General features: G+C 45.1%; 1 protein-coding gene across 3 annotated transcripts; it reads right to left on the bottom strand.

The window, feature by feature from the left end:
• Window positions 1–85,592: 85,592 nt before the first annotated feature.
• Window positions 85,593–206,544, bottom strand: IKZF3 (IKAROS family zinc finger 3). Of its 3 annotated transcripts, none has more exons than XM_073681107.1 (8): window positions 206,413–206,544; window positions 140,205–140,258; window positions 138,566–138,700; window positions 127,177–127,416; window positions 112,884–113,051; window positions 112,673–112,783; window positions 111,440–111,556; window positions 85,593–86,602 (listed from the first exon to the last, which is right to left on the bottom strand). In XM_073681107.1, exons 1-8 carry the CDS (start codon window positions 206,417–206,419, stop codon window positions 85,920–85,922), a joined length of 1,515 nt encoding a protein of 504 aa, XP_073537208.1. In that variant the 5' UTR covers window positions 206,420–206,544; the 3' UTR covers window positions 85,593–85,919. The 3 variants fall into 3 exon arrangements, with proteins under 3 accessions (XP_073537208.1, XP_073537209.1, XP_073537210.1); XM_073681108.1 differs by lacking the exon at window positions 206,413–206,544 and adding an exon at window positions 140,700–140,735; XM_073681109.1 differs by lacking the exon at window positions 127,177–127,416.
• Window positions 206,545–213,810: the final 7,266 nt, after the last annotated feature.

The raw sequence follows: 213,810 nt of genomic DNA, 5'->3' as shown, positions 1-213,810 counted from the left end.
TTGTGGCAAGTATAGTCAACAGGGTCACAAAAAACATGTTGAGAAAAAAAGATGCACATTAACTGCCAAAGATTTCAGAAGAATCAAACGTGAACCGACCAGGAATCCATTATATTTCAGTGCTGCCATATTTCAGAATTGCAACATCCCTGGAGGGCCCAAAAGTACAAGGTGTTCAGTGCTCATAGACATGGTCTAGGTAAGGAAGGCTGAAACCCGATTACCTGAACAAGACACAGAAACATCAAGACAGGGCCCAGGGATATCTAAAGATGGATTTTTCAAAGGTTTTATGGGCTGATGAGATGAGAGTGACTCTTGGCGGACCAGATGCATGGACCCGTGGCTGGATCAGTAATGGACACAGACCTTCACTTTGACTCAGACACCAGCAAGATGTAGGTGGGGTACTGCTATGGGCTGGTATAATTAAAGATGAGCCTGTTTGACCTTTTCGGGTTGAAGATGGACTCAAAATCACCTCCCAAACCTACTGCCAGTTTTCAGAAGACACTTTCTTCAAGCTGTTGTACAGGAAAAACTCTGCATCTATCAAGAAGGCCATAATTTTTATGCAGGACAATGCTCCATCGCATGCATCGAAGGCTCCACTACTTGGCTGCCAGTAAAGGTCTTAAAGATGAAAGAATAATGACATGGCTCCTTCCTCGCCTGACTTAAACCCTATTGAGAACTTGTGGGCCCTTTTAAAAAGGGGATTTTTGGTGAAGGAAAACAGTACACCTCTCTACCTCTCTGAACACTGTGTGGGAGGCTGTGGTTGGTGCTACCCAAAATGCTGATCATAAACTGATGAAGAAACTGACAGACTCCATGGATGAAAGGCTTATGACTAGTGTTGAGCGAGCACTAAAATGCTCGGGTGCTCGAAGCTCGGGCCGAGCTCGCCGTGATACTCGGGTGCTCGATCCGAGCAACGAGCCCAATGTTAGTCTATGGGAGACTCGAGCATTTTTGCGGTGGCACCCCCGGCAGTCTTTTAAAAGCCTAACAAGTGCCCAAAACGATAGTGACAGTGCTCAAATGACATGGGGACAGCATGGGGATCGCCCCAGGAAGCATTTCTGACCCCCAGGTCACTGCTGTCAACAACGTGGTCAGAGGTATTAAGCCACTTTTACAGGCTCACAATAAAACGTTCAAAAACGAAAGTGAAACTTTTTTCCTGTGCAATATGTTAAGGAACATCCTTTCCAGGGTAAAGACTTGTGTATAAGTTAAAATAAATGACCAAAAACAAAAATACTCCTCCACACCTTCGGCTATGTTCACAAGTAGCATTTTTTATGCGTTTTTGCACTTTTGTATTGCTTTCAACTATGACAAATGCATTCACCGTGAAATGTCATTTTAACATTTTACAACCTTATCTGGCCATGTGCTGTGTGACACATGCATAAAGTGCTGAAAAGACAAGGGAACAGCATGGGGAAGACCCCTGGAAGCATCTCTGACTCCCAGGTCACTGTCTAAAAGTGTGCCCATCATAAGTGATCCTTACCACATCAGAAGATGCAGACTTGCAACTATCCCCATGCAAGTTCTAGTCCCAGGGCAGTGTTCAATTGTACCTCCCCCATTCCTTGCAATACAAGCTCAAGTATGCAGCCTGCCACCCACCCACCCCCAGGCTGCAATACCATACTGCTTGCTTGCTTGAACTTGAAATTGGGCCTTTTAGGCATGTGGAGGCGGAATCGGGCCACCACGTCATGGCTGTGTTGGCGGCCTGGAATCCATACTTAGTCCCCAGCCGCCCGGCGGCCGGGTGTCCATACTCGGTCCCCAGCCGCCCCGCGGCCGGGTGTCCACACACGGTCCCCAGCCGCCTGGGGGCAGCCGGGTGTCCATAAACGGTCCCCAGCCGTTTTCTTAGCCCGGCCTGCTTTAGGCAGCATTGGACGAGCCCACCAGAGAACCAGACTCCTCCGGTGGGCCTTGACTTCTCCATCGGTGGAGTTGAGAGTGCCAAGGTGAGGAGCATGATGATGATGACAGAAGTTAGCATCTGCTATGTTTTCTTTTAATGCAAGTGTAAGTGTGCAGCCTGCCACCCACCCACCCCCAGACTGCAATTCCATACTGCTAGCTTGCACTTGAAATGGGGCCTTTTAGTTTGGAGGAGGCCGAAGCTGGCCACTACCTCATGGCTGCTTCAGCAGCGAGGTATCCATACTCAGTCCCCAGCCGCCCATATTTGTCCTGGTGTGCCTTATACATAAGATTAAGCGCGTATACCAAAACATTACCTGTGCCCTCCCCAGTGCATTTAGTGGGAAGGAGAGCCTATTCCGCTGTAATGTGTGCATGCCAAACCCCTGTTCATGGTACATGCGAAGATGTCTCCCACCTTGCACCTGTCGTTGCAGACTTGCAACTATCCCCATTCAAGTCCTTGTCCCAGGGCAGTGTTCAATTGTACCTCTCCCATTCCTTGCAATGCAAGCGCAAGTATGCAGCCTGCCACCCACCCACCCCCAGGCTGCAATACCATACTGCTTGCTTGCACTTTAAATTGGGCCTTTTAGGCATGTGGAGGCGGAATCTGGCCACCACGCCATGGCTGTGTCGGCGGCCTGGTATCCATACTGTCACAAAGACCGGGATCGCCGAACGGTGTGCTGCCTCCCTGGCGCTCGAGTCCGGCACATCGCGGATCGGGTTGACAGGTTACTGGGTGGGGCTGGCGAAGACCCAGCGGTCATGGTCCTCATCGGCACTAATGACAAAGTGAGTAGTAGATGGAGGGTCCTTAAAAATGATTTCAGGGACCTAGGTAGGAAGCTTAGGGCAAGGACCTCCAAGGTAGTTTTCTCAGAAATACTACCAATCCCGCGAGCCACACAGGAGCGCCAATGGGAAGTTAGGGAGGTGAATAAGTGGCTAAAGAGTTGGTGCAAGGCAGAAGGGTTTGGGTTCATGGAGAACTGGGCCGACTTCGCGGTCGGCTACAGGCTCTGCCGTAGGGACGGGCTGCACCTCAATGGGGAGGGTGCAGCGGTGCTGGGGAAGAAGATGGCTAATAGGTTGGAGGAGTTTTTAAACTAGAGACGGGGGGGGGGAACCAAGGAAATAGGTGGGATGTGAGGCAAGCAAGGGGGAAGGGGAGAAGTGAATATAATGAGGGTGGAGAGGGGGGTGGGGATAGTACAGTTAGATCGTTAGAGAAGAATAGGATGCTAAATAACCCCAAAGTTTTATCTTGCATGCTGACCAACGCAAGAAGCCTGACCAATAAGGCGGATGAGCTGTGGGCGCTTATATCGGAGGAGAGGTATGACATCGTAGGTATAACAGAGACTTGGCTAGACGATAGCTACGACTGGGCGGTAAATTTATTAGATTATAGTTTATTTAGAAGGGACCGGAAACAGGGGAAAGGCGGAGGAGTCTGCTTATATGTAAAGTCATGTCTAAAGCCCAGACTAAGGGAAGATATAGGAGAGGGAGAAGAGGGGGTCGAGTCCATGTGGGTAGAGATAGAGGGGCAAAAAATAATAATAAAATATTAGTGGGGGTCTGCTATAAGCCACCAAATATAACAGAGGAGAATGAGAATCTGCTATTAGGACAAATAGACAAAGTAGCAAAACATAATGAAGTGATTGTAATGGGGGATTTCAACTACCTGGATATTGACTGGGAAACAGAAACCTGTAGATCTCAGAAAGGAAAAATGTTCTTGACAAATATTAAGGATAATTATCTCTCCCAACTAGTGCAGGAACCAACGAGAGGGAAGGCCGTGTTGGACTTAATATTGACTAATAGGCCTGATAGAATAACTGAGGTACAGATAGGGGGGCACCTAGGTAATAGCGATCATAATATTATCGACTTCAAAATGCCCTTCAGTAGGGTTATCAATAAGGGAACAACAAAAACATTAAACTTTAGGAGGGCGAAGTTTGATCAGCTGATAGAAAACCTTCAACTTATTGACTGGGACAAAGTACTTAATCAATGGAATACGAATAGTAAATGGGAAACCTTCAAAAGAATTCTGAATACTCAGTGCGAGAGGTATATACCGTATGGGAATAAAAGGGCCAGAAATAAGAGGAAACCAATATGGTTGAACAAGAACGTAAAAGGGGCGTTAAATAGCAAAAAAGAGGCATTCAAGAGATTAAAACAGGAAAACAGTAAGGAGGCACTAATGTGTTACAAGGAAAAAACGAGAACCTGTAAAAAACAAATAAAAATAGTGAAGGAGGAAACAGAGAAACGTATTGCTAGGGAAAGTAGATCAAATCCCAAACTGTTCTTTACATATATAAATAGTAAAAGGATTAAATCGGATAATATTGGACCGATAAAAAGTGAGGAAGGCAAAATCATAGAGAAAGATGAGGATAAAGCTAATCTATTAAATTATTTTTTTTCGACAACTTTCACAAAGGAAATAGAACTAACAGGAGAAATGAGAAGTGACAAGCTTAATCCTCCACTAAGTATGACAAATCTAACCCAAGTTGAGGTACAGAAACGCCTCAGTAACATTAAAATAAACAAATCACCAGGACCTGATGGCATACACCCACGGGTACTAAGGGAACTAAGTAATGTGATAGACAGACCGTTATATCTTATATTTAAGGACTCTGTTGAGACTGGGTCTGTACCACTTGATTGGCGACAGGCGAATGTAGTGCCAATATTCAAAAAGGGAGCGAAAAGTGACGCCGGAAACTATCGGCCGGTGAGTCTGACGTCCGTTGTGGGCAAAATTTTTGAAAGCTTCATTAAAGAGGCAATTACGGAGCATCTTGATGCTAATAATCTTTTAATCCCGAACCAACATGGATTCATGAGGAATCGCTCCTGCCAAACAAACCTGATTGACTTCTACGAGGAAGTTAGCTCTCGAGTAGATCAGGGGGAACCAGTGGATGTCGTGTATCTTGACTTCTCAAAAGCGTTCGATAGCGTACCACATAATAGGTTGGTATACAAAATGAGAATGATGGGGCTGGGGGAAAATGTCTGCAAGTGGGTAGCTAACTGGCTAAAGGATAGAAGGCAGAGGGTGGTTATAAATGGAATATACTCAGATTGGGTAAGCGTCACTAGTGGGGTACCACAGGGGTCTGTACTAGGCCCAATGTTATTTAATATCTTTATTAACGACATAGTCAACGGGATAAATAGTAAAATATCAATATTTGCAGATGACACAAAGTTATGTAAAACAATTAATACAAAAGAGGACAGTGCAGACCTACAGAGGGATTTGGATAAGCTGGGTAGGTGGAGCATTAAATGGCAAATGAGGTTTAACGAGGAGAAATGTAAGGTCATACATATGGGAAGGAAAAATGGAAGTCACCAGTACTCACTGAATGGGAAATCATTGGGGAATTCAGAGATGGAGAAGGACTTGGGCATCTTGATTGATAGCAAACTAAATTGGAGTGCCCAAAGTCAGGCCGCTGCTGTAAGGGCAAATAGGGTAATGGGATGTATCAGAAGAGGTATAGCTGCAAAGGATGAGAACATTGTTCTTCCACTGTACAAAGCACTGGTCAGACCACACTTGGAATACTGTGCTCAGTTATGGGCCCCAATATAGAGAAAGGATATAAATGAGCTTGAAAAGGTACAAAGGAGGGCAACAAAATTAATAAAGGGAATGGAGGGACTGCAATACCCAGAGAGGTTGGCAAAACTAGGACTATTCAGCCTGGAAAAGAGAAGGTTGAGGGGGGACATAATAAATGTGTACAAATATGTTAGGGGACAGTATAGAGATCTTGCCCGGGATTTGTTCAAAAGGAGGGATATTACGGTAACAAGAGGGCATTCACTAAGACTGGAAGAGAAAAGGTTTCAGCACCAGCATAGGAAGGGGTTCTTTACGGTAAGAGCACTGAGAATATGGAATTCACTGAGTGAGGAGACGGTAATGTCAGATTCACTACACCAGTTCAAGCGGGGACTGGATGCATTTCTAGATACCAGGCAGATTTCAGCATATACTTAAAAATAAAGTAAAATAGTAGGTTGATACAGGGATTTATTCTGACTGCTGGTTTCAGAGTCGGGAGGGAATTTTTCCTCAGGTGAAGATTGGCTAAATCATTTGGGGTTTTTGCCCTCCTCTGGAACAACTTTAGCAATTACAGAACTAACAGGTCGAACTTGATGGACGCAAGTCTTTATTCGGCTTTACAAACTATACTCAGTCCCCAGCCGCCTGGTGGCCAGGTGTCCCCGCTTGCTCCCTAGCCTCCAGGGGGTGGCCGGGTGTCCACACTCGGTCCCCAGCCACCCCTGTTTGTCCCGGTAACCTTTCCCACAGTTTTCTTAGCCTGGCCTGCTTTAGAGCAGCATTGGCCGAGCCCACCGGACTATCAGACTCCTCCGGTGGGCCCTGGCTTCTCCATCAGGGGAGTTGAGAGTGCCAAGGTGAGGAGCATGATGAGGATGATAGAAGTTAGCATCTGCTTTGTTTTGTTGTAATGCAAGCGCATGTATGTAGTAGCGGCTAGGCCTGAGGTGGTCAGCGTTTTGGCGCATATCCTACCTCCTCCGAGGATTGCTAGATGTTTTCCTACTACTATCCAAGTTCTATGACTCCCGTTAAAACAAAGCTTCAGGTGATAAATGATGGATGAGGTAGTGGCAAAGGAGAAAGAGCAGGAGGAACAGGGACCATTCACATCAATATCAGGCCAGTCAACCAGGTATGTCTTGTAGGATATGTTTCTGTAACAAAAGGAGCCGTTCGGCTACACAGTTATAGGGCATACAGTGAGTGCAATGCCTACCAAAAATTTCGAGCCACTCCAATGCCCCTTGGAAATGACATGGAGGTCAGAGGGCGTTAACTAAACCTTTTTTTCCATTTATAGCAACTGGGTCTCCCGTGCACTGTTGGCCTAAGCAGTGAATGGAAGGCTTTCCAAAAATTATGAGGAACTGCAATGCCCCTTACAAGAGCCATGTGTGGCACCCCAGCGGTCTGGTCACCACAGTAATAGAGATATTACGTCGGAGAGCAAGTGGGAGGTTTCCTGGTCAGGATCCCTTAAACATGCAACATCCTCCTGCCCCAATCCTGGGAGGGGAGAATTCTGCCCTTATAAACTGGATCTGGGGCGGGGTGGAGTGAGTCAGAGAACAGTCAGAGTCAGAGTGAGAGCAAGGGAAAGTAACAGCAAGGAGCTCTGTAGGAGCTAGGAGCTAAAGACCAGGGGCTGGAAGCTGAGCAGAGCTCGCCCTGGCAGAAGACAATAGGAACCGGACACAGGAGTCCGAAGCTGTGAGGACTTATATATCCAGCAGCAGAAACCAGCCGGCAGGGGATTTCAGGTCCTCTGGCCATAGAAGCCCGGAGGCTCAGTCACAAGCAAGGGACCAGCACCGCCGTCGTGGAGCGGAGGCTAACAGAAGGCCCCAAGTCACCAGCCATACGGGTGAGCACTACACGGTACACTCAGGGACGTGGGCTACTTCTACCTGCTTACAGCAAGGTAGCCAGGAAGAGTGCAGACAGACGGGGAGGCCTACAACTCCACCTGGCCAGGGGAACTCCTGCTTGCTCACAGACTGACCAGGCCTCTTATGCTAGCCAGTACTCCCGGGAGGGTCTACCTTATAATCATCAGTAAAGACCCTGAACTGCACTGCAAAGACTCTGAGTCATTCCTGCTGCACTCGTGCACCATCACCCCCATCATCCACACTCACTGCCCTGAGGCTATACTCCTCCCGAGGGGAGTTATCCCATTCTATGCTGCGCACACAACACCAGCCTCAGCGGTCTGTCTCGCAGCGGTGGTACTCCCTGACCGCAATCCACGGGTGGCGCAGTCGGACAATTAACCTCAAAACCTAAGAAAGACTGCCACTGGTTTGACCAGCCTGAGCCACGGGACCGGGTCACCGCCACGGAGACTACAGACCCCAGAGGCCCAGCACCGGGTATCCCACACACGTGTACACACGGCCCAGGGGGCGCGTCACATGCAGTACAGCATATTACAAACATAAGTCCCATTATTGGGGAGTGGGTGTCCCATGGTATTTGCTTATGCTTTCCAAGCAAAAGCTGCCAAAAATTAGGACGGAGCAACTTGCAATGCCGCTTACAAGAGCCATGCAGTACAGCATATTACAAACATAAGTCCCATTATTGGGGAGTGGGTGTCCCATAGTATTCGCTTATGCTTTCCAAGCAAAAGCTGCCAAAAATTAGGACGGAGCAACTTGCAATGCCCCTTACAAGAGCCATGCAGTACAGCATATTACAAACAGAAGTCCCATTATTGGGGAGTGGGTGTCCCATAGTATTTGCTTATGCTTTCCCAGCAAAAGCTGCCAAAAATTAGGACTGAGCAACTTGCAATGCCCCTTACAAGAGCCATGCAGTACAGCATATTACAAACATAAGTCCCATTATTGGGGAGTGGGTGTCCCATAGTATTTGCTTATGCCTTGCAAGCAAAAGCTGCCAAAAATAAGGACGGAGGAACTTGCAATGCCCCTTACAAGAGCCATGCAGTACAGCATATTACAAACAGAAGTCCCATTATTGGGGAGTGGGTGTCCCATAGTATTTGCTTATGCTTTCCCAGCAAAAGCTGCCAAAAATTAGGACGGAGCAACTTGCAATGCCCCTTACAAGAGCCATGCAGTACAGCATATTACAAACATAAGTCCCATTATTGGGGAGTGGGTGTCCCATAGTATTTGCTTATGCCTTGCAAGCAAAAGCTGCCAAAAATAAGGACGGAGGAACTTGCAATGCCCCTTACAAGAGCCATGCAGTACAGCCTATTACAAACATAAGTCCCATTATTGGGGAGTGGGTGTCCCATAGTATTTGCTTATGCTTTCCCAGCAAAAGCTGCCAAAAATTAGGACGGAGCAACTTGCAATGCCCCTTACAAGAGCCATGCAGTACAGCATATTACAAACATAAGTCCCATTATTGGGGAGTGGGTGTCCCATAGTATTTGCTTATGCCTTGCAAGCAAAAGCTGCCAAAAATAAGGACGGAGGAACTTGCAATGCTGGCACCCTGGTGGTATAGTGGTGGTGGAGGCTGAGGATAAGGAGAAGAAGATTAAACAGCCGAAACGAGGAAGCGTATACCCATGTGTGGGTGTGAAGCGGTGCATGTGAATACACCTCCCGAAATAACACAGTGGATTTGACTTTATGTTACTCTGCTGTCATTTGGTGGTGATGAGAAGTCTGGCCCAATCCAGCCCTTGTTCATTTTGATAAGGGTCAGCTTGTCAGCATTGTCAGTTGACAGGCGAGTGCGCTTATCAGTTATAATTCCCCCAGCGGCATTAAAAACACGCTCCGATAACACGCTAGCGGCAGGGCAGGCCAGGACCTCCAAGGCGTACAGAGCGAGTTCATTCCAAGTGTCCAGCTTGGATACCCAATAATTAAAAGGCACAGAGGAATCACGGAGGACGCTGGTACGATCGGCAAGGTACTCCCTCACCATCTTTTGAAACTTTCCACTCCTTGTGAGAGTACCCCGCGCCTCAGGGCCTGTAAGCTGGGCAGGTGTCAGAAAGCTGTCCCAGAACGTTGACAGTGTTCCCCTGCCTCTGCTGGATTGGAGTTGCATCTCTCTCGCCTGTACGCCTTGGTTGGGCAACGAACTGTGACCTCTGCCGCTAGCGTGTTCAGATGGGAATTTTTTTAAGAGTTCTGCAGCAAGGGCCTTCTGGTATTGCCCCATTTTTGTAGACCTCTCCACCTCAGGAATAAGAGAGTGAAAGTTCTCCTTGTAGCAGGGGTCTACAAGTGTCACCAACCAGTAATGACTGTCACCCAACATTTTGACAACGCGAGGGTCACGGTTAAGGCAGCGTAACATAAAGTCAGCCATGCGTGCCAGACTGGTAACGGGCAAGATTTCCGTGTCCTCACCAAGATGACGACTGACCATGCTCTCCTCCTCCTCTTCCTCCTCCCCCCTGTCCTCAGGCCACCCACGCTGAACCGACGGTATGACACTTGTACAGGTACTACCGTCTACAACGCATGATAGCAGCTCCTGTTCTTCCTCCTCCTCCTCCTCCTCCTCCTCTCCCTCATTGTCCTTCAATGCACGTTGGTTTGAGATGAGGCTGGGCTGTGTGTAATCGCCCGCTACGGCTTCTTGATCCATCTCATCATACTCTGGCTGCAATGCCTCCTCTTTAATTCTCTGCAGAGAGCGTTGCAAAAGACAGACAAGTGGGATGCTGACACTAATGATGGCGTCATCGCCACTCACCATCTTGGTGGCCTCCTCAAAGTTTGTCAGGATGGTACATATGTCAGACATCCAGGTCCACTCCTGAGGTCTTATGTGTGGAGTCTGACCTAAATATCGACGGCCTTGTTGCAGCTGGTACTCCACAACTGCTCTCTTCTGCTCACAAATCCTTTGCAACATGTGGAGGGTAGAGTTCCAACGTGTGGGGACATCACACACCAGTCGGTGTGCCGGAAGCTGCAAATGCTGCTGCAACACAGCAAGGGCGGCGGAAGCTGTAGCCGACTTGCGAAAATGAGCTGACAGGTGGCGTACTTTCACGAGCAGATCTGGCAACTCGGGGTACGATTTAAGAAACCGCTGAACCACGAGGTTAAGCACATGAGCCAGGCATGGTACGTGTGTGATGTCACCTAGCCTCAGAGCCGCCACCAGGTTACGGCCATTGTCACACACGACCATGCCGGGATGTAGGTTCAGCGGTCTCAGCCACAGATCTGCCTGCTCTTTCACAGCTGTCCACAACTCACAAGCAGTGTGAGGTTTATCACCTAAGCTTATGAGTTTCAGCACAGCCTGTTGCCGCTTGGTGGAGGCAGTACTGCAATGCTTCCAGCTTGTAACTGATGTGGTGATATCTGAGATGGAGGCTGAACATGAGGAGGAGGAGGATGCGCAGGAGCTGTACACTGTGGGGGCAACTCTGACTGACATAGGGCCCGCAATCCTCGGTGTGGGGAGGATGTGTTCCGTCCCAAGGTCCGACTGGGTCCCGGCTTCCACTATGTTTACCCAGTGTGCCGTCAGAGAGATGTACCGTCCCTGGCCACAAGCACTTGTCCACGTGTCCGTTGTCAGGTGGACTCTCCCAGAAACTGCGTTGTTGAGGGCACGGCAGATGCTTTGGGACACGTGCTTGTGTAGTGCGGGGATGGCACACAGGGCAAAATAGTGTCGGCTGGGGACCGAGTACTGAGGGACGGCCACCGCCATAAGATTGCGGAAGGATTCCGTCTCCACCAGCCTAAAAGGCAGCATTTCCAATGCAAGCAGTCGCGAAATGTGCGAATTTAGGACTGTGGCCTGTGGGGCGTTAGCTGCGAATTTCCGCTTTCGTTCAAAGGTCTGGGATATGGACAATTGAACGCTGCGGTGGGACGTGGACGTGGACGTTGATGCTGTTTCTTGAGAAACTGCCAAAACAAGTGAAGACTGAGAGGAGGGGGCATCTTTACATGCAGTATGGACAGGGGATTGCCTTGCACACACAACAGGGGGTTCTATTGCACGCACAACAGTGGAAGAAGCAGTGGTGACACCCGCTGACACTGGTCGTGGACCCTGGGTTTCGCCCCACAAAGTTGGGTGCTTTGCTGCCATGTGCCTGATCATGCTGGTGGTGGTCAGGCTGGTAGTTTTGTCACCCCTGCTGATGCTGGCATGGCAGGTGGAACATATGGCCTTTTTGGGGTTATCAGCAGAGTCTTTAAAAAAATTCCAGACTCTGGAAGACCTACCGCTTGTACTGGCAACGTCCCTCGTGTTGGTGTTACGGGGAATGGTTGCCTGCCTTCTGTCTGCGGCCACCACACTGCTTCTTCCTGCCTGTTGGGGTACTCTGCCTCCCTCTCCCTGTGTGCTGCTGGCCTCACTCTGCATGTCCTCCTTCCACGTTGGGTCAGTTACTAGATCATCCACCACCTCCTCCTCTTCCACTTGCGCACCACGATCCTCCTCCTCACTTCCTGGCAATTGTGTCTCGTCATCGTCCACCTCTTGTGACAGATTGCCAAAGTCGACTTCCTGTGGCCGTGGCTGTTCAAATATTTGGGCATCGCAACATGGGATCTCCTCTTCCACCACTTCAAGCGTATCAGGCGAGGGGCCCAAATATGGAAATGGACCAGTGAACAGCTCTTCAGAGTGTCCAAGTGTGGGATCACTTGCTGTCTGACGACACTCGGCATGGTGGGAGGAAGGAGCATCAGGGTGAGGAGGAGTATGCGGTCGAGACTCACGGCTACTAAGAGTTGACCGTGTGGAAGACAGACCGGAGGTGGTGGTGCCCAGGTAACTGGAAGTATTATCTGCTATCCAATTAATAACCTGTTCACACTGATCAGTTCTCAATACTGGTGTTGTTCTGTGCTTCCCTAGTAATTCGGTCAAGAAGTGGGAGCGAGAAGATGTGGCTGTTGGTTGTGGCACATTTTCACCTTGGCCACGGCCCCGTCCTCTGCACGAACCATCACCAGAACGTCCACTTCCACGTCCCTTGCCACGCGCCTTGCCCATTGTAAATGAAGTAAAATAGCTTACACTTGCACTATCAATGGAAAAAGGGTAATAAAGAGTAGATTAGAACCGTGGAAGAGGAAAACCACAGTTATTGTTTACTGGGGTATACCACACTTTTTTAAATAGAGATATTTGCGGCTGAACAGTGAGCGACACACTCAAACTGCTTTTTTTTTAGATACCAAAGGCCCAAAACTGGATAGTACAGCGATTTGACCCGTGGAACTGCGAAACCACACTGGGATGTCGGGCCTACACAAGACTATTTTCAACAGATATATTTTTGTGTCACAACAGTCAGGAGACACTACTGTTTTTCTTTATGGAAAAAACTACCAAAAGCTGAATAATAGAGATTTTTTACCGTGGGATGGCAAAACACAGTTATTGTTTACTGGGGTATACCACACTTTTTTAAATAGAGATATTTGCGGCTGAACAGTGAGCGACACACTCAAACTGCTTTTTTTTTAGATACCAAAGGCCCAAAACTGGATAGTACAGCGATTTGATCCGTGGAACTGCGAAACCACACTGGGATGTCGGGCCTACACAAGACTATTTTCAACAGATATATTTTTGTGTCACAACAGTCAGGAGACACTACTGTTTTTCTTTACGGAAAAAACTACCAAAAGCTGAATAATAGAAATTTTTACCGTGGAAGAGGAAAACCACAGTTATTGTTTACTGGGGTATACCACACTTTTTTAAATAGAGATATTTGCGGCTGAACAGTGAGCGACACACTCAAACTGCTTTTTTTTTAGATACCAAAGGCCCAAAACTGGATAGTACAGCGATTTAACCCGCGGAACTGCGAAACCACACTGGGATGTCGGGCCTACACAAGACTATTTTCAACAGATATATTTTTGTGTCACAACAGTCAGGAGACACTACTGTTTTTCTTTATGGAAAAAACTACCAAAAGCTGAATAATAGAGATTTTTTACCGTGGGATGGCAAAACCACAGTTATTGTTTACTGGGGTATACCACACTTTTTTAAATAGAGATATTTGCGGCTGAACAGTGAGCGACACACTCAAACTGCTTTTTTTTTAGATACCAAAGGCCCAAAACTGGATAGTACAGCGATTTGATCCGTGGAACTGCGAAACCACACTGGGATGTCGGGCCTACACAAGACTATTTTCAACAGATATATTTTTGTGTCACAACAGTCAGGAGACACTACTGTTTTTCTTTACGGAAAAAACTACCAAAAGCTGAATAATAGAAATTTTTACCGTGGAAGAGGAAAACCACAGTTATTGTTTACTGGGGTATACCACACTTTTTTAAATAGAGATATTTGCGGCTGAACAGTGAGCGACACACTCAAACTGCTTTTTTTTTAGATACCAAAGGCCCAAAACTGGATAGTACAGCGATTTAACCCGTGGAACTGCGAAACCACACTGGGATGTCGGGCCTACACAAGACTATTTTCAACAGATATATTTTTGTGTCACAACAGTCAGGAGACACTACTGTTTTTCTTTACGGAAAAAACTACCAAAAGCTGAATAATAGAGATTTTTTACCATGGGATGGCAAAACCACAGTTATTGTTTACTGGGGTATACCACACTTTTTTAAATAGAGATATTTGCGGCTGAACAGTGAGCGACACACTCAAACTGCTTTTTTTTAGATACCAAAGGCCCAAAACTGGATAGTACAGCGATTTGATCCGTGGAACTGCGAAACCACACTGGGATGTCGGGCCTACACAAGACTATTTTCAACAGATATATTTTTGTGTCACAACAGTCAGGAGACACTACTGTTTTTCTTTACGGAAAAAACTACCAAAATCTGAATAATAGAGATTTTTTACCGTGGGATGGCAAAACCACAGTTATTGTTTACTGGGGTATACCACACTTTTTTAAATAGAGATATTTGCGGCTGAACAGTGAGCGACACACTCAAACTGCTTTTTTTTTAGATACCAAAGGCCCAAAACTGGATAGTACAGCGATTTGACCCGTGGAACTGCGAAACCACACTGGGATGTCGGGCCTACACAAGACTATTTTCAACAGATATATTTTTGTGTCACAACAGTCAGGAGACACTACTGTTTTTCTTTATGGAAAAAACTACCAAAAGCTGAATAATAGAGATTTCTTACCATGGGATGGCAAAACCACAGTTATTGTTTACTGGGGTATACCACACTTTTTTAAATAGAGATATTTGCGGCTGAACAGTGAGCGACACACTCAAACTGTTTTTTTTTTTAGATACAAATGGCCCAAAGTGGATAATACCGAGGTTTGAACCGTGGAAGTGCAAAACAACACTTCTGTTTCTCTAGCCTACACCAGACTATTTTCAACAGTTATATTTGTGTCTGAAAAATCAGAGACACGCTTTTTTTTAGGGGGGGGGGGGGACACACCAAAAGGTTAATAAGACGGGTATTTGTACAGTGTGAAGGAGGAAAAAAAAAGGAGGATTTAGATGAAAAAAAAAGGATTTTTCCTGGCCCCCGACACCTGGTGCTAAGTCCAGCAATTTCAGCAACAGGAGCACACAGGACTGTAATGCAGCGTTTGCTGGCATAACCACTGTGTCTCCTATACAGCCTGCCTGGTATCTGGGATGGATATTAGTCCTAAAAAGGACTGTTTGTTTGTTCTGGCAGCCTTTACAGACCCTACACTAACTATTTCGCAGTTTATATCTCTCCCTAAATCAGCAGCGCTGTCCCTACACTGTCTAATCCGGAGCGACTGTGTCCAAGATGGCGGCGCCCCGTTTTAAATACTCGAGGTGACGCTGTGCGGCCAGCCAATCACTGTAATGCCCACAACCAACATGGCTGCAGCATTACAGTGACTGGCTGGCAATCCCTGCATGTTCATTGGCTCTGTAAAGAGCGCCAAACATGCAGGGTGGAGACCCGAGCTCCCGCCCGAGTAACCCGGAAATGCTCGGTGCTCGCCGAACATCCCGAGTAGCGTGATGCTCGGGCTTATGACTGGTATTGAAAATGAGGCAGGTATATTGGTCACTAATATTAAATGTCAGAAATGTATTTTTGTACATTTTGATTTGTTATTTTCTCATGTTAACACATGAAAGTAAACAATTGAGATGAGAAAATTTATGATTTTCATTTAGTTTATTTATTTATTTTACTCACTTATATAGCGCCATTAATTCCACAGCGTTTTACAGACAATATTGGCACTGTCCCCATTGGGGCCCACAATCTAAATTCCCTATCAGTATGTATTTGGAGTGTGGGAGGAAACCGGAGTACCTGGAGGAAACCCACGCAAATACGGGTTTAGTTGCATAATAATTCTGCACACTAATAATTGCCCAATAATTATGGACACATAAATATTATCCTAAGAAAGATGACATCTCAGTTTTACTTTGTTAAATATTAACCATTTGAATTGATTGACAGCATTGTAGTTGTTCAATAATTAAGTTAGTCGTGAAAAACACAAATTGCCTAATAATTGTGCACACAGTAGGTAATTGAGTAATTATCTGCCGTATATAAAACAGGCTTAGCTCCTGAGCCCACTCCGTACAGTCCTTAGCAACCTGTGACAAAAAATGTACAGCACAGGTTAAAAGGGGGTTAAACAAAAACAATGTAAATAGCTCAACACAACTAATATAACAAAGATGGTTTCTCCAAATTCAACACAAGATGCCACTTTTAATAACTACTGCAGTCTCAGAATTATTCACCCCTTCATGACAAGCATATTTAGCATTTAGTAGAGCTCTTTAGGCTGTTATGATCTGCTGCAAACATAATGCAGCTACTGGCAGCGTTCCTGAGGAATCTTTGCCCATTCCTCATGGGCAATGGCCTCCTGTGAAGAACCGCACCTCGTAGCCCCGTCTGACTTCCCTAATATGTTGGGGGTCACGTGGCACGGTTTCTCCTCTTCTGCACCCCCTGGCAATTTGTAATGTCAGCTAGGCAGAGTTTTACACAGACACCCTCTATCCACATGGGCACAGGAAGGCATGGGGAGTGAGAGAAGATGGCCTCCGTCACCGCTGGCGTAGCACAACACTCGCTCACAACCCTGACAGGCTGAGAGACCCTTTTCACTAGCACCAGTAAAACTGAGCCTTCCTCATTAGATAATAGCCTGGTCTGTTAAAAGGATTATATCGGGCCAGAAACCAACCCCAGTAGCACGTGACATTAAATCGAGAACACGGACATGTGGATTCGTGGATGGTGATAAAAGAGCAATACAAGGTTAAGTCAGCTATTTAATCGCCTTAAGGGTACACTAGACAAAACACTATATACACAACGATTATACATATACAATGGTCAGATATGCAAATACAGGTTGTAGTACACAAAGTATAAGCAGATGATACAATAGTCAGTTACCAGGTGGATGTTAGGCCTTGGTGATGCACAGCCACGCCAGCGGTTTCCGATTTCTTCCAACACGATACGACGGCATGATCTCCCTTAGACAAGAACAGTGGGCCAAAGCCTCGCACAAACAATCAACCCCTTAGTCGTTTGCTCCCTTTCCCACCCCCAGGATGGTCCTAGTTTCCTTCCCCTTTGGTCTGTTAGCTGAAACTCCAAGACCTATGATGGATCATAACTTCTCAGGTCATAGGGAGCCAGTTTTGACGTCATCAGATCCGGCCGTGCTTGGAGACCAAACACGTCTTCGCTACCTGGCTTCTACTAGCCGTTCTATGTATCTCCCCACCCCGGGGTGCTAGAATGAGTCAAAACCCCAGTGGGTGTTTGTCCTGTTCCCGAGATCTTGAAAATGTAACTGGTATATGGCTAGGACATATGAAAACTTCATAACTTCTTCTGAAATTACAGTTCCCGTCCGTCTGGGGGGATTCTTTGAAGCAGTTAAGCAGCTTGTGTTAAAACCCTCCTGTTTGTTTTTTTTCCATCTTGTGTTTTGCGGTCACGTGACCATCTGCCTTTATATTCCAGCTCCGCCTTTTTGGCTGTGCTGGACTTCAGTGTTTGACTGTCTCTCTAGCCAGGTGCTTCGGTGCCTTTCTTTGTCAGTTCGCTTGGTCCTTTCGGGACCTCTAGTACCTTTTTGTCAGTTTGTCTTTTTGTGTTCTGCAACAACTTCTCTTTTTAGGAGGTGTCCCATTTTTGTCCCAGTCCTTAGTTCTTTTAGGGACCCCTCCCCTTATGCTTTAGGTCTTCGTTCAGACTAGCCGAGGACAAAGGCGGGTCTGTTTGCTAGGAGCAGGCAGCCCGCTACATCTTAGGGATTCAGCTTAGTCTTACTGTAGGGTCAGCTTTCCCCTATCTTTCCTTAGTACTTGTTGCAGATTATAACAGTAAGTCCTGCCCAAAAAAACTAAAAGGAAAGAAATTCGGGGATCAGTATGGTTTCCGTCCAGGATTTGGCTCAACGCCTGCAGGGATTGTCTCTGGAGGTAGCCAAGTTCCAGCAACACGTGAGTAGCTGTTCTGAAGTGCATTTTGTGGAACCCAAGGTAGGACTGCCTGATGTTTTTTATGGTAAACAGCAAGATTTTTTTTCCTTTAAAAATGCTTGTTTGTTATATTTTCGTTTGAGACCAAGGTCCTCTGGCAATGAAAAACAGTGCATTGGTTTTATTATGTCACTTTTGCGCAAAGAACCACAGGGGTGGGCCTTTTCTCTCCAACCTAATGATCCATGTTTAAGGTCTGTAGAAGAATTTTTTTCTGCTATGGGGCTATTATATGACGATCCTGATCGAATCTCATCTGCTGAGGCAGAACTCAGGCATTTGAATCTGGGGTCAGGTGATGTTGAAAATTATTACACACACTTCAGAAGATGGGCCTCAGAAGTTAAATGGAATGATCCAGCTCTGAAATGTCTATTTCTTGCTGGTCTGAGTGAAAGGGTTAAGGATTTGCTAATTGCATTCCCCGCACCTGAGACTCTGCAGGATGCCATGCAATTAGCTGTTCGTGTGGATAGGAGACTGAGATTTAGACAGAATGAGGTAAAGACTCCTGTAATGCCAGGTCCTATTCCCCAGAAAATCTGCTCTGACGACGGAGAACCGATGGAGGTTGGGGCGAAGTCGCTCCCCTCTCAGGAAAGAGACCGGAGGTTCGCCGAGGGTTTGTGTCTTTATTGTGGTAAAGCTGACCATTTGATTAAGTATTGTGAGCTTTATTTAAGTAAAGAAAAAAAAAGGTCAGTTACGCCCGTATAGCTTGTTTACGCTCTGCAGGAGCATTTCTTTCTGGGAGTACTACTTTGCAGGAAAATTTTATTGAATTTCAGGTATTTGTGGATTGTGGTTCAACACTTAATGTGATTGATAAAAGGTTTTTGGAAAACCTTAAATTGAAATCCAAACTTTTGTCATCACATATTTCTGTGATTGCAATTGATAACACTCCCTTGAAATGTACTACTCACAAGGTTGCTGCATTTCCCCTCATTATTAATGGAGTTCACCAAGAAATTTTGGACTTGGTTGTATTAGATAATTTACCCTCTCCGGTCGTTCTAGGATTGCCTTGGTTAAAACTGCACAATCCTTTGCTGGACTGATCTACTAATGTGATTAAGTCTTGGAGTCCGAAGTGCTATGATAAATGTTGTAATGGTGGCATTGCGGCTGTGGAAAAAGGGGAATTACCTGTACCTATTCAAGATATTTGGAGGGTTTTTTCAGAGGAGGAGTCGCAAGTTTTACCTCCTCATAGGGACTATGATTGCGCCATTGAATTTGTTCCTGGAGCTACTCTTCCCAAGAGTCGCTTGTTTAATCTGAATATCCCTGAAAGAAAGGTCTTGGAGGAGTACATACAGACTAGCCTGGCTGCTGGTCACATTAGACCTTCTAAGTCGCCTGTGGCAGTTGGATTTTTCTTTGTTAAAAAAAAGGACGGGGGTTTACGTCCATGTCTGGATTTTCGTGAAATTAATAAGATTACCGTACGCAATTCCTACCTATTGCCGTTAATTCCTGACTTGTTTAACCCATTGGTGGGGGCCAAGTGGTTCTCTAAAATTGATCTCCGGGGGGCATACAATTTGTTACGAGTGAAGGAGGGTGATGAATGGAAAACTGCTTTTAACACCCAGGTAGGTCATTTTGAGAATCTGGTGATGCCTTTTGGTCTTACCAATGCACCTGCATTTTTTCAGAACCTTATTAATGACATCCTGAGACCTTTGATTGGTAAGAATGTGGTTGTGTATTTGGATGACATTTTGATTTATTCACCAGATCTAGAGTCCCATTGGCAGAGTGTACGTGAAGTTTTGCAGTTATTGAGTGATAATTCACTCTTTGCTAAGCTGGAGAAATGTGAGTTCGCTGTGCAGAAAATTAATTTTTTGGGCTACATTGTCTCCAGCGAGGGCTTTGAGATGGAACCGGTGAAGGTTCAGGCTGTGCAGGAATGGCCTAGGCCTATTGGTTTGAAATCTATACAGAGGTTTTTGGGTTTTGCCAATTATTACAGGAAATTCATTAAGAATTTTTCTATAATTGTTAAGCCTCTGACCGATCTCACCAGGAAAGGTGCGAATACGGTCCAGTGGACTACTGAGGCCATTGAAGCGTTTGAGTATCTCAAAGAGAGGTTCAGTTCTGCCCCTATTCTTATGCAGCCTGATGAGACCAAGCCTTTTTTGGTCGAGGTCGATGCTTCATCGGTGGGGGTCGGTGCAGTTTTGTCTCAGGAGAACAAGGATGGAGTACATCCTTGTGCCTTCTTTTTGAAAAAATTTTCAGAAACTGAACTGTATTATAATGTTGGAAATCAGGAGTTGCTGGCTATTAAACTCGCGTCCTGAAGACAACTCCTGGGTAGGGACAGATGATGTCTCTGCTCCTAGGCTTGTTAAAGCTTTCCACAAGAGGTTTTTGGATAGGCCTGGGCCTGGAGGATCCGGAGGATCCTCATAAAAGAGGGGGTACTGTTAGAACCCTCCTGTTTGTTTTTTTTCCATCTTGTGTTTTGCGGTCACATGACCATCTGCCTTTATATTCCAGCTCCGCCCTTTTGGCTGTGCTGAACTTCAGTGTTTGACTGTTTCTCTAGCCAGGTGCTTCTGTGCCTTTCTCTGTCAGTTCGCTTGGTCCTTCTGGGACCTCTAGTACCTTATTGTCAGTTTGTCTTTTTGTGTTCTGCAACAACTTCTCTGTTTAGGAGGTGTCCCATTTTTGTCCCAGTCCTTAGTCCTTTTAGGGACTCCTCCCCTTTTGCTATAGGTCTTCGTTCAGACTAGCCGAGGACAAAGGCGGGTCTGTTCGCTAGGAACAGGCAGCCCGCTACATCGTAGAGATTCAGCTTAGTCTTACTGTAGGGACAGCTTTCCCCTATCTTTCCTTAGTACTTGTTGCTGATCATAACAGCTTGGGCTCCCAGTAGGGGTTCACTCTGCTAGAAAGGCCTTGTTCCCAGCTAGGCTGCTAGGGGTGTGAGTTTTTCCACTTGGAGCTGTTGAAGCTGGACCACTTGCTAAGCCAGGTGTCCTGTCTCAGCTTCACATTTTGAAGGAGGTCTATAATCTTGATATGTTGATTGGCATGCAATTACAGTATATCTCCCATATTCTTCACACCTCCAGTTTACTAATATTCTTGGGTTGTTGAGAGAGTGGTTCTAGAAGTTAAGAGAATAGATAATTTCCTTGCACAAACAAGGAAAAGGATACAAAAAAAATAAAAAAGGCACTGATTGTTCCTAGATAGAGATGAGCAAACCTGAACTTAAAAGTTCGGGGATCGTACCAGACAGTTTGTGTCCGGTGGTAAACGCCGAACACGGACTTCCCCCGGAAGTCCGTTGCAGTGTTCGGAGTTCCAGGGGACGTCCGAGAGAGAGAGAGTTTTTTCCAGCTGAAAAGTTTGGGTCCTCATTATTCTCAAAGGGGTTCGGGTTCTGGTTCAAGTTCGGGTACAGTTGTTGTACCAGAACCAAACTTTGGAAAAAAGTTTGGGTCGGGTACCAGAACGCGAACTACCACGAGTGCGCTCATCCCTATTCCTAGAGATACACAGTTGGAGGCACAGTTCGCAATTTTAAAGTTAAACACTGGCTACACTACCTGAACATGGCAGAAAGAGGAAGCTAACACCAGCTGCCACCAGATTACTGAGGAGACAGGTGGTCAAAAACCATCAAGTGACTTAAAAGACCTGCAGCAACATTTGGTGGCAGCAAGCACTGAGATTTTAGTTTGCATAATAGGGTGCATATTAAATGCTGAAGGTCTCCATGACCCAAGAGCGGAAGAAACTAAGCTCCAATATGCTCAAAACCATATCAATAAGCTAATAAGTTTTGTGAATCTGTTCTGTATTGCGATAAAACAAAACTAAAAATTTTTGGGCCTATGGATCAGCAGTATGTCTGAAGGAGGAAGAATGGAACATTCGCTGAAAAGAACACTGCGCCACTCTCCAATGTCTCCTCATCTTTAGGATTTATTGAATTTATTGTTTCCTCGATTATCACAAAGTGTCCAGGTCTTGAGGTAGTGAATCCGCCGCAAATCATAATGCTTTCTCCAAAGTGCCACACTGTTGGGATGAGGTTCTAGTGTTGGTGTGCCATGTTCTGTTTCCCAAAAATATAGAGCAGAGCAGTTGAAAATAATTCACCAATTCAGTGATATAGATTTTGGCCAGAAATGTTAAAACAACATTCAGCCTTATGTATATTTCTCTGCATGACTACTGAGTGCCAAGTTTAAGAAGAAGACCAGCGCCATGGCACTATCCAACCAATTAGAACACTGCAATAACAGGCCATAGGCTCTGAACAGGAAAGCAGTTGATTTGCTTTTTAGTTGAAGTTCAACTGTGTTGTTGTTCAGCTACTCTCAGATCTGCACTTGTGGAAGCTAAGATTGTTTAAGTGAGGCTGTTCACCCTCCTGGTATATGTAGTCTTTGCAGCACCCACTTGATACCACAACATAGTAGTACTGATACAACCCTCCCAATGCTGCCACCATAGCTTGAGTTAACTCCATTAATCCAGTGATCCCTAAATTTATGGCGGGCTCACAGCAAGCCAGATAGTGTGGTGGATCTTCAGCAGAGCATCTATGAAGTGCTATAAGGCTCAGTTCTAACAAGATGGAATTGTCCAAATCTGACGACATGCCCACTTTGGTCTGCTACTGCATTCATTCCAAGAAGAATTACTTCTACCATTAATATTGACTTTCAATGATAGAGTTCAAACATTTACATTAGCCTCCTGAGCCATGGCACAGGGAACACTGATGCTTTTCTTACCAGTGTCTTTAGTTAATTGGGTACACTGGAGGCCAGAAGCAACATTGGTGACATTACTGCTGCATGATTTTTTACTTATTAATAATGAGCAGGATCGCATCCACTGCCTTTGTTTTGTTTCCAAATCTTAATCCAAGTCATTGCTGTCTTCCTCTATTCCTACAACTGTCTTTGCCCATCAATTAAGCTATAGCAAACACTGTGCCACCATAGCCATTACCAACATTACCACCTTCACTGTGACCTCTCATAATCCTTAGGCTAAGTGCCCACGATGCAGAAATGCTGCATATTTTTTCCCCTTCTCCTTGGCAGGAAAAACGCATGCGGATTTTACATGCGTTTTTCCCGCCAGGTAGAAGCATTTGTTGAGCGTTTTTGCATGCATTTCTGCATGCGGGTTATCAAGCTCTTTTCCAAGTGATTTTAGCATCACTTGGAAAAGTGCTTGACAACTTGGTCACACTATATAAATCCATGCAACCGACATGGATTTATATAGTGTGATAAAAAATAAAGATTATACTTACCTTCCGATGGCCCCCGGTGTTTTCTCTGCTGCGTCCAGTCTGTTGTATCGGTCGCGGTGGTGTGAAAGGACCAGCCATGACGTCATTTAGTCATGTGACAGGTCACGCGACCGCCAACGTCAGCGGTCGTGTGACCTGTCACATGACTTAATGACGTCATGGCAGATCCTTTCACACCACCGTGACCCATACAACAGACCGGATGCATTGCTGAGGAGACCCAGGGAGATCAGAAGGTAAGTATAATCTTTATTTTTTATTTTAAATTCTTTTTTCAACAGATACCATGGTACCCGGGTCTGGATGAGAGTCTCCTCTTCTCCAAACCCGGGTACCATCCGCACATTGAACCGTATGATATCCGCATGGGCACATGTGCTCATAATATGCGGTTCAATGCAAGTCAATGGCGGCAATTACGCTGCATGTCCGCAAAATTAATGGACATGCTGCGTATTTTTCCGCTATGATAATCTGCAGCGGAAATTTCCGCAGCATGTGCACAGCACATGTGGATTATCATTGGGGACCATGGGGCATGTATTACCAAGCGTTTTTTAAGCGTTTTTACTGCGGAAATTCCACAGGAAAAACGCTTGAAAAACGCATAGTTGGCACGCAGCCTTATAGTTTTCTGAAATGTTTTTCAACAAATAACCCCAATACAGTGCTGACTCGGCATCTCCCTGAACAACGTCATCTGTTGTTCAAGGAAACTACAGCAAAACTCATTATACACTATATTAACAAAAGTTTTGGAACACCTACATGTTAGAGGAGCTTTTATGACGTCCCATTGTAAAATCATTAGGTATTAATATGGAGTTGGTCCCCCATTTGTATGTATAATAGCTTCCCCTCTTCTGGGAAGGCTTTCTATAAGGCTGCGTGCCCACTATGCGTTTTTCAAGCGTTTTTGCCGCGGAATTTCGGCAGCGAAAACGCATAAAAAATGCTTGCTAATACGTGCCCCATGGTCCCCAATGATAATCTGCAAGTGCTGTGCACATGCTGCAGAAATTTCCGCTGCGGATTATCATTGCGAAAAAATATGTAGCATGTCCATTAATTTTGCGGACACGCAGCGTAATTGCCGCCATTGACTTGCATTGAAACGCTTCATATCCGTATCACTACATGTGCACACGCGGATATGAAGCGATTCAATGTGCGGATGGTACCCAGGCCTGGAGAAGAGGAGACTCTCATCCAGACCTGGGTACCATAGAAACTGTAAAAAAAAGAATTTAAAATAAAAAATAAAGATTATACTTACCTTCCAATGTCCCCCGGTCTCCATAGCGATGCGTGCGATGTGTTGGGCGGCTCGCGGTGGTGTGAGGACTTGACATGGCGTCATTGAGTCGTGACAGGTCACGCGACCGCTGACGTCGGTGGTCGCATGACCTGTCACATGACTCAATGACGTCATCGCAGGTCCTTCACACCACCGCGAGACACCGGGGAGACCGGACTAAGCGGAGAAGGAGACCGGACGGAGCGGAGAAGGAGACCGGAGGCCATCGGAAGGTAAGTATAATCTTTATTTTTTATTTTTTACCATTCTTATTCTTTTTTTAAACTATTACTTGGTCACACTATATAAATCCATGCCGGTTGCATGGATTAGTGTGACCAAGTTGTCAAGCACTTTTCCAAGTGATGCTAAAATCGCTTGGAAAAGCGCTTGATAACCCGCATGCAGAAATGCATGCAAAAACGCTTGACAAACGCTTCTACCTGGCGGGAAAACCGCATATAAAATCCACATGCGTTTTTCCTGCCAGGGAGAAGCGGAAAAAATATGCAGCATTTCTGCATCGTGGGCACACAGCCTAAGAGTTTGGAGGGTGTCTGTGGGAATTTTGCCTATTCAGCTAGAAAAGCATTTGTGAGGACAAACACTGATGGAGTAAAGTGCCAGGCTCACAATCCCCATTCGAGTTTATCTCAAGGTGTTGGGGTTGAGGTCAAGTCTATATGTTAGGCCAGCAGGATTGACATTAGAGGGGGGGAAACTCAGTAATTGCCCAGCTCCCCCAGTCTGTTAGGGACCCCTAGCATTTATAGCAGAAACTAAATTGATAATAGCAGTTCTGTATTATCAGTGTAGTTTCTGATGTTGAGACTGCTTCAGGACCTTTGATGACATCACAGTCATATGACCAGTAGTGATTAGAGAGCACTAAAATGCTCGGGTACTCGTTGCAAATTGGAATGCTCGAGTGCTCAGTCCGAGCAAAGAGCCCAATGTAAGTCTATGGGAAACTCGAGCATTTTTCCGGCGGCCCCCCTGGCGGTCTGCAGAGGGCCTAAAAATTGCCCAAATCGATGCGAATAGTGCTCAAATGACATGGGAACAGCATGGGGAGGACCCCTGGAAGCATTTCTGACTCCCAGGTCAATGCTGTCAACAATGTTGTCAGAGGTATTACGCCACTTTTATGGACTCACAATAAAACATACAAAAACAAAAACAAAAAATGGATTTTCCTGGGAAATATGTTAAGGAATATCCTTTCCAGGGTAATGACTTGTATATAAGGCAAAATAAATAACCAAAAACAAAAATGCTCCTCCACACCTTGGGCTATGTTCACACGTAGCGTTTTTGATGAGTTTTTTGCACTTTTGCATTTCTTTCAACCGTGACAAATGCATTCACCGGTAAATGTCATTTTAACATTTTACAACCTTATCTGGCAATGTGGTGTGTGAAAGATCATCAGACACATCCTGTATCATTTATGAAGGAGGGATTGTGAAAGTCACAAACACTATTTTTACAGCCTTACTATTCTTAAAGGGCCAGCAGTCGGCTATGCTTTGTTGTTCCCATTATTAAAGAGTGGGTCTCCTATACTGTTATTGCGTATGCACTGGCTGCAAGGGCTGCCAAAAATTTGGACGCAACCCAATACCCCTTTAAAGAGACATAGAGGAGGTTCTCAGTAAAAAAATGTTCCCATTATAAGGGAGTGGGTCTAATATAGTGGTAATGCCCATGCTGTGACTGCAAGGGCTGCCAAAACTTGGGAAAAACCCCACTAACAATTTAAACACACATAGAGCTGGGCCACAGTAATGACATATTCCCATTAGAAAGGAGAGGGTCTGCTATACAGTTATAGGGTATGCAGTGAGTCAAACGGCTGCCAAAATTTAGGAATAACCCCACTAACAATTTAAAGACACATAGAGCTGGGCTACTGTAACGACATGTTCCTATTAGAAAGGAGAGGGTCTGCTATACAGTTATAGGGTATGCAGTGAGTCAAACGGCTGCCAAAATTTAGGAAAAACCCCACTAACAATTTAAAGACACATAGAGCTGGGCCACAGTAATGACCTGTTCCCATTAGAAAGGAGAGGGTCCGCTATCCAGTTATAGGGTGTGCAGTGAGTCCAACGGCTGCCAAAATTTAGGAAAAACTCTACTAACAATTTAAAGACACATGGAGCTGGGCTACAGTAACGAGTACGACATGTTTCCATTAATAAGGAGTTGGTCTCCCATACTGTTTGCCTATGGAGTGATTGCAACGGCTGCCAAAAATGTGAAGGAATTCCAGTGTCCCTTGCAAGAGACGTAGAGGTCGGAGGGCCTCCTGAAAACAATGTTCCCATTATTAGGAAATGGGTCTCTCATACTGTTTGCCTATGCAGTGAATGCAGCGGCTGCCAAAAATTTGGAGGTACTCCAATGCCCCTTGTAAGAGACGTAGAGGATGAAGGGCCTCCTGAAAACAATGTTCCCATTATTAGGAAGTGGGTCTCTCATATTGTTTGCCTATGCAGTGAATGCAATGGATGCCAAAAATTTGAAGGAACTCCAATGCCCCTTGCAAGAGACGTAGAGGTCGGAGGGCCTCCTGAAAACAATGTTCCCATTATTAGGAAGTGGGTCTCCCATATTGCTTGGCTATGCAGTGAATGCAACGGCTGCCAAAAATTTGGAGGAACTCCAATGCCCCTTGCAACAGATGTAGATATGGTGTTATGGTAAATATGGTGGTGATATGGAGGAGGATGAAGACGAGGAGAAGGAGGAGGATAAGAGCAAATAGACAAAATCAGGAAGCATATACCCATGTCTGGGTGTGAAGACAGAGGTGCATGGTAATAGAGTTAGACCTCCCAAAAAAAACACTGTATTTGAGTTTATGTTGCTCTGCTATCATTCGGTGATGTTGAGAAGTCTGGCCCAATCCAGCCCCTCTTCATTTTTATAAGAGTCAGCCTGTCAGCATTTTCAGTTGACAGGCGGATGCGCATATCGGTTATAATTCCACCGGCGGCACTAAAAACCCGCTCTGACAAAAGGCTAGCAGCAGGTCAGGCCAGGACCTCCAAGGTGTAGTGAGCCAGTTCATGCCACGTGTCCAGCTTGGATGCCCAATAATTATAAGGCACAGAGGAATCACGGAGGATGTTGGTACGGTTGGCAAGGTACTCCCTCACCATCTTCTGAAACTTTTCCCTTCTTTGGAGAGTACCCCGCGCCTCAGGGCCTGTGCGATGGGAGGGTCTGAGAAAACTGTCCCAGAACTTTGACAAGTGTTCCCCTGCCTCTGCTGGATTGCATTTGTGTCTCTCTCGCCTGTACTCCTTGGTTGTCCAACGAACTGTGACCTCTGCCGCCAGGGTTTTCAGATGGGAATTTTTTAAATAATTCCGCAACAAGGGCCTTCTTGTACTGCACCATTTTATTAGGCCTGTCCTGCAAGGGAATAAGAGACAGAAAGTTCACCTTGTAGCATGGGTCTAGAAGTGTCACCAACCAGTAATGACTGTCAGCCAAAATTTGTTTTAGTGTTACGGGAAAGGCAGTGTAACATAAACTCAAAACTCAGCCATGTGTGCCAGACTGCTAACAGGCAAGACTTCCGTGTCCTCACCAAGAGGATGACTAACCATGGTCTCCTCCTCATCATCCTCCTCCCTGTCCTCAGGCCATCCATGCTGAACAGACGATATGACAGTTGTGCAGGTAGTACTGACTGTAGCGCAGTAAACTAGCTCCTGTTCTTCCTCCTCCTCATTGTCACCCAATCCACATTGGGATGAGATGAGGCTGGGCTGTGTGGAATAACCCTGTATGGTTCCTTGCTCTATCTCATCGTGCTCCGCCTGCAATGCATCCTCTTTAATTGTGAGCAGAGAGCGTTTCAGAAGACAGAGAAGCGGGATGGTGACGCTAATTATGGCGTCATCGCCGCTCACCATCTTGGCGGAGTCCTCAAAGTTTTGGAGGATTATACATATGTCTGACATCCATGGCCACGCCTGAGGTCTTATGTGTGGAGTCTGACCTGAATACCGACGGCATTGCTGATGCTGGTAGTCAACAACTGCCCTCTTCTGCTCACAAATTCTTCCCAACATATGCAATGTTTCCGGGGTAGACTGTGAAGAGCATAGCGGCGCCAGATCTTATATAGACCCGATGATGCTGTGTGGCCAGCCAATCACTGTCATGCCACAACCAATATGGCTACGGTATTACAGTGCGTGGCAGGCAATCCCTGCATGTTCATTGCCTCTCTAAAGAGCGCCAAACATGCAGGTGTAATGACCGGAACGCCGGTCGAATGTGTATGAGGGATACGGCGCTGCTATGAATGACTCCGACCTCATATAGTGGCAAATATCTTTCTTTATACTGGTCACACAAATGACAGGGTTAAACGATTCTACAAAATATGGGCCACAACAGCCACTAACACAAATTACAAGTTATGCAGCCCGAGAGAGCCCAAGTGCCAATCTCGCAGGAATGAGCCAAACTTCCCCTGGGTTATGCCGCTCCCACCCTTATTCAGTACAGGGCCTACCCAGGATGTTACCGCGGACGTGACACGTGGTCCTCCCAGGAATATAACCTTACACCCCCCTCCCACACTAATACAATGGGATCTGGGTACCCTTGTTTTCCCCTTAGAGAACAGTCATATATATATATTTAGCCAACACGTTACCTATACAGTATACAGTTTCTTTTCTTACAAGAGCAAAGAGAAATCTCTCAGACTTAATAAATATACAAACAGTAAACAAACTAAACCTTTTATTAGACCCTGATCTCTGGCCACAGGTTTTATCAGCTTCTCCTTCTCACCAAGCTCTCCAGCACATTCAGGTGTAAGCAGGAATTAGAATCAATCTCAGTCTCAAAGTGTAGTTCACAACAGAGCTCCTTTGTAGTGTCTACGTACACAGTCTTAGTATACCAGATCCTTCACAATCTCTGGATCAAGCCTGATCAGTCCATCAGCAGTGATATACACCAGGCAGTTCTCAGCACTACTTGAATCACTAACTAGCTTTCCCTAATTGACTACACAGTTGGTGACCGGTCACATATCTCAGTTACTCACAAGGCACAGCTTCTTCTTGGACACATAGTCTGGCTGCAGTCTGTACAAGCTCCCAAACGTCTCCTAGGAATCAGTCACGTCTCCTCTCCTTGGAGGACTTCCTGGTTCTGTGTTTCCCGGGCTTTTTTACAGATCCCCGGGCTTTTTCTTTACTTGTTTCTTGCTGACCCCTAATGGCCGGACTAAGTAATTGCAGGAGACATTTATACTGTCAGTAATATGAACTCATTACTAAAAAGACATGTCAACATGTTACACAGGGAGGGGACCCGAGTTCTCGCCCAAGCAACCTGGAAATACTTGCTGAGCACCGAGCTTGTCGAGCACCGTGATGCTCGAGTGAGTACCGAGCAGTGGCAAGCACGTTCACCCATCACTAGTGACCAGTTATGTGACCATGATGTCACCACAGGTTCTATACCATGCGGGAGTCTAGAAGAACTAAAAAAGAGGAGACAAGCTGGTAAGTATTCTATAGTTTGTGCGAATGTATGTGTGTGTCATGCACTGTGTTTGTGTGTCATGCATTGTGTGTGTGTCATGCAATGTGTGTGTCATGCACTGTGTGTGTGTCATACATTGTATTATAGAGGAAAATGTAAATCTATAAGACATCTCCAGGGAAGGGACATGCCCCTCCCCCTCACATTGAATACATGGGGAAGAGGGAAAATCACCTATAACTCTAGGAGCTAACACTCCAACCTCATTTTGAAGTAGGACCTCACACTGAACATATGGGGAAGGGAGAAAGAAACTAATTAAAACAACCTTTGAAGCAAAGACCTCCTGCCGGTGATTAAAACAGGAAAGATCTTCATATGATGAGAGAAAACTGAACAATTCCAGCTAGACAGCCCATCTCCGGGGTCCAGATAGGAATATTGGGGCTTGCATTGATCTGATAATTATGGGAGATACATTTTCAGCGTTGTAGCGAAGGGACAGACGTGACGCATTTACTCACATCGCCGTGGAGTCACTAGAACCCCTCCAACTTAAGAATGGTCCAATAGATGATGCGAACCAGGCCATGTTTGATCTCTATGTAATTGTAAAATCATGATAAGAAATATAACGTCAATATCTATGGTGAATATATCCTGTAAGTTGGGGATCTCATAAAATTCTAACAGACCCAGCTCATTCCACAATCCGCCCCACATGAGCTCATCAAGGGGAGGTGTGTGGGCATAACTTTGGGCTAATAAAAAGCAGTATTTGGTTCTGGGTCTTTTGTCAGTCTTTAGAAGACATAGTTTGCTGGGGGTTCAGACCATTTTCCCAAACGGAGTGCTTCCCTCTGCTAAGCTCTGAGCCATTTCCTCCATTTTCATAACCAGGCTTAGTAGTTTTTTTTTGTTATTCCTTTTAATTTTATGTAATTGTATATATTGTATTATTGGTTTCCATTTTGTATCATCTTGGATATTTTTATAAACACTGCCTATCTTTCTGGATTAAATATATAAATTTAATGGCTCTGTTCCTTTTGCTTTGTAAACCACAACCCTTAAACCATACGCTACATGTAACGGGTGTCCAATTGCCCTGTATAAACAATTGGTGCTAGTAGTTCTTTTGTTATTGCAGAGCTGGCAGTGACCGTATGGGGGTTATATACATATATTCCATGCATTGGAATTGGAGGTGTATATACCATACGCTCACTGTTAGTTCCCCAATAACCAGCCTAGTAGTGGAAGCAGCCACAACCCCATCCATCACTCGTCAGCCAATTGCATAATTGTTTTGACGATTGGAGGCAATGGAATTGCATTCCCTTGACAACTGGTGGCAGCGGTGGGATCTGTGTGACCTCTCCGGTGTCATCTGTGACAAAGTGGTAACAGTTGTGGGATATGCGTGACCCCTCCGACTGTGTATCCATGATGACTCGCCCCCTGGGCCGTGGGGTACCCGGAACCGGGCTTCTGTACGATGCTGGGGGTAGTAGTGGCAACCCGATCCCGTGGCTCAGGGTGGTCAGACCAAATTGTGGTGGCAGTCTATTTATAGATTTGTGAATGTCCGTCTACGCCACCCGTGGATTGCAGTCAGGGATAACCGCCGCTGCTAGGCAGACTGCTGAGGCTGGTGTTGGTGTGCAGCACAGGTGTAGGATAACTTCCCACGGGAAGAGTGTAGCCTCAGGGCAGTGTAGGTGGATGCTGGGGGTGATAGTGCAGGCCACAATAGTAAGAGTTCGGAGTCCGCTTCAAACAATCTAGGGTCTTTATTGTAGGAATTATTAATGACCCAACAGTAGTACCGGTTAGGAATGGGCCTGGGTGTCTGAGAGCATTCGGGCGAGCCCCACTGGTCAGGGTGAGTGTGTAGGCCTACCGTTCTCTCTATGCTCTTTCTGACTATCCCCCTCTTCGTGGTGTAATAGCCCACGTCCCTGAGCTGGCCGTGTACTTCTCGCCCGTATGGCTTGCAACTTGTGTTCCTTTTACCTTTGGCCTCTCTTGGCCTTGCTGTTCCCTTCTGTTGTGGCGGAGCCTCCGGGCTTCTTAGGCCAAGGGACCTGAAATCCCTCGCGTCTTGGTTCTCTGCTGCTGGGCTTGATAACCCGGACAGCCTCGGACCCCAATGTCCGGTAGATTAGTTCTCCGCCAGGACCGGCTCTCGTCGCCTCTGTCCCTGGTTTGCAGTTTCTCCTCTGCCTCACGGACTCCTCAGCTGCTGCTGACCTGTCCCTTCTTCTGAGAACCCTTCTGGTCACTTCAGAAGTGGGTTCTGGTCTCTCTAACCCTGCCCCAGTTCCAGCTTTTATAGGGAAGCCAGCTCCCCCTACTGGCCTGGGACAGGAGGTGCTGCATGCTAATGGTCCCTAACCAGGGAACCTCCCTCCTGCTCTCAGACACAGGTTACTGTTTGTGGCATCCAGGCCTGGGGTGACACAATGACACATTGTGAGTGTGTCATGTATTGTGTGTGTGTTTCATACATTGTGTGTGTGTAACATGCATTGTGTATGTATGTAGCATACACATTTATAAATAATGGCAGCGTAGACGAGAGTTCTTAGGTGTAAACATGTCGACAATCATCCAATGAACGAGCAAAATGCTGCTCATTCATCGGGTGATTGGATCGTTTATGTCGGAACAAATGTCAGAACAAATGTCGGAACAAAGATCATTATTGTCAGCAGCACATCGCCTGTGGCACCCCAGGTCTGGTCGCCACAGTGGCAGCAATGTCATGTCTGAGAGCAGGTGGGAGGTTCCCTGGTTGGGGACAATTAGCATGCAGCACCTCCTGCCTCAGTCCAGGGAGGGGAGAAACCTGCCCTTTATAAACTGGATCTGGGGCGGGGTTAGAGAGAGAAGTTAGAGACAAGTTCCAGACAAGTTGCAGATAGGGACAGGTCAGCAGCAGGCTGAGGAGTCCCTGTAGGCAGAGAAGGAACACGAGGCCAGGAGGGGAGCTAGCAGAGCGCAGAGCTCATCCTGGCTAGAGACTTACAGAGCCGAACACTGGAGTCCGAGGCTGTGAGGGTTATAAGCCCAGCAGCAGAAAACCACCACGCAGGGGACTTCAAGTCCTCTGGCCCAAGGAAGCCCGGAGGCTCAGCCACACGAGAGGGACCACTACTGCCCCGGAGGGGGTGAGAGGTACGGAAGGCCCGAGTCGCCAGTCATACGGGTGAGAACAACACGGTACACTCAGAGACGTGGGCTACCACTACACTACAGCGGGATAGCCAAGAAAGAGTGAAGTCAGCACGGTAGGCCTACAAACTCCCCCTGACCAGCGGGATTTCCCAGTTGCTCTCAGACTGACCAGGCCTCCATTGTTAACCTGTATTCCGGACGGGTCCCTTAATTCCACCAACAGTAAAGACCCTGAATCGCATGACAGACTCCGTGTGGTTACTGCTGCCATCACCACCAACATCCCAATTTTCTGCCCTGAGGCTATACTCCTCCCGTGGGGAGTTATACTACCCTCAGCTGCACCCACAACACCAGCCTCAGCGGTCTGCCCTGCAGCGGCGGTTCACTCTGACCGCAATCCACGGGTGGCGTAGTCGGACATTCAGCATATAGACTGCCATTTGGTTTGACCGCCCTGGGCATGGACCGGGTCCCCGCCACGCAAGGACTACAACCCCCAGCATCCACAACGGGTCCGGTTCCGGGTATCCCCACACACACGGCCCAGGGGGCGTGTCATAAACTGCAGATATACTGCTAATAACATGATACCGTATACGGACAGATTGATCTATTAGTGATCATTCTGTTCTTGTCATTCTTCATCAGCCTGTGAAAAGAGGCCCACAAACAGGCGCTGAATGACTTGAATATTGTCGATCACGAGCATTTAACGGCCTGAACTCAGCGCATGTAAATACAACTGAAATGTTTCTGTGTGATGGTGCAATATGTGAGCATTTGGGGCCCCACTTTAAACTTTTGCTAGGGGCCCACTATGTCTTAAACTGTCCTGATGGCCAGTCATGTTCTTCCACAACAAACTCACCCAACCATGAATTTATGGACCTCGCTTTGTGGACTGGGACACAGTCCTGTGAAACAGAAAAGGACCTTCCCCAGACTCTTACCATAAAGTTAGGTGCATACAATTGTCCATTGTTTTGCATGCTAAATCCTTCTTTGGAATTAAGAAGCCTGAGACAACCCTTTAAAAACAACCACACAGCATTATCCTTTTTCAACCAAACTGTACAACTGGCACAATGCAGTCAGGCAATTAATGTTCTCCTGGCATTTTTCCAAACCCAGATTCGTCCATCAGATACCAGATAGAGAATTGTGATTCGTCACTCCACAGAATGTGTTTCCACTACTGCAGAGTCCATTGGTGGCTGCTTTACATCACGCCATCCGATGCTTGGCATTATGCTTGGTGATGTAAGGTTGGCATGCAGCTGCTCGGCCAGACATTTGTGTCATGAAGCTCCTGGCGCATGTTTTTAGTGCTAATGTTAATTCCAGAAAAGATTGCACTATGTGCCTCAGCAATTCGTGATCCTGCTCTGTGACTGTAAAAAAATACTTATTTCCGTATATTTTTTCTATCGAGGACTTCTTATCAGATGGGATCGATCAAAGTATCAATATCACGATATTCTTATTAAAAAAATGTATCGATTTATTCTTGGATTGTCCATTAAAAAGAATAAAGAATGATTGCAATAGTTACATAAAATAGTTAGTTACAAAGTGATTGTCTATTTATCCATAATTAGCTTAATAGTTGAGATTCACCCATCTTTTCCTGGAATCTTGAAGGGTAGATTGCGTTTGTGTCCAGCACGTGTGTCAGGATGACACCATATGTCATCCAGTGTCCTGTAAAATGGCAAGAGTTCCCCCCCGTCTCTAACATGGGGTTATATAGCCGGTCATACCAGCAGTTCTTCTATTTATGGTACTAACTAAAAATACACAAATAGCGCATGTCATCTAGAAACCCTAGCACCATGGCTGATGCAATCTTATGCAATGTATGGTATAGAATTCAGAATTAAGAATAAAATTAATATCCGTAATTAATATTTAACAGTGACTTGACGTAGTCTCCACTTCATGACTGAGTTGCTGCAGTTCCTAAACACTTCCAGTTTTCAATAATATCACTCACAAGTCATGGTGGAATATTTAGGAGGGAAGAAATTTTACAATCTGACTTGTTACACCGGTGACTTCTTATTACAGGGCCATGCTGGTATCAGTGAGCTCTTTAGAATGAGCTATTTTTTCAGAAATGTTAGTAAAGGCCGACGGCATGGCGCGGGGTTGGCTAAATAGAAAACCTGAATTAATTGATTAACATTTCTGTGCTAATAATTTTTTTGATTTAAAGTACCATATTTTGCGCACTATAAGATGCACCCCATAAGATGCACCCCAAATTTTGAGGAGGAAAATAAGAACAAATTTTTTTTAATAAAATGGTGACGTGTGTTATAGTCCGCTTTTATGGTAGCTTACCGTGGGGAAGTGGCGGCTGTGGTGGAGCAGGGTCCCAGGAGGCAGGGTCGCTGCTGCAGGAAGCTGGCGTCGGCAGGAGTGGGGCGATTCTACGAGTACCGGACTAGGAGAAGGGGGCGTTCGGCGGTGCGAGTCTGCGGTGGGCTCCAGGCTGGCAGAAAATGTCGGTGGAGTCCTTATACTTCCCAGCCTTTTCACTGCGGTGGACTTGGAAAATGGGCATCGGAGGTGGTGCATGGGCAGATTGAGATCTCAGAACCTGAACACCCCCTCCTCCCAGCCCGTGGCACTCAGCATCACCCCATGCCTGCTGCCTCCACTGCCACCAGCTTTCTGCAGCAGCGCCTCTACCTCCTGGGTCCCCGCTCTACCACAGCCGCTTCCCTCCCCCCGGTAAGCTGCATGCAGATTATAAAATACGCCCCCATTTTCCTCCCAAATTATCTTATAATCCGAAAAATACATTATATTTTGTACTATGGAGTCACTACTGCTAAACACATAAACTCAGTGAGGCATTCTGGCTATGATATAATGATTAGCTCTACAGAAAAAAAAATCATATATGGCTGGTATGACTGACAGTTCCTAAGAAGATGACCCCCTGCAACTCTTTCTCCATGACTTGTCATTGTCTTACTTGGCTTTGTGCTTGCCTGACAAGATAATCTTCTAATCTTTCTTATCTCATGCACAATATGAAACTATTAAATTGTCCAATTGGGTCTCAGACTCATCCTAAGGGCTCATGCAGATGTCCGTATTTTATTTCATATGAGAGAATCCGGCTGATTATGCTAATCACACTATGATCAAACTCTGATCAGAGTTTGATCAGAGTGTGATCCGATTCTCTCAGAAACAGAGAAGATGGAGAATTCGGAGAAATCGGATTCCATTCAGATGTCATTTGAGTGCAGTCTGATGTTTTCCACACCCTCACTGACTTCCTTGGCCGAGTGCTATCCGAATAGCAGATCAAATTCGGGCATGCAGCAATTTTTTCCCTGGACATTGGACATGTGCATGGTCCATAGCATTATATTACATACATTACATTAGTCTGGGTGCGATCCGATGTTTTGTCGAATCAGAGTCAGACCGATAATACACACATGTGCACAAGCCCTTATCATGAGGCTTTTTGAGAAAGTAGTGTTGCTGTGAAATAATGCCAGCGACACCCGTGCATATGTACCCCATCATTCTGTCCTGTAAAACAGCTGCTCACTGTCTGTGAGGAGATAAGAGTTTATAGGATGAATCCTTGTACAGCACTCATAAATCTATGTTCCTGCCACTGGCGGTGAAACTTCTTAGAGATGAGAAGCAAAGATTCAAAGGTGAGACTGAAGGTGGAGAAGATGGCGTAACACCTCTCTGAAGACCCCTGTTTTAAATATATGAAAATATACTGTATTGTTTGTGTTATTCTCCTGGAAGATGCAGTTCCTGTTAGTCAGGGGTGATAGGGTTAACTGTAGGGCCGGCCCATAGTTGGGAAGGAGTTAGTTGTTAGTGAGATGTGGCATCCCAGTACCCAGTCTACTGCTGCTGAGTGAAATAGTTGTTGTGTGGCAGTGGATTTGTTTTAGTGTGCCACTGTGAGTTAGGAGATAAAACATTGAGTGTTGTAATGTGCATTCACTAAGGATTCATAAATGCATTGTAAATTGTACTTTGCTGCCCCTACTGGTCAATGTATGCATATGAAAGTTAGGTGAATACTTTCCTCATAACAAGCTGCCATAGAAATGGCTGGGAGGAGCCTGCCAGCTCAGTGCACACACTTCCTGTGAGCTGATAAAACCAGTTTAGTTTAGTCTTGTCTAGTCAAGGCAGAGGAAGAAAGCTCCATTTGCTCCAGTCCATGCTGAGGGGACATCATCCTCCACATAGTCGCCTCCATAAAGGAGTGGAGCCTCATACAGTCAGGAGAGATGAGGCTGAACAAGTGCTTTCCTGCATACTGGTTTTGCTATGTGCTTCCAGCCAGAAACCAGATCCACGTGTTTGCCACACCACAAACTTTGACCTACCCCATGCAATAGGGAACAGTAGGGCCAAAACCATGAGTACTTCCACACTACTGGTGTGTCGCCACAGGGAGCCATGTCCCTTCATCAGTGTAGCATTACCTGGACTGTGCATAATATTTTCTCCAATAGCAAATGAAGAGAACTGTGCTCCAGCTTCCCTGAGAGGCCCTAAGCTTGCTTGTTTCATAAGGAGAAGACACCTTCTTTCATAGGCACAATATGCAGTGTAACCTATACTGTGAACTACAGCCACTTTGCCTTTAAGTAAGAAAGACTGTACCCTGTTTTCTGCTTCAGTAAAGTGTTATATTTACAAGTTCACTTGTGTGTCTGGCTGCTTGTAATTGCACGAACAACACGGGCACTCCAACATCTGCACCCAGACACTACCTCTACAGGAGTGGGGGCCTTATACCATAAGTGCCACCTCACACTATTGACAATTGTTGTGGACACGGGGGTGGGAGTATAGCTACCTCTCCATTACTAACCCCAGGGATTGATGATGCCAGCTGTGATTTTTGACAAATCACAGCTGTCATCAACCCCATAAACCATTACCTTGATTGCCACCGCACCATGGCAATTGGGAAGGGCAGAATTGGGAATGTAATGTAATGTGCCAATTCAGGGGTAACTGCAGGAGTAATGGTTTGCAGGCTTGTATTTTTAGGCTGGGAAGGACCCAATAACTAGGGACCTTCCCAACCTGATAATATAAGCACGCAGCTGTCTGCTTTTCCTTGGCTGGCTATCAAAAATAGGGGGGACTCAACATCATTTTTTTAAATTATTTATTAGGTTAAAACAGGCTAAAACACCTGACTATATGTACTTACAATGCATGTGTTTTTATTTTTAACTGCTGATTTTCTGCATCTAATGCAAGTCTATGGGGAAGTTCCACACTGAAGACTGAGCATTCCTGCAAGAGAAATTGACCTGCTTCAATTCAGAAACCCGCACCACAGGTGATTTTACGCAGTGTAAAAAAAATCACAATGGGCATGGGATTTATATTAATCCCATCCACTGTGCTTGTACTCTCTAACGCAGCGTTTTGGATGCAGCGAAAATACGCTGCGTCCAGAGCACTAGTATTACTGATCGTGGGCACACAGCCTAACCCTTAACTAAAAAAGTTGCACGTTTTTCAAAAAGTGTCAAATATTACCCCAAAATTACTGCCATACGTGAAGACACTCCAGGTGACGCAGTGGTACATTTGCGACAACCTTTCTGACTTATGGCAAAAAACAGGACAACACATAAAACAGACTTAAAAAAGGTGCAAATGGAAAGATGAAATTAGTGCAAACATAAAAAGATGTAAAACAAAAACTCAACAAAAAACAGGTGCAAATACAAAAATGATTCAGGCCCTTTGTGTTATAAAACATTGACCCATTACCTAGATAACCATCAGAAACAACTTAGGAAGTCATATATTTAGCAGTAATGTCACATTTTCATTTTAAGAAGTTCTTGGTGAGATGCTGTTACCCTCTAGTGGTGATTTTAGGAAATGTCTCACACATTACATTGAGCAAATTAGTGAGGTATGGAGACATCATATGTTGTATCAGCATATGTAGTCCCTACGGCTCTGTGGTAGAGCTATAGAGGACAGGGCTTAATATAAAGTGCCGAGGTCCAAAGTCCTTCTCTCACACAGGAAGACAGCAGTAATATAAATGGCGTACTAGGTGGGGTCAAAAATGTCAAAAATCACAGCTGGCATCAAGCCCTGGGGTTAGTAATAGAGAAGTGTCTATCAAACACCCCCATTACTAACCCAGTAATCAAAAATAAAAACACACACAAAAAAATAGCTTATTTGAAAAAAAACCTCTCCCTGGTTCAAGTGCGTTCTATGAAAAAATGACAGCACTCGGACCAGTGTTGTTGAATATGGCTTTTCTGATGACTGTTTTTATTTTTCACGTAGTGAATGTTCACATGAAAAAAATTGCAGAACGCACTGTTCTTCTCCATGTGACGGATGAGACTTGCCTATTCAAGTCTATGGGTGCGCCGCCCCAAAAACCGAATCCCATACGGATCAAATGCATAGAATGAGATTCATACAGATTTATTGCATTTCTTTAACACTGGAAATTGTATTTGATCTTGTAAATTTTAATAATGCCATATGGATGACAATGCAGATAATAAATTGTCTTTTTTTCTGAATGAAAATCAGCTGATTTTTTTTATAAACTCATGTGAACTTAGCCTTAGGGTTCATGCAGATGTCCATGCAACACGGTCCAAGCACAGACCACAATGCACGAACTGGCCGCAGGTCATCATTGTATGTCTCTGGCTAATTTAGACGGTAAAGGAAATCTCATTTGCAATGCAAGTTGGCCTGATGATTAGCGGGTGGCCGAGAGAAATAGTTAAGAATCTTCATTTATGTCATAATTACCTTATAGAATGTTTAAAAAGGGTTTTGTCTAATTAGCACAACCCCTCTCTTACATGCACTTGGGTGTCCATCTTATTTTTTACCACTGGGTCACTTCTCATCTGCTTATATCTCTAGGCTCATTTATGCAAACTGTCTGTATGACTTGCTGTATGACTATGTAAATATATAAACTTATCCATATTTTTACCGTATTGTATTAAAACCACATGCTGCCAAATTTATGAATGAAAATCCCCACGATCCGCTAGTCCTCGTTAGTAATCTTGTGGGCAATCCTACTGCAGAATCATACACAACATATTGCGTAACATATTAGGTTTTCTCATTATGTAGTCAGGTGGCGTGCCACAAAATCTACTTTGCAGCTGAGTGCGGCTTTTAAACTACAGGATGGGCAACCATAAGAAAGTAATACATTACCAGCTCATGTGTAAAATGGCCATATTGGTAAATTGTGTGGTTATACTTCTCCAAGTTCTTCCTCCAAGATGCCTGTGGCCAGTCTGCGCTTCTAAAAAACAGGCAGGAAACAGATGATGTCTGCTAATTTGGAGGTTTTCTGGGTTTACTGCCATCTTTCTCTTCCACTCTGCTTCTCCATTATCCTATCATCAAGTGCAGAGACCTGGGAGGGATATGGGCAAATGTGCACATTTATAGTCAATGTCAACCTTGAACACCCTTTTATTGTTTTAATTAAAAGTTTATGGTAATTAATTCTCCCATAGAAATTCATAGTGGTGAAAGCTTTGTTTTTCTGATACAGAACACCAAATTAATTGGATAGTTATAGAGTGAAATATTACAATTAGGGCTGCCTGTAGTAACCACTAGACGGAGCTTAGGAGCCTGCTGCATACTGTTAAAGGGAACGAGGCATTAAGATCAACCCTTCTAAGCCGTCTATATGGGCATGCAGGTCACAGAAAGCTGAATAAGATGATACATTGATATCTGAGCTTCAATAACTTATTCTAGAGAAATCCACGTTTTTCTTAATATATATTTATATATGTAAATGAGCTGTTAAAATCTATGGGCTGGACACAGATGTCCCTGAAAATCTGCCTCCAAAGCTTATTTTAAATGAAAGGGGCATTACCAGTGAGATCAGGAGAGCAGACTGTCAGTCATTACATGTCTCTCACTGAAAATAAGTTCTATGTCCGGCCCATAGATCTTAACAGCTCATTTACATATTAAGAAAAATGTGGATTTCTCTGGAATAAGACATCGGATCTCAGATATAAAGGTATCAGTTTATTCAAGTGTTTATGACTACATTCCCATATAGACGGCTTCTGGCAGATTCCTTTTAATGCATTGAACATAATAAAACCATATGCAGTAAGATTCTAAGACCCCTCCAGTGGCGGCTACTAGCCCTATGAAACTTAACAATTTAAAAAGTTATTCAGGCTTTAAAAATAAAAATAATTGCAGTAGATGTGATAAAATAATAAAATAAAGTATATCATCCTCATCTTGCCCATCCGGCAGAGAAGTTCAGGCTGTCTTCTTGATTTTTATTTGAAAGCCTGAATGTGACCACTGCAGCCAGTCAATGGCCACAGTGGTCACAAGCCGTATTACTCATATCATCACTCAGTGATGTGGGCTTTCTGAGGTTTCTTGGTCTATTTGATCCTGAATTTTCAGATGTGACAACCATAAATGGCGGCTATTATAATGTTAACACCCTCCATAAAAACAGAATGTCATACAAATCTGCATTGTTATAAAAATCTACACTCCAAATTTTTATATTCCACAGCCCTGGACAGGGGCGGTCAGAGACAGAGGAAAGCCTCTATGCATATAGTATATGGGCCCTTTGCAGTCCAAAAGCTCATTATAACGCAGCCCTTTATATGTTTGTGACAGAATCCGCTTGTTGCTTTGGAGCTGGACTTGGCCCCCTTGCCTCCTGGCCCCTTGTGCAGATTCAAGATAACCTGCATTTTATTCACTGAAATTTCTGCTCATTCTGGCCTTAAAAGATCAGTAGACAGTCCTAAATAGTTACTGACAGCCTGTCTATAACTGATTAAAACCGACCCCTGATTAGGACCACCCCCATTGGCTGCTAAACCCAGAGTTAGCAGGTATATTAAATGCATTAAATATTAGAAAACGACATATCAATCTGTTCCGCTACTCCTGCGGTATAAAAAACTGCTGGCAGATCAAACATCATTTCTAATATGAAAGATTGCCTTTAAATTGAGTATATTTGTATATGAATCAATCAGTAAGCAATGCAGCATCTGCAACTACAATCTATGGTGGATCTGGGATCAGTTCTTGTACAAAGTGAAATCTATGTCCCAATAGTAAAGAAATCCAGTGACACCTGGATCCTTCTTATGCCTTTACCTTTTTCCAGCGTGAAAGCTTAACTTTTTATTGTTTACATATAATTACATATGTGACACCCCAGGGGTCTGGTTGCCACAGTGATAGAGATATTACGTCTGAGAGCAGGTGGGAGGTCCTTTGGTCAGGGATCCTGTGCATGCCACACCTCCTGCCCAGTCTTGGGAGGGGAAGGACTTCCCCTATATAAACCCGGGGCTGAGGCAGAGTGAGTGAGAAAGAAGACAGAACAAGAGTAGAGAAGAGAAGCAGCATAGCAAGAAACATCAGGAGCTCTGTAGGGAGCAGTGTTACAACGAGTCAGGGGCTGGCAGCTACAGAGCTCGCCCTGACTGAGAAGATTTCTAACCGGACCCGGAGTCCGAGGCTGTGGGGACTAACTCCTACCCAGCAGCAGAAACCGTCCGGCAGAGGATTTCAGGTCCTCTGGCCCAGAAGCCCGAAGGCACGGTCACACGCGTGGGACCAGCACCGCCATCGTGGAGCGGAAGCCATTAGAAGGCCCCGAGTCACCGGCCATAAGGGTGAGCACCACACGGTACACTCAGGGACGTGGGCTACTTATTCCCGCCTCTAGCAAGGTAGCCAGAAGAGTACAGTTAGTTGGGAAGGCCTGCAACTCCGCCTGGCCAGGGGAAATCCCATCTGCTCAAGGACTGACCAGGCCCCTATCACTAGCAAGTACTCCGGGAGGGTCTATCTTTGTCACCAGTAAAGACCCTGAACTACACCGCACCGTCTCTGAGTGGTTCCTGCTACCCCCATCATCCACGTCGGCTGCCCTGAGGCCATACCCCTCCCGTTGGGGGTTATACCATCCACGCTGCACCATCCTTCCACCGGCCTCAGCGGTCTGCCCCGCAGCGGCAGCTCCATAGCTGCATTCAACGGGTGGCGTAGTCACCAACCATCTACTGCTAGTACATCGCCGCTCAGTTTGACTCCCTGGGCACGGACCGGGTCGCCGCCACGAGACTACAACCCTCAAGAGATCCGGCTCCGGGTAAGCTCCCGCGTGCGCAACGCAGCGCGACACAGGCCCAGGGGCGCGTCAACTTTGGCGTAGTCGGCAGGATTTCGTGCCCGCAACCACCGGATACTGCGTGCCTGAAAAGCAAAGACTGTTCAAACTTACCAGTGGTGAAGATTCCCGCTATCCGTGGAGGTTTCCCGCCATCCGGCGCCATCTTCTACCTTCTTCCCGCCATCCGCGAAGTTTTCCCGCCATCCGGCGCCATCTTCGACCTTCTTCCCGCCATCCGTGGAGTTTTCCCGCCATTGGACGCCATCTTGAGGACGCCGCACGAGAAGAAGAGGGGCGTGGACTCCGAAAGCGCGCGAGAACTGAAGCCCCGCCTCACGTCCGGACGTTGCGTAAGGTCCTGGAAGGAGCCCAGCAGACGCCGACGTCACCGGAGCGCGACGGAAGGTCCTCAACCCTGACGATCCACTGCGGAGCCGCGGCCTACGGAACAGGATCATCGCAAGGTAGGCCACGGTCCACTAGGGGGGAGGAGGATGTCGGATACGGAGGAGAGCTTCACTGCCTCAACCCCCGCCAGCGCCACCGCTGCTGCAGTTATGCCCTTCACCATGCCCTATATCCCGGGAGCAGCTTGGCTACCCCAGTACTCAGGGGAGTCACATACCCTGCATGACTTTAGAGAAAAGCTGGATAGCCTCTTCCAGGTGTACCCCCTCACAGAAGAGCAAAAAGTGAGCATCCTGGTGGCCCAACTAACCGGGGCAGCCAAAAGGGAAGTAAAATCCTGGCCACCTGGGAGGAAGACTGTCGCAGGGATACTAACCCGGCTGAAGGACACCTTTGATACCCGCACCTCAGCCGAGATTAAGCTTAGATTCTACGGGTGCAAGCAGCGAGCGCATGAGAGTATAAGGGACTATGCACTAAACCTACAAGAGGCCCTGAGGGCCATAAAGCAGACCGACCCTGATGGGGTGGGAAACGAGGACAGGCTGTTGACTGAACAATTTATAGAGGGTTTATATTGCAATGCCCACCGAACCCAGTTGCGGGCAATGGCCTTACAAGATCCCCATCTGGACTTTGCACAGTTCAAGGACAGAGCCATCCGGGTGCTCCGAGAACCGGCACCGGGTGGCGTTGTGACCCACAGGCGCCCAGCTATCACTTACCACCAGGAGGCGGCGCCCTTGTCGGCAGGGCCTGTGGGAGCTGATGCGCAGGCTTTGGACAATGACCCGGCTCCAGACCTACGCCATCAGGTCCAAGAGCTAGCTAAGAGCGTTGCTGCGCTAACCCGAACTGTGCAGTCTTTACAGGTTTCCACCCCAGGGAAGATCCAGCTGGCATCCGGACCGGAGGACATCCCATGGCGTCGACCAAGGAGGACCCCACCGGCCAGAGGAAGACCCAGTGACCGATACAGCGAGGACGGACGACCCATCTGCCGCCGCTGCAATCAACCCGGACATATGGAAAGGTACTGTTCTTTAAACGGGCACAACCTGGGGTAGAGGGCCAACCCCCAGGAAAAAGATCACCAGGCCCATCGAACTGGCGCGACAGATATGTGGGAGGACGTCCAGTCTTGCCTGTGGTACTGGATGGCATTCCCATGAGTGCCCTACTGGACACCGGGTCACAGGTCACCACCATCCCGTACGTGCTCTTTAAGCAGTACTGGAATGACTCGGATATTACCCGCTACCCTGACGACGACTTGAGTATCATCGCCAGCAATGGCCAGCCCGTGCCACAAATCGGATTTAAAGAGGTGACCATCAAAATCGGTAGAGTCGAACTGGCAGCACAGGGACTGATCATTGTAGACATTGACAAACATGAGAGCCACCCAAAAATAACTCTAGGAACTAATGTAATTGAGAATTGTCTTGCAGAAGTGATTTTCCTTCTACAGCAGGTTGCCAAGAACGCCAGCTCCGGCGAGCAGCGAGTGCTCCAGAAAGAGATCCGGGCACTGATGCGACGGCAACAGGTGGAACTCTCCGGCGGTGAGATTGGTAGCGTAAGAATGTGTGACCCTTTCCCTATTGCCATGCCCCCAAAAAGTGAAATGATGATTTGGTGCCGGGCAGCTATTGGTCTGAGAGGTAGAGATTACCAGGCAATGGTAGAACCAGTTTACTCAGACAGTAGGCCCACCATTTTGACAGCACGGGGGGTGGTCAATGTACGCCATGGGAGGGTGCCCGTTCGCATAATCAATATTGGGGAGAGGGAAGTGTACCTGCCCCGGTATGCCACGCTAGCAAAATTATATACCATCAACCAAAACTCTATACAGTCTGTGGAACCCTTGCCTCCATCTCACCCGGAGGAAGGTAACGGCTCTAAGAAAGTAATGGAGGATTGGTGTCAGCAACTACACTTGGGAACTGACTCCACTCCCTCCCACCAGAAACAGGGAGTCTACCGGGTGGTTCAAGAGTATGAGAGAGTGTTTAGTAAACACCCGTTAGACTTCGGGCGAGTCAAGGGGGTAGAACACCGCATCCCCACGGGAGATCATCCTCCCATAAAAGAGAGGTATCGACCCGTACCCCCTGCACATTACCAACACGCCAAGGGGATGCTTAGAGACATGAAGGAGGCTGGGGTAATCCGGGATAGCTGTAGCCCCTGGGCAGCCCCGCTAGTTTTAGTCAAAAAGAAAGACAACACCATGAGGATGTGTGTAGATTACCGGAAAATCAACCGTATCACACACAAGGATGCGTACCCCTTACCAAGGATAGAGGAGTCATTGGCTGCTTTAAGGTCTGCTAACTTCTTCTCTACCTTGGATCTCACTAGCGGGTACTGGCAGGTTCCTGTAGCAGAGGCGGACCGGGAGAAGACCGCATTCACCACCCCGATGGGACGTAGCGAGTTCACCTGCATGCCGTTCGGACTCTGCAACGCCCCAGGAACCTTCCAACGATTAATGGAGTGCTGTCTGGGCCACAGAAACTTCGAGACGGTCCTGTTGTACCTGGACGATGTCATTGTATACTCCAAAACTTATGAGGACCACCTGAAACACCTGGCGGAGGTGTTCGAAGCTCTGGCGAGTTACGGCCTAAAGGTGAAACCCTCCAAGTGTCACCTCCTGAAACCAAAGGTGCAGTACCTGGGACACGTGGTGAGCGCTGACGGAGTGGCTCCCGACCCCGATAAGATCACCGCAATTAAGGGATGGCCAAGCCCCTCCAGCGTAAAAGAAGTGCGGCAGTTCCTCGGGTTGGTAGGCTACTACCGAAGGTATATTCCCGGTTTCACCAAAAAGGCAGCGCCTATGCAGGACCTCCTGATAGGCCAGTCCCGGAAGGCCAAGAACCAGAAGCCGCCCTTCAAATGGGAAGAGCTAGAAGAAGAGTCCTTCCGCCAGCTGAAGATGGCCCTCACGGGGGATGAAATCTTGGCGTACCCGGATTATAGCCAGCCCTTCATCCTCTACACCGACGCCAGTAACATCGGGCTAGGAGCCGTACTGTCCCAGATCCAACAGGGGAAAGAACGAGTAATCGCCTACGCCAGCCGAAAACTGCGACCCACTGAAAGGAACCCCGAGAATTATAGCTCATTCAAGCTAGAGTTCCTGGCCGTGGTATGGGCAGTCACTGAGCGCTTTAAGCATTACCTTGCTTCTTCCCGGTTCACCGTGTACACGGATAACAACCCGTTGACACACCTGGACACGGCAAGACTCGGTGCCCTGGAGCAGAGGTGGATGGCCCGTCTGTCCAACTACGAGTTCATAATCAAATACCGGGCAGGGCGCTCCAATACTAACGCGGACGCCCTGTCCAGGATGCCCAACCTGCCGGACGAAGGAGAAGATCCGGAGGGACTGGAAGAGATTGAACTCCCTGCGTTCCACCGTCATGGGACTATCCAGTATTCCCACCGGGTAAGGAGTAAGCAGGCTGCTACGTTGAACCCCTTACCTCACTACAACTGGGCGGAAACGCAAGACAGCGACCCTGCCGTCCGACTGTTGAAGGAGATGCTGACTCGGCCGGAGACTCGCCTTGAACCAGACGCTCCGGAGGAAGCCAAACAACTATGGGCAGAGAAGAGTCGACTGTTCCTTTACAAAGGGAAGTTGTGCCGCAGAATGGTTAACTCCCGGACGCATGAATTACTCTGGCAAGTAGTGGTGCCACGAAGAGACGCAGCCATGGTGATGGAGGCATACCACGACGGAGCTGGACACTTCGGGTGGAAGAAGCTGGAGTTCCTGCTGCGCGAGCGGTTCCACTGGGTAGGCATGAGGGGAACCATTGAGAAGTGGTGCAGAGACTGTGGCCCGTGCAACCTGAGAAGGAAGGACCGCGCCAGCCAGAAGACTCCCCTGCAGTCCATCGTCACCCGGCAACCGTTGGAACTGGTAGCCTTGGATCATGTAAAACTGACCCCAAGCAGAAGTGGCTACGTCTACGCGTTAACCATCGTGGATCATTACTCCCGGTTTCTGGTTGTCGTCCCCGTCAAGGACTTAACGGCTCAAACAGCAGCTAGAGCCTTCCAGCAGCACTTTTGCCGTCCACACGGGTACCCGGACCAAGTGCTGACGGACCAGGGACCTGCCTTTGAAGCGGAGGTCTTCCAGGAATTCTGCAATCTGTATGGCTGCCGGAAGATAAGGACGACACCCTACCATCCGCAGACTAATGGACTTTGTGAAAAAATGAACCAGGTGGTAATGGATCTTCTAAAAACGTTGCCCCTGGAAGAACGCAGTCTGTGGCCTGAAAAGTTGCCCGATCTGGTGGACCTATACAACCACATCCCGGTAGGTTCCACCAACTGTACCCCGGCTTACCTAATGAGGGCAAGACCTGGTAAGTTACCTGTTGACCTGGAAATGGGAGTCCTGACACCCGAGGACACTTCACCAGAAACAGACTGGGACACAGAGAGGCAGCAGCAGTACCGGAGAGTACAGGAGAGCGTGGAGCGAAGTCTCTGTCAGGCTAGGGAAAGACAAGAGAAAACTTATAACCAGTATGCTCCCGCTGTTCCCCTGGTACCCGGAGAGCAGGTCTTGAAGAGGAAGAGACGGCTCCACAAGTTGGACGACCAGTGGGAGAAGGACCCGTACACCGTACTGCCCTCAAGCCACGAAAACCCGAAGGTCTGTACCATCAGTAAAGACGGAGGGGAAACCACAGCCATTGTATCCCGGGACCACCTGAAGAAGTGTCCCGAACAACTGAGGAACCCTGAAGAGGAACAAGAAGACCATCGACCCGTAGAGGAAAGGGAAGATATGGTTAGTACCGTGCTCGGGGACTTCCCTCGGTCTTGGACTCAAGTCAATGGTGCAGTTGTGGTACCCGTACTCACCTTCCTCCAACCATCATCCCAAGAACCTACGGAGCAACCGGTAGAGCTGGAAGAACAGCCGGTCCAGGAGGCAGAAGACTCTACACAAGCAGACCCGGAAAGTCAACCCTCTGCTTATAGTGAGCCTGCCATACCCCTAGTGAGCCAGAGGGCCCATAGACAGCTGCCCAGTTTACCCTTGACAGCTCCTACACCCTGTAGTTCAGGGCCAGACAGTCAGCTCCGTAGGTCCACTAGGGCCACTAGAGGCCAGCTACCCGCACGTTGGAGGATCTAAATGTTTAAGCTATCTTATAATGTTTACTTGTTTATAGTTGCTTGTGTATAATTTTGTGTTTCTAGTTCTTTTTAGGAGTCCTTGGTGGATTTACCGGGAATCCTTGTACATAGTTGGAGCGTAACCCAGGATGGACTAAAGACTGTTAAGGACTCGGGGCAGGACAGGCCCCTACCTGGTTACGTCTCCCTGTTTTGGTGAAATGGACACCTTGCTTTTCAAAACTGCACCCGGTTGCGGACACGCCGTAACCATCTTATGTGTTTTTCTTGTTGTATTGTTATTGCTATACCTTGTTATGTTTTTCTAAAAAATATGTTTAGTCCCGGAGTACTAAATTTCACTAGGGGGGAATGTGACACCCCAGGGGTCTGGTTGCCACAGTGATAGAGATATTACGTCTGAGAGCAGGTGGGAGGTCCTTTGGTCAGGGATCCTGTGCATGCCACACCTCCTGCCCAGTCTTGGGAGGGGAAGGACTTCCCCTATATAAACCCGGGGCTGAGGCAGAGTGAGTGAGAAAGAAGACAGAACAAGAGTAGAGAAGAGAAGCAGCATAGCAAGAAACATCAGGAGCTCTGTAGGGAGCAGTGTTACAACGAGTCAGGGGCTGGCAGCTACAGAGCTCGCCCTGACTGAGAAGATTTCTAACCGGACCCGGAGTCCGAGGCTGTGGGGACTAACTCCTACCCAGCAGCAGAAACCGTCCGGCAGAGGATTTCAGGTCCTCTGGCCCAGAAGCCCGAAGGCACGGTCACACGCGTGGGACCAGCACCGCCATCGTGGAGCGGAAGCCATTAGAAGGCCCCGAGTCACCGGCCATAAGGGTGAGCACCACACGGTACACTCAGGGACGTGGGCTACTTATTCCCGCCTCTAGCAAGGTAGCCAGAAGAGTACAGTTAGTTGGGAAGGCCTACAACTCCGCCTGGCCAGGGGAAATCCCATCTGCTCAAGGACTGACCAGGCCCCTATCACTAGCAAGTACTCCGGGAGGGTCTATCTTTGTCACCAGTAAAGACCCTGAACTACACCGCACCGTCTCTGAGTGGTTCCTGCTACCCCCATCATCCACGTTGGCTGCCCTGAGGCCATACCCCTCTCGTTGGGGGTTATACCATCCACGCTGCACCATCCTTCCACCGGCCTCAGCGGTCTGCCCCGCAGCGGCAGCTCCATAGCTGCATTCAACGGGTGGCGTAGTCACCAACCATCTACTGCTAGTACATCGCCGCTCAGTTTGACTCCCTGGGCACGGACCGGGTCGCCGCCACGAGACTACAACCCTCAAGAGATCCGGCTCCGGGTAAGCTCCCGCGTGCGCAACGCAGCGCGACACAGGCCCAGGGGCGCGTCACATATAATTGATCATCATGAAAAATTAGGTAACTTTGTAAATGCATTTCAGCATTTGTACTGATATATGCTTCAAGTTTATATCATGCAGATGAGCTCTAAATGGAATTGTGCAGACTTCAGAGCTGAAATCTCTAGGCATCCCTCTGTAATTCAATGTCTGAACAGGGTTTGCTGGGATGTTTTGTAATCTGTGAACTCTACAGTTGTATTTCCATCAGACACTGAGCTTAAAGGGGCATTCTCAAGTTCTTACATTGCTTTAATTAGTTAAACAGCATGGAAATAAGCAAGTTTGCAATTGGCTTGCTTTTTCTATGTGTTATCATTCTCCTTTAATGACAGATTTTATCTTTTATAGTGTACAGCTCTTTTTATTAGGGGCTCTGCCTCCATACCCTGGCTTAGAGTGTGCAGTAATTATATTCCAGGAGAAGAGTTAAAGGGAACCTGTCAGGTCCCCTGTGCCCCCAGAACAACCAGGAGTTGTGTCTACATAGCTAAATATCCTGTTTAATGTTACACGTACGCCGCTAGGTTCAGATAGGGGCGAGACAGGTTACATGAATTCTTTGGACTCCTAGGGGAACCGTTACTCAGGGTGACCATAGACCATATGCTGCAGCTTCTCTCAGGCACACAGGGGTATTGACCCTCAGGCACAGACATGTAGGTTGTTTCACTTGCTAACCAGACACACTTGACAAGAGTCCTCATAAACGGTAGAACAGTAGCATTTAATAAGAAGTCGCACAGCCAGTGCAAGTTAAGTCTTTTAAGTCTTATGGGCAACAGGCTCGAGTGACAAACAGTACAGTTTCCTTAGCAGCACAGCAAATCACAGTCTTCCCAGCAGTACAGGAGAGCACAGTTCTAATGCAAAGGCACATTAATGAGCACCGCATTCCTTACAGCACAGTGAGATGGAAGAGGGGGGAGGGTTTGCTGAGGGAGATGATCCCTGTGACACCATTTCTTCCAGTCCTTATATTTCTGCCTGACAATACTCTGCACTGCTAGTTCAGAAACTCTACATGACCTGTGCATAGCTTCACTCCTGACTTGAATCCTTTTCACTTGCAGGGGCCGCTTCTGTGAGATACAGAACACACACACCACCTTTCTCTTCGGCTCCAGCCAGACAGTAAACAACTTCCCCACAATCCCCCTGGGACTCTGCTAAAACACTCCCCTTCTCCTGTGACTGTGTTAACCCCTCTAGTTGCTGGATGCTTCTGGAGCACAACACTTCCTGTCTCCTGTACTTGTGTTACTTCCAATAGTTGCTGAATGCTTTTAAAGCAACAGCACTACTTCTGCATGTTACACTCTTCCCTCCTTTTTGAATGTCGTCCACGACATTCGACTTAATTGGTCAATCTGACCAATTCTGAGACAGTGGTGAAAGTTGGATAACTTTATATACAAACTGGCATTGTCAAATTGGTATAACGTTCATAAATATTGATAACAACCTAATCTTACGACCTTTTTCTTGTAAGATGCCTCTAAGAAATAAACAATTAACACAATTAAAACAATCAGCATCTCTTCAGCTGGAGTTTTTGATACGTCTTCAACCAGCTCTCTCTATGCTTTAACAGTTCTTTGTTTCTACAAAGTCTTTTAAGAAAAATCAAAGCATGAAAACAAGTCTTTCTACCAGGCAACATCTTCCATACTGCCTCTCGGTGGTGAATTCCAGTCAAGTGGGCTTACCTGGTCCGCAGGCAGAGATACCTGTTTCCAGTCGACAGTCCTTGGCACTTGACTCTGTTCACCAAGTGTCTCATACGTCAGCATCACAGGTCTCCTCACTTCTCAAGTCGACATCCTCCTGGTAGGTTGTTCCTCAGAGACCATTGGTTCTTCGGTCACAGAAGTTTTTACTGCCGCACTCATTTCCCGTGCTTCCTCAGATGCTCTTTGAGCTGCCTCTGTGAGTTCCTGCACTTCTCCTGAGTCGCTTGTTTCCGCACGGTCTGGTAATTCCGCTCCTCCTGAGTGTCGATCGGTCTCTTCAGGGGCCGGTGTTCAGATCTGATCTGATTTGGACTTCATCTGTACTCCTTGGTACAAACTCTGGAGCCTCAGGACTTAATTCACTCTCCGGAGGATGGTACGTCCCTCTTCTTGCCGGTTCGAGAAATACAACGCTGTGTTCTTCACCTCCGGAGCTTCAGTCTGTGGTGGTCCCTTAGTCGATCTCGGATGATGTCGATCTACTTCTGCGAAGTCTTGTTGTGGTGGGAGATAATCACAGGGTAGTAGTAAATTCCGATGGACTATTCTGGTTTTCTTGTCTCCCGTTTCCAATTGGATTTCATACACTGGGCTGTCATCGGCTTTCCTCCTTACGACCACATACACCTTGTCTTCCCAGTACGAACAAAGTTTTCCTGGACTGCCTTTCTCGTGTACATTCTTGACTAGCACCCGGCTTCCCGGTGCCAATTCTGCTCCATAATATTTTCAATCATAGTACTCCTTGCTCTTGCTCTGTCCTTGCGTAACCACTTTGGACGCTATGTTGTATGCCTCTGCCATCCGTTCCTTCCATTTCCGAACGTACTCTGGATACATCCTGTAAGTCTCTGACACCGGAGTATCGAACATGATGTTGAGTGGCAGTCATGGAGATCGTCCATACAATAGGAAGAAGGGTGAGTAACCCGTTGCATCGCTCTTTGTACAGTTATAGGCATGTACCACTTTTGACAGAGAACTCTTCCAGTCTTTCTTCTCATCAGCTGTTAAAGTGCGCAACATTGACAATAATGACCGGTTAAAACATTCCACTTGTTCATTACCCTCTGGGTGATAGGGCGTTGCGTGGGATCTCTGAATTCTACAGTACTTTCCTAGCTTGGCAAAGAGCTGGTTCTCCAATTCTCTTCCTTGGTCGTGGTGTAACCTCGTAGGGAACCCAAACCTCAAAGCAAAATCATTGAAGATCTTCTCTGCCGCTGTTTGACCCGATTTATTGATGGAGGCATATGCTTGAGCAAATTGAGTGAAATGGTCCATCATCACCAAGATGTATTTGTAACCACCTTTGCACGTCTCGAGATGTAGAAAGTCTATTGAAACCATGTCAAACGGATATGTAGTTTGGATGTTGCCCATAGGTGCCCGGGTTGATGTGTTGGCACGTTTATCTTTCAGCCACCCACACTCCCTGGTCACATACCTCTCAATATCTCTCTGCATGTATGGCCAGAAGAAACATTCACGGATCAAATTTGTTGTCCTTTCCACTCCGAGGTGTCCCATGTTTTCATGGAGTTCTTTGAAGACCAACCTACGGAATACTCTGGGTAGTATCAATTGCCATTTTTGTCCTCCTTTACGATACAGGATACCATCTTCACTGAAGTAGAGCTTTGTCCATTCTTTAATTAAAACAGATATTGCTGGTGACTCATTGTCTCTCGCCCGTTTACTTGGAAACCGATTTTGGTCCACATAAAGTAGTATTCTACCAATTATCTGATCTTCCCGTTGTGCTCTATGGATTTTTTCTTTTGGTAGTTGTTGAATAGACTGGGGGTGATCTTGTTCTCTCGCTTTTATAGTAGTTTCCACGTTCAACGGACACCACAATGATGTGTCTTCCTCCTTATAAGCTTGTACTGCTTGGGTAGTGCTCTCAATTGCTTCCAGACTGACTTCCGAGCATTCTTGCATGAACTCCTCAGGCTCTAGTGGCATTCTTGACAATCCGTCAGCATCCGCATTGCATTTTCCTGGCCTGTACTTGATACTGAAATTGAAGTCAGCTAGTTCAGCGACCCATCTTTGACCCATTGAATTCAGTTTGGCTGTAGTAAGGACATAGGTCAAAGGGTTGTTGTCAGTGTATACTTCAAACTCTTTGCTGTAATAGAGATAATCTCTAAATCCTTCACAGATCGCCCATTTCAAAGCCAGGAACTCCAATTTTCGGAATGTAGATGGTAATTCTTCTTGGCGTCTGTCAACGTTCTAGAACCGTAACCGAAGACTCTCAATTTTCCATCTTGATGCTGATACAGGGCAGCTCCCAATCCAACTTGAGAAGCGTCACAATGAAGAACAAATGGTAAATTGAAATCAGGATATCCCAAGATGGGTGGTTTTACCAGGTAGTCTACTAGTTCTTCCAATACCTCCTGGTTGTCTGCTGTCCAGCGAATGGGCTGTTGGGATGAAACAGCGTTGTTTCTTTTAAGCCCGGTCCTACCCACGTTCTTCTTTTTCTCCGTGGGTGTTGTTGTATCTGTCGTCCCTCCCAATAGGAGGTATAGCGAGGCGGAAATGCTGGAGAAGTTCCGAACGTAAGTACAATAGTAGGAGAAGAGTCCTAATATCTGCCTCAACTCCCCAACAGTAGAGGGCCGCTTGTCTTTTAAGGCCAGTACCGGAGCGATTTCTGCTGGGTCCATGGTATATCCCTCTCCAGACACAATGATCCCTAGAAATCGGACTTGTCTATTGAACAGTTCACACTTCTTTGGGGTAAACTTAACTCTGTGTTGTTGATAACGTTGTAATACTGTCCTCACGTGTTCAACATGCTCCCGGAAGGTTTTACTGTGTACCACATTGTCATCCAGGTATGGCTGGCAGATATCGTCCCTCAATCCTTCTAAACATGTCTCCATGCTCCTCTGGAATTCTGATGGAGCTGAACTGAGCCCAAACAGTATGTGAATCCACTCATAAAATCCCCACGGTGTGATGAATGCTGTCAAGGGTCTAATGGACTCTTCGACAAACCCTTGATGGTATGCCTTACCCTGATCGAGGACAGAGAACCAGGTGCTTCCTGATAGGCTATCCAGCATATCTTGGATCTTTGGTATCGGGTGTCGATCAGGTACTGACTTTCGGTTTAATTCCCGGTAATCACAACAGAGTCTCAACGTACCATCCTTCTTCCTAACACAGACAATAGGAGAGGAATAAGACGACTTCAACTTTTGGACCCAACCTCTGTTGATTAGGTCTTGTAAATACTCTTTCACTTCACGGTGTAATGGTTTCGGTAACTTCTGGTTACTGGGGTCACATCTTTCAAATTGATTTTCAACAGGATACAGCCTATATCATAGTCATCTTTGGAGAATGCATGACACTCTTCTCTCAGCATCTGTTTTGCTACCACTCGATCTTCAGCACACAAGTGTTCCAGGGGTACTGGGGGATCCCAGGACTCCGAGGTGGGTCATGCAATTTCTTCTCCTGGGCAACTCCTGTTCCTTGGTGGGGAGACTGAATTCACTGTAGACCCCTGGGCGGGTCCCACACCGGCTGGATATACCGTTTTAACGGTTTCGATGTGACGTAACACAGTCTTTGGATCCAGTCTAATTTTGTGTCCTTTTAGTATTCATCACCAGTACTGTCACTCGAGCAAACCCACCAGTAGGTATCATAAGCACAGTCTCACCTTGAACTAGGCCTTCTGAGGAGTCTTTTGGCACGGACAGTCTTTTCTGGACTTTTCTTCCCGGTTCTACCCGGACTCCACACCTCACCCCCACCATTTGGTTAGCAGGGATGATGGTTGGACGCCAGCCTACCTTGACTTCTTTTAGGTCGATTGTATTCTGTTCTTTCTTTACTCTATGAATCATGTTTTCCGCCACGGCGTTGGGTATGGCGAGCGATGTGGCGATTGTATCCACCACCAGCGCCCCTGCCTTGTGTTTCGTGATGACCTCACTGATTACATTATAACCCAGGATAGGATCCTCTGCCACGTTCTGATCACTGGTCACGAGAAAAGGTACCAAAATCTCGATGGTGTTGCTGTTCTTTGTGGCCCTGAGTTGGAAAGTGACTTCCACCCAGCCTATGAAAGGGATTTCGGTCTGGTTGACGGCTTTGCCGTGGAGTTCCACTGATCCCAAGAGTTCTTTTAGGGGCCGAAGGCAAGTGTGTGGCAGGTAGCGCCTTTTCCATTCTTCATTTAAAAGGCTCGCTCAGGCTCCTGTGTCCCACAGTGCTTTTACTAGGAGTCCATCTAGCTGGCACTGTATAAAGCACTTTTCACCAATTAGGCTGATGAGGCTATCTTTACTGACTGAGGAATCCTCCTCTCAGGAGTACATCGTTTGACCTCCGCACTGGGCATTAAATAACTGATACCCCTGTCTCCCTTGCAGCTGTTGTAGATGGGAACACAATTTGGGATAGTACTGACACAGCCGTTTTACCTCATGTGCCGTTCTGGGGTTTGGTGAGACTTGGATTTTCTTTTGGGGCCTCCTCCGTGTCGTGGTTACCAGTCGCCCCGCACTGGTAACCCTCTGTCTTTTAACCCAAATGACTGTGACCATTGGCATTCCTTGGCATAATGTCCTTCCTTACCACATCTTAGACAGTGGACACATACCGAAATCTGATTTGATGAACGGCACGCTTCACAAGCCGGGTATCTTCTGTTTTGGAACCCACTCCTGGATCTGAGGGATACCGGTTCTGGCCTGGAATGAATCAACTTTTTCACCTCAATCAACTCAGTTCCCCTATTACTTCCTCCCAGTCAGCGCTGGCGGTCCTCTCTTTTTTTGGTGATTTAAGGTTCCCTCTCGAAGGTGGCACTGGAGGGTCTCTATGATGATCTTCGGAATGGCCACCGGGGGTCTCCAACTTCAGCTGACTCATTTTGGTGATTTTAGGAGCAGAGCCTTTCTGTAACTTCTGTTCGCTCTCTGACTTCAAACTAGTGGCCTCATTTATTTTTTCAATTAGGAATTCATCCAAAATTCCAGGATCTTCTAGGTACTGTTTCAACTGCAACTTGATATCTTTGCTGATTAATCCCGTTCCCAGCATCAAACTTCTCTTCTGCTTCTACATCTCTGGATGCAAACAACAGTCTATCCTTCAGTTCAATTGCTCTGAACAAGAAACTTTGGGGTGATTCATTATTTTTTTGTGAGAGGTTAATGAGTCGGTGGAACAATTCTGAAGTACTCAATGATCTCATCTGGCTGGTAGCCTTTCTGTAAGCCTGTATCGATCTGGTGCAACAAGTTCCTATAAGACAGTCTCTCTTTCTGTTCACACTCTCCAATCTGTCCCACGATCTTGAATTCTTTCCTTACGGTGATTTGTGGTGTTAGAGAGGACTGTCTCCCTGATTCCCAGGTTAAAGGTCCTGTCTGAGTCTATCACCCATTCAGAGGTTTTGGTCGATTCCTGCAGGGCTGTTGTTAGGGCTTTGAATTGTTCTTTCAATTCCTGTAGTTATGTCTGCGGACGGAGACTCCCGCTTTTGGTAATTGGTGCCACGCCTCCATCCTCCAACTTCAACCTGGTTAGAAACTGTGTTAGCTCCTGGAGGAATGTCCCCATGATGTCTTCAGCTTCTTTCTCCCCCAGCTCATCCATTTTTGCATTAATGGCAGCTAACAGTTGCCTGCTGTTGTGTGCTTTAGAAATCTGTTCTTCTAACATCTTTATATGTCCTGCTACTGTTCTCAATTCTTCACAGATTAACTGAAAAAGCTGCTCACTAATTCTGTCCCTTTGTATTTCCACATCCATTGCTGCTAGTGAGTTTTCTTTAGGGCTGTTCCCCTTTAACTGGTGTAGCAGAGTTGAGTTGATGTGCTGTTCTGCTGTGTTTTTCCAGACACTTTTCCTGTTCTCCCTCTACACGCTAATCCCCGCTCAGGATTCCCCGTATGGGCCACCAATGTTACACATATGCCGCTAGGTTCAGATAGGGATGAGACAGGTTACATGAATTCTTTGGAATCTTGGGGGAACTCAGGGCGACCATAGACCATATGCTGAAGCTTCTCTCAGGCGCACAGGTTGTTTCACTTGCTGACCAGTCACACTTGACAAGAGTCCTCATAAACGGTAGAACAGTAGAACGGTAGAACAGTAGCATTTAATAAGAAGCCGTACAGCCAGTGCAAGTTAAGTCTTATGAGCAACAGGCTCCAGTGACAAGCAGTACAGTTTCCTTAGCAGCACAGCAGTTCACAGTCTTCTCAGTAGTACAGGAGAGCACAGTTCTAATGCAAAGACACATTAATGAACACAGCATTCCTTACAGTACAGTGAGATGGAGGAGGGGGAGGGTTTGCTGAGGGAGATGATCCCTGTGACACCATTTCTTCCAGTCCTTATATTTCTGCCTGACAATACTCTGCACTGCTAGTTCAGGAACTCTACCTGACCTGTGCATAGCTTTACTCCTGACTTGAACCCTTTTCACTTGCAGGAGCCGGTTCTGTGAGATACAGAACACACACACCACCTTTCTCTTCGGCTCCAGCCAGACAGTAAACAACTTCCCCACAATCCTCCTGGGGCACTGCTAAAACACTCCCCTTCTCCTGTGACTGTGTTAACTCCTCTAGTTGCTGGATGCTTCTGGAGAACAATACTTCCTCTCTCCTGTGCTTGTGTTACTTCCAATAGTTGCTGAATGCTTTTAAAGCAACTGCCCCAACGGACCCCACATATTCTAATTTATACAATCATATTACTCAGGCTTAGAGAGCACCAAACTGTTGTTGTCATAGCAACAGTGGTTAACAATCAAAATCAATAAATATATATATATATATGGTAATCAAGTAAATCACCTCTATAATACATAAAGAGTAGACAGGAGGGAATTACTCATCAACTCCCTTCAATGTACAATCCCTATAATGAATAATAGTTGCCAATACATACCAGGGATTAAACCAAATCACGGAGTTCTATCCAGGAAGCCTGAAACCGAGGGACCCATTGGGAGAGCGCACACGTGAAGTGAAATGCCCCGACGCGCTTTTCGAACTCCCTTCTTCAGGGGGCATGAAAATAAATGGAGCGGTAAGTTTATATAGGCGCCAACCAGCGCTCTATGCCGGAAGTAGCGTTGCCATCGCCATGGAGACCAGGCAACGCCACTCGGCATTCCCGTAGAGCCGGATGTGACGCATGCGTCGCCATGGAGACCAAGACACCAGCCAGCCTCCGCGTCACATTACCCCCGGCAAGCGGCGCATTGCCGAACATCATTATAGATACAGAGAGCTGGCGGGCATCCAGGGCATCACGACGCGCATGCGTTCCTGGCTACGGTATTCCCTTGTGTGATATGCATATAAACTTCAAGAACGAATGTAAGAGGTAAGCGTGAAACACCCATAGTGAAAGCAAGAACAGGGAAGAATAGAGAAGGGGGAGGGGGGGGAGCAAAGAAAGAATGAAAAAGGAAAATGCGAGGCGGACATCAAGAACTATGTTAATAAGGGAAACAATGTCTCAGGGATCCTGGCATAGAACACATGATAATGTTCTAAAAATAATCAAAGAAATGGGAGAGAAAACCATCCAAAGGGACGTCACTAGGTTATTAATTAATTACTACATAACATATTTGACTCATACCCATTTTGGACCCCACATCATAATTCCCCCAGCAAAACATATCATAAAAACAGTCACCCATATAAACGGGTATAAAAGTAAATAACACGGATGTCCATATCCAATTCTTCTTCTTCAAAATTCACAATGATAAGTGGTCTTTGATCATCCTAGAAGAAGTCCTCACATATCCATAAAAGAGTGTCCACAGTAGCAAGGAGGAAGAAAAACCCCAAAAGCAAAACAAGGATCTATAAAAATAAATAAAAAACACCCAAGTAAATAACATGATAAAAACATACACAAAAGAATATTTAAAACCAGATGTAAATCCACTGACTCCCATAGATATGTACCTGGGCATCTATGAGTGCATGTGTGGTGAGCACATTCACGCACAGATATCCAAACATCCGATGGCTGGTCAGAGAAAGGGGGAATAACTGATGCTTTCATTAAGCCCGTTTGGATATAAGGTGTTCAGAGTCCAGATCCATCTGGACTCCATCTGGGCCAATCTAAGACCCAGTCTACCGCCCCGTATACCTGGTATTATACAGTCAATGCCCCTTACCTTAAACAGAGAGGCATCACAGTTGTGGTAGGTCTTAAAGTGGCGTGGGATTGTCTTCAAAGTGGATGTGTCCATGTGGTCGACTGCGGCCTGTATGCCCAACACGTGTTCCCGGACCCGTACCTTAAGTTGGCGGGTAGTCATGCCCACATAGATTAAACCACATGGGCATGTCGCAAAATAGATTGCATATTTGGTAGTACAAGTGATTGATTTATTAATCCTATATACCTTGGATACATCTGCTTTAAAGAACGTATCACTCCGTTCCACGTTAGGGCATGCCACACATCGACCACACGGCACACATCCACTCCTCCTAGGTTGTCCATCCAGAAAAGTAGTGCCTGCCGCATTCTCATAATGTGAGTGTACCAAATAATCCCGAAGGTTCCTAGACCGTCTAATGGAGATAGACGGTCTATCCGGAATAAAGCATGATATTATTGAATCAGCTTTGAGGATATGCCAGGAGCGGGCCAAAATATTCCTCAAACGAGGAAATTGACAGTTAAAGTTGGTGACAAAGTGTACTTGTTCCTTATTGTTTCTATTAATTTGGCTCCGATAGACTAAATCATGCCTTGAGGAGAACTTTGCCCTTCTGTATGCCCGCTTGATCATTTGCCGGCTATACCCTCTAGCATAAAATCTCTCCTTTAGTTCCGCAGCCTGCCTCTCAAATTCCGTGTCCGTGGAGCAGATCCGGAGGATCTGCCCCACAGGCACTGCCTGAATCATATGCCGGGGATGAGAAGATTTAGCATGCAGAAGCATGTTTGTTGACGTTGGCTTACGGAACACAGAGGTTTGTAGGCAATTCGATGTATCCCTCCTCAAGGAGACATCTAAAAACTCCACTTGATGTGAGTCAAATTGATATGTAAGGTGGATATTATAATTATTAGAGTTTAATTCATACACAAAATTTTGAAGAGATGCAGGTGAACCCTGCCAGATCATCAGGACGTCATCGATGTAGCGTGTCCATAAAAGGACACGGCACATCCCGTCCCCATGATCAGACAGGCAGAGGTTCCTTTCCCACAGCCCCAGGAACAGATTAGCATAAGTGGGCACAAATGCCGCGCCCAGATAGCTTACGTGTAGAATCAAGGGCTCGTTAGCACTAATCCATAGCCATGTGGGCACATAAAGATCTATGTGCCCACATGGCTACAGACTACAAACAACCCCTTTGTTGTCTGACCCTGCGGTCATGTGCTACTTTATGACTTGTGCCCTTCTTACTTACATTTACAATGTAAAATAATGTTTTTTCTCCCCTGTAACAATCATTACCACAATGCGGAATACAGTGTCAGACTGAAGAACATTGAGCCCACCAGAGGATTTCATTCTGATGGCCCACCTTTCTCCTCCATTCAAGAGCCCCATAGCAGCTGCAAGGTTTGCACTATGACCTTTAATGAACTAGAAGCCAGGGCCCACCGGAGGATTCTCCAGTTTTCTGGTGGGCCAGTCCAACCCTAGCGGAACATAGCAAAGAGGAAGCTCTTGTAGAAGCAGCTGGAGATATCAAAAACAGAGCTCTGGAGATTAAAGAGCTGGATGTTCAAAATCCATCCGAGATGTGTGCACCATCCCCGATAGAGATATAGACATTCTCAGTGAGTGGTGGGTTGCTTGCTTAATAATTGAAGGGTAACCTATATGTATCATTGGTCTATTAAATTTTATCTCATTATATCAAAATTATAACTTCTAGCTGTTCTATATTTGTGTGACTGTCACATGAAATGGACCTCAAAAGGATGTTGGCTCAAGAAAATATACTTGAAAGTGACCATTTATTAGAGGTTTTGTTGGAATTCCGAGGTGAAATGGGCATAGACTCAAATAGTCACAAAAATAGTAGTAATATGTTACTGTTTTAAAGCCCATATCGTAAAGTAATTTTCAGCTATTTGTCGTTTTGCTGCAATTAATAATGCAGGAGTAGGGTAATTTTCAGCTATTTGTCGTTTTGCTGCAATTAATAATGCAGGAGTAGGGCTTTTTGAACCCATAGAATGTCAATTCACAGAAGACATGGAAGGAGTGTGTGAGACTAACTTCTATGGGGTTGTGAGGATGATTAAAGAAGTCCTTCCAGATATGAAGAGGAGAAGGAGTGGATACATTTTCGTGGTGAGCAGTGTAATAGGTCTACAAGGTTGCATATAAATAATAATGGTAGGATACAACAGATGTGTCACAAGTTTTGATCATGGGGGTTCATGTGCTGAGAACCCCCCCTGATCGCTTTAAGGACATGTTATAGATTTTCTCATGAGCTTATCTTCAGTCTCCAAGAAAGCTTTTGGTTGAGTGCTTCTACTCTTCTTAGGTGGGTGTCTCAGCTGTGCAGGACTGAATTAGTGGGGGCCTCAGCACCATTTATCATTTTTTCTGACGTGTCTCTAACGTGTCAAAAGTTTTATGAAGGTCAGTTACTCTTTGGAGGAACTTAGTTGCAGTTGTTTAATTCTCCTGCAGTGCCACCACTACAGGGTGTATGATGAACTCGATTTAATTCAAGTCCTTTTTGCATAGGGATGTACCCCATGAGGAGTCCTTCAACTCTTTCCTTATCTCTCCGGTCCTCGTATCCTCTAATGGCCAATGAGGACGTGAGCGATAAGGAAAGACTTGAAGGACTTTCCATTGACCTATGACATTGATACATGTGTCTCATTGTATGCCCCCACATGGAAAGGGTTAAATAACAACTTGTTTTACAGAACACAAATTTTAGGTAGGTAATCATTTTTTATTATATGATATGTATTTTTGGGGGGTTACCAGGAATTAAATTTAAAGTTATCTATGTATCCTCTAAGTCTATCATTGAAGGATTCTGCAAGAGCCTGGCCTTCCAAGCTCTGATGTTCAACATTCAGTAAGTGCTACATGAAATCTCCTCCACTCAAGACTATATGAAACTATTTGAGGTGTTTCTATTGAGTAACTTACAGTGGGGAATGAAGATTTATTCTTGTTGGACTGTTTTTGATTACATTTGTGTGACTGTCAAGTGGGTTGTCCCCTATTGTGGACAATTTTATTTACTTAAATGCATGAAGTTGGAGCTATAAACCATTTCTACAATGGGGTTTCAGTAACAATTTTGCACCATTTGGCTGATGTGGTCTGCGGTTATAAATCAGATAAGAGGAACTTAGAAAAAGAGGGATAAAAGAGTTACAAACTCCCTGAAACTCCCTGTCAGATCTTCAGAGTGGGCTGACTGACAGATTCTCAGTTAACTTATTCTGCATCCAACAAGACAGTGCAACACAGAAGCTATGGAAAGCAAGCTGCAATTTTTTTTTAATGAAACCCAATAAAAAAAATATTTTTAGCAGCAATTAGATGCATATAAGTAACAAAAAATGCCCAGAAAGGTGGACATTTTTTTTGGCAAAGATTGAGAGTCATTCTTGCAGAATGATTTAAGACAAGATATTGGCAATATACCCAGTACAATGATAAAAACTGATATTGTCAGATTTTGTTTACAACTACTGTATTAAAAAACAATAGTAAACCTTATCTACGTCACTATATCTCAATGGCTCCAGTATCCCTATCTTATAATTTTAGATATCACTATTAGGTAATGATTGGTTGTGGTTCTGCAAGTAAATGGGACTGTAATGTTTTGCAGTGCCAAAGGCCAAGAGCATAGCTGAGCAGTGAAATATTGTGAAAGTGCACAAGTGCATAACTACTAATGCAACTTCTTCAGAGTAGGGCAGCAAAAATGGTAACTTTTAGCGATATGCCATCACTTCTGATTCCACTGCCACGTAACCCTGCTGTTTACCTGCTTGTTTGTTTCGAGACCTTTTATTTATAGCAAGTAATAGTTATATGTAAGTGCTTAGGAAGCATGAAATGCAAGAGCATCTTTACCTGCATTTCTAATAAATTCTGGCTCTAATTAGACACACAGAGATGGATTTTTTTTCTTTTTGACAGAAGAGCCCCTAATTGATAAAATGACCACAAAGTGACTTGCTGCTAAAAAGAGGTTTTCCATTTTCAAAAAAATTCTTTCCCCAGTTTGATGAAAAAAAAACGTTACTCACCTTCCCCAGGTCCAGCGCTGAGTCTCCGACACTACATCGATATCTGTTGTCTGAAGCGTTATCTCCAAGCCTAAAGTGCTGCAGCCAGTCACTAAGCTCAACAGCTCTGCCGACATAGATTGCATGAGCTGCAGCACTGTCAATGAGACATCAGAGCCACATATAAACAACAGAGACCGGAGTATCGGCAGAAACTCGGAGCAGGACCAGGGGAAGGTGAGTAAAAAACAGTTTCTTTTTTACAACAAATTGTGCCTGGAAACTGAACTTTTCTGAAACCGGAAAACCCCTTGAACTACTTTTAGTAAACGTCTGCCTACCCGAGTTTGCCGTCAGTTGAAGCTCTGAGCTGAACACAAACAATAAAGGTGTTAACTTGTTAACATTTTAGAACTAGTAACATTAAGACATATTATTGTTTGTTCAAGTGAAAACTAGACCAGATCCCTATTATTAATTCAGATCCCAGACTAGCCTCTAAAGGTAATGCAAGGGCATAGCAAGGGAAGGGTGCATACAGGCATGTGCCCTCGGTGTTGGGTGTCTGTGAGGACACCAACAAGCCACATTGCCTTGTTGAGTGAGCTTAAATATAGAGCTAAAGCAGTGAACTGAACATTTACGTAGAGTGAGGGAAAGTCTAGCTGCAGGCTCTTGGGTAGTGGTAATACACTCCTAAACTTCTGTTTTGAGGGTACTAAGTGGGTTTGTTCTTGACTCATACTGTCCTTTTAATTTTCACATATTCTGCCAAATTCAAGAATGGTTTTGTTATGGCATACTGTACATCTTATGAGATTAGAAAAATGAATCAAACCCAAAACCAGACCCTTAAATAATCAGAACTCCGGCAATACCCCCTTAAATCATTCAGACCTCAGACCAGATTCCATGGGAAACTATGGGATCAGTCCCCACATCAGTTTCCTTCTTACATTTTTGCACCATGCTAAAGGTGGGGAAGGCGGATGGCCAGATAAATGGAAACGTAATTTGGGCACCCAGCTGTATGCTGCCTGAACCAAGTTGTCCCGCTGGGACCTAGCCCAGTAGGGACCCGCCTCAGATTTAATAACCTTCAAACATCTCAGGAATCAATTCCAGCACTGGACTCCCACTGTCATTCAGTGCAGCTACCACCTTCAAAACCCCCCTCCTTTTACGCCAATTGCTGTGGCAATTAAAATGAAATTACATTAACCAAATAATATGATAGGGGTGGGAGGGCGGGACGTTTCACCTCTCAGCTCCACAATAGAATGACCATCTCCCAAAGGTACCCCCTTTTATCTGGATCCGCACAGGACCACCCACAAGCCTATCAGGTAAGCCTATTGAAAACACCTACCTACTGCTCCTCCCCCAATAACTCCCCCACAAACCCCAATCTTGAACACTTTAACCCCTGTCTGCCAACTATTCAGGCCTAGCAGCCATACTAAATTACGCGGCCCTCCCTTTTAGCCCCTTGTTAAGGGGTGCAGTCCGGGCCATTACTTGATATAAGAACTTCTATTTGATGCTACCATCATATCCTCCCTTGTGTGGATTTCAGGGTTATAATGATAGAACCCAGGCATGTAATTACAAAATTTGACTTGAAAGTTGATGAAGATTCTATACAGAGGAATTAAAGGGGTTTTCCCACAAAAAAAAGTTCATTTTAATCAATAGATCTTGGAATAATAAGGCTATGTGCCCATGTTCAGGATTTGAATGCAGAAATTTCTGCAGCGTTTCTGCATCTCTTGGCAGGAAAAACGCTGCGGAAAAAACGTGCGTTTTGCTCCAATTTTGACCCGTTTTTGATGCGTTTTTTGGATGCATTTTTGGACATCAATGAATGCTTTTTGGAGCTAAATAAAGATGTTTGAAAAGAGAAACGTGGGACATTGCTTCAACCCTTGAATTATGGTCAGACCTGGGGTGAGCATATTGGTTAATTTAAATGATTAAATAATGTTCAGTTGTATATCAAATAAATTGTTTCCTCTGTGTGTGTGTATTTATTTAACTCTTTACTTTTATTAGGTTTGGTAATGAAAGGGTCTGATTGACACCTTGTCATCACCACACAAAAGGGCTAGGTGTCAGCTAATCCCATACACCCAATCTCATTAGCATTTCCATTCAAGTCATTTCTGGGGCAGCTGAGAGCTGCTATTTTTAGCCTAGGAAGGTGCCATTAGTCAAACATGTTCCCTGGCCATTAATAGCGTCTCACAGCTGTTTCGTTAGCCCCTACGTCCCCACGAACATCAACAAGCAGCACTTTGGATGCAGCGCGTTTTTGCTGCGTCCAAAATGCTGTGTTCTGATGCCACACTTTTGTTGTCCATACACATGGATCCACCGCATCTAATGACATTTCAATCGGTCAAAATCTGCAGCGGAGACTAGCGTGTCCACTACAGAAATTGACATGCTGCGGGTGAGTTTGGGTATGTGGCCACGGTCGGGAGCGACTGCACATTTGAAGCTGCGTGTTTATACAGCATTGAACCCGCAGCATCCAGATGTTACAGCATAGTGGATGGGATCTCTAGAAATCCCATGTCAACTATGCGAGCATCTGAGGCTGCTGACCACCCGTGGGCACTGACATGTGGCGCATCTTTCAGCATGTCAAATTCTCTTGTGGAGTCGCAAGTCTCCGCAACAGAAATTTTACCTCTAGAATGTATTGAATGCGGTAAATCTACATGGTTAAGTGAACACATGTGGATTTTCCTGCGTTCAACAGAATGCAGCGTTTTGGATGCAGCAAAAATATGCTGCGTCCAAAGCGCTGTTACGTCTGGTGCGTGGGCACATAGTCTAAAATGTGTAAAAAAAAATGGGGTGGGCTCCCGCATCATTTTTATACCCAGCAGAGGGAAAGCCGACTGCTGGGAGCTGATATTAGTAGCCGGGGAAGGGGCCATTAGTCAAAAATGTTCCCTGGCTATTAATAACAGCCCACAGCTGTTTGCTTAGCCTTTACTGGCTAGATTACAGGGGGACCCCAGAAAAAAATTGACGTAGGGTCCCCCTATAAAATCTAACCAGAAAAGGCTAAACAGACAGCTGCGTGGCTAATAATATCACCCCTCAGCAGTCCCAGAAATGGCGCATCCATAAGATGTGCCAAATCTTGCTTTTAGCCTCCGCTCTTCCCACTGCCGTGTAGCGGTGGCGAGTGGGGTAATGGGGTTGGGGTTTATGTCAGCCTTGTATTGGCGGCTAACGTGAAGCCCAGGTTAGTAATAGAGGGTGTCTATAAGACGCTTTTTCAATAAAGACACGGCCAGAATAAATTATTTTATTGAAATAAAATGACACATATTTTTAATAATTTTTATTATTGTGCTCTCAATCCCCGACGCCCTCGTCTACTGAAGAAAAGGCAAAAATAAAAAACAACCATATCCCTCACCTGTCCATCATGACGTAATCCAGATTATCCCTTGGCAATCTGGGTCACTTCTACAGCAGCTACATCAATCACTGATGGGACTGCTGTAGAAGTCAGCAATGTACACTGACAGGAGTGTAATCCAGTGTCAATAGATCTTTGAATAATAATAACTTCCACAATTGGATGTGTTTAAATAAGATATTCCTGTGCTGAGATAATCTTATAAATATTCCCCTGTGTAATGGCCATGTCTGACCACACAGGGACATGGTCTGATCATACCACAGCTCCTGGACAGGGGGGAGGGGGGGGAAAGATTATACAGACATTACAGCACGGGATCACAGCAGATTCTTTTTGTGAGGTAAAACATTTCCCTGCCTGTTTTTAGACAATGTTTTACTTCAAAGAAAGAATCAGCTGTGACCCCCTGCTGTAATGTCTGTATACTCTTTTGCTTCCTCCCCTGCCCAGGAGATGTAGTATGATCAGACCATGTTCCGTACACAGTCAGACATAGCCATTACACAGGGGAACATTTATAAGATTATCTATAAGATATCAGCACAGGAACATTTTGTTTAAACACATCCAATTGTGGAAGTTATTATTATTCAAAGATCTAATGATTAAAATTAACTTTTGTTCATGGGAAAACCCCTTTAAAGCCCAAGACGTATTAATACGTATCTGCGTCCTGGCTTTAAGAGCCTGATACGTATTAGTACGTCTTTGCGATCGCGCCCGCACACAGTCTGTGCGGGCGCGATCACTGCCGGGTGTCAGCTGATTGTCACAGCTGACACTCGGTGCTATGTGCAGGGAGCGGTCCCGCACCGCTCTCGGCACATTAACCCCCGCAATCCTGCGATCGAAGTCCATTCCTGTGCTATGCAGGCGATCAGAATGAAAAAAAGTGAAAGTCCCATAGTGGGACAAAGTATAAAAGTAAAAAAAGTGTCAGAAAGTGAAAAAAAAAATAGTAAAAATATTTAGAAAAAAATAAAAAAAATAATCCAACAAAAATAAAAATATAATATACCATCAATAAATATTATTATGAAAAAAAAAACAATAAAAATACACATATTTGGTATCGCTGCGTCGGAACGACCTGACCTATAAAATTGTCCCACTAGTTAACCCCTTCAGTGAACATGGTAAAAAAAACAAACCGAAGCAAAAAACAATGCTTTATCATCATACTGCCAAACAAAAAATGGAATAACACGTGATCAAAAAGACGAATATAAATAAAAATGGTACCGCTGAAAACGTCATCTCGTCCCGCAAAAAACAAGCCACCATAAAGCTCCATCAGCCAAAAATTAAAAAAAGTTATAGCTCTCAGAATAAAGCGATGCAAAATAATAATTTTTTCTATAAAATTGCTTTTATTATGTAAAAGCGCCAAAACATAGAAAAATGATATCAATGTGGTATCGCTGTAAACGTACTGACCCGTAGAATAAAGCTACCTTATCAATTTTACCACACGCGGAACAGAATAAAAAAATGTAAAAAGAAACAATTCCTGCATTGTTCGTTTTTGGTTATTCTGCCTTCCAAAAATCGGAATAGAAAGCGATCAAAAAATGTCACGTGCCTGAAAATGGCACCAATAAAAATGTCAACTCATCCCGCAAAAAACAAGCTGCCACATGACTCTGTCGGCCAAAATATGGAAAAAATTATAGCTATCAAAATATGGCGATGCAAAAACTAGATTTTACCAAAAAATGCGTCTTTTAGTGTGTGACAGCTATCAATCATAAAAACCTGATATGATTCTGGTATCTCTGTAGTCGCACCGACCCGAAGAATAAAGTCGTCTAATCACTTATACCGCACGAGGAACAGCGTAAAAAATAAACTCTCGGGTTAGGGCTGTGCTAGGGTTAGGGTTGGGGTTAGGGTTGGGCCAGGGTTGGGGTTAGGGTTGGGCTAGGGTTGGGCTGGGGTTAGGGTTGGGCTAGGGTTAGGGTTGGGATTTTTTTCAAAAGTAAAAAAAAAAAAGATGACAATATGGCAACTAGTGTTGAGCGGAAGTGCTCGCTACTTGAGTTTGCATCGGGTGCTCGGGTATGCATTGAGTTTCGCGGGTGCTCGAGTCTCTGCCCCATATGCTTCGCGGCCAAAAAAACCTTGCGCGGATTGCCTGCCATGCATGAGCGATCCCCGCATGTTTTTTTTTTTGGGTGTCTAATAACCGTGAAACATGCGGGCGGGGACTCAAGCACCCGTGATACATGGTGCATACCTGGGTACTCAAGTAGCGAGCACTTGGGCTCAAGACTAATGACAACTTATTCAATATGATGACCTAATGTTATCAAATTCTGTGTCATACCACTGGGTTCAAAATGTTCACTATACCCCTTGATAAAATCCATGAGGGGTGTAGTTTCCAAAATGAGATCACTTGTGGGGGGTTTCCACTATTTAGGCACATCAGGGGCTCTCCAAACGCGACATGGCGTCCGCTCTCGATTCCAGCCAATTTTGCGCTCAAAAAGTCACACAGTGCTCCTTCCCTCCTGAACTCTGCCGTGTGCCCAAACACTGTATTTTCCCCACATATGGGGTATTGGCGTACTCAGGAGAAATTGTACAAAAGTTTGTGGGGTCCATTTTCTCCTCTTACCCTTGTGAAAATAAAAAAAATTGGGGCTAAAACATAATTTTTGTGGAAAAAGTTAGATTTTTTTATTTTCACGGCTCCATGTTATAAACTTCTGTAAAGGACTTGGGGGTTCAGGGTACTCACCACACATCTAGATAAGTTCCCTGAGGGGTCTAGTTTCCAAAATGGTGTCACTTGTGGGAGGTTTCCACTGTTTAGGCACATCAGGGGCACATCCGCTAATTATTCAAGCAAATTTTACATTCAAAAAGTCAAATGGTGCTCCTTCCCTTCCGAACCCTGCCGTATGCCCAAGTAGTGGTTTTCCCCCACATATGGGGTATCTGCTTACTCAGGAGAAATTGCACAACAAATTGCATGGTACAATTTATAGCGTTACCCTTATAAAAATGCAAAAGCGGGGGCTGAAAAACATTTTTGTGGGAAAAATGTGAAAATTTTATTTTTACGGCTCAATGTTATAAACTTATGTGAAGCACCTGGGGGTTCAAGGTGCTCACCACACATCTAGATAAGTTCCCTTAGGGGTCTAGCTCCAAAATGGTGTCACTTGTGGGTGGTTTCCACTGTTTAGGCACATCAGGGGCTCTCCAAACTCAACATGGCATCCGCTAATTATTCAAGCAAATTTTACATTCAAAAAGTCAAATGGCGCTCCTTCCCTTCCGAACCCTGCCGTGCGCCCAAGCAGTGGTTTTCCCCAACATATGGGGTATCTGCTTACTCAGGAGAAATTGCACAACAATCTGCATGGTGCAATTTCTCCTGTTACTCTCATAAAAATTTAAAAAGTGGGGGCTGAAAAACATTTTTGTGGGAAAAATGTGAAAATTTTATTTTTACAGCTCAATGTTATAAACTTCTGTGAAGCACCTGGAGGCTCAAGGTGCTCACCACACACCTAGATAAGTTCCCTGAGGGGTCTAGTTTCCAAAATGGTGTCACTTGTGGGTGGTTTCCACTGTTTAGGCACATCAGGGGCTCTCCAAACTCAACATGGCGTCCGCTAATTATTCAAGCAAATTTTACATTCAAAAAGACAAATGGCGCTCCTTCCCTTCCGAACCCTGCCGTGCGCCCAAGCAGTGGTTTTCCCCAACATATGGGGTATCTGCTTACTCAGGAGAAATTGCACAACAATCTGCATGGTGCAATTTCTCCTGTTACTCTTATGAAAATGCAAAAGTGGGGGCTGAAAAACATTTTTGTGGGGAAAATGTGAAAATTTTATTTTTACAGCTCAATGTTATAAACTTCTGTGAAGCACCTGGGGGTTCAAGGTGCTTACCACACATCTAGATAAGTTCCCTGAGGGGTCTAGTTTCCAAAATGGTGTCACTTGTGGGTGGTTTCCACTGTTTAGGCACATCAGGGGCTCTCCAAACTCAACATGGCGTCCCCTAATTATTCAAGCAAATTTTACAATCAAAAAGTCAAATGGCGCTCCTTCCCTTCCGAACCCTGCCGTGCGCCCAAACATTGTTTTTTCCTCACATATGGGGTATCTGCATGCCCAGGGGAAATTGCACAACACATTTTGGGGTCCATTTTTTCCTGTTACCCCTGTGAAAATAAAAAAATTGGGTCTAAAGTAACATTTTTGTGAAAAAAGTTAAATGTTCATTTTTTTCTTCCACATTCCAAAAATTCCTGTGAAGGACCTGAAGGGTTAATAAAGTTCTTGAATGTGGTTTTGAGCACCTTGAGGGGTGCAGTTTTTAGAATGGTGTCACTTTTGGGTATTTTATGTCATTTTAGACCCCTCAAAGTGACTTCAAATGTGATGTGGTCTCTAAAAAAATGTTTATGTAAATTTTATTGGAAAAATGAGAAATCGCTGGTCAACTTTTAACCCTTATAGCTCCCTAATAAAAAAAAAAAATTGGTTCCAAAATTGTGCTGATGTAAAGTAGACATGTGGGAAATGTTATTTATTAACTATTTTGTATGACATACAGTATCTCTCTGATTTAAGGACATAAAAATTCAAATTTTGAAAATTGAAAAATTTTCAAATTTTTCGCCAAATTTCTGTTTTTTTCATAAATAAACGCAAGTGATATCGAAGAAATTTTACCACAATCATAAAGTACAATATGTCACGAAAAAACAATCTCAGAATCAGGGGGATCAGTTGAAGCGTTCCAGAGTAATTGCCTCATAAATTGATAGTGGTCAGAATTGTAAAAATTGGCCTGGTCATTAACATGCAAACCACCTTGGGTTGTAAAGGGGTTAATCCAATGGTGACCCTGAAACCTCAGATTTGTTTGCCACTTATAATTTAAAGCCATCTTTTTTGGTCTGGGGCAGACTGTTCAAAAAATAGTTGAGATAAAACCCTCTAGTAACATTGGCAAATTATAATGTTGGTAGACATTTAAAAATGTAGTATTTGACAGATACTTCAACGTGGGGTCAGAACAAAGGCTAGCCAGAGTAGTCTGCCACTTAGGATACCATTAAAGAAGGAGCATATTTACACTTCCAACCAATAAAAATATCTGAGCTTCTAGATATGCCGTAGGTACAGGGGTGTAGGCAAGCTCCTTCCAATGGGTTGTCCGACCCACTTTATGATCAATGGTGGCTAGTTGACCCTTGCATTGAGAACTATACATATGTGGTGAGTATAGAGGTGTCGGGACATATGGAGTGTGTATTATAAATAAAAATGAGTATCAGTGGGGTCGCTGACAAGTCACTTTGCTTTGGCCAGGGTATTTAGATATACTAATACTCCAGTTCATTTTTATCAGTTAAGCTTCAGGTTCTTGCACTCGGTACAAGTAAGGGTGTGGCCCTCCCTTTCTTTGAGCTGGACATTATGTTTATATAGCTTCCCATGTGGGGTATCCATATTTGTCATTAACGTAATTTCAACACATGGTAAGGTTTTAATACTAGAAGATAGGACCGCCCTGATTTGAGTACACCTTAATGCTGGTGAGATGGCTTTTATGCTTTTTTTTTAATCAAAAATGGTGTTTGTTTACTAAGTACATAATGTTATTTAAATGCACTATTGCTTTTACTTATTATTTACAACAGGGTATTTGTTCATTTTGTGTTTATTTTAGGTTTTGTCTGGTTAATGGCCAGTGTGAACATGCTTCTATACTTTGCATGTATACCAACTTACGTATACTCTAGTTCATTTTTTTTCGGTTAAGTATTTAGATATAGGGCTAGGGCAGTTAACTGAACCGTTATCTTAGGTGACAGATATTCCTGCTAAGGGCTGTTTGTTAGGGGGAACACACATCAAATCTCTATCTTGAGGACACCAAGAGGGTTTGTCCTAATTCCTACTGTCCTTATATTTTTTTTACACGGGCTACTGAATGTCTGGATGGTTTTGTTATAATAGCATATTGTGTGCGTACTCAGAATGGAGATGCCTCCACATCGACATCACACTCACTGAGTTTATACTCCACTGACTGCTTTGTAATAGGCATATCCCATTGGAAAACCGGTAACCGCTGTATTTTATGTTAGTTTTCCAGCATGATACCCTGATGCTGGACACAAGATAGGACCGTCCCGATTGGGTTCACCTTATCGAGGTGGGATGGCTTTTAGGCTATGTGCCCACGATGCAGAAATGAAGTGGAAAATGTCCGCTTCATTTCTGCATGTCCTTGCCAGAAAAAACGCGTGCGGAATTTAACACGCGTTTTTGAAGCGTTTTGGACATGCGGAATTGCCTTGTGTTTTTCTAATGCATTGAGTAGGCAAATCCGCATGGACATGCTGCGGATTTTTCCGCACATAAAATACGCTGCGGAAAATTCCGCAGCATGGGCACAGAACAGGCAGATTGTCATTGGGGACCATGGGGCACGTTTTACCAAGCGTTTTTCAAGCGTTTCCACTGCAGAAATTCCGCCGCAAAAACGCTTGAAAAACGCATTGTGGGCACGCAGCCTTACTCTTTTTTTATCAAAATAGTGTTAACTATGTACCCTGTTATTTACATGTACTATTACTATTTACTTAATACAGGGTATATGCTCATTTTGTTTTTTCTTGGGCTTTGTCTTCTTTGTAATATGCAGATTCCACTGGAAAACTGGTAACCAAAGGATTTTATAAGTTACTATATTTTTCGGATTTTAAGGCGGACTTTTCCCCCCTAAAATTAGGAAAAAGGGGGTGCATCTTATAATCAGAAGATACGGTATTTTACCTGGGGGTGGCGGCGGTGAAGCGGGGTCACAGCTTCAGGAGGTCAACAGTGGCAGGAGTGGGGCAATGCTGCGGGCCCCGTCCTCTCAGAAAGGTCGCTAATTGAGGAGGACTGTGGCGGCGGCTGGAGTGAGGCGATACTGCGGGCCCTGTCCTCTCAGAAGAAGTCATCAGTGAGCGGGGGTCCCCTCTCCTATACATATCCCTGCGGTGGGTTTCAGGAAAATGGCCACTGGAGGCAGCGCATGCGCATATTAAGATCTTGGGAGACGAGATCTCGATCTGCGCATGCACCACCTTCCGCCGCCCTTGCCGTGTTTCAGCAGCGTTTGCAGCTTCCGGCTCACAGACTGATGTGTGATGTCCCCAGGCGTTGGAACTCTACACTGCAGATGTTGGGAAGGATTTGTGAGCAGAAGAGGGCAGTTGTTGAGTACCAGCATCAACAAGGCCGTCGGTATTCAGTTCAGACTCCACACATAAGACCTCAGGAGTAAACATGGATGTCAGACATATGTACCATCCTCCAAAACTTTGAGGACTCCACCAAGATGGTGAGCGGCAATGACACCATAATTAGCGTCACCATCCCGCTTCTCTGTCTTCTGAAACGCTCTCTGCTCACAATCAAAGAGGATGCATTGCAGGCGGAGCACGATGAGATGGAGCAAGGAACCATACAGGGTGATTACACACAGCCAAGCCTCATCTCATCCCAACGTGGATTGGGTGACAATGAGGAAGAGGAGGAGGAGGAGGAAGGACAGGAGCTAGTTTCATGCACTATAGATGGTACTACCTGCACAGCTGTCAAACCGTCTGTTCAGCGTGGATGGCCAGAGGACAGAGAGGAGCAGGAGGAGGAGAGAACGGTCAGTCATCCTCTTGGTGAGGACGAGGAAGTCTTGCCTGTTAGTATTCTGGCACGCATGGCTGAGTTTATGTTACGATGCCTTCCCCATGACCCTGGCGTTCTCAAAATTTTGGGTGACAGCAGGGCCGGCTCCAGGTCTTTCTGGGCCCCGGGCGAAAGAGTCTCAGTGGGCCCCTTTAACACATACCACGATTCATGATGCAGAGATACGGCGGAGAAATATATATGTAGCGCCGGCGTCCCTGCCCTCTGCTAGGCAGGGACGCTGTTCCCCTCACCTCTCTGCTCCGTGCCCGGCGTCCTCCTCCCGCTCTGCTGGCAACGCACGCTCCTTCCCGGCCACTGTGCTTAGGGCGCGCGCGCGCGCTCTCCCTCCCTCTTAAAGGGGCCGCGCGCCGTCCTAAGGAGTCCCCGGCCAATGGCCGGAGGACTTCACCATATATAAGGCACCTCCTACAAAATGGAGGTGCCCGAGCAATGTTGTTGCACTGTTCACTACTCTGCTTCAGCCCTCAGGTCCCGTTGCCAGTTACCTGCCAGATACCTGCCAGATTCCTGCCAGCTTGCTGTCTTATTCCTGCCTGATATTCTGCTACCTGCCTGCTAGCCTGAGGTCCGACGGTCTGCCTTACAACTCCTGTCAGTCTGTCTAAGGACCAGCTTGCCCGCTCACCTGGGAGCGCACATCAGCTACCTGCCTGCTTGCCTGAGGTCCGACGGTCTGCCTTCCAACTCCTGTCAGTCTGTCTATGGACCAGCTTGCCCGCTCACCTGGGAGCGCACATCTGCTACCTGCCTGCTAGCCTACCTGGAGGCTCCGCCGTCACGTGCTGTGACCACCTGCCTGTCCAGTGACTCCTGCCCGCTCACCTTGGAGCGCTCATCTGCTCCCTGTCTGCTAGCCTACCTGGAGGCTCTGCCGTCACGTGCTGTGACCACCCGCCTGTCCAGAGACTTCTGCCCGCTCACCTGGGAGCGCTCATCTGCCGCCTGTCTGTTGGTCTTCCTGGAGGCTCCGCCGTCACATGCTGTGACCACCCGTTTATCCAGAGACTCTCGCCTGCTCACCTGGGAGCTCACGTCTACCATCAGCCGCCACAGGTCGTACCAACCCTTTACCCAGAGACTGCCCCGGTCACTTGCCGTGACCATCTGCCCGTTCATCCAGAGACTGCCCCGGTCACTTGCCGTGACCTCCTGCCCGTTCTTCCAGAGACTGTCCCGGTCACCTGCTGTGACTGCCTGCCTGGTCGCCACCCGCTCCCTTACAAGGACCGCCCCCTTGTATAGTAGCTCAGAGGTTCCGCCTCCCAGACCCGTTACAATATATATATATATATATATATATATATATATATATATATATATATATATATAGTACAATGCAAAGATTTCACTTCTTACATTACATGAGTGATATCTATTGTAAATTCCACAATAGCTCAGAAACCGGTGAATCGCTCCACACAGAATACTGGCCCCCATATAAGGCTCCATACGGAATACTGGCCCCCATATAAGGCTCCATGCGGAATACTGACCCCCAAATAAGGCTCCATGCAGAATACTGGCCCCCATATAAGGCTCCATACAGAATACTGGCCCCCATATAAGGCTCCATACGGAATACTGGCCCCCATATAACACTCCATACAGGATACTGGTCCCCTTATAAAACTCCATACAGGATACTGGCCCCCATATAACGCTCCATACAGGATACCGGTCCCCTTATAACGCTCCATACAGGATACCGGTCCCCTTATAACGCTCCATACAGGATACTGGCCCCCATATAATGCTGCATGCAGGCTGTTACCCCCCACATAATGCCCCATACAGGCTGTCCCCCCCTTATAATGCTCCATGCAGGCATTTACCCCCCACATAATGCCCCATACAGGCCCCCCCCCTTTTAATGCAACATGCAGGCTGTTACCCCCCACATAATGCCCCATACAGGCTGCCCCCCCCTTATAATGCCCCATGCAGGCTGTCCCCCCCCACATAATGCCCCATACAGGCTGCCCCCCCCCTTATAATGCCCCATGCAGGCTGATCCCCACCTTATAATGCCCCATGCAGGATGTCACCCCCCCTCTTTATAATGCCCCATGCAGGATGCCCCCCCTCTTCTCTTTATACTGCCCCATGCCTCCATACATTAAAAAAAAAAATCAAATACTCACCTCCCTTCTGCTACCCACTGCCCGCTGCCCACTGCTCGGGTCCGAACTCCAGCGTTGTCGGCGTCTTCCCGCTCAGCGCTCCCTGTGACGGCTCAGGGGAGGGCGCAGTGTAAAGACGTCACCGCGCCCTCTGACCTGAGACGTCACAGGGAGCGCAGAGCAGGAAGACAGCTGATCTGCGGAGGCACGGGGAGAGGTAAGTATCCAGCTGCCGGGGCCCTGAGCAAGCAGCGGAGAAGGGCGGGCGCTGACACCGCTCTCCTCCACCCATAGCCCAGCGGGGTGCGCGACCGCCAGTGGGCCCCTCTGCCTGCTCAGGGCCCCGGCATTTGCCCGGGTGCGCCGGGTGCTGACGCCGGCCCTGGGTGACAGTCATTACTGGTTGGTGACACTTCTAGACCCACGCTACAAGGAAAACTTTATATCTCTTATTCCTGAGGTGGACAGGTCTACAAAAATGGGGCTGAACCAGAAGGCCCTTGTTGCAGAACTATTAAAAAAATTCCCATCTGAAAACGCTATCGGCAGAGGGCACACTTTGTTGGACAACCAAGGAGTACAGGCGTGAGAGACACAACTCCAATCCAGCAGAGGCAGGGGAACACTGTCAAAGTTCTGGTAGAGTTTTCTCAGACCCTCCCATCGCACAGGCCCTGAGGCGCGGAGTACTCTCACAAGGAGTGAAAAGTTTTGGAAGATGCTGAGGGAGTACCTTGCCGACCGTACCAACGTCCTCCGTGATTCCTCTGTGTCTTATAATTATTGAGTATCCAAGCTGGATACGTGGAATGAACTGGCTCTCTATGCCTTGGAGGTCCTGGCCTGCTCTGCCGCCAGCATTTTATCAGAGCGGGTTTTTAGTGCTGCTGGTGGAATTATAACTGATAAGCGCATCCTCCTGTCAACTGAAAATGCTGGCTGACAGGCTGACTGAAATGAACAAGGACTGGATTGGGCCAGACTTCTCAACACCACCGAATGATAGCACCATAACATAAACTCAAATCCAGTGTCTTTTCTTGGGAGGTGTATTCCCATGCACCTTTTCACACCCACACATGGGTATGCGCTTCCTGATTTTGGCTATTGCTCTTGTCCTCCTCCATCTCCTCATCCTCCACCACCATATCACCAGCGTGACCGTGGTCCGTGATGCAACACCCACATAATTTTTTTAAAGGGTGTTCATGATGCCCGTAAAAAAAAAAATTATACAGTATGTTCATGTATACCCCCCAGGGGTAAATGTTTGTCAGCCCATACACTTAGTGCATGGACATTACAAGTATAGGAGGCCCGCTCCTTTCTAATGGAAACATTTTTTTATGAGACCCTCCTCCATGTCTCTTCCAAGGGGCATTGAAGTGCCTCCAAATTTTTGGCAGCCCATGCATTCACTGCTTAGGCCAACACTATGGGAGACTCTCTCCTTTCTAATGGGAATTTGTCATTACTGTGGCCCTGCTCTATGTGTCTTTAAATTCTTAGAGGGGTTTTTCCTAAAATTGGTCAGCCGTTGGACTCACTGCGTACCCTATAACTGTATAGCAGACTCTCTCCTTTCTAATGGGAATTTGTCGTTACTGTGGCTCTGCTCTATGTGTCTTTAAATTCTTAGTGGGGCTTTTCCTAAAATTGTTCAGCCGTTGGACTCACTGCATACCCTATAACTGTATAGCAGACCCTCTGATTTCTAATGGGAACATGTCGTACTTGTTACTGTGGCCCTGCTCTGTGTGTCTTTAAATTCTTAGTGGTGTTTTTCCTAAAATTGTCAGCCGTTGGACTCACTGCATACCCTATATACCCTATAACTGTATAGCAGACTCTCTCCTTTCTTATGGGAATTTGTCGTTACTGTGGCCCTGCTCTATGTGTCTTTAAATTCTTAGTGGGGTTTTTCCTAAAATTGGTCAGCCTTTGGACTAACTGCATACCCTATAACTGTATAGCAGACTCTCTCTTTTCTAATGCGAATTTGTTGTTACTGTGGCCCTGCTCTATGTGTCTTTAAATTCTTAGTGGGGTTTTTCCCAAATTTTGGTAGCCCTTGCAGTCACAGCATGGGCATTACCACTATAGGAGACCCGCCCCTTTATAATGGGAACATTTTTTTTACTGAGACCCTCCTCTATGTCTCTTCAAAGGGGTATTGGGTTGCGTGCAAATTTTTGGCAGCCCTTGCAGTCACTGGATACGCAATAACAGTATAGGAGACCAACTTGTTAATAATGGGAACAACAAAGCATAGCCGGCTGATGGCTCTCTAACAATAGCGAGGGCCGACTGCTGGCCTTTTAAGAACAGTAAGGGCCGTCTGATGTCCCTATAAAAATAGGCTTTATGACTTTCAGAGTCCCTCCATCATAAATAAAACAGGATGTGTCTGATGATTTGTCACACACCACATTGCCAGATATGGTTGTAAAATGTTAAAATGACATTTCCCGGTGAATGCATTTGTCTTAAAAAATAACGTAAAAAAACCCAAAACAATAGGATCTTTCTTTAGTATAAAAAACAGCGTCACCAATTTAACCTCAATGTAATCACATTGTTCAGCTCCTGCACCTCCTCCTCCATCTCCGAAATGACCACATCAGTCACAAGCTGACTGCACTGCCTTGGCCAAGCGGCAAGAGGCTGTGCTGAAGATAACATGCTTAATGCTTAATTGACAAACCGCCCAGCGCTGCAGAGTTGTTGAAAGCTGTAACACAGCAGCCTGATCTGTGGCTCTCACCGCTGAACATACAGCCAGGCATGGTCGTGTGTGACAATAGGCGGAACCTGGTGAAGGAGAAATGACACCCAGAGTACATATGGTTTCCCTCTATGCCAGTCCGTTCTCCGAGCTAAATATAACTCTCATCAAAAAAAGCTGTGGACTGGCTCCGTACCGTCCCTGGCCACATTCACCTGTCCACGTGTTTGTGGGTAGGTGGTCCTTCCCAGTAAGTGCACTGGGGAGGGCACGGGTAATGTTGTGGGACCCGTGCTTGTGGAAGGCGGAGACGATACCGAGAGAAATAGTGGCGGCTGGGGACCGAGTATGGACACCTGGCCGCCGCCGGCATGAGGTTATGAAAAGCTTCCGCCTCCACGAGCCTAAAAGGCCACATTTCAAGTGAAAGCAGCTTTAGAGGACTTCCTGGGAGAAATGACAGCTGGGTAGATATGGTTTCCCAAGTCCTTTCACCAAGCTAAAGAATATGGCTGTGGTGAAATACAACTCAGCAAAAAAAGCTGTGGACTGGCTCCGTACCGTCCCTGGCCACATTCACCTGTCCACGTGTTTGTGGTTAGGCGGTCCTTCCCAGTAAGTGCACTGGGGAGTGCATGGGTAATGTTGTGGGACCCGTGCTTGTGGAAGGCGGAGACGACACCGGGAGAAACAGTGGCAGCTGGGGACCGAGTATGGACACCCGGCATGAGGTTGTGAAAAGTTTCCGCCTCCACGAGCCTAAAAGGCCATATTTCAAGTGCAAGCAGCTGCCCAGAAATCTGCCAGTTTAGTGTTGCGGCCTGTGGGTGAGTGGGTGGCTGGCTGCATACTTGCGCTTGCATTCCAAGGAATGGGGTAGGGACAACTGAACGCTGCACTGGGACAAGGACGTGGACGGTGATTGTTGCAAGTCTGCAACGACAGGTGCATGGCGGGAGGCATCTTCGCATGCGCCAAGGATCACTTATGATGGGCACACTTTTAGGCAGTGACCTGGGAGTCAGAAATGCTTCCAGAGGTCTTCACCATGCTGTACCCATGTCTTTTCAGCACTGTATGCATGTGTCTGATGATGTGTCACACACCACATGGCCAGATAAGGTTGTAAAATGTTAAAATGACATTTCCCAGTGAATGCATTTGTCACGGTTGAAAGCAATGCAAAAGTGAAAAAACGCATCAAAAACGCTACGTGTGAACATAGCCCAAAGTGTGGAGGAGTATTTTTGGTTTTGGTTATTTATTTTGCCTTATATACAAGTCATAACCCTGGAAAGGATGTTCCTTAATATATTTCCCAGGAAAATCCATTTTGGTTTTGTTTTTGTATGTTTTATTGTGAGAACGTAAAAGTGGCGTAATACTCTGACAACGTTGTTGACAGCAGTGACCTGGGAGTCAGAAATGCTTCCAGGGGTCTTCCCCATGCTGTTCCCATGTCATTTGAGCACTGTTCCCATCGATTTGGGCAATTTTTAGGCCCTCTGCAGACCGCCGGGGGGAGCCGTCTGAAAAATGCTCGAGTTTCCCGTAGACTTACATTGGGCTCGTTGCTCGGGTCGAGCACCCGAGTATTCCAATTTGCTCGACCCGAGCAACGAGTACCCAAGCATTTCAGTGCTCGCTCATCACTATTCGCTATCACTGAACATGAGATATTTGGTAGTAGAGATGTTTTTTTCTTCATGGTGTATTAGGAGATTAAGTAGACCACCTGTGGCACACAATTTGCAAAGGCTGAGAGCCTTGTCCTTTGGAGAATGGAGAGGAGAACTTACTGACGCATAATCTGTGACGGCAACTGAGCCGTGAGTTTCACTTCCCACTTCCCAACATTAAAATATCTCCCCATGAGTCCCAAGAGAGATCATTCTACCCGCTCATCCACCTCTGAGACGTGGAGATAAGTATCGCCACATTTATCTAGCAGCAATCAATTTAGTTACAATGTCTCCTTAGCTTTTCCCATCCTGAATTTCCCTGATGCATTAATGTAAAGTGGTGATGTACTCAGAGCTCAATATTGGGAAATAAAGGAAATATACTTATCCCTAAGTAGAATCAGAAAAGTTCAATGTTACTTTTAAAGGCTCTACAGAAAGATTAGTAGCTGCTTCTACCAAGACAGAAGGCCATGAAGATACAAAACTTCAGAACTAGAACCTGCATTATGGTATAAGAAAATGTGACCAAGTGTAAGTCCAGAAGGATCAGCAACACTGGGAAAACCCAGCTATGGCTAAACCTTCAATGCCAAGTGTCTGCAAAGTGGTTCATTTCCCTTATGGTGAAGTAAAGCATTACATGATGCCCATTAAGATCAATGGGCTATCCATTTAATCCAACAATGTGCAAAGACACACTCTGTAACTACACTACAGTCTGGTTAATTGATGGGGTCCTGATAAGGGACTAACTTTATAAGAGGGAAGTATAAGGTAGTGACAGAAATGCTTTTAGTGTTCTCTTTGCTATGTATGTCTATTCTGAAGTTTTTTTTTCTAAAAATTACACTTTATTAGATGCAACACTCACATCGTATTAATGATCTGTTACTTCCTGCATCACTGATCTGAATGACTTCTTTCTCCCCATTACTATGCATAGGGAGAAAGCTGTCAATCAGCAACTGGAGGACAGGAGAAGACAACAAGAATATCAACAACACTCATTGAGGTGTCTTCTCCCTTATGATTGCTGCTTCTGATAAAGTTACCAAAACTGAAGGACAAAGAAACATGCCAAACAGAATTTTGAAATCAACATGGCACGAACTAAGGCCTCCTTCACACATTCTGATATTTCTGATACTGGAAAAAACAGTACTGGTGCTATCCGTGTCTGTGTGTACAATTTGTATGCTATCTGTGTGTCTGTATGGACAATACAAGTGGCTTCCGTTTGTCAGACATCCTCATTACTAACCAAAAGAAATAAACACACAAAAGTCCTTTATTTGTAAAATAACTCCCCGACAATTTCCCTCTTTCACCCATTTATTAAAAAAAAAATCCACACTGGTCCGCCATAGTCCAATTGGAGGTCCCATGACGATCCTAATATTCTTCAGCTGCTGTGACAAGCGGTGACATCAGTAAGGCTATTGCAGTTCACAGCCGGTCACGCAGAGAGCAGCATGAGAGCCGGAAAGATGAGTGGTGACATCACCGCTCATTATTCCAGCTCACACGCTGCCCTTGTGAGACCGAACGGCTGTGAACTGAGGTAACTTTGCTGATGTCACCGCTTTTCACAGCAGCCAGGTTCTCGCGGAGTGCAGCTTGAGAACCAGCAGTGGCTGCTGCTCCAGTCTATGAAGCTTTGTTCTCTGAATGGGGCTCCATACGCTGGACAAAGAAGACGGAGTTGTCGTGGGACCTACATTTGGACTGGACTAAGATTGGTGTAGATTATTTTTTTTAACCAATGGGTGAAAGAGGGAAATTGTCGGGGAGTGATTTTTACACATAAAGGACTTTTGTGTGTGTGTTTATTTCTTTTGACAACGGGGTTAGTAATGTGGGTGTCTGACCGACAGCTCTCCATTACTAACCCCAGGCCTTGATGTCAGCCCCAGCTACTGACGTCAATCCCATTATCCTGCTTGCCACTGCACCTGGGCACTCGGGAAGTGCCAAGGCTAAGTGTCAGAACTGGCGCATCTAACAGGCTGCTGCGAGCTTGTCTTTTTAGGCTGCAAAGGGGACAATATCCATCAACTTTCCCAGCCCATTGTCTGCTTAGCCTTTGCTGGTTATTAAAAATAGGGGGGACCCCACGTCATTTTTTTTAGTGACCCTCCATTTTTAATAACCAGTATAGGTTAAGTAGACAGCTATGAGCTGATATTAATAGGCTGGGAAACTCCATGGTTACTTGGTCCTTCTCTGCATAATAATTCCAGCTCACAGCTGTTTGCGTTCCCTTAGCTGGCAATTAAAAATAAGGGGGACCCCACGCCATTTTTTACATTTATTTGAGCTAAATACATGTTCAGTAAACTACACACGCATCGCACTAATTATATTTCTCACATTTAGCTTTCTATCTATCAACACCATATCTATCTCTATCTTTGCACATCTAACATCTAAACATCTGTCATTTCTATTCTGCATTTCATTTCGGTATGTGTCACATGGATGGCACACGGATGACACACTTTATGTCATCCGTGTGCGGGACAAAACATGTCCTTGTGTGGGTCACACGGACATGCAGTCCGTGTGAACAAACGGACATGTGCGCAGCCCCATAGATTTAAATAGGTCTACATGTGTAAGTGTCTCCAGTACGTGTGAAAACTGTCACCACATGTACTGGAGACACTGACATGTACAGGGGGTCTTAAGGTGCATTTTACACCAGCCAATGCATGGTGTTAAACGACCTCCAATTGGCTACATTCTTGCTGGTTGATGGTTGTTTTCTAGCCTGTTTAGACTGGTTGACCACACTTCAGATACGCACAGAATGATCAGTAATAGATTGTTCTATAAATATAGGCTGCCATTGTTCTCGGTAGCACAGGTCCACTTTCCACAGGACAATGTGCTGTCAAGAATGATGATACTTTTGGAATACAAAAAGATAATTTCACCCCCATGAATGAGCATTTTGCTCATTCATTGGGTGATTGGCAGTGCATGATTATTGAAAACAAAGCGTTCCAATGAAGGCATGTTCCTGATAATTGTGCATTATAAATGCCCCATTTACTTATGCTGTCCTCAAAGAGGGGAAAATAAAGGTGGTGACAAATTCCATTGAATACAGATTCCCTTGAAAGGTATTTCAAAATACCTTAAAAGAAAGGGGGAGAAGATTTCTTACCTGTCCATGGATGTAGGTCAGCCGTTCCTACATTAGTGTATAATATATAATGTAATACTTATGACGGTCCACAGAGGGGATAATATACTATACACAGTAAATGAAAAGTAATGTTAGGTTAGATCTCTAATCCTAACTGAGATTTCAATTTTGGCAGGAAATTTATTTTAATAATTGATATTATTACACCTAATTTACTCAGCAAAGAAAAGTCATACAATACACTGACTTCAAAGCAACAATTTCATGGTAATGTCCAGAACTATAGCCAATATGTGAACACTTAAAATAACTTTATGGTTTACAAAATTGGTAATATAGCAAAATACATAAAAATATTTAGTGCACAACATAAGAAAAAAGTTTTAAAAAAAGATAATTATTAAAAAAAAGTGTCTCTGGTGAAACATATTTAAAGCAATGAACTTAAATAGTAATATTCGCCATTCTATTTGTCTGATGTTGTATATGATACAGAACATAACGAGGACAACAGATTCCACCTCATCATAGACGTAGCTGGTAAAATGTGCTAATTCATACAATGCCGGTGTTCACCACGTGCAATATGAGATGAAAACTCATAGCGGTCCTGACTACGATGTCCACACATATTGCATTCAAAGGGGTCTCGAAATCCATGGCATCCCATGTGGATGGTAAACATAACATAATCAAGAAAGAAGACATAACAGTGGTCACAGCGGTACACCCCCATTGGGAAGCCATCCTTGCTTAACATCTGCAGGAGATCACGTTGAGATAGTCCTGGATGTTTAAGAAGCTCATAGACCCTGGGATGCTCCTTGGGGGGGTGAAGTGCACTGTTTGTCCGAACTGGAGTGATAATTGGGTTTGATGGATATGATGCTCGTTCTTCATGGCTGCTGTTGGTGTCAGTTGAGTCTTCAGCATTGCAACTTGGAGACAGGCACTGTTCAGGAACTGACTTCTTCTCTCTTAGAGGCTGAGGGGGCAAGTGGCCATTGGAGATATCAGCATGTGTGAGTGGCACTTGATAAAGGCTGCTAATGATAGGCACCATTTCAGAAGTGGGAGTGGGTGGAGTGTGAATTATAGGACGCAAAACCCCTGGACCAAGGTAGGCCATTGGACTTCCTATATTCTGCTCCAACATTCTTTGAGGAATTACGTCGTGATCTTTATCGTACAAGAAACTGTTGAATGGAACTTCAAAACATTGTCTCTTCTCTCCTGAGTAAGGAAAAATGGAGAGTAAAATGTAATTAGTATATTGCAATAATGAGATACAAGCAAACACAAGAGCATTTACTGTATATCCTGGTGACTGCTCTACTATGCAATTCAACTACTAATCCCAGCATCTGTTTTATAAGACACCTTCTTATTTTCTTAATTGTAGATTACCCTCTTCTCTTTTAATATGAAATACCTATGAAGACATTTAAAGGGGTTTTCCCACGAAAAAAGTAAATTTTAATCAATAAATCCAGGAATAATAATAACTTCCACAATTGGATGTGTTTAAAAAAAGATCCTATGCTGAGATAATCTTATAAATGTGCCCCTGCTGTGTACTGTGTAATGGCTGTGTCTGACCATACAGGAACATGGTCTGATCATACCACATCTCCTGGGCAGTGGAGAAAGCAAAAGAGTATACAGAAAGGAAAGTATGGGATCGCAACTGATTCTTTCTGTAAGGTAAAACATTTTTTCTGTGAGGTAAAACATTGTTTTTGAACAGGCAGGGAAATGTTTTACCTCACAGAAAGCAGCAGCTGTGATCCCATGTTGTAATGTCTGTATACTCTTTTGCATCATCCCGTGGCCAGGAGATGTGGTATGATCAGACCATGTTCCTGCACAGTAAGACACGGCCATTACACAGTACACAGCAGGGGCACATTTATAAGATTATCTCAACAGAGGAACATTTCTTTTTAACACAGCCAATTGTGGAACTTATTTTTATTCCAAGATCTATTGATTAAAATGTCATTTGCTTGTGGGAAAACCCCTTTAAATCTTTCTTTAATGGACTTATTGCGTTCCTTGTAATCTGTTCACAAACCTGGCAGAGACTGATATGCTATAGATTTTCTGCAGTGTAAAATATGCAGTAAAATTCACAATAACAAAACTCACACTAAGTCATGTAGATTTTTTTGTAGATTTTGTTGGAAATTTGTTTGCAAAAGCCAAAAGGTAACATTGTAACAGCTAAATCTCAGGAAATCTCTTCTACAAGTTACAAAACTAAACTATTATTGGGTGAAAATTCTGCAGTATGTCACTAATTGGTATGGGATCCATGGGAGATTTCAAATCTGCAGCAAATCCACAGCAAAATCCATGGGTAAAATGTGCGGATTTGGAGGCAAGCAGTCCACAGCTTATCCCTATGTGGGAACATACATTGAGAGTTTAATTTACCAGCAGTGCCACCACAATGGAAAGAAAGCATGCCCTGTAGAAGATCTCACCTGATGGAAAAGTACTTTTTGCAGCCACTCTTAGGGCTTGTATAGACAATGGTAAAAATCAAACGAGTGCTATCTGTCGTTTTGACGGATAGCACTTGCCCCCATATTATTCTAATGGGCTGTGCATATGTCTGATTTTTTCTTTTGACCCAGTTGGTCCGAGGAAAAAACTGAAGCATGCACGATTTGCTCCTGAGAATCAGATGGCACACACCCATTCAACTCTATAGGTCCATGAAAAAATTTGTACCGATTTTCACGGACTGACAATATAGAGAAGGTGCAGAAACTTTTTTATTTTCCCCATCTCCAACAAAAAATTGGATCACACTATGATCACACTCTGATGTGATATGTGTGATTAAATCAGACCGATTTTCTCATATGGGAGAAAAATGGTTGTGTGACCCTAGACTGATAGATACACAATAGGATCTGAAACAGCTCCTTCTATTAACTGACATTTTATTTTTTTTACTCCTGACAAGCCCATTGATTCTTACACTGTTTATCCCATTATATGATTAAATATTTGAAGGAGAAGTCTGAGTTACAATGTAATTATGCTGTTCTGGATTTATTTCAAAAGCTTTAAAAGCAAACTGGGATCAAGTGAAGAACATAGATCAAGTAAAAATATGATGTAAGTAGAAATAAATGACAAGAATTTATTTTACAAAGATTACATAAGTAGAAAGCATGAATACCCCAGTTATGACCTGTTTAGCTCATGTTTTACAGTAATGTGAGTAGTGAATAGCAGGATGCAAAAACAGATGACATTAGACTAATGCAACATTATACCTGTGACTCATGGCAAGCACAATCTCCCTTCTCAAGTTTATTTGCCGAGTGTACCTCACCCTAGGACTGTTTTTCATGTTACTGAACCATGACTTCTCACTCATGGATACATGAGCATCCCCTGGCAGACAGGCTCCTATGAATCACTGTGTGAACAAGGACCGACTGCTCAGAAGAGATTGCTCAAGGTGAAGAATAGCTGTCAGGTCAAAGTGAACAAACAATCTGAAAAAGTGTCAAGTCCAGGGCTCCAAGAATCACAACATGTCATCAGTGGGCTTCCTGTCATCGTCCTATATACATGAGGCCTTCAGCTATTCATTACTCCTGACATATTACCTGTTACTTAGGGGTAAGATGTCATATGAGAATGAACGAATCTGGCTCTTATTGTAATACATATTAGGTTTCATAGATTCTGCAAATCTCATGTCAGTCTAGTTCTCATGGGAAAAGATCTTGAAATATTGCTGCACATTTTGCCATTTTATTTGCAGCGTAAACTCCATTATGAAGGTTGACATCACAGATTTCTATTATCATTATGAAATCACATTGCCATAATAATGCTCCTCAGATTTGATGTGAGTATGCAATATTCTGGAGAACCGGTAGTATAAAAATAATAGAATATGACAAGAGGTCTTCCTGGTGTTCTACATAGAGCTGTTCCAGTGCTGGTTTACGTAGATCTAAGAAGTAACATTTCTCCTTGCGGAGAGCGACATGCTAAGCATGTCAAGGTGAGGAGACTTTTCGAGCCCCAATGCTCCTCTGGGAAATATGCAAATTGTCTCTTCAGAGAGGAAGAGAACTAGAACTCTAGCGCCACCTATTGGAAATAGCAATCCTGAAAGTCAATATTGACCCTTTAACAAGCCTTGTCACATGACTTAGGATATAAACCAAGACCAGAAACTCAATTTGCAGACACTGTGTTTTGGGGTACTGCCCCTCATCAGTGCAAAGTGTGAGTTCTGGTTTGGCTGGGTATGTAGAGAAATGTATACTATTTTGTCAGGGAATTACAGGAACAGAAATTCCCCAATAAATCTTTATCATCACAATGCTCTCTTTTTATCCAATAAATGCTTGTGGGAAAAGTATGTTTTTCATAGTTGCTTAGGACTGGACTGTCTATATGACAACTCTGGCAAAACCAGATGGACAGTTCCTGTAGCAGGCCGCTTGGGTCTGCATCACTCTTAATTGTATCTGGGTCTTTAGCGCAAAGAACCCATTAAAACTGTGGCAGAACATAGAGCCATTAGCATTACATCGGGCTGCAGACTGCAAGGAAAAAGCCACCACCTCTCACTGTGGGAGCAGCGTAAAAAAGGTTTCAGTTTTTTTTTATTATTTCATTGTCGGGACATAGGAGGATTTAAGTGGGGGTCACTATTATTTGGGGACACAAAGGGTACACTTAGTACGTAGAGGCACAGTGGGGGGTTCTATTAATATGTAAAATCATAGATGGACCACTATGACTATATAGAGGGACTGTTATTATATAGAGGGACATAGAAGGCATTATTACGATGGAAGGTACTATTGATATGTAGGGCAGCAGGAGGGGCATTATTACTCTCTAAGGCACTATGACTGGTTATAGCACTATGGAGCTTGTGTAGTTGCGAGGAAAAATTGGACAGGGTCCTAGAAAAGCAATGAGCCAGAAGTTGTAGATAGGAGATGGCTGTGATGGTCTAGGCTGAACAGAGAAGAAAAGGAAAAGTTAACAACCATGTTACCATCAAGTCACTGGATTTATCTGTACAGTATATGCTACAAAGCACCTGTGTATAACTAGTATTTACCACCAAATAGTTATTGTATGTTGGTAACAATGATCTTAGTATAGTAGGGTTTTTTTAATGATCATTATGGTGGCACAATTCAGTCACTACAGTTTATGCAGGTAATATGCAGTTATAGGCCGGAGGTATCTTTTGTTCTTTGTATAGCAGATGAGCAAGTTTGTGTGAAATGTGCATTGGAGTGTGGGGCGGTGGCAGAATCTCCACCATGAACCCGGGTCACTAATTTTTTTTCACTTATTTTTAAATTATACACTTTTGTGGCTTAGATGTTTATCATTCACTTTTGGCAATTATAATTCCTATCTTTATATACTTGTCCTTATGCACTTACACTTTACATATGAATATATTTAATCATTATATTTGTTAGAATCTATGTTGTTTTACTATCGGCCATCTTGTTGTGGTTTGCTGGCTTCTAGTCTTTTCCTCTGGTGCTGGGTGTCTTGGTCACGTGATCTCTTCACTCTTTATTACTCAGCACCTGTCTCTCATTCCCCGCTGAACATCAGTGTTGTTACGCTTGAGCTCTGGCTAAGTTACCTTGTTAAGTTCTTTGTGCTTTGGACAATTGATATCCTGGGACTTCTTGTTCCACCAGTTTTGTTCCCTTTAATCTACGTTTCTGCAATTAACTTTTCTGTTATGAGGTCTCCTGTATTTGCTCCTAGTCCTTCTAGGGACCCCTTTCCCCTTCCTTCAGGTCTTCGTTTGAGTTCAGTGCAGGAGCTTCGGTGGGGCTATTCACAAGGAATAGGGCACCCACCCCAGCGTAGGGTTAAGCTGAGTTTCAGTGCAGGGACAGCTTTTCCCTCCTATTCCTTAGTTCTAAGTTGCAGTACATAACAATATTGCTGATACATGATCGTGCATGGTTAATTCTGTTCATGCTCCTCTGCCTCCTATTTTTTAACATCTTATGTATTTTTTAATTATTGTCCTGTTGATGTTTCTTTTAACTTGTTTTGTCATATTGGTGTCCTTACAATAAAGTAAATACAGGTGCTTCTCACAAAATTAGAATATCATCAAAAAGTTAATTTATTTCAGTTCTTCGATACCAAAAGTGAAACTCATATATTATATAGAGTCATTACAAACAGAGTGATCTATTTCAAGTGTTTATTTCTGTTAATGTTGAGGATTATGGCTTACAGTCAATGAAAACACAAAAGTCGTCATCTCAGTAAATTAGAATACTTTATAACAACAGCTTGAAAAATGTTTTTAAAATCCAAAATGTTGGCCTACTGAAATGTATGTTCAGTAAAAGCACTCAATACTTGGTCGGGGCCCCTTTTGCATCAATTACTGCATCAATGCGGCTTGGCATGGAGACGATCAGCCTGTGGCACTGCTGAGGTGTTATGGAAGTCCAGGTTGCTTTGATAGCAGCCTTCAGCTCGTCTGCATTGTTGGGTCTGGTGTCTCTCATCTTCCTCTTGACAATACTCCATAGATTCTCTATGGGGTTAAGGTCAGGTGAGTTTGCTGGCAAATAAAGCACAGTGAAACTGTTGGTTTTAAACCAGGTACTGGTACTTTTGGCAGTGTGGACAGGTGCCCAGTCCAGCTGGAGAATGAAATTTCCATCTCCAAAAAGCTTGTCAGCAGAGGGAAGCATGAAGTGCTCTAAAATTTCCTGGTAGACAGCTGCGCTGACTTTGGTCTTGGTAAAACACAGTGGACCTACACCAGCAGATGACATGGCTCCTCAAATCATCACTGATTGTGAAAACTTCACACTAGAACTCAAGCAGCTTGGATTATGTGCCTCTCCACTCTTCCTCCAGACTCTGGGACCTTGATTTCCAAATGAAATGCAAAATTTACTTTCATCTGAAAACAACACCTTGGACCACTGAGCAACAGTCCAGGTCTTTTTCTCCTTGGCCCAGGTAAGACGCTTCTGGCGTTGTCTATTGGTCATGAGTGGCTTGACACAAGGAATGCGACACTTGTAGCCCATGTCCTGGATACGTCTGTGTGTGGCGGCTCTTGAAGCAATGACTCCAGCAGCAGTCCACTCCTTGTGAATCTCCCCCATATTTTTGAATGGCCTTTACTTAACAATCCTTTCAAGGCTGCGGTTATCCCGGTTGCTTGTGCACTTTTTTCTACCACACTATTTCCTTCCACTCAACTTTCCCTTAATATGCTTGGATACAGCACTCTGTGAACAGCCAGCTTCTTTAGCAATGACCTTTTGTGGCTTACCCTCCTTGTGGAGTGTGTCAATGACTGCCTTCTGGACATCTGTCAAGTCAGCAGTCTTCCCCATGATTGTGGAGCCTACTGAAACTGACTAAGGGACCTTTTTAAACGCTTAGGAGGCCTTTGCAGGTGTTATTTGTTAATTATTCTAATTTACTGAGATAATGACATTTGTGTTTTCATTGGCTGTAATCCATAATCCTCAACATTAACAGAAATAAACACTTGAAATAGATCACTCTGTTTGTAATGACTCTATATAATATATGAGTTTTACTTTTTGTATTGAAGAACTGAAATAAATTAACTTTTTTGATGATATTCTAACTTTGTGAGTAGCACCTGTAGTCTGTTAATTCTTTTAGGGTTATCTATTGATTATTGATTATTCAAAGCAGTTCTTTTGTTTACATTTTATAGTTAATTGTCTGCTTGAATTAGTGATACATTGAACTATTATATGTTTGTGATTAGGGTTATAGTCCTTCTACTATAGGTTTCAAGCTACCACACTTGCTACAAGTTGCTGTACATTATCCTGCATTAGGACACCTGATCGGCTCCTTCTCTGTTTGCCCACATATAGTATGATGCCACCACATCCCCCCATACAGCATGATTCCACCACATCCCCCCATACAGCATGATTCCACCACATCCCCCCATACAGCATGATGCCACCACATCCTCCATACAGTATAATGCCACAACATCCCCATACAGCATGATACCACCACATCGCCACCATACAGCATGATGCTACCACATACCCCCATGCTATATGATGCTACCACATTCCCCCCGTACAGTATGATGTCACCACATCCCTACCATACCTTATAATGAAACCACATCCCCACTATACTGTATGATGCCCCCACAGCGCTTACACACACAGCAAAATGCCATCCGCTCAGAATATGATGCCCCCACACAGCCTATCATTAAATAAACAGGCGCATGAGCTGTGCAGCTATCAAAGTCTGCAAATGCTACTGATCTCCATAGATTACGTTGGATATCAGTATCACTTGCAGACTTCCTTCCTCTGCACTGTGCATGCACCAGCTTATCTCATATAAATCTGACAGTTCTCACTGTGCTGGTTTAGGCAACCGGGATGGGGCTGTCAATCAGCGTGATGTTGGCAGTGATGTCCTGTCAACAGTGCTGAGTGGTAGAGAAGGAACCACTCTGTAGATGGGATTTCATAGGAAAAAGGGATATCACAGCCAGGAGTAGCCACAAGACCGCTAACAGCTGGAGAAGATCGGTGCACTGGAGTAAAGGTAGGTACTTAGCCACTACTTGCCAACTAGTGCACATCTGCAAAGGGGGAAAAAAGTCCCAGACAACCCCTTTAAGTAAGTACCCAGGTTGGTGTAATGCCAAGTTCCCACTTGTAATGTTCATGGTCAAGCCTACAAAGGAATTAAATAAATGCAGTAATTCAAGTCTCCCTCTACATAGCACCATATGGAAATAAATGAAGAATGCTTTCTTCAACTGAATAAAGCCAATATACAGCGCAGCACACTTAATTTTTGGTTCTAAATAGAAACTTGATTTCAGGGTATAAATATTCTCATGTAGCAGATGCGCAGAAATTTTACAAACTTGATTTGTGGGAGGCAAATCTGTTCTGTATTTCACAGCACAATGATTGAGATTTTATCAAATTTCACCCTCGCACTATGTAAATAATTCTGAAATCAACTTATGGTGCTGATTTTAAAAAGGACATCCACTGGATTTTTAGTAATTTAAAATGAGTACCTCCTTTAATTGACAGTGTTCCATCGATTGTGGAACAGTTTTACTTTTCCTTCTGCACCTCTCTGTTCCACAGTTATACCACCAATACAGATGCAAATTTTACATTTTATGAAGTTTTTATGAAATTCACAAGTTCCGGTGAAACAGAACAATTTGCTATTGGATTTGCGTGAACTGACAAAAAATGAACACTGACTTTTTACATATTGCAGCAGATTGAATCAGCAACAGAATGCTGATATGATCCAAGGTGTGACTGCACAGGCTTCCTCACAATGCCCTGCAGCTGTCACGTCACATGGTATAGTGCAGCTAATCAGGAGGGACTATCAGAGCCTTTATAAAAGCCATGGCAGGGAATGCAGCAGCCACTTTAGTCTGCTTCATGATAGTGAGAGGATGTCAGAGAACCAGACAGCAATATGATGTTCAACTGTAGCAGTGAAGAAGATGAGTGTAGTAGTCTGTGAATAAAACAGAGATTCAATTGATAGGGGAAGTGCGGATAGCAGCCGTGCCAGACTCAGTGTGAATAATCAGTGACAAGGTGTAGCTGGCATCTATTTTGCTGCATTTGAACTACAATTACCCATTTTTTTCTTCTAGCAACAATTGAGTATTTACAGTATGTCATGAATTTTTACCACAGACTGCACCCTTTGCAATGCATAAGTTGAAATCAGCAAAAAAATCAGATAAAACTCTGTGGGGGCGACAAGGATTTCAAATCAGATTTGTTGAAAATCCACATTGGTAAATATTGCATGTGCGAAAGAAAGTACATGTGAAGAAAATGACATTTCCTCCACAGCAGGAGGGATTGGTCGACACAGCCATATAATATCACTATGGGAAAATTGTGACTGAGGCCTAATCATAGCGCTGTACAGTAGAATGCAGGAGACAGATGAAAATATTGATGAGGAAGTATAAGGGCAGTTATAGACAACCGTAGATTGTCTCATCCAAGAGAATCAAGCCGATTATGCAAATCACACTCTGATCAAACTCAGCATAGTGTGACACAATTATCTCGGATGAGGAGAAGATGGAGAAAAAAAATTTCTTCATCTTCTCCCTTCTGTCAGTGTGTGGATATCGGACTGTTCTCAGATGTTATCCGAGTGCAGTCCAATGATTCCCATGCACTCATTGACTTGAATATCAGATGCAAATCATGCATGCTGTGATTTTTTCACCAGAGTGGCTCTGTCTGAGGAAAAAATTGGATATGTGCACGTCCCCATAGCATAACATTGGTCCAGGCAGGGCCGCCATCAGGGCATTACTGCCCTTTCTGGTGTATGGGGACCGGTGAGCAGAAGTAAAGAGGTGGGGCCTAGACTCAGTCCAGGCTCCCCTCTTTTGCTTCTGCTCACTGGGCCCAAGGGTATAATAAAGTATTGTGCAACAGCGCAGGGAGCTTTCTTGGAGCTCCAGGGCCGTCAAAACTGAACGACTGCACATCTCCAAGTAAGTCCTTCTGCCTCTTCTGTGACGTGCTGGTGACGGCGCATACGCAATGATGTCATCGTGTATGCGCCGGCATGTACGCGCGCCACTCCAGAAGTGGAGCTGCACCTGCAGGAGATCGTATGAGAGGTAAGTATGAAAACATTTTTTTTTTCTTTTAAATGGGTGTGGATGTGGGGGCAAATGATGATGAATTGAGGGTAGGTGACAGGGGACAGTGAATGATGTATTGAGGTGTGAGAGCGCAAATAATGATGAACTGATGGTGGGGGACAGCAAATTATGAATTAAAGGTGAGGTGGGGAGCGCAAATGATGAATTGAAGGTGAGGGTGGGGAGAACAAATTATGACTTGAGGGTGGGGGTGAGCAAATAATGATGAATTGAGGGTAGGGGGTAGGGGACATTAAATGATGATGAATTGGGGTAGGGGGCAGAAAATAATGATAAACTGAGGATGGGGGAGAGTAAATGATGTACTGAGTGTAGGGAAGAGCAAATGATGATGAACTGAGGGTGGGGGAGAGCAGATGATAATGAATAGAGGGTGGGGGTGGGAGATAGGACATAACATAATGAATTGAGACGGAAGGGGGCATGTTAATATACTGAATCGGGGGAGAAGGAGTTACAGAGAGGGGGCGGTGAGGATACAGGAGTGTGACTGGTAATGAATTGAGGGAAAGAGTACAGGTGTACAGGTGCTAATCTAATATATATAATTGTCTTATCCCGTCTGTCTTTCTGTCTGTCTGTCCTTCTGTCCAGGAAATCCCGCGTCGCTGATTGGTCTGGCCACGGGCAATCAGCGACGCGGGATTTCAGAAAAAGATGGCGGCCGTTAACGGCTCATCTGCCGCGCGGAGGTCAGCGGCGATGCAGCCGGGTGATGACTGGCGCCAGCAGAACTACCCCGACCGGCAGCACCACTGACCTCCATGCGGCTACCGTCGGAGATCAGCGGCTACGGCAAGTGTGAAGGGAGGACCGGGGAGCGGCGCCGCCGGTCGGGATGCTTCTGCTGCGAGCAGCCGCTCATCTCCCGGCTGCTCGCAGCGGAAGTACCCACACAGGCAGCGCCGCTCCCGGGCCCACACTAATACGACGCTGATTGGTCGCGACCGCCGGCCGCGACCAATCAGCGATATGGGCGCCAAGTTTAAACACCGCTCTGCTGATCGGTTGCGGCCGCCAGCCGCGACCAATCAGCGATATTGGCGCCAAATTTAAACACCGCTGTGCTGATTGGTCGTGGCCGCCGGCCGCAACGAATCAGCGATATTGGCGCCAACTTTAAGCACCGCTCTGCACAGAGGTCAGCGGCGATGCAGCCGAAGTACCCCGACCGGCGGCGCCGCTGACCTCCATGCGGCTACCGTCGGGAGATCAGCGGCTAGGGATGCTGATCTCCCGACGGCAAGTGTGAAGGGAGGACTGGGGAGCGGCGCCGCCGGTCGGAATACTTCTGCTGCGAGCGATATTGGCGCCAAATTTAAACACCGCTGTGCTGATTGGTCGCGACCGCCAGCCGGGACCAATCAGCGATATTGGCGCCAAATTTAAACACCGCTGTGCTGATTGGTCGCGACCGCCAGCCGGGACCAATCAGCGATATTGGCGCCAAATTTAAACACCGCTGTGCTGATTGGTCGCGACCAAAGTTTGGCGCCAAAGTTAAACACCACTCTGCTAATTGCGCCCGGTGTACCGCATACATATTCTAGAATACCCGGTGCTTTTGAATCGGGCCACCATCTAGTTATTTTATATATTTATTGAGTGGGGAAAGTGGCTATTTATAGCTAGTGTGGGGCACAGTGGTGGATTACAATTTATATTTGGAATGGTGGGTTGCACAATAACTAATTATATATTAATGGTGGGTGCACGTCTGTATTCGTAGTCTGCATGCTGCTAGAAGTTGGGGAAAAAGTGGGAAATGTGCTTTGGAAGCAGCGCTCTACATAACAGAAGTGATGGCGGCCTTTATTAGGATGAAGAAGAAAAGCGAAGACTAAAGACTTCAACTAGAGATGTCACTGGTGAGTCAGTGTGTTACCTATACACTGACACTATACACTGTATATTATGTACAGAGCTCCTGTGTATAATGTCACTGTTGATCCCAGTACTACCTGTACACTGACACTATACACAGTACTCCTGTGTATAATGTCACTGGTGATAACTGTATTACCTGTACACTATATACAGAGCTACTGTGTATAATGTCACTGGTGATCACTGTATTACCTGTACACTGACACTATATACAGAGCTCTTGTGTATAATGTCACCAGTGACCCCTGTTTTACCTGTACACTATATACTATGTACAGATGTCCTGGGTACAGTGGCAATGCTGACCCCTATATTACATGTACACTGACACTATATACAGGGCTCCTGTGTATAATGCCACCGGTGATCATTGTATTACCTGTACACTGACATTATAAACTGTATACTATGTACAGAGCTCCTGTGTATAATGGCACTTAGTATTGTGTTTTTTTTCACTAATGATCAGTATTGTAGTATTTGGTCACTATGTGGTGGTAATATGTAGTCTGGTCATGGTGTAGTGGTATTTGTTCCTGGTATGTAGTATTATTCGGTCACTATGTGGTGGTAATATGTGGTCTGGTCATGGTGTGGCGGTATTTCTCCCTTGTACATGGTATTATTCAGTCACTATGTGGTGGTAATATGTGGTCCCTTGTATGTGGTATTATTGATCATTTAAAAAAATGTATGTGACACATTCACTTAAAGAAAAATAAATTAAAATATACCTACAAAGAGCATTGGATATTTTAATAAATGTTTAATAGGTTAGAGTAGAGTAGGGCCCTCCCAAAAAAGTCTACCTTGTTGTGGTGGCAGTCTTAAACAATGTTTTGGCCAAAACTAAAGCTGCTGGCTATGTATGGGCGGTGGGAGTGTGGAAAGTTTGAGGGATGGAGGTGGAGCTGGGTTGGAGCCTGGGCGGAGTCTCAATTGGGCGCAAAAATTTTGCCAATATTGGGTCCTGAAATTTTTGGTGACAGCCCTGGGTCTAGTGTGATCTGATATTTTGTCGGATTGCATTCAGACCAAAAATATACTTGTTTGCACCTGCCTTTAGAAAAATGTTTTTCTTCCTAATTTCTTACCCCAATCCCCAAAAATTCTCTTTTACCAATTTATATAACATTTTTCTGTTGTTATCAACTTACAGTAGCTTTAACCCTTGTTTTACAGGTTTCTCTGAATATAACGAAGTAATAGCATGACCCGACACTGTTGTAAAAATCAGCACTAAATGTAGAGCACATAGTCAGCAGATAATGGAAAATTATACCACAGAACAGTGTATTAGTCAGGGCAGGGTCAGAAGTCATTTTAGGTTTCAGTTTTATATTACATTACAATCAGAACAGACCCGGACAGCCACCACAACAAGACATTAATGAGACTATCTACGTTAGCACAATGCACAATAAAGCTTATTTCTCTGGTTATTACAGTCAGACATGCTGTTTATGACTGCGATAGCCATAGCCTTACAGATATTATTCCCCTGAAATCAGAAAGAAAATAGCAGAATTGGTTCAGAAGCAGTGGAGACAGCGGTGTCTGATACATTTTAATGACTGTGACTTCAGCCTCATAAAAAGATTTATGACACAATAACCTTTAACCACTGAGCTCTGCTGAGTGCTGATAAAATGGCTGATTAACACCTTTTCCACCTCCTTCCTCCCCATAGTGTTTTACACCTCTTCATGTATTGGTGCTACCCCCAGGAGCCACTTATACTTTCAGCCATTACAATAAATCTTCTAAACATACAAAATGCCATAAAAACTTCAATAATGAGCAATGCACTACTGCACAAAAATGTGCATAGAACACAAGCATAAATAGTTACAGATACCAAATTAACCATCAATGTAGAAATAATTACTTGTGTTTTCCTTTATTGGCCTGTTATTACCATTCAGGCTGGGACTGGCATACAAGGGACCAGGTGAAACTGCTCGTGGGCCACTGTGTTGGAGTGGGTTCCCTACATCCCTATCTGAGCAGTAGTTTGCACAATGTACTTGATTCACTGTCTACAAAAGCAGCATCTAATCATTCATTTGCCAAACTACCTAGTTTATTATTAGATATAGAAGCATAGGTTGAATTTATGATTTAGGGTAATGTAATATTTGCATAACGTAGAACAGTGGTCTCCCAAGGTCAATGTTACTGGCGGGAAATGGCACCCCAGTCCGCTGTTCCCATTCACACAGCAGTAACTGGAGGGCTTATATATAAAATATATACCACTCAAATTAGGGCTACACGGCGACACAAGTCATGCTACATTGAAATTGCAATATCGCATCTAATGATTTCCTCATCTGTTTTCAAATGTGTTGGATTTTTGGTTGCTGGTCACAATTTGCATGTGACACACTTGCCATTGACTTAAATACAAGTTACATGTGACTGTGACTTGTTTGCTATTTGGTGGGGGTCTTTTTTTACAGCATAATTGCGGCTTTAAAGTAGTCGCGCATCTGCAGACATGGTTCACAAGTGTTTTTGGTCTCGCGACTTGTCTGATTACTGTTGAATGACTCATGTAGCCCCAGCTTTAATCTAAAAATGCAGTTTGCCAAATTTTGCACAGCTTCCCCATACTTTAACATTTTACACTGAAAGTATACTTGTCAATTTTCCTGGAACAGAAACACTGCAAAGAGTATATCTTGTTGTGGAGGACTCAGTGTCTATTGTGTGGAGCCGAATGCAATTGGATTCAATAAAAAAGCAACATACCACGAGCTTTTGGCTAAGAACTTCTTGTACTCTGCTTTGCCCCCAGCTAAAAAACATAACATGAGGTTCAAAGGCACTAATGCAAAATCTATAAAATGGCCCCCCACTTACCATGGGGCATTTATAATAATGGTGTCTTCTTCAGTTGTAGAGGGATCTGAATCACCAGGGACCTGATACAACTTCTACCTCTACTAAGCTCAGGATCAGACACATAAAACATGGCACTCTAGTCATCAGCTGATTTCCTTGGGTCCTGGTTCTAAACCCCCAGCCATCAGATATTATCACCATGGATGCTGCACATTACACCTTTGGTGGTTAAATGTTGTACTAAATGGCACCCATTTAGTAAACTTGTCACCTGATTCATGCTGCCCAAACCAAAGCCAGTATGGATCAGAGTATGGTTGCACGATTGTTTCCTAGTATATTTCTCTGAAATGCTCCGGCGTTTCAGGAAAAAAATCATTGAGAAGCTCTGACTAGGGACGATAATGGATGGAGATGAGGATAGTCTTACGCCCCCCGCCAGCTTCTCCTAGCACTGCTCTAGATTATTGAGAGGCCTATTGTGATCGGAATTAACCTGTGAATCACCTAGAGTAGCGCTAGGAGAAGCCAACCATGGGCAGCACCAGACTAGTCTCATCTCCATCGGCTATTGTCTCTAGCCAGATCTTCCCATAGATTTTTCTCTGAAATGCCGGAGCATTTTAGAGAAAAATATTCCTCACAGCAATCATGCCTGCGGTTTGCCCTTTAAACACATGGTTTGTAACTAGCCCTTGGCATATCACTTACAATGACAGCCCATTCATTCTAATATACAATATAATGCTTTATTTCGCCTGTAGTAAAACTGAAAACTTGCCACTAGGTTCCCTTACAGACTAAAGCTAATCGCTAAAATCCCCAGAATCATGGACACTTTGTTATCAACTTATTTTTGGGGGGTTACAGGATGTCTAAAAGTGTCAATGTCAATTAATCACTGGTCATAACCGTGGCTTGTATTTTGCAGTCTCATAACTTGAGAGTGTGTCACAATAAATACAGTACAGACCAAAAGTTTGGACACACCTTCTTATTTAAAGATTTTTCTGTATCTTCATGACTTTGAAAATTGTACATTCACACTGAAGGCATCAAAACTATGAATTAACACATGTGGAATTATATACTTAACAAAAAAGTGTGAAACAACTGAAAATATGTATTATATCCTAGGTTCTTCAAAGTAGCCACCTTTTGCTTTGATGACTGCTTTGCACACTCTTGGCATTCTCTTGATGAGCTTCAAGAGGTAGTCACCGGAAATGGTTTTCACTTCACAGGTGTGCCCTGTCAGGTTTAATAAGTGGGATTTCTTGCCTTATAAATGGGGTTGGGACCATCAGTTATGTTGTGCAGAAGTCTGGTGGATACACAGCTGATAGTCCAACTGAATAGACTGTTAGAATTTGTATTATGGCAAGAAAAAAGCAGCTAAGTAAAGAAAAACGAGTGGCTATCATTACTTTAAGAAATGAAGGTCAGTCAGTGCGAAAAATTGGGAAAACTTTGAAAGTGTCTTCAAGTGCAGTTGCAAAAACCATCAAGCGCTACAAAGAAACTGGCTCACATGAGGACCGCCCCAGGAAAGGAAGACCAAGAGTCACCTGTGCTTCTGAGGATAAGTTTATCCAAGTCACCAGCCTCAGAAATCGCAGGTTAACAGCAGCTCAGATTAGAGACCAGGTCAATGCCACACAGAGTTCTAGCAGCAGACACATTTCTACAACAACTGTTAAGAGGAGGCTTTGTGCAGCAGGCCTTCATGGTAAAATAGCTGCTAGGAAACCACTGCTAAGGACAGGCAACAAGCAGAAGAGACTTGTTTGGGCTAAAGAACACAAGGAATGGACATTAGACCAGTGGAAATCTGTGCTTTGGTCTGATGAGTTCAAATTTGAGATCTTTGGTTCCAACCACCGTGTCTTTGTGCGAAGCAGAAAAGGTGAACGGATGGACTCTACATGCCTGGTTCCCACCGTGAAGCATGGAGGAGGAGGTGTGATGGTGTGGGGGTGCTTTGCTGGTGACACTGTTGGAGATTTATTCAAAATTGAAGGCATACTGAACCAGCATGGCTACCACAGCATCTTGCAGCGGCATGCTATTCCATCCGGTTTGCGTTTAGTTGGACCATCATTTATTTTTCAACAGGACAATGACCCCAAACACACCTCCAGGCTGTGTAAGGGCTATTTGACCAAGATGGAGAGTGATGGGGTGCTACGCCAGATGACCTGGCCTCCACAGTCACCTGACCTGAACCCAATCGAGATGGTTTGGGGTGAGCTGGACCCCAGAGTGAAGGCAAAAGGGCCAACAAGTGCTAAGCATCTCTGGGAACTCCTTCAAGATTGTTGGAAGACCATTTCCGGTGACTACCTCTTGAAGCTCATCAAGAGAATGCCAAGAGTGTGCAAAGCAGTCATCAAAGCAAAAGGTGGCTACTTTGAAGAACCTAGAGTATAAGACATAGTTTCAGTTGTTTCACACTTTTTTGTTAAGTATATAATTCCACATGTGTTAATTCATAGTTTTGATGCCTTCAGTGTGAATGTACAATTTTCAAAGTCATGAAAATACAGAAAAATCTTTAAATGAGAAGGTGTGTCCAAACTTTTGGTCTGTACTGTATATGACTTATCGATTTCCAATAGACTGCCACACAACATTGCTTACATGTCAGTCTTACCTTGCAGGTAAACAGGCCTAGACAATAAGGCATGAAGTAAGACAAAGAAGTTGTGCATGTGTACCTCTCTCACGTTCTCAAGATCGGTGCATATGCAGCCTCCTAGTCTTCACGCTACTCTCACTATAATAACATTACACTTGCACATTTCCCCGAATAAATTTTCCCGCTGTGTAAATGTGAAACAGAAACAATTTCAAAAACCTCACACCTAGGAAGTTGTCAGTTCAGAAGAGGATTATGGCAGCCCCGTACATACAGAATGAAACCAATCTTTTTATTTTTGAGGTGACATTCATTTCAACCCAGAGTTTTCTAATCCTTTTCTCATTGTCACTTCAAAGGGAATCTGTCATCAGGTTTTCACACCCCAGACTATTTACATGCACAAGTAGCTATTTCAAAGACAAATCCAGTAAGACCTTTACATGGCCAGTCCATGCCTCCATTCCTGAGAAATCAGCGTTTGAATTTATACGTCAACGAGTCTGAAGATCTATTTGTAGATCTGAAGCCTCTGTCACTCCAGCTCTATTCCCCGCTCAGTGCTGCCTCTTTCTGCTTGACTGACAGCCAACATGCTGTGTGACTTCAGGCAAAGGAACCATCAGTCAAGGAGGAAAAGATGGCGCTGGGCAGGGTATAGAGCTGGAGTGACAGAGGCTTCAGATCTCCAGTTTTATTTGCGTATCAATTTAAACCCTGATTTTTCAGTAATGGAGGCACAGACTGGCCATGTAAAGGTTCTGCTGGACTTGAAAGGGCTATAGTACATGTGCATATAAATAGTTGGGGGGGGGTAAAATCCTGCTGACTGATTCGCTTTAAGGCTGGAATCACACGTGCAGTTTTTCATGCAGTTTGAGCTACATGAACTGAAAAGAAATGAGAGATATTAAAAAAGGATTTATATCTCTTGATATTCAAGGATCCCCTTTTGGCTTTGACTCAAAAAATGCAGTTTGTGAGGCCATCCTAAGGGCTAATTCACAAGACTGTATGTCAGTCATTTTCTTGTCTGTATAATGGTAGCAAGACCTGGCCAAACTGCAGGTCTCCTGACCTTAACTAATAGCCTTATATATGTTTATGAGGCTATTAGAGCAGGTCATGAGAGCTGCAATCGTGCCATTATGAGAAAATCCATCTCAACATGGTCATGTGAATTATCAAATGGTTACAGGAGGTGGGGGTCTAAGGGATAAAGTTTCTCCTTGCATAGATTGCCAAGTTGGCATAGGAAGACTTATAGGCCATGCAATGCTCCTCTGGGAATGGTAATATGCAAGCAACCTCTTCAGAGAAGAAGAGGTCAGGAACTGTGTCCCCACCTCTTGGAAGCAGTAATGCTAGAAGTCAATACTGACCCATTGAAGGGCATTGGCCCGTAAATTAGGATAACAAGCCAAACCAGAAACTCCATTTGCAGACACATGTTTCGGTGCGTTTGCCCCTCATTAATGCAAAGCTGGATAACTTGTTTGGCTGGGAAAATAAGAGAATAAGAGATTTTTTCCTCATATATAATAACTAAAAAATAATAATGAAAAACACTTGATAATGAAAAAAAAAAATGTAATTTTAATGCTTTTTTTAAAAATAATAAACAACACAAATGAGCAAATAACACAGACATACTTGGTGTCCCTGTAATCCTAACGACCCGCACAACTCAGCGATCAGATTATTTATGGGAATCAGATTATTTATGGGGATCGGTAAATGATGTAAAAAATGGTGTAATTGATATATTTTCTCTATGAAACCCATAAAAAATGTAATAAAACTGTAACACCGACGCCGTGTTCACACTTAGCGTAAATGCTGCTTTCTTTTTACTGCGGATTTTTTTCTGCAGGTGTCTGTGACGCGCCCCTGGGCCTGTGTCGCGCTGCGTTGCGCACGCGGGAGCTTACCCGGAGCCGGATCTCTTGAGGGTTGTAGTCTCGTGGCGGTGATCCTTTCCATGCCCAGGGAGTCAAACTGAGCGGCGATGTATATTAGCAGTAGATGTAGGACGACTACGCCACCCGTTGAATGCAGCTATGGAGCTGCTGCTGCAGGGCAGACCGCTGAGGCCGGTGGTAGGATTGTGCAGCGTGATAGTATAACCCCCAACGGGAGGGGTATGGCCTCAGGGCAGCCGACGTGGATGATGGGGGTAGCAGGAACCACTCGGAGACGGTACGGTGTAGTTCAGGGTCTTTACTGGTGACAAAGATAGACCCTCCCGGAGTACTGGCTAGCGATTGGGGCCTGGTCAGTCCTTGAGCAGATGGGATCTCCCCTGGCCAGGCGGAGTTGTAGGCCTCCCAAACTGACTGTACTCTTCTGGCTACCTTGCTAGAGGCGGGTATAAGTAGCCCACGTCCCTGAGTGTACCGTGTGGTGCTCACCCGTATGGCCGGTGACTCGGGGCCTTCTAGTAGCTTCCGCTCCACGACGGCGGTGCTGGTCCCATGCGTGTGACCGTGCCTTCGGGTTTCTTGGCCAGAGGACCTGGAATCCCCTGCCTGACGGATTCTGCTGCTGGGTAGGAGTTAGTCCCCACAGCCTCGGACTCCGGGTCCGGTAAGAAATCTTCTCAGTCAGGGCGAGCTCTGCAGCTGCCAGCCCCTGACTCCTTGTAACACTGCTCCCACAGAGCTCCTGTTGTTTCTTCCCATAGCTGCTTCTCTTCTCTGTCTCTACTTCTGGCATGGCCCAGGAGCTGGGCCCAGCCGGAGCCACAGCTCCCTGTCAGCCCTCCTAGCTGAACTCTCCCTCTGAACTCTCTAACCCTGCCTCAGCCCCAGGTTTATATAGGGGAAGTTCTTCCCCTCCCAGGACTGGGCAGGAGGTGTGTCATGCATAGGATTCCTGACCAAGAGACCTCCCACCTGCTCTCAGACATAACATTGCTGTTACTGTGGAAACCAGACCCCTGGGGTGCCACATTCCCCCCTAGTGAAATTTAGTACTCCGGGACTAAACATATTTTTAAACATAACAAGGTATAAACAATAATAGTACAATAAGAAAAACATATAAAGATGGTCACGGCGTGTCCGCAACCGGGTGCAGTTTTTGAAGAAAAGCAAGGTGTCCATTTCACCAAAACAGGGAGACGTAACCAGGTAGGGGTCTGTCCTGCCCCGAGTCCTTAACAGTCTTTAGTCCGTCCTGGGTTACGCTCCAACTATGTACAAAGGATTCCCGGTAAATCCACCAAAGACTCCCATAAATTACTAGAAACACATAATTATTTACAGGATATGGCCGCTCTCAGTCCTCGGCCAGTGGGGATAAGGAATGGCTGCTCACAGTCCTCAGCCTGGTTTAAGATAGGGGCACATGGGGAACAATTCACTAATCCCAACGGGGACCATATTTTAATTAGCAGCAGTCCTTGTACCCTTACGGGTAACTATTTACAGCTCTTTATTCACGCTACTTCCCTTCAGTAGCTATGTCCTCTTTGTGCTCCCTCCTGAGGGTAGTCCTCAGACCCGTCCGGGTCCTCTTGGCTTTCCTCGTATTGGTAGTACTGCAGCTCCTCCTCGGTTAGCTGGGTTAGTATCTCTGCGACAGTCCTCCTCCCAGGTGGCCAGGACTTTACCTCCCTTTGGGCTGCCCCGGTTAATTGGGCCACCAGGATGCTCACTTTTTGCTCCTCTGTGAGGGGGTACACCTGGAAGAGGCTATCCAGCTTTTCTCTAAAGTCATGCAGGGTATGTGACTCCCCTGAGTACTGGGGTAGCCAGGCTGCCCCCGGGATATAGGGCATGGTGAAAGGCATGACCGCAACAGCGGTGGCGCTGGCGGGGGTTGAAGCGGTGAAGCTCTCCTCCGTATCCGACATCCTTCTCCCCCCTAGTGGACCGTGGCCTACCTTGCGATGATCCTCTTCCGTAGGCCGCGGCTCCGCAGTGGATCGTCAGGGTTGAGGACCTTCCGTCGCGCTCCTGTGACGTCAGCGCCTGCTGGGCTCCTTCCAGGACCTTACGCGACGTCTGGACGTGAGGCGGGGCTTCAGTTCTCGCGTGCTTTCGGAGTCCACGCCCCTCTTCTTCCCGCGCGGCGTCTTCAAGATGGCGTCCAACGGCGGGAAAACTCCACGGAAGGCGGGAAGAAGGCTGAAAATGGCGCCGGATGGCGGGAATCTTCACCGATGGCGGGAAGAAGGCTGAAGATGGCGCCGGATGGCGGGAATCTTCACCACTGGTAAGTTTGAACAGTCTTTTTCAGGCACGCAGTACCCGGTGGTTGCGGGCACGAGATCCTGCCGACTACGCCAAAAGTTGACGCACCCCTGGGCCTGTGTCGCGCAGCGTTGCGCACGCGGGAGCTTACCCGGAGCCGGATCTGTTGAGGGTTGTAGTCTCGTGGCGGTGACCCGGTCCGTGCCCAGGGAGTCAGACTAAGTGGCGCTGTATTAGTGGTAGATGTTGGACGACTACGCCACCCGTTGAATGCAGCTATGGAGCTGCTGCTGCAGGGCAGACCGCTGAGGCCGGTGGTAGGATTGTGCAGCGTGATAGTATAACCCCCAACGGGAGGGGTATGGCCTCAGGGCAGCCGACGTGGATGATGGGGGTAGCAGGAACCACTCGGAGACGGTACGGTGTAGTTCAGGGTCTTTACTGGTGACAAAGATAGACCCTCCCGGGGTACTGGCTAGCGATTGGGGCCTGGTCAGTCCTTGAGCAGATGGGATCTCCCCTGGCCAGGCGGAGTTGTAGGCCTCCCAAACTGACTGTACTCTTCTGGCTACCTTGCTAGAGGCGGGTATAAGTAGCCCACATCCCTGAGTGTACCGTGTGGTGCTCACCCGTATGGCCGGTGACTCGGGGCTTTCTAGTAGCTTCCGCTCCACGACGGCGGTGCTGGTCCCATGCGTGTGACCGTGCCTTCGGGTTTCTTGGCCAGAGGACCTGGAATCCCCTGCCTGACGGATTCTGCTGCTGGGTAGGAGTTAGTCCCCACAGCCTCGGACTCCGGGTCCGGTAAGAAATCTTCTCAGTCAGGGCGAGCTCTGTAGCTGCCAGCCCCTGACTCCTTGTGACACTGCTCCCACAGAGCTCCTGTTGTTTCTTCCCATAGCTGCTTCTCTTCTCTGTCTCTACTTCTGGCATGGCCCAGGAGCTGGGCCCAGCCGGAGCCACAGCTCCCTGTCAGCCCTCCTAGCTGAACTCTCCCTCTGAACTCTCTAACCCTGCCTCAGCCCCAGGTTTATATAGGGGAAGTTCTTCCCCTCCCAGGACTGGGCAGGAGGTGTGGCATGCATAGGATTCCTGACCAAGAGACCTCCCACCTGCTCTCAGACATAACATTGCTGTTACTGTGGAAACCAGACCCCTGGGGTGCCACATCTGCATCATACAACGCAATAAAAATCTCCTCTGATTATTGCATGTTTGCTGCGTTTCTTTTATGAGTTTTCCCCTTATTTGATGCGACTTTGGTGCAAATATGAAGCAGAGTTTTTAACACTTTTTTAACAGTACAGAAAAGCTTTGATTCTGCACTTAAAAATGCAATGGCTTTTTTTTTCATGCGTTTTTTTCAGATGAACCCTATAGAGAAAAACAGCACGAAATCCATAGATGTTCAGCACAGTCTTCAGACTACAAAGGGTGGAGATTTCATGGAATCACATCCACTTTGCTTCAACATTTAGACCGTATTCACATGTAGGGAAAATGTTGCTTATTTTCTGCTGCTTTTTTTGCCCCAAACTTCTGCACCTTCTCATTTAAAGATTTTTCTGTACTTTCATGACTATGAAAATTGTACATTCACACTGAAGGCATCAAAACTATAAATTAACACATGTGGAATTATATACTTAACAAAAAAGTGTGAAGCAACTGAAAATATGTCTTATATTCTAGGTTCTTCAAAGTAGCCACCTTTTGCTTTGATGACTGCTTTGCACACTCTTGGCATTCTCTTGATGAGCTTCAAGAGAAAGTCACTGGAAATGGTCTTCCAACAATCTTGAAGGCGTTCCCAGAGATGCTTAGCACTTGTTGGCCCTTTTGCCCTCACTCTGCGGTCCAGCTCACCCCAAACCATCTTTATTGGGTTCAGGTCTGGTGACTGTGGAGGCCAAGTCATCTGGCGTATGACCCCATCACTTTCCTCCTTGGTCAAATAGCCCTTACACAGCCTGGAGGTGTGTTTGGGGTCATTGTCCTGTTGAAAAATAAATGATGGTCCAACTAAACGCAAACCAGATGGAATAGCATGCCACTGCTAGATGCTGTGGTAGCCATGCTGGTTCAGTATGCCTTCAATTTTGAATAAATCCCCAACAATGTCACCAGCAAAGCACCCCCACACCATCACACCTCCTCCTCCATGCTTCACGGTGGGAACCAGGCATGTAGAGTCCATCCGTTCACCTTTTCTGCGTTGCACAAAGACACGGTGGTTGGAACCAAAGATCTCAAATTTAGACTCATCAGACCAAAGCACAGACTTCCACTGGTCTAATGTCCATTCCTTGTGTTCTTTAGCCTAAACAAGTCTCTTCTCCTTGTTGCCTGTCCTTAGCAGTGGTTTCCTAGCAGCTATTTTACCATGAAGGCCTGCTGCACAAAGTTTCCTCTTAACAATTGTTGAAGAAATGTGTCTGCTGCTAGAACTCTGTGTGGCATTGACCTGGTCTCTAATCTGAGCTGCTGTTAACCTGCGATTTCTGAGGCTGGTGTCTCGGATAAACTTATCCTCAGAAGCAGAGGTGACTCTTGGTCTCCCTTTCCTGGGGCGGTCCTCATGTGAGCCAGTTTCTTTGTAGCGCTTGATGGTTTTTGCAGCTGCACTTGGGGACACTTTCAAAGTTTTCCCAATTTTTCGCACTGACTGACCTTCATTTCTTAAAATAATGATGGCCACTCGTTTTTCTTTACTTAGCTGCTTTTTTCTTGCCATAATACAAATTCTAACAGTCTATTCAGTAGGACTATCAGCTGTGTATCCACCAGACTTCTGCACAACACAACTGATGATCCCAACCCCATTTATAAGGCAAGAAATTCCACTTATTAAACCTGACAGGGCACACCTGTGAAGTGAAAACCATTTCCGGTGACTACCTCTTGAAGCTCATCAAGAGAATGCCAAGAGTGTGCAAAGCAGTCATCAAAGCAAAAGGTGGCTACTTTGAAGAACCTAGAATATAAGACAAATTTTCAGTTGTTTCACACTTTTTTGTTAAGTATATAATTCCACATGTGTTAATTCATAGTTTTTATGCCTTCAGTGTGAATATACAATTTTCATAGTCATGAAAATAGAGAAAAATCTTTAAATGAGAAGGTGTGTCCAAACTTTTGGTCTGTACTGTATATATACTAATAGATAGTCGATACTCCTGTGTACGTATGCACCGAGAATTCTGCCATGAACAGGTTCCTGACAGATTGACACCTGTTCTGTGACTTGGCGCCAGTCCTGGTTGTAGCATACAAATACTGATGAAATACTGATCAAAAATACTGATGTGTGAGTAAAGCCTAAAGTGGAACTGTACTAAACTTGTGCATCTTTCATGGGTGCAGGCATTACCATCTTTACATTGCTAAATATACAGTACATTAACGTTGAAGATTTTGCTTGAGTTTTTTTTCTTTTTTCAGACAACTGAAATTTGCAGCTGTCCTGGTAAATCCTTCCCCTTTCTCAAGCTATGCTTCAATACTTGTAAGACTCCCCTTTCCCACTCAAAATAAACAGACAATAGTCTTCACTGCATGACTGAATGTACTTATTAGAACTGGAAAGAGGTTGTGAAACCAAGGAACCCATAAACACTGGGGAGAAGCGGGGGGGAAAGCCCATGGTAATGTCACAAAATGAAGACGTATGTGTGTTATCAACCTAACGGCAAGGCATTGTCTAAACTTAGAAATGTGAACTGTGGATGGGCAGCTTAATCTTAATCACTTACCAATAAATTTCTGGGGCATGGAGCTTTTCCTTTTTGCAACATTGCTGGCTAAACGGTCCAGTACAAGTGCCCGATCACTCCCCATTTCTGGTTTCATTGGCCTGGGTTCTTCAACAGCTGCAGAGAAAATGGAAGAAAGAATAAAAAAAAACAAATAAAGAAACATGTTACTATCACACAATGTAAAAGGCTTTATAAAAAGTTCACTTAATCTGTACAGTGTCACAAAACTGAGTCCAAACCATTATTTAAAGGACAAAAACAATCAAACAATAGGACACCCAATGATCATCTCAGAGAGGTAACCCCCAAACTTTGGTGCCGGCCATGAAAGTGTCAGACTGGCTACCTCCAACACTATTGCTGACTAACTGGTAATTTTCAATACTTGATGAATATAATTTTTTTTTCACCGTCAAACAATACAGGTACAAAGAATACACTAGAAACAGTTCAGAATGTAGACTAGTAAAGTAACACATCATGAACTATGTGTATCTTTATGCAGGCATTTATTCCCAGTATCGAAAGGAAGGGTTTATTCTTTGTACATTTGAAGAAAGCAAAATTAATGGTTCATCCAGTCCTACCGTACAAAACTCATAGCAAAAAGGCGCTGTCCTATAACCCCCACTGAGCAGAATACATAGGCCACCTGCATGCTGCCTTGTTTCTGACCACTTTCTGTCTCTTTCTGTCAGTATTTCCACTGAGCTGGTCTGAGGTTTTGTCTTCTCTCTCAATACAAGGCGAGAACACGGGTATCCACGCTGTCTAATGGCAGGCATTGCTTCCTGTCCCTTCACATTTGTGGTCAATGGAGGAAGGAGAGTGGAGAAAAGGGGGTGGAAAGCGCGCTTGTGCATGACTAGGTTTGAGCATGTTTGATAGTTATCTGAGGCTGAGTCAAGTTTTCTAGCAATATTACATAAAATGCTTCAAATGTACTGTTTTTAAGACCTGCTGTACCTGCAGAAATGTGCTATCGACCATTCAATCTCTGAATGACACGTAATCTGATGAGCTGTGAATGAAACGTGTCTTAGTCAAAAACTGTTTTTTTTTTCTGCGTTGAACTTCAGTACCATGTCCTGCCCTGTCCCAGGGTAGTGTGCCAGGACCCGAAATAAAGGGTTTGGCCTGGGGTAACAAGACATCAGAGAATGTGGAAGTGGAGCGTGTAAAGGAGGATAGTAAATACATGACTTTTCTAGCTACATATTTTACACTCACCAGACTCGTTAACATTTTGCAGAAAAATGCGGCATCGTTCCTTGTGTTCCTCCAGAGAGCTGCGCTGCTTGTAGCTACGTCCACAGAATTCACATTTGAAGGGTTTTTCCACTGTGGTTAAAAGAACAAAAACTTGCCGTCTTATTTTTGTAACTCTCAAAAATGTGTATACACATTTTATAGAAGTGATGAAAATGCCACAGATGCTTACCTGAATGTGTACGGAGGTGTCCAGACAAGGCATCTCTCCTTTGGCAGGCGTAACTGCACAAGTGGCATTTGAAAGGTTTCTCTCCAGTATGTAGTTTACCGTGTCGGAGTAAGTTCCCCTTCTGGGTAAATGAAGCTCCACATTGATTACACTGGAAGGGACGTTCCCCTAAAAGAGACATATAGGAGTTGTGAACAAGAAGAGTAAATCTGATATGGAAAAAGAAACCACATAAAGCGACCCTTCATCCCAGACAAAAAGTGTGACTGTTCATTCCTAAGGTATAGTCACCTCCTTTTAATCCTCGTTGCAGCAAGTATTGTGACAGGCAGCAGTAGGGATTAACGAGGCGCACCAGGTATGATGACTATACAATAGGAATGTACCATCAAAGAAGGTTACTAACCTATGTTGTCTATAGCTATGGTTTTAGTGATGCGATAAGAAATATATATTTGCAATTATCTCTTTTTGCACAAGTGCTGGACACTTCAGACAAAGTCATGCATGTACCAAGATGTTTTGCACCCTGATCAAATAATACTGTGAGCTGAGCAATTTTTTATGTTCCATGGAAAAATGATGAAGTGTACAAAATAGCTGACGTACGCCGTAAGCTAAAGCAAGGTCTCAATGTCAATATTGAGCATCAATTTTTTTTGTTATATCTACTTGCAGTGGATGTTGACTTTTGACAAGGCCGGTAGGATAACTTCAAGACATGTTTCAAGAATTGTAAAATCCATGTCTGTGCCACAGAGCACCTGCTGCTATCGAACCATGTTCTTCTCTTACGGGGTGATGCCCAAATGGGCATGTAAGAGGCATGGAATATGCTGAATGAGGTGGAGAATCCTCCTGACAAAGCCACAGCTTAGCGGTGAAACGTGTGTCAAGGTTGCTGTTTACTAGTGATGAGCGAGTATGTTCTGTTAACCTTTTCGTCGAGTACGCTCGGGTGAGCACCGAGTAGTTACAGCTGCTCGGTGTTATGATTGAATCACTCCCGTGTGCTTGATTTGCGACTTTTTGACAACTTTGATACATGTGAGGAATGTCTGCTTCTTACACATTCCTCACATGTAATAAAGCTGTCAAAAAGTCACAAATTATGCACACGGGAGTGATTCAAACATATCACCGAGCAGCTGTAACTACCCGGTGCTCGCCCGAGCATACTCGACGAAAGGGTTAACAAAACATGCTCGCTCATCACTACTGTTTACCCAACATATGGAGCAGGATGTCTCAAGGTATGTTTAGGAGGCTGTTTGCTATGCTGCTATTTGTTTATCTACGGTTGTGTTCAAAAGTTTACATACCCCAGCAGAAGTTTTCTTTTCTTGGCCTTGTTTCAGAGAACATGAATGATAACAAAAAAACTTTTTCTCCACTCATGGTTATTGGTTGGGTGAAGCCATTTATTGTCAAACTACTGTGTTTTCTCTTTTTAACTCTTAATGACAACCAAAAACATCCAAATGACCCTGATCAAAAGTTCACATACCTCAGTTCTTAATACCGTGTATTGCCCCCTCTAACATCAATGACAGCTTGAAGTCTTTTGTGGTAGTTGTGAATGAGCTTCTTTATTTTCTCAGATGGTAAAGCTGCCCATTCTTCTTGGCAAAAAACTGTCAGTTCCTGTAAATTCCTGGGCTGTCTAGCATGAACTGCGCGCTTGAGATCTCCCCAGAGTGACTTAATGATATTGAGGTCGGGAGACTGAGATGGCCACTCCAGAACCTTCACTTTGTTCTGCTGTAGCCAATGACAGGTCGAATTGGCCTTGTGTTTTGGATCGTTGTCATGTTGGAACATCCAAGTACGTCCCATGTGCAGCTTCCGGGCTGATGAGTGCAAATTTGCCTCCAGTATTTACTGATAACGTGCTGCATTCATCTTTCCTTCAACTTTTACAAAATTTCTTGTGCCTTTGTCGCTCACACATCCCCAAAACATCAGCGATCCACCTCCGTGCTTTATTGTAGGAATGGTGTTCCTTTCATCATAGGCCTTGTTGGCCTCTCTCCAAATGTAACGTTTATGGTTGTGGCCAAAAAGTTCAATTTTGGTCTCATCACTCCAAATTACCTTGTTCCAGAAGTTTTGAGGCTTGTCTCTGTGCTGTTTGGCGTATTGTAGGCAAGATACTTTGTGGCATTTGTGCAGTAATGGCTTTCTTCTGGCAACTCGATCATGCAGCCCATTTTTTTTCAAGTGCCTCCTTATCGTTCATCTTGAAACAACCACACCACTAGTTTTCTGAGAGTTCTGAATTTCAGCTCATGTTATTTGTGGGTTTTTCTTTGCATCCCAAACAATTTCCCTGACAGTTGTGGCCGAAATTGTTGTTGGTCTGCCTGATCATGGTTTGGTTTTTACAGAGCCCCTGATTTTCCATTTGTTAATCACAGTTTGAATGCTGCTGACTGGCTTTATCAATTCCTTGGATATTTTTTTGTATCCCTTTCCTGTGTTATATAGTTCAACTACCTTTTCCCGTAGATCGGTTGACAATTCTTATGCTTTCCATATGACTCACAATCCAAAAACATCAGTTGCTGGATGAAAGATGCAAGAGTCTGTCTGGATCCCAGAAATTCACTCAGCTTTTATGCACACACACTGATTACAAGCAAACAGGTCACAGGTGAGGATGTTACCTTTAGTAGCCATTCAAACCCATTTGTGTCAAATTCTGTGCATGATATCGGCCAAAATCACCAGGGTATGTGAACTTTTGATCAGGGTCATTTGGATGTTTTTGGTTGTCATTAAGATTTAAAAAGAAAAAACACAGTAATTTGACAATAAATGGCTTCACCCAACCAATAACCATGAGTGGAGAAAACATTTTTTTGTTATCATTCATATTCTCTGAAACAAGGCCAAGAAAGGAAAAATTCTTTTGAGCACAACTGTATATCATTGATACATTATACTTTATTCTTTAGCATATAGCATGATACATGGACATTCTTTTAATTTCCTATATTTTATGTCCATCCAGAGAGGTACCTTAAGATATACATGTGGATCTTTTCAAAATTCATACCATTGTATATTTATTTCACTCTTATTCAGTTTAATAATGATGTGGCCTCATATGTGGGGTATTTGTCTACTGTGTAAAGCAGGGGTCTCAAACTTGGCTAAGTATATGGGCCGCACATAGAAAAAATGTGAATTTGAAGGGCCGCATTTTTTTCAGGATGATATGAAATTTTTAATGATACCTTATTGTTTTTTCTATTCACCTTTTCGATAATTTTTTAAACATTTTTGGCTTTATTTTATTCTTTTAAATGGCATTAATTTTATGGATTATGGTCCAATTTACAGTTTTTACAATTTTTATTTCCTTTTTGTGTCCCCTAATTGGCTACATACAGTGATTTTTTTTCTTACAATTAGCATCATATAATAATTCTGACCTACTTCTTATAGTAATGTCTCCATCTTGTAGTAGTTTCCCCATCTTGTAGTACTGTGCGGATCACGGTCCCCATCTTGTACTACTGTGTCCATCCCGATCCACATCTTGTAGTACTGTGCCCATCCTGGTCCCCATCTTGTAGTACTGTGCCCACCCCGGTCCCCATCTTGTAGTATTGTGCCCATTCTGGTCCCCATCTTGTAGTACTGTGCCCATCCTGGTCCCCATCTTGTAGTACTGTGCTCATCTCGGTCCCCATCTTGTAGTACTGTGCCCATCCCGGTCCTCATCTTGTAGTAATGTGCCCATCCCGGTCCCCATCTTGTAGTAATGTGCCCATCCCGGTCCCCATCTTGTAGTAATGTGCCCATGCCGGTCCCCATCTTGTAGTAATGTGCTCATCCTGGTCCCCATCTTGTAGTAATATGCTCATCTCCCATCTTGCAGAAATGTGCCCATCCTGGTTCCTAACTTGTAGAACATTCAACTGAAAAAAATCACTGACATTAGCGGCCCTCAGGACCAGGGCGCAATCATTACGGGGGCTCCAGTGCCTGCAGGCCGCATTAAACAGCCTCAGGGGTCACATGCGGCCCTCGGGCCACGTGTTTGAGACCCTGGTGTAAAGGAAGGTTTTCTCCTCCTTTTCTGCCCCTCTCGCTTTTTCCATTATATTGTATCCAATATTTTTTCTCTATTTTTATGTGTTTATAATATTTAATACATATTAAGTTTTATACTCAGGTAATGGTCTGCATTTTCCTTATACTTGTTTTAGGTTTATATACAGTACAGACCAAAAGTTTGGACACACTTTGTCATTTAAAGATTTTTCTGTATTTTCATGACTATGAAAACTGTACATTCACACTGAAGGCATCAAAACTATGAATTAATACATGTGGAATTATATACTTAACAAAAAAGTGGGAAACAACTGAAAATATGTCTTATATTCTAGGTTCTTCAAAGTAGCCACCTTTTGCTTTGATGACTGCTTTGCACACTCTTGGCATTCTCTTGATGAGCTTCAAGAGGTAGTCACCAGAAATGGTCTTCCAACAATCTTGAAAGAGTTCCCAGAGTTGCTTAGCACTTGTTGGCCCTTTTGCCTTTACTCTGCAGTCCAGCTCACCCCAAACCATCTCGATTGGGTTCAGGTCTGGTGACTGTGGAGGCCAGGTCATCTGGCGTAGCACCCCATCACTCTCCTTCTTGGTCAAATAGCCCTTACACAGCCTGGAGGTGTGTTTGGGGTCATTGTCCTGTTGAAAAATAAATGATGGTCCAACTAAACGCAAACCGGATGGAATAGCATGCCGTTGCAAGATGCTGTGGTAGCCATGCTGGTTCAGTATGCCTTCAATTTTGAATAAATCCTCAACAATGTCACCAGTAAAGCACCCCCACACCATCACACCTCCTCCTCCATGCTTCATGGTGGGAACCAGGCATGTAGAGTCCATCCGTTCACCTTTTCTGCGTTGCACAATGACACGGTGGTTGGAACCAAAGATCTCAAATTTGGACTCATCAGACCAAAGCACAGATTTCCACTGGTCTAATGTCCATTCCTTGTGTTCTTTAGCCCAAACAAGTCTCTTCTGCTTGTTGCCTGTCCTTAGCAGTGGTTTCATAGCAGCTATTTTACCATGAAGGCCTGCTGCACAAAGTCTCCTCTTAACAGTTGTTGAAGAGATGTGTCTGCTGCTAGAACTCTGTGTGGCATTGACCTGGTCTCTAATCTGAGCTGCTGTTAACCTGCGATTTCTGAGGCTGGTGACTCGGATAAACTTATCCTCAGAAGCAGAGGTGACTCTTGGTCTTTCTTCCTTTCCTGGGGCGGTCCTCATGTGAGCCAGTTTCTTTGTAGCACTTGATGGTTTTTGCAACTGCACTTGGGGATACTTGGTCTGACCTTCATTTCTTAAAGTAATGATGGCCACTCGTTTTTCTTTACTTAGCTGCTTTATTCTTGCCATAATACAAATTCTAGCGGTCTATTCAGTACGACTATCAGTTGTGTGTCCACCAGACTTCTGCACAACACAACTGATGGTCCCAACCCTATTTATAAGGCAAGAAATCCCACTTACTAAACCTGACAGGGCACACCTGTGAAGTGAAAACCATTTCCGGTGACTACCTCTTGAAGCTCATCAAGAGAATGCCAAGAGTGCGCAAAGCAGTCATCAAAGCAAAAGGTGGCTACTTTGAAGAACCTAGAATATAAGACATATTTTCAGTTGTTTCACACTTTTTTGTTAAGTATATAATGCCACATGTGTTAATTCATAGTTTTGATGCCTTCAGTGTGAATGTACAATTTTCAAAGTCATGAAAATACAGAAAAATCTTTAAATGAGAAGGTGTGTCCAAACTTTTGGTCTGTACTGTATATTGTTTGTTGACATAGCAGATTCAATAATTAGCTATGAAGTTTTATTGGTTTTATGTTGCAAAGATTGCAAGATCCGTGTCCGAGCCACAGAGAACCATGTTCTCCTCTCACAGTATGTTGCCAAAGGGCATGCAAAAGGCGTGGAATATGCTGAAGTAGGTGGATAATCCTCCTGACGAAGCCGCAGCTTAACACTGGTGAAGTCTCAGCCATTGCTCTATTGTAGATTTGGAGATACTTGGAATCATGTATTCAGCTGGATTCCCACAACTGTGTCTAAAGATCCGAGGGTGGACAGAGATGCAGAGACATGGGTCTCCTTACCCGAACTCAACATCCTATAAAAATTTCAAGTTCATGTCAGGAAACCATTGACTGGTCAGTGCACCACGATCCATATTCAGACCATGGAACACTGATTTTCTTAGGGAAATGCTCTTCTTCTGGAATTACTCACACTACTTTCATAGACAGAATTACTGCAGCGTTTAACCACACATGCTTGTAGCCAAAGGAAAGAGTTACTGAAATCAGTGAAAATATAATAGGAAAAGACAAGCAATCCAATAACGGAAAGTCTACACTTTAATTTGTTCTTCCACATAATCACAGGATCTAATGCTGCATCATCCTGCTGTTGTGATAACATTGTTCAAGCAAAACTGACTCTAGTACATTCATCAGCTGTAACAAGTTGATTTATAGACTATGCTCTAAATGATCTGTTAACAATACTTTATTTATTATGCTCGCTTATATAACGCCAACATATTCTACAGCGCTTTACAGACATTTTCATCACAACCTCACAAGCTGCATTACCTATAAGAATGTCTTTTGGCGTGTGAAAGCAAATCCAAACCCCCTTGGGGAGAACTTAGAAACTCCTTGCGGATGTTGTCATAGGTGGGATTAAAACCAAGACTCCAATGCTGCATGGCAACTGTGCTAACCACTGAGTCATTGTGGTGTCCACTTTCAGTTCCTGAATCCATGATGCTGTAATGGATCCATCACACTATAGATCCAAATGTGATTCATAATAGGATCCATCAAGTTGTTTTGGCAGCAAAAATATCTGTTCAGCACTTGCTGTCAAAAAGGACAGAAGCTCTGATTGATCCCAATGTGGTGCCTCTTAACCCACACTACTCTTGATCCCAATGTGCTGGCGCTTAACCCATACTACTCTTGATCCCAATGTGGTGGCTCTTGACCCATACTACTCTTGATCCCAGAGTGGTGGTTCTTAATCAAATGTACTCTTGATCTCAATGTGGTGGCTCTTAACCTACACTACTCTTGATCCCAATGTGGTGGCTCTTAACCCATACTACTCTTGATTCCAATGTGGTGGTTCTTAACCCATACTACTCTCTATTACGAACCGGGTTGTGGAACCACTGTGCCGTGATCCCAGGAGAGCCCAGAGGGGCGTAACTAGGTATCTGACCAGGTCTGACCTCAGTTGCATGGCGGCTGACGACATCGCGATCTGAGGAGAGACGAGGGAGGCGGAACCAGATGCTACTCGACTGACCTCGGGTGGATGACAGCTGACCCCCAAGGGACAGAAGGCTCGAGCAGCTGGAAATGTTTGACTGGCACGACACAAGCAGGCTGGTGCTGCAGATGGGCAAGCAGGCTGGCAATGCAGACAGACAGGCGGGGTGGCACAGAAGATGGACAAGCAGACTGGCACGTCAGATGGATGAGCAGGCAGGCACGACTGACAAACAGGGTGGCACGGCAGATGGACAAGCAGGCTGGCACGGCTGACTGAAAGGGTGGCACGGCAGATAGATGAGCAGGCTGGCACGGATGTCAGACAGGCAGGCTGACATGGCTGACTGGCAGGTAAGCTGACACGGCTGACGGACAGGCAGGTATACTGGATACAAGCACTGGGACCTGAGAACTAGTAAGTGTGTTTTAGGAACATATGAACAACGTTGCCCAGGCACCTCCCCTCAAGTGGAAGTGCCTTAAATAATAAGTGTCTCCCGGCCGTTGACTGGGGACACTTTAAGATGGCGCGTTGTCTTTTTAAGAGGATGGGACCACACGCGTCCAACGGAGGAGGAAGGAGGAGAGTGTGCAGGATGGGGCCCACGGTGTGAGTGAGTCAGCGTCTCTGCTGGGAGAGGGAGGCAGGAGGAAGAGACACCAACACTACACTCTCCACTTGGTACTGGTTGCAGCGACTAAGGAAATCACTGAATTTTTAACAATGTTATATTAAAGGAACATTCGAGGGAACAATTGAGCTCCCAATAGTACATATTGATTAATGCTTTCAGAAAGCAAAGAGCAACACATTATTGACAATGACCGTACTGGATTATACCACTGTAGACACAATTACCAGTTATCTCTCTAAGCATCACAAGTCATCTCTCCCTAACATTGCACAGAAAAAGATTGCTGCCATTACCCAGTTCTGAAATGGGCATTATTTCACCTATATGTCATGGTAATTCAATAGTGCCAGTGTCCTTGTTACAGATCCGGGTGGTGGAACCTTTGTGCTGTGATACAAGGAGGGACCAGAAGGGCATAACTAAGTGCCTACCCGGACCGACCCTGGCCATACGGTGGCTTAGTCGACTCCGTGAACCAAGGAGGGACCAGGAAGGTGAACCAGGTGCCACTCTGGGACCGACCTCGTGTGAGAGCAGGCGACTGTCACGGGACTGATGGCCGAAGCGGACAGGCACAGCTGATGAGCACGGCTGGTAGACAGGCAGGTGATACGGGTAGACAAGCAGGCGGGCACGGCAGATAGACCGGCAGGGGGGCACGACTGATAAACAGGCAGACGGGCACAGTTGAAAGACTGGCTGGCGGGCATGGCTGATAGACAGACAGGCGGGCACGGCTGATAGACAGGCTGGCGGGCACGGCTGATAGACAGGCTTGCGGGCACTGAAACCTGAGGGCTGGAGAGAGTGTTAGCACACAAACAACAACTTTGCACAGGCACCTCCATTATGGAGGAGGTGCCTTAAGTAGGGGCAGTCCTCCAGCCATTGGCTGGGGACTTTTTAGGATGGAGCACGCATCACCTTTAAGAGGAAGGGAGCGCGCGTGCGCCCTAAGTATAGAGACTGGGGATCTACGCGCGGTGCGCGCACCCCAGACAGACGCCGCAATGAGGACAGGGGGAGGAGCGGGGAACGTCGGACCGGAGCCGCGGTAGTGAGTAGATCGGCGTCTCTGTCGGGCAGGAGGCAGAGATGCAGACTCTACAGTACCCCCCCTCTTCAAGCCCGCAAGTAACTTTTCAAGAAGAAGAGGAGCATGTATGTTCTCCCTGGGCTCCCATGACCTCTCCTCAGACCAAACCCCTTCCAATCCACAAGAAAAAAGGATTTTCCTCTTACCCTCTTGGTAGCCAGAATGTTCTCTACCTCAAAAACATCCTCAGCGCTGACTGCAACTGGAGCGGTACCCAGATCATCAGAGAAAGGATTGAGGACAACAGGCTTGAGGAGTGATACATGGAAGGAGTTGGGGATCCGTAATGAGGCAGGAAGTTTAAACTTGTACGCCACCGGATTAATTTGTCTCAGAATCTCAAACGGACCAATGAATCGAGGACGCAACTTGTAAGAAGGCATCTTGAGGCGAACATATTTAGAGGAAAGCCAGACCTTGTCTCCCGGACGGAAAAGAGGCAGATCCAGACGTCTCTTATCAGAGTGTCTCTTCATCTGCTCAGAGGACTGTAGAAGCGCAGTTTTAGTGTCTTCCCAGATTACCTAAAAGTCACTGACGAGAGACTCTGCGGCAGGATTGTCCACTGAAGAAGAGACAGGAAACGGAATTCGGGGGTGTTGACCGTAAACCACAAAAAATGGAGACTTAGCAGAGGACTCACTCACATGGTTGCTATAAGAAAACTCGGCCCAAGGCAGAAGTTCGTCCCAATCACTATGGTGAACGTTGACAAAGTGCCGAAGAAAACTGATGAGGATCTGATTAATACGTTCCACCTGACCATTGGACTGAGGATGATAGGTCAAAGAAAAGTCCAAAGTGACATCCAGCAACTTGCACGTGGCTCTCCAGAAGCGAGAAGTGAACTGAACTCCTCTATCTGAGACAATATGGAGGGGTAAGCCGTGGAGACGAAAGATGGGACGGATGAAGTCCTTAGCCAGCACAGGTGCGGACGGAAGACCAGGCAAAGGAATGAAGTGAGCCATCTTGGAGAAGCTTTCAGCCACCACTCATATGACAGTAGAACCGGCAGATACCGGAAGATCAGTGATGAAGTCCATAGCAATATGTTGCCAAGGAGCAGAAGGTACGGTGAGAGGAAGAAGACTACCAGCTGGGAGGTGCCTAGGTATCTTGTTACGGGCACAGGAGGAACAAACCGCGACAAAATCCGCAACATCCTTACGCAGGATAGGCCACCAATAATGTCGGGCAATAAGCAGAAGTGTCTTCCTCTGGCCGGCATGGCCAGCCAGCTTGAGCGAATGACCCCAGAGTAAGACCTTCTTCCGATCCTGAGCCGCGACAAAGGTCTTACCAGGAGGAAGATGAGACAGGTCAAATGGAGCAACAGACATTATTCTTGAGGGGTCAATGATGTGTAGAGGCTCCTCCTCTTGGTCGGTAGACAGGAAAGAGCGGGATAGGATGTCAACTTTAATATTCTTGTCTGCCGAGCAGTAATGGAGAGTAAAGCTGAAACGAGCAAAGAACAGAGACCATCTGGCCTGACGAGGATTTAGTCTTTGGGCGGTCTGCAAGTAAGCGAGGTTTTATGGTCAGTGTGGATGACCACCGAATGCATGGCCCTTTCAAGCAAGTAGCGCCACTCCTCCAGTGCTAATTTGATGGCCAGCAGTTCTGGATCACCTATGGAGTAATTGCGCTCGGACAGAGAAAAGAGTTTGGAGAAGAAGCCGCAGGTCACCATTCGCCAGGACGAGGATTTCTGGGTGAGCACTGCTCCGGCCCCAGAGGAAGAGGCATCAACCTCCAAGAAGAACTGTTTATTGCAATCTGGACGATGTAGCACTGGAGCGGAGGAGAAGACTTGCTTAAGAGAGACAAAGGCACTTTCCGCCTCGGAAGTTCATTCCCTGGGATTTGCCCCTTTACGGGTGAGAGCAGAGATGGGAGAAGTCCGGGAGGAGAAATGAGGAATGAAGAGGAGGTAATAGTTAGCGAATCCCAGAAACCGCTGAATAGCCTTCAACCCCTCAGGTCGGGGCCACTTTAAGACTACAGACACCTTCTCGGGATCCATCCGCAGTCCGGTCTCAGAGATGATATACCCCAAAAGTGGTAGGGAGGTCTGCTCAAAGACGCATTTCTCGTACTTAGCATACAGGCGATTCTTCCGCAGCCTCAGCAGTACCTGACGAACATCCCTCCGATGAGAGGGCAGATCAGGAGAGTACACCAAGATATCATCCAGATACACCACCACGCAGGAATACAGGAGATCTCGGAAGATGTCGTTCACTAACTCCTGGAAGACGGCTGGAGCATTACAGAGACCAGATTGTATGCCCCACGAAGATCGAGCTTAGTGAAGATCTTCACGTCTTTTAGGTGGTCAAACAGCTCGGAGATGAGAGGCAGGGGGTACTTATTTTTGATGGTAATCTGGTTTAGGCCCCTATAGTCGATACATGGACGAAGAGAGCCGTCTTTGTTTTTGACGAAGAAGAATCCGGCTCCAGCTGGAGTGGTGGATTCTGGATAAATCCACTAGCAAGATTCTCTTCTATGTACTCAGTCATAGCACGGGTCTCGGCCAGCGACAAGGGGTAGATTCGCCCACGAGGAGGTGAAGCACCAGGTATTAGGTCGATGGGGCAATCATATGGCCTATGAGGTGGTAGTATCTCTGCCTACTTTTTATCAAAGACATCCATGTATGACCAGTAGGGTGCCGGCAGGCCAGGTAGCTTAGCTCGAGTAGACGGAGGTCGAGCAGGACGAACAGGAACCAGACAGGACTTATGACATTCCTGACCTCAGCGGAGCACCTCACCCGAGCTCCAATTCAGGATGGGCTCGTATCTCTGTAACCAAGGCAGGCCAAGCAAGAGGGGATGAGAGAGACCAGACAGCGTGTAGAAGGACGTAGAAGCTTTACATCCACGAAGGAAACCGCTAAGGGATCAGCCAAAAATATGGTAGGAATCTGATATCGCTCCACAACGGCATGCTGAATGAGGTTCCCAGCCGCTCCGGAATCCAGATAGGCAGTCTCAAAGAAGCGGCTCTTATCACTGGTAACCGACATGGACAGAGTCAAGGGCGGAGAGGAAGAACTTTTGCCTAGGACGACCTCTCCGAGCGGTCCTAAACACTTGAGATTTCCCGATCTCACCGGACAGGAGCGGATTAGATGCTCTATACTGCCAAAGTAGAAGCAACTCCCCTCGGCGCGGAGGACCTCCTGGTGAGACTTGACCATCTTAACTTTATCTATTTGCATAGACTCAGGAGAAGAAACTGGGGTGAATGTTGGTTGCGAGACTGGCCTTTGAAAGGTTGGTGCGAGGCGCAGGGATCTTCTCTCACGGATCGCCTCCTTAGAACACTCCTGAAAACCGATGTCGATCCGTGTAGCTAATGACACCAGGTCGTCCAGAGAGGGAGGTATGTCACGACCGGCTAGCTCATCCTTGATCCGTCTGGAAAGGCCCTCCCAAAAGGTGAACACCAGAACCTCATTGTTCCAGGCAAGTTTAGATGCGAGGGTGCGGAAACACATGGCATACTGACCCACCGAGAGACTCCCTTGGCGGAGTCGGAAAAGAGAGGAGGCAGTCGAAGATTTCCGTCCGGGCTCATCGAACACGAAGATGACTCAGGCCCTTTGTGTATAAATTAAAGGTCCTTGAATGTTCAGCTAAGGCCTATATGGGTTAAGTTTCACAAAGTTTCTGAATATATTCATGTACATGAGCTCTAAGGAGGAGAATGCTATTCTGTATGATAGCTTCACAAAAAAAGTTTTTCTTTTTACAAGTATGCAAAGTAGCTCACACCAGCAAAACCGGAGATCCATCAGAGATCCATCTGTAGATAGCACTGTTTCTGAGTTCTTGCCCTTCATCAGTACAGAGCAGGGTTCTGGTTGGCCAAATGAGATCCTGAATGAAGCATTTCTCATTCTATTACTCACTTGCCTCGGCTCCAAGGCCAGACCCTGCTCTCTTCCCCCATGGCCACCTTTTGCTGTGGTGCACTCAATGCTACCAGTTGCTTGGCAAACTGCGGGACGTCATCACCCAAGGCCTTTTCTTGACATTCATGTATGCCTGAGTATTAAGTAGGCTTTGTATTCTGTTACCTTGTGCTTTGGAGTTTGTCTAATCAGTTCACTCAGGTGGAATGATCTGAGCAAACTCCTGTTTGTTTCTACAATCTGCATTTACTCCCTGCTTCTAACCTGCAACCAACCCTTCTTCTGCTAAAAGCATCACTATGTAGACTTGTTTACTACAAACAATGACTCTGATGGAGCATCTAATAGTATCTTCAAGCAAATTTGCCTGTTCAACACTTTAATCAGTGGCTATTTGTCTGCTGATTAACCCTTCATTTTCATTTTCTATAAGCATATGGAACTCTTCTTTAGTCTTGTTCTCACTACAAATCCTGCTGCAAGTTCTGAATTGACTGTACATCTCTAGTTCCTGTGTGTGTCACTCCTGGCTCTGTGTCTTCTGGTGTTCTCTGCTCCGCTTATCTGTCTCCTGTCTTGCTCCTCGTTGTTCTACATACCATCTAGCAAGCTCTGTCTGCTGTTCCATCGCCTTTGGTCCATGTTTTCACCACATCTTGTGACTTAGACAATCCATCTCACCAAGTGAGCCCATAATTTATTCAACCAATTAGCACCCTGCACTATAATAATGAGGGACAAAAACTCCAAAACAGAGCTGTCTACAGATGAGTCTCTGATTTGGCTGGAATGAATTTGCATATTTTTTCCCATGGAGCATTGCCTTGAAAACAAGACTCCATAATGAGTTTGGTATCTTCTGTAAGAGCTAAAATGAGCTACACCATGAACTCATTTTAGAAGTGAATGTCATGTACATAGATGACATGAACGTTTTCCCATTTTTCCCCGCTATTAACAGACCCACTCCAGTATGGCTATAGTAAAATAAAAAGCACCAAATACAACCCGCTAAATAACTCCAGCAATTTAATATAGAAAGGTACACATTTGTGTCTACTTTTAGAAAGGGATCACTTCATTTTACATATTATTTATTTTGTTATTTATAGAATTTATTATGGTGCAATGTTCAGATTTTTTTGTGTTTTTAAGAACTACTTCTTAAAAAAATGCAATGCAGGAACATTTGTTTATCTCTTCATTAGTGTGTGGAACCATATACATCTGGAAATATTATATATAAATGCTATAGCTGTACATCAAATATCTGGGAGTGGACACATACCAGTATGGCTTCTTTTGTGCACCAATAAAACATTGAGGCTGTTGCACGCCAGTCCACAGATGTCACAGTACAGCTTTCCCAGGTTGGATCTGTTGAGATCATATGATGTGTCATGTCGTTCCAGCTGGATGCTGTTGTAGGATGCACACTCTGCTCCATATCCATAGGATAAATCAATGCCATCTGACTGCTCGGATGCTGCTGCTTCTGCAGATTCATGTTTTACTTTTACTGTATCCTCTGCAAAAATGTGCACAGATCTCAGTAATTTTGACAGACATCTACAATCATTTTTCAAGAACGAACAACAATTTGTTTTAGGGAATGCAAAATGATCTTCAATTAAGAAAGACCATAGTACGGCAACATATCTATCTATATAATTGTCTTATCCTGTCTGTCTGTCTGTCTTTCTGTCTGTCTGTCTGTCCTGGAAATCCCGGGTCGCTGATTGGTCCGGCCGCGGCCAATCAGCGACGCGGCATTTCAGAAAAACATGGCGGCTGTTAGCGGCTCATGTGCGGCACGGAGGTCAGCGGCGATGCAGCCGGGAGATGCAGCCGGCTGCTCGCAGCATAAGTCCCCCGACCGCAGGCGCAGCTGACCTACATGCGGCTATCGTCGGGAGATCAGCGGCTACGGCCGCTTATCTCCCGAGGACAAGTGTGACGCCCCTCCCCTCCTTTCCCCTCCTCTCCCCTCCTCTCCTCTCCACTCGATCAGGACCCCGGCACCCGGCGTCATACTTACCCCTCCCCTCCCCTCCTTTCCCCTCCTCTCCTCTCCCCTCCATCAGGACCCCGGCACCCGGCGTCATACTTACCCCTCCCCTCCCCTCCTCTCCCCTCCCCTCTCCTCTCCTCCCGTCCCTCCCCCCGCTCGATCAGGACCCCAGCACCGGCGTCATACTTACCCCTCCCCGTGCCTCCGCAGCAGCTCCTGTGTCTTCCGCTGATGCTTTGTGACGTCTCAGGTCAGAGGGCGCGGTGACGTCTTTACACCGCGCTCTCTCCTGACCGGTCACAGCGCACAGCGTGAAGATGCCGGCTGCGCTCGAGTCCAGAGAAGCAGTGAGGTGAGTATTGGATTTTTTTTTTTGTATGGGGCCATAGGGGACCTGCATGGGGCACTAAGGGGGGATGGGACATCCTGCATGGGGTATTATATAGGGGGGAGGTGACAGCCTGCATGGGGCATTATATGGGGGGAGAGGTGACATCCTGCATGGGCCATTATATGGGGGGAGAGGTGACATCCTACATGGGGCATTATATGGGGGAGAGGTGACATCCTGCATGTGGTATTATATGGGGGAGAGGTGACATCCTGCATGGGGTATTATATAGGGGGGATGTGACTTCCTGCATGGGGCATTATAAAGGAGGGTCGGGAGACATATGCTAGAATACCCGATGCGTTAGAATCGGGCCACCATCTAGTTCTATATAACCAGCTACATACTGAGGTGAATCTATACCTTGTATCATGTTGTTTATGGGCCCAAATTCTCTTCTGATTTTCATTTTATATCTTTATAGAGTTTTGAGCTCCATTTATCTAATACAGAGCTTCAAATAATCTACAAAGAAATAGATTTAAAAGATAGATGCTGGTGGAGGCTAAGAGCTTAAAGGATACCGTCTTATAATTGGGCAGTATGCAGTAGGCTCCTGAGCTCCCTCTAGTGGTGACTGTAAGTAGACAGCACTTTTTTTTTCAAACTTATATTTATAAAGGAAATTTAGAGCCTTGTTTTGGTAAAACTTATATCTGATTGCTAATACTGTAATTAGGTTGTTTTATAAAGCAGCAATGATGATTAACAAACATTTTACTCAGCCCTTGCTTTTCTTTTTTAGGCTGGTTTTATAGATAAAGAAAACATCTCATCTTACTTGAAGGTTTAGTTTGGCACCAGCTGCATTGGCAGACTAGAAGTGCAGAATATAAGGGAATCTATACACACATCAGGACATTCACCAGAACCATTTGATTTATAAAGAGAAGCAATCTGATAAAATAATAGGTTAATCATGGAAAAAATTATTTAAAAAAATCAATTTCTATGCTTACAGCATCAAGCACAATCTAGGCTGCTATATATGGCAGCTTGTAGTCTGCTGACAGTCCTTTAGCTCAACAGATTGGCCTAGATTCATTAAGACTGGTGTTTTATGCAACAGTCTTAATGAAGGGGCATGCAAGAATAAGATTCGCTGAATTAATTAAGAGGCGCACGCCACTTAATTAATTTGGTGCAACTTATCAGTAATGTGCGTCTTCATGCACCTCACCAGAAATGTTACTCCACTTGGGGACTGGAGTAACATTTCTGGCGGAAAAAATGGCACTACTATTGCTGAATTTGATGCAGGCATTCCCACGCCCCATCCCGCCCTGGCTCTATCCATTTTGCCAGAGCTGCCTGAAACTGGTGTGAAAACAAGAAAAAAAGTCACAATTTTTTGGGAAACTGGTATTGTGCAGAAAATTAGAGACTTTTCAATGTGTTTAACACCAGTTTTCTGGTGTAAACACTTTGATGAATCAAAGCCATTGTGTTTTCCTGCTGCTGTTCTGCTTTCTTATCACATTACTGCTCCTTAGAATCTGCAATTACAATATATGTAAGTGTACATTCACTGGTAGCTCCCTAAATGAGAATCTATACATAGACGGGTTTTTATCCTTAAGACACTAATGGCAAATATCAGTAGAAAATGCCATTAATATTCGATTAGGGAAGTCCTTCTGCTTGAACCCCTTCGATCACTAGAATCAAGTGACAATGGTGCTAGCAAGGTGTTTTACTCCTTTCGTTCCTGTTGGTCTGTGGTGATTGCCATGGAGGCTAAATGACCAGATCATTATAGACAATGGCCAACCATATGGGCTATTAATAAGGCTAAGGTGACAGGAGCATAAAGATTATAATCAGAATAATAGCTAGGCTTTACGCCACCGGCAACAAATATTAATTTCACTGTTCTAGCCCTGTATCTACCGTAAATACTTTTATTTCTATATCTTAAAGGGGTTGTCCACAACCCCTTCTCAATCCCTGTGTCCCCTCAAGAAAATAACAACACTTATACTCACTTCTGATGTCGGTGCCGTTCCAGCGATGTCAGCACTGGCTCTCCTAGGGATCGGGTGACATTGTTATGAAACGCGATCCCTGTGGCCAATCAGCACTGGCTCGACTCTCCTCACCTTCGGACGAACCACATACATTTGGAGGAAGTGTAAGAACAGCATAGGGGGAAATATTAGAATGGAGAAGGGGTTGTCCTAGTAGTGGACAACCGCTTTAAGTTCAAAAACCCATCTAAGGTAATACCCAGGTATTAATATTAATACGTCTAACAGCTTTTCAAGAAGAGCGTTTCGTCTGGGCTGATCATCAACTAAACAGAATATGTATTTTGTATACATAAACAGATTAGGATACAGAGATTCATTACAATTATAATGTGCATACATATGCATCAAAAGAGGATAACTAATAACACTTGAAACCGATGAAGCAGCACGCGAAACGCGCGTTGGGGTACTAGGCAGTGTGGTTCCTTACTCATATGGCAACGGGTGTGTATATAATTTGACATTGCCCTTTGGGGATTACTGCATAATATACTATTGACCAATTGTCTTGGGGAACCTGTGTTGTTATATATACTTAATATTGTTTGGGATCTGTTATGCTAAGGTTGAACTGATAAAATTGTAAGGTTCATTCTAACTAAACAATAATTATTTGGTCTCTGGGAGAATTGTTTAACCTTATGCACAGATGTAATCAATACAATTGGTTATATGTAATTTTTGTACCTTATATAAGATCTGTAATCTTCGTAGTGCACTATATAATTGATATGTGAGAAATATATGCTGATAATTTCAGCATGATAGCTATGCACCCTGCATATATTGTTGTTGCCATACTTATTACAGATAAAACCACGCTGCCTCTTTTTTATGGGGTTTCTTTTGTTTTAGGGGTTTTCTAATATTTTATGGGGTGTCTATTGTTTTTTGTAATAAAGAATTTTTGATACACAAAACATTTATGAAGTATTTGGACTCTTTACTGATTTATTTAAATTATCAATGAGGAATGAGAATTAGAATATGTATTTTGGTCTGCAACTAGCAAGTAAGAAAACTACAGCAGATGTCTACTAAAGCGATTGAGAGAAACACCAGCAATGGGAGCAAATGAACATCAACATGTCCAATGGTAATAGGCTATAGAAGGATCCACAGCAGGTATCTAATTCACATTTCTCTCACTATAGTTCCATATATATAATAATAAGAGACATATATTGTAATCACCTCTCTGAGCACTTGGTACTATCGGTCTATTTTGGTTTACATGCATGGCACATCTAAAAGTAATACCACCATCCCGAAATATACAGTGGTTAACCAACTCTACTTACATGTCAGATATAACATAAAGCTCTATGCCGATAAAGATATGCCTTTCATTTGCAAACCAGAACACTCAGTAAATCCAACCAGAGCTCGACATTTAGCAGAAACCCACAAGCATTTAACGCCTTAACCGGCTGCCGCTCCTTGGACACAATACAAATACGAGCAGCCTGATGAGAACTCATTGCTGCCACACCAAGGCAATTACCACATCCTGAGCCTAGGCTGCAGGCTGTGAGTCAAACAGTACATACGCAACCCTGCTGATAACACTTCCACACAGGTCTGGTGCGGAAGGGCTTCTGCTGTATGGTGGAAGAAAAGCCACCAACTACACTTAATAGACAAGAAGATGCTTAACAATAGTGATAACAGTGATAAAACTAGACAAGACAGACACTGTGCCAAATGTATTAGAAAGGTGCTAACTGCATGATACATTTGGCACAGAGGGGGCACTATTACTGTGTGTAGGCTCATAGGGGGCACTATTACTGTGTGTAGGCACAGAGGGGGTACTATTACTGTGTGTAGGTTTAGAGGGGGGCTATTACTGTGTGTAGGCTCATAGGGGGCACTATTACTGTGTGTAGGCTCAGAAGGAGCACTATTATTGTGTGTAGGTTCAGAAGGAGCACTATTATTGTGTGTAGGTTCAGAAGGAGCACTATTATTGTGTGTAGGCTCAGAAGGAGCACTATTATTGTGTGTAGGCTCAGAAGGAGCACTATTATTGTGTGTAGGCTCAGAAGGAGCACTATTATTGTGTGTAGGCTCAGAAGGAGCACTATTATTGTGTGTAGGCTCAGAAGGAGCACTATTATTGTGTGTAGGTTCAGAAGGAGCACTATTATTGTGTGTAGGCTCAGAAGGAGCACTATTATTGTGTGCAGGCTGAGAGGGGGCACTATTACTGTGTGTAGGCTCAGAGGGGGCACTATTACTGTGTGTAGGCTCAGAAGGCCCTGTAAGGGTATGTGCAGACTATCTGGAGCCGGCTGCAGCCCCAAGGCTGTGGAGAAGCCGCCTTGTGCTTCCGCTCATTATGCCTCTTTTTTCCCTCAAATGCACACTTTCCCCATAGAGATTAGGTCTATGGGGAAAGCCCGCATGCGGACCCGCCAGAGAAATTTACATTCTGCGGTCTGCAAAAATGTGCCACATGTCAGTTTCCGCGGGCGAGCCGCAGACGCATAGTGGACATGGGATTTGTATAAACCCCATCCACTATGCTGTAACATCTGGCTGCTGCGGATTTCATGCAGCGCACTTGCGCTGTGTCCAATCCACAGTGCACAGTGTGTGTAGGTTTAGAGGGGGCACTATTACTGTGTGTAGGTTCAGAGGGGGCACTATTACTGTGTGTAGGCTCATAGGGGGCACTATTACTGTGTGTAGGCTCAGAGGGGGGACTATTACTGTGTGTAGGTTCATAGGGGGCACTATTACTGTGTGTAGGCTCATAGGGGGCACTATTACTGTGTGTAGGCTCAGAGGGGGCACTATTACTGTGTGTAGGCTCATAGGGGGCACCATTACTGTGTGTAGGCTCATAGGGGGCACTATTACTGTGCGTAGGCTCAGAAGGGGCACTATTACTGTGTGTAGGCTCAGAGGGGGCACTATTACTGTGTGTAGGCTCAGAAGGGGCAGTATTACTGTGTGTAGGTGTGGCGCCCCTGAGGGTTCAGTCGCCACAGAGGTACTGCACCTCACCCAGAGGTGTGGTGTCTCCCTTCTCTCAGGTAAGATGGGAGTGCTGCACGGAACCCCAAAATACCTGCATCCAACACTACACTGCTCCAGGCCGGCTAGAGGGGCAAGACGCAATGTATGTTTCTGCTGAGCCCTGACCCTGGCTGGAGTGGGGGGAACCCAAAGGTAGGGGGAACCAGTAGTGGGTGTGGGTGGATGAAGTAGTTAGAGGGAACACTTTAGTAGGAGTATAAATAGGGAAGTTATCTTAGGGTGGCAGGTCAGTTTGAGGGAGCAGTTCAGAAGAACAGCTCGGGACAGTTCAGAAGAACAGTCCGGGAGCAGAGTCTCATTAGGAGATCTGCTCCACAAGTAGGGCCAGGTCAGAAGGCCCCGGAGGGGAGCAGGGAGTAGGCTCCGTTCTACAGAAAGGATTCCAGGGGGTACGGCGCGTGCAGGACGGCACCCGTACGCCCTGCATCTGTCAGAAGACAGAGGGATCGCTGCGGCATTCTAATCCCCAGGAAGGTCAAGTAGGTCCCGGATCCAACGTACAGGAAGGACTTCAGAGCACCCGAGCGGGATTGAGAGTGGGCAGAGCAGAGCAGGAGGGAGAAGGACCAGAATAAAGACGGTCAAAATAGGAACACGAGAAAGTGGGGTTCTGCCAGGCATTCCCAAGTTGCCTGAGGAAGGATTGAACCCCTGCCCGGTGAAAGCAGCGCGACGAGGGAGACCTTTACCTGTATAGTGCACCTGTGAAGTGTCTAAAGAACTGTGAGTAAAATCTTGGATGACTGCACTGCACTGCCTCTGTCCATTCCTTCATCGGCGCCATTGTTCCCACTGCACTACAACGCCCAGCGCGACCCACTCTCTTCTACTACACTGCCCTGAGGCCTGCTCCACCTGTGGGGAGCCGTCCCATCATGAGCTGCCCTAACATCTGCCTCAGAGGACTGTTGCAGCACTGGTGATCCTCACCAGACACCACAGGTGGCGTCACGAACTTTCCCAAATTCCCCCATATATTCATATTCCCCTTTTGAGTGACCGCCCTGGGCCACGGACTGGGCCAGCCACCGTGATATCCCCCCAGCAGCCAGAGGCCTGGCTGCCGAGTATCCCACGGCCCAGGGGGCGCGTCATAGGCTCAGAGGGGGTACTATTACTGTGTGTAGGCTCAGAAGGGGCACTATTACTTTGTGCAGGTCTAGAGGGGGACTATTACTGTGTGTAGGCTCAGAAGGGGCACTATTACTGTGTGTAGGCTCAGAGGGGGCACTATTAGGATATGTGCACACGTTCAGTATCTACAGCAGATGTTTTTGCTGCAAAACCTCTGGGTGTTGGCAGGAAAAACAGTGTAAAATATGCATGTTTTTGCTGATTTTTTGCTGCATTTTTGCATGCAGTTTTTCTCATTCATTAGAATGGGTAGAAAATCCTACAAAAACACTGAAATAATTGACATGCTGCAAATTTGAAAAATCACTTTGAATGTTTAAATCTGCAAGGAAAATATAAGCAGCAAGTGCATGAGATCTCAGAAATCTTATTCACTTTGCTGATACTGTCAAACGCTGCGTTTTCTGTGTCAACAACGTTCAGTGTAAAAATGCAGCAAAAGTACAACGTATGAACAAGCCTTTACGATATGGAAACTCAAAATCAGCACTGTTACCGTTGTGGATACTATTCCTCTGGGGAGCACTATTCTTGGAAATAGCAATGCGGTGTGGGGATAGTGCTGTAAAAATCTATGAGCCAAAGATGTCCGTGCATTACATTCTGTAGAGATAAGTATTGGCTGAAGAAGTAGTTACAGTATGTGCAGTCTGATAAAGAAGAATAGGAAAAATTAACAAATATGATCAGAAAGATGTCACTTGTGAGTCACTGGATTTACCTGTACTATACTACATACTTAGATGATCTGAAGTGTGATTATGTAGATGCAGAAGTCGCTGAGCCCAGTGATTGACTGCAGCAATCACATTGCCGCAGGGGCCTTTAAACGACTGGGGCAGTAATTGAAACACTGGACCTGGGGGAGCTGAGTAACTTATCGCTTTCAGAAAGAAAGTCTAATGCATTTGAGATGTTAAAGAAGTTGTCCACTACTTGGACAGCTCCTTGTCATACCCTACTCTTGGCTTTGATCAAAAAAAAAAGCTTACACTCACCTGCCGTGCTGGCGCCGTTCCAGCGATGTCGGCACTCGCGGTCCTGGGGCTTCCGTGCTGTTGTTGTGACACGTGAGCCTGGCAGCCAATCAGCTCTTGCATCACTGTCCTTGCCTTCTGTCGAATTGAACATGGAGAGGAAGTCCGGGCTGCAGCTGATCTCTGACTTCCTCTTCATTTTCAATTTGTCCGAGGGCGGGGACAGTGACGCCAGAGCTGATTGGGTGCCTGGCTCACGTGTCACAACAACTGTACGGAAGCTGCGGGACTGCGAGTGCCGACATTGCTGGAATGGCGCCGGCACGGAAGGTGAGTATAAGCTTTTTTATTTTATCGGGGTCAAACAATTAGATTAAAAAGGGGTTGTCCTAGTAGTGGCCAACCACTTTAACTATATAATGCATACTTCACATATCAGGGAATCAGTGATCAGCAAAGTTAAAGGAATAAAAAAAAAACAATATATATGCAGATAAGATACGTAGTGCAGGGGCATATCATTGGTGCATCAGGGGCCCAAGAGGTAAGGGGGCCCATTTTCACCTCCATAACAGATGGAATTGTGCATTATGTTGAGCTACTGGACTGCAAAAGGCCCATATATTGTTCTTACACAGGACCCTCTTCTGTCTGTGCTGCCAGTGAAGTAGTTTGTATGTGGCCCCGCTTGTGTGTGTAGTTGGACACTATAATTTGGATACTATGTTCAGCAATATATTAATTACCTATCCAAGAGCTTAACATGAAATGTCTGATGTCAATCCAATATCTATAGCCATGTGGCTTTAGGCCCCATGAGCATCAGGGAGTGGCAGCAACTTTTACCTCTGCCACACAATGGTTCAATTGTAACATTCTATATACGTAATAAAGTTAAAAGATTACCGTATATCTAATCTGTCATTGTGACATACAGCATTTATATATATTTAATGTTATACATATTTCTTTGCAATCTAGTACATATACTGTATATACATATACTGTATATATATATATAGGGTTAGAGTCTGTTGTTAGGACAGTAAGACACTTCTTCCACAGCCATTCTTTAATACTAATAGCTATTGTAGTAAATAAAATACCCGACATGAGTATGTTCTCGCAGAATTGCCTAAGGATTGACATTTTTTCTTTCAGACAGAAGGTATAACTGTGTGGTTTTGTGGTCAAGCAATATACTTATTTAAAAGGTTCCTTTTTAGTAGTCTGAAGGCATAATAGGCACAGGAGTGAGAAAAAAACTTCTAATCTAGGACACCCAAGATACATAAGCTGGTGTTGTGGCAGTCTGCAAAGAGTAGGTGGTAACGTATGAAAATGAACACCATACCCACAGCAGATGAGGATGAGGAGCTGAGAGTGGCTTGTGGCAGGAAGAGCTGATGCTGCAAGAATAGGACAAGCTAATAATGTTTTGCTAATAGAGTTAGGGGAAAGTACACACTACTGGTCAGCAATCTGAAGTCCATATATACTCAGTGTTCTATATTATCATTATAAGACGTACTATCAATACATATTTTACCAGGGAACTTTTCATTCAAATTTGTTTAAAATGACACAAGGTTATGCTTAAAAATAATAAAAGTATTACTTGCCTGTTCCGGTCCAGCACCCTCTCACCACTGGTCACTGTCTCTCCACTGCTTACCGTCTCTATGATAGGACTTTGGTGGTGTCAACTCTGTGCCAACCACTGGGCTCAGTAGTGATGGAGGAGTGGAGGGCACAAGACCACTGAGCCCAAATACTGTCTGCAGCACTCACATGCTGTAAAAGGGATGTTATCACTGTAGTTCTAATGATAAAGAACTCAGGGGAGCAGTGTAGAAGTGGAGTTGGAGAGTCATTGGCTTCAACAGGTAAGCAATACTTATTTTGCTGTATTCAATTTAAAAAGTTATCTTTAAATGTTACGTACCTGTGGCCCTTTTTTAAAAGAAAAAAATGGACAACCCCTATAAAAAATCTTACAGTGACTGTCTCATCAAGACATGCCCACCCAAATAATTGCCTCAGTAGTCGATCTAATATATTACCATGTAAGAAACTTGACATCCTGATAGCTTTCCTTTAAAAACTGGAGTTCATTCCTTGAAGTACAATTGAATCTGAATTAAATCAAAGATTTAAGAATTACACATCGTGCACTAAGCTTTGTATATTGTTCAGTTCAACTCCAAACTGAGACATCTGAACGTCAATCCTGTGATCTCCAAATATCTAATCCAAATGTCAGATCCAGCGTTCCAGTTATCTGCTAATTTTGGTGTCTGCCATGTGCACAATGAGTTGTACACATTGTTGATGGGAAAGTAACCTCACAAGTGGTCTCATGGATAATAATGACTAATTGGAAATCGTTTTTTTGATATGTTGATGAATATACCGAGTTATCATCTCTATTGTCCTGTTTGTCTGGCATATTTTAGGTACAGTTGATGGGGAAGTTTTGCAATAAATGGTAAGTGTAATACATAGTCGTGCCAGGGATGCTAGAGCAAAAAACATTCGGCATCAGCTATCTGCTCTGGCCCATAGGTTTTTTAGTATCACCTCCATGACATCCCTATGCACAAAAGGCCATATGGGACAACACTTTCAAATATACACAGAAGTAATATGCACTCTGCAGGGTGGACATAGACAAAAGTGGGTCCCTGTGCAAGAATGGGCCCATTTCAGTCCTATAATGTGTCTGTGATAGAAGCTGTTGGTGCTTTTGAGGTGGAAGTTGGTTTCCATACCTCTTAGGCCCATGTGGGGTTGCGTAAGTTGCACCATTGGCATGTCTGCCCCTGGCACTCTGTGCCACATTCCCCCTCTAATATTAGATGGGCAATTGTTTTACATTTTCTCCCATTTACTTTTTTAGACTGTGATATAAGAAAGTGAACAGTATGGGTATTTAATCTTGCAATAGGCACCTCATGCAGTCTGAGTCACTTGACTCCCTTCTTAAAGGGACTGTGAAAATAAAATTATTGTCTCGCCCCCAGACATAACACAAATGCACAAGTAATTTGGAAACTACAAGTCAAAAAATCACAATGACTCCTCCTCACCACTATTGGTCTCTCTTTGGAGATGGGTCTGCTCTATGTCCTCTGATTGTGGCTCATCCTCTTCTTTACAGTGCTGGTATTTGGCAGCACGAGGGTCGAGCTCTGTGACTCTTTTTAAAGAACAGACACTAAGATCTGAAATAGAAAAACGTTTGTGAAACCAGAGGAAACTCAACGTATTAGTTAAATTGTGCTGACATTAAGAATGGAAACAAAAAACCTGCTCAGTCACACTTCTGCTGACAGATTTGTAAAACCAGGGAGCTGAACAGAGCTGATCACAGCCTTACATAAAGAAAATGGTACATTTTTTTCCTTTTTACAACAGAATTAAAAATCAACCCAATTCACCACCACAAAACTAAAACCGCTCTCCACCCTGGCACTGATCAGTAACATACATTTTTTCATGTATAGTCACCTTACTTGGTGCCCTCTGTTGGATTCTCACTACCTCCTTCGCTCAGATCAAAGTTCCTTTCCTTCTGCTTCCAAAATGGCGGCTATGGTGGGATTGGGAGCAGTGTTAAGTTGTAACGCCTCCTATTCCCTGCTTTCCTGTGCTGTGGGATAAGAAGGGCATGGGAGGTGTGGTTTAGTTATACCATTGCTCTCTCCAGGCAAATGTGGTGGCCATTTTGGAATCAAGAAGAACACAACAGCGATCTTAGTGGATGAGGCAAGCAGAAAGCAGAGGATTCATTAAAATAACTCTTAATTTGTCCCATGCAGAGATGGTCCTACTGGTTATTTTTTTAGCAATTTTACAATGATGACCTCTCAACTATCCTTAAGTGACTAGGTTATTGTGTTTTTTAATGCATCCTCTGCTTTCTTGCCAGATTTAAAATATCTTAAACAATCACTATAACAAAAAAGATCCAAGTATTTCACAAGGAATGAAAGAAGTTACTAAAAAGGACATATCATCAGAGATTGTTTCTAAAAATGCATTATTATTATTACAATTAATAATAAATAATAATCATAATAATAATCATAATAATAATAATACATTTAAACGAAAATGTAAATGTAAGCCAAAAAATGAGTACCAATAAACTATGATGTCTGGACCGACCTCGGGTCTCTTGACTTCAACTCAACAGCCTTATACATGCCTGTAATGCCTGTTCAGGAGACCCAGGCTGGTTTGGACATCATGGTCCATACTTTGGACCTTGTTTTATAGGTTCTGAATTCAATCTAACACAGAAGAAACAACATTAAAGGTCATCTGTCAGGTGATTCATGCTGTCCAAACCAATATTGCATATGGCGAGAAAATGTACACTGAAGATCTGACCTTGAACCATAGTAGAAGACCAGAGTAGTCCGGTTCCGCCTCTGGCTAGCGTCTCCTAGTGCCACTGCAGATGATTGACAGGTCTGTTCCACATGTGTATATAGTGAGATACATGTCAATCACCTGTAGCAGTGCTGGGAAGAGCCGGCCAGACTAGTCTCTTCTCTGGCTATGGTCCCTGGCTGGATCTTTAAAGTATAATTTCTGTGAAATGCTGAAGCATTTTCAGAGAATAATGTACCTGGCTGTAATTGTGCAGTCAGGCTGCTATTCATGCTGTCCGCAGTTTGGGCAGCATGAATTGCATGACAGGTTCCCTTTTATTGACTTTACCTGCTGGTTGTGGCTGCTCCTGATAGTTCACAGAATCCATACTTGTATCCACATCTGCAATGCAACAATAATATTCTATATGATTAATAGTACATTGTTTCGCTCTTATAGAGTATTAAATCAATCATAGTTTATGCCAATCCACATGTGCCAGTGCTAGACGTGAGAAATCCCACCTCTGTGACACGGTGATGCCAGTTGGCGCCACTTCTTTATGAGCTGTACAATTTCACTAGCTCAGTTTATGAATCAGCACAAGTTCTGGAGCACAATTGACATGATACAAAATTCTGATTGCAGCCATGTCTCAAGAGCATGGGAACAATGCTCAGGAATGAAACCAGTTTTGAAAACGACTGTATTAAAGAAGACACAAATATAAGATGTAACATATACTGAAATGGAAAGAGAGACTGAGGCAGAATCACAACCTGCAGCTGATGAGAGCAATATAGTGAGGTTTCCTCTGCTGCCTTCATCTCTTATAGGACTCACCATCTGACGTGTGATCTTTTCTTCTGTGATCCCATTTCACTTAATTCTCAATCACTTCAACTCAATTACTTTTTTTTTTCTTTTCCGGTTGTGTAGAACCTGGCCACAAATAAAGCCCTGCCTGCTGTTTTGCATAAACAAGCCAATATACAAGAAAATCACACTGACATCAATGAATATGTACTGGAAATCACATAAACCTGCTCAGTTTCCTCCGAATTAGTGTTTCTCAATTGATAGTGACGCGCCCCCTGGGACATATTCCTTTTTGAGGGGAATACCCGGCACCGGATCAGATGGGGGGTTGTAGTCTCCGAGCGGCTGTGACCCGGTCCCGTGCCCAGGGCGTCAAGCTCAGTGTTATGTGGCAGCTTTACAGATGTTACTAAAGTTCTTTTGTGTCGACTACGCCACCCGTTGTGATGCGGTCACTGTGGCCGCCGCTGCTGCAGGGTCCGCTGAGGCTGATGGTGGGTGCGCAGCTTGGTGAGATAACCCCCAACGGGAGGGGTATAGCCTCAGAGGGGACAGGCGCAGAGGATGGGGGTTGTGGTGGTGCGATGCAGCCGGCAATGAAGACAGACTCGGGTTGTGCAGTTAAGGGTGTTTACTTACTGCTGATGTTGTACTGGTCACTCCAGCTGCTAGTGACCACCCGAGCCGTGCTGCGTCCACCAGGTCCTGGATCCGGCCAACCCCCAAACAAGTCCAGAGCGTGGCCCTGAGCTCTCCCTCTGTCCTTTCTTCAGCCGTCCCCACCAGTGATTCACCTAGGTCCAGCTCCCTCGGGCCTTCTTTTGGGACACCCTTGGCCCTGGGTTCCCTGACCCTTCATGTGGTGTGCCTTCGGGGTGAATGTGGTGGGTGACCGTGACAGACACTGCCCACGGTCTCCGGTCTCTGGCTGGGGAATGTCTTTGCCCCCACCAGCTTGGGTTCCGGTACCCTCTTGCTGACTCCTCACCCGGTGTTCTAATTTGGGTTCTTGGGTCCCTTCAGTCTTCCCCCTCTGGGTCTTTCTCTGCTCCACTCTCTCTCTCTCCAGGGCTGCTGTTTCCTTCTCTCTCCTCTCCAACTGACTTGTTCTCAGCGTCTGACCCTGATCTAAGTTGGTGCCCTCCTTATATATCCCTCTATGTGTGAGCTCAGGTGACCAGCACCCAATGAGCTCCTATCACTACCCAGACTGCTCCCCCTATCTGCCCCTACACTACATGGGATGTACCACCCCCCTCCCACTCCAGCCAGGAACAGGCTCGGTTGTACCTGCACATTTCTAAGTGGGAGTACCGTCGGCCTGCTCCTCTGGAATGGGATGTATGTAGTGCATGCAGTCTATCTGAGCTCAGTTCCACACTCCTTCCTTACCCGGGAGTGGAATATCACACCTCTGGGTTGAGGTGCAATACCCCTGTAGCAGCCGAATCCTCAGGGTGCTACATTAGCATACTGGAGCTAGATGACGACTGCCTGGCATTGTCTGGTATAAGAATGATACACAGCTCCAAACCAATAAATGTAAAGGTGTTTGATTTTATTAATATTATTATTATTACTATTGATATTAGTCTGCGTTAACATTAAGCTTGGCTGCCTATTTAGGACTCTGTTGGGGACTTTCATCTATTCAGATGCTCCCCCAATACAGAAAATAACTTTAATGAGACAAAGAGGCCAACACATGAAACTTTGGACTGCGCCTGACTTCTTTTATAGAGTCCAGTGTTGGACCGGGGTGCCAAGGGCTGACGAGTAGTATTGACTCTAGGGTCCACTGTTCAAATATACGAAAATATTACATTAGCCTCATTCACAAAATTACCTATGTTTGTATAAAAAAGTAGTAGTAGCAGTAGTTTATTGAATGATGAGATGCTGCCATTGTCTGCATATAATAACTCTCGTTCCTCAGTAGTATGTTTGCTTCGATGGTCACATTTTTTCTAATAGGTCCATGATTGGGTTAAAATAGAACATTCTCTGATATATTACATACCCATTTGTTTCTTATCCCCCTTTGTATATAATAACTCAAGTGTATTTTGCAAAATACTGCTCATATAGTGGGTTGGGAACTTACTTCTGCAGAGGGGCCCACTGGTGAATTTACCCGTACTCCTGTGATCCAGTCAGAGCCTCATAGATGCCTCTGTTTTTTTGCCAGATACAATACATAGAGAGAGAAAAAAGCTATACACCAATTGAAGCGCACCTCACAAAAAATATATATAAATGTAAATCATTTATTGACAATAATGAGAAAAGTATTATCAAGACACAAGATAATGGCTAAAACATTTACAAAATGTACAAAAAGCCAAACGGCTTAAAATAAAGACCAAAAATGTTACCCCTTAGGAAGCTGTCATGTATAGTGATACACATAGGGATCCTTAGCAAGTTCCCTTATTTCCTATCTTGGTCATTATTTTCATTATCTTGTATTTCATGCTTTTTTAATATGGGTTCCTAATTGGTTGTGTCACATTATTATGTTTTCCATGTGTATGGATTTAGGATTTAGACTGGTTTGTGGTTAGATTTTTATTTTTTTTATACACTTTATTCATGTATTTGGCACTGCCACTTTTGTGCACATCGTAGTTATAAATTGATATTTTATTTATTATTTTTCCATTTGTGGGCTCCTCATGTATTTTTGATTATAATCATCTCTGGTTCTTGCTTACTGGTCTTTATTTCAGACCATTTAGCTTTTTGTACATTTTTTTAATGTTTTTAGTGTTTATCATGTGTCTTGATTACACTTTTGTCATTATTACCAAAAAATTATTTTCATTCAATACATTTTTTTGTGATGTGCACCTTAGTTAGTTTATAGCTTTTTTCTCTTTTTATATATTGTGGGTTTTGTTTATACACATAGTGTAACACACCTGTCCCAGGTATCCCAGGCTCTGCTCCCTTCACCTCAGTCTGCTGCACTCTATTGTGCTCCACGTCCGGTTTTGCAGGTTGCCCGACATGGCTCAGTGACATCATCTCCCTAAGCCTTTTAAGTCCCATTAGGCCACACACCTGTGTCTTAGGATTGTGATTCAATACTCTAGTTTGGTGTACTCCATCTCCTGTGCACACCGTGCTTAACATGCTTCTATCAATACTGAAATCTGTGCTGCTGCTCCTAAGATTCCTAAGTGTGCCAAGTCCTCGCTCCCCATGTGCCATCCTGCCTGCTGCACCAACGCATGTGGTCCAACTAGACCTGGGGCTTAGTGGGTTCACTTCACAAGGTGAGCCTAACATTCCTCTTATCATGGTGGTGCCAACTTTTTCTTTGTAAATTATATTTAAACAGATACAGGTATGGTAGTCTATCATACTATTGCATACAACAAAAATGGGCACTGCGGAAAAGAGGGTCAAGTGGATTCTAAACTTTCATGTTATAGACTCCGTTTCCCTCATTGAAGTGTATGGCTTTGCCTGCAACTATTTGAATGACATTTTTTGGCTATTCAGATGAAAGCCCCTGACAGAGTGTTGAATGGGGACCAAGCTGTAGTGTGAACACGGACTATATATTCTGTTATTAATATACCCTAAATAATAGGACACTTGACTGCTGGTCACAAAAGACTGGACATTTGCTAATGGGTCACTGGAAACTAGATTGTAACCCAGTGGTCTCCAGTTTGTGGCTCTTCAGTTATTGTTAATCTACAAATCCCAGCATGCCCTGATTGAAATCTACATAACCCAAGACGATCCTCATTATAAATCAATAGGATAAGTTGAAATAGCATCATGGGTCCCATTAACAGCAGAAGCTATAGTGTCAGTAGGAATATAACCGAATTCTAATGTATTGGAAAACTAGTTACAGTGAGATCAAATGAATGATTGAAGACATATGTGAACTGTATTAGAAAACTTTGAACAGCGCCGTAAACTGTTCTTTTTAGCTCCTTTGTGCCTTGAGTGAAACAAGTGTAGATTTAATAGGGAGCGAAACACTTGCAAAAATGAGCATTACTCTCATTTCAAAATCTCTCTCTTCAGATGTCTTCCATGACCAATGTGAATACTTAGATCTAGAGGAATAGAAGCACTTCAAAGCTAACACAATGTAATGTGGTGCAATAGATTTGCTTTTTCCCACCCGTGACTGGTTCAGTGTAATCTATTTGTTATATCATAGTGAGGTTGGGAACTGATACAGGGAACTTAAATGTATTGTTTTTTTTTATTTATTGTTGTCTATGGGAATATTATTACAGGCATTTTTGAAAATCATCATCTGTGTTTTTTAAAGTCACTTTTCTTTTTTGACTTGTGGTCTTCAGTGACTTTTTTGTTCCAAATTCATCCAAATGACACACATGATTCATAAATCTTGCGCAATTATCTTTTTTCTGTCTTTAACTGGTTTTGCGGCTTTTTAGTGGAAATAGTCGCATTTGTCACAAAATGTTGCAAACAAGCACCAAATTAACTTGCATACAAAAAAAACTCAATCCGGGGGGTAAGGGAATGCAGGAGAGGATAACCAAATTTTGTGACATTTTAAAAAAGTAGCATTTCTGTCTAAAACATCTGGAAAAGCCACATTGATGAATAAATGAGAAAACTGTCTAAACCATAAAAGACAACTTGAAATAAGGCACAAATCGTTTGATGAATTTGTAGCAAATCAAAAAGTCAAATTGAGAGGTATTTACACCAAAAAACTGGCTAATGCAATGATGAATCTGTCACAATGTGTCCGATGTTCTGCTGATCGCTGTGGGTCCAGCTTCTGCAAACCTCAGCTATTTACCAGGATAATCCTGCCAAGGAAGCAACATATATAATAATAATAGGAAGAAGATAGACTCAGTATAACCATGTCCCCACATTGTTTCATATGGGCAGTGTACCAGAGTGTTCTTGAAAGAGCTATTTACACATAAGCTTTGTAACATCCTAATCCAGACTTAATAGAGTAACTTTCATTAAAGCCAATCTGTCAGCAGGTTTTTGCCATGTAATCTGAGAACACCATAATCTAAGAGCAGAGACCCTGATTACTGTGATGTGCAGGGCCGCCATCAGGGCATTACTGCCCTTACTCCTGTGTGAGGCCCAGTGAATAGAAGGAAAAAGGGGGGGCCCCACCAGCCCGGGCGGTGGACTCGCGGGCCCCGTGCCCCTCCCTCTCTCTGCTTCTACTCACCGGGCCTCAGGAAGTCAGGCAGGAGTCTGCGCACAGTTTAAACCATAAATGCATCCGGTGGCCGGAAATATGCGCTACACCTTTAAACCGCCGCCGGGTGCATCATGGTCCTGACGTAATGACGCCGGTCAAGTCACACGCTTCATGCTCACTTTCATTTTGGAGCAGAGCAATGTGCGTGCAACACGTGCACGGTGCATCTTCTGGATGGGACAGGAGGCAGGTGCGCCCAGACGGCAGCGGCAGCAGCAGCAGCGGGATTCCTGTATGTTGAGGAGGAGGCCGTGGCACTGCAGCAGCGGACAGCATATGAGGGGTGGGTGCCTGGCCCTGTTGTGTGAGGGGGGGTGGGTGCCTGGCCCTGCTGTGTGAGGGGGGTGGGTGCCTGTCCCTGCTGTGTGAGGGGGGTTGGGTGCCTGGCCATGGTGTGTTTGTGGGGGGGGTGTGCCGAGCCCTGCTGTGTGTGTGTGTGGGGGGGTGCCACGCCCTTCTGAAGGAGTGCCGCGCCCTGCTGAGGGGTTGCCATGCCCTGCTGACGAGGATTGCGTTTTAAGAAGGTGCCAACCAGAAAGTAGGAACATGAATAGTTGCCAAATAGGGTGTCCTCTCCCCCCTCGACCGCTTTTACTCTTGACTACTATATTTTTTTTACATTATCACAGAGTTATGTTCTAGAATTTATAGATTTTTAACCCCTTCATGACTGGAGAATTTTCCATCTTTGCATTTTAGGTTTTTGCTCCCCTTCTTCCCAGAGCCATAACTTTTTCATTTTTCAGTCAATATGGCCATGTGAGGGCTTATTTTTTGCGGGACAAGTTGTACTTTTGAACGACATGGTTTTACCATATCGTGTACTGGAAAATGGGAAAAAAATTCCAAATGCGGTGAAATTGCAAAAAAAGTGCAATTCCACAGTTGTTTTTTTTTTTTACCATGTTAACTGAATGCTACAAATGACCTGCCATTATGATTCTCCAGGTCATTACGAGTTTGTAGATACCAAACATGTATAGGTTCTATTTTATTTAAGTGGTGAAAAAAAATCTAAATGATGTTCGATGGGAACTGTTTATGTGTGATTGGTGAGGACGTGGTGCAGAAGTGGAGTTTTTCCAAGAGTGGACGGTGGGACTGTGGAAGGTTCAAGGGGTGGAGGCAGAACTGGGGTAGAGGCGGAGCTGGGGTGGAGTCTGGGCTGAGTCTCAAGGGGGCCCCAAAATTTTACCAATATGGAGCTCCGAAATTACTAGTGGCAGCCCTGGTGATGTGTCACTTACTGGGCTGAATTATGCTGTTTCAACACAATCAGTGTTTTATTAGCAGTGATTATCACTACAGGACAACTGGGCTTGTGGCTCTTAGTCCAACCACATCTCCAGCACAGATTAGAAGTTCTCTGTCACTATATAATGTAGACAGAAAGCTGTGGTGTGGATGGGGTTATACACAGCTCATCAACTGAGCTCTGCTAGATCTGCAGCAGAGAAAACTGACTCGGTATCATAACTGCTGCATCCAGTAAACTAAGTGATACATCCATGGATTCAGGGTCTCTGTCCCTACATCATGCTGCTATAAGATTACATAGCAAAAACTTGCTAACAGATTCCGTTCAAAGAGTAACTTAACTTTGAACATGAGTTTTCATATTTGGCAGGCATTTTAATTGTCTGCAGACCATTGATGGGGGCCATGTCTAGAGACTCCCACCAATTGCTCAGTAGACCCCTGAACAATGCGCTGTTCAGCAGCAAAGAGTGCATAACCTTTTTCTGAGCACGCACACAGAGCAATTCAATAGAAACCATAAGCTTAGTAGATGGGCTTTGAAGCCTTTCCTTTCTATTGAATCCATATATGAAAAAATCATATTGAAACTTCTTTCTTCAGCTCTTTAATAAAATATTTCCAGCAAATTCTGAGCTTCTCATCTCAATATCCACAGAAAGACCTAACAAGCAGCTGAGGATTAGTGATGAGCGAGCATGCTCGTTACTCGAGATTTACGAGCATGCTCGGGTGTTTTCCGAGTATCTTCAGTGTGCTCGGGTGTTATGTTTTAGTCACGCCGTGCACACGATTTGCGACTGTTTGACAGCTTTAATACATGTGAGGAATTCCTGTTTCTTAGGTATTCCTCACATGTATTAAAGCTGTCAAACAGTCGCAAATCATGAGCAAGAGTAACTAAAACATAACACCCGAGCACACTGAAGATACTCGGCGAGCACCCAAGCATGCTCGCCGAAAGGGTTAACAGAACATACTCGCTCATCACTACTGAGGATCAATTTCTACATTTACAGAAGTTGGTAAATTGCAAACACTGTTCCTATTTTCCTTATGTGTGAAATGTGTTCATACTTTTTCACAAGTGTAGGCTTCTATAAAATATCGCGTGTTGCTAAATTGGGTTTTTAGGAAATGGGAGGGTCACACTTTATACTGACACTATCTAAGGTGCCATATTTAGTCTTCACCAGAGAAGATGGTGAAGATTTTCTTCTGAACATCCAGTGATATAAATGTATCTTTTCGGTAGTACATACAATGAATAATATCTGCCTTTCGAGAAACATTTTATATAAAACATAAAAGTTTTGAATCTTTCTAAAGGATCTCCAGAACTTCAGTCCTTGTGATCTCTAGATACATAAAACGTGTCTGTTTACAAGCACAGATGTGTGGACATGCTGCATGCGTGAAAGTGCCAGCTGAGGGTTCGCTCACATTAGCGTATAAATTGGACAAGTGCAATGACCAATGTTATTCAATGAGACATTACTGATCTGCGAGTTTTTCCTCAGCTGTAATCAAGCTGATGAAAAAAATCACTGCAGGCTGTGCGTGGCAGCGTATTTCAGACGAGACTCGCCAATGCAAGTCAATGGGTGCGAGAAAAAAACGGACATCACATTTACCATGCGCATGCAGTCCAATTTTTACTCACACATATCAAAGGAACCAAGAAATTGCATCAGCCAAGCACAGGAAGTTCACAGCCAGAACCCTCAGAATAGATAAATAGATATCCTGTAGATAAATACAGTGGGTACGGAAAGTATTCAGACCCCTTTAAATGTTTCACTCTTTGTTTCATTGCAGCCATTCGTTAAATTCTAAAAAGTTCATTTTTTTTCTCATTAAAGTACACTCTGCGCCCCATCTTGACTGAAAAAAAACAGAAATGTAGAAATTTTTGCAAATTTATTAAAAAAGAAAAACTGAAATATCACATGGTCATAAGTATTCAGACCCTTTGCTCATTATTGCGTAAATGCACCCTTTTGAGCTAGTACATCTGTGAGTCTTCTTGGGAATGATGCAACAAGTTATTGGGCCCATTCCGGCCTAAAAATAGCAGTCCACAGCCGCCCCAGAAGTGGCACATCACATAAGATGTGTCAATTCTGGCGTTTTGTCTTTGCTCTTCCCGATTGCCCTGCTGCGTTGGCAATTGGGGTAATGGGGCATTAGATTGATGTTAGCTGTGATTTGTAAAAAAAATCACAGCTGGCATGAAACCCCGGTGTTAGTGATGGAGAGGTATCTATCATACACCCCCTATTACGAACCCAGTAATAAAAAAACACACAAAAAATACTTTATTTGAATAAACACTCCCCCACACTTTCTCTGGTTCACCAATTTATTAAAAAAAACAAAACGGTGCAGGTCCGATGTAGTCTACTGGATTTGACGTAGTCCACAAATGGAAACCCGAAAAACATAAACAGAGAGAAACGAAAAAAATACACTGTCCCTCGTTCACCAATTTATTAGAAAATAAGGGTCCCACGCAGGTCCGATGTAGTCCAGTGCTTCCCTCAACATTCCTCGATTCCGTCATTAAAAGCTTATGGAGCCTTGTTCTGAGTCTCCATAAGTTTTTAGCAGCAGTTACTCTTGGCTCACATTGCACTCCAAGACACCCAGAGACTCTGAAGAGCGGTGACGTCAGTAACGATAATGCTCATCAGAGTTGCCGAGTCTCACAGATGGCATCGTGACTCGGTGACTCTGATGAGCGTTATCATTACTGACGTCACCACTCTTCAGGGCAGCCAGGTCTCTCGGAGTGCAGCGTGAGCTGGGAGTAGCTGCTGCTAAAAGCCTATGGAGACTCAGAACAAGGCTCCATAGGCTTTTAATGATGGAACTAGGGAACGTCGAGGGAAGCACTGGATTACGTTGGACCTGCGTGGGGCCTATATTTTTTAATAAATTCGTGAACAAGGGACAATGTCTTGTTTTTCTTTTTATGTTTTTAAGGTTTACATTTGTGGAGTACGTCGGATTCAGTGGATTACATCGGACCTGCATGTTTTTTTTTAATTTTAATAAATTGGTAAACTAGGGAAAGTGTGGGGGAGTGTTTATTCAAATTAAGTATTTTTTGTAAGTGTGGTTTATTGTTTGATTACTGGTTTAGTAATGGGGGTATCTGATAGACACCTCTCTACTGCTAACACCAGAGCTGGATGCCAGCTGTGATTTTTTACAAATAACAGCTGACATCAATCTCAAGCCCCATTACCTGATTGCTAACACACCAGGGTAAATGGAAGAGTGAAGGCAAAGCGCCAGAATTGACACATCTAATGTGATGTGCCACTTCTGGGGCGGCTACGGACTGCTATTTTTAGGTTGGGAAGGGCCCAATAACCAAGGACCTTTCCAGCTTGATAATATCAGCTCTCAGCTGTCTGCTTTACCTTTGCTGGTTTCATAAAATAGGGGGGGACCCCATGTCGCTTTGTTTAATTATATATTTATATACAGTGGCATGTAAAAGTTTGGGCACCCCTGGTCAAAATTACTGTTATTGTGAACAGTTAAGCTAGTTGAAGATGAAATGATCTCTAAAAGGCCTAAAGTTAAAGATGACACATTTCCTTTGTATTTTAGGCAAAAAATATATATATTTTCATCTTTTACATTTTAAAAATTACAAAAAGGAAAATGGGCTGATGCAAAGGTTTGTGCAGCCTGCATGGTTAGTAGCTAGTCGCATCCCCTTTTTAAAGTATCACAGCTTGTAAACGCTTTGTGTAGTCAGACAAGAGTCTTTCAATTCTTGTTTGAGGGATATTCATCCATGCTTCCTTGGAAAATTCTTCCAGTTCTGTGACATTCCTGAATCGTCTTGCATGCACTGCTATTTTGAGGTCTAGTCACAGTCACAGATTTTCAATGATGGGACTTTCAATCATGGGACTGTGAGGGTGTAACGGGTCTGGGAGGCGGAACCTCTGAGCAACTATACAAGGGGGCGGTCCTTGTAAGGAAGCGGGTGGCTCCCAGGGAAGACGGGCAGGTAGTCACGGCAAGTGACAGGGACAGTCTCTGGGTAGAGGGGCAGGTAGTCACAGCAAGTGACAGGGACAGTCTCTGGGTAGACTAGCAGACAGGTAGCAGGTGGACGCTCCCAGGTGAGCGGGCAAGAGTCTCTGGACGGGCAGGTGGTCACAGCAAGTGACGGCAGAGCCTCCAGGTAGGCTAGCAGGCAGGTAGCAGGTGAGCACTCCCAGGTGAGCGGGCAAGAGTCTCTGGACTGGAAAGGTGGTCACGGCAAGTGACGGCAGAGCCTCCAGGTAGGCTAGCAGGCAGGAAGCAGGTGAGCGCTCCCAGGTGAGCGGGCAAGAGTCTCTGGACTGGCAGGTGGTCACGGCAAGTGACGGCAGAGCCTCCAGGTAGGCTAGCAGGCAGGTAGCAGGTGAGCGCTCCCAGGTGAGCGGGCAAGAGTCTCTGGACTGGCAGGTGGTCACGGCAAGTGACGGCAGAGCCTCCAGGTAGGCTAGCAGGCAGGAAGCAGGTGAGCGCTCCCAGGTGAGCGGGCAAGAGTCTCTGGACTGTCAGGTGGTCACGGCAAGTGACTGCTGAGCCTCCAGGTAGGCTAGCAGGCAGGTAGCAGGTGAGCGCTCCCAGGTGAGCGGGCAGGCTGGTCCATAGACAGACTGACAGGTGTCAGAAGGCAGACCGTCGGACCGCAGGCTTGCAAGCTGGTAAGCGGATATCAGGCAGGTATCAAGAAGGAATCTGGCAGGTGACTGGCAGGTAACTGGTAACGGAACCTGAGGGCTGAAGCAGAGTGAAGGCTTTGCAACAACATTGCTCGGGCACCTCCATTTTGGAGGAGGTGCCTTATATATGGTGAAGTCCTCCGGCCATTGGCCGGGGACTCCTTAGGACGGCGCGCGCGGCCCCTTCAAGAGAGGGGGAGCGCGCGCGCCCTAAGCACAGTGGCCGGGAAGCAGCGCGCGCTGCCAGCAGAGCGGGAGGAGGACGCCGGGCACGGAGCGGAGAGGTGAGGGACGCCGACGCTACAGAGGGCCATTGTAAAACCTTAAGCTTGCGCCTTTTGAGGTAGTCTATTGTGGATTTTGATGTGCATTTAGGATCATTATCCATTTATAGAAGCCATCGTTTTTTCAACTTCAGCGTTTTTACAGATGGTGTTATTTTGCAACAAGACTTTGTTGACATTTCATTGAATCCATTCTTCTATACCTGTGAAACGTTCCCAGTGCCATTGGCTACAACACAACCCCAAAGCATGATTGATCCATCCCCATGCTTAATGGTTGGTGAGATGTTCTTTTCCTGAAATTCTGTACTCTTTTTTGTCTCCACACATTCCATTGATCTAAGGAGCAAAGTAGTTCTATTTTAACTTCATTGGTCCACAGAACTTGTTTCCAAAAATGCATCAGGATTGTTTAGATGTTCTTTTGCATACTTCTGACACTGAATTTTACGGTGAGAATGCAGGAGAGGTTTTCTTCTGATTTGTGCCGGTGTCTCTGAACAGTAGAACAATGTACCACAACTTCAGAGTCTGCTAAATCTTTCTGGGTCTTTTGCAGTCAAGCAGGGGTTCTGATTTGCCTCTCTAGCAATCCTACAAGCAGCTCTCACTGAAATTTTGCTTGGTTTTCCAGACCTTATCAAAGAGATATTCAATGTTACATGGTATAATTATTAGTGACTAGATGGTGGCCCGATTCTAACGCATCGGGTATTCTAGAATATGTATGTAGTTTATTCTATCATCCTCATTGGCGTATTTTTGCTTACGACCCATTGAAAGACAGGAAGAGTAAATCGTGATAGCGTACAGTAAAGAAGTATCTGTTCAGCGTGCTGTGACTGACAGAATGTGTTCAGTAAACGTGACTGAACTACGTGGCACTGTGACTGACAGAACTTGTCCAGTAAACGTGACTGAACCACGTGGCACTGTGACTGACAGAACTTGTCCAGTAAACGTGACTGAACTACTTGGCACTGTGACAGACAGAGCTTGTTCAGTAAACGTGACTGAACTACGTGGCACTGTGACTGACAGAACTTGTTCAGTAAATGTGACTGAACTACGTGGCATTGTGACTGACAGAACTTGTCCAGTAAACGTGACTGAACTACGTGGCACTGTGACTGACAGAACTTGTCCAGTAAACGTGACTGAACTACATCACACTGTGACTGACAGAACTTGTCCAGTAAACGTGACTGAACTACGTGGCACTGTGACTGACAGAACTTGTCCAGTAAACGTGACTGAACTACGTGGCACTGTGACTGACAGAACTTGTCCAGTAAACGTGAGTGAACTACGTGGCACTGTGACTGACAGAACTTGTCCAGTAAAGGTGACTGAACTACGTGGCACTGTGACGGACAGAACTTGTCCAGTAAACGTGACTGAACTACGTGGCACTGTGACTGACAGAACTTGTCCAGAAAACGTGACTGAACTACGTGGCACTGTGACTGACAGAACTTGTCCAGTAAACGTGACTGAACCACGTGGCACTGTGACTGACAGAACTTGTCCAGTAAACGTGACTGAACTACTTGGCACTGTGACAGACAGAGCTTGTTCAGTAAACGTGACTGAACTACGTGGCACTGTGACTGACAGAACTTGTTCAGTAAACGTGACTGAACTACGTGGCATTGTGACTGACAGAACTTGTCCAGTAAACGTGACTGAACTACGTGGCACTGTGACTGACAGAACTTGTCCAGTAAACGTGACTGAACTACATCACACTGTGACTGACAGAACTTGTCCAGTAAACGTGACTGAACTACGTGGCACTGTGACTGACAGAACTTGTCCAGTAAACGTGACTAAACTACGTGGCACTGTGACTGACAGAACTTGTCCAGTAAAGGTGACTGAACTACGTGGCACTGTGACGGACAGAACTTGTCCAGTAAACGTGACTGAACTACGTGGCACTGTGACTGACAGAACTTGTCCAGAAAACGTGACTGAACTACGTGGCACTGTGACTGACAGAACTTGTCCAGTAAACGTGACTGAACCACGTGGCACTGTGACTGACAGAACTTGTCCAGTAAACGTGACTGAACTACTTGGCACTGTGACAGACAGAGCTTGTTCAGTAAACGTGACTGAACTACGTGGCACTGTGACTGACAGAACTTGTTCAGTAAACGTGACTGAACTACGTGGCATTGTGACTGACAGAACTTGTCCAGTAAACGTGACTGAACTACGTGGCACTGTGACTGACAGAACTTGTCCAGTAAACGTGACTGAACTACATCACACTGTGACTGACAGAACTTGTCCAGTAAACGTGACTGAACTACGTGGCACTGTGACTGACAGAACTTGTCCAGTAAACGTGACTAAACTACGTGGCACTGTGACTGACAGAACTTGTCCAGTAAACGTGACTGAACTACGTGGCACTGTGACTGACAGAACTTGTCCAGTAAACGTGACTGAACTACGTGGCACTGTGACTGACAGAACTTGTCCAGTAAACGTGACTGAACTACATCACACTGTGACTGACAGAACTTGTTCAGTAAACGTGACTGAACTACGTCGCACTGTAACTGGGGTTAAATTCCGCGCCAATATCTGATTGGTCGCGGCCGGCCGGACGCGACCAATTTGCGAAGTGGGGTTTAAATTGCGCGCACAGGCAGCACGTGACCCCCGGCTGCAGCGGCTCTTGCTTCCGCTTATGTCACGACTATTTGCGGCTGCAGCCAGGGGTCTCCTGTTCCGCGTTCCACAGTGAGTGACGGGTTGTGGGCGGGGTTATCCCCCATCGCGTCACAGCCGGCATCCACCGCGCACTCTCTCAATGAATGGGCGCGTGGTGGATGCCGGGTGTGATGCAATGGTGGATAACCCCGCCCACAACCCGTCACTCACCGTGGAAAGCGGAACAGGAAACCCCTGGCTGCAGCCGCAAATAGTCGTGACGTGCTGCCTGTGCGCGGTCAGCGATAGCGGCACGCACAGGCAGTATTGGTAACATGAGGTATTTACGAAATTCATTAGGGGCCCCGGGGGGATACATTGGGGGGTTAATTTAAAGTAGCCGCGCGAATACCGCTAATTGGTCGCAGCCGCCTGGCCGCAACCAATCAGCGAAGCGTGGTTCAAATCCCGCTCCAATTCGAGTCCGGACTGCGCCTGTCGCTGATTGGTCGCGGGCGGCTGGCGTGACCAATCAGCGACGCAGGATTTCCGTTACAGACAAACAGACAGAATTAGACGATTATATATATAGATGAGTGAGCATGCTTGTTACTCGAGATTTACGAGCATGCTCAGGTGTTTTACGAGTATCTTTGGTGTGCTCGAATGTTATATTTGAGTCACTGCGTGTGCATGATTTGTGACTGTTTGACAGCTTTAATACATTTGAGGAATGCCTGTTTGTTAGGCATTCCTCACATACAGTGCCTACAAGTAGTATTCAACCCCCTGCAGATTTAGCTCGTTGACACATGCGGAATTAACTTGGCATTGTGACATTTGTACTGTAGATCAGCCTGGAAGTGGGAAATGCACTGCAGCAAATTTTGTTTTCTTTTTTTTTTTTTTTTTTTTTTTAAAAAAACGTTAAAAGTTAATTCAGAGTGTCATTTATTATTCAACCCCTCAAACCACAAGAATTCTGTTTGGTCCCCAAAAAGTATTAAGAAGTAGTTCAGGCACCAAGAATAATGAGCTTCACATGTGTGGATTAAAGATCTCTTTTGCCAGCCTTTTCTGACTATTTAAGACCCTCCCCAAACTTGTGAACAGCACTCAGACATGGTCAACATGGGAAAGACAAAGGAGCATTCCAAGGCTATCAGAGACAAGATCGTGGAGGGTCACAAGGCTGGCAAGGGGTACAAAACCCTTTCCAAGGAGTTGGGCCTACCTGTCTCCACTGTTGGGAGCATCATCCGTAAGTGGAAGGCTTATGGAACTACTGTTAGCCTTCCACGGCCAGGACAGCCTTTGAAAGTGTCCTCCCGTGCCGAGGCCAGGCTTGTCCGAAGAGTCAAGGCTAACCCAAGGACAACAAGGAAGGAGCTCCGGGAAGATCTCATGGCAGTGGGGACATTGGTTTCAGTCAATACCATAAGTAACGTACTCCACCGCAATGGTCTCCGTTCCAGACGAGCCCGTAAGGTACCTTTACTTTCAAAGCGTCATGTCAAGGCTCGTCTACAGTTTGCTCATGATCACTTGGAGGACTCTGAGACAGACTGGTTCAAGGTTCTATGGTCTGATGAGACCAAGATCGAGATCTTTGGTGCCAACCACACACGTGACGTTTGGAGACTGGATGGCACTGCATACGACCCCAAGAATACCATCCCTACAGTCAAGCATGGTGGTGGCAGCATCATGCTGTGGGGCTGTTTCTCTGCCAAGGGGCCTGGCCATCTGGTCCGCATCCATGGGAAGATGGATAGCACGGCCTACCTGGAGATTTTGGCCAAGAACCTCCGCTCCTCCATCAATGATCTTAAGATGGGTCGTAATTTCATCTTCCAACAAGACAACGACCCAAAGCACACAGCCAAGAAAACCAAGGCCTGGTTCAAGAGGGAAAAAGTCAAGGTGTTGGAGTGGCCTAGTCAGTCTCCTGACCTTAACCCAATTGAAAACTTGTGGAAGGAGCTCAAGAATAAAGTCCACATGAGACACCCAAAGAACCTAGATAACTTGGAGAAGATCTGCATGGAGGAGTGGACCAAGATAACTCCACAGACCTGTAGACCTGTGCCGGCCTGATCAGGTCTTATAAAAGACGATTATTAGCTGTAATTGCAAACAAGGGTTATTCCACAAAATATTAAACATAGGGGTTGTATAATAATTGACCCACACTTTTATGTTTAAAATTTAATAAAATTCAACTGAGCAACATAACTTTTTGGTTTGTAAGATTTATGCTTCTGTTCATAAAACCTACTCTCGTTTGCTGTTTGAAGGCTCTAACTTATTTGCATCTTGTCAAACCAGCTAAATCTGCAGGGGGTTGAATACTACTTGTAGGCACTGTATATTAAAGCTGTCAAGCAGTCGAAAATCATGCACACGCAGTGACTCAAACATAACATTTGAGCACGCCGCAAATACTCCGCGAGCACCCGAGCTTGCTCGCCGAAAGGGTTAACAATACATGCTCACTGATCACTAACAATTATATATTATTGATACACATAAAATACAATGAAGCTGTCATTATCTTACAAGAATTCTATTTTTTCCATTCAAACAAACTAATACTACCCTCCCCCACCCCAATCCCCTGATAAGACTCCAGAGAAATCTATATTCAGGCTATGTGCCCACGTTGCGGACCTGAAGCATATTTTTTACGCATCTCCCTGGCGGGAAAATCGCATGCGGATATTACATGCGGTTTTCCCGCCAGGTAGAAGCGTTTGTGAGGCGTCTTTGCATGCATTTCCGCATGCGGGTTATCAAGCACTTCTCCAAGCATCACTTGGAAAAGTGCTTGACAACTTGTTCAGAATGGTAAAAAATAAAAAAATAAACTTTATACTCACCTTCTGATGCATTCTCTGCCCCGTCCGGAGTCTTGAGCGGCTCACGCTGTTGTGTGCAGGACCTGCGGTGACGTCATTGAGTCATGTGGTGGGTCACATGACTCAATGACGTGGCAGGTCCTTCAGACAACAGCGCGACGGAGGGAAAACATCAGAAGATAAGTATAAACTTTATTTTATTCTTTTTTTTACAGGTTCTTTGGTACCCAGGTCAGGATGAGAGTCTCCTCTCATCCAGACTTGGGTACCATCCGCACATTGATTCCGCTGCGCTTCCGCAAAATTAATGAACATGCTGCGGATTTTTGACCGCAGCATATACGCTGCGGAAAAATCCGCAGCATGGGCATTGACATTGCGGAATGCCATTGGGGACCATGGGGTGCGGATATACATGCGTTTTTCAAGCGTTTACGCTGCGGAAATTCCGCAGCATATACGCTTGAAAAACGCTACGTGGGCACACAGCCTCATACTATTTTTTTTTAATGATGTATATACGTTAGAATATTTACCATTCAGTTAGAATAGTTTACATGTGTACTGACCATACTTCTAACATTTAACCTGGAATGATAATACCACAAGTGTTCATGAAACCAGAAATTGGCATATACTATCTCTCAGGAGTACTCCAAATGGCAGGCCTGGAACATTAAACCAGGGTCCCCAGATGTTGTCAAATTTCTTGATTGCTTTTCTCTTTCTATATACCCCTTTTTCCAACCAAATAATATTGTTTAGCTTATTCATTAACTCATTAACTGTTGGTGGTTGAGTGTCTAGCCAATATTTTGCAATAAGTTTGCATGTTTGATACAATGTTCGCAAAGACCTATTGCCATCGGTGATTCAAATTCGACCGAATCCCCCAAATATACCAATATGCATATTTTGGGGTCTGCTTGGATTTGCAGACCAAATATTCTTTTTATTAAAGATAGTGTGTTTTTCCAGTAGGAGTCCAATCTATTGTACTCACAGAATATGTGTAACAAATGTGCATCTCCAGTTCCACATCTTGGACAATCTGAATTAGGACGTACCCCAATTCTAAAAAGAAAGCTTGGTGTTCTATATACTCTATGAATAGGGTATATCTGTGAGAGCCTCTGAAATTCACATGGGGACAATCTAGGAGTGAGTTCCAACACCTCTTTCCACTGTTCTAGAGTAATCGGCCCCACATCAGCTTCCCATTTTAATTTAGCTGTCAGGGGATGGTTTCCCATGCGAGACTGTAAGAGTTGCTAATAGGTTTAGGAAATTAAACCGGTTGTGTATTTTGTAGCTGCTATTGAGTCTAGTAAATAATTTTTCCATTTATCTAGTGCCGCAGCATTAAACTGAGTCAGATATGCATGTCTAAGTTATAGTAGTGAAATAAGCGGCCGTGAGGCAATCCAAACTCTTGTTGTAGTTTGTTAAAGCTTTTAAATGTTCCATTTTCTATTAACTGACCTAAAGTCTGAATTCCCCTTCATTCCCAACCTCCAAAAGCAGTCAAATTGTCAAACTCCACCAACGTTGATTTTACCATAATGGGATAAAATTACAGTATTCCCTTATCCCCAACAGTCTCTTTCCACTGTCCCACACCTTGTACATCATCATTACTTAAAAAAATTCCATTTATTCTAAATCCATTAAAAAAGTCACACAGGACTGACAGTAAAAAAGACGGGGGTTCCAATGGCAACCTTACGTATTTCGGACATACATGTCCTTACTCATAGGTCTACCTATTTTTTTAATGGATTTCGAATAAATGGAATTTTTTAAAACATATATTTTTTCTTGGCGCTGGATTTTCTCTACTTTTTTTATTATTTTTATGTTGGTTGATCTTCTAAGTAATAAAATGTAAAACTTAATTGTGCTGGTTAGGATGAGTGTGGGGCTACATACTAGGTATATGTTTTATATATTTTTGTATTTTTTCCATTGAGGCTTGAGATTTCTGGGGGGGGGTTTCTAAGTGGATCAAGCAAAAAAAAGAGGTCCTCCAGTGAAAAGTTTATTAAAAATAGAAAAGTCATCTTTATTAAACCAATACAGGACCATGAGTAAGGCTTTTAGCTGAAACGCAACGGTTTTGAGTTTCTGTGGATTTCTGGTGGTGATCAGCATATTTTAATATTTCCTATAACTTTTCTATTTTTAATACATTTTTCGCTGGAGGTCCTCTTTTTTTGCTTGATTCCTGTGCCATTCACGTCCCAGACTAGGATGGCTCCGTGCGATTTACTAAAGTGGAACAAGGTGTTGCAGAAATGTGGTGAGCTGACTTTTCCATTTCCATTCCCGTCTGTTTACCTCTTTTTTTCTAAGTAGTCCCTTTAGGTCATCTTTTATGTAATAAATGCAAGAAGATGTGGTTTTAAGGAGTGACTCCACCTGCTGATAATATAGTTTCATAGAAATGACTCACAGGTAACTTTTACTCATCTTGACTGGTAATGTTTTCTATTGCTCTGATCAGCGTCAACCACAGTAACAACACAAATGTGTATCCATGCCTGTGAATGGAGTTTGGAAAATCTATTTTTGTAGTAAGTGGATTTGCCAAGTGTCGGAGATGTTTACTGAGGCACGATACACCCATGCCTTAGTTTCTCCCCATCTGCATAATGAGGGGGCTAAGAAAGGGCGGCCTGGGAAAGTCTCATGCAAAATGTGTTACAGGAATCAGGGGAGTAAAAATAATATATTTACTAGTGGTCTGAGTCAGAGTAAAGTATTAACTTTCAATATAACATGTTTTTCTTCTGCGTATATTACACCCTAATAATATCTGTATCTGAACATATGCAAGTGTGAGCAATCATACATGTCATAAGAATCAACTAGAAAAAAATGTATACTGAAATTATATATTGGAAATTACTAAAATATTCTACTCTTAGACATTAAAACTTTTACCTAACAGATCAGTGAAGATCCAAGACCTGGAACCCTCTCTGATCAGCTGTTATTACCACTGGCATTGCCAGCATATAAGCATTGTGTGGAGCAGAACACCGCCGCGCCACTATTCAAATATATAGGAGCTGATATACCCAACAGCAGCCATGAAACAGTGTAATGGAGCTGTCCGCCTCGTTATATTGAGCTGCTTCGTCAGGGTTTCCGCTCAAAATGTATTTTTTGGGAATTCAGACAAAAACTCCTGCTAGGGTCTGGAATGTTGGTTCAAACATGATGTAAACCAAGCCAAGTTCGGGTCAGAAGAACCTCGGTCAGTCTGTATATGGAGTAAAAAGTACCGTCCTCTGAACCCAGCCTTCCGGAACATATATCGGGATAGCAGCCCTCGTCTGTCAAAACTAATAATTTGGTTACTAATACCATATGAAACTTCAAACTCTATAGGTCATATAGATAGCAACTAGAGATGAGCGTTGTTCTACTCGAACTGTTCGCCAATCTCAAATTCGAGCTGTTTTGGGCGGTGTTCGAGCCGGTCGGCGAACACGAACAATTTGAGAAAAATTCGGCTGTTCGAGGTTATGTTCGATAACTGTTCGTGCACCAAAATCATAACTGGATTTTTTCTCAGTAATGATGAAAATTAATGTTAATACGCAGTTTGAGTGTACAGCGGGGCGGGGGGAGGGGCAGGGGATGGATCTCTGCAGGAACAATGAAGATCTCCATTTTTTTTTCTCTTTCCCGCATTTGCAGTGGGGAGGTGCAATCTGTCAGCCTATCAGCAGCGCACACACGGAGCGAAGTGCTTTTTTTCACACAAGCAAGGGCATGTGTGATTGGCAGTGTATGTCACATGTCCTTGCCCTATAAGACCAAGCCATTTTCCCCGTCGCCACCATTTTCTCACTACTGCAGCTGCGTGTTAGATGGCACCGCTGTTGCTGTGTGCGCTATACCTTGTTAATTTCAAGTCAATTTTCGCACAAATATACAGATAGCTTGGGAGTAGGGAATAGTTGTGATTGCAGTCCTTTTAAGGACTAGGTTACAGCATTTCCTACGACTTTTATCAGGCAGGTCTGTGCTCTTAAATAGATAGATTATGGGAGTAAAGACTAATTGTAATTGGAGTCCTTTTCAGGACTAGGTTACATCAGTTCCTATCAGTTTTTGCCAGGCAGGTCTGTGCCAGTGCTGTGCAAGTTTTTTTCACAGCATTTGGCTGAATCTAGCAAAGCTAATCCTTTTTGGCCTATTGCAGAGTGTGTTAGTCAGTGGAGTAGCCTATCTGTGTTGCAAGATATACCACCTGTGTATAGAATACCAATTTTTTTACTGCACCTAGTGAAGTAAAATCTTTTGGGCATAGCATCATTCTATTAGTCCATCTATACTGACCTCCATCAGGTTGCAAACTGAATATAATTTTTTTCTGCATCTAGCTCTGAAAAAATATTTGGGCTTCTAGCAGTGTGTGGGACTTGGTCTATTAGTCCATCTATACTGACCTCCATCAGGTTGCAAATTAAAAATAATTTTTTTCTTCATTTAGCTCTGAAAAAATATTTGGGCTTCTAGCAGTGTGTGGGACTTGGTCTATTAGTCCATCTATACTGACCTCCATCAGGTTGCAAATTGAATAAAAAAATTTTCTGCATCTAGCTCTGAAAAAATATTTGGGCTTCTAGCGGTGTGTGGGACTTGGTCTATTAGTCCATCTATACTGACCTCCATCAGGTTGCAAATTAAAAATAATTTTTTTCTGCATCTAACCCAGCCAATAGTTTTGGCCTAATACCACAGTTTGGCCACTCAGCTCTGCTCGGTTACCATCCATTGTTTTTTTGTGCAAACAACTCCAGAGTTGTGAATTAGTTAACCACCAAAATGAGTGGAAAAAGGCCTGCTGCTGGTGGAAAGGGGAATAGGCGTGTTGGGAAGGGGAAAAAAGGTTGTGTCCGTGGGGTAGGTGCAGAAGAAAGACCATCTTCCAGCCAAACTAAAATGTCTACTTCTTTTAGCGGACAATGTGATAAGATCCCTTTCTTACGGCCACTCCAATCGCTACAAATTCCAGATGAGGCACAAAAACAGCAGGTGCTTCAACGGATATCAAGTGCTCCTTTAAGTGGGCTCTCCTCCACATCAACTTCAACATCACAAATACTCCAGTCCTCAAAGGTGTCACCCAAATCGCACTTGCTTCCTCACAGCTCCCAAATCTCCAGCTGCCCGTCTGAGTATGAGGTAGAACAGATGGTTGAGTCTGCAGAGCTGTTTACTCATACTATAGCCTGGGAATCAGAGGTCGACTCCAGCGCTTCTGTGAATCCAGACGAGGAAATGATCTGCACTGATGCCCAGAATCTTTATGAGTCGGATCCAGGACCAGACGCAGAAGGTTCTGACCATAATGTAGACCCTCATTCCCAAACTGTAACTCCTGTTGGTGGAGACAATGAGGAAGACGATGATAAGACTCAAATACCTGATTGGAGCGACAACTTTAGTTTTTTGTCAGGGCAGGAACAGGTTGGCTCTGAGGACGACGGGTGTGATAACGCACAGGGTGATGATGATGAGGTCGGAGATCCCACTTACTGTCAACCCACAGTCAGCCAAGAGATGAGGTCAGCAGAGGAGGTGGAGGAAGATGCTAGTGACGACGAGGTCAGGTTGCGCCTTCCTGGACAGAGACGTAGTACTGGAAGCACGTCAACAACTGCATCCTCAAACACAACTCTGCCTCTCACCACAAGTCGTGGTGGCTCTTCAGGTCGCATGGGTGCTAAGCCTTGCATAGCCTGGGCATTTTTTCAGATCGATAAAGATGACCCAACTCGTGTTATCTGTAACATTTGTCAGCAAAAGCTAAGTAGAGGCCAAAAAATACATAGTTTGAGTACTTCATGCATGAACCGGCACATGGACATGAAGCATAAGTTGCAGTGGGAAGCTCAGTGTGCTACAATGCGGTCTAGCCGGCCGGGCCAACCACCGTCTGCCATATCTTGTGCATCCGCGGCCTCTTCATCCTCTGTGACTGGGGGGACAGCAGTCACACCTGTTTTGGGGCGCAGACCTGCCACCTCTTTACCCGCAACAGCCAGCGTGATTGGCAGGTCATCATTTTCTTTGGAAGTGGTAACACCAGCTGGTCTTGAGCGCTGTCCGACATCGATAGCACCACCTTTGGATCAAGGCAACCTAACATGTCCGCCTGCATCTTCCTCACAGACCGGCAGTTTGCCGGGGACACCCTTATCAACCCCGTCTAAGCACAATAGCCAGCCCTCGGTCCCTCAGATGTGGACAAGTAAAAGACCATTTCCTCCTAGCCATGAGAAAGCTAAGAGGTTGAATTTCACCATCTGCAAGCTCTTGGCTACAGAAATGCTGCCTTTCCGCCTGGTGGACACAGAGGATTTTCGAGACCTTATGTCCGTCGCAGTGCCCCAGTACCAGATGCCCAGTCGGCACTACTTCTCAAAGAAAGGTGTGCCTGCGCTCCACCAGCATGTCGCACACAACATCACCGCTTCTTTGAGAAACTCTGTGTGTGACAGGGTGCATTTCACCACAGACACTTGGACGAGTAGGCATGGACAGGGGCGTTACATGTCGCTGACTGGGCACTGGGTAACTATGGTGACAGCAGGACAAGGGGCTGCTGTCCAAGTCTTGCCGTCCCCACGAGTTGTGCGTCAATCCTCTTTATGTCATTTTTCCTCCACTGCTTCTGCCTCCTCAACCTCCTCTCGGTCTTCCACCTGCACCCAAAGCCTGTCTGGTCATGCCACAAGCTTTCTAACTGCGCAGAAGGGATCCTGCACACCTCCTTACTATGCTGGCAGTAGGGCTCAACGTCATCAGGCGGTTTTTACATTGAAATGTCTGGGAAATGTGAGTCACACAGCTGAGGAGTTGTGGTCAGCTCTGGAGAACCAATTTCATGAATGGTTGTCTCCACTGGACCTGAAACCAGGGAAGGCCGTGTGCGACAATGCTGCAAACCTGGGTGCGGCCCTTCGCCGGGGCAATGTCACACACGTGCCTTGTATGGCTCACGTGTTGAACCTGGTTGTCCAGCAATTTTTAGCCCACTATCCCAGACTAGATGGCCTTCTGCAGAGGGCACGGTCGCTGTGTGCTCACTTCCGCCGTTCGCATCCCGCAGCTCAGCGACTTACATCTCTACAGAAGTCGTTGGGCCTGCCACTTCACCGGCTAAAATGCGATGTGCCTACCCGGTGGAATTCAACTCTGCACATGTTGCAGCGACTGTGGCAGCACCGACAAGCCCTGGTGCAATACGTTCTGACGTATAGCCTGGGCCAACGAGATTCAGAGGTGGGGCAAATCACGCTGGAGGAGTGGTCTCAGATCAGGGACCTATGCACCCTTCTGCACAGTTTTGAAATGGCGACGAAGATGTTTAGTGCTGACGATGCCATTATCAGCATGACTATTCCGGTGATTTACATGCTGGAGCACATGTTAAACAGAATTCGGAGTCAGGTGGTGGCACAAGAGGAGGTGGAGGAAGTAGAGGAGGAGGAGTTGTATGCGGAAGGGCTAACATCTGCAAGGTCCAGACGGTCGGCAGCACCAGGGCGGCAGGCATGTGAGGGTGGGGGAGATGATTTTACCAGGGCGCATGGTAGCAGCCAAACTAGTGAGGAAGGTGCAGGAGCCCAGGAAGAAGTGGAGGACGAACTGATGGAAGACTCATCAGATGAGGGAGACCTTGATCACATTTCTGTTGTGCGAGGTTGGGGGGAGAGGACAGAGGAAGGAAGCATGATTGTTACCTCGCCACCAACACAACAGGGACTTGGTGCTCCTGGATGCGCAACACACATGAGTGCCTTCTTGCTGCACTACCTGCAACATGACCCTCGAATTGTGAGAATTAGAAATAATCCTGACTACTGGGTTGCCACACTGTTAGATCCCCGGTACAAAAGTAAATTTGCAGAAATTATTCCTGCCATAGAAAGGGATGCACGCATGCAGGAGTATCAGCAGAGACTGTTGCAGAATCTTACATGTGCTTTTCCACAAAATACCAGTGGTGCACGTAGTGAATCTCACAGTTCCAACTTGCCAACCGTGGTCTGTATGGAATTGTTCAATAAAGGGCCCAAAATTAAGATAACATAGATGGGAGAGGTCTCTATGAATAGGAATTCCTAAGTATTTGATACCCTGTGAGGGCCAGGCAAAGGGAAAGTTGGACTGGATGGAATCCTATATGGATTTAGGGAGGGAGACATCGAGGGCCTCAGACTTCGCTGCATTGATTTTAAAATTTTACCATGTAACAAAGTGATCTATTTCAGCCATAACAGCAGGGATGGATATATGTGATTGAGTGATATATACTAGGACATCATCAGCAAATAGAGAGCACTTGTACTCGGTGCCTCCCACCTCAATCCACCTAATATTGGGGTTATGGCGAATTGATGAGAGCAGGTGCTCCGTCACTAGGATGTATAAGAGAGGGGACAGAGGACATCCCTGCCTTGTCCCATTGGTGATTGTGAAAGGTGATGAAAATGTTCTGACGCACCCCCTGGGCCTTGGGACACCCGGAGCCGGACCCTTTTTGGTGGATGCTGGTGGTTGTAGTCTTCGTGGCGGCGATCCGGTTCCGTGGCTCAGGGCGGTCAAACCAGTGGCGGAACTATTTATGTGGTTTTGATGTTTAAATGTCCGACTACGCCACCCGTGGATTGCGGTCAGAGTAAACCGCCGCTACAGGGCAGACCGCTAAGGCTGGTGTTGTGGGTGCAGCAGAGTGTAGCATAACTCCCCACGTGAGGAGTATAGCCTCAGGGCAGTGTATGCGGAGGATGGGGGTGATGGTGCAGGGCAGCAGCAGTAACGACACGGAGTCAGTGATGCAGTTCAGGGCCTTTACTCACAGTTCTTATTATCCAGACCACGTCTGCAGGTAACGGCTGCCCACGTCGTACTGTGCTCACCAGGTGAGGGGCTCAGACAACTCCCAGATAACTTTGGAGCGCTTCACAGGACCCCCTTTGTGTGTCCTTTGTCTGGCCTTTCTTACCAACACTTCTGTCCGGCTGCCTCGGGCCTCCTCTTGGTAAACTTGGCGCCAGTTTCCCTGACCCTATGTGGTGCCTTCCTAGCGGGTGGAGCAAGGGGCTGCGCCACATAAAATGTCAGAGCCTCCGGTTTCTAGCTGAGGGTCGTTTCCTGCCTCCACTAGTTCGGGGACCGGTCTCCCCCTTTGGCCTGACCCCTCCACGCAGGTGGATTCGGGCGTGCGGTGGCGACTCGCCCGTCCGCACCCCTGGGATCCCTTCATTCCTCGTTCCTGGAGCCTTCTCCGCTCCTCTTCCTTCCTTCTACCTCTTGCAGGCCTGGGCCTCTGTTACTAGGCCCGCCTCCGGAGCAGAGCTCATGCAGAGCCCCTGCTCCCTGCCACTTCTGCTCAGACTTCTCTGCACTGAACTAAGATGGTGCCCACCTTTTATACTCCCTTCTCAATGCACCCAGGAACTGCTTCCTCCCTGCTCCTGCACTGCAGGGTTCCCCTTCCTCAGTGTTCCCTCCCCCCACTCCAGCCAGGGACAGGGACTGTCGTGCCCATCTCAGGGGCATATTGGTCGCCCTGCCCCACGGCAATGTGGTGTAATGCATGCAGGTGTCGGGTCCTGATCCACACTCCATCCTTATCTGAGAGTGAGATATCACACCTCTGGGTGAGGTGCAATACGTCTGTAGCAACCGAGCCCTCGGTGCTACAGTTCCATTTATCTTCAGCCTAGGTGACGTATTGTGATACAGGGCCGTGATTTTGGCTATAAAAGGGTCCCCTAGACCCCTACCCCAAGCTTTTTAAGAGAATCATATATGGCGTGCCAGGAGACTCTATGGAATGCTTTCTCAGCATCCAACGAGAGTATCTACTTACAAATTTTTAACTGCATCTAGCCCAGGAAATACTTTGTGCCTAGTAGCAGTGTCTGCTAGTCAGCGGATTATCCCGGCTGTTAAGCAAGCTACACCACCTGTAGTTTGGACACTTAATTTTTTCAAAGGAAATGCTTCGGGACCACGGGATACTTAGTGAAGAGCATCAGGAGGCACCCCAAGGCATAGGGGCTGGGACTGGCACTAGGATGCCTTGCGGTGGACAGCCGAGCTCGATCCTTATAAAAGCTTTTTAACTGCAGCAGCTTTAGTGGACGCTACTGGAGCTGGAATTACGCGGCTGCTGGCATGAGACTTGCCCTCCAATAGATCCTTGTAAATGGATTTAAAGTGTATTCATTCAAATTAGAGGGACAATTTAAATTAAAAAGCTTAGAGCTGCCTCCACCACAGGGGGGCTCTCTCGACCCACCAGCGGACAGGCACCAGTATTGGGAGAGGGGGGCTGGCCGTCAGGGTTCACCGCGGCTCTGGCACAAACCCGGCGACACGGAGGTGGCACGGGCAGGAGCGGACTGGCCGTCTCGGCTTCTCACTTTTTGGATTTTAGAAGGGCATGACATGCCTATATCTGTGTCTCCCCCTCCTTTTACTCCTCCACCTCTTTTCTTTTCGCATGACTATATGTACTTGTCACTTTTCCATGTGTTAGTTGTGTCTTCTGAGCAGTTTGTCAGCTTTTGGACACCTTTGAAGGTGTTTTCTATGTGTTTCTATGTGTTTTTGTTTGCCTGCCATTGGTTTTAACGGTGTTCGAAGGTGTTCGACGAACAGTTCGACGAACAGTTCGGCGAACACACGGGTGTTCGACGAACCGAACCGAACTCGAACACTACGGGGGTGGCTCAACACTAATAGCAACACCATGACCATTATATACCTTTTCTTCCAATGGTTGTGACCACAGCTCACAAGAAGCAGGCTAATACAATTCTGTATAATGTCCAGCTGAAAAGCATATAACTGCAACACTGGGTCATTTGCCATGTCTTGCTGGATGATTTATGATTAGTTTGGAGGGTTCTCGCACTTTGACTGACTGCAAGGGAGAAAAAAACATAGCAGAATCCGGCACTCTTTTTAGAGATTTTAATGAAAATGAGGTATAGTGTATAAAATATTAAGGTCTCGGTCTTTATGCCTACCTCAGAATGTACACTATTGATATATACAGTATGTAGAAAAAAGGTTTCAGCTGATCGAGACAATTCAAAAGCAGTCCATATATTCTTGTGTTCAGGGGTATATATCGAGGTAAGTCTGCACAGCAGTGATAAATCCCAGGAAATTTGATTCTTCCCCTGTTTCCTTGGTCCAGGACATTGACCCTAGATGCATGTGGTGTAGCGACCTAGTCGCAGCGTCAGCCCATGTGACTGCAAGGGAGAACTGCTGAGTGACCAGGAGACAAGAACATCAGCCCCATGGGAATTAACATGGCTGCCAGAAAGCTACTATCACAGAAACATAAAAAATCTGCAGCAAAAACAGCTGAGCTTAGAAGAGAGAGACTACACTTAATTTACTCCATAGTTAGCATTCAGAAACACGTTTTTTTAGAAAAACATAGCAGAGAGAATTGGTCATGTTCATCATGCAGTTCAATCTGAGGAAAACATGATACAGGACTAGAGAAGCTCATGAGACGGATACAAAGTTTTATGGGAAAAGATTCTGTATAATTTGTTATTTATTCTTCCAATTCCTTCTTGTTCTGAGTTTAGAAGTCCAAGGGGCTGTCATATTGCTGTAGTCATAAACAATGCTGTCAACCATTAAGTAAGACCACCAGACCACCCATGTAACTTACAAGTATAGACGGAGCTGGAAGTAATGCTGCATTTTATACCAAAAACTACATATTAATCTGCTCTGCTCCTCTTCCCCTGAAATATGATACCTAGATTAGGCAGCTTTTTCAAGCTGATACGTTTGCATTACATGTAATATATTGCCACCTTTCTGCACAGTGTCTTAGCTACCCTATAAAACAAACACAGAAATGGATATGCACAGCAAGATGGCCATAGACACACCGTTAACAGGGGCCAGATCCTAACTAAAATCAATACAAATCTTTTTTTACTGTCATTATAGGGGATATCCAGGACTTTAAAAAAAAAGGCATGTAGTTGCTAACAGAGGCAACTACCTGCCTGTTGTACCCGGCGCCAGTCATTGACCGCTCGTGCCAGAGATTCAGCTACTCCCTGTCAGCAGAGCAGCGATTTCTCTTCCTGTTGGCAGTGCGAGACTACTCCTGTCATGCTGATTGACAGTTGGCATTCCCAATTAGGCAACGGAGAGCCAGCTGTCAATCAGCATGATAACAGTAGTCCCACCCTGTCAACAGAAAGACAAACTGCCACTCGGTTGACGTGACGTCAGCGGAAGTCTGTGACCGCTCTGTGCCGACGGAGAACGGTGCCAGGCACAACAGGCAGGTAGAAGACACAGGCAACAGGGAGCCAAGCAGAAAGTGTGGTAGAGAAAAAATGCCAAGCACAGGGAATACTGGTGGGCAAGTAACCAAATAGACCTCGTGGTTCACCAGACTCGGTATAAAATAGACCGAGAAAAAGAGCCTGGGAGGCAAGCCTCAGTGGGGTAAAAACCATAGAGATGGGTGAATAATATGCTGCCTACCCGGAGTAGATAAGGCGCATCAAGAATAGCGGTGAGAGGCGTACCTCGCTTCCCAACGCGTGTGGAGAGTAGAAGGTTTTATCAAGGGAAGGACAACTACCTGCTTAGGTAAAAAAAAATTTTTAAAGTCCCAGATATCCCCTTTAAGTTTTATGCTAGCTATTGCTATTTTGCTGTAACTCTTAGGTTAAGTTACTGTGGCACCCCAGGGGTCTGGTTTCCACAGTAATAGCAATATTACGTCTGTGAGCAGGTGGGAGGTCTCCTGGGCAGGAATCCTAAGCATGCCACACCTCCTGCCCAGTCCTGGGAGGGGAAGAACTTCCCCTACATAAACTGGGGCTGAGGCAGGGTTAGCAGAGAGGAGTTCCAGACAGAGACGGAGTCTGGTCTGGACACGCAGAAACAGGGACAGATAGACCTCAGGAGCTCTGTAGGAGCCAAGGAGAATCGCCAGGGGCTGGAGCTGTGCAGAGCTCGCCCTGGGAGAAGGTACTAAAACCGGACACAGGAGTCCGAGGCTGTGGGGACTAAGATATACCCAGCAGCAGAATCCATCCGGCAGGGGATTCCAGGTCCTCTGGCCATAAAAGCCCGGAGGCTCAGTCACAACGAAGGGACCAGCACCGCCATCCCGGAGCGGAGGCTAACAGGAGGCCCCAGGTCACCAGCCATACGGGTGAGCACCACACGGTATACCCAGGGACGTGGGCTACTTGTAACCGCCGAAAGCAGGGTAGCCAGGAAGGGTACAGACTAACGGGAAGGCCTACAACTCCACCTGGCCAGGGGAACTCCGGCTTACTCGCAGACTAACCAGGCCCCAACTACTAGCCAGTACTCCCGGGGGAATTTGCCTTGTACCATCAGTAAAGACCCTGAACTGTACCCTCGCGTCTCCGTGCTTCCTTGTCGCACCATTAGTGCTGGGACATTCACACCATCACTCCCAACATCAACCTCATCCTCTGCCCTGAGGCCATACCCCTCCCGTTGGGGGTTATACCATCCACGCTGCACATCCGTACCACCGGCCTCAGCGGACTGCCCTGCAGCGGCGGCTTCATAGCCGCATTCAACGGGTGGCGTAGTCGGACATTAATACCATCATACCAATAGCTGCCACTTAGTTTGACCACCCTGGGCACGGACCGGGTCACCGCCACACGAAGACTACTACCCCCATCGGATCCGGCTCCGGGTATTCCCCGCGCGCACGCGCGCCGCACTACAGCACTGGCCCAGGGGGCGCGTCATTACCATGATGAGGTATTGGTGAGTCTTTGATGCTGTGCATTTTCGCTGCACACAAAAAAAAACGCAGCATCTTGCAGTTCCATCAAAGTGGATGGGATTAATAGAAATCTCATGCCCACCGTGCATTTTTTTCACACTGTGTACACTGACCTGCGGTGCGTTTCTGAAATCTGCAACGTCAGTTTCTCTTTTGGGTACGCAGAGTTTTATATTGTGGATTTTGCCCATAATATTGCATTAGATACAGAAAATCCATAGGTAAAAAAACTCATACGTAATCCACATATGACTGTATCATTACGTTTTCTCAAAGCCAAATACCAGAAAGTATCAAAACCAAAGCAGTTTTTTTAAAACCTGACATAGCAAAAGGAGAAAAAACTGCTGATCAAAAACACGTGAAAAAACGCACTAAAAACTCAATGAAAAACGCAAGTATCTAATTTACCTAATAGGTGCAGAAATGCTGCACTAAAATCTGCAACATCAAAAACTCATCAAATACTCTTTGTGTTTACTCATCATTTTACACAATCGATCGCCATCTGATTCCTCTTTTACTTTTTCAAAACTTTTCAATAAAAACTTTGAAATAGAAATATTTTTTTCTGAAAATGTGTGCAAAGGATCATTTGAAATGTTTACATGCAGAAATCAATCACAAACAACTGATCATTATTACCATTCTTGAGTCACCACAACACTTGAATTACCCACACAGGAAATTATTGGTAGATCTTAAGACTATAATTATACCGCTCATCTGAAAATTGTGACAGATTGTGATATTTGATAAGTATTCCGCAGAATGGCTATATCAGCCTAAATTTAGAAACCAATTGGTTTTAAAAAACTCCAGTACATCCTATAAACATATAGGCATTTCACAGGACAATGTAATTTTTTTTGTTTTTTTATGTTATTGTTTTTTCTCCATAGCAAGAAATACTGTCCTTAAATGAACTGAGTTATTTTTCAAGATAATTAAAAAAAAATTGCAGCACTGGCTCATTGATATGAGTTTATGACACTTTTTAATAAGTGAGGTATACTACCCTTTAGATGTGCAGAAATTTAGATGGAAATATTAAACCACAAAAAAACGGTTTCACATAAGCTGCACTTTGACTACAGTAGGTCCCTATGTGAGAACCATAACACCTCCTGCTTAGACCTCACAAACCAAAGAACAAAGATACGAACACATCAGAAACATAACATTATTTGTTCCAGTTTAATCCAGATTTCCTTCCTTCATTTGCACTACCAAAATAATTCGGCGATGAGAGCAAAATCTGATAACTTCACACCATGTATACTGTTTACACAATAGTCATTATTTTCTTCTGTAAAACTATGGGCAATGACTAAAAGAAACAAAATATTAAAAGTTTCTTCTGGGAGTTCTAGATACAGTGTTCTCATCTGCATTAGCAACTGAAAGGCTAAGTGCCCACGATGCAGAAATGCTGCATATTTTTTCCGCTTCTCCCTGGCAGGAAAAACGCATGCGGATTTTACATGCGTTTTTCCTGCCAGGTAGAAGCGTTGGGCAAGCGTTTTTGCATGCATTTCTGCATGCGGGTTATCAAGCGCTTTTCCAAGTGATTTTAGCATCACTTGGAAAGTGCTTGACAACTTGTTCACACTATATAAATCCATGCAACCGGCATATATAGTGTGACCAAGTAATAGTTAAAAAAAAAAGAATAAGAATGGTAAAAAATAAAAAATAAAGATTATACTCACCTTCCCTTGTCCCCCGGTGTTTTCTCCGCTCCGTCTGGTCTGTTGTATGGATCGCGGTGGTGTGAAAGGACCTGCGTTGACGTCATAGCGGTCGTGTGACCTGTCACATGACTAAATGACGTCACCGCAGATCCTTCCACACCACCGCGACCCATACAACAGACCAGACGGAGTGGAGAAAACACCGGGGGACATCGGAAGGTAAGTATAATCTTTATTTTTTATTTTAAATTCTTTTTTTAAAAGGTACTATAGTACCTGGATCTGGAGGAGAGTCTCCTCTTCTCCACACCCGCGTACCATCCGCACATAGAATCGCATATTATCCGTATGTGCAAATGTGCTGACATGGATAATATGCGTTTCAATGCAAGTCAATGGCGGCAATTACGCTGCGTGTCCGCAAAATTAATGCGCTGCGGATTATCATTGCGGAAAAATACTCAGCATGTGCACAGCATATGCGGATTATCATTGGGGACCATGGGGCACGTGTTACCAAGCGTTTTTTAAGCGTTTTCGCTGCGGAAATTCCGCTGCAAAAACACTTGAAAAACGCATAGTGGGCACGCAGCCAAATAGAGATCCCCACAGCAGGATGTGGTGTGTGGGACGGGTGCAAGGAACCCCATTTTCAAAATATGGATTTACCATGAATGTCTAAAATGAGAAAACCCCTTTAAGAAATGATCCCTATAATTGCTTGTGCCCACAGCTATACTACAGCTACATACTGTGCATGCTCTGAGTTTAATACTGAAGTCAATGGACCCATACTGTACCTCCATCTACATCTGATTTCATACCAAGCCATACAAAGTTTTTTTCTCTGACTGATGCAGAATACTGCTGTGGCTCATAGCTTTTGCCTACAATGATGCAGGCTGTGGGTTTGATTCCTGGGAAGATGAGATCACAAAAATAGAAGATAATTGTTTACTTAGTGTGTACAGAGCAGAGATAACGACCCACCCCCAAGGAAAAGCTACAGAGTGATGAAGACACTGAGAGAAGACTTCGCATTGAAACAGTGAGTGGAAAGGGGGATTGCCCCTTCGAATCAGGACAGTCTTGCTGAATCCAGGACAGCTGGGAGCTATGACAGAGCACTATATGCAGATAAAAAGATACTTGTAAATCAAGGGAACCAGATGGAGATACTTAGTTAAAAAAAAAATCCAAACACAAGGAAAAAATTCTGATACGATGGAAAGATTAGAGTTTGTGGTGCATGGACTGACCAAGATGAGCTAAATTTAATAAGAGCTCACTTCTTAATAAATGTAGCCCATTTCACTCTGTACATCTTTTGGTTAAGACCGTGACAGCAGCCACCAGCCTCTGATAGGTCGGCGGCCATTTTAACTCATCCACGCTGGATCTGAAGTGAGAGGACGCTACGTAGCACCGAGAGCGCAGGCAGGTACCGTATTTTTCGGACTATAAGACCATAAGACGCACCTAGGTTTTAGAGGAGGAAAATAGGAAAAAAACAATTTAAGCAAAAAATGTGGTCATGATGCCCTGTTATAGGGGAGGGAGTCTGCTGCTGACACTCGTATTGGGGTAATGTCCCCCAATTCTGTTAATATCCTCCATCCTGGTATGTATGGCCCCTCCTTCTTGGTATACGTGGCCCCCATTCCATCTTGGTATACGTGGCCCTCATCCCCATCCTGGAATGCATTGCACCTCTTGATCCCCCATCCTGGTATGCATGGCACCCCTTGATCCCCCACCCTGCTATGCATGGCACCCCTTGATCCCCCACCCTGGTATGCATGGCACCCCTTGATCCCCCACCCTGGTATGCATGGCACCCCTTGATCACCCATCATGGTATGCATGGCACTCCTTGATCCCCCACCCTGATATGAATGGCACCCCTTGATCACCCATCCTGGTGGTGTGCATGGCACCCCTTGATCCCCCATTCTGGTATGTATGGCACCCCTTGAGCCCCCATCCAGGTATGTATGTAACCGCTTGATCACACATCCTGGTATGTATGGCCCCCCTCATCCCCATCCTGGTATGCATGGCACACCTTGATTCCCCCATCCTGGTATGCATGGCACCCCTTGATCCCCCACCCTGGTATGCATGGCACCCCTTGATCCGCCACCCTGGTATGCATGGCACCCCTTGATCACCCACCCTGGTATGCATGGCACCCCTTGATCCCCCACCCTGATATGCATGGCACCCCTTGATCACCCATCCTGGTGTGCATGGCACCCCTCATCCCCATCCTGGTATGCATGGCACACCTTGATTCCCCCATCCTGGTATGCATGGCACACTTTGATTCCCTCATCCTGGTATGCATGGCATCCCTTGATCCCCCACCCTGGTATGCATGGCACCCCTTGATCCCCCCACCCTGGTATGCATGGCACCCCTTGATCACCCTTCCTGGTATGCATGGCACCCCTTGATCCCCCACCCTGGTATGCATGGCACCCCTTGATCACCCATCCTGGTGTGCATGGCACCCCTTGATCCCCCATTCTGGTATGTATGGCACCCCTTGAGCCCCCATCCAGGTATGCATGGCACCCCTTGATCACACATCCTGGTATGTATGGCCCCCCTCATCCCCATCCTGGTATGCATGGCACCCCTTGATTCCCCCATCCTGGTATGCATGGCACCCCTAGATTCCCCCATCCTGGTATGCATGGCACCCCTAGATTCCCCCATCCTGGTATGCATGGCACCCCCCTGATCACCCATCCTGGTATGTATGGCACCCCTTGAGCTCCCATCCTGGTATGCATGGCACCCCTGGAGCACCCATCCTGGTATATATGGCACCCATTGAGCCCCCATCCTGGTATGCATGGCACCCCTTGAGCCCCCATACTGGTATGCATGGCACCCCTTGAGCCCCCATCCTGATATGCATGGCACCCCTTGAGCCCCCATCCTGGTATTCATGGCACCCCTTTATCCCCCATCCTGGTATTCATGGCACCCCTTGAGCCCCCATCCTGGTATGATTGGCACCCCTTGAGCCCCCATCCTGGTATGATTGGCACCCCTTGAGCCCCCATCCTGGTATGCTTGACACCCCTTGAGCCCCCATCCTAGTATGCTTGGCACCCCTTGAGCCCCCATCCTGGTATGCTTGGCACCCCTTGAACCTCCATCCTGCTGCCCACAAAAAAATAAACACTCATACTCACCTCCTCTCTCCTCCAGGGCTGTCCCGCTCTGCTGCTGACTCTCTCACTGTGTGAGCCGCGCATGGCAGGGCGCGGATGGCGTCCCTGCCATGCGCCCTCAAACAGTGTGAGAGCGCGCACACTGTACCGCAGCGCGGCTCCTGCTGCCGCTCTGAGGTCGGTGTGCCTGCTATTAAAGACCATGGATATTCACTACAACCCATGGGAGTGGGTTGTAGGGAATATTCATGAGCTTTAATAGCGGGCACACAGACCGCAGAGCGCAGCAGGAGCAGCGCTGCGGTACAGTGTGCCGGCTATTAAGGAAAATGAATATTCCCTGCTCCCCATGCCCATGAGCGTGGGGAGCAGGGAATATTCATTTTCTTTAGTAGCGGGCACTGCCTCCTATGCCCCGCTGATCCCCCGCTGCTGCTCCCCCAGACCTCCTACCACGCAGAGCCACAGTGTATACAGGGAGATAGTATTCGGACTATAAGACGCACCCCCCACTTTCCTCCAAAATTTTGGAGGAAAAAGTGTGTGTCTTATAGTCTGAAAAATACGGTAACTTTTTTTAATCTTTTTCTTTTGTGGATGCGGCCGGGACCAGAGACATGAGGACCAGGGACATTGGGGCCAGGGACCAGAGACATGGGAGCCAGGGACCAGCGGACATGGGGACGATGTCCCAGAAACCTGGGGGCCAGGGACCAGAGACATGGGGGCCAGGAACCAGAGACCTCCTGTCTATAATGTCACTGGTGATCCCTGTATTACCTATACACTGACACTATATACAGAGCCCCTGTGTATAATGTCACTGGTGATCCCTGTATTACCTGTACACTGAAACTATATACAGAACTCCTGTGTATAATGTCACCGTGATCCCTGTACACTATATACAGAGCTCCTGTGTATAATTTCGCCACTGATCACTGTATTACCTGTACACTATACACTGTGTATAAGGTCACTGGTGAGCCCTGTATTACCTATACACTGACATTATATACAGAGCTCCTGTTTATAATGTCACTGGTGATCCCTGTATTACCTGTACACTATATACAGAGCTACTGTGTATAATGTCACTGGTGATCCCTGTATTACCTGTACACTATACACAGAGATCCTGTGTACAATGTAACCATTGGTAATAACAGTGCTGTTAGTATTGTGTTTTTTATTAATGATCAGTATTGTAATATTCGGTCACTATGTCGTAATATGTGGTCTGGTCATGGTGTGGTGGTATTTATAACTTGTATGTGGAATTATTTGGTCGCTATATGCTGGTAATATCTGGTCACAGTGTGGCAGTATTTCTCCATTGGACAGTATATGATATTATTCGGGCACTATGTGGTTTGGACATGGTGTGGCAGTATCTTTCCCTTGCATGTGGAATTATTCGGTCACTATGTAGTAGTAATATGTGGTCTGGTCATGGGTGTTTCGGTATTTCTCCCTTGTATGTACTATTATTCGGTCACTATGTGGTCTGGTCACGGTGTGGCGGTATTTTTCCCTTGTATGTGATATTATTGGCCTTTCTATAGTGGATTGTGTTGTGTATGGTGGTCATTTGTTCTCTGATATTAATCAGGAGAATATTCTTTATTTCCATTAGTGATTAAATACTTTGAACAAGATTCACTTACAGGGGTTCTCCGGTGAAAACAAGTAATCACCTCTCCACAGGATAAGTAATAAGTTATTGACTGGTGAGGGTCTGACCGATCAACAGAATGTGGAGCTTTTATCCCGATTAGACTGGAGCGGCATGTGTATCTTGACCACTGATCCATTCATACCCTCAGTGGTTGCGAGCGCTGTTCTTGATTTTTTTTCTGGAAGCCCCCAAGAGAATACATGGAGCTGTGGTCAGACGTCCCATCTGCCGTTGCATTTTAAAATGGGGGTAAAAGTGTCCTGACAGGGATAAAACTTCCCCATTCTTCCGATCAATGCGTTTTCCAATGATCGGACCCAAATGATCAATAAGTTATCACCTATCCTGTGGAGCCCATGGGTGTTTTAACCAAAGAAGCCCTTTAATGCAAACTACCATAATTGTACATCCCAGTTATAGTGGTGCACAGTAAATGTGCAGGAGTCGCCTGTGTTTTACAGTCGACGCTCCACTATAACGAGGATAACGGCTGACAGATATTTGCATATAGTGGTAGGATGGGCCCCTAGAATTAATTCCTCATGTGGTCCCCAGACACCCCAGTCCAATACTGTTCACAGTTCATGAACTTTGTAATGTGCATAATTGCTTGGGATCTGACTAATACACTGTATGTTCATTCTGTAATTGACTATTCCTTGTCTTCTTTTGTCAGTGAGGTTGTGGTTGTTAGAACTTTGCTGTTTAGGAAAGATTTCCTCTCTATTAATTTTCCCATAAAGAATTCAAATATTTTACATGTTACATCATCCTTAGGGCTTTGTAATATATTCAATAGAATGCAATTATTGTAGCAAGCCTGGTATGATGTGCCAGAGCAGTCTCACACTCCTTTGTTATTGTTATTTAATGGCCTTTGGCTTGGTCTCGAGCCATGGAGACTTGATGAACGCTCTGTAGGAATATCCATCTTGTGCAAGCCTAGATAGGTCCACCAGGGTCTTGTCTGCTGTTTTCTTCATAGTATCAAGCCATCGGGTTGCTGGTCTTCTCTTCGCCTTGTTCCTTTTATTCATCCAACCAGGATGTCCTTCTCCAGTGATTGCCCTCTCCGTATGATGTGTCTAAAGTAGGCAACTCGCATCTTGATAACCTTGCTTGGAGTGACATGTCTGGCTTGATTTGTTCCAAAACTGATTTGTTTATTATTCTTGCCATCAATGGTATTGATAACATCCTTCTCCAGCACTAAATTTAGAAATCGTCGATTCTTCTTCTGTCTTGTTTCTTTATCGTCCAGGTTTCACATCCATATGTTACTACAGCAAAGACCAAACTATGTACTAGCTGTGCCTTTGTCACCAGTGAAATGTCTTCTTTGTGTTGAGTAGCTGTCCTATGTTCGAGCTTTCCATCTTGACACTCCCTAATTAGTCCTTCATTCCATCTACATTTTTTACTATCAATGTTATAACGTCTGTGTACTGTATTTAAGATTGTTGATGATTCGTCCAGCAATTTTGATTCTTTCTTCTTTTTCGGCAAGTCCAGCCTTCCTGAAAATAGCTTCTGCATATAAATTGAAGAGAAATGGCAACAGCCTTGTCTGACACCTAGCTCTACTTTGAACCATGCCGTGTTGCCGCATTCCGATCGGACTGTTGATTCTTGGTCGATGTAAAGATTCCTAATGAGGCTGATTAGATGGTTCGGCACACTCATATCCTTCATGGTATACTCCTTCGTATCATATGTAAATGAAGACACACAGCAATAAATCTCTTTCTGCAATCGTAGTCATAATGCAAAATTCAAGCATTAAATCCAGTGAGATGTGGTATGATCAGACCATGTTCCTGCATGGTCAGACACAGCAATTGATTAAAATGAACTTTTATTTGTGGGAAAACCCCTTTAAGTTCAGGCTGTATTCAGTCCTGCCTACTAAGACACTGCCACGGAGAAGACAGACACCTGCATACCTGTAGAAGGGGGAGGATACCCCCAAAATGTATAGGTGTGTAGGTGACGCGCCCCCTGGGACATATTCCTTTCTGAGGGGAATACCCGGCACCGGATCAGATGGGGGGTTGTAGTCTCCGAGCGGCTGTGACCCGGTCCCGTGCCCAGGGCGTCAAGCTCAGTGTTTTGTGGCAGCTTTACAGATGTTACTAAAGTTCTTTTGTGTCGACTACGCCACCCGTTGTGATGCGGTCACTGTGGCCGCCGCTGCTGCAGGGTCCGCTGAGGCTGATGGTGGGTGCGCAGCTTGGTGAGATAACCCCCAACGGGAGGGGTATAGCCTCAGAGGGGACAGGCGCAGAGGATGGGGGTTGTGGTGGTGCGATGCAGCCGGCAATGAAGACAGACTCGGGTTGTGCAGTTAAGGGTGTTTACTTACTGCTGATGTTGTACTGGTCACTCCAGCTGCTAGTGACCACCCGAGCCGTGCTGCGTCCACCAGGTCCTGGATCCGGCCAACCCCCAAACAAGTCCAGAGCGTGGCCCTGAGCTCTCCCTCTGTCCTTTCTTCAGCCGTCCCCACCAGTGATTCACCTAGGTCCAGCTCCCTCGGGCCTTCTTTTGGGACACCCTTGGCCCTGGGTTCCCTGACCCTTCATGTGATGTGCCTTCGGGGTGAATGTGGTGGGTGACCGTGACAGACACTGCCCACGGTCTCCGGTCTCTGGCTGGGGAATGTCTTTGCCCCCACCAGCTTGGGTTCCGGTACCCTCTTGCTGACTCCTCACCCGGTGCTCTAATTTGGGTTCTTGGGTCCCTTCAGTCTTCCCCCTCTGGGTCTTTCTCTGCTCCACTCTCTCTCTCTCCAGGGCTGCTGTTTCCTTCTCTCTCCTCTCCAACTGACTTGTTCTCAGCGTCTGACCCTGATCTAAGTTGGTGCCCTCCTTATATATCCCTCTATGTGTGAGCTCAGGTGACCAGCACCCAATGAGCTCCTATCACTACCCAGACTGCTCCCCCTATCTGCCCCTACACTACATGGGATGTACCACCCCCCTCCCACTCCAGCCAGGAACAGGCTCGGTTGTACCTGCACATTTCTAAGTGGGAGTACCGTCGGCCTGCTCCTCTGGAATGGGATGTATGTAGTGCATGCAGTCTATCTGAGCTCAGTTCCACACTCCTTCCTTACCCGGGAGTGGAATATCACACCTCTGGGTTGAGGTGCAATACCCCTGTAGCAGCCGAATCCTCAGGGTGCTACATTCCCCCCTGGTAAATCACAGCACGCCCTCGGGCTGTAAAAACATAAAACACCAAAACATACAAAATTTTTATATGAACATATAAAACATATAAACATTATATATATATAAAACTTTTTTATATAAACATTCTTGTAGACTTCTCTTGTCTCTGGTTCCTCCTCCGGACACTGTGCAACGTGTGTCCGGGAAAAGTGCGACAGTCTCTTAGAAAAACAGGTCTTCTATAAAACCGGTAGGGGGCGCTTTAGGAAGCGCAACTATATACAGGGAAGTTGGCCGCTCTCAGTCCTCGGCCAGGTAGAGGAAAGGGAATGGCTGCTCACAGTCCTCAGCCTGTGGGATTAAGGGGTTAACGGGTAAACAGTTCACTGGTCCCAACGGGGACTATTTTAGCAGCAACGGTTCACTGTGCCCCGACAGGCAACTATATACAGTCTCTATTCCCGTCCTCAACGACGGCTCCCTCCTGCTCTTTCTTGATATGATGTTTCTTCAGACCCGTCCGGGTCCTCTGGCTCCTCCTCCCAGACGCGGCACCCTTGGTTTTACGGGTGCGGGCGCGGTGGTGGTGGCGCCCGGGTTGCCCAGGCCTTGCGGCCAGGCCTGGGGCACCTGGAAGGTGAAGGGCACCGTTAGGACGGCGGCGGCGCCCTGGGCTACCTGGCCTTGCGGCCAGGCCGGAGGCTCCGCGGAGGTAGGGGGCGCTGTTGGTGGTGCGGCGCCCGGGGGTACTAGGCCTTGCGACCAGGCTGGAGGTAATTCCTGCTTTGTCACGCTCCGGATCGAGGCGCGTGACGTCACAGGGGTCGCTGCGGCGGCTTCCGGTCGGGGCCTAGTCCATAGCGGTGACATGGCTACGGGCACAGCAGGGGGACTTTCGGGCTCTGCGACGGGGAGCTGGGGCAGGTAAGCGGTGTCACGGCTTGGGGTATAGGCGTCCCCTTTACCTGCCTCCATGCGTTCGGCTCCCTTCTCGGCGCCGTCTCCGGCCTTGGGTCCTCCTGCGCCATCCTCAGAGGCGGTCTGCTTCCTCTTCCAGGGTAGCGTGCTCCGTTGACTGGTCTCTGCTTGCTGGGTCATCTCCCGGCCCCACTCCGCCAGTATCTCGCGCTGTACCCGGGCCATCCTCCTTGCGAGGCCCTCCAGGGCAGTTTGTGCACACTCCCGGTCTCGGGGGAGCTGCGCTAGGATCTCCGCTAGACCTAGCGGGGTTGTGGACTCTAGCAGGCTCCTGACCATCGGGTCGGTGCTGCTCTGCTCGGCTTCCGGCAGGCTCCTGGCCAGCGGGCCGGTGCTGCTCTGCCCTCCTTCCTCGGTCTCTAGCAGACTCCTGGCCAGCGGGCCGGTGCTGTTCTGCTTTCTTTCCATCTCCGGGTGAGCTTCTCCGCTACTCCTTGTTAGACCTCTTGCCTCCGGGTGCGCTCGCTCCAGACTCCTCCAAGCGACACCCATCTTTTCTCTTCTCTTTCGTCTCCTCCCACTTCGAGGGCGGTCCCGGGGCAACTCGGTGACTGTCAGCTCCAGGGGTAGTTCTTTCACGCTGACAGACACCTCCAGCATCACAGTCTCTGTTGGTGGGGGCGGTTTCCACTTTTGGCGCCATTTTCTGTCCTGGCCCACGATGGGAGGTGGCCTCTTGCCCTCCTTTGGCACGCCCATAATGGCGTCCGCTGCTCTTCCAAGGCGGGAAATCTGCGGTTTTGGCGGGAATCGCTTCCCAGTGGCGGGAAACTCGGCAGATGGCGGGAACAAGCTGGAAATGGCGGACAATCGGCGGGAAACGACTGGTGATGGAGTCCGATGGCGTGGACCCTCCGGAACCGGCGGGAGACTTCTTTCTGAGGTAAACTTGCACTTTTCTTCAGGCACGCAGTACCCGGGTGTTGCGGGCACGTAATCCTGCCGACTACGCCAAAGTTGACGCGCCCCCTGGGACATATTCCTTTCTGAGGGGAATACCCGGCACCGGATCAGATGGGGGGTTGTAGTCTCCGAGCGGCTGTGACCCGGTCCCGTGCCCAGGGCGTCAAGCTCAGTGTTTTGTGGCAGCTTTACAGATGTTACTAAAGTTCTTTTGTGTCGACTACGCCACCCGTTGTGATGCGGTCACTGTGGCCGCCGCTGCTGCAGGGTCCGCTGAGGCTGATGGTGGGTGCGCAGCTTGGTGAGATAACCCCCAACGGGAGGGGTATAGCCTCAGAGGGGACAGGCGCAGAGGATGGGGGTTGTGGTGGTGCGATGCAGCCGGCAATGAAGACAGACTCGGGTTGTGCAGTTAAGGGTGTTTACTTACTGCTGATGTTGTACTGGTCACTCCAGCTGCTAGTGACCACCCGAGCCGTGCTGCGTCCACCAGGTCCTGGATCCGGCCAACCCCCAAACAAGTCCAGAGCGTGGCCCTGAGCTCTCCCTCTGTCCTTTCTTCAGCCGTCCCCACCAGTGATTCACCTAGGTCCAGCTCCCTCGGGCCTTCTTTTGGGACACCCTTGGCCCTGGGTTCCCTGACCCTTCATGTGATGTGCCTTCGGGGTGAATGTGATGGGTGACCGTGACAGACACTGCCCACGGTCTCCGGTCTCTGGCTGGGGAATGTCTTTGCCCCCACCAGCTTGGGTTCCGGTACCCTCTTGCTGACTCCTCACCCGGTGCTCTAATTTGGGTTCTTGGGTCCCTTCAGTCTTCCCCCTCTGGGTCTTTCTCTGCTCCACTCTCTCTCTCTCCAGGGCTGCTGTTTCCTTCTCTCTCCTCTCCAACTGACTTGTTCTCAGCGTCTGACCCTGATCTAAGTTGGTGCCCTCCTTATATATCCCTCTATGTGTGAGCTCAGGTGACCAGCACCCAATGAGCTCCTATCACTACCCAGACTGCTCCCCCTATCTGCCCCTACACTACATGGGATGTACCACCCCCCTCCCACTCCAGCCAGGAACAGGCTCGGTTGTACCTGCACATTTCTAAGTGGGAGTACCGTCGGCCTGCTCCTCTGGAATGGGATGTATGTAGTGCATGCAGTCTATCTGAGCTCAGTTCCACACTCCTTCCTTACCCGGGAGTGGAATATCACACCTCTGGGTTGAGGTGCAATACCCCTGTAGCAGCCGAATCCTCAGGGTGCTACATAGGCATTTGTCCTCTTCCGTTTGTTGAATAAGAGTGAAAGTGAGAATGGTAGTCTTAGTCTGTGAATAAGAATACAAACATTCAAGTGATAGAGAATTGCTGGACTTGCGGAGTCTGTGTGACTGTGAACTGATTGATCTGTGAAGTACTGCAGGACAGCATCTTACTAACACAGTTTTTTATTCTTGGCGCATTGCAAGCAAGGAAGGAAATTTAATACAATTTAAAAGATTCAATACATTACCAGTAGACCTCAGAGTATTATACACGTCTTTTCCTGGCAAAAAAAGAGGCTTTGCAGTATTGAGATTAATCACAAATCAAATTTTTGGGGAAAATTCATTGAAGTGGTTGAATTCAAAATTCAAAAGGTTCGCTCATCTTTACTCACCACGCATGCTGTATATTATATACTAATTTTTAATGAATAAAAAATATATATATATTATTTATTTTAAAATCATCATTAATTCCATGGTAGTGTACATGTGAAGAGGGTTTACATACATATATAGTGACAGACTGGTACAGAGGGGGAGAGGATCCTGTCCGTAGGGGCTTATAATCTTTAGGGGGAAAGAGACAGTAAGTCTATTTTTACTCAACGTATACCAGAAGTATAACTTGAAGATTCACTGCCCCAATGAAAATTCTTCAGCAGGGTTCACCATCTACTATTACTACATTACTGCAGACTCCAGCATCTGCTACCTCTACAAGGGGAATGGAGGGACTGCAATACCCAGAGAGGTTGGCAAAACTAGGACTATTCAGTCTGGAAAAGAGAAGGTTGAGGGGGGACATAATAAATGTGTACAAATATGTTAGGGGACAGTATAGAGACCTTGCCCGGGATTTGTTCAAAAGGAGGGATATTACGGTAACAAGAGGGCACTCACTAAGACTGGAAGAGAAAAGGTTTCAGCACCAGCATAGGAAGGGGTTCTTTACGGTAAGAGCAGTGAGAATATGGAATTCACTGAGTGAGGAGACGGTAATGTCGGATTCACTAAACCAGTTCAAGCGGGGACTGGATGCTTTTCTAGATACCAGGCAGATTTCTGCATATACTTAAAAATAGAATAAAATAGTAGGTTGATACAGGGATTTATTCTGACTGCTGGTTTCAGAGTCGGGAGGAAATTTTTCCTCAGGTGAAGATTGGCTAAATCATTTGGGGTTTTTGCCCTCCTCTGGATCAACTTTAGCAATTACAGAACTAACAGGTCGAACTTGATGGACGCAAGTCTTTATTCGGCTTTACTAACTATGTAAATCTACACCTTCAATAGCTACACCCTGCCTTCCTTATACACTGACTCAACTCTCTTTCTGATTACATTGTAGATAAGAATATTCAGCTACTTAGACTGCCTGCACACACTATTCAGGAAATCTACTATCGTGTAGTAGAAGTAGAAGCAGACTTCTAAATAAAATGTTTGTGTATAGGAGAAACAATCTCCCGATACATAGAAAAGAGTCGATTTAAAAAGAACCCGTCATGGAGATTTTATACCTCAAACTAATGCATGTATGTACATTTCATGCTGATTAACTCCAAACCTTGATTGTAGAAATCGTTTAGCCACTTCTGAGAAATCCAGTGTTTAAATCATATGCAATTGAGCTGCTAGTGATTTGGAGTGGGGCATTGCACTTGCAGCTATTTCCAGGCCGCCTCCTGTGTCTGACTGAAAGGTTAGGGGAGGTAGGTCGCCTGTCATACACAGGAGGCAGGCAGTTGGTGTAGATTAAGGAGAGAGTGTAGAAGAGCTGCAAGTGCAATGTCCCACACCGAAGCACTTGAAGCTCATTTGTATATGATTTCAATGCTGAATTTCTCAGAAACAGCAATAAAAATTCTACAATGAAAGTATGGATTTAATCAGCATGAAAGCACTTGTACATACATGCCATTATTTGAGGAATAAAATCTTCATGGGCAATTTTATCCAACATTAGGAATAAATGTTGCCTTAAAGGAGTTGTCTGCTGAAAACCATTTACCACCTATTCTGAGGATAGGTGATAACTTATTATCAGTGGCAATCTGATCAGCAGAACACGGCACTTTTATTTCTGTTAGAATAGATTGACAGTGATGCACTTGGCTTTATCCAGTAGAGAATAAATGAAGCTCCAGTACTTTCACTCCCCAAGGGATAAAACATCTGGAACAAAGATTCCCCATTCTACCGATCAGTGCGGATCCCAACAACTGAACCCCCACCAATCAATAAGTTATCACCTATCCTGCAGTTAAGTGGTAGCTTGTTTTCACCCAGAACCCCTTCAAATTGGCCATAGAAATGAAATAGTTTTTGGAAAAATGTTCATTTGGCAGACAGCTATCTCTCCCAACTCCCTCATAAACATGAGCGGTTGATTTGGCATGCATTCATTTTTTTTTAACAGGGAACAAGGAGAAAGCCGCTGCCAGACACCTCTGACAGCAGCTCATATTCCTTGAAAACAAAAGAATCAGACTTCAAAATTCCATCTGCCTGCTAGCAGAATACTGTATGTCTTTCCAAGCAGGTCTGCACTGCACACATGTATCATTTGACACAATTTAAATCATCATTGATTTCCATCCATGGAAAGAAGCCAAATGGTTCAGGTTACCTTTTTTGCTTTCATGTGAATTGGACACTTGTCTATTGTGAGTCTGTCCTCTGTGTGTTGTTCATTACGAACTAGGCCAGCACATGGAGTGAAATTATGGTCCTCTAAAGTGATGTTTATCTTATTCACATCTTTCTTTTCTGATCTAACAGATGATACAGATTTCCTCGTTATTGTGCCAACAATTAACAATTGTTTTATGAATATTGGATTAAAGAGAATCTATTCATGCCAGTCTGTTACATCAAAATGTCAAGTTTAAAGCCCTTAAGTCATGTAGCCCTAGCACCATATCAAAATGAATGTCATCCTGGCCAGTCGCATCAAATTAAATTTGTGTGAAGAGTTGCATTTATGCTGCACAGTCAATCCAAAAGGGGGGAAAGGGCTACAATATGCAAATGAAAAGGCATGATGTTACACCAAACTCTTGGCCACACCAATGGTGCACCAAAGCCTTCTCATTTGCATATGAAATAAAAGTTATTTCCTTAGGCACTTTACCATTAAACAGTACAGTACTAGCATGGTTGTTATAGGGGCTATGTCCCCTACAACGATGTATAGCCAATTTCAAATGCATTTTGGGGGTGACAGACTCCCTTTAAGTAAATGTGTGTATTTTACATATGCTTGTGTGCATGTGACTACTATGTAGGAAAGAGGATATAGCCGCCGCTCTATCAAAAGAGCATATAACAGAGCCAAGCATACCTCACGTCATACGGCCCTATATTCAAAAAGGACATCCTCTTTCAATAATCGGGTCAGATTTATCACTCAATATCATGGCCAAACTAATCTACTGCGTCATTTCTTGGAAAAATCATGGCCAATTCTCTTATCTGATCCGGTCCTTGCTAAATACCTTGACCCCAAACCTAATATCACTTTTAGGAGGTCTCGCAATTTACGTGACTGCCTAGTGAAGAGCCATTATACTAATGAAAGTAACACGTTTCTATCCAATTTTGAACCTCCGAAAGGCTGCAAACCATGTGGCAAATGTGTTGCATGTCCTAATATTGGACGTGCCCGAGATTTCCAAAGTTCTGATGGTCTATCGACCTATCAGATACAACATCCCATCACTTGCACTACATCTGCAGTGATATATTATGTCACTTGTCCCTGTCCACTAATCTCTGTGGGACTGACAACTCGCCAGTTAAAAGTTCGTATACGTGAACACGTATTAGGAATTGAAGCGGCAAAGGATGTCAGTGATGCATCGTTATTGAAAACAATACCACGACATTTTAAACAGCATCACAATTGCAACGCTTCTTTATTGCGAGCTATTGGAATTGATCATATCCCACATAACATTAGAGACGGTAAAATTAGTAAATCTCTGGGCAAATTAGAAACTAGGTGGATTTGGACACTAAAAACTGTACACCCCCTGGGCCTTAACGAAAATATAAGCTTTGTTCCATTCCTGTAACTGCCCCTTTTGGTCTTTGTACCATTTTAACAGTTTTATGCCGTTTTTATTGGTTTCTAAACAATGTTTTTATTTACTATTTATTTAGTGTGTGTCTTGGTGTCGATTCCCGTATTCTTCACTGGCTATTAAATACCTCATTTGACTCCTGAACCCGGATGTGGATCTGCAATTGTGGACTATTGGATTATTAGAGACGACTGGGGCTCTACGGCGCTTTCTATTGTTATTATTTTTATTTTATTTTGCCATTTGTATATGTCAGTGTATTAACACTAATACACATTATCACTCACTTTTTCTCTCACTGATTTGTTCTCTCACACACTTTTCTATTTTATTTTGATTACATGCACATATATTACCCACACATACGCCACTATATACGCACTTGATTAGACCATTCTCTATTCACATTTTATGTATATTTTTATAATTTCACCCTTATACACTTCCTATGTAATATTTTTTGGTCGTTTAAATTTTGCCAACATCTGACACATTCATGATTTTATTATGTGATGGAAGTGTTTGCATTTAAATATATACATCTCTCACATCTATATTTATTATTTTTAGTACTAATATGTCTTTTATGCACTGAGATATATATTGGTTGCATCACTTATTTATGTTAATTTTTTAAGATTTATTACACATAGATATGTGATATTCTGGTATTAATTAACCTCTGTATTTATAAGTCACACTTTATTTTATATATAATATATTTATATATATATATATATACAGTGCCTACAAGTAGTATTCAACCCCCTGCAGATTTTGCTGGTTGACACATGTGGAATTAACTTGGCTTTGTGACATTTGTACTGTAGATCAGCCTGGAAGTGGGAAATGCACTGCAGCAAATTTTGTTTTTGTTTTTTTTGTTTGTTTTTTTTAAACTTTAAAAGTTAATTCAGAGTGTCATTTATTATTCAACCCCTCAAACCACAAGAATTCTGTTTGGTCCCCCTAAAGTATTAAGAAGTAGTTCAGGCACCAAGAATAATGAGCTTCACATGTGTGGATTAAAGATCTCTTTTGCCAGCCTTTTCTGACTATTTAAGACCCTCCCCAAACTTGTGAACAGCACTCAGACATGGTCAACATGGGAATGACAAAGGAGCATTCCAAGGCCATCAGAGACAAGATCGTGGAGGGTCACAAGGCTGGCAAGGGGTACAAAACCCTTTCCAAGGAGTTGGGCCTACCTGTCTCCACTGTTGGGAGCATCATCCGTAAGTGGAAGGCTTATGGAACTACTGTTAGCCTTCCACGGCCTGGAGAGCCTTTGAAAGTGTCCTCCCGTGCCGAGGCCAGGCTTGTCCGAAGAGTCAAGGCTAACCCAAGGACAACAAGGAAGGAGCTCCGGGAAGATCTCATGGCAGTGGGGACATTGGTTTCAGTCAATACCATAAGTAACGTACTCCACCGCAATGGTCTCCGTTCCAGACGAGCCCGTAAGGTACCTTTACTTTCAAAGCGTCATGTCAAGGCTCATCTACAGTTTACTCATGATCACTTGGAGGACTCTGAGACAGACTGGTTAAAGATTCTATGGTCTGATGAGACCAAGATCGAGATCTTTGGTGCCAACCACACACGTGACGTTTGGAGACTGGATGGCACTGCATACGACCCCAAGAATACCATCCCTACAGTCAAGCATGGTGGTGGCAGCATCATGCTGTGGGGCTGTTTCTCAGCCAAGGGGCCTGGCCATCTGGTCGGCATCCATGGGAAGATGGATCGCACGGCCTACCTGGAGATTTTGGCCAAGAACCTCCGCTCCTCCATCAAGGATCTTAAGATGGGTCGTAATTTCATCTTCCAACAAGACAACGACCCAAAGCACACAGCCAAGAAAACCAAGGCCTGGTTCAAGAGGGAAAAAGTCAAGGTGTTGGAGTGGCCTAGTCAGTCTCCTGACCTTAACCCAATTGAAAACTTGTGGAAGGAGCTCAAGAATAAAGTCCACATGAGACACCCAAAGAACCTTGATAACTTGGAGAAGATCTGCATAGAGGAGTGGGCCAAGATAACTCCACAGACCTGTGCCGGCCTGATCAGGTCTTATAAAAGACGATTATTAGCTGTAATTGCAAACAAGGGTTATTCCACAAAATATTAAACATAGGGGTTGAATAATAATTGACCCACACTTTTATGTTTAAAATTTAATAAAATTCAACTGAGCAACATAACTTTTTGGTTTGTAAGATTTATGCTTCTGTTCATAAAACCTACTCTCGTTTGCAGTTTGAAGGCTCTAACTTATTTGCATCTCATCAAACCAGCTAAATCTGCAGGGGGTTGAATACTACTTGTAGGCACTGTATATATATATATATATATATATATATATATATATATATATTGTTTTACTATTTCGTATTATTTATTTTCCCATACATTTATTTTTTTCATCTTTTTTATTTTTTATTTATTTTTTATTAGTTTTTTCTTTTTTCCATTCATTTATCTTTTTCTTTTTTCCATTTTCTATTATCACCCTATAATCACCCAATACTCTGATATACCTATGCATTTATATATTAGGTCATGTCTCACACATTGCACTTTATGATGTTAATCAAAATATATAATTTCCAGCTGGATACCATATATATTATATTCATATTCACTATTTTCTATATATTCTTTCCTTAGATTCGAGTCAATAATATATCTGGTCACTAACTCTGGTCTGTCTAGTGCGCTTGCGTTGTCTGCGCTCCCTGTTCCTGCCGGCCCCGCATCTCTATGTGTCCGGAGGCTCGGGTCACATGACCCGATGCAGCCGGTCACATGATGCGGTTGCCCGCAGGTCCTGGTGCCTCCTGACGGCGCATGCGCAATTGTACTAGGCAGTCCACAATACAGGACCTTACCGCGCATTGCATGTTGGGTGTGCCCGCCCCTGTCAATCAATGCTGCTGGGTCACTTCCGGTTCCGGGATAGACACGCCGCGTACACGGCGATTTCTTTTGCGCGCCACATTTGATTGGACACACATTCTTTTTATACTCGGTGGTCCCCAAAGACCAACACCCCCTGGCGAAGGACACTTTTGGTCCAAAACGCGCGTCGGGGTATTCCCGTGATCCCTCCTTTATATCCCACAACCAGGTATGTCAGTTCTCTGCTTAGTACCATGTGCATGTGCATTCATTGTTTCACTATATACCTTACACAAACAAGTTGGCACCTGGTACTTATCTATCTCTGTAGCAGCAATCTCTTTTCTTATATAGTCCTATAGATCTTTGTGTGGCAGTATATACTTCACCCTCAATATAGTTCCACAAACTATTGTGTTGAAGTATATATACTATTTTCTTTGGTGCTGACATACCTGCTTATTCCATCTTTCTCTTTTTGTATTTTTTGTGGAATTGTAATGTAATATATCTTGTCCATTGCAACCGTTACATCTATTGTGTCATATTCGTCTTTTAGGTTGCAATTACATTTTTTATATGGTGGGTTCTCATGTGTTTGTAGCACCACTTTGACCATTGTCTAATAAAGGTCTTTTATATATATTGGTTTATGTCTCTTGTATATTGGACTGGACATTCGGTGGTTCTCCTTTCTCCTATGTATATGCATTAGAGATGAGTGGTGTGACAACACAATGTCAATCTGGCCACTTGGGTAGGGGTGAATTATTCTTAATTATGCCAGACATACTATTCCTTTGTTCAGTAAGTCAAGGAACATGAGCCATTGCTTTATGTGAGACTGTATAACCTTTTTTGCATGTTAATTTGTGGAATGCATGCTGATTACGGATTGCATCAGCCCCCTGCGGTGTACTAGTCTGCACCACGTGGAGGACAATGATGCAGACTAATTGAACAATAAAATAATGAGGGAACAGCTGACTTCCTCCCCCCAATCCTTTGGGATAATGCCCTGAAATGGGAGCTGAAGGTTATAAAATGACCCTGCTCCTGTCATTGGTGTGATTCTACAGGACATCAGACTAGGGACCATGGTTCCAGTTGGTGGAATACAGATCTGATCCACTGTCCCGACCTGGGTTAACCAAACGACTTCATGGGCACAGTGTTGGGCAATCAGTTCACCTGGCCACATATCTCGCTGTGCTCGGTCAGCTTCCTAAGCTTGCCGCTACATTCTCTCTGTGGGTGCCCAACAAAAGCGGGGTGGTTGGGGTAGTTGGCCCTGGATGCCCTGAAGTTGCAGAGGTTCTAATCCCCGACAAGCTAGAGGAAGGGTGAGACTCTGTCATTTGCACCATTTTGTGTCCTTGTTGGTAATGTAATATATGATTATAACTGTTTGTGACCCAATTAATTCTTACCGGAGTGTGGTACCTTTACCCTGTGTTGCCTGAGTAGTGTTCTGCCCACGGTAAACGAGTTTGGCATTCAGTGGGATGAGTCCCAGCACATGCTGTCTTTCTGAAGACTGCCGGACCAGCGGACAAGAGCACCCATTGACCCTCATGTCTCCACAAGTAGATCTGTTGACATTTGAATTTAACAGCTTTGCAAATATTCACCAAAATTTCAATTTGCGGTGAATAAATTCATGGGGATTTCAGTACTGGACAGGACGGGTGGGAGTAAGCAAAGAGGAGAGAAAGAGAGAAAATTTGGTTTCAATATGATCTATATACTCTGTTTACCCGGTATTATGACTGCACAAACACATGAACCCAGGAAGCGTACAAACCAGGGGGACACATACCTGAAACTGACAGATCCCTGTTTAGACTGGTAAAAGCCCTATTGTGACCCTCGACTGTCCCTACATGACTGCGGAGGTTGGCACCCTAAGATAACGCAATAGCGCCCCCACTCGACAGTGGCTTACCCTGAATGCTCTTAACAGCTCCTGGTATAGCTATGCCTGTGTAGCAACTCACTCGGGAAAATAGGTTATACACTAAAAACTGCAACTGACTCTGCCGATTCCTGTACAGACTAGATATCCTGACTCCATAGTCCCTAGTGGTACCTGCAGGGGCAGAGTTACACCTAACCACAGACTAGGACATGGCAACTCTCTCCTAAACTGCCTAAAAGGCCGGCGACTTACTTCACGTTCCTCCTAGAGAACCAAAGGGCAGAGCAGAGTGTGAATTAGCTACAAGAAAAGAAGTGGGCTGAACAAAGAAAAGATCCCAGAGTGAGTAAAGTAAATAACAAAATACCAAAGAATAAAGCAAGCACTGTTAACAAATACTGTATACTACCTACTTCCTAATGATCAACAGAAGATAGGTGCAAAATATAGCAATGAAACAGGAAAGCGAAAACCCTTAGCTGGAATCTCACAGACTGGCTGCAGACATCAATAGAATGTCAGAACATCCAAATGAATCTATCACCAGCAGGAAACACCAGAATATAAAGCTGCACCCAAATGGTGATAGGCACACAAATGAAAACACCTGTGTTAAGCTAAGCAGACTGCAGCCAGAAAAGCAGAACCCAAACACCCAGAGAAAAAGTTTGTGTCCTGTGGCTCGGCAGAAAGAGAAACCAACCACAGAACACGAACTCAAGGGATCGAATCCAGGAGCATGAAACTCAGTGAATCTGGAGATGGAATCCAGGTGTTATACATACTATCAGTTCTGGGCCCGTCTATACTCCACTAAGAACTGCTGATCTCCGATGACCCTGTGGTGTACTGACCACTAATATGAATGCGCAATGTGTAAAAGTGTGTCTAATGTATTGACATATGCACATCTTTGCACAAGCGGGCAGGACATGAAATTAGTGAGCCTAGACACATATTCTGCACAGGGACAGGTCCTTCAAGGTCAGTGTCTGACCCTAATTGGCATGCATGATTCAGTTTAACCCAGTTACTTGTTAGTGACCACTGTGAATTAGCGATTCACTACCAGAATACTGAACACAGCTATGGGAAATATTGGAGTCAGCGTTCCTAATTATTACAACATTCCATACAATAAACAGTCTTCCTTTTTCTTAGCAAGTTATATAATAGATCACACTATGTAAATAGGTATATTAAATGTGTTTGTGCTTTTTTCACAGGAAAGAGAATGAATGTGCACATGAGAAAATGGAAGTACATAGCGTTCTAATTAGACTTTGTTATATATTGGTTAACCACCTCTAAAGCCCACCTAGAAGCATACAGAATGCAGAGCTGCAGCACTAGGAAACAATGTAACAAAAGAAGTAGACAACACTGGTCATTCGCGACAACGGGGGATGAAGTATTATTGTCTCTCTAGACACTTCTACAGAGCTACAGTCATTGTAAATACCATGGATCACAGGGCACATACAATTTCACAGGCCCTTCATCTAATGGATCAGCGGAATTTACCTTATTAGTCATAGGTAATATCAGAAATTTTCTACAATTCTACATTCTGACTATAAATGCATTTTATCTGTCAAATAACATTTACATACACAATTTGTGTTCCCTCTGCCTATTTAAAGGGAACCTATTGCTAGATTGTAGGGCACTAAAACACCAACATTTTGTTAAAAATTCTGTCTAAGAAGAAGCTATAATGTATGTATGTAAGCTTCCTGAGAAAAGTCCAGATACATCTGGCGCATGTGCAGTGAAGTGCGCTATGCTTACTGTAGCTTCATCTATGCACTGTACAGGCATCGGATGCAGCTGGACTCTTCTCAGGTAACTTACATAGAGTGCACTTCTTATTATAACTCTATTTTTAGACAAAATGCTAAAAATGACAGTTTTGACAGCAGCAGGTTTATAATTGAAGCATTTAACCAGTAGGCCAAAAATGTAAGCTAAGTTCACATGAACGTATTAAAAATGTCCTTAGTTGCCCGGACAAAACAGATAATTTTTCATCTGTATATTGTTCTGTATCCTTTTTTCATGTATGTATGTATGTCTGTTTTTGGAAAACAAGTTTAAATCTGTTTTTTTAATTAGCCAATTTCCATTTGCATTTTTCTCTTCCCTTTTTCCAAGAGCCAAAACTTTTTTATTTTTCTTGCACCATAGCCTATGATTGCTTTTTTTGGCAGGACAGGTTGTTTTTTTTAATGACACCATTCATTTTACCATATAATGTACTAAAAAATGGGAAATTCAAAATGGGAAAAACAATTCAAAGCGGGATAAAATGGTAAAATTAAAAAGCATCTAAATAGTCACCAGCAGTCGGAGCTGAGTTTCGGCTGCTGCTGTTAGAGACAGGTGCCATTTACATAAACAGATGGCATCTACCATGTGTGAATGGAGTTCAACTTCTGAGCCACCTCCACATATGGTGACCCAAGTGCTGATATGCATGTATGTCATTTTGCGCTAAAGGGTTAAAAGTAAAAATCAAATAAAGGCAAATAATTTTTTCTATTAAATCTATTTCACTTTCATAAGACTTGTAGCTAAAATGTCTTCTTTTCAATGGTTTCTTATACACAAAAATAATTAGTTTAGCATATATTATGTGTAAGTAGCGTCACTGGAGAAATGTCAATTTGCAGATCCTTTTAATGCCCCCATAGCCATTAGACTAACATCAGCTGAACCCGCAGATATGGACTGGTTTGATTGACAGTCCAATGTATATGTGAGCCTTTTGACAGGTGATTGTAGGGAAAGTTAAAAGGGTTGTCAACTACTAGGACAACTCCTTTTTGAACCAAATGTTTGGCCCCAATAAAACAAAAAACATACCTCCGGTGCTGGCGCCATTCCCGCGGTGTCGGCACTCGCAGTCTCGGAGCTCTGATGCGGTGGCATTAGCAATGAGGTCGCTGTCTCCGCCTTCGTACGAATTGAACGTGAAGAGGAAGTCAGAGTTCAGCTGCAGCCAGACCTTCCACTTCATGTTCAATCCATAAGTAGGCAGGGACAGTGACACCGGCGCTGATTGGGCGCCGGGCACCACGCGTCATTCCACCGCTCCAGAGCTCCGGGACTGCGAATGCCGACACCACTGGAAAGGCACCGGAGGTGAATATAGGTTTATTAATTTTATCGGGGCCAAACATTTAGTTCAATAAGGGGTTGTCCTTGTAGTGGACATCCCCTTTAAGGATCCAGGATGTTTGAATTTGGACTGCCGATCCTTTTATTCTCTAAAAGGTAAGCCGCCACCAGATATGTCGGGTAGCAACGCTCTCACAAGAGAGAACAAAAAGAGTGCTCGGCAGAGCATGAATTCTTGTTTATGGAGGAATTAAGCGAGATAACTGCCAGCTGATCAGCCGATCCATAATTTGGCCGACAGCTATCTAAAGTGTATATGGGACTTAACAATGCTTCATTTTATCTAACCAAAGACAATGCACAGATTGCTAAGATAATGAATCAATATCCAATCAGAAGGGATATAAAACTGCCCTGACTTTCAATGATCAATGAAACAAATTAGCAATAGTTATGAAAGATCAATGCTTTGTTGTGAGTTTTTTCTGGTGGCCACACAGTTGCCATGTTATGGAAACGTTCCAAAATCAGTTATTTGCTGCCGATGTCAGGAGCTAGACCAGGGAATTAAAGAGAACCTCTCAGTACGATTTTGTAATGTAAAGTGAAGACATGGCTCTGATGGAGGCTGTAATATAGATTACATTGATACCTTTGGTGAAAAAATCTGCTTTGCTCTTCTTTAAACACCATTTGAAGTTTTCTGCCAATTAGATTTTGGTGCACAAGGGCTGAACTGGGCACTAGCTCTTCTCCTCCCTGTGAGTGATTCTTCTGCCTGCCTCTGGACTGTGAATAACCTGCCTCCTCTGTTGAAATCTAAGCAGTGACCTGTCATTCAAAGACCGAACGCAGGCGGAGGGGCTGGGAATCATAGACAAAGAGAAGACCAAATTAGTAGAAAACTTCAAATGCTGATTACTGAAGAACAACAAAGCAGATTTCTTCACCAAAGTTATCAATGTAATCAGTATTACAACGTTATTACAGGCATGCCTTTACATTACAAAATCCTGCCGACGGGGTCTCTTAAAATATAAAAAAGACTAGATGGGGGCCCAATTCTAACGTATCGGGTATTCTAGCATATGTCTCCCGACCCTCCTTTATAATGCCCCATGCAGGAAGTCACATCCCCCCTATATAATACCCCATGCAGGATGTCACTTGTTCCCCCATATAATGCCCCATGTAGGATGTCACCTCTCCCCCCATATAATGGCCCATGCAGGATGTCACCTCTCCCCCCATATAATGCCCCATGCAGGCTGTCACATCCCCCCTATATAATACCCCATGCAGGATGTCACCTCTCCCCCATATAATGCCCCATGTAGGATGTCACCTCTCCCCCCATATAATGGCCCATGCAGGATGTCACCTCTCCCCCCATATAATGCCCCATGCAGGCTGTCACATCCCCCCTATATAATACCCCATGCAGGATGTCACCTCTCCCCCATATAATACCCCATGCAGGATGTCACCTCTCCCCCCATATAATGCCCCATGTAGGATGTCACCTCTCCCCCCATATAATGGCCCATGCAGGATGTCTCCTCTCCCCCCATATAATGCCCCATGCAGGCTGTCACATCCCCCCTATATAATACCCCATGCAGGATGTCCCATCCCGCCATAGTGCCCCATGCAGGTCCCCTATGGCCCCATACAAAAAAAAAAAATCCAATACTCACCTCACTGCTTCTCTGGACTCGAGCGCAGCCGGCATCTTCACGCTGTGCGCTGTGACCGGTCAGGAGAGAGCGCGGTGTAAAGACGTCACCGCGCCCTCTGACCTGAGACGTCACAGAGAATCAGCGGAAGACACAGGAGCTGCTGCGGAGGCACGGGGAGGGGTAAGTATGACGCCGGGTGCCGGAGTCCTGATCGAGTGGGAGGGGGGGGAGAGGTGAGAGGAGGAGAGGAGGGGAGGGGAGAGGAGGGGAGGGGAGGGGTAAGTATGACGCCGGGTGCCGGGGTCCTGATGGAGGGGAGAGGAGAGGAGGGGAGAGGAGGGGAAAGGAGGGGAGGGGCGTCACACTTGTCCTCGGGAGATAAGCGGCCGTAGCCGCTGATCTCCCGACGATAGCCGCATGTAGGTCAGCGGCGCCTGCGGTCGGGGGACTTATGCTGCGAGCAGCCGGCTGCATCGCCGCTGACCTCCGTGCCGCACATGAGCCGCTAACGGCCGCCATGTTTTTCTGAAATGCCGCGTCGCTGATTGGCCGCGGCCGGACCAATCAGCGACCCGGGATTTCCAGGACAGACAGACAGACAGAAAGACAGACAGACGGGATAAGACAATTATATAGATTGTCTGCGATTAATTACGCTACAAAGTGCATAAATACAGTAATCAGTACTGTAATCAGTTTACAGTAATCAGTTTACCCTTCTGACTCATCTCCTCTAACACTTTCCAATTTTGTCCACATGGTTTTTGGTCAGTTTTCTATGAAAATTTCAGGAGGTGCTGCAGTTTTCAAATTTTATACTTTTCATCTATTTCAATTAAACATCATTTCCTCCTAGTACTATAATTGGTCTGTGTGTGGCAGAAGCTATCCAACAAAAGGTGAGATGAGTCAACAAATAGCTATAAGATAATAGAGTACAATACTTATCTATATAAAGGCTCGTTATGCCACTGTAATGTGTCCATGTTCCCCTATTGCCAATAATTTCAGCTCAGCAATAACATCTTGTCGTCTGTCATTTGATCCTTCAGAAGCTTTGACAATGGTCGGTACAGGATGTCACTGCTTCGACCAGAGATTAACTGAGGGACCAGATGAGCGCAAAGAGGCGATGTTTGGTAGGAATTTAAAGCTCAATTCAGACTACAGACCGTGACTTCAGGACTGACCACGAGTCTCCTGACCTAAACTCACCAGCCTCATACATGTCTATGAAATTTGAGTTCAAGTCAGAAGATCCAGAAGGCAGTCCGGAAATCACAATTCATCCTCAGACTGTGATATATGGAAGTCTGAATCTGGCCTTAGGTTAAGTTCACATGAGTATATAGAAAATCTTCCAGTTTTCATCTAGAAGAAATGGACAGTTTTTCATCTGTATTGTCACCCATATGCCATCCGTATGTCTGTTTTTGACATCTCTATGGCATCTGTTTTTATACATCAATAATTAAAAAATTATACAAGGCCAAATAAAATAAAAGAATTGCAATGGATCTATTAAAAACGAATGGTGCTGAATGGTATCCGTTATGTATGCACACCCAAATATACAACCCCCGGCAAAAATTATGGAATCACCGGGCTCGGAGGATGTTCATTCAGTTGTTTAATGTTGTTGAAAAAAAAGCAGATCACAGACATGGCAAAAACTAAAGTCATTTCAAATGGCAACTTTAGGGCTTTAAGAAACACTAAAAGAAATCAAGATAAAAAATGTGGTACTCGGTAAGGGTAAATTTTTTCAGACCAAGCAGTGGGAAAAAATTATGGAATCAGTCAATTCTGAGGAAAAAATTATGGAATCACCCTGTAAATTTTAATTTACAAAACTAACACCTGCATTAAATTAGATCTGCTCGTTAGTCTGCATCTAAAAAGGAGTGATCACACCTTGGAGAGCTGTTGCACCAAGTGGACTGACATGAATCATGGCTCCAACATGAGAGATGTCAATTGAAACAAAGGAGAGGATTATCAAACTCTTAAAAGAATGTAAATCACCACGTAATGTTGCAAAAGATGTTGGTTGTTCACAGTCAGCTGTGTCTAAAATTTGGACCAAATACAAACAACATGGGAAGGTTGTTAAAGGCAAACATACTGGTAGACCAAGGAAGACATGAAAGCGTCAAGACCAGAAACTTAAAGCAATATGTCTCCAAAACAGGAAATGCACAACAAAACAAATGAGGAACGAATGGGAGGAAACTGGAGTCAATATCTGTGACCGAACTGTAAGAAACCGCCTAAAGGAAATGGGATTTACATACAGAAAAGCTAAACAAAAGCCATCATTAACACCTAAACAGAAAAAAAAACAAGGTTACAATGGGCTAAGGAAAAGAAACCATGGACTGTTGATGACTGGATGAAAGTCATATTCAGTGATGAATCGCGAATCTGCATTGGGCAAGGTGATGATGCTGGAACTTTTGTTTGGTGCCATTCCAATGAGATTTATAAAGATGACTACATGAAGAGAACATGCAAATTTCCACAGTCATTGATGATATGGGGCTGCATGTCAGGTACAGGTACTGGGGAGATGGCTGTCATTACATCTTCAATAAATGCCCAAGTTTACATTGATATTTTGGACAGTTTTCTAATCCCATCAATAGAAAGGATGTTTGAGGATGATGACATCATTTTTCATGATGATAATGCATCCTGCCATAGAGCAAAAACTGTGAAAACATTCCTTGAAAGAAGACACATAAGGTCAATGTCATGGCTAGCAAATAGTCCGGCTCTCAATCCAATCTTTGGTGGAAGTTGAAGAAAATGGTCCATGACAAGGCTCCAACCTGCAAAGCTGATCAGGCAACAGCAAACAGAGAAAGTTGGAGCCAGATTGATGAAGAGTACTGTTTGTCACTCATTAAGTTCATGCCTCAGAGACTGCAAGCTGTTATTAAAGCCAGAGGTGGTGCAAGAAAATACTAGAGATGTATTGGAGTGTTCTTTTGTGTGTTTGTTTTTCATGATTCCATAATTTTTTCCTCAGAATTGAGTGATTCCATATTTTTTTCCCTCTGCTTGGTCTGAAAAAATTTACCCTTACCGAGTACCACATTTTTTATCTTGATTTCTTTTAGTGTTTCTTAAAGCCCTAAAGTTGCCATTTGTAATGACTTTAGTTTTGTGCCATGTCTGTGATCTGCTTTTTTTCAACAACTTTAAACAACTGAATGAACATCCTCCGAGCCCGGTGATTCCATAATTTTTGCCGGGGGTTGTATAAGTGAGTCTCATCTAAAAAACTGCTGAGACTAGAATATTCTGCAAGTTTTTTTCAGACCATTGGGCTGTATGGCAAAGTGTTCATGTAAATGAACCCATTAATATTGGTCTATGTGCTGACCATGTGCGGTCTATTTTCCACATGGACAGCAATCAGATTGAAAATGCGAACATACCCTTAGAAGGAGAGCAAATTACCTTTGTAAGACAGCTTTCAGACGTGCATATTTTAGATGAGTCTATAAGGACCTGCCACAGGTTTCCTGAACAGAACTAACAGCCTGATAAATGCCTATGAGGGAGTTAGTTTGGGTCAGGAGACCTGTGGCTGGTCCATACATTGCGGTCTGTATACTTTGCCTGAAATACGGTTGCCTTAAAGCAAACTTACTTTAAGCTATTTGGAGCCTAAAAGCTAATTTAGCTTGTCAGCCTGCTTTAAGTACTGATGTATAAAATAAAATGAGTTTCTTATAATGTCAACCTTTTCCATGCCATTTCACATAGGATTAAGAAAAAATTTGCTATAGGAAGACAACACAAAGAGGCAATAAGTTTATTTAAAATAAATAATAGTAATGATAATTTATCACTAGTTTTTTTTTTATCAAACTGGTTACATGCTTTTTTTTTCTTTTTTAGATTCATCAATATGCTATACGAACTAAAGCGTGGAAAAGACTCATGGTGGTCCAAATACTGTATGGTGGGGCCTCTGCCAAAATTATCTAATTCCAGAAAAATTGCACAATTATGTCAAGAAATTTGAAACACACATGTTTTGCGCGTTTGTTCCAATCCAGAATTAACAGCGCTATAAGAATTTCCTTTATTCAAGAGAATAGTAATTACATCAACTACTTCACATATAAAATGCTACACAGTCTACTTTAGACAGACTCAAAGTGGCTCCTCACCCAAAGGAGCTCACCCACTGCTAAGGAGATTAGGCAATAAAGATTCTCCTTGCGGGGGTTCATACATTGCATATTTCTTTGCCAAATTTCACAGATCCCAATTGCAAACAGTGTAAACAATGAGTAAAATATTCTAGTCAAGTTTAAATTTTTTTCCTGATATATGCCCCCCCTATCTGTTGCTAGGGCTACTTTGTGACATGTATCGGGCAGCATGAAGACCAGGGTGTTTGCATTGTGACAAAGCATCCACTGATTGTTAAAGGGTTGTCCTGGCAGAAACTAAAAGTCTGCTGTCTCTCTATGTGACTGCAAACTGCCAAATCAAAACAGAGTGCGATGTGCACACTATCATAATTCCCCTGTATTTTCCATGTGGATGAGTGGTCAGGTCACCCAAGTATGCAATTTGCATACTTGTGGTCATGTGCCAACTAGACTCACCCGGCTTCTCTCAACAGAAGAGAATTTAAAGCAGCGGGATAAGACTAGTTGGCATTTGACAGCAAGTATGCAAATTATACATATGTGGTCACACAATTGCTCACCTGCACAGGGAATACATGGGAATCGTGACAGTGTGCTCATAATACACTGTCACGATTCGGCAGCTTGCAGTAATTTAGAATGACTGCAGAATTTTTATTTCATGGGATCACATTGTAACCAGCAATCACGTATATCAAACCATATTGGATTTTTTTGTCTGCAGGTCTTTCTCGCATAAGTTTCAATGTTTGTGATATGGATATTTTTTACATACAAATCACAGATATAAAACAGTTGCACAAAAGTAAAATTGCAGAAATATTTTTGCCACAACCTAAGTTGCAGAGTTGCCATGTAGCCCTAGCCTAAAGCTACTGATGTCACTCATTGTCACACACTCAAATCCTAATCAAAATTTGAAAAAAAAAAATAGAAAACATAAAGCACATGCAGATTTCATTACAAATTTGTAGGCTACTTCCACTGAATCTACATTACACAGTGAGTGAACTAAGCACTAAAACACCAAATTAGGGGTGCTTGTATAATGCCAACAAATGTGTGAGCGGTTATTAGCACAATTTTTTTATAGTAGCTAAAAAAAAACTGGACAATCTGTGAATAGAGATGAGTGGATCGATCTGCGGAGAATTGAGTTCAAGTCAAATTTCCTGAAATTCGGGGTTTTATGCGAATTCGAACACTTTGAGATTTGATTTGCGGTTCGCAAAAAAAACTTGTCCGGAACCATTTCCCACAGTGTTGAAGCATCAGAGAGCGAGCAAACGTAATTTTGCATTGCCACACGGATCTCCCTATAATGCCCTGTAGCTGTAACATCTTACGGATTATCATACCTTGTGTAATGGTGGTTAGTATATGGGGCAATACAGATCAGCTATTCCTAGTGGAACACAGTTTGTATGGCAGAGTCATTTTTCATCTCCAGAGTCAATATTGAAATTTGCAAGAATTTATACGCTACAAATCAAATTTCTGGAGAAAATCCGGCGAAGCTGGGGAATTTGAATTTCAAATATCCACTCATCTGTACTTTAAATACTTGTCTGTCTGTCTAGTACAGTGCACATGTTCATGTGCCTCCATAGCTGGATATAGGAGTACCTTTCAGTTAAAGTATCAAAAACATTTTAAAATCCATGCTGCCATTTTCAATTTGATAAAATATAAACAGCGCAATTTGTGCCAAATCTTAATGTGTTCACTTCAACTCCGACATTCCATATTTGTCAAATGTCTTACCACAATGATAAATTTGGTGCGAATTACACCAGCACAAATTTGATGCAAATTTAACCGTGGCAGTCCACTTGTCAAAGTTATATATGAGCCTGAAACCAATGTGTCAAATGTCGCAAGTCATTGCAAAGGTATTTTGCACAGATTGCAAATTTTTATGCTAGGTAAATATGGTTGCAACATTAATGTACTTGTGCCTCACCTTTTTTTAAAACAGCAATGACCCTTCTGGAATATACTCCTTTTATGCAGACAAAATCTTAACTATGTCGTACTTCACATCTAAAGCTTAATCACGCATTGCTTCTTGTCATTTAAAATTTTTGATGTACTGTAGGTATTAAAAAAATTTTAAGTAATGGCCCAACACATTGATACATTTTGCTCAGGCATTTACAATTGAATGTAGCAATTTGTGCAAAAAATTTGGTACAAGTGCAATGATAATATAATTTTTAGCTAATGTCCAAAAATGGCAGATTTGTAGTGGAGTGACACACAGAAAATCCATATATTACTTATTATCTTTTGTATCTACCAAGTATCTCACCCGTTACAATTGCAAAGGATGAAATCAAGAGCAAATACACAGTTAAATCTGCAGGAAACATACTGTACATCTGAACATTTACCCTCAGATAGCCTTTCCATGACTGACATTTACAGTTTAGGGGTGTAGGTGTGTGTCACGTTATTTTTTTACTACAAAATCTTGCCATGAAGCCCACGCTAAGTCATGCCAGGCACATATAGCAGAGGTTTGGGGGTTTTTTTGCAAGTGACAAAACTAGCACAGATGTAACCTTTCGTTTATTTTGTTATTATGCAATTTGAGCAAAATTCCAGTTCCCACATTGTGCACTCCAACATAAGCTACTTGCCTTAAATTCACACGTGTTTGATCCGAGATGACTATATATGCCTTGGTTTTCATATTGAAATGTCATCTTTCAGACCAATGTCCCTGTTATTCCACGTTTATGATGTTTGTCTTATCTGACCATGTCTGGCTATGATGAGATCGTATCAGTATTTGGTCAGTATTTTTTCTCAGGAGTGGGTGATAAATTCAGAATTGGTGACTTGTTTCTATTATACCTTTTCTCTGATTGTTCCTCACCTGGTTTTGGCTCTTACTCCTGAGAAAAAATACTGACCGGATACTGACCAAATACTGATAGTATTATAGAAGTTCTGACTCTTTCCATGTACAACAGAAGTAATAAATGTGGAAATCACAGCTGAATTTTCTTTCTGGTTGTTTTCAAGTAAATTTTCAAAGTCACTCAAGCCAAACAACACAGGAGTACCCCAGATTAGTCAGAAATGTGTCTAACTTATGGCAATTTGGTCATTCAGAAAATCGATGACTGAAATCTCTAGTGTATAAGGGGCTAAAGCATGTGTAGCTTGTCTAGACAAAGAGGTTAATTGAATAAGTTCTTATTCTGTAATTAGACTTTTTAGAAATAAATATTTTTAATATAGAAGTTTAGAAAGAATTATGTTTAGTATAACCATTGTATTGTTAGTACAATACACTGAACATGAAAATTGAGAAGCATTCGTTATAGCCCCTGTGACACATGGTACTGTACACGTCATAAATATGTCTGGATGTTCTATATATTCTGCCGTATATCTATTAACCTAAAACCATTATCAATGTATTTTATAATTTGATCAGGAAAATACTTGAAGAGTAACTGCACTGTCAGAGAAATGCTGAGATGTCTTAGAGGCACGTCAGAAGTCTTCATTGGTGGAGGACTAGGTGCTGGGACCAACACTAATCACAAAAACGAAGGGGTAGAAGCTCTCAGCAGTGCCTTTCTCCTCCATGACTAAAGACAGTTTTCAGCTAACTCAGGCAAGTTGGGCCCTGCTGAGAATTTCGGCCTTAGTGATTGCGTGGGGGGGGTCGGACCGCCACCAACCATAATGTTTCACCTGTCAATTGTTTAGTGAAAGTGCAGTCACTCTTCAAGAACATCAATACAACAGAAAAAATTAAGCCTGTAAAAATATCAAACCACATAATTGGTTATTCAGGGTTTCTTTTTTAAACTTTTAAGCATTAGAAAGAAACTATAGAATAAATAAAAAACGCTTATTGGCATAGTCTGATTTTAATAGTGCTTTACACACGGCTAGTAAATTTTAATTTCCTTTTATTTATTTATTTTGTTTACTCACAAATCTAAACATTGCACTCAAATCATTATACATTTTTGTTTTTTCAAATATTCATTTTAATTTCAGGATAAGATTTTTTTCTAACCTTATATCATAGTATTTTGGAGACATAAGCAGAAAAGCTATGATGCTCCCATCTCCACCTCCTCACCTGTCATCCTGAGCTTGTTCCCTCAGTTTCCCTCCCAGTGCTCTCGGCTCCACGTGTTTCTTCGCCTTCTGCTGCGCAGTCTCCAAGTAGCAGACAAGCAGGAGACTCCAAGTAACAAGCAGGTTTCCGGGGAAAGGTGGGGGTTGGAGGGATGTGGCGTCATGATGTCACATGCTGGGGGGCAGGATTGTGGTTGTGGTGGTTAAGTAGTCTCTGATCTTCCACTATATAACCTGTCACAGAACAGGCGACACTAACCTACAGAGCCGCTGATATAAAGTATGAGTCATCAGACAATTGTACCAGGCATGAGAACTACTGATCTGGATCAGTATAAAAGTAGCAAAAGACAAAGCATTTTTGTCTCTAAAAAAAAAATCTGATTTTTTTTTTTTTTGCAATCCAATTGCATTTCGGAAAGCAAGTACATGTGTGTGCATCATAGGAAACCAAGTGATACATACACATATGCCTCTCCATGGCTTTTCATGCACTTTTTTTTATTCGATTGCAGCGTTCTTGTACAACAAATGTGAAAGCATTAGAGCAAATCATTTATTATCAAAATACTAGTATGTCTCAGTAGACCTCTATAATATGTAAAATTATTGTGGCACCCCAGAGGGTCTGGTTGCCACAGTGGTATTGCCTCCCTTAAAAGAGGTAATACCATGTCTAGAGGCAAGTGGGTGTTTCCTGGTCAGGAACCTAATACATGCAACACCTCCTGCTCCAGACCAGAAAGGGGAGGATCCTGCCCTACATAACAGGATCTGGAGGCGGGGGTTAGTTCGGTCTGTGTGAGGAGTCGAGTTGTGGACACGAAGGAGCAAGGAGACAGGGACTGGAGCTGGAGATAGTTCGTCCTGGCCAGTATACACAGAGTACCGGACACCGGAGTCCGAGGCTGTGGGACCCTTCAAACCCAGCAGCAGATACCTCAGGGCAGGAGATTGCAGGTCTCCTGGCCCCATCAGAAGCCCGGAGGCTCAGTAGCACAAAGGGACCAGTACCGCCACAGAGGAGCGAAGAATCCACAAGGCCCAAGTTGCCAGCCATACGGGTGAGCACAGCACGTTACACTCAGGGACGTGGGCTACAACACAGCTATAAGCAGGATAGCCAAAGAGCATAGTAAGAACGACAGGCCTACAACTCCACCTGGCCAGGGGGACTCTATGCTTGCTCCCAGACCGACCGGACCCTTATTACTAGCAAGTACTCCCGTTGGGGCCTGTATAATTGCCAAGAGTAAAGACCCTGGGACTGCACTATCTGACTCTGTGTCATTACTGACTACCTGCACCATAACCACCATCATCTACACTCGCTGCCCTGGAGCTACACTCTTCCTGTGGGGAGTTACACTACCTTAGCTGCTATACCACCAGCTTCAGAGCACTGTTCCGCAGCGGCGGTTCCTATTGACCGCATTCCACAGGTGGCGTAGTCGAACATCATATAAACCTATACATAAACTACCCTTAGATTGACCATTTGGGTCACGGACCGAGTCACCGCCATGGTGACTACAACCCCCAGCATCTACAGGCCTGGCTCCGGGTATCCCACGGCCCAGGGGGCGCGTCATTATCATACAAAGTAACAACTCCAAAAACAGCCCGGAATGGTGGAATTTAATGAGCCGTTGTGATAATAAATCGAATCCATACAAGAATTGCTCAAAGTAAAAAAAAAGTGGAATAAACTCACCAAGTATTGGACCGTTCCAGGCGCAAAGCAGGGAGGAAAGTCAGTGTTCCTGTTAGGCCTTGATTATACCGACACTTTCTCTGTTCACATCATAGTTTAGCTCTCACTTTTACAAGGATAGTACTTCCAAGCTGATCATTAAATTAACACGATATGTCCCTACCAAGTGCTGACGTGTTTCAACCTGGCTAATACAGTGGGGAAAATAAGTATTTGATCCCTTGCTGTTTTTGTAAGTTTGCCCACTGACAAAGACATGAACAGTCTATAATTTTAAGGGTAGGTTAATTTTAACATTGAGAAATAGAATATCCAAAAACAAAATCAAGAAAATCACATTGTATAAATTAGATAGTTTTTTTGCATTTTGCAGTGAGAAATAAGTATTTGATCCCCTACAGACCATTATGAGTTCTGGCTCCTATAGACCAGTTAGACGCTCCTAATCAACTCGTTACCTGCATTAAAGACAGCTGTCTTACATAGTCACCTGTATAAAAGACTCCTGTCCACAGACTCAATCAGTCAGACTCTAACCTCTACAACATGTGCAAGACCAAAGAGCATTCTAAGGATGTCAGGGACAAGATCATAGACCTGCACAAAGCTGGAATGGGCCACAAAACCATAAGTAAGACGCTGGGTGAGAAGGAGACAACTGTTGGTGCAATAGTAAGAAAATGGAAGAAATACAAAATGGCTGTCAATCGACATTGATCTGGGGCACCATGAAAAATCTCACTTTGTGGGGTATCCTTGATCATAAGGAAGGTGAGAGATTTGCCTAAAACTACATGGGGGGAACTTGTTAATGATCTCAAGGCAGCTGAGACCACAGTCACCAAGAAAACCATTGATAACACATTACGTCTTAAAGGTTTAAAATCTTGCAGTGCCCGCAAGGTCCCCCTGCTCAAGAAGGCACATGTGCAGGCCCGTCTGAAATTTGCCAATGAACACCTGGATGATTCTGTGAGTTATTGGGAGAAGGTGCTGTGGTCAGATAAGCAAAAATTGAGCTCTTTAGCATTAACTCAACTCGCTGTGTTTGGAGGAAGAAGAAGGATGAGTACAACCTTAAGAACATTGTCCTAACCATGAGGCATGGTGGGGGAACCATTAAACTTTGGGGGTGCTTTTCTGCAAAGGGGACATGATGACTGCACCGTACTGAAGGGAAGATGGATGGGGTCATGTATCGTGAAATTTTGGCCAACAACCTCCTTCCCTCAGTAAGAGAATTGAAGATGGGTCGTGGCTGGGTCTTCCAGCAAGACAATGACCCAAAACATACAGCCAAGGCAACAGAGGAGTGGCTCAAAAAGAAGCACAGTAAGGTCATGGAGTGGCCTAGCCAGTCTCCAGACCTTAATCCCATAGAAAACTTATGGAGGGAGTTGAAGCTCCGAGTTGCCAAGTGACAGCCTCAAAATCGTAATGATTTAGAGATGATCTGCAAAGAGGAGTGGACCAAAATTCCTCCTGACATGTGCGCAAACCTCATCATCAACTACAAAAAACATCTGACTGCTTTGCTTGCCAACAAGAGTTTTGCTACCAAGTATTAAGTGTTGTTTGCCAGAGGGATCAAACACTTATTTCTCACTGCAAAATGTTTATCTAATTTATACAATGTGATTTTCTTGATTTTTTTTTGGATATTCTATCACTCAATGTTAAAATTAACCTACTATTAAAATTATAGACTGTTCATGTCTTTGTCAGTGGGCAAACTTACAAAAACAGCAGGGGATCAAATAATTATTTCTCCCACTGTATACTGTAATGTACTGTGTGTACAGTACTCATCATGGAGTCTATAGCTGCATTAGGGACATGGCTAAATGGCCTAATGTGTGTTATGGGGGGTAACTGACATATAAGTATCCCAGATTGATAAGCAACAGCCTGTCACAATGTGACTCATGAGATCAGCACCCCAACTAGCAAAGCTAAGTATATATTATGTTTGTGCACTACCTTCAGTGCTGCAAACCACCCGGTATACATGGTAACTAGTGTTGAGCGAGCACTAAAATCCTCGGGTGCTCAAAGCTCGGCCCAAGCTCGCCGTGATACTCGGGTGCTCGACCCAAGCAACAAGCCCAATGTTAGTCTATGGGAGACTCGAACATTTTTGCGGCGGCACCCCCGGCAGTCTGTAGAAAGCCTAAAAAGTGCCCAAAACGATAGTGACAGTGCTCAAATGACATGGGAACAGCATGGGGATCGCCCCAGGAAGCATTTCTGACCCCCAGGTCACTGTTGTCAACAACGTGTTCAGAGGTATTAAGCCACTTTTACAGGCTGATAATAAAATGTTCAAAAACGAAAGTGAAACTTTTTTCCTGTGAAATATGTGAAGGAATTTCTTTTCCAGGGTAAAGACTTGTGTATAAGGTAAAATAAATAACCAAAAACAAAAATACTCCTTCACCTTGGGCTATGTTCACAAGTAGCATTTTTTATGCGTTTTTGCACTTTTGTATTGTTTTCAACTGTGACAAATGCATTCACCGGGAAATATCATTTTAACATTTTACAACCTTATCTGGCCATGTGCTGTGTGACACATGCATACAGTGCTGAAAAGACATGAGGACAGCATGGGGAAGACCCCTGGAAGCATCTCTGACTCCCATGTCACTGCCTAAAAGTGTGCCCATCAGAAGTGATCCTTGCCGCATCAGAAGATGCAGACTTGCAACTATCCCCGTGCAAGTCCTTGTCCCAGGGCAGTGTTCAATTGTACCTCCCCCATTCCTTGCAATGCAAGCGCAAATATGCAGCCAACCACCCACCCCCAGGCTGCAATACCATACTGCTAGCTTGCACTTGAAATGGGGCCTTTTAGTTTTGAGGAGGCCAAAGCTGGCCACTACCTCATGGCTGCTTCGGCAGCGAGGTATCAATACTCAGTCCCCAGCCGCTCGGCGGCCGGGTGTCCACGCTCGTTCCCCAGCCGCCTGGTGGCGGCCGGGTGTCCATAAACAGTCCCCAGCCGCCCCGATTTCTCCGCGGAACATCCACACAGACTTTTCTTAGACTGGCCTGCTTTAGGGCAGCATTGGACGAGCCCACCAGAGAACCCGACTCCTCCGGTGGGCCCTGGCTTCTCTATCAGGGGAGTTGTTTGTGCCAAGGTGAGGAGCATGATGATGATAGAAGTTAGCATCTGCTTTGTTTTCTTGGAATGCAAGCGTAAGTGTGCAACCTGACACCCACCCACCCCCAGGCTGCAATACCATATTGCTAGCTTGCTTGCACTTGAAATTGGGCCTTTTAGGCATGTGGAGGCAGACGCCGGCCACCATGTCATGGCTGCGTCGGCGGCCCTTTTATCCATACTCAGTCCCCAGCTGCCCGGTGGCCGGGTGTCCACGCTCAGTCCCCAGCCACCAGAGGGCGGCCGGGTGTCCACACTCGGTCCCCAGCCGCCCCGCGGCCGGGTGTCCACACACGGTTCCTAGCGCCCCGATTTCTCCGCGGAACATCCCCACACACTTTTCTTAGACTGGCCTGCTTTTGGGCAGCATTGGACGAGCCCACCAGAGAACCTGACTCCTCCGGTGGGCCCTGGCTTCTCCATCAGGGGAGTTGAGAGTGCCAAGGTGAGGAGCATGATGAGGATGATAGAAGTTAGCATCTGCTTTGTTTTCAAGGAATACAAATGTGGCACCCCAGGGGTCTGGTTTCCACAGTAACAGCAATGTTATGTCTGAGAGCAGGTGGGAGGTCTCTTGGTCAGGAATCCTATGCATGCCACACCTCCTGCCCAGTCCTGGGAGGGGAAGAACTTCCCCTGTATAAACCTGGGGCTGGGGCAGGGTTAGAGAGTTGAGAGGGAGAGTTCAGCCAGGAGGGCTGACAGGGAGCTGTGGCCCCGGCTGGGCCCAGCTCCTGGGCCATGCCAGAAGTAGAGACCGAGAAGAGAAGCAGCTATGGGAAGAAACAACAGGAGCTCTGTGGGAGCAGTGTTACAAGGAGTCAGGGGCTGGCAGCTGCAGAGCTCGCCCTGACTGAGAAGATTTCTTACCGGACCCGGAGTCCGAGGCTGTGGGGACTAACTCCTACCCAGCAGCAGAATCCGTCAGGCAGGGGATTTCAGGTCCTCTGGCCAAGAAACCCGAAGGCACGGTCACACGCATGGGACCAGCACCGCCGTCGTGGAGCGGAAGCTACTAGAAGGCCCCGAGTCACCGGCCATACGGGTGAGCACCACACGGTACACTCAGGGACGTGGGCTACTTATACTCGCTTCTAGCAAGGTAGCCAGAAGAGTATCGTTAGTTTGGGAGGCCTACAACTCCGCCTGGCCAGGGGAGATCCCATCTGCTCAAGGACTGACCAGGCCCCAACCGCTAGCCAGTACTCCGGGAGGGTCTATCCTTGTCACCAGTAAAGACCCTGAACTACACCGCATCGTCTCTGAGTGGTTCCTGCTACCCCCATCATCCACGTCGGCTGCCCTGAGGCCATACCCCTCCCGTTGGGGGTTATACTATCACGCTGCACAATCCTACCACCGGCCTCAGCGGTCTGCCCTGCAGCAGCAGCTCCTTAGCTGTACTCAACGGGTGGCGTAGTCGTCCAACATCTACCGCTAATACAGCGCCACTTAGTCTGACTCCCTGGGCACGGACCGGATCACCGCCACGAGACTACAACCCTCAAGAGATCCGGCTCCGGGTAAGCTCCCGCGTGCGCAACGCAGCGCGACACAGGCCCAGGGGCGCGTCAACTTTTGGCGTAGTCGGCAGGATTCCGTGCCCGCAACTACCGGGTACTGCGTGCCTGAAAAAAAAAAAAAAAAAAACTTTTAAACTTACCATCGGTGAAGATTCCCGCTATCCGGCGCCATCTTCAGCCTTCTTCCCGCCATCGGTGGAGTTTTCCTGCCATCCGGCGCCATCTTCAGCCTTCTTCCCGCCATACGTGGAGTTTTCCCGCCATTGGACGCCATCTTGAGGACGCCGCGCGGGAAGAAGAGGGGCGTGGACTCCGAAAGCGCGCGAGAACTGAAGCCCCGCCTCACGTCCGGACGTTGCGTGAGGTCCTGGAAGGAGCCCAGCAGACGCCGACGTCACAGGAGCGCGACGGAAGGTCCTCAACCCTGACGATCCACTGCGGAGCCGCGGCCTACGGAAGAGGATCATCGCAAGGTAGGCCACGGTCCGCTATGGGGGAGAAGGATGCCGGATACGGAGGAGAGCTTCACCGCTTCAACCCCCGCCAGCGCCACCGCTGTTGCGGTCATGCCTTTCACCATGCCCTATATCCCGGGGGCAGCCTGGCTACCCCAGTACTCAGGGGAGTCACATACCCTGCATGACTTTAGAGAAAAGCTGGATAGCCTCTTCCAGGTGTACCCCCTCACAGAGGAGCAAAAAGTGAGCATCCTGGTGGCCCAATTAACCGGGGCAGCCCAAAGGGAGGTAAAGTCCTGGCCACCTGGGAGGAGGACTGTCGCAGAGATACTAACCCAGCTAACCGAGGAGGAGCTGCAGTACTACCAATACGAGGAAAGCCAAGAGGACCCGGACGGGTCTGAGGACTACCCTCAGGAGGGAGCACAAAGAGGACATAGCTACTGAAGGGAAGTAGCGTGAATAAAGAGCTGTAAATAGTTACCCATAAGGGTACAAGGACTGCTGTTAATTAAAATATGGTCCCCGTTGGGATTAG

This window comes from Phyllobates terribilis, unplaced genomic scaffold (assembly GCF_046119375.1).
Source record: "Phyllobates terribilis strain yellow unplaced genomic scaffold, ASM4611937v1 Scaffold_5__5_contigs__length_657084704, whole genome shotgun sequence".
In the NCBI taxonomy this organism is placed as follows: Eukaryota; Metazoa; Chordata; class Amphibia; order Anura; family Dendrobatidae; genus Phyllobates; species Phyllobates terribilis.
Note: the sequence above shows the minus strand (reverse complement) of the source record. Positions and strands in the feature narration are given on the sequence as shown.

What these genes read in the sequence shown, in the direction of transcription:
- IKZF3 (XM_073681107.1), bottom strand. An exon ending in CCAAAGAGAGACCAATAGTG is followed by an intron (nt 127,417 to 138,565) that starts GTGAGGAGGAGT and finishes ACATTTTTGCAG; the next exon opens with AGGATACAGTAAAAGTAAAA. An exon ending in GCAAAATGTTAACGAGTCTG is followed by an intron (nt 111,557 to 112,672) that starts GTGAGTGTAAAA and finishes TTTTCTCTGCAG; the next exon opens with CTGTTGAAGAACCCAGGCCA.